Genomic DNA, 280,204 nt, shown 5'->3' with positions numbered 1-280,204 from the left:
TAACATAAGAAAAAATGGAGACATTCTGTAGGTGAAAGGGCAAGAGTCTTCTGATGCAAAATAAGAGGTCAGAATGAAAATTCCTTTTTTTTTTTTTTTTTTGTTACTGGAAATTTAACCCGGTGATGACTTGCCACTGAACCCCATCCTCAGTCCTTTTTATTTTTTTATTTTTGAGACAGGGTCTCACTAAGTTGCTTGAGGCCTTGCCAAATTGCTGAGTCTGGCCTTAAACTTAACAATCCTATCTCAGCCCCTGAGTTCAATCCCTGGGATCCCTCCACCACAAAAAAAAAAAAAAAAAAAAAAAAAAAGTCAGAATGTTAAAGACTTGTTTATTTAAGTCCCTTCCTAGAGGTATTTCTAAGTTAATTGTGTTAGGGGCAGTTGTGGCTCATCGATAGCTCTCAGAAAAACGCTCCACAGACACGAGATCTCACACAAGGGACTTTATTTTATGCAGACGATTCACGTCCTCACGGGGGTAAAAGAAGGGAAGAAAAGAAGAAAAGATGGTGTATGGCTTCTCCCAGATATTGGAATTTCGCAGACTGGGAGGAACCAATCGCAGAGGAGAATTCTTGCAGGCTGACTGATGGACCAATAACATGTTAGGACGTATCATGGGAGGCAGCAAGATGTTGGCAGCGAAAGCCAGAAATTCCTGTAATGTAAGAGGCGGGCAGAGCACAGATTGACAGGTGGTGAGGGAGACTGGAAACTCCTGTAACGGGAGAGGCAGGCAAAGCGCAGATTGACAGGTGGTGGGGAGGCCGGATTCCTTACAAATTGTGTGTATAATAATTATCATCATTATTATTATTTGCAACTGACAAAATACATTCTCATGAAAAGCAGGAAGAACATGGTTTTCCTATTTTGTGATCTGACTAAAAGAGGTTATGTCACTTGTTCAAGATTATCTACTTTTCTTTATTTTGGGGGGTACCAGGGATTGAATTCAGGGGCATTTGACCACTGAGTCACATCCCCAGCCTATTTTGTATTTTTTTTAGAGACAGGGTGTCACTGAGTTGCTTAGTGCCTTGTTTTTGCTGAGGCTGACTTTGAACACATGACCCTCCTGCTTCAGCCTTCCAAACTGTGGGATTACAGATGTGTGCCACCACACCCAGCAAGATTACCTACTTTTAGATTGCTTGCCTGGCAAGCACAACCCAGGGTTCAATCCCCAGTAATAAAAAAAAAAAAAAAAAAAAAAGATTACCTACTTTTTAAGTATTATGTTGAATCAAAGATCCTGTCTGCAATCTTGAAGTCAAAGTCCTTCAATTAAATCAAACTGTGTCTGAGGGATTGATAACTCAAGACCCCCTGGGGAATGTCTGTTGAATGAATATTGAAATAAATAGCAACAGCAATTGAGGTAATGAAAAAGGAAAAATAAAAACTGAGGTTTATTTCCTTAGGGAAACAAGAGAATTGTTCTCAGTAAACATGGAAGACTATGAGAAATTAAGAAAACACCATCCCCAACACATACCCATACTCATACCATATATGTACCCCTTCTCCGATGTACTGCCTATGGGTTAGTCCTCAGACTTAATGGATTCCCAAAGGAACCTGTTAATAGTGTGTCCATTTCTTTATTTCTTGCTGATTCTCAGGAATTAAGAATCACAAAGAGTGCCAGGCTCTCACACCTAAAATCCCAGTAACTTGGGAGGCAGGAGGATTCACAAGTTTGAAGCCAACCTCAGTCACTTAGAGAAGCCCTAAGCAACCTAGCCAGAACCTATCTCAAAATAAAATTTACACAGGCTGTAGAAATGGCTCAGTGGTTAAGTGCCCCTGGGTTCTATCCCTGACACAGAAAAAAAAATAAATAAATAAAAGAGAGAGAACCCAAGAGAGTCAGGTGAAGTGGCACACAGGAGGTGAGGCAGGATGACTGGAAATTTAAAGCCAGTTTGGGCAATTTAGCAATACTCTGTCTCAAATTCTAAGAAAGACTTAGGTATGTAGGTCAGTGGTTCAATCCCCACAAGGAAATGAAAGAAAACAGAATCACAAGAAGTAAAAAACCTGTTAGCCTAGGTAGATTTGCTAGAGATGAGCAGGAATGGGAAAAGGAAGGACAAAGTAGGTAGCAATAGTCAAAAGAGTCCCTGACTAGGAATTGATCCAGAGGTACCAGTGTTGGGGGCTGTGCCATGCGGACTTGCCAAGATGGCGCCTGGCAGTCAGCCAGAGGTTGTTTTGGTCACATGGCAGTGAGGAGGTTGATTAACGTTAGCACACCCAGGTGATTTATCATTGGCCGTATTCAATTAAGTCCACGCACACAACGTGTACACAAGTGTTCCCAAGTGCTCCTGATCATGCCTGCTCGTTTTGACTTTTGCCATGATTGGGCAGCTAGCTCCTCGCCTAATCTTCGCATAATTGGCATCAGCCCTACCCTTCACCTCCTGGAGGGGATATAAGCCGGCTCTCCTGGGCGCTAGAGTTCAGAGTTGTTCGGAGTTCGAGGTTGGAGGTCCCAAGTTCCAGGTTCGAGAGCCAGGGTTCCCGGGTTTCCTGATTCAACAATAAACCTTTCCGAATTCAAAAGCCTCGCTACTCATTTGTCCCCCGAGCTGGACGGCGTCATACCAGTCTCCTTTCGTATTATAGAAAGAGGCTATTTAGATGTGGTGTCTCCCAAAAGCTCACGTGTGACAAAATGCAAGAAGGTTCAAAGGACAAATGATTGGGTTATAAGAATCTTAACCCAAAAAGTGAATGAATCCCCTATAGGGATGAACTGAGTGGTAATGGAAGTGGTAGGGTGTGACTGGAGGAGGTGGGAATTGGGGCGTGGCTTTGGGTATACATTTGTATCTGACAAGTGGAGATGCTCTCTGCTTTCTGATCACCATTGATGTGAGCTGTTTCCCTCTGCCACACTCTTCCACCATGATATTCAACCTCACCTCCAGCCCCAAGAAATGGAGCTGGCCTTCTGTGGACCAAGACCTCTGAAATCATGAGCCCTCAAATAAACTTTTCCTCCTCTACAGTTGTGTTGGTCCGGTCTTTTAGTCACAGTGGTGAAAAAGCTGACTAAAAGAGAGGCCTAACCCTGTCACCCATATTTACTGGCACACCTTATGATCCTATTGCAGGAAACAAACTGGAGAAGCAGCAGGCAGCACTTGGAGAGGAGAACTCCAAACTTTATTTTACGTGATCCCAGAGGAAAACAAATTCTGAGCCCTGGTCCAGTTTTTCACAACACTTTTGGGTTATTTGGCGGCATCTTAGACCTATCCTATCACTGGGGCTTTTTCCTCTTTAAAAAAATTTCCTGGGCTGGGGAGATAGCTCAGTCGGTAGAGTGCTTGCCTTGCAAGCCCATGGCCCTGGGTTCGGTCCCCAGCACCGCAAAAAAAAAAAAAAAATTTCCTAATCTCTGTGGCTGAACCCCTCATGCAGGGTCTCTAGAATACTTACAGAAACAGATAGGCTCTTTTTTTTTTTGGGGGGGGGGGCTCTTTTCACAGACATCTGTTACATTTCAAGAGGGAGTAGTCAGACTCCTAGGGCAGTTATTTACAATCCAAAAGGTAGGGACCCATAGTTAATTAGACTTCCCGGAGAAAGACTGAGAAAGGGGAGGGGAATGGGGGGAACGGACCCTTTCCCCAGACATTGGTTTCTTACCATAACGTTTTTATAATTTCATTTCACAACCAGTTCTGATTTTGCCATCATAGTCCCAAGTCCACACATGCTCACACAAGCTGCTTCAAGGGTCAGTTGATCATTATGTACATGATTTTCCACAGGCAGTGCTAGACCAGAAAGGGCAAAACAACCCAAGTACACAGGTGCATGCCCTCAATTTTCACATAAAGCAGACTTAACACTTCCTCCAAAGGAACAACAACTACACAAAACAATGGGCCCCAAAGGGTGTGGTTACCTGCCACTCCAAGATTTCCTGTCTCTGCAAGCCCCATCACCTATTGGAATAAAAGGGAAAAACTTAACCATGTTGGTGCATTTTGGCCCCTAGCCAACTTGCCCATCTCTTCCTCTCTGGAGTATGTCAGCCTTTTTTTTGCTGTTCCCTCACCTTACAATAAACCTTCCTTAAACACTATCTCTGCCTCATTATATATTTTCAGTTTCTGAACTAGGGTCATTCATTGTCTAATCTTAGGCAAATTATACTCAAAGACTGTGAAACAAATCACACTGCTCCACAGTCAACAATCAACCTCTGGTAACTGGATCACCACCTGCTCCTTTGGGCATAGAAATGGCCTGGGCACAGGTTTTCAGCCAAGAAAAGAAGAGGTTGGAGCCAGGTATGGTGATGCACACCTATGATCCCAGCTACTCTAGAGGCTCAGGCAGAAGGATCGAAAGTTGGTGACTGGCCTGGGCAACTAAGTGAGACCCTGTTTCAAAAGAAAATAAAAGGACTGGGACTGTAGCTCAGTAGTAGATTGCTTGCTTAACATGGGCAAAGCTCTGGGATCGATATCCAGCACCACACAGACACAGACACACACACACACACACACACACACACACACACACACACACATTTAAAAAAAGATCAAAGCAAACTAATTTATTATCTGCTCCTCAATCTACACTAAATAGGAAAAGTTTCATACTTCATATAGAAACATCATCTCTATCCCTAAGTTGAAGTAAGAAAAGAAAATATCTCTCATATAAACATAATTACCAATTTTTTTTGAAACATTAACAAATGGTGATTTCAGAAGGAAATATAAAGTATTGCAGTTATCACTTAGCAGGATTATAGCTTGTTTTTATTATCTGTATTTTTTATTTTATTTAACTTTTTTATATTGGCGATCTAAACCAGGAGTGTTTTACCACTGAGCTACATCCCCACATCCCCAGCCCTTTTTTATTTTTATTTTTTAAATTTAATTTTGTTTGTTTGTTCATGTGTTCCAAAGAACTTCAGGGATGCTTGAGCTGAAACCACACCTAGGCCACCATGTTTTGGGGGTTTGTTGGTTGGTTGGTTTTGGTTTTGCTGTACTAGGGATTGAACCCAGAGGTATTTTACCACTGAACTAAAGCCCTAGTCCTTTTCATTTTTTACCTTAGAGACGGGGTCTCTAAGTTGCTGAGGGTGGCCTCTAGAGTAACTGTGATTACAGTTCTTTGCTACTGCACCCAGCTTTGCCTAGCATATCCTCTTTATTCCCTCAGACATTTTTTATTGGTGCATTATAGTTGTACATAACGATGGATTTGTTCTTACATATTCATACATGCACACAATATAACAATATGATATGGCCAGTGTCACTCCCCAGCACTTCCCCTGTCGCTCCCTGCCTCCCACCCTTTGGTCTCTTTCCTCTACTGATCTCCCTGTGATTTTCATCAGATCTGGCCCCACTTTTCCTTTCCTTTTTCCTCTCTAGCATCTGCATATGAGAGAAGACACAGGTCCCTTGACCTTCTGAATTTGACCTATTTCGCTTAACATAATGGTCTCTAGTTCCATCCGATTTTCTGCAAATGACATCATTTGCCTGACATATTCTCTACAGCTCTCTAACAGATGAGAATATGAGGTTCATAACCAGTCCTTGTTTGTTTGTCTTATGAACTTGTGGGTAGATTCTAATTAGAGCATTCTGTGACTAAATATTAACATAATTCATGTTAAATAAATTATCTGGTTAATTCATAACATACTTCCTATAAAAGACAAAATAAGAACTGAGAAATATTCCCAGAAAAGGGAAGGAATAAGACTCCAAGTAGGGGCTGGGGAGATAGCTCAGTGGGTAAAGTGCTTGCCTTGCAAGCCCAAGGCCATGGGTTTGATTCCCAGCACCACAAAAAAAAAAAAAAAAAAAAAAAAAAAAACCCCAAATAGTTGACAATGGTGATCTGGCGTAGATGGGCAGGGATTGCAAAAAAACTTCCACTTTTCATATGATGTATTTACAACAATGTTTGAAAATGTTTAGTGAGTTTGTATTTCTACTTTCGTAAGCAGGAAGCATCAGAAAAATTTGAAAAACAAAGAGTAACATGCCTTATGTCTTATCAATGGATCAAATATTAACATCACTAGCTAATGTCATACTTTCATTTTTTTTTCTTTTTTCTTTTCTTTTTTTTTTTTTTTTTTTTTTAGTACCCAGGGTTGATTCCAGGGGCACTTAATCACTGAGCCACATACCCAGATGTTTTTAAATATTTTTTTAGAGACAGGGTCTCACTGAATTGCTTAGGGCCTCATTAAATTGCGGAGGCTGGCTTTGAACTCATGATTCTCCTGCCTCAGCCTCCCAAGCTGCTGGGATTATAGGCATGTGCCTGGCTTATGTCATAGTTTCTTGTGGTAGTCCTGTGGTCTATGAGAATTTCTAACTCCAAATCTCCAAGCTACTGTGGCATTCCCTGAGATTTGGCAACTCTTTTCCAATCCTCTGAATGGCAAGAAGACATGCAGATATGAATCTGGGAAAAAGAAAAAGCCCCAGGGCTTCCTTTTCTTCTAATTCCTTCCCGGGGATCTGCAGGAATAGTCACCACCAGCAGAGTGAGCAGTTTCCCTGTGGGTCCTCTTCAACCCCCTCACTCCTATGAACATTTTTCTTATGGTTGATTCCCCAGGCCTCTCTAATGGCCACAGAGGTTCAACCTACTATTGACTCTTGGTGACAACAAACCTCATGTTTCGTCAAAGTAGCATCTTAGAACAGGACTTTTAGCTAGCGCCCTCAAAATGAGTGAAAGAAGGGTGGAGGTAAGTTGAGGAACTTTTGTGTTCCTGGGGATGCAAATTGTTTAGCAAAGTGTACATTGCCAAAGACCTGTTTTCCATAATGCCCCAAAGAATTATACCCTGTATTGAAGGAGGCCCTGCCAAATGTGCAGCTCTGTGCTAGCTATCACAGGGGTTGCAAGAGAGGTAAAATTCATGACCTCTGCTCCTGAAGAACTCAACATATTTTGTTAGTATCTGAGATCTCTGACTGTTAAGAAGGGGCAAGGTAATATTTTGTGTGTGGGTGTGTAAGGTCCTGATTCCTCACTAGACTAAGACCAGCTAATTACTTATTTGCTACAAACACAATTTCTTGAGGACATTCTTCATTTCTTCATTGAATCAAGTATTTCTGCTTAAGCTCTTTACTTTGGTCCTCTGCCTTTGGCACTCTCCTCTCCAGCAACTCTTCCTGACCCAGTGGGAACTTATGAGCAGAAGGTAAACTATTAAAATGCTCTGATCTAATGCCCAGGAGGGCTGCTTTCACACAACCCAGCTTGCCCCAGTTGGTTCAAAACCCTCTCCACCACTCTTGTTCTGAAGTCCTTCTTCCATGCATCGCATCAGGATCAACCAGTGTTAGAATATTGGCCCCTGAGGGGTTCTTGCTTCCTTTTCCAGCCACTAATCATTCTGACAAAAGAATCTGTTTAGTCAGTTTGAACTCCCATTCGAGGGCTGGAATTCTTGAAATAACCACAGCCAGCCAGGTCACTGCCAGCCAATTCCAGGAAGAGCCCAGAAGTAATAGACTGCGGGTTTCTCTACCTCCTCCCTACCCTTCACTTGCCATTTGCAAGGGTTATCTGCAAATGGAAGTTCCTCGGTCCTGCATAAATTCCCAGAATCCCTAGATTGACCATGTAATTACAAACCTCCATGCAAAATTAGTAAGGACAATGAAAAGTAGAGACAGAAAAAGGGAAAGGATAAATTATCAAACAAAAAACAACTAAAACCCTCAAAACTTGCATTAAAACTAAACATAAAGTCTTATGAAACTGAACTTTTAAGTTTATATAATTTAATATAAAGTAGAATTACTTTGTTTTTGTTTCTGGTTCTGGGATCAAACCCAGGGCTTCAGTACATACCAAGTAAGTATTCCACTACTGAACTGTACCACCAGCCACAGCATTACATTGTGTGTGAATGGGTACTTGGGATTGAACCAGGGGTTCTCTACCACCAAGCTACATCCCTAGTCCTTTTTTGGGGTGGGGGGCGGGGCAGAGGGTGGAGACAATTTTTAACACCTGTAGTCTCAGCTACTCAGGAAACTGAGCCCAGGAGTTTGAGGCCAGCTTAGGCAGCAAAGTGAGAGTCTTTCTCTAAAAAACAAAAAAACAAACAATACAAAACAACTTATTTCTACACTGATGTAATATACCAGCTGTAGTAATATGTATTTTATATTTTAAATAAAGTATCAAAAACAACAACAAAGCCAAGAGCAGTGGTGTACACTTGTAATCCCAGTGACTTGAGAGGCTGAGTCAGGAGGATCTCAAGTTCAAAGCCAGCTTCTGCAACTTAGTGAGGCCCTAACCAATTTAGCAAGATCCTAAGAAAAAATAAATAAATAAAATAATTAAAATGGGCTGGAATGTAGCTCAGGGGTTAAATGCCCTTAGGTTCAATCCCTGGTACCATAAACAAATAAATAAGGATATGTCCAACTAGTAACTCAAGTTGAAGTGAATTTCTGAAAAGAAAAACAATATAGTACATTGATTGAGAGGACAACATGTAATCACCAAGATCCACATTTGATGCCAAAACAGTATTAAACTTTCAGGAAATGTCTGTAAGAGAAAATGGGAGGAAGCCAGGAAAAACTAGCAGAGCCAACAGACTGTGATGCAGGTCTTTCCCTGAATGAAGAAGAGAGAAAGAGAAAGGTGGGTGGGTGAATAGAAGCCTGTTAGGTTACAGTGTGCTCTAAAGAAAGTTCAGGAAGGGGGCTGGGCATATAGCTCAGTTGGTAGAGCGCTTGCCTCAAATGCACAACACCCTGGGTTCAATCCTCAGAACTGCAAAGCCAGCATGAGCAACTTAGCAAGGCCCTAAGCAACTTAGCGGAGACCATATCTCTAAATAAAATATAAAAAGGGTTGGGGATGTGGCTCAGTGGTTGAGTGCCCCTGGGTTCCATCCCCAGTACCCCCCCCCCAAAAAAAAAAAGAAAACTTTTGGGGAATACTCAAGTCCTCAGAAGAACCCCAAAATCTTGAAAGAATTAGTCGGATTGATACCTGTGCCGCAACAGTCACTGGCTGGGAGCATTTGAGCCAAAGCTCAAATACAGCCAGGGGCTCCGAGTCATTTATTTCCTGCACCTAGAAGGACATCTCAAGGTGTGTGTCTCATGGTCACCATATGCACCTGTTTCCTCTTCAGTGAAACAGGAAAAAACCCTTTGCCTTCTTATATCCCAGGAAAGTTGTGTGATTCAGGGGAGGTAATGTTTATGCACATTTTGTGAATTGTATGGAATATATAAAATATTACTTACACAGAACTATACCCCAGTTACAAACAAGGTATAGCTCTTCTTTCCTTGTTTACCTCCTTAAATGCAAACCTGCACTCTGCCCCTGAAACCTCATTCTTCTGAGTTACACAATCAGATTACTTCCTCAGTCCTTCCCTATTGGGAAAGAAGGAATGGAAAATGCAGTCCTTTGGTTCATAGCTAAGCGCATCCTCAAATATGGCATGCCACTTGAATGCTGATAGGTCAGTCCGGCCCCGCAATGCCCCACTTCACGAAGCTGGACATTGGTTTCTTAGGTAACCAAGAGCCATGTATAGTAGCTTCATTTTTACCACATAGGTAAATATGTATGCATGATCTGATTTTAAAAGTTACAAAAGGGAACAGGTGAAAAGTCTCTCTTCCATTCTTGTCCTCTAGCACAAAATCCCCACTCCCTGGAGGCAATCAATAACATGTTTTTTTTTGTTGTTGTTGTTTTTTAGTATAGATTTAGCTCAGGGGCACTTAACCACTGAACCACATCCCCAGCCCATTTTTATGTTTTATTTAGACAGGGTCTTGCCGAGTTGCTCAGGGACTCACGAAATTGCTGAGATTGGTTTTGAACTGGCAATCTTCTTGCCTCAGCCTCCCAAGCTGCTGGGATTCAATTCCAGCATTTCAACCAAGATCCAAAGAGATGAACACTCCCTGAGAATTTAAATGTGGTTTCTTGTGTCCAACTATGGTCTGCAGATAAGCCTCAGAGAGCACTCTTGTCTTTCTCACTTATAATTTCCCTACCCATTCATCCCCCACTACTGCTCCTCTCCCTGATGTGCTTCATTCATCTTCCTTTAGCCAACCTTATTCTTCTCAGAAGCATGGTAGTTTTTAGACAAAAGAGAAGCAGGCCAGTCCGCCCAACAGACCCATCCATCTTTGTCTTAATAGCCTACCAACATGGACAACTAATGGTTTCCTTTTTCTTCTTTCTCTATTGTAAGCCTTGAGTCACTTACCACTGTTGAATACTCCAAGGGTAAATCATTAACAGCTGTTCTTCTAGATGATTTTATTATCAATGTTACCTTCATGTGCTCACAAGAATAAGTTCTTAATAGTATGTAAATTTTATTGTATGCCACTAGTGTGTACCAATGATCTTTCTAGATCAGTGTTATCCAGTAGAACTTTCAGTCAGCAGGGAGGGAAATGTTCTTTATCTGTGCTACCCATAAAGGACTTGTTAGGCAGATATGGCTGTTGAACATTGAAATGTGGTTGATGTAACTAAATAATGGAATTTTATTTATTTTCCATTAATTTAAGTTTATATAGCTACATGTGGTCATTGCTATCATATTGAACAATGCCACCCTAGAATATTTTGGCTATATCTTTCAGTATACTTGATTTTTAATTTTTTTTTTTTTTTTTTTTTTTGTGTGTGTGTGTGTGTGCTGCTGGAGATCGAACCCAGTGCCTTGTACATGCTAGGAAAGCACTCTACCAACTGAGCTATATCCCCAGCCCCATGTTTTATTAACTGAAGAGAGTACTACACCTGTTATTTTGACTTCCCTCATAAACAAATGATTTAGCAAATGTTGCCTGGCATTTCCTTGATTCACAAGAAATAGGCTCCTCAGGGCATTTCCAAGGAACATTATCTGTTAGATACCTTAGTAGAATCTCCAAAGGGATATAAAAATGAAATAGGTAGTAGTGTCAGTTCTCATTATTATAAGAGCCTACAGTCTATTGGAGGAGGAAAAATTGTAAACAACTAAATTCACACTATGAATGTTGCAACGTGATCTAAGCAGAGAATCAGATATACCACACCTTGAGGAGACAGCTAAAGAAGCAGCTTTTTCAAAGCGGGATGTAGGTTCCGAGGAATCATTACTGTAAGGAAGCTCTCACGAAGGAGGTGGCTTTGGAGTAATTGGGATTACAGGTGTGCACCATCACCACGCATGAGGTAGCCCCTACTCGTTCTCAAAGACCTGCTCCACTGCTTGGGAGGCTGAGCAGGAGTATCACAAGTTCAAGGCCAGCCTGGGCAATTTAGCAAGCGACTCTGTCTCAAAATAAAAAAATTATTTTGAGGGGCCAGGGAGCACCAGGGATTAAACCCAGGGACACTTAAGCACTGAGCCACATCCCCAGCCCTTTTTTATTTTTTATTTTGAGACAGGGTCTTGTTCGGTTGCTTAGGGCCTCACTAAGTTGCGGAGGCTAGCTTTGAACTTGTGATCCTCCTGCCTTAGTCACTCAAACTGCTGGGATTACAGGCATGGGCCACCACACCTGGCTTCAAAATAAAATTTAAAAAAATTAAAAAGGGCTGGGAGTATAGCTCAGTGGTAGAGCTCTTGCCTAGCAAGCTCAAGGCCCTGGGTTTGATCCCCAGTACCAAAAAGAGAGGGCGGGGAGAATAAGTGAGGAAAAGAGCACCATCCAATGGCACATGCCTGTAATCCCAGGAATTTAGGAGGCTGAGGCAGGAGGATTACAGGCTTGAGGCCAGCCTCAGCAATTTAGCAAGACCCTGTCTCAAAAAAAAAAAATTTAAAATGCCTGGGGATATAGTCTAGTGAGTCTGAGATGGAGGGTACACATTGGAAAGCCATAGGAGATGAAGCTAGAAGGGTAGATCTGGTAGAACCTTACAAGACATGTCATGGATGCAGGTGAGAGACTGCAGCTCTGCAAGGGAGGGAGATGAAGCAAGGGTGATAATAGGCAGGATTGGAGGATTGAAGAAGTTCTCACCAGGATTACATAGTCTCTGGCAGCCATGTGGAAGATGGATTAGAGAGGGGTTGCTGGAACATTCGAGACAGATTTAGAAAGGAGAGATATCTTAAAAAGAAGAGCTAGTTTTGTCTGGTTCTCACTCTAGGAAGCCAGAGTGGGTTCTTCCTTCTAAAGCTGGTCTCCACCTACCTCACACTGGAGGTCATGAATGATGCCCTCCCTAGAACCAAACCTACCCCAAGACATGGTTGCCTCCCCTTACCACCTATTTTGGCCTCTGTACAAGGACTGTGGCACTCAATGAAGCATTCTCAACTATGGATTGTTAATATTGTCTTTCCAGTTAGGTGATCATGACCTTCTGAAACATCACTGAATTGGGCTGCTCTGTTCTGACAGCTGGTTCTCCAACTCCTCCCTGCCAATTTTGGGCTAAGATGGTGGAGGGTAGAGGTGGCAATAGGTAAGATAAAAAGACAATAAAGGCTCTTTGGGGCAGATGGGAAGTGCCAATCGCAGTACGAGAGATGGAGGTCTTTGTTTCTCAACTAGTTGGTGGCATAATGAATGCAAGGAGTTTGAATCTCAGTTTCCCTATCTAATAGCTATGTTACCTTAGGCAAGTTACCTACCAAGTCTGTGCTTCAATTTCCTTACTTATAAAGTGATGATGATGTTGGTGATAGCAAAAGAACCCACCTCTTGAGAGCATTTAATTAATTTATTTATCTTTATTTGTTCAAGTATTTTTTTAGATGTTGATGAACCTTTTATTTTATTCATTTATTTATATGCAGTGCTGAGAATTGAACCCAGTGCTTCACACATGCTAAGCAAGTGCTCTACCACTGAGCCAAAACCCCAACTGACACTTTTTTTTTTTTTTTTTTTTTTTTTTTTTGTACCAGGGATTGAATTCAGGGACACTCAACCAACTGAGCCACATCACCAGTCCTTTTTTGTATTTTATTTAGTGACAGCGTCTCACTGAGTTGTTTAGGGCCTCACTAACTTGCTGAGGCTGGCTTTGAACTCACTATTCTCTGGCCTCAGCCTCCAGAGCTGCTGGGATTATAGGCATGCCCCACTGTACCTAGCTTCAGAGCATTTCTTAAAGGTCTTAGTAGGACAATGCCTGCCTTGAGGTAAGGGCTCCATGATAAGTATTCGTTATTATTAGGGCTCAAGGATAAGTATTCATCATTATAAGTGATACAGGATAAAAAAGAGACAAATGTTTTCTCTGGCTGAGATGGAAAACAGTGGTTTAAATGTATGTGCTAATAATGTTTATGAAATATTTAGATATATCAAATATCAGAAGAGTAAAAAGAATTATTAAGCCTACCTGCAGTACTATTAATAATTGCAGGGAATTAGATATCTAGGTGAAAGTTCACAGGGGAATGTATGCCACTGCAAACACAAACCAGAGCAAAGTTCAAAGCTAGACAGCATGGCTGTTATTCATCCATCTGATCATAAGACCAGTGAACCTTTTAGCACCATGAGGTGAATGTAGAATTTTAACAGGAAATGACTCAAATCTAGAGCAAAGTTCCCACAATGAAAAGTTACGCAAGACAAAACGATCCGTGTGGAGTATCACACATGATGAGATGATGTGTTGCACAAGATGCTAGTGTGCAGTCAAGCTTTGCAGCAGTCAGATGGTTTTCCTTCAGGAACACTTTTCCACTTGCCCCAGATGGACAATTTCAGATGGACAATTTCACCTTCTGGGCAACTTCCCAAAGTACATTTACTGTAAACCTATAAGTAAAAAAAAAAAAACTTGCTCAAGTGTTCTGAGTTCATCATTCTCCTATCTTAGACTACTGTCAGAGTCATCCAAGGGTGGATGAAGTTCCCAGAGAAGATTGCCTGAGGAGACTGAATATTTCTGAACTCCACAGGAATTCAGGAGTGGCTTCACCCATGGTTGGAAGCTAAGTTCACAGGGTTAAAGTGCAAAATATGCTAATAAAATTGAGAAGAGTTAAGAATCATCTCAAAGCAACTAATGATGTACTGAGCAGTGTGGTGTAGAGTATAAGTGGCTTAAAAGTCAGGCAGATCTGTTGTAACACCAGCTTTCACCTTTGCAAAATGGCTACGTACAGCCAGGCACAGAGGCACTTGGCTATAATCCCAGCAACTCTGGAGGCTGAGGCAGGACTGCAAGTTCAAGGCCAGTCGGTGTAACTTAGTGAGACCCTGTCTCAAAATAAGAAATAAATAAAGGGCTAGGGATATAGCTCAGTGGTAGAGAGCTCCTGGATTCAATCATCAGTATCAAAATAAATACATAATATATTTATCCTACTGTGCTATAGAACACTGGAACTAATTTCTCCTATTTAACTGTATTTGGGATGAGGTATTAGGGACAGAACCCAGGAGCATTTTACCACTGAGCCACATTCCTATCCCTTTTCATGTTTTATTTTGAGACAGGTTCTCACTAAGTTACTGAAGTTCTCTCCAAGTTGCTGAGGCTGGCCTTGAACCTGTGATCCTCCTGTCTCAGTCTCCCCAGTTGCTGGGTTTACCCATGTATGCCACTACATCTAGATCAAACTGTATTTTAGTACCTGTTATCCAGTCTCTCTCTATTCCCACTGCGTCCTACCCTTCCTAGCCTCTGGTGACCACTGTGCCTCTGGAGACTATGATTCTACTTTCTCTGTTTTTATCCTTTTTAGCTTCCACATGTGAGTGAGAATATGCAGTTTTTGTGTTTCTGAGACTGGCTTATTTTACTTGACATAATGTCCTTCGGTTCTATCTATGTCACCACAAATGACAGGACTTCATCCTTTTTTATGGTTGAATATTCTACTATGTGTATATACCATAGTTTCCTTATCCATCCATTGACCACCACCTCGTTGAACTCCATTCCTTGGCTACAATGAATACTGCTGCAATAAACACAATGAACATGTGAGTGCAGCAATCACTTCTACACACCAACTTTGTGTCCTATGGATACTTACTGTGACTTTTAGATCATGAATGTCCTGAAAAGGCCCCTATGGTTGCCAGTCTGTGGCACTACTAGGAGTTCCAGGAACCTTTAGGAGGCAGGGCCTAGAGGAAGGAAGTTTGGTCCTTGTGGGGGAGGTGCCTTTAAAGGAGATATTAGGATTCTGGCTTCTTTCTCTTTCTCTCTTTGCTTCCCAGCTACCATCAGGTGAGCATCTTTATTCCACCATGCTGTCCTGCCATGATGTACTAGGCTACCACAGGCCCAAACCAGCAGAACCAAGTGACCGTGAACTGAAATATCAGGAACCCTGAGCCAAAATAAATCTTTCCTCCTTATAAATTGATTATCTGAGATATTTTGTCACTGCAATGGAAATCTAACACATAAATTCAATAGTAGTTTTGCTGGATCATCTGGTAGTTCTCTTTTTAATGTGATAAAGAAACTCCACACTGTTGTCTATAATGGCTATGTTAATTTGCATTTCTACCAACAGTGTATACGGGTTCCCCTTTCTCTGCAACCTCTCAAACATTTCTTTTTTGCTTTTTTGTAGAACTGGGAGTTGGGGATTGATCCCAGGGCCTCGCTCATATTAAGCAAGCACTCTACCACTGAGCTTTTCTATAATTTTATTTTGAGACAGGGTCTCACTAAGTTACCCAGGCTGGCCTCAAATTTGCAGTCCTTTTGCTTTAGCCTCCCAAGTCACTGGGATCACAGGTATGCGCCCCTGTATATGGCTTGGCGTGCATTTCTTTTATTATGAAGGAGATTAGAATTTTTTTCCAGAATGGGAGAAAAGGGTTTGTAAACAAACACAGTACAAAACCACTGTGATAGTCAGGCATGGTGGTGCATGCCTATAATCCTAACAACTCAGGAGGCTGAGGCAGGAAAATCAAAAGTTCGAGGCCAGTCTCAGCAATTTAGTGAGACCTTGTCTCAAAATTTAAAAAGGAAAAAAGGACTGTGGATGGAGCTCAGTTGGTAGAGTGCCACTGGCTTCAATCTCCAACACCAAAAAAATAAGACAAAACCACTGTGACAAAACCTTCTTTTATGCCCAGTGCAGTGGTACACACCTGTAATCTCAGTGACTTGGGAGGCTGAGATAAGAGAATCACAAGTTTGAGGTCAGCCTCAACAATTTTGCGATGTCCTAAGCAACTTAGCCAGACCCTATCTCAAAATAAAAAATAAAAAGAACTGGAGCTGTGGCTCAATGGTTAAGCAACTCTGAGTTCAGTTCCTGATACCAAAAAATTTTTAAATAATAATAATTTTAAAAAGCAGTGGGGATGCAGCTCAGTGGTGAAGCACCCCTGGGTGCCTTGGGTTAGGAAGGAAGGTCAGCGAAGTCTCTGCATATGAGCCACATCCTCTGCAGATGAAGGTTGTTTGGCGACTCTGCCATGGAGTACATTGATCCTCATGTGTAATATGTCAAATGCTGGACAATTAGACATTGACTTAAATGACAAAATGAAGACATTTGGAGAACACATTTTTCTGGATGGCTGAGGAGACTTTTAGTTATATTAAGAAAGACACTGGCAAACAAATATTAGTACACGACAAAGAAAACCACAGATTCAGATGTGGAACTGGGTCAGCCCTAGAGCACCTAGCAGGAGCTTGGTAAAGTTCACCTGGTTTCTTCCATTTTCTAGATGTTGAGCGACCTCTAATGGCCAAACAGGGAAAAAAAGTCTACAACGCATTTATTTTTATTTGTTCTTTTTAGTTTTACATGACAGTAGAATTCATTTTGATATATTTGTAAAAGCATGTAATATATCTTATTCTAATTAGGATCCCAGTCTTGTGAATGTATATGATCCTGAGATTCACTGTGATGTATCCATATATGTACATAGAAACGTTAAGTCAGATTCATTCAACTCTCTTTTCCTATCCCATCCTGCCTCCCTTCTCTTCATTCCCCTTTGTCTAATCTACTGAACGTCTATTCTTTCCCCTCCCAGACTTGTTGAGGATTAGCATCCACATATCAGAAGTAGTCATGTTTAAGAAACCACATATGCAATTTTAAAAAAAAGCTTACCTTCAGATTTGTGGAAAGACTGAGTTTTATTTCTTCCCTATGAAAAAAAAAAAAAGAGGAAAACTGAATAAAATAAAGGTGATTAATTCGTGTGCTCAGATACACTGAATGAAACAGGGGAGACCCGGACGCAGTGGCGTACACTTGTAATCCCAGTGACTCTGGAGGTTGAGGGAGGAGGATTGTAAGTTCAAAGCCAGGGTCAGCAATTTAGCGAGGCTCTAAACAACTCAGTGAGACCCTGTCTCTAAATAAAATGTATAAAAGTGCTGGGAATGTGGCTCAGTGGGTAAGCACCTCTGGATTCAGTCCCCATTACCAAAAAAGAAGAAGAAAGAAAGAAAGGGGGGGTGGAATGATAGAATTAGAAGAGACCTTAAAATTCAATCTCCTCATTTTGTCGATGAGGAAATTCACTCCCAGAGAGAAATAATCATCCAAAAGCCACACAGCTAGAGAGTTAGTAATGCTCTGATATAGTTATGATTTTACTACAATAAATAGGAGAATAGTGACTATTTACCCTTACGTTTGTAAAGCACAGAGGAAAAAGATAAATACTTTCTAGAACCAGGAATGTGACTCAGTGGTAGATCTCTTGCCTAGTAGGTGCATGCTTTGGGTTTAATTTACAGTGGGAAGAGAGGAGATAAATACTTTCTTTCATTTATTTATTTACTTATTTGGTTCTTATTTTTGTGTGGGTTTTTAATTATTATTTTGTAGGATACTTTTTAATTATACTAAAACCCATGAATTTATAATTGATGGAATTCATGGTACTCAATGTCTACAATATTTAAGATATTGTAGTCAGTTACTAGCCATTAGGTTCCTGGCATAGGATATTTGATTTTTTTAGACCAGTAGAGGACTAAAACAGGAATGTTCCTGCAATGCCAAACTATATTTCAAAAATCCCACTCAAAGTTTTGACCTTTATAACCTAAGAATTGCTTTCTTGGTTTTTGTCACATCTCACAAGAGGCCGAAGTGGAGTAGGAGATGAGTATCAAATCACATCATTTTTGTAAATGGGACACAATACCTTTATTTTGTTTGTTATTTCCACAATCCCACTGTGCTGGGGACTCGAACCCAGGCCTCCAGCATGAGAGGCAGGCACTCTACCAGGTGGGCTATACGGCCTGCACTGGGACACAATACCTTTATTTTATTTATTTTTACATGGTGCTGAGATTCGAACCCAGTGCCTCACACATGCTAAGCAAGTACTCTACCACTGAGCCACAACCACAGCCCAAGCCACATAACTTAATTAGCCAACCCTTAAATGCTTACTGATCCCCTTAATATGTGCACCATCAAAGGGACTGGGCACAGTGGCACATGCCTATAAACTCAACAGCTAAGGAAGATGACTCAGGACAACCACAGGTTTGGGACCAGCCTGGGAAACTTGGTGAAACACAGTCTCAAAATTAAAAAATAAAAAGATTAGGGATGTAACTCAGTGATAGAGCACCCCTGGGTTCAATACCTTGTACCAGTGGAGGCAGGGAGGGATTGTAGGGGACACAACACTATACAAATCAGAGAACAAGTCACGGGAACTCAATTCCCTAACCCATGATCTGAGTTAAATCAAAAGCAGCTTTGAAGAGGAAAGGAAGTTACAGCAATACAACAACCACCCTGGGAGATATATTTACTCATTGACTTTTTCTTTTTTTTTTTTTTTTTCTTTGAGCATCTACTATGCAGTAGTGCTACAGACTACAGAGATCAAGACCCAACTTTCATGGAACTTATAACCTGGTAAATATACACTAACAAGTGTGAGAAGTGTGTTATGATTTGGGGGATGAAGGGTGTCCCCCAAAAGCTCACACGTGAGACAATGCAGGAAGGTTCAGAGGAGAAATGATTGGGTTATAAGAGTATTAACCCAATCAGTAAATTAATCCCTAATGGGATTAATTGAAGTAGTAGGGTGTGGCCGGAGGAGGTAGGAATTGGAGTATGGCTATGAGGTAAATATTTTATAGCTGAAGAGCGGAATCTCTCTCTCTGCTTCCTGATTATGCAAGCTGCTTCCCTCTGCCACTCTCTTCCGACATGATGTTCTGCCTCACCTCAAGCCCTGAGGAATGGAGTCAGCCTTCTATGGACTAACACCTCTGAAACCGTGAGCCCTCAAATAAACCTTTCCAACTCTATAATTGTGCTGGTCAGATCATTTAGTCACAGCAGTGAAAAAGTTGACTAAAACAAAGTGCTACAAAAAAAGGAAGTTCCTGGGGCTTTAATTATATAAAGCAGCCATTATTTGAGTACTTGCTACATACCATGCACTATTCTGAGCCCTTAGCACATATTAAATTCTTTAATCCTTGCACAAATTCTATAATAAAGATTCTTTATCCCCATTGTATAGATGAGCAGATTGAGAACTGGAGAGGTTCCTCCCGCCCTGCAGTAAGGGGTATCGAACCCAAGGCCTTGGGCTTGCTAAACTTGTCCTCTACCACTGAACTACACCCCAGTCGTAAAGAGATTTTTTACTTGCTCAAGGTTAGAGTTTCATAAGTGGCTGTGTATCCTTGAAGAAAATGAAAGTATCAAGAGGATTTAATCCAGGCTGGGGTTGTGACTCAGTGGTAAAGCACTTGCCTAGCATATGTGAGGCACTGGTTCGATCCTTAGCACATGAAAATAAATAAATAAAATAAAGGTATTGTGTCTATCTACAGCTAAAAATATTAGAAAAAAGAAAAAGGATTTAACCTGGTCAGAAGAAAGAGTGTAAGTAATGAAGAAGCATGATTACTACCCATCCAAAGGTTGACTGCATTTAGTACTGCTGAGGTCCGGATCCATGTGTGTCATTTCCATGTGGATGGCCCAGAGACATCTTAAAATCAACACATCCAAAGTCAGATTTTTCCTTTCTAACTGTTATTCCTATGCTTTTTACCTTAGTAAATATACTAATCTTCACACAGTTTAAGGTGAAAACTAGGCATTAATTTTCCTCAACATTGATTTTGAACATGGGCAAACACCAACACATGAAGAAGGCAAAACAAAAAATGAAAAAAATTAACAAAACAAAACAAAAAAATCTCTTCATATTATTATTAAAATAGTTTTGTTCTTGAAGTCTCTCCTGAAAGTTATAGAAGATCTCCTGGGTCCATAGGCCACCCTTTTAAAACAAATATTTTAGGTTGGTGAGGTGGCTCAGTGGTAGAGTGATTGCCTAGCAGGTATAAGGCCCTGGGTTTAATCCCCAGCACAGAAAAAAAAAAAAAAAAAAAAAGGTAGTGGGGGGTGGGAAAAAAACAAACTGCTGTCCTAGTATTGATTGTTTTTAAAATTTTATTTATTTGAATCATGCGCATGTGTGTGTTGGTGATGGTGGTAGGGATCAAACCCAGGGTCTGAAATATTTCCAATAGAAAGTCTTACTTTTTTCTTCTGTGGTACTGGGGATTAAACTCAGGGGTACTCAGCCCCTGAGCCATATCCCCAGCCCTTTTATTTTGAGACTAGGTCTCTGTTGCTTAGGGCCTCCCTAAGTTGCTGAGGCTGGCTTTGAATTTGGATTTTCCTGCCTCAGCCTCTGGGATTACAGGTGATACTAATAGTATTACTTTAAACCCCCACCTGCTGCTTATAGGCCACCTATTTTTAACCACTTACATCAAAAATAACTATTATCAAGTATTTTTACTTTTGTTACCTGGACATTGGAAAACAGTAAAAGACCTTTCTATCTTGAGTGATCAAGGAAGATTTCACCCAGTAACAATATTGAATTGGTCCTTAAATATAGGTAATGCGTACAAGACAATTCAAAAATGGGAAACTTTTTGGCATATCTGAGGAAAAAAGACCAGTAAGTCAAAACAGGCAGGTGAAATGGAGCTGCTTAAGTCAGCCTAGGAAAGTGAAACCTAGGAATTGAGGCCAGACGTTCCAAGGCCTGGAATACAAGGTGAAGGAATTTAATACACAAGCATTATGCTGAAGTGTTTAAACACAGGCATAACAGAGTGACATACTAAAAGCAAGTCTCTAGGAAAATCCATTAAGGACAAATTTCTGGCACTTGACAAGTCACTGTGCATTTATCCTGGCTGGTTTTCTATACTATCCTTGGAATGCAATAACTATGGTAAAATGTAGCCAATGCCTAAAGAATTATCACTTCAGACTGGCATGCTATAATCCCAGTGATTTGGGAGGCTGAGACAGAAGGATCACAAGTATGAGGCCAGCCTCAGCAACCTAATGAGATCCAGTCTCAAAATAAAAAAAAATAAAATAAAATGCACTAGGGATGAAGTTCACACCCCTAGATTCAATTCCCTGCACCACAAAAATTAATTAGTTAATTCAATGGAGGTAAGCATCCAGATCTATATCTGGTGAAGGAAAGCTCCAACAAATTGTGAAGATGTGTGATCTTTTCCAAATCTAGAGAAATGGCTACTGAATATTGATGACTTCATATTCCCAGCTAGGATAAAATTATCCCTGTTGGTAGGAATGGAGTTAGTGTGGAAAGACTGTGTTCAGTAATCTGTGAAGCATGGAAACGTTTTTTCCATTCTTGGTGTGCAACCAGATTGTTGGCCTTCTTCAGTGAGGCAGGCCCAGACAAAATCTCAGCAGGCACTTCTGGACAGCATTTCTGCACTAAAGAAATTAGGTCAAAGAGAAAATCCAGAGCAGTCTGAAGATGGGAGGGAAAAAACAAAAAAACAAAAAAAAACCCTGTAATGCAACAGAAAACCAGTGAGCAGGGAGGGGGTGCGGGGTGCAAGGAACACATCTCACCTGCTTTATTTGTTCTGGTGAAGGCTGGTGGCTTGTCACATGAACCTCAGCCCTTCCTGTTCTGGGCAGCTGCCTTCTTAGTCACTGCAAGCAGTAGGGGAGGGCCCTCTAATATCAGGGAGCAAAATCACCATGTGACTCCTAGTTGAGGCCTTCATGCCAGGCCAGTTTAAAAATTAAAGAGTTACTACATGGAAGAGCAACTGCGTCGTTGTGGATTCTCATGTACTTTAAGAAATTCTTTAATCTGGTTTGTCTATGACCGTAAATTAGGAGAACGCACACACACACACAAAATGAGCTGGTAAGTAGAATTCACATCTGCTAAGTGAGAACTGGTGCCAGTCCTATTAGTCACTAAGATCATTTAAGGGTGGAGTGTGCAACTGGGGTAAAATTTAAACCAAATGCAATACTTCCTTGTAACATTTGGAGTTTCCTAAGAAATCTTTAAAGTGAATATCTAGAAAGTCCAGTAAGCAAATACTATATTTAGAAAAGCCAGTCTTTACTTTTCTCTTTCAAATATCCTCAGCTGTTGGGGAACATTGTTGGATAGACTATGCTCTATAAATTAAGCTTTTTCTATTAATCAGGTTTAAATTGTAAAATATGCCCCCAAATTTTATGACTTTTGGTCCTTAAACTGAGACATTCAAGTACCACTCCATTATGTGCATATATGAATATGGCACAATGAATCCCACTATTTTATGTAATTATAATACACCAATAAAGGACAAATTTTTTAAAAAGTACTCCAAGTAACAGAAACAACTGTGAGATGTAATTTAGTCAAACTTGAGTCCTGACTATTTCCCTTAACCCAATGCCTGGTTGCAAGAAAGTGTTCAATAAGGAGCTGGGGAGGTAGCTCAATAGTAGAGCTCTTACTCAGACCTCAGAAGGCCCTGATTCCGTCCCTAGCAACACACACACAACACACACACACACACACACACACACACACGAGTGTAAAAGTGTTCAACAAGGATTTTAAACTGCATGATCATTTAATAATTATACAATGATTAACTTCACTGAGCCCTTGTTTTAAAAATTATAATTATTGCCGGGTGTGGTAGCACACACCTGTAATCCCATCAGCTCAGGAGGCTGAGGCGGGAGGATTGCAAGTTCAGAGCCAACCTCAGTATCTTAGTGAGAACCTGTCTTAAAATAAGCAACTTAGCGAGAACCTGTCTTAAAATATATATGTATATGTAAAAAAAACAAGCTGGGGATATGGTTCAGTGGTTAAGTCCCACTGGCACACACACAAAAAAATTAGAATTATTAATGCTATTCATTGCACAAATTTATAAGATTCACTATATTTCCATGTACGTATACATTGCATATTGATCATGTCCATCCACCTTGTTTTCTTTGATGCTGAGCATTGAACCGAGGGGTGCTTAACCACTGAGCAACATCCCCGGATCTTTAAAAAAATTTTTATTCCACTTTAATTTTGAACTTTGTTTTGTTCTTTTTAGTTATACGTGACAGGATGTATTTTGACCTATCATATATACATGGAGTATAACTTCCCATTCTTGTGGTTGTTCATGATGTGGAGTTACACTGGTCTTGTATTCATATATGAACATAGAAAAGTTATGTCTGATTCATTCTACTGTCTTTCCCATTCTCATCCCCTCTCCCTTTCCCACATACTCCCTGTCCCAATCCAGTGAACCTACACCCACCACCCACTATCACTATTGTAAGTCAGCTTCCACATATCAGAAAGAACATTAGGCCTTTGGTATTTGGGGATTGGCTTATTTCACTTAACATGATAGCCTCCAGTTCCATCCATTTACCTGCAAATGCCATAATTTCATTCTTCTTTATGGCTGAGTCATATTCCATTGTGTATATGTAACACCCCTTTAATTTTTTTTTTAGAGACAGGTTCTCACTAAGCTGCTTTGGACCTTGTTAAGTTCCTGAGACTGCCTTGAACTTTTGATCCTGTTTTTTCCCTCACAAATTGCTAGTATTACAGGGGTGTACCACCACATTCAGTTTATCCACTCTTTTTTTGAGCATTTATTTTTGTTTCTGTGATCAGAGAGGAAACATCTTCTGCCTACTTTACAGGATCAAATGAAGTAATATATATGGAAGTTTTGCTTCCTCATGTCAAAAAATTGCATGGAATATCTTTGAAAGGAAACCAAGAGACCAGGGTCATTGCTAAACAAAAGATTTTCTTTACAATGTATATACAGTACTTTTTGCCATATGGAGTAAAAAAAAAAAAAGTATGTATCAGAATGGTTACTATAAAATTTAGGCTTTTTTTTTTTTTTTTTTTTTTTGTGATGCTGGGGATCAAACCCAGGGCCTTGCTCAGGCTAGGTAAGTACTCTACCAACTGAGCTATCTCCCCAGTCCTAAAATTTAGGCTTTAATAAAATTTTCATGAAAACAGAAGCATGCTATGTATTTTATTTACATTTCTATGCTACGTCAACTGTGAACATGTTAGGAATGTATTATCTCAAAATATGCTAGATTAGTATATTGATTATTTTAAACCATGATCAGTTGAGGAACTGTAACTTCAAATTGGTGGGCTGGGGTTGTGACTCGGTGGTAGAGTGCTTGCCTAGTATGTGTGAGGCACTGGTTTAATTCTCAGTACCACATACAAATAAAATAAAATAAAGGAACATGGACAACTAAAAAACTAAAATTAAAAAAAATATTTAAAAAGGTGGCAGGGCATTGGTCCTCTCTTTCCCTACATGCAAAAAGCTATAAAGATTCTTTTGTGAGGGATGTCTTTTACATACCAAGGCCAGAAAAGAGCCTTGATCATCAGAGACTGGTAATTTGGGCTGCAGGGAACCTGAATAAACAAACTTTTTGAAGTAACCCTTATCTTCTACTAGCTTCCATGTTCCCCTGCCCTACCACCACTAGAATTTTCTTTTTTTTTTTTCCTCCTTTTTTTGGGGGGGTGTGGGGGAGTACTAGGGATTTCACCCAGGGTTTCTCTACTGAGCTATACCTCAGCCCTTGTTTATTTTTATTTTGAGATAGAATCTTTTGCTAACTTGCCCAGGCTGGCTTAGAATTTGGGTTCCTCCTGTCTCAGCCTCCTGAGTTGCTGAGGTTGCAAGAGTGCACCACTGCATCTGGTTTAGAATTTTCTACCCTTGTTCAGATGTCCATCTGAGGTTGGGGAGATAGCTTAGTCGGTAGAGTGCAAGGCAAGCACAAGGCCTTGGGTTCAATCCCCAGCACCACAAAAAACAAACAAACAAACAAAAAAAGCAGATGTCCATCTGTCCTCTAATTCCTCCACAAAGTTATCGTTCTGTCTAAAAAGTATAAAATCATCCCACGTTGGTCATTTCTTTGGACTTCATTCTTTTGTGAAGATCCCCCATATATATGTAAAATTAATAAAACATCTATGCTTTTCTCTTGTTAATAAGCTCTTGTATTGATTGGATTCCTAGATTCAGCCAGAGAGTCCACAAAAGAACTAAGGGGGCTAAAGGGCCTATCTCTCTCCCCTACAACTACAACAGCATGTAACAAAGTCTGATCCAGGTGGGTTCTAAATGAGAATTAAATAACAGATCCAGGTGCAGTGACCTATTCCTGTAGTTCCAGCACTTAGGAGGCTGAGATGGGGGATCATTTGAGACCAGGAGTTCAAGACCAGCCTGGGAAACATAGTAAGACTCTTATCTCAAAAAAATATTTATCAATTAAACAGTAGGAAAGTACAATCATATTTCTTATCTGATAAAAATCAATTCCCTTAAATTATTTTATACAGGTCCAGGGATGTGGCTTAGTGGGAGAGTATTTGCCTAACATAACTGAAGTCCTGCAATTGATACCCAGCACTGAAAAAAGAAATCCATATAATGAAAACATTCAGTTCAGAGACAGTTGAAAAGATAAGATGGAAATAATGGCATGGAATTCATATACTAGAATAGTACTTATAAACCCAACTCCAAACTTTTTAAATTTTTCTTTTGTAATATTGGGGATTGAATGTAGGGACACTCTATGGTTGAGCTATAGCCCCATCCTTTTTATTTTGAGACAGGGTCTTGCTATGTTGCTGGCTTTGAACTTGCCATCCTCCTGCCTCAGTCTCCTGAATCACTAGCAATTCAGGAGTATACTACCAATCTGGGCTTTAAATATTTTTAATTCTGGAAAAGTCTGAAATGCAGGAAAACAAGACTACTGTTAAATGCTTAACCCAATAGAAAATACATCGTAAGTTTATGTGTCAAAAAATTTCAGTCATTTAGCATTTTAATATCACACAATCTCTTTTTAAAAAATTTTCAGAAGTATTTATTTTTAAATTGACAGATAAAATTGCACTGTGTACAAAATTATATATGTATACTTATGTATACACACACGCATTGTGAAATAGTTAAGTCTAGCTAACTAACATATGCATTATCTCATATACTTATCTTTTTTTGAGGAGAACACTGATCTCCTCTCAACATTTTTCAAGAAGGTAACTATAGCTGGGTGTGGTAACACATGCTTATAATCCCAGCAACTCAATCCTGAGCCAGGAGGATGGCAAATTCAAGGCCAGATTTCAGGGAGCTCTTAATCAATTTAGCAAGATCCTGTCTCAAAATAAAAAATAGAAAGAACTGAGGATATGGTTCAGAGGTAAAAAGTCCCTGGGTTCAATCCCCAGTACCAAAAAAATAAATAAGTAAATAAAAGTAACAACATCATATCACTAATTATACTCATCATGCTATATAATAGATTTTTTAAACTTTTTCTTCCTATATAACAGTAATTTTGTATCTTTTGACTGACAACTGACATCTCTTCAACAGCCTTTCCCCATTACAACCTTTTTTTTTTTTAATTTTTTGGGGAGTAAAATCAGGGGCGCTCTACCATTGAGACACATCCCATAGCCCTTTTTTTAGCTTGAGACAGGGTCTCACTAAATTGCTTAGGACCTTGCTAAATTGCTGAGGCAGGCTTTGAACTTGTGATCTGCCTGCCTTAGCCTCCAGACTCCCTGGGATTACAGCCAGTACCACTGTGGCTGGCTACAACCTCTTTTTGATTAGAGTTTGAAATTGATTTGCCTAAAAATTAGAACTATATGAGAGAATTATATCTGAAATATACAAATCCTCATCTGGATATTTCAGTATATGTCAATAACCACCCTTTAGCCATTAAAAAACAAATCTGTGGTAAAAGTGATAATGAAATCTCTCTTAAGGTCTTCTTTCTCTGGGCATAGTGCACACCTGTAATCCCAGCCACTCAAAGGCTGAAACAGGAGGATCATGAGTTCAAAGCCAGCCTCAGCAATTCAGCCAGACACTGTCTATAAATAATAATATAAAAAAGGGGTGGGGTTGTGGCTCAGTGGCTAAGCACCCCTGGGTTCAATGTCCAGTACAAAAAAAAAAAAAAAAATGTCCTTTTTCTCAATAAAACTTCAGTTACCCAGAAAAGGATTGGGTAATAAATGTGATTATCATAGACTGGATAGTCATCAACACTGTTCAAAAGAATGCTTGCTCCTTAAATCATAATTCAGAAATAAACTAAGAAGCAAAAATACAGGATTTGTTTCCCCACAAACAGAACATGAGAATTATTGAGCACTAATCATTTGAAGATCTCCCATTGGCTCCAAGAGACAATTATATCTTTGCCAGTCAGGAGACCTAGAGGCGGGTCCTGACTCAGTGCCTACAGTCATAAGTTGATCTTATCCCAAAAAAGGTTTGTCTTTATTTTGAAACCATAACAACAGAAACAGTATGAACTTTGCAAAATCATAGAATCATGACTTGAAAGAACTTTAGAGATTGTGTTGTTAAGCAGTTTTTGTTCTTTTAAAAAAATATTTATTTATGTGGAGGTGAGTTACTGGGATGGAACCCAGGGATGCTCTACCACTGAGCCACATCCAGCACCCCCACCTTTTTTGGGGGGATTGGGGATTGAACCTGGGGTGCTTAACCGCTAAACCACATCCCCAGACCTTTTGAAATTTTTTTTTTTTTTTTTTGCTGGGGATTGAACCCAGGGCTTTGTGCTTGCAAGGCAAGTACTCTACCGACTGAGCTATCTCCCAGTCCAAAAATTTTGTTTTGAGTCAGGGTCTCACTAAGTTGCTGGAATTTGTGATCTTCCTGCCTGGGTTTACAGGCAAGTGCTTCAGCACTAGTCTCTAAAGCACAACTTTACTGATTCACAGATTAGTAAAACTGAGACCCTGAAATATTAAAAGACTTTCTCAATAAACTGAGAATTAATAGATTCAGGAACTTTTGTTCCTTGTTGTATCTATAATAATAACAATATTTATTGAATGATTTTATTTGGACTTAGCACAGTTTCATTTTTATTATCTCACCAATTCCTTGCAATAGCCCTCTGAAAATAAGAAGGTACCCAGATTGTTCAAGACACTATATTGGTTTTTTTTTTTTTTGGAACCAAGGATTGAACACAGGGGTACTTAACCACTGAACCACATCCCCAGAGCTTTTTATTTTTTATTTTGAGACAAGTTCTCACTAAATTTCTTAGTGCATCCCTAAATTGCTAAGGTTGGTTTTGTAATCCCCAGATCCAAAAAACAAAAACAAAACAGTAGCTAGGTCCGATAATCTTTTCCTTCCTTCCTTCTATTTTTAAAACAAGCTCCAACAAGTTATATTAAAGAAAAATTTTGGCCAGGTCCAGTGGTGCACACCTGTGATCCCAGTGGTTTGGGAGGCTGAGGTAGAAGGATTGCAAGTTTGAGGCCAGCCTCAGCAATTTAGCAAGATCCTAAGCAACTTAGGGAGAGCCTACCTCAAAATAAAACATGAAAAGGGCTGGGGATGTAGCACCCCTGGGTTCAATTTCCTACACCAACAAATAGACAAACAAACAAAATTTTTGCATGGTTTACTTTTCACCAGTCTGTTCTGGCATGCTTCTGATGACATCAGAATTACTTGAATCAGTGATAGCTAGTATGCACAGTCTGTAGAATTTTCTGCATGCCGTACCCAATTCAATAGCATTGCCAGTGTAGTGGTGAACATCAATTTTGGTCAACATGGCAAAATACTCTATTTCAGATTTCCTCAAAGCTGGGCAGTTGTTAACAAGGGATGATCAATTTCCCTTTGCCCTGTCTGATCATCTTCAGAGTCTACTTGTATCCAGCATGTACTTTCCACTTTTCATTACAAGCTGGATCCTAGAGTTGATGGGACTCCATAGATATTTTTCTTCAACTTTGCAGCCACCAACTTCCTGCCTTAGGTGCAGGAACCAAGAGCAGCCACCAGGATGGCCAGAGAGTAAGAAAAAGGTGTGTCAGAGAATTCCTAAAGTGCATGAGAGTGGGCATGTCTAAAATTTTATAGCCATGGGCTTGGAGATGTAGCTTGTTGGTAGAGCTTTTGCCTAGCGAGCATTACTGTAATGCCAGGGACTTCAGAACCTGAGGCAGGAGGATTGCAACCACAAGTCAGTCTCTACAATTCAGTGAGACTCAAAATAAAAAATAGAGAAGACTTAGAATGTAGTTCAGTGGTAGAACATTCCTGGGTTCAATCCCCAGTACCAAAAATATAAAAAAATAAGATAAAATTCTATAGCCATAATTCCAAGTTGTAAGACTGGTTCTTCCACCATGAATTTTTCCTTTGGAACCCATGACATTCCTCTGAGATGCTTAGTTATTTGAGGCATGTAGAGGGACATTTTAAGATGCAATTACTTCAACTCACCAATCAAGCATGCCTAATACTGTACACATGAAGAAGCACAACCATTTTTAAAGTTTTTTTTTTTTTTTGGTTGTAGGTGGACACAATACCTTTATTTTATATTTATGTGGTGCTGAGGATCAAACCCAGGGCCTCACGCATGCTAGGCAAGTGCTGTAGCACTGAGCTACAACCCCAACCCAGCACTACCATTTTTGATGCAATAAATTGTAAGGGATCAGAATGGGCCACCTTCAAGAGGCCACTTTGGCATAAGGATTATTTTGGGTTGAAGACACTTGAGAAACAGCTCTTCCCCTATTTGACTAATAGCAGGACATAAATATCTATTTGTAGATTGTCACCTTCTCCTACCCAGGAAAAGGAGAATAACTAAATCATTCTAGACTCTTATCAGCCCTGAGATCAGACATGGCACAGAGAGGCCTCTACAAAACAAACTCTAATTCTTTATTCTTTTTCATTAGTTTCACCCACGTATATAGCTTCTCAAAGTTTACTGCCCCTAAAAACCTAAACCCCTTTTCCTTCATCTAGTCACTTCACTACTAATGAATTGTTCTTTATTAAGATGCTAAATAAGCCCCTGATTTTGTTTTGTTTTTGTTTTTTTTGGTTTTGTTTTTGTGGTACCAGGGGTACTTTACCACTAAACTACATCCCTAACGCTTTTCATTTTTTATTTTGAGTCAGGGTCTCACTAAATTGCCCAGGTTGGTTTAAACTTTGCAATCTTCTTGCCTTAGCTGGCCCCGTGGCTAAGATTATAGCTGTGTACCACCACAACATGCTACAAGACCCTAGTTTTATTTTTCTTTTTATTTCTTTATTTATTCAAGGCTGACCTCAAATCCTCCTGCCTTGGCCTCTGAGTTGTTGGGATTACAGGCTTGTGCCCCTGTGCCCAGAAAAGTCCCTAGTTTTGACTAGCCCTGTGAGTTATTCATCACTGAGTTTTTCTTGCGTGTGTGTTGTATTGTTTTTCTCTTGTTTATCTGTCTTTTGCCCATTTAATATCCAGGGCCAGCTAGAAAACCTAGGAGAGTAGAAGAAAAATGTTTTTGTTTTGTTTTGAAACTTCTCTATGGCTCCTAATGGTGATAAAAAGTATGGGTTTTGGTCTTTGTGGTCAGAAAACAAAGAAATAGGTGGTGGGAAGAGGTGGGACAAAAGGTTTTCTTTGTGATTATTTAGCTGCTGGGCAAGGTGTAATCCCCAAACTCTGGAGGCTGAGACAGGAGTTTCCTAACTTGGAGGCCAGCCTCAGCAATTTAGTAAGACCCCATCCCAAAATTAAAAATAAAAAGGACTGTGGTTGGTTCCACAATCTGGATATTGTGAATCAATATCCAGATTGTGGAACCAACCTAGATGCCCTTCAATTGATGAATAGATAAAGAAACTGTGGTATATACATACAAAGGAATATTACTCAGTCATAAAGAATAATAAAGTTATGGCATTTGCAGGCAAATGGATGAAATTGGAGAATATCATGCTAAGTGAGATAAGCCAATCTCAAAAAAACCAAAGGACGAATGATCTCACTGATAAGTGGATGATGACACATAATGGGGGGTGGGAGGGGGGCAAGAATGGAGGAAGGAGGGACTTTATAGAGGGAAAAGAGGGGTGGGAGGGTGGGGGGGAAGGAAAAATAACAGAATGAATCGAACACCATTACCCTATGTAAATGTATGATTATGCAAATGGTATGCCTCTACTTCATGTAAACCAGAGAAACAAGTTGTACCCCATGTGTTTACAATTAAAAAATAAATAAAAATAAATAAAAAAGAAAAAAAGGACTGGGAATGTAACTCAGTGGTTGAGGACCCCTGAGTGCAATCCCTGGTACCTCACATACACAAAAAAATGCAATAACAATAAGCAAAGTTTTTGTTTCACAACCAATTTGTCTAGAAAGGTAACTTTTTTGATAGAAAACAAAAATTACCCCAATAATTGTGGAGCTGTGGTGATGGCTTTTCAAAGAGGAGAGTAATACTTCCATAAAGATAACCAGTTCTTGAACTTTGACTCAAGTATTTTCAGAGAGATGATTTCATCTGACATCAAAGGAGCATGACTCTTTAATCTTCCTCATTTTATTGTTTCAAATAACATTTAAACTCAAGGACAGTTCACTACCGCCCCCAGTTCGAATTTCCTACACACAGGTTTAGATTTCTTATCTCCCTATGTATACATGCCAACCTAAAGAAGGTTTTTTCACTCAATACGTAAAACTATGTGATTTTTTAAAAATTTACATTACAGGACTAGGGATGCAGTTCAGTGGAAGAACACTTGCCTGGAATGTACAAGGCCCTGCCTTTGATCCCCAGCACAGGAAGAAAAACAATTGACATTAGAATTCTGTTCTGCTTTGGACTTCATCTTACCTTCCAGTCTCATCTCCCCCCATTCAGTTTATCGTTTGATCCAGTAATACCCAATTTCTTTTATTTTTTCTTATATTATTATTATTATTTATTATTATGATTATTTTTTTTTTTTGGTACCAGAGGTTGAAATCAGGGGAGCTTAACCACTGAGCTACATCCTCAGCCCTTTTAATTTTTCTAGACAGGACTCACTAAATTGGCCTAGAACTTTCAATCCTCCTACCTCAGCTTCCTGAGTCACTGGGTTTACAGGCCTGTGCCACTGCGCCTATAACAACTGACTGCCCAATTGCTTAGCTGTTCTCCAATTCACCTGTATACTCTGCAGCTCTCTAACTTGGCACATACCGTTCCCTCAAATTGGAACACTTTCCTTTCCTGCAGTTCCCCACCCTGGAGGCCAGCCTCAAATCCTCCCTCAGCTCTTCTCAGTTCTGGTATCACTTTCTATTGGTGACCTTTATACTATTATAAAACTGCAATGAATATCTTTGTCTACATATTTGCCTTGTACATAAATTTGAATACCTTTCTGCTTATGTCTTCAGTGGAAAATTGTCAGGAGTGTAGTTACTGTGATGAAGATTATTTATAAGAATCTTAAAGCAGGTTCCAGGGCACCTGCCTGTAATCCCAACAGCTCTGAAGGTCAAGGCAGAAGGATTGCAGGTTCAAATTGCCAGCCTCAGTAACTAAGGGAGGCCCTGAGCAATTTATTTTTTTTATTTTTTATTTTTTATTAAAATATTTTTATTTTTACAGACACATTTTGATTCATTGTACACAAATGGGGTACAACTTTTCATTTCTATGGTTCTACACAATGTATATTCATACCCATTCATGTAATCATACATGTGTATAGGGTAATACTATCTGTTTCATTCTACTGTTTTTCCATCCCCACCCACTCCCACTCCTTTTTCCTCTACACCATCCAAAGTTCCTTCATTCTTCTCTTCCTCTTGCCACCCACCGTTGTTATATATTGTCATGCACTTATCAGAGAAAACATTCAGCCTTTGGTTTTTTGGGCTTGGCCTATTTCACTTAGTATGATATTTTCCAACTTCATCCATTTACCAGCAAATGTCATAATTTTACTCTTCTTTATGACTGAGTAATATTCCATTGTGTATATATAACACAGTTTCTTTATCCATTCGTCAATTGAAGGGCATCTAGGTTGATTCCACAATCTAGCTATTGTGAACTGAGCTGCTATGAACATTGATGTGGCTGCATCCCTGTAGTATGCTGATTTTAAGTCCTTTGGGTATAAACGGAGGAGTGGGATAGCTGGGTCAAATGGTGGGTCCATTCCAACTTTCTGAGGAATCGCCATACTGCTTTCCAGAGTGGCTGTACCAATTTGCAACTCCACCAACATTGTATGAGTGTGCCTTTTTCCCCACATCCACACCAACACTTATTATTGCTTGTATTCTTGATAACAGCCATTCTAATTGGAGTTAGATGAAATCTTAGGGTGGTTTTAATTTGCATTTCTCTAATTACCAGGGATGATGAGCACTTTTTCATATATTTGTTGATCACCTGTATATCTTCTTCTGTGAAGTGTCTGCCCATTTCCTTAGCCCATTTATTGATTGGGTTCTTTGCAATTTTGGGTGTAAAGTTTTTTAAGTTCTTTATAAACTTTGGAGATGAGTGCTCTGTCTGAAGTGTGGGTGGAAAAGATTTTCTCCCACTCTGTAGGCTCTCTTTTCACATTATTGATTATTTCCTGTGCTGAGAAAAAAATCTTTTAGTTTGAACCTATCCCATTTATTGATTCTCGCTTTTATTTCTTGCACTCTGGGTGTCTTGTTAACAAATCTGGTCCTAAGCCAACATGATGGAGACTCAGGCCTACTTTTTCTTTTATTTGGTGAAGGGTCTCAGGTCTAATTCCTAGATCCTTGATCCATTTTGAGTTGAGTTTTGTACAGGGTGAGAGATAGGGGTTTAGTTTCATTTTACTGCATATGGATTTCCAGTTTTGCCAGCACCATTTGTTGAAGAGGCTATCTTTTCTCCATTGTAAGTTTTTGGCACCTTGGTCTAGTATGAGGTTACTGTACTTATGTGGGTATGTCTCTGTGTCTTCTATCCTGTTCCATTGATCTACCTGTCTATTTTGATGCCTGTACCAAGCTATTTTTGTTACTATTTCTCTATAGTAGAGTTTAAGGTCTGGTATAGTGCTACCTCCATCACTCTTTCTGCCCAGGATTGCTTTGGCTATTCTGGGTGTTTTGTTCTTTCAGATGAATGTCATGATTGCCTTTTCTGTTTCTATGAGAAATGTCATAGGGATTTTAATTGGAATTGTGTTAAATCCGTATAGCGCCTTTGGAAGTATGGCCATTTTGATAATATTAATTCTGCCTATCCAAGAACATGGGAGATCTATCCATCTTCTAAGGTCTTCCTCAATTTCTTTCTTCAATGTTTTGTAGTTTTCATTGTAGAGATCTTTTACCTCTTTATTCCCAAGTATTTTATTTTTGTCAAGGCTATTGAGAATGGAGTTGTTTTCCTCATTTCCCTTTCAGAGGTTTCATCACTTATGTATAAAAACACTTTAGATTTATGTATGTTGATTTTATAAACTATTATTTTGCTGAATTCATTGATGAGGTCTAGAAGTTTTCTGGAGGAGGTTTTTGGATTCTCTAAATAGAGAATCATGTCATCAGCAAATAGTGACAGCTTAAGTTCCTCTTTTCCTATTCATATTCCTTTAATTTCTTTAGTCTGTCTAATTGCTCTGACTAATATTTCGAGTACGATGTTGAATAGAAGTGGTGAAAGAGACATCCCTGTCTTGTTCCTATTTTTAAAGGGAATGCTTTCAGTTTTTCTCCATTAAGAATGATGTTGGCCATGGGCTTAGCATAAATAGCCTTTACAATGTTCAGGTATGTTCCTACTATCCCTATTTTTTCTAGTGTTTTGAGCATGAAGAGGTGTTGTATTTTGTCAAATGCTTTTTCTGCGTCAATTGAAATAACCATATGATTCTTATCCTTAAGTCTATTGACATCATGGATTATGTTTATTGATTTACAGATGTTAAACCATCCTTGCATTCCAGGGATGAACCCCACTTGATTGTGGTGCACAATTTTCTTAATATGTTTATGGATACGGTTTGCCAGTATTTGTTAAGGATCTTTGCATCTATATTCATCAAGGATATTGGTCTAAAATTTTCTTTCCTTGAGGTGTCTTTGCCTGGTTTGGGTATAAGGGTGATATTAGCTTCATAGAATGAGTTTGGTAGGGTACCCTCCTTTTCTATTTCCTGGAATACTTTGAGAAGTATTGGAATGAGTTCTTTGAAGGTCTTGTAGAACTCGGCTGAGAATCCATCTGGTTCTGGGCTTCTCTTGGATGGTAGGTTTTTGATGGCCTCTTCTATTTCATTGCTTGATATTGATCTGTTTAAATTGTGTATGTCCTCCTGGTTCAGTTTGGGAGGAGCATATGTCTCTAGAAATTTTTCAGTGTCTTCAGTAGTTTCTATTTTGTTGGAATACAGATTTTCAAAGTAGCTTCTCATTATGTTCTATATCTCAGTGGTGTCTGTTGTGATCTTTCCTTTTTCATCACGAATTTTAGTAATTTGATTTTTCTCTCTCCTTCTCTTAGTGTAGTTAAGGGTCTGCCTATTTTGTTTACTTTTTCAAAGAACCAACTTTTTGTTTTGTCAATTTTGTGAATTGTTTCTTTTGTTTCAATTTCATTGATTTCAGCTCTGGTTTTAATTATTTCCTGTCTTCTACTACTTTTGCTGTTATTCTGTTCTTCTTTTTCTAGGGCTTTGAATTGTAATGTTAGGTCATTCTTTTCTTGAATGTGCTCCATGCAATGAATTTTCCTTTTAGTACTGCTTTCATAGTGTCCCAGAGATTTTGATATGTTGTATCATCGTTCTCATTGACCTCTAAGAATTTTTTTTATCTCCTCCCTGATGTTTTAACTTTTATCCATGCTTCATTCAATAGCATATTATTTAGTCTCCAGGTGTTGGAGTAATTTCTGTTTTTTATTTTGTCATTGATATCTATTCTCAGTCCATTATGATCTGATAGAACAGAAGGCAGTATCTCTATTTTTTTGCATTTCCTAAGGGATGCTTTGTGGCATAACATATGGTCTATTTTTGAGAAGGTTCCATGTGTTGCTGAGAAAAAAAGTGAATTCATTTGTTGATGGATGGAATATTCTATATATGTCTGTTAAGTCTAGGTTATTGATTGTGTTATTGAGTTCTATGGTTTCTTTGTTTAGTTTTTTTTTTTTTTGAAAGATGTATCCAGTGGTAACAATGGTGTGTTAAAGTCATCCAGAATTATTGTGTTGTGGTCTATTTGATTCCTGGAATTGAGAAGGATTTGTTTGATGTACAGGGATGCACTGTTGTATGGGGTATGAATATTTATGATCATTATGTTTTCCTGATTTATGGTTCCCCTAAGGAGTATGAAATGTCCTTCTTTATCCCTTCTAACTTTGGCTTGAAGTCCACTTTATCTGAAATAAGGATGGAAACCCCCCCTTTTTCACTGAGTCCATGTGCATGATAGGTTTTTTCCCATCCTTTCATATTTAGTCTGTGGATGTCTTTTTCTATGAGATGAATCTCTTGAAGGCAGCATATTGTTGGGTCTTTCTTTTTAATCCATTCTGCCAGTCTATGTCTTTTGATTGATGAGTTTAGGCCATTAACGTTCAGGGTTATTATTGAGATATGATTTGTATTCCCAGTCATTTGGGCTTATTTTTGATTTTAAACTTGACTTGGTTCCTCCTTAAAATGGACTTTTCTTTAAGGTAGTTTCTCCCTTTGTTGACCTACATTGTTGTTTTTCATTTCCTCCTCATGGAATATTTTGTTGAGAATATTCTGTAGTGCAGCCTTTCTATTTGTAAATACTTTTAACTTTTGTTTATCATGGAAGGATTTTATTTCATCTTCAAATCTGAATGTTAGTTTTGCTGGGTATAGGATTCTTGCTTGGCAACCATGTTCTTTCAGAGCTTGAAATATGTTGTTCCAGGCCCTTCTAGCTTTTAGAGTGTGGCCTGAGAAATCTGCTGATATCCGTATTGGTTTCCCCTACATGTAATCTGATTTTTTTTCTCTTGCAGCCTTCAAAATCCTATCTTTATTTTGTATGTTAGGCATTTTCATTATAATGTTCCTTGGTGTGGATCTGTTGTGATTTTGTGCATTTGGTGTTCTGTAGGCATCTTGTATTTTATTTTCCATTTCATTCTTCTGGTTTGGGAAATTTTCTGCTATTATTTCATTGAATGGATTGTTCATTCCTTTGGTTTGTATCTCTGTGCCTTCCTCAATTCTGATAATTCCCAAATTTGGTCTTTTCATGATGTCCCTTAGTTCTTGGAGCTTCTCTTCATGATTTCTTACCATCTTGTCTGTTTGGGTAACTTCATTTTCAAGATTAAATATTTTGTCTTCATTGTCTGAGGTTCTGTCTTCCAGGTGGTCTAATCTGTTATTGATATTTTCCATTGAGTTTTTTATTTGGTTTATTGTTTCCTTCATTGCAAGGATTTGTTAGTTTTTTTTTTTTGTTTTGTTTTTGTTTTTTAGACTCTCTATGTCCTTGTTGAAATGATCGTTTGCTTCCTGCAGTTGCTCTTTCAATTACTAAATGGAGTGATCATTCATTGCCTGCATTTGCTCTCTTATCTCATCCTTTGCTTCACGACTCATCTTAATCATGTATAATCTGAAGTCCTTTTCTGACATTTCTTCTACCATGCTGTCACTGGATTCTATTAATATAGAATTGAGGTTTGTTTGGATCATTTTCTTCCCTTGTTTTTTCATGTTGTTCATGTATATTCCCCTCTAGCAGTGCAGATCTGGGGTATTGCATTTCCCCCCCATAGGCTTATGGTGACTCTATAGGTTTCCAAAACCTCTTCTTTAAGGGGGAGATCAATATTAGCAGTGCCCAGTTCAGACACTATGTAATCCTAGATCAAATAGCCCCTATGAGGACAATAACAATATTGTCATAATGAACAGAATGAGTTCAATTATTATCTTCAGTATAACAAACAGATTTGCAATAAGTTCTGCAGATTCTAATGAAGAACAAAGAGGATGTGGAGGGGTGTAGGATGTAGCAGTTAATGGCATAAGAAAAGAACATAGGGAAGTTCTAGATAATAGAAAGAGTGAGAGTGTAATCAAAAGAAGTTGGCTGTTATCATGAGAAATGGGAGAAGGAGACTCTGAGGGAACAGGTAAACAAAAGGAAAATAGAGCAAGAAAAGAAAAACTTTAAAATTTTCAATAAGGAGAAAAAAGAAAATCTACACTGTAATAGTCATATAGTATTCAAACCTCTCAGTCTTCAGTAGCCTGATGTATGAGAGGTACCTGACAATGAGCTTCTAGTCTCCAGCAGGCGTCTCAGGATGGGATTTGCCCCACCTAAGGATGGGAGATATGGCTTCCAGGATAGTCCAAAATGACTGCTCTGGCTTCCAAATGTTGGCAAATGGGGAGCTGCAGCTTGGGGTGTGGGCGTGGTCAGCTGGAGGTCCTGGAGGGGTGGTGCAGTTAGTCAGGCAGGGGTCCTGGAGGTGGGGTGTGGTCGGTCTGTTTGAGGGATCCTAGAGGCGGGGCACAGTCATTCTGGTGGTTCTGGTGGCAGGGTGCCATCATTCTGTCTGGGGTCCTGGTGGCAGGGAGCAGTTAGTTGGTCTTGGGGTCCCGGAGGCAGGGAGTGGTTGGTTGGGCTGAGGGGTCCTGGAGATGTGGTTCAGTCAGTCCGACCAGGGGTCCTACAGGTCCTGGCTGTCTCAAAATGGCGGCAGCCACATGTAATCAATCCTGCAGGTACTGTGACAGTGAACTTCCAGGCAACAACAGTCAACTGGTGATCCACTGGCTGTCTGCTGTCAGTCTACTGGCTGCTGTTGGACAGGCAGGTGAACCTTGGGCGGTGGGTGGTGAGTAGGTGAAAAGCAGGAGATGGATAGGCAAGAGGCAGGCAAATGGATGATAATAGGTGCCTGACAGTGAGCAATCTGCACTCAAAAAGGCGTTGATATGCTGGCAGACTGCAGGTGATCGCAGTAGACAAATGGGGTAAACAGCAAGGGATCGATAAGCAGAAAAAATTGCCTCACCAAGAAACAGATATCCTCTGCTTGAAACCGGAGTTCCGCAGGGACAAGGAACGCAGCCTCCCTCTAGTCCGCCATCTTGAATCTCCTGGCCCTTAAGCAATTTAGAGAGAACCTGTCACAAAATAAAAAGGGCTGAGCATGTGGCTCCTTGGTAAAGTGCCCCTGGGTTCATTCTCTGATACCAAAAAAAGAATCTTTTCCTGTTTTAGAAACTGCTCCATGCCCCAACCAACCCTCACACAAACCTACACCTCCCCTTACGTGCCTCTTTGCCCCCTACTCCCCATCCACAGTTGCTCTGGAGCTGTCCATATGCCTTATCCAACTCTCACTCCTGTCAAACACAGGCACCAGACTGCAGAATGTGAGATTAGGAGGAAGCAAATGGTCAGACTTCAAGGAATTCCAGGGGCCCTGGGGCAGTGATTTACTTTATCAGTGACTTTCAAAGTGATTTTGCAGAGTTACTTTAGGGGTTTCTAAAGAAAGAGAGGGAAGGAAAGAAGTCCAAAGCCAAAGTTCAGGGTTTCCCACTCCTGTACTTCAATTAGTATCCGGTTTGTCAGTTTGGTATGTGCGATAATGTTTTGTTTAAGGAGGAAAAATATAAATAAGCAAATGAAACTTCAAGGCTTATTTATTATTAAACACTTATTTAAAAGTGTTTGGGACTTTTTGTTTCATTTTTGTTTTGTTTTGTTTTGTTTTGGTGCTGGGAATCAAATACAGAGCCTTTACCACTGAGCTATATTCTCAGCCTAATTATCATGATTTATGAGTTTGCCAAGAACTGGTATAACAGTGTTCCACTTTATGTTTTGAATATAACCGTTGCTGCTCTGCCACTGCAACTTATATTTTAAATGGACATGTTTCTTTCTCTTCCTCTCTCCCTGCTCCTCCCTATTCTCTTCTCTCCCTAATCTCAGAGGAAACCGGATTACCTTTCTTCCCCATCCTAGGCAGAGTTAGCTGTACCTGAGTACACACCCACTACAGGAACAAAGTAATCCAGACTTGGGTATGGTACCAGAAGATCTCAGAAATAACTATCTCCCAAATTAACAAGTGAACTATGACTCCAACAGAGAACAAGTGGAATGTAGCCTTTGAGTCACCTCTTTAAAAGTCCCCTGTTTCTGAAAAAGCAATCATGAAATTCATCTGGAAGAACAAAACACCCAGAATAGTCAAAGCAATCCTGGGCAGAAAGAGTGATGGAGGTAGCACTATACCAGACCTTAAACTCTACTATAGAGAAATAGTAACAAAATAGCTTGGTACTGGCATCAAAATAGACAGGTAGATCAATGGTATAGGAGAGAAGACACAGAGACATACCCACATAAGTTCAGTAACCTCATACTAGACCAAGGTGCCAAAAACTTACAATGGAGAAAAGATAGCCTCTTCAACAAATGGTGCTGGCAAAACTGGAAATCCATATGCAGTAAAATGAAACTAAACCCCTATCTCTCACCCTGTACAAAACTCAACTCAAAATGGATCAAGGATCTAGGAATTAGACCTGAGACCCTTCACCAAATAAAAGAAAAAGTAGGCCTGAGACTCCATCATGTTGGCTTAGGACCAGACTTCCTTAACAAGACGCCCAGAGTGCAAGAAATAAAAGCGAGAATCAATAAATGGGATAGGTTCAAACTAAAAGGTTTTTTCTCAGCACAGGAAATAATCAATAATGTGAAAAGAGAGCCTACAGAGTGGGAGAAAATCTTTTCCACCCACACTTCAGACAGAGCACTCATCTCCAAAGTTTATAAAGAACTTAAAAAACTTTACACCCAAAATTGCAAAGAACCCAATCAATAAATGGGCTAAGGAAATGAGCAGACACTTCACAGAAGAAGATATACAGGTGATCAACAAATATAAGAAAAAGTGCTCATCATCCCTGGTAATTAGAGAAATGCAAATTAAAACCACCCTAAGATTTCATCTAACTCCAATTAGAATGGCTGTTATCAAGAATACAAGCAATAATAAGTGTTGGTGTGGATGTGGGGAAAAAGGCACACTCACACATTGCTGGTGGAGTTGCAAATTGGTACAGCCACTCTGGAAAGCAGTATGGTGATTCCTCAGAAAGCTTGGAATGGACCCACCATTTGACCCAGCTATCCCACTCCTCCGTTTATACCCAAAGGACTTAAAATCAGCATACTACAGGGATGCAGCCACATCAATGTTCATAGCAGCTCAGTTCACAATAGCTAGATTGTGGAATCAACCTAGATGCCCTTCAATTGACGAATGGATAAAGAAACTGTGGTATATATACACAATGGAATATTACTCAGTCATAAAGAAGAGGAAAATTATGGCATTTGCTGGTAAATGGATGAAGTTAGAAAATATCATACTAAGTGAAATAGGCCAAGCCCAAAAAAACCAAAGGCCGAATGTTTTCTCTGATAAGTGCATGACAATATATAACGACGGTGGGTGACAAGGGGAAGAGAAGAATGAAGGAAATTTGGATGGTGTAGAGGAAAAAGGGGTGGGAGGGGGTGGGGATGGAAAAACAGTAGAATGAAACAGATAGTATTACCCTATACACATGTATGATTACATGAATGACATGAATATACATTGTGTAGAACCTTAGAAATGAAAAGTTGTACCCCATTTGTGTACAATGAATCAAAATGTGTCTATAAAAATAAAAAAATATTTTAATAAATGTGAATTTTATGTAAAAAAAAAAAAACAAAAAAAACAAAAAACGCCCCCTGTTTCTGTTGATGGGTAGAATCACAGCCTTTGGGCCAGGAGTCACCTGTGTTTCTCCTTTGCTAGCAAAGCAATAAACCTGTTTTTTCATTTTTTTTATTTGTTTTTTTTTTTGTTGTTGTTGTTGTTGTTTGTTTTTTCCTTTTTCTCAAAAATCATGTCCTTGTTATTGGATTGGGATTGGAGACAAGGATGGAACTTTCAACAACGCTGAACTCACCACTATCTTTTGTTTTTGGTCTCTTTGGGAAAAAGCATTCATTCATTCTTTTCTTTTTCCCTTGTTTTTTTGGTACCAGAAGATTGAACCCAGGGTTGCTCAACCACTGAGCCACATCCTCAGCTCTTCTTATGTTTTATTTTGAGACAGGCTCTCCCTAAATTGCTTAGGACCTTGCTGAGTTACTGAGTCTGGCTTTGAACTTGTGTCCTTCTGCCTCAGCTGCCAGAGCCCAGGAGCGCTCTACCATTGAACTCCACACCAACACTTTTTAAAAATTTTTTGAGATGAGGTCTGGCTAAATTGCTGAGACTGGTCTACAAACTTGCAATCCTCCTGCCTCAGGCTCAGCATAGCTAGGATTACAGGCCTGCATCACCATGCAAATTTAATTGGATCTTGAAGGATTTCAGAGATTATTATGCAAGAAAGGGAGAAGAAGGAAATAAAAGTAAAAGTGCAATAAAATTAAGACTGTGGGGCAAGGCACTGTGGCATACACCTATAATCCTAGCAACTTGGAATGCTAGGTAGGAATATCACAAATTCAAAGTCAGTCTTAGCAAATGTGAGGCTCTCAGCAACTTAGACCCTGTCTCAAAATTTAAAAAATAGAAATAGCTGGGGATATGACTCAGTGTTTAAGCCCTTCTGGGTTCAACCCCCAGTACCAAAAAATCAAATAAAATAAAAGACTGTGGAGTATAAGAAGAAAGGTGGATGGAGTTGCTATAGGGAATGTATGCTAGGGTCAATTAAGGACCTTCATACCAAAAGAAGAAGTCCATATAGTATCCTCTAATCACTAGGAGTTATTCAATGTTTTTCAACAAAGATGTGCTGTGACAGATAAAAGAGATAATTTTGGTGACAGATTGAAGATACCTGCAGAAGACAGACATCAGATAGACAAGTGCTTTTAAACCTGGTGCAAGAGGATGAACATAGCCTGGCCCAGTGGCGCACACCTGTCATCTCAGCAACTACAGAGGCAGGGACAGAAGGATAGCAAGTTTGAAGCCAGTCTTGGCAATTTAAGGAGGCCCTATTCTCAAAATAAAATAATAAAAGGGGCTAAGGATGTACTACAAAATAAATTTCCAGTACCACAAAATAAATAAATAGAAAAATAAAAGAAGGTAAATACCTAAGGAAGTAGTTTGAAAGGTATTCCTAAAGTATGATGGACATGACTGAGCCACCAAGTGGATGATAGGGATATGAGGTAGAATGTCTTCCACAACACCTCCAATACCCAGTGGAATATTCACCTGATAACTCAAACCAATGCTTTAAGAGTCAGCATCAACCAGTCATGGTGGTATAAACCTGTAATCCCACCAACTCAGGAGCCTGAGGCTGGAGGATTGCAAGTTCCAGTCCAGCCTCGGCAACATAATGAGGTCCTAAGCAACTTGGAGAGAACTTGTCTCGAAATGGAAAATAAATAAAAAGGGCTGGGGATGTATCTCAGTGTTTAAGCACTTCTGGGTTTAATCCCTGGTATGAAAAAAAAAAAAAAGTTTAAAATGATTTTTGTTTTAGATATAAAACCTGTTCAAATAAAAACTAGATAGGATTTTTCCCCGCTCCTGGTACTGGAAATAGAATCCAGGATCTTGCATATGCTGGGTAAGTACTCTCATCTGAGCTATATCCCCATCCCTAAAATCTAAGATAGAAATCTGATACTTAAAGCATTTTAAAGTCAAAAATACGTTGCTTTGGAGGAAGCATGGAGGGAAGGAAGCCTTTTTCTCCACCCTGCCAAACAAAAACAGCACAGGCAAGTTGAAAGCTTCTAAGTGTTTCATGGGACACAATTTTAAAGGTCTAGGAGCCAGGCCAGTGGCACACACACCTAAAATCCCAGCTTCTCAGGAGGTTATCAATTGAGCAAGACCCCCTCTCAAAATAAAAAATAAGGGCTAGGGATGTAGCTCAGTGGTAGAGCACTTGCCTAGTCATTCATAAGGCCCTGGGTTCAATCCGCAGCACTGCAAAAAATAACAAGGCACAGGGGACTCAGCATCCCATCCTGGTCCCAATTATGTAGGCTTTGGTAAGGTCCAGAAACTCCATGGAACTAAAACTTGTTGAAAGCCTCTTCCTACAGTCAAAGTTTACAATTCTATGGCACCGAGACAGCTAAAATAAAGACCAGTAGTTACTGGCTTCTGAGATGTTTACCCATCACCCCAGAGTTTAAGGAATTGGAACAAAGATCAAAATAAGCCCTAGGCTATAACCACCTTTCCCAAACCTACAAAATAAACAACAAACTTTGGATGCAAATGAAAGAGCAGGGTCAGGCTTATATCAAAGTGAAATAGTCTGAACAAAGGGCAGCTGGTTTCATTGACCTTTCTTATCTCTTAGATAAAGGTAGTTAATGGGCCATAAATACAAACAAAGGATCTAGTTACCAAGTATCCCAGGAAGAGGGATCCAAGGCAGCAGTATCACTGCACATGGAGTGTGTGGGGTGGGAAGCAGCACAGAAGGTCCTTTTTGAGAAGAGAAGCAGACCCTGGCCAAGCTGCTGTAGGGCAGGCGAACATTCTCAGTCCTCAGGAGAAACCTGTTGAAGAACTGGGGGTGGGGTGGAGTGGAGATTGTCCAAGGTGAGGAGAGGTTACACTGACTGAGGAACAAGAACAACCTTCACAAAAACAAAAACACCCCTGAGGGAGCTAAATGCCTTGGTACTCAAAGTGGGCCCCCTGGACCATCAGCATTGGCAGCACTGTGAGTTTACTGGAGGTGCAAAAGCACAGTCCAATCCACATGTAATGAATGACAATCTGCATTTTAACAAGATCCCTAGAGATTGTGCATTAAAGTTTGGGTGGAACTGGAACTCTCGCTTCAGAAAGATATCAACTTTGTTGGGCTGTCCTTTGTGACAGGGAAGATATTTGAACACCTAAGTCATAGCAGCTATTAGTTCTATTCATAGTTTTTTCATTTTATTTTTTAACTTGTTCTAATTAGTTACACATGATAGTTGTAAGGAATCCCACGAAAACCACGCTGGAGACGGGAAATCACATAAGGGAGTTTATTGAGCAAACAGAGTGTCTCCCTGCAGGGTAAGAGAGAAAATGAGAGGAAAAGAAAGGGAACGAGAAAGGGCGTGGGCTAGAGAGAGTGGGAAAGCCAGGAGGAGAAAGCAAGCAAGTGAGTAGGAGAGAAAAAGCAAAAGAAAAGATGGTGGGGTAGCTACCATGAAGCAGTTGAATTCTGCCGGGCTAACAGGGGACCAATAACGGAGAAGGATACTTGCAAGCTGACTGATGAACCAATAGGTAGCTTGGATGTTCACGGACTGACAGTAGTTGGGAGGCCGGGAAATGGCTGCAAGGGAAAGAGCGGGGAGAGCAGCTTTGTACATTACAACAGTAGAATGCATTCTGACACAGTTTACACAAATGAAGCACAACTTCTCATTCCTCTGGTTGTGCATAGTGCAGAGCAGAGTCATACCCGTCACATAATCATACATGTACATAGGGTAACAATGTCTGTCTCATTCCATCGTCCTTCCCATCCTCCCACCCCTTCCCTCCCCTCTGCCCGATCCAAAGTTCCTCCGTTCATCCCTACCCACCTCCCACTATGGATCAGCATCTGCTTATCAGAGAAAAATTTGACTTTGGTTTTTTGGGTTTGGCTTATTTTGCTTAACATGATTTTCTCCAGCTCCATCCATTTACCTGCAAGTACCATGATTTCTTTCTTCTCTAATGCTGAGTAATATTCCATTGTGTATATATACCACAGTTTCTTTATCCATTCGTCAATTGAAGGGCATCTAGGTTGATTCCACAATCTAGCTATTGTGAACTGAGCTGCTATGAACATTGATGTGGCTGCATCACTGTAGTATGCTGATTTTAAGTCCTTTGGGTATAAACTGAGGAGTGGGATACCAGAGTCTAGTTCTTTTCATTTTAATAAGGAAGGGAATAAAGGTTAAAAAGCACTTCATATGCCATGTGTGGTGGCACATGCCTGTAATCCCAGCTGCTCTGGAGGCTGAAGCAGGAGGATCAAGAATTCAAAGCCAGCCTCAGCAAAAGCAAGGCGCTAAGCAACTCAGTGAGACCCTGTCTCAAAATAAAATACAAAATAGGACTGGGGATGTGGCTCAGTGGTTGAGTGACCTTGAGTTCAATCCCTGGTACCCACCCCCACCCCCACACACACAAAAAAAGCACTTCATACTAAAAGTGATTAAAACAACAAAACTCAGCTGGGCTACTGGCATACATGCCTGTAATTCCAGTTACTCAGGTGGCTGAAGCAGGAGGATCAGAAATTTGAGATCAGCCTGAGCAACTTATTGAAATCCTGTTTCAAAATAAAAAAGGGCTTGGATGTAACTCAGTGAGGGGGCACTTGCCTGGCATGCACACGGTCCTGGGGTCAATAAATTTAGTCTTCAATTCTGGGAAGAGTCGATATAAGTATAGATTAATTCTGTTTAAAACTGGTATGTGATAGGTAAAAATAATGTGAGATTAGACAGTGGAAATAAAGAAGCTGAATTTCAGCATTCTTACCATCTAATAAATCTTACCTGTAAGGCACATGAGGGTTAAATCTATACTTATTTCACTTATCCAACTCAGGGCTTTACAAGTAATCAACACTCAGTAAGTAGTTGAAAGCTAGAGATGTAGCTCGGTGGTTATAGGCTTGCCTAGCTGCATTACTGTAGTGTATAAGACCCTGAGTTTATAATCCACAGCACCTCCAAAAAAAAAAATTATGATGATATAATTGGTAGTTTAAAGGAAACTTTTTTTTTCCTTCTCCTTTATTGGGACTTGATACTACTGAGCCTCCATCTTTCTTTTCCTTTTTTTTTTTTTTTTTTTTGGTGTGTGTGTGTGCCATGAATTGAACCCAGGGGAGCTTATCCCAGCCCATTTTATATTTTATTTTGAAGCAATGTCTCACTTGCTTTGGGCCTCACTAAGTTGCTGAGGCTGGTTTTGAACTTGGAATCCTCCTACCTGAAACAATGGGATTACAGGTGTGCACCGCAGCACCCAGCTTTATTTTTTATTTTGAGACAGGGTCTCATTAAATCCTTAGGGCTTCCATGAATTGTTGGGGTTGGTCTTGAACTTTCAATTCTTCTGCCTCAGCTGCCCAGTTACAGGTGTGGGATTACACTGGGATTACAGGTGCGGACCAATGTGCCCTGCTAAAGGGCAAATTTTATAGTGTGTCAATGATAGTTTTTAAAAACATATGTAATTGGTAAGGTGGTATACCATCACATAGTGCAGTGTAACTTTTTTTTTTTTTTTGGTGTTGGGGATCGAACCCAGGGCCTTGTGCTTGCAAGGCAAGCACTCTACCAACTGAGCTATCTCCCCAGTCCATAGTGTAACTTTTTTGAAGACAGAATCCCAGCAGCTTGGGAGGCTGAGGCAGGAGAATCATGAGTTCAAAGCCAGCTTCAGCAATTTAGAGAGGCCCTAAGTAATTTAGTGAGAACCTGTCTCTAAATAAAATGTTAAAAGGGATGGGGATGTGGCTCAGTGGTTAAGTGCCCCTGAATTCAATCCCTGGTACCAATAAATAAATAAATAAATAAGTGTTCCTGGGTTCAATCCCCTGTGCCTCCTCCCCCAAACACACAGAAAAGGAAGCAATCATACTGAAATTTCTAGTCACCAAGCTGAAACTAAGCTTTTTATCTGACTTTCAGAGAAATCAGGAGAGTTAACAGCCGAATTTTCCAAGCAGGCCAGTTTCACTCTGTGTGATAATGAAGTTCTCTTTGCCTTAATCTTTATACACAGAAGAGGAAACTTGAAATAAATTAATCTTAGCTAATCAGTTATTTTACTATTTTTCTGTCTCCCTGTACTGACTGTAACAGTGGTCTACTTTATGCTTTGAATAGAGCTATTGCTACTCTGTCACTGTGACTTATTTTTAAAAGGCACATGTTTCTTTCTCTTCCTCTCCTCCTCCCTTCCCTAATCTCTCCTCCACTTTAATCTCAGGGGAAACAGGATTGCCTTTCTTCCCCATCCCAGGCAGTTATCTGTGAGCACACACCCACCACATGACCAGAAATAATTCAGACTTGGGGATGGCACCAAAAGATCTCAAAAATGACTATCTCAAAAGATCTCAAAAATGACAAATTAATAAGTGAATTACAACTCTGACAGAGAACACGTGGAATGTAGCTTTTGAATCTCCTTTATAAAAGCCCCCTGTTCCTTCTGATGGGCAGGATCACAGCCTCTGGGCCAGGAGTCCCCTGTGTTTCTCCTTCGCTAGTAAAGCAGTAAAACTTCTTTTTCCTTTTTCTCAAAACTGTCCTCACTATTGGATTGGCATCAGGGACAAGGACCAAGCTTTCAGTAACACATCTGGTAAAAAGTCAGACTTGTATTGTTCATTTCTGCCTTCTTCAAGCCCTATAGAACAAACTGCTTGCAGGTGTGATGGCACAGACCTATAATCCCAACTATTTGGGAGGTTGAGGCAAGAGGATGGCAAATTCAAGACCAACCTGGAGAATGTATCAAGACCCTCTTTCAAAATTAAATAAAAAGGAGTCAGATGCAGTGGTGCATGCCTGTAATCCCAGCAGCTTGGGAGGTTGAGGCAGGAGGATTCCAAGTTCAAAGCCAGAATTGGCTAAAATAATGATATAAAAAATAATAATGAATTTTAAAAGGGCTGGGAATGTGGCTCAGAGGTTAAATGTTCCTGGGTTCAATCCCTGGTACTAAAAAAAAAAAAAAAGAAAAGAAAAGAAAAAAATGAAGCCAAAGAGCTTTAGATTTTTTTCTCTTTTACCGATTGAACTCAGTAGGGCTATCTGCTACAGGGCTACATCCCCTGCTCTTTAATTTTTTTATATTTTGATACAGGTTTCACTAGATTGCTGAAGTTGGTCTCAGATTTAAGATCCTCTTGCCTCAGCTTCTGGAGTAGCTGGGATTACAGATGCGTGCCACCATGCCCAGTTTAAATTGAATTTCAATAGTTTAAACTTTACTATAACATGGGTAGATTTTTCCATAATATTGATCTTTTTGACATTTTAGTTTCTAAAATATTTTTAGAAATTCTACTTAAATAGCAGTATTAGCTATAAAGAAGCCCCTCTAGCTGAGTGCAGTAGTGCAGGTCTGTAATCCCAGCTACTCCAGAGGCTAAAGCAAGAAAATTGCAAATTGAGGCTAGCCTAGGTCATTTAGCAAGACCTTGTCTCAAAAAAAAAAAAAAAGAGAGAGAGAGAGAGAGAGAATCCTAGTATGCTTCAGTGGTAAAACTGCCTGGGGTTCAATCCCTAGGACTGAAGAAAAAAACAAAACACCACCTCTTTTTAGGATCATATACCTATTTCTGAAGGTTCTGGCTTCTAGCTACTTGGCATTGATGTTAAAGATTTGAGAAATATGCATTCAAGGACATGCTACCTGATGAGTAGGCTTTTTTGTTTTACCCATTCTTAGTGTATAGAAAATTTAACAGCGGGGTATGGCACATGCCTATAATCCTAGAGGCACAGGAGGCTGAGGCAGGAGAATCACAAGTTCAAAGCCAGCTTCAGCAACTTAGTGAGGTCCTGAGCAATTTAGCAAGACCCTGTCTCAAGATAAAACATAAAAGGGACTGGGGATGTGGCTCAGTGGTTAAGCACCCTTGGGTTCTATTCCCAGTCCAAAAAAAAAAAAAAGAAAAGAAAAGAAAAAAAGAAAAAAAAGAAAGAAAGAAAATTTGACATTTTTTTTTTGTGATAATAAAGGTATATTTGCTCATGGCAGGAAATTTGGAAAATAGGGAAAATGTGAAGAAAGTAATATGTAATAATTCAAAAAGTTCTGATAATTACTGTAAACATCTAGAAATACATACACACATGAACACATTTTTAAAATATTTTATGATACTAGGGATTGAACCCACAGCCTCACACATGTTAGGCAAGTGCTCTACCACTAAGCTATATTTCCAGTCCTTATTTATTTATTTATTTATGGTATTGGGTATTGAACCCAGAGGCATTCTACCAATAAGTTACATACCCAGACATTGTTTTTTGATTGTTTTTGTGGTACTGGGGGTTGAACCCAGAGTTTGGCATATACTAGGCAAATACTCAGTCACTGAGCTACATCTCCAGTTCTTTAAATTTTTTTTTTTTTTCCTTGCTGGGCACAGTGGCATATGCCTGTAATCCCAGCAGGCTTCAGAGTCTGAGATAGGAGGATTTAGAGTTCAAGCTTACCCTCAGCACTTTATCAAGTCTCCAAGCAATTTAACAAGACCCTGTCTCAAAATAAAAAACAAAAAGGACATAGCTCATTGGTAAATTGAGATGATCTTGCCAAATTGCTAAGACCTACTTTGAATTTGTGATCCTCCTGCCTTAGACTTTAGAGTTGCTATGATTATAGTCATGCACACACCTGCCAGTTTATGAGTATATTTTAATAGTTATTTTGAGTTCCTTTAAGATGCAAATATATAAGCCCACTAATTTGTTTGGAATTAGGTCTTTTCAAATTGCATCAAACCAAATATTTATATTTCCCAGAAGACAGCATTATTTTGATACTCTTAGACACTCAGAAATTAAGTAATCCAACAGGGTATGGTGGTACACACCTGTACACACCTGTAATCCATTACTTGGGAGGTTAAGGCAGGAGGATTGGAAGTTGGAGGCCAACCTGGGCAATTTTGTGAGACCCTGTCTCAAAATGAAAAGACCTGGGGGTGTAGCTCAGTGGTAGAGCACTCTTAGGTTAAATCCCCAGTACCAAAAATAAATAAATAAATAAATAAATAAAATAAAATAAATAAAAATAAAAATAAAAAGGGCTGGGGATGTAGATCAGTGGCAAAGCATCCCTAGGTTCAATCCCTAGTACCAGACAAGGAAAAGAAAGAAATAAGTAGCTCCAGGCTTATGATATAAGTATTAATAATTTAACATGAGAGGGTTGGGAATATGGCTCAGTTGGTAGAGCGCTTACCTTGCATATGCAAGGTCCTGGGTTCAATCCCCAGCACCACACAAAAAAAATTAACATTATACTTCAAGCAAATTGGCATCAAACTCACATACAATAAGATTTTATGAGTGTTCAGTCAAATTCATGTCAAGTGAGTTTATGCCTGGACTGATGGGAGGTGACAGCAACAGGAAAGGTTTATGGTCAGACAAAACCAGAACAGAGCCAAGGTACAGGGAAACCTTAGTTCCTCCTCCTAACCTGTCTGTGAACCACACAAAACTGTGCAGGTAATCAAAATGCAGTCTGTAAAATTAAAAAAGATTTAAAAAAAAAAAAAAACTGCAGGTAAGCATGGCTGTATCTGGTGAGCAAATGAAGGGATGAGCTCTAAATGAAAGACAGGTCTCCAGTGTGTATCACATGAGTATCTTTTCTTCATTCAGTGAAGGCAACTAGTCTAACAGGTTCTTCTTGTCCCCCTGGGGGGAAGGCCTGTACAAACAGATAACTCTTGCACAATGTCTTTTGGATGAACAAATTCAGGATTTTATGTGCAGCCCCTTCACCTAAGAAGTGATCGCACCTAGAGACTAATAAAGATGATTTTCTAACTGAGCTGATATTACCCCCACGGTTTAAGGCTGTTTCGTTTTGCTTTTGTTTTTGGTACTGGGGATTGAACCAGGGGCTTTTTACCACAGACGTACATCCTCAGCCCCTTTTATTTTTTATTTTGAGACAGGGTCTCCCTAAATTGATTAGGGCCTCAATAAATTGTTGAGGCTGGCCTTGAACCTGTAATCCTCCTGCCTCAGTCCCCGGAGTGGCTGGGATCACAGGTGTGTGCCACTGGGCTCAGCTTCCCCTGGGGTTTTAGTCTTTAGGATTTGAGCAATAATCTCTCAGTTCAAGAGGTGTGTGGGTGGAGCTTGGTGGTGTCAAGTTCAGGAATTTGAATTAGGTACAAGCTCCGGGTGCATCAAAAGTAGAAAAACATGCCAAAGGTAGGTTCTACAATATAAGGAAGCAAATAAACTAAATTCAGACTACAAAGAAAATATAACGAGACTGATGTCACATAATAAACTTGTGTATATTTTTCTAAAGAGGACTAAAAATGTAAAGGTGCACTTACATGAGTGAATCTGGCAAGGCTGGATGGGAGATGAGGTCACTTCATCCCTCATTTGGCTGCCAGCCCTAATACCTGGCCACATGGTATGGGATGGATTAAATCAGTCAATCTAGGTATTTAGCAAACAATGTTAAGCAAATAAATTAGTATATCTTACATTTGTTTAAATTATTATTACCGAGAAATAATTTTCAGTTGTGAGGACTATGCTAGAAGATTATGTGACTCTCATTGTCTCATTGAGTTTTTTTTTTTTTTTTTTTTTTTTTACTGGGGATTAAACTCAGGGACTTGAGCATGCTAGGCAAGTGCTCTACTACCCCCACCAACCAAATTATGTGACTGACTCTCTGGGAGGAAGTCATCACTTGTATGTTTATCATAGAACTATCATTTGTATACTATAAGAAGTCATTGCCAAAAATCTAACAATAATAGTCCAACCTTGCAAAAGCCATTTGCCCATTATCATATGCTTAATGGTTTTTAAAAAAAATTTTTTAGTTGTTGACAGACCTTTATTTTATGCATTTATTTGTATGTACTGAGAATCAAACCCAGTGCTTCACATGTGCTAGGCAAGTGCTCTACCACTGAGCCACAACCCCAGCCCCCTTAAAGTTTTGATGGTTTTGTTTTGCATAGAGCTTTAGGTTTCAAGTTCAACATTCTGATGATTGGTTATTCCTTTGGATTTTATAGCTATACATTATGTTTGAGTAAGAGCTACATGGTCCCAACAGCTGGACTTTGGGAATAAAAATGGTTAGCCACACAAGGCCCTGGGTTCAATCCCCAGCACCGCAAAAAAAGAAAAAAAAAAAAAAAAAAAAAAAAAAATGGTTAGCCAAATGGTAGCTTAACATTTGTACCTTCTTCCTCTAATACAAAAATACAAATCCCAGCTACTCTGGAGGCTGAGGGAGGAGGAGCTCACATTTCAGTCCAACTTTGGCAACTTAGTGCAACCTTGTCTAAAATAAAATTTCAAAAAAGGCTGGAGGTATAGCTCAGTAGTAGAGCATTCCAGGTTCAATCTCCAGTATTACAATTTAAAAAGGGAGAGAAAGGAGAGAGAAAAGGAGAGAGAGAACTAATATGAAAATATCTATAAGGCTATTACTAAATACCATGTTTGAATCATGCTTTTATCAGGCAAGTCTTACTGAAAACACACAACAGCAAACATGATACTTTTAAATATTTCAAAATAAATCCATCTTGGATTTATGCACAGTCAGAATAGGAAAGCCTCTTTCTAATTGACCCTGGATATAAATTTTATAAGAGTTCTCCTGTCAAGAAGATAACCACACTTCAGACCAACGTAGTCTCAAAATTGCTGGTAACATGAGCTCAATGAAGTTTTTCCCCATCTTAATTAAGCCCAGAGTATTCTCTTGCTACACAAAATGACTTCAAGAATGAATTAAGGTTTCCTTTTCTTAGCCCCACCTTCACCCCCATCAGCCAAAGTCCTTATCGGTTTCTTCTGCTTGCTTTGTTCTCTTTCCACTTGGCATAAGAATAAAGAAATGATAGTTACAAAAACACAAGCTTATGTTGACAGAGTAAGTCCTGGATCTGCAGGGAGTCTTTTGCTATTCTCTTAAAAAGAGCAAACCTTTCTCACCAATAGAAATTTAGCTGTCTATGTTTGCTTTTGTTTCTTTCAATCTACTTCTCAATAGCTGTCTTTTTTTTTTAACTTATACCAAAACTTACTCTTAATTTAAGCATTTTTTCAATTTTATTCAATGAGTATAAATGTGTTCATTGGAAATACAGTTAAGGAAACTGAAGAAAATGAATTATCCATGATCTCAGCACACTTTGTAGGTTTTTTTCTGCACATATGTTTATGCATATTGAGATTCACACAAATATTAAAAGAGATCTTTTTGCTGAGGCTGGCCTGAAACTTACAAAGGACCTCTTTGCTTGTTTCTTTTTTGTTGTACTGGGAATTGAACCCAGGGCCTCATGCATGCTAGGCAAGCAAACACTCTACCACTTAGCTACATTCCAGCTGAAATTTGTAATCCTCCAGCCTCAGCAATTTAGTGAGGCCCTAAGCAGTTTAGCGAGACTCTGACTCAAAATAAATAAATTGATTAATATTATTTTTGCAGTATTGGGAATTTAACAGAGGTGCTCTACCACTGAGATACACCCCCCAGGTCTTTTAAAATTATTTTTACTTATTTTTTATTTTAATATTGAGACAGGGTCTTGCTAAATTGCTGAGGCAGACCTCAAATTTGAGATCCTCTGCTTTAGCCTCTGAGTTGCTGGGATTACTGGGGTGTACCACACTGCACCTGCTCTATCATAACCATTTTAAAATTGCCCCTGCTCCTACTCTTCCCTTTCAGGTAGTTTACTCTGCCTCCTGAGATTTCCCACAAGGGATAGATTTTCTCCTTTATGTCTTTTTTTATTTATTTATTTATTTTTGTTACCAGGGATTGAACCCGGGGGCAGGGCACTTCATCACACATCCCCAGTCCTTTTTTTTTTTTTTTGTGATGCTCAGGATTGAACCCAGGGCCTTGTGTATGCAAAGCAAGCACTCTACCAACTGAGCTATATCCCCAGCCCCCCCAGTCCATTTTTACATTTTATTTAAAGACAGGGTCTCACCAAGTTGCTTCAGGCCTTGCTAAGTTGCTGAGGCTGGCTTTGAACTCACGAGCCTCCTGCCTCAGCCTCCCTAGTGGAGCCACTGGGATTAGGCATGCGTGCCATGCACCCAGCCTCCTTTACATCTTTAATCTATTTACTGAGCACTTTCCACTTGACTCTCTCGCCTGAATTCTACCTTTTTTTTCTTTTCTTTTTCCTTTGGGCAGTCTGGGGATGAAACTCTGGACCTTATGTATGTGAAGCAAACATTCTGCCACTGAACTATACTGCTAGTCCTCCCCTTAATTCTAATTTTTTGATGAAGTCTTTGTTTACCACTGTCTTGTAAGGGAGGCTGCATCTGTAAGTTACAAAGTTCAGTCTCTATTCATTCCATTTCTACTGTTCCTCTCTTTTTCTTTCTTTCTTTCTTTTCTCTCTTTTTCTTTTCTTTTCTTTCTTTTTTTTTTTTTTTTTGTAAAAGCTTTGCTCCCCTGGGGTTCCAGTCTTTCTTTTTTTTTTTTTTTTGCAGTGCTGGGGATTGAACCCAGGGCCTTGTGCTTACGAGACAGTCACTCTACCAACTGAGCTATATCCCCAACCCTGGGTTCCAGTCTTTTATGACTCATTTTCCAACCTTGCTTGTCTGCTCTTTCTGGCTGTCTGAGTAGATGGAAAATCAAACTAACTTTGTTGGTCTCCTCCAGTACAGACATTGGCAAACATTTTCTGTAAAGGATCAGGTAATAAATATTTTTGTCTTTATGGATCACATGGTCTCTGTCACAGCTCTTCAATTTTGCCATTGTAGTGCAAAAACAGCCACAGACAATATTGAACAAATAAGCATGGATATATCCCAGTAAAACAACTTATAAAAACAGGCATCAGAGCTAGTTGTGGTGGCCCACACCTGCAGTCCCAGTGACTGGGGAGGCTGAGACAGGAGGATTGCAAGTTTGAGGGCAGCCTCAGCAACGTAGCAAGACCCTGTCTCAAAATTTAAATAAATAAATAAATAAATAAGGCCTGGGATGTAGTTCAGTGGTAAAGGGTCCCTAGGTTCAATCTCTAGTACAAAAACAAAAAACAAAAACAAAACAAAACAAACAAACAAACAAAAAGAAAACAAGCATCAGACTAGATTTGGTCCAAGGGCTGCTAAACCCCTGTCTAAATATATAACAATCACTGTCATAGAGGCTTTATATAATCTACCTTATGGGAAACTACAGTGACATATTCCCTGTAGGGTTGGAGGGGTGGACAATGAAAGCTAAGCTCCTAGTATGTTGCTGGCCTGTAATGGGTACTTGATGAATAGCTGCTGAAAATAATAAACTACTGGTGAAATGAAACCTGCCCCTCCTGACCAGTACTGGGGATTAAACCCAGGGATGCTGTGCCACTGAGCTACATCCCCAACCCTTTTTATTTGAATCAGGATCTTGCTAAATTGCCTAGGATGGTCTCAAATTTGCAATCCTCCTGCTTCAGCCTCCCAAGTCCCTGAGATTGTAGGCATACGCTACTGTGCCCAGCAGATTTTTTTTTTTTTTTTTTTTTTTTTTTTTTTGGTACTCGGGATTGAACCCAGGGGCATTTAACCACTGAGCCCCATTTTTTATATTTTATTTTGAGACAGGGTTTCACTAAATTGCTTAGGGCCTCACTAAGTTGCTGAGGTTGGCTTTGAACTCACAATCCTCCTGCCTCAACCTTCAGAGCCACTGGAATTTCGGGTGTGTGCCACTGTGCCTGACACAAGATGGGTATTTTATTCATGAGGAAACAGAGGTTCAGAACATTAAATAACTTATCCAGCTGGATGTGGTAGCACATTCCTGTAATCCCAGCAGCTCAGGAGGCTGAGGCAGGAGGATCACAAATTCAAAGCCAGCCTCAACAACTAGTGAGTTGCTAAGCAACTTAGGGAGACCCTGTCTCAAAAAAAATAAAAAGGGCTAGAGATGTGGCTTGGTGATAGAATGCCCCTGGGTTCAATCCCCAGTTCAAAAATAAAATAAAATAAAATAAAAGGAATTTATCCAGCTAATAAGTGAAAATGCAGTGATTCAAAAGCCTGCTCTATACTTTCCAGTGACTGAAGTTTTGATTGAGTTTGAAATGTACATTGGGTTCCTGTTCCTACAGTCCCCACAATGCCCCCATCAGAAGGTCAGATTACTAATTGGAGGTGCAGTACTAAGAAATAAGTACTAAGTCCTAGGATATATAAATCTAGAGCTGAGGCGATTCATAGAAATAGATTTAGAATATCTGCAGAAACCTGCCTTTTTTTGGTTTCCTAATTAGCAACCCTCATTAGGAACTATTAGCACATCAGAAGAGTATTAATAGCAATTAACTTGGTGACTAAAGTAAACACAAATACAATTTTCCTTTTGACAAGCTCAAAAAAAATACTCTAATAATTCTTAATGAATGCAGCGGGCAGCTGTAAATAAACCATTAAGTTGAGAATTAACATGTCATTCAAATTAGTTAAGACAGAATTTGTTAACTTGCTGTTCTCTTTCAGGTGTTACTCAGCTTATGCTTACTGCTATCATAAAAGTATCCACAATTATATTTAATTCTCTGGACCAATCCTGTCCCCTCTTTTTTTTTTTTTTTTTTTTTGGTTTGTTTTTGTGGTATTAGGGATTGAATCTCAGGTAAGTACTCTACCACTGTGCTACTTTTGTTTCAGCCCTTTTGTTGCACAGGTTGGCCTTGAACTTGTCCTTCTGCCTCAGCATCCTGAATAGCTGGGATTACTTGTGTGCACCACACCCACCCAGCTTCAAAGAATTTTTTACATGAAGTGCACAGGGAAGAAATATAGGTAAAGAGGTTCGTTCTCCCTGTGGAGATGGCCCTCATTCTCCCTTGAATGTGTATTTGTTTTCCTACATAAATCTGTGTCTCTAACTGGTGCATGCTGAAATTCTTTTCCATGACGAATGACGTAGACCTCAGTTGTCTTAAGTTGAGGTTCCTCTTTTTGGGAACAAGGACCTCCAGTGACATCCCTTCTTCTGGTTCCTAAATATGGGATTCATTGAGGTAGTGACTCTGGAAAAAATAGCCAGTATTTTGGCCTTTGCTCTCCAAGGTCAGTCAGGCCCCAGGGAAAGATTGGATTCCTCTAAGAGCCCTGAACCTTCAATGAGTCATTTGACTCTTCTGATGTGGGGATTGTGGGGACTGTAGGGAACAGGAACCCAATGTACATTCTGCAAAGAGGGGGGTCATTGGAGAAGGAAATGTTCCTAATGCTTCCAAGGGAAGCTACCTGTGGTTAGCCAGATTCTGACCCTTCCTGACAGATGGCACAGCTGGCAGAAGGAAAAACTGAAGGAGCCAAGAGGCTTTTCACAAGTTCCTAAAAGTAACCCCTGAAGAGTCTCAGCAGTCCTTAAGAGTAGAAAATAAAGAGTTGATTTTTGGCCAACATAGGGGTCACCTACTGTGTGTTGAATGCCCAGCAGGGAAGTATAATCAAAGACAAATGTAAGAATGTATGGGTGGAAGAAAAGTGCAGTTATGCCTGAACATTTAAAAGAGAAAGATAATAGTCTTAAATGTAACTTGAAATGTGCGTTTGTGTCAGTCCTACCAAAAAGTAAAGTTGAGTGTTTATGGAGAAAGGGGTCTCACATATGTGTCTGATAATAACTATCAAAAGAGACTATACTAAAATCATAATTTTGATCTAACAGACATTTTTTTTTTTATTTTTTTTTTTGTGGTGCTGGAGATTAAACCCAGGGCCTTGTGCATGTGAGGCAAACACTTTACCAACTGAGCTATATCCCTGACCCACAGACATGCTTCTGAAAAAAAAAAAAAAATCCAGATTATTTTTTTTTTGAACTGGGGGTTGAACCCAGGTGCACCTTACACTGAGCTACATCCTCTACCCTTTTTATTTTGAGACAGGGTCTCAATAAATTGCACAGGCTGGCCTTGAACTTACGATCCTCTTGCCTCAGCCTCTCGAGTCGCTGGGGTTACAGGTGTGTGCCACCAAACTCGGTGGTTGTAATTTTTTAAGACAAATTATATGCTTTCTGGCTAAAGAGGAGACAAAAATAAATACGTGCATCCATGGTTATAGGAAAGGAACTGGTAAGTGAGACATAGAGACTTGTCTTTTTAATTTTATTATAGACACTCTAACTCATGACCATTAACCTGACAAAAAAGTGAGTTGAAGATCTCACATGACCTTCATTCACCCCTATTTCAGGGTAGGCATAGGCATTTTTGAAAAGCTCTTTGTTCCAGCTGGTTGTAATTACCAGGAATATTGATACAGGGAATGATGAAGAACTTCACTAAAAGGAAGATAGCCTGAGTGTCACTGAAGCAAGAGCTAGAGCCCTGACAGGCCAGTGTTCTTATGTGGTTCATGTAGTTTTCTTGTAACCATGACTCGGAGAATGAGGACAGCTGGGTGAGGGTATGAAGTATTATCTGCTGGTAAATATGATGGGGAGGTTTATTCATTCACTTACAAATGTTGAGTATCTTATGTGCCAGAATGTTGTGAGTTCTGGTGAATAAAACCAGGTTCTGGCTCACAAATCTACTTTGTAAAGGGAAGTGGTGGTTTCACATCTGCCCAGTCCCTCACAAGTGTTATCGCTAAGGCTTTCCCTACTACACCATAATTGCCCTTCTGGGTATCAAAGTTGCCTGGGCCTGAAATCTGGAAACTAAAAAGGAGGACTTGTTTGTTTCCTTAAGCTTATCATGCAGGTTTCTACAACTGTGCTACATCCAAAGCCCTTTTTAAATTTTATTTTGAGACTAAATTGTCCAGGCTGGATGAAAACCTGCAATCCTGTCTCAGTCTCCTGAGTCACTGGGATTACAGATGTGCACCACTGCACCCCGCAGGACAATTGTTTATATGGACAATGTGGTTCAAGACTCAGGACACAAGCCAGGGAGCAGTGGTGCACACCTGTAATCCCAGTGGCTTGGGAGGCAGGAGGATCGTGAGTTCAAGCCAGTCTCAGTAACTTAACAAGATCCTAAGTAACTCCGCAAGATTCTGACTCTAAATAATATATTTAAAAAGGTTGGGAATGTGTCTCAGTGGTTAAGCACCCCTGGGTTCAATCCCAGCACCTAAAAAAAAAAAAAAGACTCAGTACACAGGCTTACATTCTTTTGGGGCTAACTGGTGATTGACCCAGGGGCACTCTACCAGTGAGCTAACATCCCCAACCATTTTTAAATTTTTGTTTTGAGACAGGGTCTCACTAAATTGTCCAAGCAGGCCTCAAACTCAAATTTGTGATATCCTTCTCAATCTCCTGAGTTGCTGAGATTATAGGCATGTTCTACTAGCTTTCTTTCTTTCTTTCTTTCTTTCTCTCTCTCTCTCTCTCTCTCTCTCTCTCTCTCTCTCTCTCTCTCCTTTCTTTCTTTCTTTTTCCTTCCTTTCTTTCTTTCTTTCTTTCTTTCTTTCTTTCTTTCTTTCTTTCTTTCTTTCTTTCTTTCTTTCTTTCTTTCTTTCTTTCTTTCTTTCTTTCTTTCTTTCTTTCTTTCTTTCTTTCTTTCTTTCTTTCTTTCTTTCTTTCTTTCTTTCTTTCTTTCTTTCTTTCTTTCTTTCTTTCTTTCTTTCTTTCTTTCTTGGCAATTTGGACTGAAACCAGGAACTACAGACAAGCACTATACCACTGAGCTACATCCCCAGCCTGCCCTTTACTATTTTAAAGTCTAAAATTCAAAGCTGTGTGTAGTGGCAAACATTCGTAATCATAGCCACTCAGGAAGCTGAAGGAAGGATTGCAAATTCAAGGCCAACCTGGGCAACATAACAAGACCCTGTCTCGAAAAAATAAAAATCAAACAAAGTCTATAATTCAGTAGTACTGAAAATATTCACACAGTTGTACAATCATCACCACAATCAATTTTAAACCATTTTCATCATTCCACAAAGAAATGCCATCCTGTTAGTAGTCAGACCTGAGCTCCTGGTAACCTTGAATCTATTTTCTGTTTCTATGTATTTGTCCATTCTGAATATTTCACATAGTGGATTCATACACTCTACGGACTTTTGCAACTGGCTTCTTCCACTTAACATGTTCCTATTTTTTTATTAGAACTTCATAGTTACATTTAGTACTTGGGTTCTTACCAACACAGCATGTTATTTTGATACATTGTAGAATGTATCAATGCTGTGTTCCTTTTTATTGCTAAATGCTATTACATTTGTTACATTGTATGAAGATACACATTTTGTTTATCTGTTCATGAGTTAATGAACATTTGGATTATTTCCACTTTATGGTCATTACAAATCATACTGTTATAAACATCAATGTATAAGTTTCTCTTTTTTTGTGTGATATTGTCGATTGAACCCAGGAAGGGCTTTACCACAGAACTACCTACATCCACAGTTCTTTTTATTTTTGTTTTTAGACACTAAGTTGCTGAGTCTTGCTAAATTGCTGAGATTGTCTTTGAACTTGCAATTCTGTCTCAGCCTCCTGAACGGCTGAGATAGCAGACGTGTACCACTGTGCCTAACTCCATGGGTAAATTTTTGTGTGGCCATATGTTTCCAGTTCCTTTGTTGCAGGAATCAGTGCTAGAAGACTGGGAGAAATCAAACTTTATTTTATGCCGGCAGGCCCAGAGGACATAGGCACTCCAAATTCTGAGTGCCTCTTACCAGTTTTTCACAACATTTATAGACTATCTAGTGTCATAAATTTCCTAGTCTAAAATGATACATGGTTGTGCACAGGGTTTCAAAAAATCATATATAATTGTGTGTACGAGTTTTCAAGTTAGAAGTGTGTTTACAGAGAAGAGGCCATCCATAAATCTCTAGCCCTGGGTGCAGAGCCTTCACAGGGGCCTTTACACTTCAAAGGAAAGTACTTAGATCCTAGGGAAAGTCTTTTACAATCAAAAGGTAGCATGTTACTAATTAGGTTCCCTGAACAGAGCTGGCTGGAAAGGGGAGGGAGGTGAACTCTCCCTTTCCCAGGAACTAATTTTCACAGACAGTGTTCTTAGTTTATTTTGTATCCAGGCCTGGGTTACATTTTTGCATATGTATCTAGCAGTGGGATTTCTGAGTCAACGGTCTCTCTCTCTCTCTCTCTCTCTCTCTCTCTCTCTTTTTCTCTCTCTCTCTGTCTCTCTCTGTGTCTCTCTTCTTGTTTTGTGATACTGGGGATTGAACTCAGGGGTGCTCTACCACTGAGTTACCTCCCCAGCTCTTTATTTTGAAACAGGGTCTTGGTAAATTGCTTAGGGCCTTGCTAGATTCATGAGACTGGTTTTGAACCTGCAATCCTCCTGCCTTAGCTTCCTGAGTTGCTGGGATTACAGGCATGTGCCACCATAACTGGAAGTCTTATTTTTCTTGAGATGATCACACCATATACAGTTGGGCCTTCATATCCAATGGTTGGGCATCCACAGATTCAATAAACCATAGATCAAAAATATTCAGTAAAAAATAAATTGTGTGGGCTGTTGATATAGTTCAGTGGTAGTGTGCTTGACTAGTGTGTATGAAGCTTTGGGTTCAATCCTCAACATGCTAAAAATAAAATAAATAAGCAAATGAATTGCATCTGTACTGAACACGTACAATTTTTTCTTTGTCATTATTCCCTAAACAACATGGCATGATAGATATTTACATAGCAATTTTCATTGCACTGGGTATTATAAATAACCTAGAGATGACAAAGCATATGGGAGGATGTGAGTAGGTTAAATGCAAATATTACACCATTTTATAGAAAGGACTTGAGCAACCACAGATTTTGTAGTGCAGGGGATCATGTAACTAATCTGTAGAACCTGAGGAACCACCATACTGAAATGGGATAGTTTAAAAAGGAAACATTTGGGGTGGGGGGGGGGGAGTACAATGCTGTCAAGGAAGGGAAAAAAGTATTGTGCTTTGCTATTTAGACACTAGAGAAAATGACTATAGCTTGGGGTTAGAGAAGTTAATTTGGGAGTGAATGGTATTAACACATTGAGATGAATGAGTTTCCTTAAAAGTAAAGAGGTTGAAACTAAAACAGCAAAGAAAGGTTGAAATAGTTCTGGTTTCTACTGATCCATTTTAGAGATATCTTTAAATTCATGTCTTCCTTTTAAAAAAAAATTGTTTTTAGTTGTAAATGTACACAATACCCTTATGTGGTGTTGAGTATGGAACCCAGTGACTCACACATGCAAGGCAATCACTCTAACACTAAGTTACAACCCCAGCCCAAGTCTTCCTTTTCAATGTGAAAGAGATCATAAAACTGGGCGTTTTTGGTTTTTGAGTAGATATTAGATCAATAGATCACCTTTTTTTTCCCCCTATTGCTGGGTATTGAATTCAAGGCCTCCTGCCTACTAGGTAAGTCACTCAGCTCCATCCCTAGACTTTTATTTAATTCTTTGGCAGTACTGGGGATTGAATCCAGGGGCACTTTACCACAGAGCTACTTCTCCAGTCATTTAACATATTTTACTTAGAAATAGGGTCTCACTGAGTTGCTTAGGGCCTTGCTAAGTTGCTGAAGCTGACCTCGAACTCATGCTTCTACTGCTTCAACCTCTTGAGTTACTGGGATTAGTGGCTTGTGCCACCATGCCAGTCTACTTTTGAGATTTTCAGAAAGTCTCTCATTCTTCCATCACAGAGTCTTTGATTTGAATAATGAACCAATTAGGGTGGGGAATTTTAAGGAAATGGTCCCTACCCTGCATTCTGTGAAGCATGGAGGAAGCTGGAAGAAAGGACTGGGGCAGCAACATTCCAGTTCACCAATCAGAAAGGTATATGGCAAACTCAAATCCAGCAGAAGTTGTATCCAAAGGAATAGATCCATGATTGGGAAGGGATGAAAAATGAGATAATATCAATATTTCTTGATTCTTTGTCATTAAACACTACGCTATCACTAGGGGCTGGGGTGTAGGTCAGTAATAGGGTACTTGCTTAACATGGCTTGACCCTGGGTTCAATCCCCAGGACACCAAAAAGTAAATAAATAAATTACTATTAATTGACATTTTAGTTAAGAATGAATTTATAAATGATTGTGTGGAGAATGACTTGTAGCCAGGTGTGGTAGTGCAAACCTATAATCTCAGCAATGGGGAAGGCTGAGGTAGGAGGATGGCAAGTGGGAGACCAGTCTCTGCAATTTACAGAAACCCTATCTCAAAATTTTAAAAAGCCCTAACAAGGGCTGCGATGTTGCTCAGTGTTAAGGTGCCATTGGGTTCAACCTAAGTAATGCAAAGAAAAAAAAAAAAAAAAAGAAAGAAAAGAGTGGCCTTGTGGTCATGTTTTTCAAAAGTCCTTATATTTTAGAGAAACACACTGAAGTGTTTACAGATGAAATGATATGTATTTGCTTCAAAATATTCAGAGAGCAATGAGGAATAGGTACAGGCACACAGGAAATAAGATTAACAAGAGTTAATCATTAAGCAGGCAAGTTGGGACACACCTGTAATGTCAGCTCTTCAGGAGGCCAGCCTGGACAGCTTTGGTGAGGACCTGTCTTAAAATAAAATTTAAAAAGACTGAGGATGTAGCTCAGGGGTAGAGCAATTGCCTCAAATGTGTGGGTTCTGGGTTGAATCCCCAGTGCAGAATAAAAAGTAATCATTAAAGGTGGGTGATGGATATGAATTCAGAAGAGTTTATCATACTACTACATTTGTTTGTTTGTTAGTTTGATACTGGGGATTGAACCCAGGTGTGCTCTACCACTGAGCTACATCCCCAGCCCTTTTTATTTTTTTATTTGGAGAGTCTTGCTAATTTGCTTAAGGCCTTGCTAAGTTGCTGAGGCTTGCCTTGAACTTGTGATCCTCCTCCCTCAGCCTCCTGAGTTGCTGGGATTATAGGCATGCAACACCGTGTTGGACGCCCCTACTCTTCTTTATGATTTTTTAGGATACTGTTCTCAGTCAGGATCATTTGCTTTCCTCCAACATAAGATGAGAAGCCAGTCCTTCCCACTCCTAGCCCAGTTGTGTTTTTTCTTTAGGCCTAGAAAAGAAATCTATTGAATAAAGAATGTGCTGAGTAACTCCAAGAGACTCTCAGATGTGTTCTGCCCCCGCCTCCCTCCACAGAGCAGAGGCAGAGTGCCAGCCTGATAAGGTATGGGAGGAGAACACAGAGTGCCACCACTCTCTGTGGAGACTGGGAAACACTGGGCCATTTCGATATCATAAGAACAAAGCAGAGTGACTGTTTCTTGATATTATTCTTACTTAAAACACTTTGTGTGTTTGTGTGTGTGTGTATGTGTGTGTGTGTGTATGTTACTGGGGATTGAACTCAGGGGTGCTCTACCACTGGTCTATACCCCCTACCCTATTTTTTTTTTTGGTACTGGGACTTGATCCTAGGGGCATTTAACCACTGAGCTACATCCCAGCCTGTTTTTACTTTATTTATTTACTTTATTTAGAGATAGGGTCTCAATGAGTTGCTAAGTACCTCCCTAAAATTGCTGAGTCTGGCTTTGAACTCATGATCATTCTGTCTCAGCCTCCCTAGCTGCTGGGATTATAGGCATACATCACTGAGCCAGCCCCCGGTCCCCCCACCAGCACTTGTTTAAAAAAAATTTTTTTTTTTTTGAGATAGCTAAGTTGCTGAGGCTGGCATTGAATTTGTGATCCCCCTACCTCAACCTCCCAAGGTGCTGGGATTACAGGTGTGCACCACAGCACCTAGTTTACAATACCCCCCCATTTGATTAAATGTTTATTCAATGAAAGGATGTATAAAAACTTACAAATCTGAAAATTTGACTACATATATAATAGGATGACAGGATATTTTGCTTTTAACATACACATACAGTGCTGGTTGCAGTGGCCCCCGTCTGTAATCACAGCCACTCAGGATTGCAAGTTTAAGGCCAGCCTCAGCAATTTAGCAAGGCCCTATGCAACTCAGTGAGACCCTGACTCAAAATAAAATATGAAAAAGGAGTGGGGATGTGGTTCAGTGGTTAAGTGCCCCTGGGTTTAATCCCCAGCCCCTCCCATCCCCCCCCCCCAAAAAAAAACCCAAAACATATACATACAGTAATACACTATAGGTATTAACTATTCTCCTCCTTCCCTTTCCCTTTCTATTCCTATTTCTGGTTCCTATTTTGTCCTGTGAAACTATTCTCTTATTGACTTGAGAGAAGATTAATGGACAATTTTAATTGCTTTTAGACCACTGGACAAAATCTTAGGTATTGAAAAAAACAGATTCAAATCAAAAAATTTTCCCCAAATAGCAATTAGATTTTTTGTCCTGACTTCTCTTGCCATTTTAGATATTTCAATGAATATTGCCAGTGAAATTTAAAGCTTTTAAACAAAGGCTAAGAGCCCCATTCAGTGTGAAACTGCAGTTACAGGTACTATATCTTCCAAAACTGATGAGTGGCAGGCTAGAACCAAATAACCTGCCAATCCTCAAGTGGATCATACATCAAAGTTTCAGACTAGGAAATCTAAAGCAAGTTATTCTGACTGACAAAATAAAGAGCTATGAGTTGAGCATGGTGGTACACAAGTGTAATCCCAGTGACTTAGGAGGCTGAGGCAGGAGTATCACAAGTTTGAGGCCAGCCTGGGCAAATTAAATGCTGTCTCAAACTAAAAAATAAAAAGGGTCGAAGGTGTAGCTCAGTGGCTGAGTGCCCCTGGGTTCAATCCCCAATATCCATTATAAAAATAAAAATAAAAAAATAAGTGAAGTTATACCCAAACATAAAATCAACAAAAATGAGACCAGGAAACTCTGGGTATTATGGTTTGGATTGTAAATGTCCCTCAAAGGCTCATGTATTGAATGAGCCTTGATCCCCAATGTGGCAGCATTCAGAGGTGTGGTTGTCAGGAGGTGATGGATCACTGGGCTCTGACTTGATAGCCTAATGGGTTATCAGAAGGTGGTGGAAACTTTAGGAGGCAGGGCCTATTGGAAGAAGCAGGTCAATGGGGTGTCAACATGAAGAGGCCCTTCCTATCTCTCTTTGTGTCCTGGTTGTCATGAGGTGAACAGTCACCTCTGCCACAGGCTGCCACTGCCATGATGTTCTGCCTCTTCTTAGGCCCCAAAACAATGGAGTCAAGTGACCACAGACTGAAACCTATGAAACTGTGAGCCAAAATAAATCCATTCTCCTTTAAGCTAATTTTCTCAGTTATTTTGTCACAGTGACAAAAAGATGCCTAGCACACTATGTAAGTAAAAAAGTTTTGCTGGTGTTTTAGTCAGCTTTTTGTTAATGTGACCAAAACACCTGACAAGAACAACTTAGAAGGAGGAAAAGTTTATTTTGGCTCATGCTTTCAGAGGTATAGTCCAGAGTCAGCTGACAGAACATCATGGTAGAAAGGCACAGCAGAGTAAAGTTGCTTAGTTCATGGAAGCCAGGAAACAGAGAAAGAGTGAGGTGCTAAGGACAAAATATGAACCCCAAATTAAGCCCCCATGACCTACTCCCTCCAATTACCCACCTTTCCTGCCTACAGTTACCATCAAGTTAATCCATTCAAGTGTATTAACCCACTGATTGGGATATAGTCCTCACAATCAATTAATTTTACCTCTAAACATTCTTTTTTTTTTTCTTTTCTTTTTTTTTTTTTTTTTTGGTGCTGGGGATTGAACCCAGGGCCTTGTGCTTATAAGGCAAGCACTCTACCGACTGAGCTATCTCCCCAACCCCGTAAACATTCTTACATTGTCTCACACGTGAGCTTTATTTATTTATTGTACTTGGGATTTAACCTAGAGGAGCTTTACCACTGATCTATCTACTCAGCACTTTTTATTTTTTATTTTGAGGCAAGATCTTACTAAATTGCTTGGGGCCTCGCCAAATTGCTGAGGCTGGCCTGGAACTTGCAATCCTCTTGCCTCAGCCTCCTGAGTTGGTGGGATTACAGGTGAGTACCACCATACCTGTTGCATGAATCTTTGGGGGATACCACATATCCAAACCATAATAGCTGGTCTCTAATTTCCCCATCTAGCAAATGAGTTAATTAAAATAGATGATCTCTGACAGGCATGGTGGCACCCATCTGTAATTTCAGTGACTTGGAAAGTTGGGGCAGGAGGATCACAAATTAAAGTTCAGCCTATATAAGCTTGAGGCCAACGGGCAATTTAGCAAGGCCCTGTCTCAAAAACTAAGTGAACTGGGGATTTAGCTCAGTGGTAAAGTGACCCTGGGTTCAATTCTAAGTACCAGGAAAAAAAATTAAAGACAAGCTAGGTGTGTTGGCACTTGCCTGTAATCCCAGCAGCTCAGGATGAGACAGGAGGAGTTCAAAGACAGTCTCAGCAATTTAGTGAGGCCTTAAGTAATTCAGTGAGACCCTGTCTCTAAATAAAACATAAAGAAGGATTAGGGATGTGGCTCAGTGGTTAAGGGCCCCTGGGTTCAATCCCTAGTACCAAATAAATAAATAAATAAATAAATAAATAAATAAATACAGGATCTCTTAAAATTCCCTTCAGCATCAAGCTTGTGAATTCGTGAAATAATTAAAACAATTTTTTTTTTTTTTTTTGGTATTGGGGATTGAACCTAGGGTCATTTAACCACTGAGACACATCCCCCCAGCCCTTTAGTTATTTTTTTATTTTGAGACAGGGTCTTTCTAAATTGCTCAGGGCCTCGCTAAGTTGCTGAGACTGGCTTTGAACTTGGGATTCACCTGCTTTAGCCTCCCAATCTGGTGGGATTACAGGTGTGTGCTACTGCTACTGACTTTTAACTTTTTTTAAATGATGGAAAAATTTTAGAAGATGTCAAAATAAAGAACAATATAAGAAATTCTCAAGTACCAGTAACTGCATTTCAACATATGTCCAATCTTTCTTACCTATAATTCGTACTTCCTCTTCCCAACCTCTCATCCTTACTGAATTACTTCAAAGCAAATTCTAAATATAATGTGAAACACTCTTTTTCATTTATTTAATTTATTTACTTATTTGGTAGTGGGGATTGAACTCAGGGATGTTTTACTATTGAGTTACATACCCAGTATTTTTCCTAGATCAGGGATTGAGCCCAGGGATGCTTAAGAACTGCTCCACATCCCCAGTCCTTTTTATTTATTTATTTTTTATTTTGAGACAGGGTCTCACTAAGTTGCTGAGTGCTGGCCTTGAACTTTTTCTTTTCTTTGTGGTGCTAGGGATTGAACCCAGAGCCTTCTGCATGCAAGGCAAGCACTCTACAAACTGAGCTATATCTTGAACTTTTGATCTTCCTGCTTCAACCTCCTGAGTCACTGTCACTGGGATTAGAGGCAAATGCCACCACATACAGCTATGTGAAATGCACTCTAAAAGTTCTCCTACATCAAAGATACTCTATAAATAACATCAGATAAGGTCAGTCTTTTCACTTTTTCTGGATGCTTTCTTGTATTGCAATGGAAACAAGTTCATTAAACTTGATATCAGCATTATAGGATGCTAAATCATGTGCTGAATGAACTCACTAAAAGAGCTACCAATCACAAGCATTTACTATCTTTCAGGCACTACTGTGTTGTGATAGCTATGTACTGCAGTGTAACAAATCACCCCCAAATTTTGCAGCTGGAAAGAAGAAACATTATCTCATGGTTTTGGTGAGCAAAGGGTCTGGGAGTGCATTAGTGGTGTAATTCCGACTCAGGGTCTATCAGGAAGCTGCAACCAAGGTGTTGGCTGGGGTTGCAGTCATTTCAAGATTCGTCTTTGAGAGGATGCACTTTTCAATTCATTCAAAGGAATGCCTGATGATATGAGAGCTGGCTTCTCCAAAAGTGAGTCATCAATCCCACAGGTTTAGACAATCCAAGACTGAAGTCTTTTTTGTAAGTTCATCTCGTTAGAGAGACAGCATCACTTCCAATGTTCAAAGTTAGCCAATAGCCTACCTTACACTCAATGGGAAAGAACAACACAAAAGCATAAATACCAAAAGGCAGAGATTATTGTAAACACTTCCTGTCACATATGCTGAGTATTGATTACTGAACTGTTCTATTTAACACTTACAATTTGTTGTAATTGCTGTGGCTGGCCTGGAATTTGAGATCCTCCCACTTTTGCAGGGATTTCAGGGGGGCGCAATGTGTCCACCTGTTGTGCATTTATTTGTTCTTGAATCTATTCTGACTGCTAATGTGGTTAGGAAGGTTAGTTTGTTACTGAATACAGAATTCCAAAAGTAAAATGACAGTAAGGAACTTATGATCTAGGTTTAATATCATCCATTTCAGCAAAAATATAGACGGAATGAGACAGTAATACTCAGGAAAATGATCATTATGTACGCGAATACTCACCAGACCTGCACAAATCTTAACAGGTCTAACTTTGACTTGCCATAGAATCTGTGAAGTCACTCGCCAGTTTATTGAATTATTTTGGGGGAGGGGACCAGGAGGCAAAATATTCCAATTTTTCAAACCATTTGCTTCTTCTTCAATAATTACTTTACGACGTTGTGGAAAATACTTTGCAAAATGTGCATTATGGAGAAACGACTCTGAATGAGTATGTGCAGATAAGGAAGCGACATTTAAGGAGGCAGGAGGGTACCGATTATTTAAATGAACAATTTCCGTATTTGGAGCTCCCATCCCAAAATCTCGGCAGAAGTAGCGAAGCCGTAGCGGCCAAGTACCCTCACAGTGCCGGTCCGCGCGGGTCTCTACCGGGCCTCCGGACTCCTCAGTCACGGGTGGGAACCGAGACTCCACGACCCTCGGGGCATTCTCCTCGGCGATCCTGAGCTACTCAGCATCACTTTCCCTATCTTTGAAAACCCCAAGAAGAGCAGCCGCCACCTGCCTGAGGCCAAGGCAATAAATGCACTTCGCACGACCAGTCTGAGCCCCGCAGGAAGGGTGCCAGCAGCGCTCAGAGCTCTCGCTTTCCGCGCAGCTCGGGGCCCTCCTGACCCGCAGCGTGGAGTCGGAGGGTGCCCCGGCCCTTCAGCCTCGGACCCCGCGGGTCGCGGCGAGGGTGGGGAGCTGGCGGAGGAGCGCGGGGGCCGCGCCGCGTCGGCCCACCTCGGGGGCGGGGCTCGGGCGATGCCCCGCCCCGGGCCGCCCGCCACTCCCCTCCCCTCCCCCACGCCCTTGTCCTCCGCCCCCGCAGTAGGAAAGGGAGAGGGAGGAGGGAAGAAAAGTGCTGTTCTGTGGAAAGGGGCGGAAGGAGGGGAGGAAAAAAAGGGAACAGAAACATGGCGGTCAGCTGTAGGGTCGGCCACGCCGCCGGCAGCTCCTAGGCCACCCTCCGTTCACCCAGTACTGCTGCCCCGAGAGCGGCCGTGCCGGCGCCGCGGGTGCCCCAGGCCGTTACCCCTAGCTGCGGGCGGCGCCCCCGGAGACCCGGCCGGCGGAGCGGCGCAGGCGCAGATCGGCCGAGGCGGCCGAGGCCGCTGGAACGAGTCCCCGGCCCTGCCCTTGCCTGCCGAAGGCGCCCAGGCCGCGAAGCCGGCACCTTCATGCCCTAGGACGGCGCTGACGCGGGAGCCGGCTGCAGGTGAGTCTGCGGCGCGGGGCCTTTCGCGGAGGAACTCCGCATTGCTCCTCCGCGGAGCTGCGCTGCCAGCGAGACGGCTCCGGGCAGGTAGCAACTCCGAGGTTTGAATCCCGACTGGCCCGCCCGCAAGGCGCCGCCGAGGAAGCGGTGAGTGGTCTGGGAGGGCATTCCCGGCCTAGTTTCTCCATTTTTCGGGGTTCAGGGAGTCCCCACAACCTCGCGGTGAGCTGGGGGAGAGGCTGTGACTGAAAGGGCCTTCTCGCGCCGCCGCCCGGGCTCTGGAGAATCATTTGCATGCAGGCGCGAGGGGCCTGGGCCCGAGGGACCGCCCGGACCTCTGCCGCCTCGGTGGGGAGCCAGGTAGTGGTCCGGGGCTGGGATCGGAGGTACCCGGGGGACCGAGAGCTCCAGCGGGTGACGGTGTTTGCAGCGAGGTTGGGTACGGAGTTGTTCAGGGGAAAGAGCGGAGGTGCCCGGGCAGGTGTTACAGGTGAATTAAGGGCATTTCCTCCTCTGCCGTGCGGTGGCTGATCCCTAGGGCTTCTTTGTTGGGGATGACTTATAACGAAGGCAGCATCCAACTCCGGAGTGACTAAACACAATTAAAGTCAACTAATGGGCCTTAAGTGCTGACTCCTGTAAGAGCTGTAACTTTTCTGTATTGAGGATGCTCTCATGTCCTTTTTCTGTTTCCGCGGTCTTTTCCCTCCCAAAGACCGTGCTGCATCAGAACAAATAAAGAATGACCCAGTTTTTAAATGGTCTTCCCTGCCCCCCGCCCCATGTGTGTGTTTCTTCCACACGGGACAATTTAGGGCAGTTACCATAGTTACTTGAGCAAATATGAGTAGTGAACCCTCGGCTGCTTGAGTGCTTGTGCCTCGGAGATTGTCTAGTACTGTAACCTGAGAAATTGAACTCCTGAGTCTGCTTTAATTGTGTGCAAACCCAAATTAAGGTGTTCTTCCAAGACCCCAATTTACGGTAGGAGTAGATCTTCCCTTCCGGTTTCCCATTTTAGAGGGCGAGGAGCATAGTTCTGAGGTGCTCAGTTACTAAGTTCTCAGTAAATGTTTGATTTGCGGTGATTATATGTGTTAAGCTACCTGAAATGCAGAACGTTTTGTTTTGTTTTTTGGTTTCTTGGGTTTCTTTGACTCGAGTGAAATTAATTGCAAAAGGAAAACTTCATCTCTGTCCATTAAAGGATACACATTCTCTCGATCACTATAACTTAAAAAATTTTTTTCAAAAATTAATTTTAGTTGTAAATGGACACACAGTGCCTTTATTTTGTTTATTTATTCTTATGTGGCACGAGGATACAACCCAGAACATGCTAGGCAAGTGTTGTACCACTGAGCTACAACCCTACGTTGTTCTTGTATTACTGTTAGAGAATTGTAAATTGCCTTTTCTTGGAGTGAGCCTGGGGACTCAAAAACAGATTTGTATTCATGAACATGATCTGCCTCTCATATAGGCTTACTTTTACTTGTTTTTAAAGAAGTGTCAGAGTTTTCTGCCACTCAGTCCACATTTTTACCCTCTTGGTATCCCCACTGACCATTTTGCAAAATAGTTGATTGAGATTAGGGGTCTAATCTCAGTTAACTTTGTACATTACCTAATGTACAACCATTAAGGCGTGTTAATTTGGATAATAGAAAAGCTATGATGTTAGAAATGTTGCAGTTGTGTGTTGGAGCAACTTACTCCTGTATAATTTGTAAATGAATGCATTCTGTTGTTGAGAGTAAATATAGTATTTGTAGTATAAACTTGAGCTTTTAGCTGAAGAAATTGGCAACAGAGTTGGTGTTCGGAACAGTTCTTAAAAGCAAATGTTTTAAATTACAAGGAACTGCAATGGTGTGTGGGCTGTACAATTCAGGATGCCAGACTTAGAAGGTTATTTGGGTGAGGAACTCTTTCTAAAGACACATGCAAATTCTGTAACAAAAAAGCTAATTTGTAGCTATATGCAAGGATTTTGCATGGTAAATAATAACTAGTCACCTTTGCTCTTCATATATTGGCTAGTTAAGACCAAAACATCTCATATTTTCATTGGAGTTTCCTGCCAAGACAAATTCTGGTTTTGCATTGCCTTTTCTGTTCAATTTGAAAATTAGGTTTCAGTCTTGTGCTTACATCTTAAGTACAGGTTATAAAGTGAAAAAGAAAGCTGCTGAGTCAGTGACAGGTTGACTCATTTGATTTTTTCTGATTTGGAAAACAGTTTGTTATAATTTGAATTTCAATATAGTATACTTGCTGAAACTTAGTAAGGTCAAATAAATTTTACAATATGTGAATTATGTTATCTGTAAGCTAATACCACAGATTGTACCTCCTCCTTCCAGTTGTCAGTTTGACAGACTTGTATTAATGGGGTGCTTCGTTGTAATGGGAAACTCCTTGAAGAGTTAAAACTTGGGGGAAAAAATGCAAATAGTTTGCCTGGTATAAAACTGTAGATCTTTAGCATCAGATTGTAGAAATTCCAAAATTAGTTAATTATATTATTTGAAATTTACAATTTAGTGTTTGTGGGAAGAAGGTAGCTTATAAACTTAAAATTTCTACATATATGCAGGTGTATAAATATAAAAGAACTTTCTGTAGTATTTGATGAGTTGGTCTTTCTTTTTTTTCCCTTTCTTCTTCTTTTCCTTTCTCTTTTCCTTCTTTCTACCAGGTATTGGACCCAGGGCCACTGAACCCCAGAGCCACATCCCCAGCCCTATTTTGTTTTTCATTTAGAGACCGGGTCTCAGTGACTTGCTTAGTGCCTCGCTTTGAACTCTCTGTCCTCCTGCTTCAGCCTTCTGAACTGCTGGGATTATAGGCATGCGCCACTGTGCCAGGCCCCAACATTTTTTTTTTTCCTTTAAACACTTTTAGTTGTAGATAGACACAGTACCTTTTATTGATTGATTGATTGATTGATTGAGTGCTATGTGGTGCTGAGGATGGAAACTAGAGCCTCACACAGTACCAGGCAAGCACTATACCACTGAGCCACAACCCCAGCAGCAAACTCCCCCACCTCCCACCCCTTATCTTTCTTTTTCTTTTTTCTTTTGAGACAGGGTCTTGCTGAGTTGCTTAGAGCCTCCCTAAATTGCTGAGGCTGGCTTTGAAATCACCTTCCTTCTGCCTCAGCCTCCTGAGTCTCTGGGGTTACAGGTGTGTGCCACCATGAAAACTTTTCCTTTTTTCTTTTTTCTTTTGAAGGGAAGGTACTGGGGATTGAACCCAGCCGTACTCAATTACTGAGCTTATCCTCTGCCCTTTTTATTTTTTATTTTGAGACAGTTGCCCAGACTGGTCTTGAATTTGTGATTCGTTTGCCTCATCCTTCAGAGATGCTGGAATTATAGGCATGTGCCACCATGTCTGGCTGAAAACTTTTAATTAGAAAAAAAATAGAACATCAGCAGGCACAGTGGCGCATGCCTGTAATCCCAGTGGCTAAGGAGGCTGAGGCGAGTTCAAAGCCAGACTCAGCAAAAGCAAGGCCCTGTCTCTAAATAAAATACAAAATAGGACTGGGGATGTGGCTCGTGGTTGAGTGCCTTTGAATTCTACCCTCCTACCAAAACCAAGTTGCTGAAGTCAAATTTGTGATTTTCCTGCCTCAGTGCTCCTTCCAACCCCCAATTGCAGGGCCCTGCTTCATTTATTTTTTAATTTCTTCATTATTTCTGAAAGCATTAAATGTTACATCTTTTTTAAGTATGGAAAAAGGATCTATTAAATAGTTGCTGTTCGTTTAAATTCTCAGGGAGTGTTCATCTCTTTGGACCTTGGTTGAAATGCTGGAATTGAATCCCAGCAGCTTGGGAGGCTGAGGCAAGAGGATCACCAGTTCAAAACCAGCCTCAGCAATTTTGCAAGGCCCTAAGCAACTCAGTAAGACTGTCTCAAAATAAAAAAATTAAAAAGGACTGGGGATGTGACTCAGTGGTTAAGCACCCTTGGGTTTAATCCCTGGTGCCAAAAAAAAAAAAAAAAAAAAAAGAAAGAAAGAAAGAAAGAAGAAAAAAACAAACAAACTGCATTATAGGGAACAAAGAGCCAGTTAAGGATTTGAAACCGTTATATGTTTTTTACTTCATTTTTTGTTTGCTCTCAAATTTTTTAAATTGGTATGTTATAATTATATATAATGGTGTGATTCATTGTTACATATTCATAAATGCATACAATATACCAATATAATTTGGTCAATGTCACTACCCATTATTTCTTCTTTTCTTCCCATCTCCCTGGTCCCTTCTTCATTCTCCTGGTCTCTCTTCTATTTCCTTTTCCTTTTTTGGCAGTACCCAGGGGCTCTGTACTGCTGACCTATATCCCGAACCCTTTTTTAATGTTTATTTTGAAACAGGGTCTCCCTAAGTTGCTGAGTCTGGCCTTGAATTTGTGCTCCTTCTGCCTTAGCCTCCAGAGTTGATGGGTTTGTAGATGTGCACCACCAGGTAGCCACCCTTCTATTTTCATGAGATTTCCACCCCCATTTTTTTGGGTTTTGTATTTTTATTTTTCTTCTCTAGCTTCCACATATGAGAGAAAGAATATATTCCTTGACTTTATGAGTCTGGCTTATTTTGCTTAACATGTTGCTCTAAAGTTTTATCCATTTCCTGCAAATGACAGTTTAATTCCATTTTGAAGGATGGATTGGGAGAGCAGCTTTTATGAGGTTGCAGGTTCATCTGTTAGAAGATATTGAAGGCATTTGGTGAGAATTGATAATAGTACTGATAGGGTGGGGTGTGGGGAGGATACATTTTGAGAACTTAAATTTTTTCATATGACCCATGGGCCTTATCTTTTTAGCCTTATTTTCTCCTTATCCACTGTGTACCTGTTACACCAGCTTACTTTCAAGTTCTTTCCCTCAGAGCCTTAACATATATTATTCCATTTGCATGTTACCTTTGCAGAGATCTTTCCTGATCATGAGATCTAGTTAGGGAGATCAGTTATTGCCTATCAGAACATCTTGCTATCTATAGAATTTTTTTCCTTCCTTTTTCACATTTGTTTTACTTATTAATTTGACAGCTATATGGAGTCTGTCTCCTTTTTTACAACTTTAGATGTATTTCTGCTCTTTCTGTTCGGTTGATCTTTATTTGGGTTTAATTTTCTCAGCAGTGTTTTGTAACTTTTATTTTACAGGTTTTGCACATATTTTGCTCAGTTTATCCTTAAGTATTTCATATTTTTTGATGCTGTATATTGCTAATGATACTGTATTTTAAAATTTTTTCCAGTTGTTTGTTGATGGTGTATAGAAGCACAATTGATTGTTTCATATATTGACTTTATATCATTACTTTAGCAAACATACTTTTTAGTTTTATATTTCGTTCTTTTTTGTGAGGGGTGTGGTACCAGAGCTTGAACCTGGGGTGCTTTACTCCTGATCTTCATCCCCAGCAGTTTTTCGTTTTCTATTTTGAGAGAGGGTCTTGCTACATTGCCCAGGCTGGTCTTGAACTTGAACTTGTGATGCTCCTGCCTCAGCCTCCCAAGTTGCTGGAATTAGAGTTGTGTGATACTGCTCCTGCCTGCTTTTATTTATTTATTTATTTTTTTTGCAGTATTGGGGATCAACTCAGGGCCTTGTGCTTGTGAGGCAAGCACTCTACCAGCTGAGTTATCTCCCCAGCTCCTGCTTTTATATTTATTAGTGTTTTTCTTTTTGTAGTACTGCGGTTTGAACCTAGGGGTACTTTACCACTGAATTACATCCTTGTTCCCTTTTATTTTTATTTTGAGACAGGCTGTGCCACCATACCAGTTTCTGAGTATTTTATTTCCTTCCTTCCTTCCTTCCTTCTCCCACACACCTCTCTCTCTCTCTCTCTCTCTCTCTCTCTTTCTCTCTCTCTCTCTTTCTTTCTTTTTCTGTTGGTACAGAGAATTGAAACCAAGGGGTACTTTCCCACTGTGCTACATCTCCAGCCCCCCCACCCCTTTTTTAAAATCATTTGGAGATAGGGTCTCACTAATTTGCTTGAGGCCTTACGGAGTTGCTGAGGCTATCCTTGAATTTGCAATCCTCATGCCCCAGCCTCCTGACTTGCTGGGATTACAGGTATGTACCATCTATCCTGTCTGGCTCTTAGTGTTTTCTTCATATACAATTTAAAAGAAAGCCAGTTTTAACTTCTTCATTTGAAAATTAAAAATTTTTTTTCCTGCCTTATTGCTACAGGCTAGACTACTGTTTCCACTAGAAATACAATATAAACCACATATGTAATTTCTTTTTCTTTTCTTTCTTTCTCTCTTCTTTCTCTATCCTTCCTTCCTTCCTTCTTTTCTTTTTTTCTTTTTTCTTTCTTTCTTGTACTGGGGATTGAATACAGGTCCTCATACTTGCTGAGCTTGCAGTTTGCCAGTGAGCTGTACCCCAACATACGTATGTAATTTAAATTTTTCAATAGCCCCACACACAAAGTAACAATAAGTGAAATTTTTATATATATATTATATAATATATTATTTATAATTATTATAATATATAATATATAATAATATAATATATATAATAGATAATATGTGATATATAATATATATAATATAACATATATTTTATATATATATATATATATATATATATATAATATGCTGTAATAACCACAAACAGTAATTTCAAACAACAGACATTTTTTTCTCTCACATTTCTGGAAACTGGAAATCTGAAGTCAAGGAGGTGGCTTCTTATAAAGATTCTAGGGAAGACTATTTCCTTTTCCTATATCGGGTAGTTGCTGGCTGTCTTTAGATATAGGGGTTATTTAGGTTTTTCTTTTATTAATTTTAGTAATTTGTGTGTTTTAAAGAATTTTTCATCTAAGTCAACTTGTAATATTCCCTTTTTAACAAATTTAAATATTTTGATCGTTTTCAAGAGATAGGTTTTACTAAGTTGCCCAGACTGTCCCCAAACTTCTGGACTCAAGGGATCTTCTGCCTTAGCCTCCCAGGTAGTTGGCAATTGGTGTGTGCCATCATGCTGGCTTCCTTAAGGCCCTGCCCACATTAGGACAGGACTGTAACAGTGAGCTACACATCCCCATTCCTCTTGCTGGCTTTTTGTTTGTTTTTAATTTCTTAATGATCTGTAGTACTGTACCTTCTTTTGTTCATCATATTGGTAATTTCTGCCTCTTGCTTATTTCTTGTACCAGAGGTTGAACCCATGAGTGCTTAACCATTGAGCCATTTCCCCAACCCTTTTTAATTAATTAATTAATTAATATTTTTGGTACCAGAGATTGAACCTAGGGGCGTTTATCCACTGAGCCACATCCCCAGCCTTTTTTGTTTTGTTTTGAAACAGGGTCTTGCTAAGTTTCTTAGGGCCTTTGCTAAATTGCTGAGACTGCCTTTGAACTGGCGATCTTTCTGCCTCACCTCCCAAGTCTCTGGAATTGCCCATGTGCGCCACCACACTTGGCTTTATTTTTTATTTTGAGACAGTTTCACTAAATTGCTTAGGACCTTGCTAAATTGCTGAGGCTGGCTGCAAACTTTTGATCCTCATCTTTTACTCTCCCAAGTAGCTGGTATTACAGGTGTGCACTATTATGCCTAACTTCATTGTTTTTTCTCTCTAATCCTCATGGTTTAATATGCTTTTCTTTTTCTAGCTGCACCTCCACCCAACCTCATGTACTGGGGATTAATCCCAGGGCCTCACACATGCTAGGCAAGTGCTCTACCTCAGAGCTACAACCCCTACCCTTTTTCTAGTCTAGGTAGGCATTTTTGTCTAATTTTATAACTTTCTTTTCTAATATTAATGCTTAAAACTATGAATTTTCCTCTATTGCTTTAACTGCATTTCACAGATTGCTTTTTATTATTTCATTCATTTCAAAACATTTTCTAATTTTTCTTGCAGTTATCTAATTTCTCTTGCAATTTCTTATTTTTATTTTTAATTTAATTAACATATTAATTGTACATATTTATGGGGTACAGTGTGATGCTTCAGCACATATATTCAGTGTGTACTAATCAAATAAGAGTAATTAGCATTTGCATCTCCTTATCATTTCTTTTAAAATTCTTTTATGAGACTGCTGTGCTTTAGTACCTATTATATAAGCTCTCTCCATCTCCTTCCCCTTGACTCTTCCTAGCCTCTAGTATTACTATTCTGCTTTTTTCTACACTGAGGTAACTTTTTTAGCTTTTACATACAAGAGAGAATATGCAGTATCTGCCCTTTGGGTCTGGGTTATTGCACTTAATGTGATATATTTGTAACTTCTTTTTTGATTCATGAGCTATTTAGAAGTGTACTGTTTAATTTCTGAGTGGGAATTTTATAATGTATCTTTATATTAATGATTTTAAATTTAATTCCATTATAGTCAGAGAATATATTCTGTGTAATTCCTGTTCTAAATTTATCTAGGCTTGTTTTATAAGCCACCAATTTATCTTGGTGACTATTCTGTGTGTACTTGAAAAGAAAGTGTATCTTAACTGTTGTTAGGTGGAATGTTCTATAAATATCAAATATATCAAACTGGTTGATAATGTTCTTCAAATGGTATATATCCTTACTGATTTGCTGTATTCTTGTTCTGTGAATTACTGAGCACATGAGGGTGTTGAACTCTGTAATCATGACTCTCTTTATTTTCTTTTTTCAGGTCTGTCAGTTTTGTTCCATGTACTTAGATGATTCGTATTTTCTGTTTTTTTTTTTTTTTCTTGTGGTACTGGGGATTGAAACCAGGGTCTCTCACATGCTAGGCAAGCACTTTACTATGAAGTTCCAGCCTTTCTTTAAAATTTCATTTTGAGACAGAGTCTTGCTAAGTTACCCAGTCTGGCCTCAAACTTGAGATTCTCTTGTCTTAGCCTTGTGCGTAGCTGGAACCTTCTTTCTTTTCTTTTTCTTTTTTGAATATACAACATTTCATGAATATGTGTGTTATCCTTGCACTGGGGACCATGCGAATCTTCTCCCTGTACCATTCCAGTTTTGCTGTATGTGCTGCTGAAGCAAGCATTGGAGCATCTTTTACTATGCTTGTTGGTTATCTGCATATCTTCTTTGGAGAGGTATTTGTTAAGGACTTTGGCCCATATTTTCTCATTCTTTTTTGGCAGGGGAAGTACTGGGGATTGAACCCAGAGGTACTTTACCACTGAGCTTTATCTCCAGCCCTTTTTTCATTTTTTATTTTAAGACAGCATCTCACTAAGTTGCTTAGGGCCTTGCTAAGTTGCTGAGACTGACCTGGAACTTGCAATTCTCCTGTCTCAGCCTCCAGAGTTGCTGAGATTATGGGTATGCTCTGTTGTGCCTGGCTTAATTTTTTATTTTGAGATAGGGTCTTGGTAAGTTGCTGAGGGCCTTGCTGAATTGCTGCGGCTGCCTTGACTTGAAATCTTCCTGCCTTAGCCTCCTGAATCTTTGAGATTACAGGCATATGTCGCCAAGTCAGGCAGGATCTGCTTCTTTTAAAAACTTTTTTTTTCCCCCCAGTGCTGGGTAGCAGGTACTTGTGCTGCTAGGCAGGTACTCTACCGCTAATTTACATCCCCAGTCCCATTTTATTTTATTTTGAGATAGGGCCTTGTTAAATTGCCCAGGCTGGCCTACAAATTATGATCCTCTTGCCTCAGCCTCCTGAGTGGCTGGGATTACAGGTATGTGCCACTTTGCCTTGTCTTTATTATTTTTTGGTTGAATCACTTGCGAATCAACTCAGCATATTTCCTAAGAACAAGGACATTTTCATACAAAGTAGTATAATGATTAAATGTAGGAATATAAACATTGTTGTTTCTTTTCTTCCTCCTCCTCCCTACTCCTCTTCCTCTTCTTCTGGTGCTGGGATTGAACCCAGCGGCACTCTGACACTGAGCTACATCTCTAGCCTTTTTTGTTTTTGAGAAAATGTCTCTCTAAGTTGCCTTCTGGCCTTATGATCCTTCTGCCTCATCTTTCTTGGTTCCTGGGTTTACAGGTATATATCACTGTGCCTGGCGAAAACATTATTGCATGTGTAATGCATTCAAATTTTGTCAATACAGTGCCTTACAGCAATTTTTTTTTTCTGTACTTGGATCCTTTCTAGGTTCACTTTTTGTTTTATTTAATAATCATTTATTTGATAAGCTACTTGGATTTTCTACATAGTTGTATCCATGAATAGGAATAGCTTCATTTTTTATTTTTTTGTTTTTGAAATGGGGAGTTGCTTTACCACTGATCTCTATCCCCAACTCTCTTTAGGTTTTATTTTGAGACAGGGTCTTGCTAAGTTGCTTACAGCCTTGCTGAGGCTGGTTTTGAACTTGTGATCCTCCTGCCTCAGCCTCCTGAGTTGATGGGATTACTGGAGTGTGCCATCACTCAACTAGGAATAGCTTTATTTCTTGTCTTACCTTTATGAGTTCCTTCTTTCTGTTTTTTTTGGATTTGTTTTTGTAATTCTTCCTCAAGTTTCTTTTTTTTTTTCTTTTTGTTGAAGGTGAATCTTTAAAAAAATTTTTAGATGGACACAATATCTTTTATTTATTTTTTTAATGTGATACTAAGATAGAACCCAATGCCTCACATGTGCTAGGCATGCACTCTGCCACTGAGCTACAACTCCAGCCAGCTCCTCTTCCTCAAGTTTCTTAAGGTTGAAATCTAGGTTTTCTTTTCTTTTTTTTTTTTTTTTCAGTTCTAGAGCTTGAACCCAGGCCTGTAGGAATGCTAGGTAAGTACTCTACCACTGAGTTACATCCTTAACCCTTTTTTCCTTTTTTAAAATTTATTTTGAGACAGGGTTGTGTAATTGGGTTTGGTGGTGTACTCCTGTAATCCCGGTGGCATGGGAGGCTAAGGTAGGAGCATTGCAATTTCAAATCCAGCCTGAGCAATTTAGCAAGGCTCTACACAACTTAGTGGGACCCTGTCTCTAGGTAAATAAGAAGGGCTGGGGATGCGATTTAGTGGTTAAGTGCCCTTGGGTTCAATCCTGGGTACCAACCAGATTGCCCAGGCCAGCCTTGAACTTGTGGTCCTCCTGCCTTCTGAATTGCTGGGATTACATGCATGTGTCATCACGCTAATATGAAGTTTAGACTATTGAATTGAGATCTTGCTTTATTTTAGAGTAAAGTGTTCAGTGCTATACATTTTTTTCCAAGTGCTGCTTTAACTGAATTCTACAAGTTTGGTATGTTATCTTTCCCTTTCTCTTTAGTTTAAAACATTTTGTAATTTCCTTACATTTCCTTTTGAACCCTGAATAATTTAGAACTGTGTTTAATTTCCAAGTGTTGGGGCTGGGGATGTATGTAGCTCAGTGGTAGAGTGCTTGCCTCGCATGTGTGAGGTCCTGGGTTCAATCCCCTGTACCAACATAAAACAAAACAAAAAAACAAACTAAACAACAACCACAACAACAAACAATTAGCTCAGTAACTTATAAGTAACAAAGTTATTTAAAACAGTTTCCATGTGTTTGGACATTTTCCTGTTATCTTTCTGTTGTCACTCATTTTAGTACTCAAGTTTGAATCTTTAGCTTCATATAGTACCTCAGGCCTCTCCACCTCCCCACCCCCGCACGCTTTTTTTTCTTTTCATTATATTAACATTTTCCCAGAATTCTGCCCTTTACTTTGGGGCTTGCCTGCTTAGCCCTTCATGATTAGACTAAGGCAGTGTATTTTTGTTGATATACCATATCACTACTGTGTTCTTATAGTACATCTCATTACAAGACATATCGTATAAGTCTGATCAATTATTAGTGATATGAGCTTTTTTCCTTTGAGGTTACATTTTATTCCTTTGTGATTATTGGTATCTCTAGGAATTAATTTGAAATTTTATATCTGTTCTATTTTCTAATAAACTTCTACCAAGTTTTAATAACCATTGATAATTTTTGGTTGAATCTGAATATATGATTGTAGAATGGTTATTTTCTAACATTCTGTCTACATTTATCAGTTGATATTCTATTGTAAAAAGCCTTTCTCCCCTCTCCTTCACTCGTTTGTTTTATTATATTGTATCAGCATAGGCTCAAGGGTTTAAAAACATCAGTGTTGGCTGGGGATATTGGCTTAGTGATAGAGCATTTGCCTAACATACATGCACAAGAGTCTAGGTTTCATTTCCACCACTCACACATACATGGGGGTGTATGTGTGTGGAAATAATGGCAGTAATATGTTGTCTCTTTCCCCTCATGCTGGGGATTTAACCTAGGGCCTCATACACTAAGCCTGTCCTCTACTGCTGAGTGTAGTATCCCCAGCCCCTGCCATTCATTTTCATGCATGAATTGTCCACATTTTGACCAATGGGATACTCTTGAGGCTAGTTCCATTGTCCTTTTGACCGAACCACATTAGTCTTTGAAGTTTCTGTTTTTTTTTTTTTTTTTAGGGTTAGGGATGTAGCTCATGGTAGAGTGCATGCTGCATGCACGAGGCCCTGGTTCAATCCCCCATGCTCCAAAAAAGTAAATAAATAAAGATTAAAAATGAGGCTGGGATTGTAGCTCAGTGGTAGAGCACTTGCCTAGTATGTATGAGGCCCTATTTGCCATCCCCAGCACCCCTGGGAAAAAAGCCAGAAAATAAAAATAAAAAGTGAAGAAAGATTAGTGATCCCCACCCCCTTGCATATGATGTTCTGTGTGTATCTTGAACTTTCCTTGCCCTGTCATGTCATTTTTTTAAGGACCTCTCGTATGTTTTAGTGGAGAATGATTTTAAGAAACAAAGTGTTAGGTGATAGGTATGTTTGTTGCTGGTAGGTGACACTGTTCCTAGGGTTCTTTTAGCAGACAGAGTTAAAAGAAACATACACACATAGAAGCTCGTACCCGCCACCCCCACCCTGCTACATATCCCTGACTCTTTTATTTGAGACAGGGTCTTGCTAAGTTGCCTTGACTCCAGTTTATTTTTCCCTTGCCTCAGCCTCCCAAGTGCCTGGGATTTATAGGTTGTATCACTTCACCCAGCTTTTTTCTCATGTTTTAAAAGTTAGAGATTTACACAGAAATACTGAGTTCTGACTTTTCTTTTTCTTTCTTTCTTTTTTTAAAATTAATTTTTAGTTGTAGATGGACACGATACCTTTATTTTTATTTATGTAGTGCTGAGGACCAAACCCAGTGTCTCATGCATGCCAGGCAAGTGCTCTACCACTGAGCTACAACTCTAGCCCCTGGCTTTTCTTAAAAAGGAAAAAAGGAAGTTCTGTGTTTTCCAAGTTTTTTGGTAGTTAACTACTGAATGGACCCTAGTGGCAGTGACTACCTGTGCTCATAGGGTTCTTATATACTGCCTGACCTCCTTTAAGCATTTGTGGTTGCAACCTTTTCTTTTTTGGGGGGAGGTGGGTACGGGGATTGAATTCAGGGGCACTCACCCACTGAACCACATCCCCAGCCCTATTTTGTATTTTGTTTAGAGACAGGGTCTCACTGAATTGCTTAGCACCTTGCTTTTGCTGAGGCTGGCTTTGAAATCTTGATCCTCTCTAGCCTCTGGGATTACAGGTGTGCACCACGGTGCCCTGCATAGTTACAACCTTTTCTAAAGCACTTCTTTGCGAAACTTCCAGTGGTAGACATGACAGTAGAGGAATACTTTGGTTTGTGTTCAAAAAGAGGAATTGAGGGCTGGGTTGTGGCTCAGTGGTAGAGCACTCACTGAGCGCGTGTGAGGCACGTGTGAGGTTCGATCCTCAGCACCACATAAAAATAAATAAAAGTTATTGTGTCCACCTACAACTAAAAGAAAAAAAAATAAAAAAAAAAAGAGGAATTGATTTCATCTGAAATTACTTCATTTTTCAGGTTCCCTGACCAACTAGTGTAACTGATCTTGATAATGTTCTCTAAAAGGAATCATCAAGTTTCTTTTCTAAATTGTTTAAATGTAGCAGATAAATTTGATAAAACTGTACTTTGTGGTTTAAACAAAATCCATCCTTTATTTCCCATGGTTTGATGTACCGAGGAACAGACAGGCAGTTTTGAAGTTTTAAAAAGAATATTTTTTTATTATGATGAGAAGAATTGTGTGAAGTACATTTAGTCTTATAAATTGTTTTTGATGTTAATTTATTCATTGGAATGTATGCCATTATGATTGGTAAAATGACATGAAATTGATTCTGAAAGATTATCTTCATTATAGTTGGAAAGGAAATTTAATTATTAAACTATATATCTAAGTTTATTTTTACAAATAATTTTTTCTTCAAAAGCTTTTGTCAACATACAGTATTGGCATGGGTGTAGAGAATACAGAAACTTTGTATACCTAGGTAGGAATATAGTTTGTGATGATCATGTGGAAAATAGTATGGAGAATCTCCAAAAAATTAAAAATAGAACTATCATATGACCCAGCAATTTCTCTTCTAGTCTGCATCTGAAGGAAATGACATCAGGGTCTTGAAGCTGTATTTGCACTCCCAAGATCATTATAGCATTTTTCAGGTCAAGATGTGAAAACAACTTAGTGTCCATTAGTGGATGAATGGATAAGGAAAATATGAGATATATATACACTTACATACACATACCATGGAATAATATTCAGCCATAAAAAAGGATAGGATCCTATCACTTGCATCAACATGGGTAGCCCTGCAGAAATAAGTCTCATACAGAAAGACAGTTACATCACTCTATTGTACTTTCTCATTACTTCATATAGGTGGAACCATATATTGTTTGTATTTTTGTGACTGGCTTATTTCATTTTGCATAATGCTCTCGAAGTTAATCCATGTTGTAGTATGTGTTGGAATTCTACACATATTCCACTGTATGTTTGTGCAACTTCTTGGCTATTGTGAATAATGTTCTGTGACTAGTGACTCAATCATCTTATTGTGGCTATTTGTATCTCTTCTTTGGTCAACGTTTTCCCTAAACACTGTACTGGATGTCTGATAAGACAAGAAAAAGAAAGTAAAAGGCATATACTTTGGAAAGAAAGAAGTAAAAATTATCTTTCTTCACAGACACATTGTCTATATAGAAAATATTATGGACCGTACAATAAAGTTCTAGAGTTAGACAGTTTAGCAAGATTATAAGATCAATATATAAAAATCAAATGTGTTTATATGTAATAACAATAAATGATTGGAAATTGAATTTAAAAGAAAACAATAGCAATTATAATAGCATTTAAAGTATTAAATTATTAGAGATAAATCTGACAAAGGGGTGTGTTTATGTGTATTTAGTTAGCTTTCCATTACTGTAACAAAATATCTGAGATAATCAATTTAGGGAAAAGATTTATTTTCATTTATAGTTTCAGAGGTTTTAGTCCATGGTCATTGGGTCTTATTGCATTGAGCCTGTGGTGGTACATTTCATTATGGCAGGAGATCATGACAGAAAAGACCTGTTCTCATGACAACCAGGAAACAAACAGAAGGGATCAGTTGTTAATGTCCCTTTCAAGGGAATTTCCCAATCAGCTAACTTCCTTTCACTAGGCCTTACTTTTTTGGTTTTACTAGGGATTGAACCCAGAGGTACTCTGTTACTGAGCTACATCCTCATCCCTTTTTATGTTTATTTGGATACTGGGTCTCAGTGAGACCGCCTCCCAGTAGTGCCATAGGCTGGTGACCAACTCTTTACATTATGGGTATTTTGAGAACACTTCCCAAACTATAACAGTATGAAAGACCTGCATGCTACAAACTGTAAAACATTGCTGAGAAAAATGTCAAAAGATCTAAATAAATGCAGAGATAAACTTCTTTAGAGATTAGAAGACTCAATATTCATAATGTCATTCTTCCTTAAATTGACCTGTAGATTCAAGATTCATTAATTCAAGATTAATTTAATCCTAATTAAAATCTTGGTAGACTTTTTTTTGGGGGGTGGTTACTGGGATTGAACCCAGGAGCACTTAACCCTTGAACCACATCCCCAGCCTTTGTTTTTTATTTTGAGACAGGGTCTCACTTAGTTGCCTATACCTTTGCTAAGTTGTTGAGGCTATATTTGAACTTGCCATCCTCCTGCTTCAGCCTCCTGAGTCACTGGGATTACAGGCATGTGCCATCATACCTGGCCAGGCTTTTTTTTTAAATTGTTAAATGAATTTTAAAATGCTTATTGAAAGCAAAGGACCTAATAGTCAAAACAATTTGAAAAAGAACGAACTTGAAGGCTAACTGATTTTAGGACTTTTCTTTTGATACCGGGTCTTGGTATGTTGCCCAGGTTGGCCTCAAAGTCCTAGGCTGTGATCCTTTCCCCTCAGCCTCCCTTGTAGCTGGGACTACAGGTGTGCATCACTGTACTAGGCTCCATATTTCAGACTTTTTAAATTAGAAAGTTAAAATAATCAAAACCATGAGCTGAGAGTGTGGTGGCACATGCCTATAATCTCACCTACTTGGAGGCCGAGGCAGGAGGATTGAAAGTTGAGACCAACCTGGGCAATTTAGCTAGAACCTGTCTCAAAATAAAAAATTAAAAGAGCTGAGAATGCAACTGTCATAGAGGGCTTGCGGGTTCAGTCCCTAATATCATGAAAAAGAAAAAATAAAAACCTTGCATGTACAAGGCCCTGGGTTCAATCCACAGCACCACATACACAAAAACCCCAAAACCAAAAAACAACAAAACACACACACACACACACGCACAAATCAAGACAAAACCATGCAGGAGCTGGTCTAAGGAAGTAGCTCAGTGGTAGAATACTTGCCTTGCATGAGCAAGTACCTGGGTTTGATCCCCTGGCACTGGGGAAAAAAAAAAAAAAAAAGGGCCTTTAAAAATTTTGTAATAAAAGCTGGGCAAAGTGGTGTGCAATTGCAGTATTCCCTGCTACTCAGGAGGATGAGGAGGGAGAATCACTTGAGCCCAGGAGTTCAAGACCATCTTGGCCAACATAGCAACACCCCATTCCAATGAAATAAAGTAAAACAAAATTTCTACATGTAGTACTGACATGTAGACAAAGAAATTAATGAAACAAATGGAGACTCTAGAAATAAACCCACACATATTGGCAATTGATTTATGGATAAAGGTACAAGAGCAGTATAGCGCAGAAAGGATGGTTGTTATAACAAATGGTGTTGGAAAAATGGAATATCCATATGTAAAATTTGAATCTTTTTTTGTGGGGGAGTGGGGAGTGGGCACCGGGGATTGAACTTGGGGCACTCAACCACTGAGTCACATCCCCAGCCCTATTTTGTATTTTATTTAGAGACAGGGTCACACTGAGTTGCTTAGGGCCTCACCGTTGCACCCCAGCTGTAAAATTTGAATCTTGATTTATATCTTATACTACATACAAAAGTAAACTCAAAATGGATCATAAACCTACATGTAAAACCTAAAATTATAGAACTCTTACAAGAAAACCTTTGTGATCTTGGATTATACAATGAATCATGCATAAAAGAACACATTGATAATATATACTGGGCCTGATGGCACATGCTTGTAATCCCATCTACTTGAAGATTAAGGCAGGAGAATTGCCAGTTCCTGGCCATCCTGGGTAACTTAGCAAGATCCTATATCAAAATGAAATTGAATTTTGAGATGTAGCTCAGTGGTAGAGCACTTTGTCTAGCTTGTGGAAGGCCCTGGGTTCAATTTCCTAACAACTGCCCCCCTCCCAAAAAAAAAAAAAAAAAAGTAAAGATAATTTGTTCTTCATTAAAAAAAAAAATCTGCTTTTCAGAAGACACAGTAAGAGAATAAAAAGACAAGCCACGGACTTGGACAAAATATAGGCCAGATGTATGACTTGTCTTTAGAATACATAAAGAACTTGCAAAACTCAATGAGACATTTAAAAAATGGTTATAAGATTTGAACAGAAATTTCACTGAAGAAGTATAGATCATAATAAGTATAGTCACAGGTTGCTTTTCATCAGGGATATGTTCTAAGAAAAGTGTTAAAGATTTTTGTTGTACAAACATCATTAAATATGCTTTTACAAACTAAGATGATTACAAGGTTACTGTGTGGTATAATCTTAGGGAACAGCAGCATATGGGGAATCATTCACTGTTAACCACAATGTGGTTATGTGACATATAACTGTACATTGTAAACATACTCAGCATTATTAACAGAAAAGATACAAATTGAAACTACAGCTTGATATCACTATATACCTAATATATAGGTATGTGGAATTTAAAATGTCTAAATTAAAAAGACTGAACCTCTAAAGAGTTGAAGAGGATATGGTGTAAATGAAACTCTCATGTACTGCTGGTAGGAGTTTAAGATGGCACACTCACTTAAGAAACCAGTTTGGTAGTTTTTTAGAACTATATATACCCACTACTGGAAAATCCAGCCATTCCATCCTAGAAATTTACCCAAAATAAATGAAAGCTTATGTCTTCAAGGTTTGCATAAAGGTGTTCAGGGCATCTTTATTTGCCATAATCTCAAACTAGAAATAACCCAAGTGGCTGTAATAATATGGGTAAATGGATAAACTATTATAATATATTCATACAGGTGACTACTACTCATCAATAAAGAAGAATGAAGTATTGATACAGGCCATAAAATGAATGAATCCCAAAATAATTATCACGAGTAAAAGAAACTAGCCAAAAAATAATACATATTGTATGATTTCCTTTATATAAATTCTAGACACTAATTTATAGTGAGAGCAGGTCAATTGTTGCTTGAGGAGGAAGGATAATGGAAAGATATTTTGAGTTTTGAGTATTGATGAATGTATTCACCTTCTTGATTGTGGTAATGGTTTCACAGGTGTATACATTTGTCAGTTCAAATTATACAAACATTTAAAATATGTTAATTTTATGCAAATTTACATAAGTTTGTTATGTAAATGTGAAGTTTTCGAAGTACATAAAACCTATGGAAATAGTTAAAACTTCAAAAACTTGATTTTATTTTTAGAAGTATTGAGTTTAAAGAAAACAAATAGTTTTTTTTTTTTTTTTTAATTGTACCAGGGGTTGAACCCAGGGGCACTTAACCTTTGAGCCACATCCCCAACCCCTTTTTGTATTTTATTTATAGACAGGGTCTCACTGAGTTGCTTAGGGCCTTGATAAGTTGCTGAGGCTGGCTTTGAACTTACGATCCACCTCAGTTCCCAACCTGCTGGAATTATAGGTCTTCACCACTGACCCCAGTGAAAGTAGAAAATTTAATTCAATGTTCTTATTCTGTAGGTTCCTACCATGCAGTACTTAAGTCTCTTAATGTATATTTTACATCTTATTTTTTTATTTGTAGTTTCCATTGTTCTATTGAGTATTTATAAATGAAATATGTCTCTCTCTCTCTCTCTCTCTCTCTCTCTTGTGGTGCTGGGGATTGAATCCAGGGCCTTGTGTGTGTGAGGCAAGCACTCTACCAACTGAGCTGTATCCAAGCCATGAAATATGTCTTGATTCCTAAATTTATTTATTCCATGGTGCTTATATAAAGTTTGTTGCTTATAAGTGACAAGAGTCCTAACTGGATTGCTGAGAGATTGTTTTAATTATATTTTGTTACCATATCACTTATTTTTTATTTTTATGTGTGCATGTGTTTTTTTTGTGTGTGTGCTGAGGAGTGAATCTAGGGTCTTGCACATACTAGATGGTGTTCTATGACTGTGTTACATCTCTCGCCCTTTTTATTATTATTATTTTTATTATTATTATTATTAGGTATCAGGGATTGAACCCAGGGGCCTTTAATCACTGAGCCACATCCCCAGCCCCCTTTTTTTTTTTTTAAGAGACAATCTGCTGAGTTGCTTAGGGTCTTGATAAGTTGCTGAGGCTGGCTTTAAACTCAGGTTCCTCCTGCCTCAGCCTCCTGAGCTACTGAGATTACAAGTGTGTGCCACCACACCTGACTCCTTTTAAGTTTTATTTTCATTTTGTGATGGGGTCTCACCAAGTTGCCCAGGCTGTTCTTGAACTTGTGATCCTACCTCAGCTTCCTGAGTAGCTAGGATTACAGGCATGCACCATTTCACCAGTTTCAATTTGTTGGTTTAAATGTGAAGTTTAGCTCTAGGACTTCTGTAGTGTAAAAGAGAATGATTTTTTTAGATGTTCTGAATATTTATTAAATGTATTTTGCTTAAGGGAAAAGCGTCCTTCTCCGAAAGTTTGATAGTTCTTTTTTTGGAAGGGGATATTAGGGATTGAACTCAAGGGCATTTTACCATTGAGCTATATCCTCAGCCCTTTTTATTTTTTATTTAGTGAGACAGGGTCTCACTAAATTGCTTAGGGCCTTGCTAAATTGCTGAGACTGGGCTTTGAACTTGCAGTCTTCCTTCCTCAGTCTTCTGAGTCCTTGGGATTATAGGCATGGGCCATTGTGCCCAGCTCTGACAATTGGGAAGTATGGAAGTTGATTATTGCTAACTCAAAGATATTTTAATTTTTAGTGAGTCACGATACAGTATTTTATTTAATTGATGCATACTTGCTCCCCCACTCTCTCTTTTAGGAAGTAGAATAGCAGCCATGATCGAAGACAAAGGACCAAGAGTGACAGACTACTTTGTTGTGGCAGGTCTCACTGATACATCTACTCTTTTGGATCAAGAAATAAATCGTTTAGATAGTAAGTCAACGGGACCTAAAGCTCCAATTACAGACATTGCCATTATTATCAAATCAGCTGGGGAAACAGTACCTGAAGGTTACACCTGTGTTGAAGCCACTCCATCAGCTCTCCAAGCAAATTTGAATTATGGAAGTCTAAAAAGTCCAGAACTTTTCTTGTGTTATAAGAGAGGAAGAGATAAACCACCCCTTACAGATATTGGGTATGGTAACTTTTCTTTTACTATAGTGAGTTGGAATAAGATTAATGTAAGGTACATAGTGGCAGAAATTAAAAATCCTTGATGGTTTTATTGTTATTTGTTACTTTAGTATCAAGTATGTTCATATTTTATACACACACACACACACACACATATCTGTATATATATATATCCTTACTGAATTTGTTTGCATTGCCATTGAATTGTTAGGTCATTTCCTTTCAAATATTGAACCAGGTATAGTAGTATAATCCCAGCAATTTGGTAGGCCAGGGCAAGAGGATCACTATGCCTGGTTCAGTGTACATATCTTTTATGTCTAGATTACTTTTATTACTAACTGCCTCACACATGTAATCCCAGCTGCTTGGGAGAATGACACAGGAGAAATGCAAATTTGAGGGCAGTCTGGGTAACAAAATAAAAAATAAAAAGGGTTAGGGACTATAACTCAGTGTCTTTGGGTTCCATCCCCAGGAAAAAGCAAAACAAAATAAATACAGGATCATGTCATCTGCAAACACAAATAGTCTTACTTTTTTTTTTTTTTTTTTTTTCCAGTTTGGATACTTGTCTATTATGACTAGAATTTCTAGTACAGTGTTCAACTGCAGTCGTGAAAGTAGGCATATTATCTCATTCATCTTAGGTGGAAAGATTTTAGTTGTTTACCATGATATTAGTGATATTACTTCATAAGTGCCATTTATCATGTTAAGAAAGTTTTTTAGAGATTTTTATTGTGAAGGTCTGTTGAATTTTGTCAAAACCTTTCTTTGTCAATTGAGATGATTGTGCCATTTCTCCCTTTGTTCTATTAGGGATGTTTTATTGATTTTTTTTTAAGTCTCTTTTAATAATAACCATAATACCACAACTTAAAATGATTAATTCCTTAATATCATCACATATTCAAATTTCTCTGAACCACTAATTTTCCTTTTAAAGGATTGATTGCTAGAAGTGCCCCCGACCCTGACCCTTGTACTAGGGATCAAATCCATGGGTGTTCTGCCACTGTGCTAAGTTCTCAGCCTCTTTTTCATTTTTGTTTTGGTACTGGGAATTGAACCCAACATTTGCTCTCTACCACTGAGCCACATCTCCAGGTCTTTTTATTTATTTATTTTTGAGACAAGGTCTTGATAATTTGCCCAGGCTGACCTTGAACTTGCTATCCTTCTGCCTCGGCTTCCTGAGTCCCTGGGATTATAGGTGTGTGCCAAGATGTTGGTCTAGTGCAGATACTAGTAGGTAGCAAGCCACAGTATTTGACCACCACTTGTTAGGCTTATCATCCTCTTCACTGGAGTAGAGCTCTGGTGAAATTGTTGTGAGGTCCTTATTTTGTTCATATTTCCAAATCCAAGGATGATTTTTCTTTTTATAAATTGATCTTAAGTTGATTTTTATGCAGTATCCATCTAACTATTTAATATTGCCCTCCCAGTTTACATCTGTTTCTTCTTCAGATCAATAACAGTAACACAGCAACAAAAAAAGGTGACTGGATTGGTTTTTAATGGGAGCATTTTTTCCTCAAGAAGGGGAAAGGAGTTTCGAAAAAGTATGAATACCTTATTGATTGCCTCTGCCAGGCACCATGGTGCACAGGCGTAATCCCAGTGGCTTGGGAGGCTGGGGCAGGAGGATCACAGTTCAAAGCCAGTCTTAGCAATTTAGTGAAGTCCTAAGCAACTTAGTGAGACCCTATCTCACTCAATTAAAAAAAAAAAAAAAAAAAAAAAAAAGGGCTGAGGATGTGGCTCAGTAGTTAAGCACCCTGGTTCAATTCCAGTATGAAAAAAAATATTTTTTTAACTGGTGTTTTTTTATATTGAAGAGCCTTCCTATTTTCTCTTAATTTTGTGGTTTGGAGTATAATTGAGTACTTGTGGATTTTTATTTACATGATAAAAATCAGTTACATTCTGAACTCTTTGTTCAAACTCTCCCAGATTTGGCCAGTGAAACCCTTTCAGGCTGACCACAGGGCAGAGCAAAATCTGGATTTATGTATCTTCATTGCTTTTCTGGTCCTTTTTGGTAGATAAACCTAGGAAATATTTTATAAATATGTGTATATATTTAAAACAATGAGTTTGTATTAATATTTTAAGTTTAAATTTAACATTGAAAAACTTTTCGTAACTTATTTTGAATTGCACCTTGTTTCTCTTAAACTGAACATCTTGGTTCCCAGTAACATGAATGTTACTTACTGCTTTATCTATTATACATCATGTAATTTCAAAGTTACAACAATATTACTGCCAATAGTAGGCCTGTTTACCAAGACCCCTTCCTAGACACTGTTCCCAAGTAAGCATTTACTGTGTTAAAAAATTATATGACATAGTTTTTAGGTGAGCACATTAACAATTTGGTATGTAGTTATGTTTACCTGTTTCTTTTTTTACCACTGAGGACTGAACCCAGGGTGTTTTACCCCTGAGCTACATCCCCAGCCTTTTCTATTTTTAAATTATTTTTTGATACCACGGGTTGAACCCAGAGGTACTTTATCATTGAGCCACATCTCCAGCCCTTTTTATTTTTTTAAATTGAGACAGGGTCTCACCAAGTTGCTTAGAGACTTGCTAAATTGTTGAGGCTGGCCCGGAACTTGTGATCTTCCTGCCTCAGCTTTCTGAGCTGCCAGTATTACTGTTATACACCATCATGCCTGACTGTCATTTTAATTATATCCAAACCATCTGATGTGAAGTTGTATCTCATTGTGGTTTTGATTTGTACTTTCTGGCTAACATGTTGGGTGTCTTTCAAGTGCTTTTGGCTGTTTGCACATCTTCTTTGTTTTGTTTTGTGTGGAACTGAGGATTGAACCCAAGGTGCTTTACCACTGAGCAACTTAAAATTTAAGTTGCTTAGGGCCTTGCTAAATTATTGAGGGCAACCTTGAACTTTCGATCCTCTTGCCTCAGCCTCCCAAATCACTGGGATTACAGGTATGTGCCATTATGCCTGGCTTGCATATCTTCTTCTCCTTCTTCTTTTTATTTTATTTATTTATTTATTTATTTATTTATTTATTTATTTATTTATTTTTCAGTTTGAAACCATATTTTATTTTTAACATAGCTAGAAATATCCAATAACTCTTCTTTTTATTGTAAACAAATGGGGTACAACTTGTTTGCCCACCTTTTAAAAAACATTTTATTTCAAAATAATTTTAATTTTACATAGTTGCAAGGATAATATAGTTCCCATATGTCTTCCTAAAACATGTGCCTATTTTAAAATGTGTTGTTTTTATATTGAGTTATGTAAGTTCTTTATATATTCGGAAAGAATTCCCTAATTAGATATATGATTTGCAAATATTTTCTCACCTTATTTGGATTGTCTTTTCACTTTCTTGGTGGTATCCATTTTAGAATGGACATTTTTCATTTTTGGTTTTTGTTTTTGTGAAACTGGGAATTGAACCTATGTGTCTGCTACCACTTACATACCCAGACCTTTGAAAATTTTTATTTTGAGACAGGGTCTCACTAAATTGCCAAGGCTGTCCTGGAACTTTTGATTTGCTTTCTCAGCCTCCAAAGTAACTGTAATTACAGCATTGCCACCATGTGCAGTGAACATTTTTAATTTTGATGAGGTTCAGTTTATTCCTCCTTATCGCTTGTACTTTTGATGTTATATTTAAGAAGGCTTTGTTACAAAGGTTTTACAGGGTTGACTAAACCTTAATCCTATTTATTTCCTAAGATTTTTAAAATTTTAGTTCTTGTATTTAAGTATTTGATGCTGCTGGGCATAGTGGCACATGCCTGTAATTCCATCTACTTGTGAGGTTGAAGTACAGGGATCCCAAGTTTGCAGCTAACTTGAACAATGTAGTGAGACCCCCTATAAGAAAAAAAGTAATTATTTGACCCATTTTGAGCTTTTTTTGGTGTGTAGTAGTTTAAGGAAGGGAGTGTCAACTTCATTCTGCTACATATAGATATCTTGTTGTTCCAGAACTGTTTGTTGAAAAGTCTGTTCTTTCTCCATTAAATTGTCTTGGCAATCTTTTTGAAATGAATGGACTGTAAATATAAGTTCTTAATTTTGGGCTCTTCATTGGGTTGTATTGACTTTTCTGTCTTTTTAAAAAATTTATTTTAGTTATAGATGGACACAATATCTTTATTTTTTATTTTTATATGGTGCTGAAAATGGAACCCAGTGCCTCACATTTTCTAGGCAAACCCTCTACTGAGCCCCAGCCTCAGCTCCTGTCTGTTCTTTTTTTTTTTTAGTTGTAGTTGGACACAATACCTTTATTTTTATGTGGTGCTAAGGATTGAACCCAGCACCCCACACATGCTAGGCAAGCACTCTACCACTGAGCCACAACCCCAGTCCCTGTCCTTCTATAGTTAATGCCAGTGCACCTTGTTCTGATTACTCTAAATCCATAGTGAGTTTTGAAGCAGGGAAGTATGAGTCCTCTAACTTTTTTTTTTTTTTTTCCAGATTGCTTGCGCTATACCAGGACTCCCATTTTCTATAGGAACTTTATAATCAGGCTGTCACTTTCTACAAGAAAAAACAGTAAAAAAACAGTAGCTAAAGCAGCTGGAACTTTAGATAGGAATCACATCAAATTTGTAATCTATTTGGAAAATTCATTTGTGTTACCAGTATTGTCTTTTTATCCATGAGCATGGGCTTTTTAAGTCTTCTTTAATTTCTTTAAATAATGTTTTCAGTCAGAGAATCTTTATTTTTTATTTATTTATTTTTTTTAGTCAAAGTGTTTAAAGGTAAAAATTTGACAGGAATTTAGAAGGAAATTTTTGTGAAAGCTTTTGAACATTTGATGAAATTTCTAGGAATTAATCTTGAATGTTTGTGGTATTATCCCTTTTTTTTTTCATGGATCTTGTAATAAAAGTTAAGTTGTTCAATCCTATTTATCCTATTTATACATCCTTAAATTAAATGCTAGCTTTTGAAAAATAATTCAGAGATTTATAGTTCCTAAAGCAATAATTTTAGTTTTATTTTGCAATAGGAGAGATAAAATTTTTGTTTCAAAGAAAGAAAACCAGCATTAACCTGAAATCTCTTTGTCTCCCTGCAGAGTTTTATATGAAGGGAAAGAAAGACTTATTCCAGGATGTGAAGTGATCCAAGCCACGCCCTATGGTCGCTGTGCCAATGTCAACAATAGTTCAACTACTTCACAAAGAATCTTTATCACTTATCGAAGGGCTCCTCTAATTCGACCCCAGAATTCCTTGGCAGTTACTGATATCTGTGTCATTGTAACCAGCAAAGGAGAAACCCCTCCTCATACCTTCTGCAAAGTTGACAAAAACTTAAATTGTGGAATGGTAAGAGTAGTCATTTCGTTTTCAAAGTTTCATTTGAAAACAAACCCAAAGGAATACTTTTTGAACTTCTTACTATTAGGTGTATATAGTTTATTCTCATTTTTATGATTCTTGTTTTTATTATTTTCAGCTCTAATTTTTATGATTCATAATCATAAAATTTTATTAGATAATTTAGAATAAATTCAGAATGAAAATCCAGAAAAAGCATACTTTAAGTCAGGACTTTTAACTTATGATTATTTTGGGGTAAATCCTAATATTGTCTGTTACATCAGCATGGAGATTTTATTAACTTTTGGGTTTCAGTGGTGTCTTCATGGACAAATTACAAAGAGTGGGTGAGACCTCTCTTTACATTATTTATTTAAATATTGTGGGTGGGTCTGTCTGTCTATCTACCTACCTACCTATGCTCTACCACTGAGCAATATCCCCATTTCATAAATTTGGAGACAGGGTCTCACTAGATTGCTTGCAGTCCTCCTGTCTCTGCCACCTGAGTTGCTGGAATTATAGGTGTGTGCCACACATACACCTGGTTTATTTACTTACTTACTTACTTATTTAGAACTGAGCATTTAACCCTGGGGCACTTTACCACTGAGCTACCTTCCTAGCCCTTTTTATTATTTTGAGACAGGATCTTTCTAAGTTGCTAAGGCTGACCTCAAACTTGCAATCCTCTTGCCTCAGCTTCTTGATTTACTGGGGTTACAGGCAAGTGTCACTATGCCCTGCAATATATTTGTTTTTTAAAAAGAACTTGAGTGAAGAAAAAAAATTAGATACACATTTTCTTTTCTTTCTCATTTCTTTCATTTTTTTTTTCTTTTTTGGTGGTACTGGGGATTTATCCCAGGGATGCTCTGCCACTGAGCTATACCTCCAGCCCTTTTTCTATTTTTATTTTGAGAGAGGGTCATGCGAAGTTACAAAGTCTGGTCTTGAACTTGTGATCCTCCTGCCTCAGGCTCCCAAGTTGCTGGGACTTTAGGTGTGTGCCTTTGATCCTGGCTACATATACATTTGATTTATAGTTTTATGATACTGAAATTTACTGTTACGTCAGAATTTTTTAAAAAATATTTTTTGTGTGTTTTTAATTTTTTTATTGGTGCATTATAATTATATATATTATGGGATTTATTTTTATATATTCATATGTACACACAGTATAGTTTGGTCAATTTTGTTCAGGACAGATTTATTTTGAAAAAAAACTTCAGGTCAGATCAATATTTGCTAATGTTATATGGGCAGAATTGATGTGCATCTGACTATTAGTGAAGATGGGGTGGTCTCTGAAAGTGATGTCCTTATAGCATCCAGTGACCCAGGTCTTCCCTAGCTTGGGTTTTACTGCCTAGTTCACTTCATGCTGTCTCTTTCAAGTGGAGACAGTCTCTGGATCACTGGAGAATTCTAAACTTTTTATAATTGCACTGTTTTTTTACTTCTTTTCTTTTAGTTTTCTCTGTAGTGCTTTGCTGTGTTTTACACTAATTAGTCTGTTCTGTAAACACATTTTTTAAAAACAATTGTTTATTGGCACTGAGTATTGGATCCAAGACCTCACACATGCTTAGCATGTACTCTACCACTGAACCGTATCCCCTTCCCTATAAATGTAGGTTTTAAATTGTCTCTCCTGACTAATCAAAATTTTTAGATTTTGAATCTTTAGATTCAAGAAAATCAGTTTCTGTTCACTTTTTTTGTCTTTTGTAAAACTTATTCATATTTTGCAGTGGGGTTCCAGTGTATTTCTATGTTACAAGAAGTCCGTGCCTGCTTCAAATGCAATAGCATATAAAGCCGGTAAGTGAATTAAAGATTTGTCTCTATTATTATAGTTACAGGTGCACATTAACATTTGTCTAGAAGAGACAAAGTATGTCCCCTTATGTAGTTTGTGGAATTGATCTATTCATAAAATTGAATTCCCTATAATTTTAGCATGTAAAATTTCTTAAATGCATTATGTACCACAAGATAATGCTCCCTTCCCACACAAAAATATGCTGCTAATTAAGTGTAAACTTTTTTTCCCCCAATGCAAGCATTATGTGAAATAAATATTGAAGCTTTCAGTCTATACTAATAGAGTTAACAATTTAATGGGAAACTGCTTACTCTCTGACCTTTTGTATTTTGGCAATCAGGAAGGTGTCAAACTTGCATCTTTACTTCTTATATTTCCTTCTCTTATCTTTGTGTGTCTTATTTGAAACCACATGTTACTTGCCATGAAAAGTGGACTTGCTTCCTTTCTTGTTGCAAAGAATCAGCTATATGGAGGAGAGGAGGGCCTGAGAAACTTTTCTGCCATGAAGTTTTTGAGAAATCTATCGCCACATTCTTACTGCACAGTAAAGTGTCAAGGGCTGTAAAGATTTAAGTGTGACCTCTTCATCCCACTGGTATGGTGGGATAAAAACTGAAAATACAGGTATGCTCCAGTTGTAAATAGAAGAAATACTGGAATACTTCTTTGTGAAAAGAAGCAGTGCCAATTACTTTTTGACCATGCACAGTTTTTGAAATGAAGTCTACTTCAGGGGCATCAGGCAAATCCATATTGAAAACTTGATTGTCCTCATAAACATTCATACTAATGAATCAAACAGTTTAATTGATACTATAAAAATAAAGGCAACAACTATAAAATTTACTGTGATCTTAAAATATGATACTGCTAATGATTGCTGTAACGTGTCAATTGTACATGATTCCCTAAAATGTATTCTCTTTTTTGATGGGGAGAGGGTATCACTTAAAAACAAAAACAAACAAACAAACAAACTAGTTGGGTGTGGTGGCACATGCCTGTAATCCTAGCGACTCAGGAGACTGAGGCAGGAGGATTGCAAGGTTGAGGCTAGCTTCAGCAATTTAGCAAGGCCCTAAGCAACTTAGTGAGACCCTGTTTCAAAGTAAAAAAATAAAATGAAAAGGACTGAGGGTGTAGCTCAATGATAAAGTGCCTGGGTTCAATCCCTGGTACCAAAAAACAAAACAAAACAAAACAAAACAAAACAAAACAAAACAAAACAAAACTATGAGAGTATTTAGATATTTGATATGAGACACTTATTTTAGAATAGAGAGTTTTGGGACTGAATATGAACTCAAAATTCTGCTAGTGATTTTCAAGTTTTTAACTTAGAAGTCATTAAATTAGAGGGTAATTAATGATGCCATGTAACTACTTGATTTGGTTCTCTCGGTGTTCCTGCTCCTGCTTTCTGGGTTTTACACACTCTGTACTCAGTCTCAGGGGTTTCTGTTTTGTTTACTTTTCATGTTGCATGCCTTTTGCACTGCTTCTCCCTCAACATGAGTGTAGGAGCTGTGATAATTTCTGTTGCCTTGACATTATTTCATAACACTTGTACCTTCCCTGAATTTTTTTCCTGAAGACTAACTGAAATAGTGAATTTCCCTTTATCTTTCTTACCATTCTTTACAAGGTGTTGGCATATATAGAAAAAAAATACATTTATGATTGTGATTAAGTTGATTGAATAGAGTCTTGAGTAGTATATTTAATATATTTCCATGTTATACTTTACTTCCATGGGTAAAATTTAAAGGGTAAATTTGTTAGTTTAATTTCTGTTATAGCAGGAGAAAAATTGATTTTGAGCTGGGTGTGGTGGCGTATGCCTGTAATCCCAGTGGCTTGGGAGGCTAAGTAGAAGGATTTAAGTTTAAGCCCAGCCTCAGCAAATTAGTGAGGCCAAAACAACTTAGTGATACCCTGTCTTAAAATAAAAAAGGGCTGGGGATGTGGTTTAGTGGTTCAGTGCTCCTGGTTTCAATCCCCAGTACTCAATTCCCCCCAAAAATAATTGATTTTGAAATTTCACAAATATTTTCATGAAATTTGGTATTAAAATTCCTGTTAATACATATCATGTATCATTTATGGAAAAGTAACTCTCAAAGAAAATTTATCATTATCTCCTTTCCCCAAAAGGTTTGATTTTTAGGTATCCAGAGGATGACTATGAGTCTTTTCCACTCTCAGAATCTGTACCTCTCTTCTGCCTTCCTATGGGAGCCACAATTGAATGTTGGGATCCTCAAACCAAATATCCACTTCCAGTTTTTTCAACATTTGTCCTGACAGGTTCTTCAGCAGAAAAGGTATATTTTTGTCTTGTTGATGAAATCTATTTTGTCCTTATTTCTAATTCTGTAAAGTGGTTAATATGATGTAAACTTTCTTTGGATGTTAGCATTATTGGACAAAAAAACATTTAAATTTATCTATAATGTCCAACGTGAGTACCCTTGTATAATGTCCATGGTACCCCTGGAGTTTCTGAGGCTTTTCAGAGAAACTACTCAAAATAAAAAATAAAAAGGGTTGGGGTCATAGCTCAGTGGTAAAGTGTCCCTGGGTTCAATCTGCTATACTGCAAAAAGAAAAAAATTGTCCTTAAAAGTAAAAGTTAGTGAATAGATTAAACAACAGATAAGACATAACTAAAAGAATAACTAGTGATGTGAAATATGCTATTATTAAATGTGCTACACTAAAATGGTAAAACATATAAAGGAATTTAAATATGTGGCAGAGAGAATCAGAAGGTTCAATAAGTATTTAATGAGTTCCAAAAATGAGAAACTAGAAAAACGCAACATTCTAAGTACCATTGGTTGAGTCTTCCAAAGTTGATGAAGTTGTCTTTAAAGGTGTGCTTTGAATTTTTAGCAGAAAAATTAATAAATAAGTAAACTCACCTCTTCATATAATAGTAAAATTGTATATAAAATGATATTTAAAATATATAATATATAAAAAAACCTATATATAAAACTAGTACACCAAAGACAAAGGAGATTGTTTTAAATAAAATATGTATTATATAAAACAGTAATATTGACATAAATAATAGATTAAAGTAAAGGGAGTGCTTGCCTGTGATTCCAGTGACTCAGGAGACTGAGGCAGGAGGATATTAAGTTTGAGGCCAACCTCAGCAACTCAGGAAGACCTCTGTCTCCAGGTGAAAAAAGTTGGGGGGAGGTGGCTGGGAATATTGCCCAGTGGTAGAGAACCACTGGGTTCAATCCACAGTACTGGGGAAAGAAAAACAATAGGGTCAGAGAGAAGCCAAAAATTCTTGTAAAAAGCAGGTAACAGTGGAAATTGAAAAAAAAAACTTCCTTAGAAAGTTTGATAAAGAAGCAATTTTTATTGAAAAAACATCTCACCATTAATGACTCATGTGGCTCAAACTGAATATGTATGTGGTCTCATGCTGTAAGTTTATGACCTCTGTGTTAAAGTATCTTGCATAATGTCTAGAACATAGTACTCAGTGAAGATCATTACTGTGTCAACTGCATTACCTGCAACTAAATGAACTTGTTAGCTTAATGATCATTTACAGTTTCTCACTGAAAGTTGTTAAAAAAAAAAAAACCTGAAAATTTCAAAATCTTTAAATGCTTAAGAGTTACCTGGCTGGGCAAGGTGGCACATGCCCTTAATCCCTGTAACTCAGGAGACTGGAGCAGGAGGATCAAAATTTTGACGTCAGTTTCAGCAACATAGGAAAACCCTCAGTTTTGTGTTGCTGTGACTGAAATAGCTGACAAGAATTTAGAGCAGAGAATATTTATTTGGGGCTCATGGTTTCAGAGGTTCAGCCCCTAGATGGTCAAATCCATTGCTCTGGGCCCAGGATGAGGCAATGTGTTCATGGGCCCTTTTAACCTCTGATCCACATCCCCCCCCCCCCCCTTTTTTTTCCATAAACCTTATTTAGAAAGAAAGTATAAGTTGCTCAGGTTGACTGAACTCTGTGATCCTCCTCTCTCAACCTCCTGAGTCACTGGGATTACAGGTGTGTGTCACTGTGCCTGGTGTGATTACATGTTTAATTACTAATAGTAAGATTTATGAAGTATAGAGAGAAGGACTGATTAGTTTGGAGGAGGGGATGGGTATGATGATAGAAATGCTTTACTAAATATTCACAAAATACCTTAGCAGTATTTTGAAAAATAGATTAGGAGGAAGCACCAAAGCATAACAATATGAACAAAGGCACAAAATAATGAAATGGTATATATGCCTGGTATTGTGTTTAGGTCTGTATTGCTGAGTAGGAATTGAGAACATCATGCCATTTACATGGACTGTGATATATCACCTGTAATGGGGAGCTTTTGATGGATCAACTTATTAACTCAACAGATCTATGGCCACTGTGTTATCCACAAATATTCCCTTTTCTCAATGAGACCAATTAGTGTTAACTGTAGTCGTTGCTTTGAGATGTGGTGAGTCAAAGTGGAATTGAAAGTTTCTGGCTTAGAGACTGGGTAATTTGAGACTAGGTAATATGTTGTCACTGAGTGAGATTGGGAAAAAAGTGTGTATGTAACAAATTCACTCTTTTTTATTTATTTATTTTGATTCATTGTACATAAATAGGGTACAACTGTTGTTTCTCTGATTGTACATGAAGTAGAGTCGCACCATTTGTGTAATCATACATGTAATAGGGTAATGATGTTTGTCTCGATGGTTATTTTTCCTTCTCCCTACCCCCTCCCACACCTCTTTTTCTTCTATACAATCCATCCTTCCTCCATTCTTGCTTCCCTCCCACCTTCCATTATGTATCATCATCTGCTTATCAGAGAGCTCATTTGGCTTTTGGTTTTTTGGAATTGGCTTATCTCACTTAGCATGATATTCTCCAACTTTATCCATTTACCTGCAAATGCCAAAATTTTATTCTTTTTAATGACTGATATTCCATTGTGTATATATACCACAGTTTCTTTATCCATTCATCAACTGAAGGACATCTAGGTTGGTTCCACAATCTGGCTATTGTGAATTGAGCAGCTATGAACATTGATGTGGCTGTATCTCTGTAGTATGCTGATTTTAAGTCCTTTGGGTATAGGCTGAGGAATGGGATAGCTGGGTCAAATGGTGGTTCCATTCCAAGTTTTCTGAGAAATCTCCATACTGCTTTCCAGACGGCTGCACCAATTTGCAACCCCACCAGCAATGTATGAGTATACCCTTTCCCCCACATTCTTGCCAGCAATTGTTGTAGCTTGTATTCTATAGCCATTCTAATTGGGGTGAGATGGAATCTTAGGGTTTTTGATTTGCATTTCTCTTATTACTAGAGATGTTGAGCTTTTTTTCTTATATCTGTTGATTGTAGATCTTCTGTGAAGTGTCTGTTCATTTCCTTAGCCCACTTATTGATTGGGTTATCTGTATTCTTGGCGTAGTTTTTTGAGTTCTTTATAGATTCTGGAGATTCGTGCTCTATCTGAAGTATGTGTGACAGAGATTTTCTCCCACTCTGTAGGCTCTCTCTTCATATTGCTGATAGTTTCCTTTGCTGAGAAAAAGCTTTTTAGTTTGAATCTATCCCAATTATCGATTCCTGCTTTAATTTCTTGTGCTTTGGGAGTCATGTTAAGGAAGTCTGGTCCTAAGCCGACATGATGGAGATTTGGACCTACTTTTTCTTCTGTAAGGTGCAGGGTCTCTGGTCTGATTCTGAGGTCCTTGATCCATTTTGAGTTTAGTTTTGTGCAGGGTGAGACAGGGGTTTAGTTTCATTTCGCTGCATATGGATTCCCAGTTTTGTCAGCACCATTTGTTGAAGGGGCTATCATTTTTACATTATATGTTTTTGGCACCTTTGCCTAGTATGAGAAAACTGTTTATATGTGGTTTGTCTCTGTGTCCTCTATTCTGTACCATTGATCTACCTATCTGTTTTGGTGCCAATACCATGCTGTTTTTGTTACTATTGCTCTGTATTTTGGTTGAGGGTCTAGTATTGTGATACCCCCCTGCTTCACTCTTCCTGCTAAGGATTGCTTTAGCTATTCTGGGTCTTTTATTCTTCCAAATGGATTTCACAATTGCTTGTTCTATTTCTGTGAGATATGTCTTTGGAATTTTAATGGGAATTGCATTGAATTATTACTTCCAGGCAACAACAGGCAGCTGGCGATCCACTGGCTGTCTGCGGTTGGTTTGCTGGCTACTGGTGGACTCTCAGCAGGTGGACCTTGGGTGGTGGGTGATGGGTAGGCGAAAGGCAGGCAATGGGCAGGCAAGAGGCAGGCAAATAGTGGATGATAGGCGCCAGTCAGTGAGCAATCTGCACTCAAAAAGTAGTCGGTATGCTGGCAGACTGCAGGTGATCACAGTAGACAAATTGGGTAAACAGCAGGGAATCGATAAGCAGCAAAAACTGCCTCACTGAGAAACATATCCTCTGCTTGAAACCCGAGTTATGGAGCGACAAGGAATGCAGCCTCCCTCTAGTCCACCATCTTGGATCTCCAGAATTGCATTCAATCTGTATAGCACTTTTGGAAGTGTGGCCATTTTGACAATATTAATTCTGCCTATCAAAGAACATGGGAGATCTTTCCATCTTCTAAGGTTTTCTTTAATTTCTTTCTTTAGTGTTCTGTAGTTCTCATTGTAGAGGTCTTTCACGTCTTTTGTTATATTGATTCCCAAGTATTTTAATTTTTTTGAGGCTATTGTGAATCTTTTTAGAGGATTTATCACTTATGTATAAAAGTGCATTAGATTTATGAGCACTGATTTTATATCCTGCTACTTTACTGAATTCATTTATGAGTTCTAGAAGTTTTCTGGTGGAATTTTTCGGCTCCTCTAAATATAGAATCATGTCATCAGCAAATAGGGATAGTCTGAGTTCTTCTTTTCCTACAAATTCACTCTTCACAATGTTTTATGATGCCTATGGGACTTTCAGGTAGAGATATTGCCAAGTTATTTAGAAATAGGTGTTTGGAGTTAAGGAAGATGCCAGGCAACTAGAGAGAAAGGTTTGTGTTTTGTTAGTTCAGTTGTTGAATTCCTCATGTTGGGCATGGTAGTGCATGCTTGTAATCTTAGCTACCAGGGAGGGTAAGGCATGAGGATCCCAAGTTCAAGGCTAGCCTCAACAATTTTGGGAAACACTGTCTCACAAGAAAAAATATAATGGGCCAGGGATTTAGTTTAGTGGTAAAGTGCCCCTGGGTTCAATCCCTGGTACCAAAAACAGAAAACAAAAACATCAAAACCCTGAAAGAATGAAAATTTCCAAATAAAATTAGAACCTTGGGAAATACCAGTACTTAAGTGTAATAGAATTGGTTGTAGTGTTGGATAGAAAAAAGTAGCCAGAAAGATAGCAAAAGATTGAGGAGTTTTAAGACAGAGGAATGTTAGCTCTACTTTATGTTATAGAGAGATAGGAAGAAATTTAGCACTGAAAGTCTTTGGGATCTTGATTAGAATTGTTTTAATGGAATTAGAAGGTAGACTGTAGTAGATAGAGGTGAAAAAATGGAGTACATACTGTTGAAAATCAAAGATGCCAATAGGTTCTTGACCAAATTATCTAAGAAAAGAAAGTAATTAAAGCCATCTAGTAGGGGCCCATAGATTGAAAGAAAGTGAAAAGGGATAAAGGGAATCAAAAGTATAGATGTGACTGACAAATGTGTGTGAGTGTGTGTCTGTATGTGTACATGTACATACCTGTAGGATATATAAAAATTAATTCAAGGCTAAAATGATAAAGCCCTTGCCTAGCACATGCAAGACCCTGGGTTTAATCCACAGCATCACAAAAAATCAAAGAGTGAGCAAGAGAACAAATATACACATACAGATATACAAAACTCAAAATGTGAGAGAAGAATGGAGGAACTTTAGATTATATAGAGGAAATTGGGGGTATGAAAAATGGTGGAATGAGATAGACATTATTACCCTATGTACACGTATGATTACAGGAATGTTGTGAATCTACATTGTGTACAATCATAGAAACAAAATGATGTATACATTTGTATACAATGAATCAAAATGCAGTCTATAAAAATTTTTTTTTTTTTTTTTTTTTTTTTTTTTTGGGTGCTGGGGATCGAACCCAGGGCCTTGTGCTTGCAAGGCAAGCACTCTACTGACTGAGCTATCTCCCCAGCCCCTATAAAAATTTTTTAAAAATAAATAATTAAATAAAAAAAAACTCAAAATGTATCAAAGACCTCAACTTAAGAAGTATAAAGCTCTTAGAAGTCAGCATAGAAGAAAAATCTTAATGACATTGGATGTTGGTGATATCTGTTATGACATCAAATACAAAATCAGGGCAAAAGAAAAAAATGGATAATGGGACTTCAACAAAATTATCTAGGGAATATCCATCTAGGAACACTATCAAGAGAGTGAAAAGGAAGAAAATAATTCGCAAATTATATATGTGATATTGTTGTTTGGTTTTGTTTTGTTTTATGGTACTGGGATTGAACCCAGGGCCTGGCAAATGCTAAGTAGTCGCAGGTGATAGAGTGTTTACACCCAGGATATATAAAGACCTTCTACAAACAAAACTGAATAAAGGACTTAAATTGATATTTTTCCACAGAAGTACAAATTGCAATAAAGTCACAGAAGATGTTCAACATCTCTATTTATTCGGGAAATGCAAATGAAAACGAGATAACATTTCACACTTATTAGAATGGCTGTTAAAAAACAGAAAACCAGGGCTGGGGAGATAGCTCAGTTGGTAGAGTGCTTGCCTTGTGTACACAAGGCCCTGGGTTTGATCCCTAGTACCGCAAAACAAAAACAAAAACAAAAAAAAAAAAAACATAAAATCAGCTGTGGTGGCACAAGCCTGTAATTCTAGATATTTGGCAAGTCTGAGGCAGGAAGATTCAGGTTTGAGGCTAGTCTTAGTGAGACCCTGCCTCAAAATGGCTGGGAGTGGTGGTGCACACCTATAATGCCAGCTATTCTGGAGGCTGAGGCAGGAGGATTATGGGTTTGAGGCCAGCCTTAGCAATTTAGTGAAACCCAGTCTCAAAATAAATAATAAAAATGACTTGGGATATAGCTCTGTGGTGTCAGAATGTCCCTGAGTTCAATCCCTACTACCACAAAACAAACAAAACGTCAGAAAGTAAGTATTGGTGAGAATATGGAGAAATTGGAACCCTTGAACAGTGCTAATGGGAATGTAAACTGGCTCTGCTGCTGTGGAAAACAGTTTGCCATTTCCTCTAAAGAATAAACATAGAATTATCATATAAGTGAACAGTTTCATTCCTAGGTATATACCCAAAGTAACTGAAAGTAGGGACTCAAAACTTGTACATCAGTGCTCATAGCAGCATTAATCACAATAGCCAAAATGTAGAAACAACCCTAATGTTTATAGTTGGATGGTTGGATAAACAAAATGAGGTATATATGCACAATAGAGTATTATTCAGCCTTAAAAAGGAGTAAAATTGGGATATATACTGCAACATAGAAGAACTTTGAAAACATGCTAAGTAAAATAATCCAGATACAAAAAGGACAAACACTATGTGATTCCACTTGTAGAAAATACTGTTAAAATAGGAAAATTCATAGATACAAAAACTAGAGTAGAGGTTACCAGGGAGTTGGTAAGGGAATGGCAAATTACTGTTAAGGGGTATAGAGTTTCCCTTTGGAGTGCTAAAAAAGTTCTGAAAATGGATAGTGGTAATGGTTGTATAACATTGTGAAGGTTAATTCCACTGAATTGTACACATAAAAATGATTGAAGGGTTAAATTTTGTTAGTATATTTTAGCCCAGTACAAAAAAATCACAAATGCAAGTTGAGTGAGGTCATTAGGGTACATTCTCTAGGGTAAGTGCTAAGTAAAACATTCACTGTGTGGTTAAAAATGAAAATGTAAGAATTTAACATCTACTTTTGTATATGCTTGAATGTATAATTACAGTGGAAAAAATTTAAAGGAATTTCCATCAAAATTTGGTTATCTCTGGGATAGGATTTTGAGTGAGATGTTTTTATATGCACTCCCAGCAAATATTTCTTATTTCATAAGAAAAAAAGATTAATTTTAAAAAATAAATTTGAATCTTATCACAATTCTGTTACTCTAGGTATATGGAGCTGCCATCCAGTTTTATGAACCTTATTCTCGGGAACTTCTTACAGAGAAACAGCTTATGCAGCTGGGCCTGTTGACTCCTGTGGAGAGAAAAATGATCTCTAAATCCATCAATTCAAACAAATGCATTTGTTTACTCTCACACTGGCCTTTTTTTGAAGCCTTTAGAAAGTTTCTTATGTTTATCTACAAACTTTCTGTGTCTGGACCACATCCTCTTCCTATTGAAAAGTATGTATAATGATTAGGTTGAAGTCTGATGGAAAATATGGATTTATATGAATATGTTTCATTGTTTATTTAACTTTAGCAGCAAAATTGAAAGGGGAGGAGAGTCACAGTCACCTTGCTTTTTACTTAACTCCCTTTTTTACCTGAGTCATTGACTGATTTAAAATTGAAGAGTGGCGGTAAGAATGGCCAAATATGAATCTTTCTGAGAATACATATAAGGAAGTAACTGACAAAAATTGTGTTGTGTGTGTTTTTCTACTCATTCTCTAATAACCAAGACACACACAAGGGCACCCTTTATACAAGTGGCCAATTTAAGTTCTAAGTATAAAATATTTCTAAACAGATGTAGAAATTAGTAAAGGTGAGTTAATTGATTTTTAATGTAAAATTCAGGTTTTAGCATCAGAATTCTTAATGATTTTCCTTTAATTTATGGTTCTTTTTGTCATGGAAATCTCTTGTAAGCAAGAAAAACAGATGTGGAGCTGTTCTTTTTTCACCCCCTAGTGCAGGGAATTGAATCCAGAGCTTCTTGAATGCTAGGCCAGTGTTCTACCACTGAGCTACATCCCCAGCCCTATGAAAACTATTTTTTAATTTATATTTTCCTGGTAATAATAGGAGATATTTATATGGACTTTGCATCAGAGACTATATTGTACATTTCAGAAGTTTAATGGACATTTACTTACATTAAGGAAATTCGTTTGGGTCTGGGGATGTAACTCAGGTTAGCATGCATGCCTAGCATGTGCAGAGTTCTGGGCTCAATCTCCAGTACACAGAAAAAGGAAAAAAAAATTTATTTGCATTATAAATTTTTGAATCCAGGGGTGCTCTACCACTGAATTACACCTCTACCTCTCCACTTTTTATTCTGAGATAAGGTCTTGCTAAGTTGTCCAGGCTGACCTTGAACCTCTGATCCTCCCACCTCAGTCTCTGAGTAGCTGGGATTACTTATAGGTGTGCACCACTATGCCTGGCCCCAAAATGTATTTCTTTAGCATAAATTGTAAATTAATGGCCTTGTCATATCTGGGATGGTGTATAGAGATATTTGATATTTGTTAAAATCTATGAAGAAGTAGTTATGATCTTTATTTCAAATTCTTTTCCAGGCACATTTCACATTTTATGCAAAACATCCCTTTTCCTTCACCACAAAGACCGAGAATCCTTGTACAGGTAATCTAAAGAAGTACATTTTGAGAGAGCTCTGTAAAGGCCATTCTGGTCATTGATCCCATGACCCTTTGAGTATAGAAGCAATATGTATTCTTAAAGTTCTTGAATTTTCATCATTTAATAGCTTTCCTGAACATTCTTTCTTAGGGCTTTTTTTAAGATCCTGAGTATGCAAATTGGAATAATTATAATTTTTGATTCATGACATTGTCATTATTGGTCCACACATGGCCTTTATGTAGCTAACTTTAAAATAATATAAAACCCCGAATTACAATTATGTTCCTAATTTTAGACTGATTGATAAATGTTAAAAATGAACTGACCCATGGTTGGAATGGGAACTGAAACAGGCTATAATAGTGCTTTTTTTATCTATCTATGCTCAAGACTGGTCTCTTTTTCTTTCCAATAAGTGGCTGACCTATGTAGGTATATAGCTTGTGACATATGCAACTTGTCATATGAGATCAGTATAGAAATGGACAGGTGTGTGTCCTGTCCATAGATGTTATTCCATGTATTATGTGCTCGAATGTGGAGCATGATCAGATTGCCTTACACGTTGCTAAAGATTTTGCTTCTCTATGTATATATTATCTTTATATATACATTATAATACATGTATAATTATAATATATATACATATTCATATGTACTCTATACTTATTATTTATATTGTCTTTTTCTGGCAATAGTAGTTTGCATATGGCACTTGAGTAGCAGTGGTCTGTAGAGGCAAGCTATTTAATATTTTTTCCCTACATATTTTAAACACATATATGTAGCATTAAGACAGATACTGTTGATTTTGAATGTATTTCAGTTCAACAAGTATTAATATACATGAAGCAAATACAAAGTGCTTGCCAGTTTGTTGAGTAAATAAATTTAAGTCTTTTATATGAAAGCAGTTATTCCAAATTTTTTTAACCAGTTAACTGAATTGAAACTCAAATTAACAATTTAGTTAAAAAGAGATAACATAATACCTCTGAATAAATACAGTTATCAGTTTATATTGTAGTATGTTTAAAAAAATATGTCTGTGTATTAAGCTATTTTCCATTTTACCCTTGATCTAAATATTTAGATTTCAAAATTGGTTTGGTTAATTTATTTTTCTTTTTTTCAAGCTGTCAGTCCATGATGCATTAGTATTATCACAGCCAGTTTCTACACCTTTACCACTAAGGTAATATTAATGGTATTTATTTATTTGTTTGTTTGTTTGTTTATTGAGGTGATAGGGATTGAACTGAATGCCTTGTGCACGCCAGCAGAGTGCTTTATTGCTGAGCTGCCCACCTCCAACCCAATTAATGGCATTTAAAATGATATATTTATTTACTTGAAGCAGAATACTTTAAAATATTTATGGGTTAGAATAACAAAGTTATGTGTTATCTTAAAAATAGGTAAGGATAGCTTTAATTTCTTTTAAGTATCAGCAGTTGAACTCAGAGACACTTCACCTCTAAGCTACATACCCAGCTCATTTTATTTTTTATTTTTGAGACAGGGTCTCCCTAAGTAGCTGAGAGTCTTGCTAGGGCTGTCTTTGAACTTATGATCCTCCTTCCTCAGGCTCCTGAGTCTGTGGAATTACAGGCATGTGCCCCTGCTCCTGGCTAACTTTAATATTTCTTGTCTTTGATACCTGGAAGGGTAGTGGTGATATTTTAAAATGGTAATACTTAAGAGAGTTACAAGATTAGATGTAGGAAATACTTTTTCCTTTCATCATCCATTCCCATATCCAATTCATAACTAAATGTTCAAAGTGAACAGATTTTAACATCCATTTGTTTCTCTTTGTATGCATCACTTGTCTGGGCTAGCATGATCTGAACTCCTTTATTATTAACTAATCTTTTTACTCTTGTCTTCGGTTCTTTATCTTCCCTGCAGCCAGTGTACCCTTTTGAGAATGATAATTTTGTCATTTCAGTTCAACCTAATCTCATGATATTTTTATCCCCTTGCCTTCTATTCAATACCTTGATTTTAACACTAGCTTTATTGATTTATATTTTGCTCCAGGGCCTTTGCATATGTCATCTTTCCCCATTCCCCCCATCCTGCCTCTCTCTCTCTCTGCCTCCATCCTTTTGTGTGTGTGTGTTATTGGAGACTGAACCCAGAGGTCCTTCACCACTGAGCCACCTTCCCATCCCCATCCCTTTCCATTATTTTGAGAAAAGGTCTCACTAAGTTGCTGAGACTAGCTTTGATCTTGAGATTCTCCTGCCCTAGCCTCCTGAGCTAATGGGATTACAGGCATGTGCAACTGCACCTAGCCTGGCCTATTTATTTATGTTTTTATTGGTGCATTCTAATTATATACAACAATGGGATTCATTGTGATATATTCATACTAGCATATAATTTGTTCAGTTTCAATTCCCAGTACTCCCTCCCCCGGCCTCTTAGGAAATGATTTAATAAGGAAATTTTAATATGTTTTAGCGAAGTAGTTCATAACCCTTTCTTTCTGTCTTTTTTTCCTAGTGGAGCCAACTTTAGTACCTTGCTGATGAATCTGGGTCCTGAGAATTGTGCAACACTGCTGCTCTTGGTTTTACTAGAGAGTAAGATTCTGCTGCATTCTCTTAGGCCAGCTGTGTTGACTGGGGTAGCTGAAGCTGTTGTAGCTGTAAGTAATAGCATTTTCCTTTTAGAATAAAATTGTTGGTAGAGAATTTGTACTCTATAGAGAAATTTCCTTCAAAGAAAGCAACTTTGAATATTAACCAGCCCAGTAATAGTTTAACGTAATCAGGTTGCAAAGAAAAATAGGAAGTATATAGGGGAGAATGGGGGGAAGGGAGAACGAATGGGAATGGGAAAGACAGCAGAATGAATTGGATGTAACTTTCCTATGTTCATATATGAATATGTGACCAGTGTAACTCCACATCAGGTACAACCCCAAGAAAGGGAAGTTGTACTCCACATGTGTATAATATGTCAAAATACACTCTACTACCATATATAACTAAAAAGAACAAATGTATAAAAAAATTTAAAATATAAAAAGAAAAAAAAAATAGGACGTATAGAGAAAACAAAGGTGGTTTATTTGAAGAAAAATGTCAATTTCTAACTTTTCATATTTTAAAATCTTTCAGTGAGAAACTGCTTGTTTGCATAATAATAAAACTTATAAATGATGTGAATATATTGAGAAACTGGCCAATTTCAGCTTAAATTATACAAATGAATTACATTGTTAGTATCCATTTTAATTTTTAATCCTTGTATCCAGTAATATATATAACTTGATTATGAATAGAATAATAAATAAATGCTCAGATCTTATGTAAAGCACAAATAAAAATTAAATCAAGTACACTGTTTAAATCTCTATGATGGCTTCTTATTGCATTTAGAAAGAAATCTGATCATGTAGGACTTCATAGGCCATAGTATAGAATTTTGGATATTGCATTTCTCTAACCCTGTATCCCATTTGTTATTTAATTTAAAGTAGTTGATTTTCCTCTCTTCCTTAGTCACTTAGAAGGGAAGGACTTAGTGTCTTGTTTACTCCTATATTTTTTGTACTTATTCCAGTTGCTTAGCATGGAGTAGGCACTCAGGAAATAAATACTTGTTAAAATAACTAGTGGAATATGTCTCCAAGAACTTAATTTGTTTTTTGTTTTGATTTTGCGGTTCTGGGGATTGAACCCAGGGCTTCTACTCACCCATGTTAGGCCAGGTACCTAACTAGCTACCACTGAGCTACCCTTCTGAGAACTTAATATGATCAGAGAAATGCCACTAGAACTGAAAATAATAATAACAACTGTATGATATGGCTATTCATTATTACTTTTCTAGGTTTCTACAGTTGCATGTGAAAACAATAGTTGTTGTAATGAAATGTTTGTTAATAAACTGACAGTATTAGCAAGTTCTCACTCAAATATTCTTTAAATGTTAGTGTTTATCCATACTCCTTTGTCAGACCCATTGTTGCCTAGGATGATCTCAGCAATACAGTGCATGAACAGATAAAAAAAGTGCACATTGAAAATAGTCATCTTAGGAAACTTGCAAGACTGTGTAAGGTTTATGTAGCTGATAGAGGAGACCTGTCTGAATTGTGTGCAAAACTATTGATAAATCAGAATTTGATGGTTAGGCAAGTTAACATTTAAGGAAGAAAAACTGAAAAAGGGTGAAGGTGACAATAATTGATCAAAAGGAAAATGATTTGAATATCAAAGAACATTAAAAAATTAATGGAAACACATAGCAAAGATAGATGAAACCATGAATGTTTTTTAAAAAGTCACTTTGTTTATGATGGTGTTGCAAAAGTGAAAGGTGAAGAGAAGGATGCCTTATGTTGTCATGTAGTTTTGTTCTAAGATTTCTTAGTTGCAGGTATAAATTATCTTTCGTCAAATGAAAGGTAGATTTCACTCAAGGGAATCTTAAGTTCTTGTAAGGTACTATGGGAACGACTCTTCCTCAGCAGTCTGATCTCATTTTCTGCTACTCTTCCCTTTGCTCTCTCTTGTCAACCACAAGAGCGGTTGCTACTTCTGGAGCAGTTCCCATCCTTCTGGCCTTGCCCTCGCTGTTCCTTGCTTTTAAAGAACTCTCCCTAGATATCTTGCCTTGGCTTAATAAGGGCCTTACCTGCTTTAGGTTTCAGCGTGGCTATCACTATGAGGCCTGTCCTCTTTTTCCTAATATGTCCTGCTTTCCCTCTCTCCTGCTTTGAACTCTAATCACTTTAATATGGCTATCATTTTGTTACATACTGTATATATTTTATCTTTTATGTCTTTTTCAGGGGGAGAGGTACTGGGGATTGAACCTAGGGCACGTAACCACTGTGCCAAATCCCCAGCCCTTTTTAATTTTTTTTTTTGAGACAGGGTCTCTCCAAGTTGCTTAGGGCCTCACTAAGTTGCTGAGGCTTGCCTGGAACTTGCAGTCATCCTGCCTCAACATCTAGAGTTGCTGGGATTATAGGTGTGTACCACTATACCTGACCTTTAAAATTTTTTCTTCTATTTCCTGTCACACCAGTTGTTGACAAACCATGTCCGAATACTGTTTACCAACTGTTTTTGCAAATAGTGGAGTTTTATTGGAACATAGACCATTTTTTACATTTTACCTAAGACTGTTTTCATGAACAGAAACAGTTAAGTAGTTGTGACAGAGACAATATGGCTTATAAGACCTAAAATATGTAGTACTTTTTTATATGAATAATTTTTTTTATAGAAAAAAGTAGATTAAAATCCTAGACTATGAGAATTAGACAATAGGGATCTTTGTTTTATTCACTACTATGGTCTCATCATGCAGAACAGTGTTTGCACTTATTAAGTACTCAAATATTTGTAGAGTAAATAATGATTGACGACAAAAATTCAAATCCTGAATAACCATCTATAATAACTGATAAAGATAATTAAGTGCTGTGGATATTTCTTTGGGGTATATGATGATGAGTAAGGGTGAAAATTAAACCAGGTCTTAAGAAAGCAAGGATTTTATAGAAGAGAAAAATTTTCATCATCAGTGATTAAAATTTGAATTTTAGCTGATTATTAAAATTTGTTTTAATTATCAAAAACATCTTCTTTATAGCACACATGATACAATTAAGGTTTACCTTTGAAAGTAAGATTGGAAAAGATTCTTGAGGAATGTATTTATATATATATATATATATATATATATATATATGTATGCATGTATGTATTTTTTTTTTAAGTTGGGACTTTATTTTGTTTATTATTTATATGTGGTGCTGAGTATTGAACCCAGTGCCTCACATCTGCCAGGCAAGCGCTCTACCACTGAGCTACAACTCCAGCCCAAGGAATGCATTTTTAATGACTTTTAAGATGTTACATTGCAGTGAAATTGGATCATTTTAAATGTTTATTCAGTCAGGAAATTCTTTGTTGAGATCATCAAGTGACTGTTACTATTCCCAAGAGAATCATTAATTTTTAAATATACTATTATTTTTTAATGTGGTCGAGATCAAAATCAGGGCCTCACACATGCTAAGTACATGCTCTACAATTGAGCTATACCTCCAGCCCTACGTGTGTGTGTGTGTGTATGTGTGTTTTAACTAGAGATTGAATACAGGGGTGCTTAACCACTGAGTCACATCCCCAGCCCTTTTAAGGTTTTTATTTTGAGATAGGGTTTTGCTAAATGGCTGAGAATGACCCTAAACTTGGAATCCTCCAAATAGTTGCAATTAGGGGTGCACCACCACACCCAACCCCTACATTAGTGTTTTTTAAATCCTTGGTGCTCTTCATTGGATTTTGATCAGAGATTGTTTGACATTTAATAGGTGGTTGAAAGGCATAAGCGTTAAAAACTTGTTTGTTTTTTGATTTTTTGGATAGTTTTATCTCTGCTTTGACTCCATAAAATTGGAATGTGGGTTTTATATAGGTATTAGAAGAATTAACATGCAAAGCCGTTAGCATTTTTATTGTGCTTATGATGGTTGTCATACTTAGAATTTTTAATCACATTGGCTTACAGTATTGCTTAGTGATATTTTATAGTCATTTAGTTTTGGAATGAAATTTAATGTTAAAAAAATAGACTTCACTGCTTTTCAATGGTCCCTTTTCAGTAATATTAGTTAATTATATAATTTTCATTGCAAATTTAAAATTTGATTAATTTTTTGTAACTTTTTCTCCAGATGATCTTTCCATTTCAGTGGCAATGCCCATATATTCCACTTTGTCCTCTTTCACTGGCCGGAGTGCTTAGTGCACCTTTACCATTTATAGTTGGAGTCGACTCAAGGTATTTTGATCTTCATGACCCACCACAAGATGTTGTTTGCATTGACTTGGATACGAACATGTTATATGTGTAAGTTGCTTCATTTTGTATTATCTCCCGTTTATATTTTTTACTATACATAGTTACAGCTCTTAGAAGACATATCGTAATATGCTGCTTTTGAAATCTGTTAATAAGTCTTCATGTTTAATATAGTCATTCTCAAACAGAGCAGGTAGTAGAATCTGGGAAATTTGTGTGGTTTACAAAAATGTTTAATATTAAAATACATTTGGTTATTTTAATAGTAGGCAGGAGATATTTAGGTTTATCAAAAGAATATGGATTTGAAAAAAGTTTAAACAGCATTTTCAGAGCTTAAGAGATGATATGCTTTCTAGATTTGATTAAAATGGGTTTACCTGTTTGAGGTAAAATTTAATCACAATTTAGGGTGAGAAACTATTTTCTTGGTTGTTAGGATTTGAATTTTATAAGGTTCTCTTCCTTACTGCATAGAAATTGGTATCAGAAATATCAGTAGTGGTATATAGGTTCAGAGCATAGCATACCACATTAATAAAAGATTTAGCTCTGGATAGATGCTTAAGGACTGGTCCCTAACTCCTTTCCCCCAAAGTGGGAAAGGGCAGGAAGTATTGGAAATTGTCTTTAATTTCTTCTAACTTCCTTAGGTCCTGTAGCACTTTAATTCTTTGCTCTTTGGGATTGATGATGAATAGATAAAAATCTTGGGTGAGCCCTGAGTAGTCACAACTGTGGAGTTGGTTGGGAAGATACCTGTATTTGAACCAAAAGAATATCTTCAGGAAGGAAGAAAACATTTGCTGTAACCTAAAGAAATAATTTTGAGGGCTGGAATTGTGACTCAGTAGTAGAGCACTTGCCTCACATACATGGGGCACTGGGTTTGATCCTCAGCACCACATAAATAAAATAAATAAAATAAAGGCATTTTTGTCCATGTGCAACTAAAAAAAATCATTTTGAAACAGATCTACCACTGTATTTTGAAATTATATAGCTGTAGCACCTTATTGGAGCTCCTTACTGGGTATATTTAGATTTGCTTACAATATGTTAAGTAATGACTATTTGTATGAATTAAATGTTTCTAATAGTACACATTTTGTTGTTCGTAAGCTGCTCTGAAAAACATATATTTCTGGTATGTATTATTGTGGTTCTTCTAGAAATGGCTATGAAATTGTAACTCAGATTTTTGCCTTTATTTATTATTCTGAATTAAAATATTACTGTAGAGGTTCCAAATATTGCCATTTTGAATAATTTGCGTTAATGAAAATAGTGTTTTCTAAAGTAAATTTAGACTGATGAGTTATAGAGAGCCAGGTGTGGTGGTGCACACCTACGATACCAGCAACTTGGGAGGCTGAGGCAAGAGGATCGCAAGTTCAAAGCTAGCCTCAGCAACTTAATGAGATCACATCTCAAAATAAAAAAAAGGGCTAGGGATGTGACTCATGGGTTAAGTGTCCCTGAATTCTATTCCTGGTGGGAAAAAAAAAAAATCATTGAGAATAATATAAATAATATGCATATATCTACCACCCAGACCAAGAAATAAAATATTACTAATTAATTTGAAACCCTAATTAATTTGTGATAGTCCTCCACAACCAAATCTTTCTCCCCTTTCTCAGAGGTAACCGTCATCTTGAATCTGGTGTTCATGTGATTCTCATGTGTTTCAAAAGCATTTTTTATATATGTATTAGTCTAAGTGAGATTTTGCTTGAAATGCTTTAAACCTTTTTAACATACAATAGTTTTCTATTTATCTCCTGCTTCTTGTCCTGGGGATTGAACCCAGGGGCACTTTACCACTGAACTATGTCCACAATCCTTTTTATTTTTATTTTGAGACTTGTTTAGGCTGGCTTCAAATTTGTGATTCTGCTTCCTCAGCCTCCTGAGTTCCCAATATTAATATTGATGGACATTTAGGTTTTATCTAGATCTTTGCAACTATCAATAGGGTTTGTTTGTTCATTTGTTTTTCCCTTTGTACCAGGAATTGAACTGAGAGCTTTGTGCATATTAGGCAAGCACTCTACCCTTGAGCTATATTCCAGCTCAACAATGTCATTTTGATTATTATGGTACATATCCTTAAGTACCAGTGTGAAAATTCCTCTGAAGCTTATCACGGGAAGAGCTGATTGGTTGGGTTGGTGGGGAATGAGTATCTTCAACTTAATAGTTAAAACCAAAATTTTCTCTCAAGTTTACCTTTTCTTCAGCAAATCAGATTCCTTTTTGTTATGGTCAGATTTTAATTTTTTTTTTTTTTTTTTTTTGCTAATTTGACAGTAATGATATTTTACGATGGATTTGATTCAAATTTCTTGGCTCAGTAGGAAAGTGAGCACTTAAATTTTTTTCTCCCTTTGGTATTCCTCTTATGAATTGAATATTCTCCCTTTTTGGTGCACTTTCTTATTGGGTTATATGTCTTTTTTGTGTGTGTGTGTGTGTGTGTGTGTATACTAGGCAGTTGCTTACCACTGAATTACATGCTCAGCCCCCACCCTTTTTATAAAATGAGACCGTCTTTCTGTGTTCTTCAGGCTGGCCTTGAACTCTTGGGCTCAAGTGTTGCTTCTGCTTCAGCCTCAGTTTCTCTTTGTGGATTATTGTTTTGTTTTTGGTGGTGCTAGGGATGGAACCCAGGACCCTATGAATACTAAGTACATACTGAATCATGGACTGTATCTACCCAGCCCTTATTTTTGGTTCTTGTATATAAAATGCTATGCCCTGGGGTCATGAAATATTATCCTACATATTCTTAAAGTTGTAGCATTGTTTAGGTTTTTAATTCAGCTAAACCTGATATTAGTGTATGATGTGACATAGAGATAGCATTGTTTTTTTTCTATAGATAAGCAATTGCCATACAGACTTTTATTGAATACTCAGTTCATTTGTTACCCATTGGTCTTCAGTGTCAATGATATTACCACTTTATTTCTGTGGACATGTTTCTGGATTTACTCTGTCTGTTTGATCTATTTTAGTTTCTTACCAGTATTATACTTACCTTAATGACCATAAAATTAAGTTGTCTAATCCATCATGGTGGTGCATACCTGTAACCTCAGATTAATAACAAATTGCTTAATAACAAATTTGAGGGAATTTCCTTTGACTTATAGATGATTGAGTTTTTCTTTTAATTATAAATAGGTATTTAGGTTTATAAATACTTTTTATAAAATCTTGAGATGAGTGTTAACATTTTCTCTTTTCTATTTCGTGTCATAGATTATGTCATATAGTCAGTTAGTAGTAAATAATTCTTTTGCATCCCTTTAATAAATATGATTATGATCTTATTGTTTCAAATCCAAGTAGATTAAATTTGCTAAGAATTTAAGATGATATCATTGATGTTTATAAATGATTGACCTGGTGTGTAGTCTTGGCTACAGGCCATGTTTGATACATAGCACTTTTTTCTTTTTTTTTTTCCTTCTGGAGATTAAACCCAGGGTGCTTTGCCACTGATCTATGTTCCCCTCCCTTTTTATTTTTCATTTTGAGACAGGGTCTCTCTAAATTGTCAAGGCTGTGTACTAACTGGTGATTCTTCTGCCTCAGCCTCCTGAGTACCTGGGATTACTGGTATGTGCCACTGGGACTAACCAGAGTTTACTATTTTAAAAATGCCAACTCAGTATAATTCTGGTCAGAACATGTAGTATATGTTATTGACTATTAATTTATTGAGGTTTATTTAAGAGAAAATATATGGTCAGTGTTTGTAAATATTTCAAAAGAATGAGTCCCTAGAAATAAACAAAAGACCAATAACTTAATAGAAAGTAAGCAAGGAGCTGGGTGCAGTGGCTCATACCTGTAATCCTAGCTACTGGGGAGTCTGGGCAGAATAAATGCCAAGTTTATGGTCAGTCTGGACAACTCAGCCAGAACATGTCTCAAAGTATAAGGTAAAGGGGTGGGTGCATGAAATATCTTAGTGGTAGAGTATTTGCCTAGCATGCAAAAAACTGTTGGTTCAAATCTAAAGATGACTGCTTTGGCAGTGAAGGGTACCCTGGCTCTCTGTATGAGTATTGGTTGTCTTTATTGATTTTGGTCAGAAAAATTCCTTGTATTGCAGCATCCTGTGAGCTGAGAGAATCCTTTGCTCAGTTTGGTCATATAGAAAATTGCCTGAACCTTTTGACAAAAAGACTGGATTTCACAGAGGTATGGGTTGAATTCAGTTTGTTTAAGAACTGCAGTCCAACAGGAAAATCATTTACAAAGTGAAGCTCCATGTTCAAGTTCAAAGACGAGAAATGTTGCAAGGCAATCAAACTTGTGATGAAGGCAAAGATTTCTGATTAAATAAACATAACCGAGAAAGAAAAAAAGCTATTGGTTTGACCCCTAGTGTCATTTAAAAATGGGGGAAAAAAAAGGAAAGAAAGAAGGGAAAGATTATGAGGTCTTTTTGTAGAAAAATATATAAAAAATGATTTGTGAACATCTCACCCATAATAGGAGAAATGCTATGCTACATTACCTCTGTACTTGGACACTGCTTTTATACTTTCAGATTGGAAAAAAAAAAAAATCCAAAATGAAATACTTAATAATACTTTATTAATTTAGATTATTTGGAGCATAAATATTTATGATCATTATGTCTTCCTGATTTATGGTTCCCTTAAGCAGTATGAAATGTCCTTCTTTATCCCTTCTGACTAACTTTGGCATGAAGTCCACTTTATCTGAAATAAGGATGAAAACCCCTTCTTTTTTACTGAGTCCATGAGTGTGGTAGGGTTTTTCCCTACCCTTTAGTCTGTGGATGTCCTTATCTATGAGATGAGTCTCTTGAAGGCAGCATATTGTTGGGTCTTTCTTTTTAATGCAATCTGCCAGTCTGTGTCTTTTGATTGATGAGTTTAGACCATTAATATTCTGGGTTATTATTGAGGTATGATTTGTATTCCCAGTTATTTGGGCTTATTTTTGGTTTTTAACTTGACTTCGTTTCTCCTTTGATTGGTTTTTCCTTTAGGGTAGTTCCTCCCTTTGCTGACCTACATTATTGTTTTTCATTTCTTCCTCATGGAATATTTTGTTGAGAATATTCTGTAGTACAGGCTTTCTATTTGTAAATTCTTTTAACTTTTGTTTATCATGGAAGGATTTTACTTCCATCTTCAAATCTGAATGTTAGTTTTGCTGGGTATAGGATTCTTGCTTGGCAACCATGTTCTTTCAGAGCTTGAAATATGTTGTTCCAGTCCCTTCTAGCTTTTAGAGTCTGGACTGAGAAATCTGCTGATATCTTTATTCGTTTCCCTCATATGTAATCTGATTCTTTCTTCTCACAGCCTTCAAAATCCTATCTTTATTTTGTATGTTAGGCATTTTCATTATAATGTGCCTTGGTGTGGATCTGTTGTGATTTTGTGCATTTGGTGTTCTGTAGGCCTCTTGTATTTGTTTTTCCATTTCATTCTTCAGGCTTGGGAAATTTTCTGCTATTATTTCATTGAATAGATTGTTCATTCCTTTGGTTTGTATCTCTGTGCCTTCCTCAATCCTGATAATTCTTAAATTTGGTCTTTTCATGATGTCCCATAGTTCTTGGAGATTCTGTTCATGATTTCTTACCATCTTCTGTGTTTCAGTCAGTCCAGCCAGGTCCTGGCTGTCTCAAAATGGCCGCAACCACGTGTAATCAATCCTGCAGGTACTGTGACAGTGGACTTCCAGGCAACATCAGTCAACTGGCGATCCACTGGCAGTCTGCGTCAGTCTGCTGGCTGCTGTTGGACGGGCAGATGAACCTTGGGCAATTGGGTGATGGGTAGGTGAAAAGCAGGAGATGGATAGGCAAGAGGCAGGCAAATGGATGATGATAGGCAACAATCAGTGAGCAATCTGCACTCAAAAAGTAGTCAGTATGCTGGCAGACTGCAGGTGATCACAGTAGACAAATGGGGTAAACAGCAGGGGATGGATAAGCAGAAAAAACTGCCTCACCGAGAAACAGATATCCTCTGCTTAAAACCCGAGTTATGGAGTGACAAGGAACGCAGCCTCCCTCTAGTCCACCATCTTGGATCTCCCATTTAGATTATTTGATATAGGCAGCCTTAGAGATATTGCAGGTGGGAATATATATGATCACAATGTCTGTGAAGATGTAGTTGATGATATTTGTCAAAATCACAAATGTATATATGTGTGATTTAGCACTTCTGCTTCTAGGAATGTATCAAAATGTTTTATTTCATGTGAAATGATTGTTGTATAAATTTACTTACTATAGCATTTGTTTAAACTAGAAAAAAAAAAAAAAAAGAGTTATCTTTGCTATGTTAAATGGTATGCCCGTATGATGGAACACTGCTCTGAACAGTATAAAATGAGTGAGGATGCTTTGTATGTTGGGAAAGATAACAAAAGATAAATTATTGAATAAAAAAAAATCAAGGTGTATAATTACAAATTTCAGTGTCCTGCTACTTGTGCAAAGAAACAAAGGTAGAGGATAAATATGTACTTATTTGCTAGCTTTGGAATGAAACATTTTAAATGTATACAAGAAATTGGTGATTATCTTTGGGATGGAAGGGAGCTGAGTAGATGGGGAACAAAGGTACGTTTATGTTTAAATTTTTTTTTTTCTTTACTAAGGTGGTTTACCACTGAGCTATATACTCAGCCCTTTTAAAGTTTTTTATATTGAGACAGGGTCTTTCTAAGTTGCCTAGGGTCTCACTAAATTGCTGAGGCTGGCCTCCAACTTGCAGCCCTCATGCTTCAGTCTTCTGAGTTGCTGGGTTTACAAACATGAGCCATCACTGAAGTGAGGTCATATTTTTAAAATGCCCAGTGTTATTTGGACTTTTGCATTATTTATTAAGGCTTTGTTATTAGGTGCACTTTAATTCAGAATTGCTCTATTTTTCAGTTAAATAATTTCTGTCATGTAGTTTAAAAAAAATGCCTGAAGCTCTTTGTGTTAGTCTGTAACAAATTATGTTTGTAACTTTTTCCATACTCTTAATTTCATACTTTCTCTATATATTATATAATTAATATTAAAAATCTGGTGTAACACAGGTACTATGGTGCAGACCTGTTGCATAGTTTCAGGTCTGTTTCCTAGGTCTTTGATCTATTTTGAATTACTTTTGTGCAGGGTAAGAGATAAGGATGTATGACTAATTCTTTTACATATGGATAACTAGTTTTCCTAGCACCATTTGTTAAAAGATGTCTTTTCTCCAATGTATGTTTTTGGCACCTTTGTCAAGGATCAGATGAAAAAACCAGGTTGTGGTGGCTCATACCTCTTAGCTGCTTGAGAGTCTAAGGCAGGAGAATCGCAAGTTTGAATCCAGCCTCAGCAACCTAGTGAGGCTCTGAACAACCTTGTGAGATCCTGTCTCAAAATAAAATAAAAAATAAATAAAAAAGGCTGGGGATGTTGTTTTTAGTGGTTAAGCATCCTTGGGTTCAGTCCCTAGTTACCACCCCCCTGGCTAAAATCAGATGATTGTAGCTGTATCGGTTTGTCTTTGTCTTCTGTTCTGTAATGTTGGTCTTTTGTATTTTGCAGTTTTTGTTACTATATTTCTGTAGTATAATTTGAAGTCGGGTATTGTGATGCCTCCAGCATTGCTTTTTTGGTTTAGAATTGCTTTCGCTATTCTGGGTCTTTTAGTCTACCAAATGAATTTTAGGACTGTTTTTTCTAGTCCTATGAAGAATGTCTTTGGTATTTTGGTGGGGATTGCATTGAATCTGTATATTGCTTTTGGTAGTATGGCCATTTTAACAATTTTAATTTTGCCTATCCACAAACATGGAAGGTCTTTCAGTCTTCTTATGTCTACTTCAGTTGCCTTTCCACAAACACGGGAAGTTTTCAGTAGTCTTCAATTTCTTACTTCAGTGTTCCATATTTTTCTTGTAAATGTCTTTCATCTCCTTGGCTAGATTTATTCCTAGGGATTTTATTTTCTTGTAAATAGAATGGTTTTTCTGATTTCTTTCTTAGCACATCATATTTTATATAGGAAAGCTGTTTATTTTTAAAATTTTTATTTTGGAACCTGCTGTTTGGCTAAGGTAGTTTATTAGCTGTGGAGGTCTTCTCTATCATGTCCCCTGTGGAGGAGAAAAGGGTTAACTGCCAGAGGAGGATGTTTGCAGTTTTCTATTACCCAAAAAACTTACCTAGCAGTGTGGAGATTCCTTAAAAGACTTGGAATGGAACTACCATTTGACCCAGCTGTCCCATTCCTTGGCCAAAGGACTTAAAATCAGCATACTTCAGTGATGCAGCCACATCAATGTTCATAGGTGCTCAATTCACAATAGCTAGATTGTGGAACCAACCTAGATACTCTTCAATTGATGAATGGATAAAGAAACTGTGGTATATATACACAATGGAATATTACTCAGCCATAAAGAAGAATAAAATTATGGCATTTGCAGGTAAACGGATGAAGTTGGAGAATATCATGCTAAGTGAGATAAGCCAATTCCAAAAAACCAAAGGCTGAATGATTTCTCTAAGTGGATGATGATATATAATGGGAGGTGGGAGGGAGGCGGGAGGGAGGAAAGAATGGGGGAAGGATGGATTGTATAGAGGAAAAAGAGGTGTGGGAGGGGTGGGGGGAGGAAAAATAACAAAATGAGACAGACATCATTACCCTATGTACATGTATGATTACACAAATGGTATGACTCCACTTCATGTACAACCAGAGAAACAAGTTGTACCCCATTTGTTTACAATGAATCAAAATAAATAAATTATTTTTAAAAAGACATAAAAAAAAAAAACGTATCTACTCAATAAACACACAAGAGTTAATACTTTTTGTATTAGACAGGGTGTGATGGGTCTGGCCATACCAGCTCTGGCCTCTTAAAACAACATGGAGTCGCCCAACTCTCCTTTATTTATAATATACAGGTAAATGGGGCAAGGAGCAGCTTCTGTGATGGACAGGATAGGGTGGAGTTAGGGAAGCTATCTGTTAGGGGAAAATTCCAGAAGGAGACAGGGAACCACTTCCACACCGTGCCAAATACTTCCTGGCAGTTCCTAAAAACCAGGTCTCTGCGTCCCATGGCTCAACCTAGTCTCTGATTCTGCTAATTAAGGATGGCTTCCCACAATTAGCTTTAGCAGTCTTTTGGTGAAATGTTTTTGATCAGCTAAGTATAGAACCATATCATCTGCAAATGGTGATAATTTACTTCCTTTTCTATTTTATCCCTTCTCTTGCTTAATTGCTCTAGCTAGAATTTCTAGTACTATATTAATAGTAGTGGTGAAAGTGAATATCCTTGTTCCAGATTTTAAAGGAAATGCTTTCAGTTTTTCCCTATTCATTATGTTGTTGACTTTGGGTTTGTCATCTATAGCCTTTATGATGTTGAGGTAGGTTCCATCTGTCATTAGTTTCTTATTTTTTTTAATCATGAAAGGGTTCTGAACTTTGTAAATGTAGTGCATTTGTATTATTGTATGTTCTTATGTATTTCCCTTATTTTTTATTTAATGTGTGTGGTGCTGGGGATTGAACTCAAGGTCTTGTGTATGTTAGCCTTCCATTCTCTCACTAATCTTCATCCCACTCTCCCTAAACATTTTAATATGGATATGTAATCTTAAAAGTTAATATTTGCTTTTCATTCAAGCAGTAAACTTAAGTAGGCTTTGTTTATTGCAGTGTTGAGGATTGCTTACAAGGCCTTATCCTAGGGAAACTCTAAACACTGAACTATATCCCCCCACTTCCCCACTTTTGAATAAACTTTAATTGGCAACATCCTTTCACTTTTTTTTTTTTTGGTACTGGGATTGAATCCAGGGGTGCTTAACCATTGAGCTACATCCTCAGCCCTTTTTTTGTATTTATTTAGAGACAGGGTCTCCCTGAGTTGCTTAGACCTTGGTGAGTTGCAGAGGCTGATTTTAAACCCATGGTTCTTCTGTTTCAGCCTCCTGAGCCACTGGGATTACCAGGTGTGTGTCATGTGCCCAGCCATCCTTTCACTCATATTGGTACAAAAACAACAATGAGTTTTATAATTGATGGTCCCTTAGATCAGATGAAATGCATTTTATCACTTCACAATAGCCCTTAAATGTCAGGTACATTATCGTCCTCATTTTGCAGATAAGAAAATTAATAATTGCCAGTTGTGATGGCTCACACCTGTAATCCCAGCTGTTGAGGAGGCTCTCGAATTCAAAACCAGCCCCAGCAAAAGCAAGGTGCTAAGCAATTTAGTGAGACTCTGTCCCTAAATAGGGCTGGGGATGTGACTCAGTGGTTAAGTGCCCCCAAGTTCAATCCCCAGTATACTCCCAACCCCAAAAAAAAGAAAATTAATAATTGAGTCGTACAAATCACACAGATGGTAAATGTTAGGATCAGGTTACAAATTGATGATTATATGAATAGTAACAACAGTTTGTAAGTTGGGAGGTTAAAAAGCACTAAAATATCAGAGGTTCATAAAACGAAAGAAATTGATCAGGGTTAAATTTGACATGCTGTCAATTTCAAAACATTCCTGTTTGAGAGATGTTAAAATATATATTTTGTACATAGTAGCGTTAACTGTTTTATTAGCTGGTTGTCCTTCCCCAGAAGATGTGATTACTTGTGTGCTGATGGTGTTAACAACCAGGGAGTACTTGAAGTTAATTTTTACTTTGTGTTTCTTGAAACATGCTGGTAATGTAGTCAGACCCTCAGCCTGTGCCTTAAAGTGGGCAGGCCTGTAGTAATGAGTTCTCAGGGGGAGATCCCTCTTCCCCCAGGTGAAATCTGAGGTGAGCCAACCTTAGGAGGGCCCCAGTTTTATTTGAAGATCTCAGTTCTCATAACCTACTTGATGGACCAGAACTGTTTCCTGTCCTGTGAAGACTTCTGTTTGTTTCTTTTGGTACCAGGAATTGAACTTGGGGATGCTTACTACTGAGCCATGTCCCTAGCCCTTTTTCTTTTTTATTTTCAGACAGTGTCTCACTAGGTTGCTTAGGACCTTACTAAGTTATCGCAACTGACTTTGAACTTGCAATCCTCTTGCCTCAGCCTCACAAACTGCTGGGATTACAGGTGTTTGCCACCACCCCTGGCTCTCTGAAGACTTTTAAAAAGATAGCAAATTAGAGTCCAGCATCAGCAACTTAGTGAGGCCCTGAGCAAGTTAGTGAGACTCTGTTTCAAAATAAAACATTAAAAGGGTTGGGGGTGTAGCAAAATGTTAAAGTGCCCTGGGTTCAATCTCCAGTACCAAAAAAAAAAAAAAAAAAAAAAAAAAATCCAAAATTCTCTTTTAATCCTTAAGGCAGATGTGGCCATGGTGTTGGTGTTACTCTGGGTTTCTAGTCACTGAAGACTTCCTCAATTTTCTTATCAGCTGAGCTATAAATTTAAAAGAATGAGTCTAATATTTATGCCCACTTTTTTATGAAGAGGGTTTTTCAGGCCATTTTATCTGCTGTATTCTGCTAATAAAAATTTTGGGAAAGTTAACTTTTGTTAATGCTTTTTAAAATGGTCATTTCTAGCAGGTGTGGTGGCACATGCCTGTAATCCCAGCAGCTCAGGAGTCTGAGGCAGGAGGATCTTGAGTTCAAATCCAGCCTCAGCAACTTAGCAAGGCCCTAAGCAACTCAGTGACACCCTGTCTCAAATGAAATACAGAAAGGGACTGGGGATGTGGCTCAGTGGTTAAGTGCCTGTGGGTTCAATCCCTGGTACCAAATGAATAAAAATAAATGGTCATTTTGTGAGTTTGCATATTTAGCATTTTATGATCATAGATTGTATTGAATAATGGTGTTGCGATTGATTTATCTTTTAATGACTGAGAACTGAATTAACTAAATGTACTTTTAATCCTCACTTAAATTCCTATTAAATTAAATTAATTAGGGTCTGGGGTTCTAGCTCGGTGGTAGAGCACTTGCCAAGCACGTGTGAGGCACTGGGATGGATTCTCAGCACCACATATAAACAAATAAAATAAAGGTCCATTGACAACTAGAAAAAAATTTTAAAAATTAATTTACTCATTTTAGTACTGAATCAAGCCAGGGCCCTTTACCTACTGTGCTACATCCCCAGCCCTTTTTAGTTTTTATTCAGAGACTAAGTTGCTGAGGACATTATTAAAATTGCAGAGGCTGGCCTTGAACTTGTGATCCTCCTACCTCAGCCTTCCAAGTCACTGGTATTATAGGCATACACCATTTTGTCTGGCAGGCACATAATATTTTAGAATAGGATTATGGTAACTTGAGGTCTCAAGTCAGTCAGAGCTAACACTGAATTTAGTATAATTCTAAAATGTAACTTTTGAGGGAATACTTTAATTCAGTGTTATTTTGCTAGCTACAACACTGAAAAATCTATGTTGGAGGGTTAAAGAATGAGGTATACAGATTTTACTGAAGCAAACAAATGAAAAGAGAAGTTCCTTGAAAACCTTTTATTCCAACTCTTCAATATCAATCCTAACGTCAGTAAAAAGTTCTTTCCTTTTTCTAAGTTCTTGTTTAGTAAAAGCAGATTATAAATAACAAATCTTATTAATTGTGTTCTTATTTAATAGATCAGATGAAAAGAAGAACATGAACTGGAAACAGCTGCCTAAAAAGCCATGTAAAAATCTACTTAGCACCTTAAGGAAACTGTATCCTCAGCTATCGACAGGTAAATGTACGGGTAAAAAATCTGGGGAGAGAGGTCAGTGTTGGGATTAGCCCGCAAAGTAATTTTTTTTAGTAAATGTATTTTACTCTGAGGGTCTTATTACATAATAATATTTTAGTAATAAAAATTTATATGTGATTAATGATTTTTTTTCCAGCACTTGGATTGAACCCAGCAACATTTTGCCACTGAGCTACATCCCCAGCCCTTTTTATTTTTATTTTGAGACAGGGCTTTGCTAAATTGTTGAGGCTGGCCTCCACGGGTGTTGCTCAGATTACCGGCAAGCACCTCCTCACCTGGCTCATGCATGATCTTTTCAGCACATTTTTGTGCACTGCCTGCTTGAGCCTTTCTGGTTAGCCTCTGTCATTGATTTCTTTATGTTAATGCAGACAGGAATTTCAAGAAGCCATAGGCTTTATTTTGACTATTTCCTTAATCAATCACAAGTATGTAAATAGATTCAAATATTAATGCCAGTTTTGCTTTTACTTCCTTTTGTCAGTTCACCGAAAAACTCAAGAAGGTTCAGCCATCGAAATGACTCCAATTGAAGCAGATTTCTCCTGGCAGAAAAAGATGACACAACTTGAGATGGAAATTCAAGAGGCATTTTTGCGATTCATGGCATCTGTTTTAAAAGGATATAGAACGTATCTCAGACCAATCACCGAGGCTCCTTCAAATAAAGCCACAGCTGTAGATTCATTGTTTGATCGACAGGGTGAGTAGCATGGAAATTACAGTTGCTTTATTTTAAGTGAAAGATATTTTCTACTATTTTGTATTGCTACTGAGAAATATTCACTAAAATTCTTAGGAATTCATATTAAAATATAGTGAATGTCCCTGTATTTGTACTGTGAATGGAGAAATTCTTTTAATTTTTACACCCCATTATTTTCCTGAGAAATCTGTTCCTCTTCTTTTTTTTAATTTATTTTTATTGTAAACAAATGGGATACATGTTGTTTTTGTTTGTACATGGAATAACAGCATACCATTTACATATTCATACATTTACATAGAGTAATGATGTTTGATTCATTCCGTTATTTTTTTCCTCCCCCCCCACCTTTCTTTTCCCTCTATACAGTCCCTCCTTCCTCCATTCTTGCCCCCTCCCACCCCCATTATGTGTCATCATCCGCTTATCAGTGAGAGCATTTGCCTTTTGGATTTTTGAGATTGGCTTATCTCACTTAGCATGATATTCTCCAATTTCATCCATTTGCCTGCAAATGCCATAATTTTATTATTCTTTATAGCTGAGTAATATTCCATTGTATATATATATATGTGTGTGTGTGTGTATATATATATATATCTCACAGTTTCTTTATCCATTCATCAATTGAAGGGCATCTAGGTTGGTTCCACAGTCTGGCTGTTGTGAATTGAGCAGCTATGAACATTGATGTGGCTGTATCTCTGTAGTATGCTGATTTTAAGTCCTTTGGGTATAGGTCGAGGAGTGGGATAGCTGGGTCAAATGGTAGGTCCATTCCAAGTTTTCTAAGGAATCTCCACACTGCTTTCCAGAGTGGCTGCACTAATTTGCAGTCCCACCAGCAATGTATGAGTGTACCTTTTTCCCCACATCCTCTCCAACACTTATTGTTGCTTGTATTCTTGATAATCGCCATTCTAATTGGGGTGAGATGGAATCTTAGTGTAGTTTTGATTTGCATTTCTCTTATTACTAAAGATGGTGAACATTTTTTCATATGTTTGTTGATTGCTTGTAGATCTTCTTCTGCAAAGTGTCTGTTCATGTCCTTAGCCCATTTGTTGATTGGGTTATTTGTATTCTTGGTGTAGAGTTTTTTGAGTTCTTTATATATTCTGGAGATTAGTGCTCTACCTGAAGCATGAATGGCAAAGATATTCTCCCACGCTGTAGGCTCTCTTTTTGCATTGCTGATAGTTTCCTTTGCTGAGAGAAAGCTTTTTAGTTTGAATCTATCCCAGTTATTGATTCTTGCTTTTATTTCTTGTGCTATGGGAGTCCTGTTAAGGAAGTCTGATCCTAAGCCGACATGTTGAAGATTTGGACCTACTTTTTCTTCTATAAGATGCAGGGTCTCTGGTTTGATTTCAAGGTCCTTGATCCATTTTGAGTTGAGTTTTGTGCAGGGTGAGAGATAGGGGTTTAGTTTCATTCTGTTGCATGTGGATTTCCAGTTTTCCCAGCACCATTTGTTGAAGAGGCTATCTTTTCTCCATTGCATATTTTTGGCCCCTTTGTCTAGTATGAAAAAATTATATTGATTTGGGTTTGTGTCCATGTCCTCTATTCTGTACCATTGATCTACTTGTCTATTTTGGTGCCAATACCATGCTGTTTTTGTTACTATTGTTTTGTAGTATAGTTGAAGTTCTGGTAGTGCAATACCCCCTGTTTCATTCTTCCTACTAAGGATTGCTTGAGCTATTCTGGGTTTCTTATTCTTCCAGATGAATTTCATGATTGCTTGCTCTATTTCTCTAAGGTACGTTGTTGGGATTTTAATTGGAATTGCATTGAATCTGTATAGCACTTTTGGTAGTATGGCCATTTTGACAATATTAATTCTGCCTATCCAAGAACATGGGAGATCTTTCCATCTTCTAAGTTCTTCCTTAATTTCTTTCTTCAATGTTTTGTAGTTTTCATTGTAGAGATCTTTTACCTCTTTAGTTAGATTGATTCCCAAGTATTTTATTTTTTTTGAGGCTATTGCAAATGGAATTGTTTTCCTCATTTCCCTTTCAGCTGTTTCGTCCCTTGTGTATAAAAATGCTTTAGGTTTATGCGTGTTCATTTTGTAGCCTGCTATTTTGCTAAATTCATTGATAAGGTCTAGAAGTTTTCTGGAGGAGGTTTTTGGATCCTCTAAATATAGAATCATGTCATCTGCAAATAGTGACAGCTTAAGTTCCTCTTTTCCTTTTCGTATCCCTGTAATTTCTTTAGTCTGTCTAATTGCTCTGGCTAGAGTTTCGAGGACAGTGTTGAGTAGAAGTGGTGAAAGAAGATATCCCTGTCTTGTTCCCGTTTTTAAAGGGAATGGTTTCAGTTTTTCTCCGTTAAGAATGATGTTGGCCATGGGCTTAGCATAAATAGCCTTTACAATGTTCAGGTATGTTCCTACTATCCCTATTTTTTCTAGTGTTTTGAGCATGAAGGGGCGTTGTATTTTGTCAAATGTTTATTCTGCGTCAATTGAAATAACCATATGATTCTTATCCTTAAGTCTATTGACATGATGGATTACGTTTATTGATTTACGAATGTTGAACCATACTTGCATTCCAGGGATGAACCCCAGTTGATCGTGGTGCACGATTTTCTTAATATGTTTTTGGATATGGTTTGCCAATATTTTGTTAAGGATCTTTGCATCTATATTCATCAGGATATTGGTCTAAAATTTTCTTTCCTTGATGTGTCTTTTCCTGGTTTGGGTATGAGGGTGATATTATTAGCTTCATAGAATGAGTTTGGTAGGGTACCCTCCTTTTCTATTTCCTGGAATACTTTGAGAAGTATTGGAATGAGTTCTTTGAAGGTCTTGTAGAACTCAGTTGAGAATTCGTCTGGTCCTGGGCTTTTCTTGATGGTAGATTTTTAATGGCTTCTTCTATTTCATTGCTTGATATTGATCTGTTTAAATCGTGTATGTCCTCCTGGTTCAGTTTGGGAGTAGCATATGTCTCTAGAAATTTGTCAATGTCTTTGGTATTTTCTATTTTGTTGGAATGCAGATTTTCAAAGTAGCTTCTCATTATGTTCTGTATCTCAGTGGTGTCTGTTGTGAAATTTCCTTTTGCATCTGTATTTTAGTAATTTGAGTCTTCTCTCTCCTTCTCTTTGTTAGTGTGGCTAAGGGTTTGTCTATTTTGTTTCCTTTCTCAAAGAACCAACTTTTTTTTTGTCAATTTTTTTGAATAGTTTCTTTTGTTTCAATTTTATTGATTTCAGCTCTGATTTTAATTCCTGTCTTCTACTACTTTTGCTGTTATTCTGTTCTTTTTCTAGGGCTTTGAGCTGTAATGTAAGGTCATTTAGTTGTTGACTTTTCATTCTTTTCTGGAATGCGCTCCGTGCAATGAATTTTCCTCTTAGTACGGCTTTCATAGCGTCCCAGAGATTTTGATATGTTGTATCATTATTCTCATTGAACTCTAAGAATTTTTTAATCTCCTCCCTGATGTTTTTTGTTATCCATGTTTCATTCAGTGGCATATTATTTAGTCTTCAAGGGTTGGAGTAATTTCCCTTTTTTATTTTGTCATTGATTTCTACTCTCAGTCCATTATGATCTGATAGAACAGAAGGCAGTATCTCTATTTTTTTGCATTTCCTAAGGGCTGCTTTGTGGCATAACATATGGTCTATTTTCGAGAAGGTTCCATGTGCTGCTGAGAAGAAAGTGTATCCGCTCGTTGATGGATGGAATATTCTATATATGTTTATTAAATCTAGGTTATTGATTGTGTTATTGAGTTCTATGGTTTCTTTGGTTGGATTTTGTTTGGAAGATCTATCTAGTGTTGACAGCGATGCGTTACAGTCGCCCAGAATTATTGTGTTGTGGTCTATGTGATTCTTGAAATTGAGAAGGATTTGTTTGATGTACAGGGATGCACCGTTGGTTGGGGCATAAATATTTACTATTGTTATGTCTTCCTGATTTATGGTTCCCTTAAGCAGTATGAAATGTCCTTCTTTATCCCTTCTGACTAACTTTGACTTGAAGTCCACTTTATCTGATATAAGGATGGAAACCCCTGCTTTTTTACTGAGTCCATGTGCATGGTAGGTTTTTTCCCATCTTTTCACCTTTAGTCTGTGGATGTCGTCTTCTATGAGATGGGTCTCTTGCAGGCAGCATATTGTTGGGTCTTTCTTTTTAATCCAATCTGCCAGTCTATGTCTTTTGATTGATGAGTTTAGGCCATTAACGTTCAGGGTTATTATTGAGAAATTATTTGTATTCCCAGTCATTTGGCTTATTTTTGGTTTTTAAGTTGCCTTGGTTTCTCCTTTGAGTGTTTTTTCTCTAAGGTAGTTCCTCCCTTTGCTGACCTCCATTGTTGTTTTTCATTTCCTCCTCATGGAATATTTTGTTGAGAACATTCTGTAGTGCAGGCTTTCTATTTGTAAATTCTTTTAACTTTTGTTTATCATGGAAGGATTTTATTTCATCTTCAAATCTGAAGGTTAGTTTTTTGGGTATAGGATTCTTGGTTGGCAACCATGTTCTTTCAGAGCTTGAAATATGTTGTTCCAGGCCCTTCTAGCTTTTAGAGTCTGGGTTGAGAAGTCGGCTGCTTTCTGTATTGGTCTCCCCCTATGTGTAATCTGATGCTTTTCTCTCGCAGCATTCAAAATCCTATCTTTATTTTGTATGTTAGGCATTTTCATTATAACGTGCCTTGGTGTGGATCTGTTGTGATTCTGTGCATTTGTTGTTCTGTGAGCCTCTTGTATTTGATTTTCCATTTCATTCTTCAGGTTTGGGAAATTTTCTGCTATTATTTCATTGAATAGGTTGTTCATTCCTTTGGTTTGTATCTCTGTGCCTTCCTCAATCCCAATAATTCTTAAATTTGGTCTTTTCATGATGTCCCATAGTTCTTGGAGATTCTGTTTATGATTTCTTACCATCTTCTATGTTTGGGCCACTTTATTTTCAAGATTCAATATTTTGTCTTCATTGTCTGAGGTTCTGTCTTCCAAGTGGTCTAGTCTTTTGGTGATGCTTTCTATTGAGTTTTTTATTTGTTTGATTGTTTCCTTCATTTCAAGGATTTCTGTTCGGTTGTTTTTGAGAATCTCTGTCTCTTTGTTGAAATGATCTTTTGCTTCCTGCAGGTGCTCTTTCAACTGCTTATTGGTATTTTCATTCATTGCCTGCATTTGCTCTCTTAACTCATCCTTTGCTTTGTGAATCATCTTAATCATGTATAATCTGATGTCCTTTTCTGACATTTCTTCTACCATACTGTCATTGGATTCTATTACTATAGAATCTAGATTTGTTTGGATCATTTTCTTCCCTTGTTTTTTCATGTTGTTCATGTATCTTCCCCTCTAGCAGTGCAGATCTGGGGTATTGCAGATTTCTCCCTATAGGTTTCCAAATCCCCTTCTTTAAGGGGAGATCAATATTAGCAGTGCCCAAATCAGATACTATGCAATCCTAGACCAAATAACCCCTATGGGGACAATACCAGAATTGTCATAATAAACAGAATGAGTTCAAATATTATCTTCAGTAAAACAAACAGGTTTGCAATAAGGTCTGCAGTTTCTAATGGAGGATTCAGAGGGATGTAGGATGTGACTGTTAATGGGATAAGAAAAGAATATACAGAAATTCTAGAAAATAGAAAGGGTGAGAGTGTAATCAAAAGAAATTGGATGTTAGCATGCAAAAAAGGGAGAAAGAGACTGAGGGAACAGGTAAACAAAAGGAAAAGAAAGCAAGAAAAGTAAAGAAATAAAAACATATTTTTTTAAAAAGGAAAAAAAGAAAATCTACTGTATAACAGTCATATACTAATGAAGCCTCCCAGTGTTCAGTAGCCTGATGCATGAGAAGAACCTGACAATGAGCTTCAAGCCTCCAGCAGGCGTCGCAGGATGGGATTTGCCCCACCCAAAGATCGGAGCTATGGCTTCCAGGATTATCCAAGATGGGTGCTCTGGCTTCCAAATGTGTTGGCAAATGGGGAGCTCCAGCTCAGGGGTGGACGTGGTCAGCTGGAGGTCCTGGAGACGGGATGCGGTTGGTCCGGCAGGGGTCCTGGAGGTCCGGTGTGTTAGGTGTGGTTGTGGGATCCTGGAGGCCGGGTGCAATCAGTCGGTCTGGGGTCCCGGTGATAGTGCGCAATCAGTTGGTTTGGGGGTCCTGGCAGCAGGGAGCAGTCAGTTGATGTGAGGGCCCAGAGGCAGGGAGTGATCGGTTGGGCTGAGGGATCCTGGACATGGGACTCAGTCAGTCCGGCCAGGGGTCCTATGGGGCCTGGCTATTGTCTCAAAATGGCGGCAGCCACGTGTAATCAAACCTGCAGGTACTGTAACAGTGAACTTCCAGGCAGCAGCAGGCAACTGGTGCTCCACTGGCGGTTGGCGATCAGTGTGCTGACTATTGTTGGACGATCGGGAGGTGAACCTTGAGCGTTGGGTGATGGATAGGAGTAAGGCAGGCAATGGACAGGCGAGAGGCAGGCAAATGGTGGATGATAGACCCCTCTTTTTTTTCTTCTTCCCTTCCCCGTAGGGTAACATTTCTTCCATGAACTTTTTTTTTTTTTTTTTTTTTTTTTTTAAATAGAGCATTTTTTATCCTTTTATTTTTTTATTTTGCTACTGGAAATTTAACCTGGGGCATTTTAGCACTAAACTGCATCCCCAACCCTTTTAAAATATTTTTATTTTGAGACAAAGCCTCATTAAGTTGCTTAGAATTCACTGAGTTGCCGAGGCTATCCTTAAACTTGTGATCCTCCTGCCTCGGCCTCTTAAGGTCCTGAGATTACAGGCATGCATCACTGCATGTGGCTGTAATAGAGCATTTTGTGTGACTTTAGTTTTTATCCTCTCTTAGAATCTGAGGGGGCTGTGTTTACTATTTATGTAGGTAGATGCCAGAGGTTCCAACTTTTCTAGTGCCCTTATTTTTTTCTCCCTTCTTGTGTTTGTGTCCCCAATACCAATTCAATAAAGAAGACAAAGTTTTGAGAAAGAGGAAAAAGAAGTTTTATTGCTCTGCTAGCAAAGGAGAAACCAGGGGACTCCTAATACAGAGGCTGAGATTCTGCCCATCAAGGGGAAAAGAGGGTTTTTAAAGAAGTACTTTCCAGGTGTGTCCTGATGATACCACCGTTTACTGGTGACTAGTCCTGCTTCCTGAGGTGTTGAAGTATAACGCCAGAGAAGCAAGCCGAGGCAAGTGTAGAGTAGAAAGTAAGAAGGTTTATTAAAGAAAAGTAAAAGCAGACTTCTCCCGGGTGGAAGAAGGGGACCTAAAGGCAGAATCCCTTCCATAAACTTTTGATTCTTGAATTTGCTGGGTTTTATATGGTTTTGGCTGATTGTATCCTAGTGTTATTATTTAATATTTCTGTTATTACCTGTATTTTCTGTAAACTTGGGGTAGGATCAAGAGCTTTACTGTCCAGTAGAAATATAATGTGAGCACATATATAATTTTAAATTTACTAGTAGTCACAATAAAAAGGTGGAATATTAATTTTAACAATTATTTTTTCCAATATATCCAAAATAGTGTCATTTCAACATGTAATCAAATTTAAGTGCGTGCGTGCGTGTGTGTGTGTGTGTACGTGTGTGTGCGCATGTGTGCACGCACATGTTATTGGGCATTAAACCTAGAGGCACTCTACCACTAAGCTGTATTCCCAGTTCTTTATGTTTTAATTTACTTTTTTTGGTGTTACTTCAAATTGAACTCAAGCACTCTGCTACTGAGCCACATCTCCAGCCTTTTTCATTTTTTTATTTTGAGACAGAGTCTCAAGAAGTTTTTCAGGTTAGCTTTAAACTTGAAATTCTCCTGCCCCAGCCTCCTGAGTCACTGGGATTATAGGCATGTGCTACCATGCCTGGCTAAATTTAAAAAGTTAAAGCACTCTACCAACTATATCCCCAGCCCTTAAAAAGTTTTTAATGAAGTATTTTATATTCCTTTCTTTCCCCACACTAAATCTTTAACATGCAGCATGTCTTTTACATTTAGGGCATGTCTCAGTTGGATCAGTGGCACTACATGTGGTAGTGGTCACTGAATTAAACAGTACATATCTGGAACCTTGATTAGATTCTGGTTCAGTTCTCATGACAAGTAGCATTAAAACACATGGTGCCCGCTTCTTGCCATTACATCATATTGGAACACCCATACATGTCCATTGTCCCTTTGTAGTGTTCCTGAAATATTGTTAGGCTCACACATTCATTACAGTCTCTCCATCAGCCTTTCACTCAGTTGTTTTTAGCAACTCTTGCTGGTTATTGTCTAGAATCCATTTGAAGAAAAAAAGACATCGCTTTACTACATACCTGTATACTCTTAGATATTAATTTCTTTTTCTTTTTTTTTCCCCTCTGTGGGAATTGAACCCAGGGGTGCTCTACCACAGAGCTACATCTCCAGCCCTTTTTATCTAGAGACAGAGTCTTAGAAGTTGCCCAGGCTGTCCTTGATACTTCTGCCTCAGCCTCTGAAGTAGCTGGGATTACAGACCTATACCACCATGACAGTCTATTTGTTTTAATCATTTCTTTACTAAGTAGTATTTCTAGGTGGTGGGAGTGAGGACCACACATGTGAAATTCCCTGAGGTATCACAAAAAGAAAGTGTAGAGAGAAAAGTGACTCAAAACCATGTTTTATTTTGGATTAGACAGAGGGGAGTGAAGGGAAGGGAGGGGACATGGGGATAGGGAAAGATAGTAGAATAAATCAGACATTATTACTGTATGTGCATATATGATTACATGACCTGTGTGACTCTACATCATGTTGACAAATGAGAAGTTATATTCCATATTTATGATGTGTCAAAATACATTCTACTGTCATGTATAAATTATTAGAACAAAAAAACCCTTTTAAATGGGAAAGGCTAGTCAGATTTTGGAGACTCTTTTAAGATTAGTAAAGGTTTCAGTCTTTATGCAGATTAATTGGAAGCCTTTGAAAACAGTTGACTCTTTAAAAAATCTTGTAGACTTATATGACGAGATAATATTGGAAGCATTGAAGACTAAAATATAAATGTACTAATTAGGAAGTTAATGCATTGGTCCAAGTGATCAGTGGAGATGACTTGGAATGATTGGTGGTAGTATGAACAGAATAGTGATTTTTCAGAATTAGATTGAATTGAACTTGGTGATTAGAATGTGGAAAGAAAGGTAGAAGGAGAGGTCAAGAACACCTTTGAAGTTTTTGTCTTGAACAACTAAGTGGATAGTGATGTCCTTTATTGAGAATTGAAAAAGGAGAAGGATTGGATCATTTGTTCAGGAAAAGTTTTTTCTTTTTCTTTTTTCTTTTTTTTTTTTTACGATGCTGGGGATTGAACCCAGGGCCTGGTGCGTGTGAGACAGGCACTCTACCAACTGAGCTATATCCCCAGCCCAAATTTTTTCTTTTGAAGATAAAAAAAGAGAGATTTGAGTTTGTTGATGAAATGTAGCTAACAGAAAGGGAGACTGTCCAGAGAACACTGGAGTGGTCCCAAGCTTACATAGTGGGCTTATCCTTAGGTAGAAGGAGACACATAAAAAGAAAGATGGAATGCATTATAGTTGTAGAAAGATTCAGCAGTTTTTCTAGTAAGATAATATAGATAGTTCTCATTTAATTATCTTTTTTTTCTTGCAATACAAGTTATGATCATTTGGGGATGGGATGAGGACATAGAAGGAGAACATTTAAAAATAAGAAATAATCGTGAACATGAGCAAAAGGAAAGTTGACTCCAGAATTGTAGTAGTATTGTTGCTGGTAAGGGACAAGGGCATAATGCTTCTGATCTGCCTATTTGTGGAGGTTTTTTAACTTTGTATTCAGCCATGCTGGTATAAACTTAGAGAAAGCTGGATTATGCTAAGTGGGTTTGACAAAGATCTCAAGAGTTGAGAGTATTGACAAGAAAGTAATTGAAATGATGGATATGGACATGGAATTAATATTGGATAGGCAGAAAGGTGAAGACAGGAGAGTATAGGTGGAAAGTAAAAGCTACAGTGGATTGGAGGATTCATTGACTGTACCCCACCCACATATCCTCACCAAACAACAACAAAATGTTTGGTACAGATACCTTAACTTTGTAGAACCAAAACAGATAGGCAAGATACTCTTGTAATGGACTGAGGGTGATTTGAAAATATGAGATAATTTTGGAAGGAGGGATTTTCTGAATGGTAGTTAGGAAGGAAAATCCATTGAGTATGAAGGTTGAGGTGGGATAAATGATAGGAACATTGAAAATAAAGGAATGAAGAACTCAAAGTATTGCATTGTTTGTGCTTGTGGATGTGGAATATGATGATGATAGGAAATGGAAGGGACTTAGAGTCAAGTGTCCTGTTTTTTCATTGAATGAGGGAGAATAACATCCTTCATCAACAAATGACTGATTTATAGGGGAGAGGGTGGATTAGACAGGTGCTTGAACTTTAACTGAGCAGAAGTTTTTACAAGACATGCAGGTATGATCTGGTGGCACTGCAGAGAGAGAACATTAAGCTTTTGGATATTGACCATTGGCTCAAGAGTACACAGTGTAAGAGCAGGGAGGAATTTCTACTTGAGAGCCTTGGAGCTGGAGGTGCCTCAGAGGCATTCAGATTTCACTGAAAAGGTTAGTTTTTTTTTCATGGTTGAATCTGGAAGAAAGAACTTGGTGTCGGAACTAGAGGTTCTATAAATGTGGAGTTAAAGAGAATATAATATAGATAAGTAAAAGTTTAAAGTAATGTTGAATATAACTTTTAGTTCTACTTTAAAGTTTAAATTTAATTATAATTTTGTTTTCTTTAGGATTTTTAAAAAGTCGAGATCGAGCCTATACAAAATTCTATACCCTTTTATCCAAAACACAGATTTTTATTCGTTTCATTGAAGAATGCAGTTTTGTAAGTGATAAAGATACTGGATTGGCATTTTTTGATGACTGCATAGAGAAGGTAATATATATACCAATCCTAAGAAAAAAGTTTGGTTTCACTGAATAATCATCATTATTATTAGCCCTAAGTATCTTGAGGACAATATAGAGGCTGTGTGTGTGTGTGTTTGTGTGAGAGAGAGAGATGGAGGGGGGAAAGTATTGATTAATTGATTCCAGGCTTCATATGAGTCATTTTCCTTTGTGGTATCTAGTTTCTACCATACAGTTAATTTTTCTCTTTGAATCCCACTTTGGATTTGTAACTGTTAAGTTCTAAGAACATTTCCTTGAACTTCTCAAGTCTTGTCATCATATTTTTATTTAAATAAATAGGATATGATTTAGTTTTAATTAAAATTAGTTTTATAGGTAATGGATGTTCCTATGTTCTTTGTTTTAATGTTTTTTCAAATACTTTTGCTAATTTTTCTTTTGTCTTAATGGAGGATATTTGGAAGTATGTTAAATTTTAAAACTTTGCTTATTCATCCTAAAGAAGTTTACTTTTTAACAGTGATGACTTCTTCATATATGTTTTCTAATTTTTAATACGGTTTTTGCTTTTGCTAAGTAGATTTTTGGGGCCGATTGTTTATTAACTATAGATTATATAAAAATTGAAGTTATATTCATAAAATGTAGAATACTATGACACTTTAATTTTTGGGACCTTAGTGATTTTTATGACTTATATAACACTTGAATAATTTCCTCCCATTCTGTCAATGTGTTCTGTAACTCTAAAATATTCAACATTTCTTTTTATTTATAACATTGATATTCCAACATTTTCCAGTTAGATAGGAAATTTAGATAATGTAGGACTTATTTTTTTGAGAAGCCAGATTCCCTTTATGTTTGGCCATGTTTTGTTTGTGAATAAGGGCTATGAAAGAACTAATCAAAATAAATTGTTTTTATGTTGTTAGCCACAAGACAAATGTTATGCTTTAGCCTAAGAGTTTAGGATCTAAAAAATATATTGTGAAATATTTTGTATCTGCCTGGTACTGGAAAAAAAAAAAAAAAAAGATTTTTTTTTTTTTTTTTTCCAAACCAGGATTTAAGATTAAAACTTATTAAATTCACAGTGGACATTTTTACTATAAATTTTTTTTCTCCTTTTCTAGTTGTTTCCTGATAAAGGCACAGAGAAAACAGAAAAGGTATTTTTTTCCCTTAAGTGTTGAAATTTCAGAATTAGATATTGCTTATATGCAAATTAATTGGAGAAAATAATTATTTTCAGGTTGATTTTGATTTAGCAGAAGATACCAAATTGATAGAACTAGATGATTCACAGAAAAGTGAGCATACTGTCTTTATAATGCCACCTGAACCACCTCATGATGATGGAAAGGATCTGTCACCAAAATACAGGTAGAAAAAAATTTTTTAAAGAACTCTTGGGCACAACTTTAATAGTTTATTTCAATTTCTTCTCAGTATTAGTGGATATGTATATTAGTAATTTGTAATTGTCACGTTTTATATTAATTCACTGATCTAATAGGGATGAATATCATATGAAGATACCAGCAGGTATTATAATTTAAGAATTGGATGGCCTTGTTGGAAGAGAAACCAGGTGTTGATTATTATTCTCCTAAATGTTTAACTATAATAAACCTTTAACAATTTCAGTTCTGAAGAAGAAAAAAATTAACTTTTTGTTAGGTTTCTCACTTCCTTTGGGAGTTCTCTTGCTAATGTAAATAATGTGAAAATCATATGAATTAGTAAGATAGAGAAAACTTAAAGGAATTGAAATCATTCTTTGTTAAAATAAACCCAAAAATAGGATTTGAATGTGAACCTTTAAGAAATTAGAATGGATTTTTAAAAATTATTATAATCATAATACACAGTTTAATAAACTTAGAACATCAAATGCAAAACATTTAATGCATCATTTTAGCACCCATGCTTATATGTCTTAGAAACTGTGTATGTGTGTATGCATTGTATGTTATGAGTTCACCTTGTACATAATCTTTTTAACCTGTGTTTGCCTTTAAGGGTCTGAACACTTTTCAAAGCCATAAAATTTTTTGTGCCTTATCATTTTTTAATGATCACATTGTATGCAGTTATTATGACTTATTTAACTATTTTCTTGTAGACTTGTTTGTAATTCTTTGCTGTCTGTATCTTTGTGGACATACACAGTTATTTTCTTAGGCTGCATTCCTGAAAGAATTCTTATAAAGGAAAGAATAAAATGTACCTTCCTAAAATATGAAATTAATACATAATCACATAGGACTACATGAGAATAAAGAGTGTATATCTGGAATTGAGTGACTTAATTAAACACTTTTAATTTCATGTTATAGAATTCTTTTTAACTTTTGGCTTAACTTCTGTCAGTTAGAATTCTGATTATTTATACACAAGGTGAAATCAGATAGGGAAAGCCAATATTTCCTGGAAGAAAATAAACCAAAGAAAATTAATTTCTAAGAAGAAATCCCAAATCATTAATATGAAAATATGTTCAATTTTTCTAGATAAGAAATGAAAACCAAACTGATAGGAAGAAGCATTTTTAACCTATCTGATTGAGGATACATTATGTTGTGGTTAATAGTATATGTTAAAGTTACAATCTCTGGAAATAATTTGATAATGATCATATAATCTTTCATCTTTTGATAAACATTGACTTAGAAGACTCTATTATTGGGTATTTATCCCAAGAAATTAAGCAAAATGTTCACAAAGGTGTGAATACAAAAAATTTAATGGCAGAAATTCAGAAGTAAGGTAATAATGTCCAACAGTGAGGAATTTGTTAAATTATAGGACATATCTAAAATAAAAGTATTGTGATATTTTTTTCTTTTAAATATCAATATGAAGTAATCTTATGAAGAAAAACTTAAAAATTACAAAGTATATTAAATATTACTTTTACTATAAATTATCAAACATAGATTCTGTTGAAGGAGTTATTAATTCCTCTGTTAAGTAAGGTTTCAGGAGTTTCTGTTTTCCAGGAATTGGTTGAAAATAACAAATCAGGTAGGGAGGAGCCAGAGTTTCCATGTAGGCAGTTTGTTGTATCTTATAGCTATATTTTATATTTTTGGAAAAAAACTCTTCCTATAAGGATTTGACAAAACAATACTGGGTGCTATGGGAGGTATAGAAATATTTACCTAGATACTGGAATACTATGAAGAGTTTATGTATTTTAAATTAGCAATTCTGATTTTGTTTTTTATTTTAGTTACAAATATTTTCCAAGACTGGACCTTAAACTTTTTGACAGACCACAGGAGTTGAAACTTTGTTTTAGTAGACAACCTACTGGGAATAGCATTACAAACAGTCCAGCTCTCATGGCTAAAAGAACTAAACAGGTCAGACATTCTTTATAACACATGTTAATTTAAAATGTGAAATATGTATATGTGATATGTACCTTTTAGTATACTATTAACATCCATGTCAACCATTTGAAGACCTACTTAGGTTGTTATTGAATTTAACTAGATTTCTTGCAAACCTATTTCAAGTATTGAGGCTAAAGTTTTTAAATGCACATGTTTATGCTTTAAGGGAATCCTTGGGAACTAAATATGCTTAAAAGAACTTTATTGAGATATAATTCACATACCATACAACTCGCCCGTTTAAAGTATATGATTCAGGGGGGTTCTTTGTGTGTTCACAGGGCTGTACAGCTACCACCACAGTTAATTTCAGAACATTTTCATCACCCCAGAAAGTATACTTGCATCCCCTCCCTCCCTGGACAACCACTAATCTGTTTTATTTCTCCACAGGTTTGTCATTCTAGGCATTTCATATAAATAGAATTGTACAATATGTGTTCCTCTGTGGTTGCTTGTCTCCCTCCTTCCCTCTCTTCCTCTCTGTCTTCCTTCCTTCCTTCCTTTTGGTGGGGGGTACTGGGGACTGAACACAGGGGCACTTGACCACTGAGCCACATCCCCAGTCCTCTTTTGTATTTTATTTAGAGACAGGGTTTCACTGAGTTGCTTAGCACCTCACTTTTTACTTTGTACTCTTGATCCTCCTGCCTCAGCCTCCTGCGCCACTTTCTTTTTTTTTTCTTTTCCCTTTCCTTTCCTTCACCTACCTACCTACCTACCTTCCTTCCCTCCTTCTTTCTTTTCTTCTTTTCTCCCTCCTTCCTTCCTTTCTTTTTTCCTTTTCTTTCTTTTTGGTGAGGGGTACCGTCAGTTGAGGGGTACCGTCAGTTGAACCCAGCCCTTTTTATATTTTATTTTGAGATAGGGTCTCACCAAATTACTGAGACTGGCCTTGAACTTGGGATCTTCCTGCCTCAGCCTCCTGAATCCCTGGGATTTGGTAGTCATGCTTTCTATATCTGATTTTCACTGTGACTTAGGTAGATTAGAGATCAAACATTTGGAAGACTATCTAGGAATTAGTAAAACCTGAACTAAGAATGTTATTCTTAAATTTTCCAAGTTTTGAAGAATCTCAAAATGTCAGGGTATGTAAAAAGGATGTTCAATTTTAATGCACCTAAACATAGCTTAATTCCCTTTACCAAATCAGACAGAGTAGTAAAGCAAGATACTTGAATTGTCCTAAATGTACCACCATACCTGGCTGTGATTGGCTTCTTTCAATTAGTAATGTTTTCAAGGTTCATCCACTTTGTAACATGTATCAACACTTCATTTCTTGCTGAATAATATTCCATTTATGGACATTTCACATTTATTTATCTGTTCTGGGACACATAGGTGGTTCCTACTTTTTGACTATTAGTGAATAGTGCTGCTCTGAACATTTATGTACACGTGTTTGTGTGGATGTATGTTTTTGTTTCTCTTGGGTATGTATCTGGGAGTCGAATTGCTATGTCATGTTGTAACTTCAAGTCTAACCTTTTGAGGGAATGTTAGGCTGTTTTTCTAAGTGGCAGACCATTTTATGTTCCCACCAGTAGTGTATGAGGTTTCAGTTTCACAGTGTCCTTCTTAGTTTTTATTATTATCTTTTTGATTATAGTCATCTAGTGGTATGAACTGGTTTATTACTGTGATTTTGATTTGCATTTCCCTGGTAGCTAATGAAAATGTACATTATACCAGATAGTACATTCTAAAGGCAATACATTTAGGACAATTCAAGTATCTTGCTTTACTACTCTGTCTGATTTGGTATAGGGAATTAAGCTATGTTTAGGTGCATTAAAATTGAACATCCTTTTTACATACCCTGACATTTTGAGATTCTTCAAAACTTGGAAAATTTAAGAATAACATTCTTAGTTCAGGTTTTACTAATTCCTGGATAGTCTTCCAAATGTTTGATCTCTAATCTACCTAAGTCACAGTGAAAATCAGATATAGAAAGCATGACTATCAAACTGTTAGGAAGATCTGTGATCTTTCTCTGACTATGTTAACCACAAAGGAATAACACTTTTAAAGGAATTAGGGAGAGAATTAACAGTCCAGAGAAGCAGGACTGAGGGGAGATTGTGGTAGGCAATGGTCTGTTTTAAACTTTCTTAGAGTGTTTTTTTTTTTTTTTTTTTAAAGGAATTTTTAGTCTAGTAGAAAATGTGCATGCAAGCAATACTTGCCAAATAGTATAAAATGTTACTGTAAATTAATGTTCAAGGAGCCATGTGACCCAAAATAGGAAGTCACTCATAAAAATAAAACTATGAAATATTTGATTTTGGGTTCAAATTTTACATTAAAATTATTTTCCCCTTTCCTTTTTGCTTCTCCCCCCCCCCAATAGGTTTTAGTAAATGCTGTAATATTTTATTTATCCTCTTTCTAGGAGATAAAAACAGCTCATAAATTGGCGAAGAGATGTTATACAAATCCACCACAATGGGCCAAGTGTCTGTTCAGTCATTGTTACAGTTTATGGTTCATATGTCTCCCAGCCTATGTTAGAGTTTCTCATCCTAAGGTCAGAGCACTTCAACAGGCATATGATATACTTATTAAGATGAGAAAAACAGATGTGGATCCACTGGATGAGGCAAGTATAATGTTGAATAATTATTAAAAGAAATTTTTAAATTTTTGTACTGTTAAGAAAATTTAGTTTTTAGTTGCTTTTAAGTATGCTTAAAGATTTTCATTAGGCAAGAAAGGTAAACTGTTACTCTGTTTCATAAAAGCTACTTACTTGTTTTAAAATGTATTCATTAAAAATTACTACTTTGGAATGAAAACCTCCTTACTTAGGCCAGATTGTTTGTCTTTGATGGATAGAAAATAATACTGATTTCATTTTATTTTAAATATAACTTTTTTAGGGAACACATAGGAAATAGGCTTTTTGCAAGTGGTTCTCTCCTCTTAGGACCACTGTCCTAGGATGAGTTACATAACTTGTTTGTGTTTCAGATTATTCATTTGAAAATGTAGCTTCTAGTGTTTCAACTTTGGTACTGTTAGCATTTTGGCCCACATAATTATTTATTTTTTGGGGGGGCCTGCCCTGTGTATTATATTATGTTTAGCAGCATCCCTGGCCCTTACCCACTAGATACCAGTAACACCCACCTCTCCCTTCCATAAGGTATAACAATCAAAAATGTCTCATTGCCAATTGTCCCCTGTAGAACAAAATTGCCCCTGGAAAACCACTGATGTGATATTCATAGTTGCTAGCTTCTTTATAAGGTTAATTTGAAGGCTACTTGATTGATATACATATAGAACTGGCTCAGATAACACTTTCAGTGAATGACATGCCTGACATTTTCATGCATTCTTTCTCTTTAGCCTCAAAATCATCCTAAGGGGTAGGTACTGATATCATCTAGTTAACAGTTAAGTAAACGAAGACACACTTATTTAACTTTTGTCTTTACTATTTTTTCTCTTTAAAAATTATTTTTAGTGTTGTTATAATTAACTATCAAGAACTATCTATCCAGGTATGGTGGTGTATGCATATAATTTCACCAACTTGGGAGGCTGAGGCAGGAGGATCACAAATTCAAGGCCAGCCTCAGCAATTTAGCAAGGCCCTAAGCAAAGCAAGACCCTGCCTCAGAATAAAAATAAATAACAAGGGCTGGGGATATGGCTTAGTGGTTAAGCACCCTTGGGTTCAATCCCTGGCACCAAAAAAGGAAAAAAATAAAACAAACTAGAACTAGATCAGAATTTAAAATGAAAAGTTTTTGCTGATACTTTTACAGTGTACCTAATTTTCTTCTCATTCTTTTTAAGACATGAGTTTATGAATCCTAAATGGGCATCCTGGAGCTGCATAGAATACAAAGCATAGTGATTGGGGAAGACAGCTATTTTAATCATATTTGATTTTAGAAATGAATTCTTCCTAAGTTATGGAGAATAATAGTCATTCTCTTATTTACTCAGATGAGATATATGTACGTGGGTCTTATTTGAAATAGCTAATAATGCTAATGAATAGGTTTAAAAATAAATTATCTTAGATGCTCAAATCAAGCTGGGTGCGGTGACACTCACCTGTAATCCCAGCAACTCAGGAAGCTGAGGCAGAAAGATCTCAAGTTTGAAGCAAGCCTCAGCAATTTAGTGAGGCCCTGAGCAACATAGTGAGACCTTGTCTCAAAACAAAAAGGGCTAGGAATGTATCTCAGTGGTTAAATGCTCATGGGTTCAATCCCTAATACTAAAAAGAATGAAAGAAAGAAAGAAAAAAAAGATGCTCAAATTAGAATAAAAGATAAAATAGTGCTTAATAACTTTTTGAAAAGATTTGAATAAAGTTTTTGTTTGTTTTAATCTCTACAAGTCATAGGTGGACTAACATGCTACCTTGTAATGGTTCAATGTTATTTCTTGTTAGGTGTGCTATCGAGTAGTAATGCAGCTTTGTGGACTTTGGGGTCATCCTGTTTTAGCAGTGAGAGTCTTATTTGAAATGAAAACTGCTAAGATAAAACCAAATGCTATTACTTATGGTTATTATAATAAGGTAAGTAGGATTGATATTAGGCAATATATGATACTTAAATTGTTGGGATTAATATTAGGCAATACATATACTTGTTGGGTGTGGTAGCACATGCCTCTAATCTCAATGTCTTGGAAAGCTGAGACAGGAGGATCACAAGTTCAAGGCACCCTTAGCAATTCCGTGAGGCCTTAAGCCCCTTACAGAGACCCTGTCTCAAAATATAAAAAGGGCTGGGATGTGGCTCAGTGGCAACACACCCCTGGTTTCAACCCCCAGTGCCTATATAAATAAATAAAAATTAAACTAAAAAATTTTATCTCTTATCATTCATAAAAGTTCTCCTACAGGAGGTTTTAGGAGCATAATTTTTTGTTTTCTCCTCTAATTGACTAATGAAAATTTTATATATTATGATATACAGAATGTTTTGAAATATGTATGTATATATTGTGGAGTGACTCAATCAAGCTAATAAACATGCATTTTTTCACTTAAAATTTTTTTATAGTGAGAACACTACTCTTTACCAATTTTTCAAAATATAATGTGTTGTTATTAATTGTAGTCACCATGTTGTGCAATGGATCTCTTGAATTCATTCCTCCTATCTAACTGAAATTTCATGTCCTTCGACCAGCATCTCCTCAAACTCTGTCCCTACTCTCTACCCCTGTAACTTCTATTCTGTTTTCTAGAATCCACATTTAAGTGAGATCATGCAATGTCTTGCAATACCTTTTGTCTTTTTGTGTCTGTTTCATTTCACTTAACACATTTTTAAGCTGATGGACACTGAGTTTGTTTCTATATTTTGGCTTTTGTGCACAATGCTACAGTGAACATGGGAATGCAAATTCTCTCTTTGAGATGCTGATTTCATTTTCTTGGATATATATCCAGTAGTGGGATTACTGTATCATGTGGTAGTTTTATTTTTAATTTTTTGAGGAATATGCACACTTTTCTATAATATCTGTACTATTTTACATTGATACTAAGAGTATACAGGGGTTTCCTTTCCTCCACATACTTAGCAACACTTCTTTCTTCTTTTTTCATAATACCCATTTTAACAGGTGTGATGTGATATTTCCTTCTATTTCTCTGATGATTAGTGATGTTGAGCAGTTTTCCACATGTCTGTTGATGATGTAATTCTTTGTGTTCGTATGTATGTATATAAACATAATTGGTATAATTCTTTATATGTGTATATGCACATGTACATGTGTATATTTTATACATATACGACATTCACATTTGTATGTATATATGTAGTTTTTATATCAAATATTCTTAATGAACATTATTTTTACCTTTATTTTACCTTTAGGTAGTTTTGGAGAGCCCATGGCCTAGCAGTACTCGCAGTGGTATTTTCTTATGGACAAAGGTACGGAATGTAGTACGTGGCTTGGCACAATTTAGGCAGCCGCTTAAAAAGACCATTCAAAAGTCCCTGGTCTCCTCAATATCAGGTAATATATGCGATTGGAAAGATGCTTTCATTTTGAACTATAGCTTTATAGGCATAGGGATTTTTAATTACTTGAAGTAGAAAGCTCAAATGAAATTCTAGTTAATATTTTCATATACGATGGAAAACAGATTACCTTAGTCCAAAGTTATTTTTGCCTTTTCCCCTGCAGAAATTAGGAAGTGTTCTATGATTACAAATAAACTGTGGGTCGTTCATATTTAATTTCAGAAATTATCAGTGCATGAGTTATTGAATTATATTGTCCTTATCTTTAGCTCCTCAGAATGCCACAGGTGGAAGTGATGGGGACACGGTGAGCCACGGTAGCGTGGATAGTTCTAATGATGCTAACAATGGGGAGCACACAGTCTTCGTCAGAGATTTAATCAGGCTTGATTCCATTGATAATCACTCTAGCACAGGTACTAGAATCTGGATTTTACTAACCCTTCACTTAGTATTATATATTGTCTTTTTCAAAAAGTTTTGCCCTCTTTAAGTTTGTGCAATATGAACACTTTTGAAATAGTGTATATTTATAAGAAAAGAAATTACACCTCTGCACTTCTATTTCCTATAGTATAAAATTAACTTTGGAGTGCTGCACACAGTGCTCTAGGATTGTCTGTCTTTGTATTTGTTCATTATTAAATTGTGAAAGTGCATGACGTGTTAGGCATTGTGATCTAATGAACTTGATCATTAGTGACACAACTGGCAAGTCTTTTTTTCTTTAAATAGAAAATATATCTTAGAACTTTGAGATTATGAATGTTAAAGAAGGAAAATAAATGTCACATACCATGAAAAAATGTATTTTGTTTATTTTTTAAAAACCTGAGAGGCTACTTGTATGTGCATAGTTCCAGGTATTACCTCAGACCTCTGAAGTTACAAATAAGTATGATCAAAGTAGCACCTTGGGCAGATAAGTGTGTGTTGCACATCCTTCTTTTTGTGTTGTTTTTTGTTGTTGTCGTGGTGGTGGTTATTATCTCAAGCCTTCCTTTAAAAAGAATTCTAATTCCTGTGCTTCATCTGATAAACTTGTCTTGATGACTGAAGTTTCCTTTTCTCTGCTCTTTGTTGCTCTGCTTTTTGCTCTGTGCTGTTTCTTGGTGCTGCATTTGTCCTTGGCTGTCATGGTGTGGGGTGCAGACAGACTTTTATGACGTGAAGCTATGGATACACGTGTGCGTTAATTCTACCCTTGAATGTTAACCACTTCAGGTAATTTCCCATTTATTAGGTTAAATTTTGCTGACAAACAAGGGTGGGGGAAAGGACATTTTGTTGTATTTTAAGAATTATTACAAGTGGAAAACAATTTTCAATTTCTTGGCTTTTCTCCTTCAGATAAGGGTAATCCTATTTAGACTCTCCTGAAGGTATCCAACTAACATTTTATGGTCAGCTTGCAAAAAACATGTTTATCTTATTTTAAAGTATATTGTACCTTGCGATAATTCTTACTTTGAGGTTGGTTTGTAGCATCATTGTGTTGAATACCATTATGGGTGTTAATTAATTTATTATTCTAGTCGTTGAGCTGGTTATTGCTTACCAAAACTAGATTGCTGCATTTTTGTGCTGAAAACTACTTTTCTATAATTAAAGGGACATATGTACATGCATATATACATGCCCCTGTAGTTTTTGTACACACACACACCACACATCAACATAAGGATGTAGGTGGCAATCTTGTTTGTAATTACCTTTCTTAGTTTTCAATCCTGTTTGCAAATTAATAAGTAGGAATTTTTATGAGACTTTTAAAATTTAGCCAACTTATTTTATATCCATTGTATATTTTCCTAATTCTTAGGAAGAAATGGACTTTGTGTGTTAAAACAAACAAAAAAAGCAAGCAAATAACTTTTTGGTGAATAAAATAGTTTACCAGCAATGATAATAATAATAAAAGATACTCACCCCCTCCTTAATTCTCCTTACTTTTAAGCTTGTCTCATTATAAAGGGAGTTTTGTCTTCTAACAGAAAATAGGCTCCTAGTAATTCCAGGTGATTGGTATAAAGATTCCAATATTTTGGGAAGAACCTTTGGATGAGTTTACACGTATTTCTTTTTAGCTGCCCTTTGTTTTTTTTTGTTTTTTTTTTGTTTTTTTTTTGGGTACCAGAGATTGAACCCAGGGGTTCTTAACCACTGAGCCATATCCCCAGCCCTTTTTTTATTTTTAATTTTGAGACAGGGTCTCACTAAGTTGCTTAGGGACTTGCTAAATGACTGAGCCTCGTTTTGAACTTGAGTTCTTCCTGTCTCGGCCTCCTGAGTCTCTGGGATTATAGGCATTTGCCACTGCCCTCGACTTAGCTGCATTTCTAAGACTGAATCCCAGATACTGAATTTGCAGTCATCACGGATCTCTTCTGTAAGGCTTCTGGTGATGCCATTGGATATTTTTGGTGTCTTCCAGTCCAGATGCTTAAGTTGCTCATCTCATTAAGGATTATCTTTTGGAATCTTTCTACTTGGTACATGATAGTGGATCACTAAGTGGGGCATATCTGGGTTTAATCACTTTACCCTATTCCTAGTTTTTTGTCTTTTTCCTGCAACTAGGTTGCTGTACTGGACATTCTAAAGGGGCCAATAAAAAAAACAACTGAAGTTAGCCATTCTAAATGTAGTACTTAGAGAAGGTTAATTCTTTTGTTATATAGCAAACCCAGTCTGGGTGGTTGTATAGTAATAAGTTGTAGGAAGTGGAAGTACTATGTATTTTTATGTCTCTTTCATTGATATCTTCATAACTGATTTCTTGAGTAACTGGTCTTAGTTTCAGTTTCAAATTATAGAACTTTAAAGCCAAAACAGACTTTCAGAAACTTTATTTTGAAATAATTTTAAATTTATAGAAAAATTTATATACTTTATAATCTATATTCTAATTTTGTCAATTGTCCTAATGTTCTTTGTGGTACTTTAAATCCCTCTCGTTCATTTCCTTTAACCTGGCACAGTTCCTCAAGCTTTCTTTATCTATTTGCTCTCCCCCAATCCCTGCCTCTAGTACTAGAGATTGAACCCAGGGGCACTTTACCCCTGAGCTATACTACCAGCCCCTTTTTATTTTGAGGCAGGGTCTCACTGATTTCTTGAGACTCCTCCTGCAGCCTCCCAAGTAACTGAGATTATAGGCATGCACTATGGTGCCTGGCTGACCTTCACCTTTTGAAGAATTCTTTTTGGTTATTTTGTAGAACGTTCTTTAATTTGGATTAGTCTGATATGATACTTCCTTGTTACTAGGTACTAAAAACGTGATGTACCCTTCTTGGTTTATTATATCTTACAGGCAAATATTACCTACATCAGGGGTACTTTTACCACTGAGTTACATCCCCAGTCATTGTTTATGTTGAGACAGGGTCTAACTGAGTTACCAAGTCAGGCCTCAAACTTGTGATCCTCCTACCTCAGCCTCCCTAGGTGCTAGAATTATAGTCATGTGCCACCATGTCCAGCTATGGTTAATATTTTACGTCTTGCAGGTTTTTTTTTTTGTTTGTTTGTTTTGTTTTTTGTTTTTTTTGGTGATGCTGGGGATTGAACCGAGGGTCTTTTTTAGGCTAAGCAAGCACTCTACCAACTGAGCTATAACCCCAGCCCCTCTTGCAGATAATAAGCTGTGTGTGAGGGGATACTCTTGAGACCACGTGATAATATTCTCTTTCTTAGTAAAGTCTTAAATTTAGCATCAATTGATCATGCTTGCCTAAGACAAAAATCTTTAGTACAGTGATTACAAAGTGTGATGTCACTACTTCCACATTTAGAAGATGACATATAGTATATGGAAGAACTTCCCTTCTCTGTTTTTTCTCTTTGAGTATGGACTTATGGATTCCTGTTTTACTCAGTGGATTATAGTCTCTTACAGTACTTATTTGATACTGCAGTTATCCCAGTATTGGCCAGTGGGAACCCTTAAGCTAGTTCCTATGTTCCTTAGACATGTTCCCATCATGGTTTTTTTTTAAACATATTTTTGTTTTTGATGTCAATAAACCTTTATCTATCTATCTATCTATCTATCATCTATCTATCTATATGTTGTGCTGAGAATCAAACCCAGTGCCTCACACATGCTAGGCAAGTGCTCCACCGCTGAGCTACAACCCCAACCACCCCATTATATTTTTTGAGCTCTTCCTTTCTGGTACCAAAAAATGATTCCCTGGCTCATTTTTGTACTCTCCCTGCTTTAGCTTTGGAATCAGTCATTTCTTCAAGGATCCCAGGTTTGTTTTAATGAGGAATAAGCCAGGATCTGAGCCTTGGTTATGTCCACTGTCACCAGGGTATTACTGCTTCTATGCTTTTAACAAACAGAGCTAGAAAATGTGTGTGTGTGTGTGTGTGTGTGTGTGTGTGTGTGTGTGTGTTAGAAATACCTTGAATTCCAAATCAACCTCATAAGATTCTTCTTTACCATCCCTCAGTCTATTTTTTATTTTTTAAATCTGCCTTGTTCCGCAATAAAAATCTTGTCTTCCAACAACATTATCACATTTACTCATTGATTCAGTCCTACAGTATACATAAAATAATTTCAGAATCGTCACACTCATCCCCTGTGAAAAACAAACTTAAGCTGTTCTAGATTTGACTATTACTCCAAAGCTGAAGGTGTATACTCAAAATAATGTGTTCAAAAGTTAACTTGAATTTGTCCTCTTCTGACCCTTTCCATGTGGTTATTTCATAGGCAGTATAGTTGCTTTCACTCATTTCTGTTTGCATTCAATTTTAAACCCCCTCCCCATTTTGATTAAATTATTTTGAATATATACAAATATATTACATCTTCAAAAACAGTAAAATAAATCACATGTAAAGAATTTTCTTCCTTTTTATTTTTTCCCCTCCTATTTTCCTCCACCCCTTGTAGGTAACTATTTTTATTTTTTCCTGATTTATCATTCTTATATTTCTTTCTGTAAAGGTAACAGGTATAATGTGTGTTTGATTCTTTTCTCTTTCTTACAAAAAAGGTAGCCTTCTGTGGACATTCTCCAAGAGACTTTTCAAAACATCTTGTCCAAATCTCTCTCATTTACAGATGAAGAAATTAAGGTTCAATACTTTCAAATATGGAATGATTTTTCAGATTCTGATATTCTTTTTCTGTTGTTAATTTGCTTCTTATCATTGTTTAAAAAATGTTCTGTGTGCCTTGTGAGTTTTCTTTTCTTCCTTTTCTTTAATTGTCTAGATCAGTGGAATTTTCTTTTGATATTTTATAAATGGGTTATAAGTATACCAGAACATTTATAAGCTTTGCATTCTTTGTAACAGGTGGTCAGTCTGACCAAGGCTATGGGTCTAAGGATGAACTTATAAAGGATGAAGCAGAAATTCATGTGCCTGAAGAACATATAGCACCAGAGTTGGTAACTAAAATGAAAGTGCAAGTAGAAGGTTAAGTACTGATATTTATGATCTTTATTTAGGAAAAATACCTGTATTAATTAGACATTTATTTTATTTAATAATTTTGGTAATTATTCTCAGGAATGTAAGGTCTAGCTAGCAACATACTATGTACTATTTTTGAGTACATAATACTTAATATTAAGTATGTAATACTTAACAAAAAGATACTGTATACTATTATCATAGTCTCTGGGTTTTGAAATTTAATAGGCCTTTAAAGAGTCTGTAGGTTACCATTAATGTTTCAGGAAAGTGCAACCCACTGATGTTTTCATTTGTTGAAGTTACTTGCCTACTTAGCGACAAAACCAGAACTAAATTTGACTCATCAAACTTGTATTCGACTCATCAAATTTGTATTCCAGTGTTCCATTTATTTTAAAATGCTTGTCCACTAGAAATCCTTCAAGTAGCTTCATGAATGTTTTTCATTAATATGGCAAAAACAGTCTGCATGGTTTTTCTGATTTTTACAAGGCTTATTGAGGTAGAGATGATTTGTTGTAACAATTTTATGGGACCACAGAGGAACATTTTGGTTTATGGTAACAGGATGTTCTTTCTGTTCTCTTACACAAAAGTACACCTTCTTTGATGAGATGTTATTTATTTTATTCTCCTGAGTTACTCAGAAGCAAGCCCCTCTCATTTTCCAAGTGATGAGAAGTAGAATTGAAGACCAGAGGCCAAAATTGATTCACTCAAGAGCACTCAATATAGTATTATTGCATGCTAAAATAAAACATTTATTTCAGTCAGTGCTGGTGACCTTTATAACCTAAGGTTAGCCAGAAACAATAAGTCAGCAATAAAACAGTTATGTATTCACCCCTACTTGATGAAAAAATACGTATATAAATGTAAATCTTTATAAGATTTCTGTTCAGTATGAGCAAAATTAAGAATGATAACAGCCAAATACTTATTTTCAGAGGTGTGTGATGTATCTGCTATTGTGGCAAAACATTCACAACCTAGTCCAGAACCTCAGAGTCCTACTGAACCTCCTTCATGGGGCTGCAGTATTGTGAAAGTTTCATCTGGTATATTTGATGTCAACAACAGAAAAAGTAGCACTGGTGAGTTACTTATATTATTAAATATTTAGAATATAGTCTACAGATATATATGTCTTCACTGATTTTAAATTGTCAATTTAATTATAATGATCATGCTGAAGAGCTAGAAATGAGCCCAAATCATATAAATGGCCTGAAGAAAATATTAAATTGTTGTTATTTAAAGGTACAGTTGGATCAGACATGATAATACATACTTGTAATTCCAGGTACTTGGGAGGCTGAGGCAGGACTATTTCAAGTTTTAAGCCAGCCTCAGCAACTTAGTGAAATCCTGCTACACAATAAAATAGGAAGGGAGGGGACGGGAAAGACAGAAAAGAACATGGTAGAGTGCTTGCCTAGCATGTATGAGGCCTTGAGTTTGGTCCGTAGTACCTTCCCCCACAAAAAAAGAACAGTGTGCCCTACCTGTCCATATGTTCTCCATCCAACCAATCTAGGGGTTGAAAATATCAGAAAAAAATTGCATCTATGTCGGACATGTACAGATTTTTTCTTGTCATTATTCACTAAATCATATAGTATAACTATTTACATGGTGTTAGGTTTTTAAGTAATTTCAGAGATGATTTAAAGTATACTGGGAAGATGTGTTTAAGTTATGTGCAAGTACTGTGCCATTTTATGTAAGGGACATGAACATCCAAGTATTTTAGTACATTATAAGGGGTGGTCACTCATGGAACCAATATCCCATGGATAGAAAGGGAGACTTATATTTAAATTTTTAAAAGACCTATATTTAATATATATGTTATTTGGAATGCATTTCTTATTGTGTCTGGTCTCAGGTGGTCATTATTTCTCATTGTAGACAGAGTAATGCAGGGCCTCCTATACTCACTGAGAACAATGATATGATGAAATTCTAGCAGGTTTATGTATGACTGGGATTTCCTATCACTTCTGCAATGGAAATGCAATAAAGATTCATATCACTTGAATTTTACAAAAATGTATGATTTAGGGGTAGAGGGTAATTTGGGGGATTGATCCCAGGGTCTCACTCATGCTAACTTTCCATTAAAGGCAAACACTTTACCACTAATTTACATCCCTAGCCCTGGTTTTATTTTGTTTTCTAAATTGTCCAGGCTGGCCTTGAACTTGTGATCCTCCCAACAGCCTCTGAGTAGCTGGGATTACAGGTGTGCAACACTGAGCCTGGCTTAGTATATGATTTTTTTGGGGGGATACTGGGTATTGAACTCAGGGACATTCAAACACTGAGCCACATTCCAAGCCCTTTTTTGTATTTTATTTAGACAGAAGTTCTCACTGAGTTGCTTAGCATCTCACTTTTCCTAAGGCTGGTTTTCAACTCGAGGTCCTCCTGCCTCAGCCTCTCAAACCGCTGAGTTTATAGGCATGTGCAACTGCACCTGGCTTAAGTATATGATTTTAAAGGACAATGAAATTGACTGGTGTCCTTTACCCTTCCTTAGTGGTATCTACAATTCACTTCTCTCAAGTTAATTGTAAATGTATCTATTGTGTAACTTTAGAGAAATTAATTTAGTTCGTTTCTTTAATCAATGTAGGAGTACTACTTAAAGAATTTTTACTTTGCATATACTGTGATGCCAAGTATAAATGATTATGGGCTTTTTGCGGGAGTAGTGTTCAAGAGATGGTGCTAAAAACTTTTTGAGAAGATAATTATCTGTGCGAACACGCACACACACGCACACACACACATATATATTGTGGGTCATGTTTTCCTAGCCTGTTGATAACAAGAGAATAGGAAAAAGGAGAGTAGTAGTTTCCTTCAACAAGGGTTTAGACTTCTTTTAGAATATTGAAATGAAAGTAGTCTGGCTTCTGGTGTTTTTTTCCTCCTGCTATATCCATCTTATTTTCATCATGATCTGGGAAGATTTATTTCTTTAATAAAGGAGAACCAACTGTAGTGATGCATGCCTATAAAACCAGTGATGAGGGAGTCTAGAGCAAGAGGTTCAGTTTGCAAGTTCAAGGCCAGCCTAAGCAACCTAGTAAGACCCTGTCTTAAAATAAAATTTAAAATAAAAATATTAGGGATATTGCTCAGTGATTGAGCATCCCTGGGTTCAACCTCCCACCCCACCCCACATCTTACGTAAACACAAAAGAAAGGAAGGAAGGAGGTAGGTAGGTACCTATGTGTGTGGTGGCACATACCTGTAGTTCCAGCTACTCAAGAGACTAAAGCAGGATCAATGTAAGTTCCAGGTCAACCTAGGTAGCTTAGCAAGACTGTTTCAAAATAAAATAGCTGGAGATATAGTTCAGTGGTAGAACACTTGGCCTAGTGTGCAAGAAGCCCTGGGTTCAACCCCTAATACCAGAGAGAGAGAGAGAGAGAGAGAAAAGATTGTAATGGGGCTTTTCATAGTATCAGACAATCAAATTCATTTAAAAATTAAAAATAAAATGTGCCACTAAGTTCCTAGAAATAAGATAGCCAGTAATATTTGCAAAGATTTGTTTTTTCATATATTAGAAATAGTTTTCAAATTAGATATACATTTTGGAGTTGTAAAATAGGTTGATTTAATTCCCCCCAAAACTTCAAAAATATTTCAAAATGCTTATTAACTCTAATGAACTGATATGACTATTATTATCAATTAGTACTAATCTGAAAGACTAAAAAGAACCCTGAAACCATTTTGAAAGATTAAAAAAGATTGAATCAAAGACAACTTTTGTACTCAAAGCTTCCAGATCATTATGATATTTATTTATTTATTTTGAAGTACTGGGGCACTTTACCCCTGAGCTGTATCCCCAACCCTTTGTATGTTTTCTTTTGAGACAAGGTCTCATTGAGTTATCCAAATTGACCTCAAACTTATGATTTTCCTCCTTTTGCCTCACGAGGAGCTGGGATTATAGGTGTAGACCACTATTCCTGGCTTCATTATGCTTTTTTAAAAAAAGTATTTCAGAATCCTAAATATGAATGGATGGTATTTTAGTTAGTTGGAGCTGCTGTAACAGAATACCACATGACTAGGTACACTATAAACAACAGAAATTTATTCCTTATGGTTCAAGAAGTTAGAAGGTTCAAGATAAGGGTATCAATGTAGTAGATTTTGCTGAGGGCCCTCTTCTTGTTACAGACTGTTAACTTCTTTTTTTTTTTTTGGTGCTGGGGATCGAACCCAGGGTCTTAGTGCTTACAAGGCAAGCACTCTACCAACTGAGCTATCTCCCCAGCCCCAACTGTTAACTTCTTGCATGACAAAATGATATATAGATGTGTGTGTGCGCGTGTGCGTGTATACACACACACACATACATACATACTAGATCCAGTTGAAGATGCAGTCTTTGGTGAAGTTTCTAATCCCAGGAAAAATGGTGATAGAGAAGAAAAGGACAAAAGCATTATTCAGAGAGGAGTTGTAGTTTTAGTTCTGAAAGTTGAGTGGAAATGCAACTTAAGAGCAGTTTGAATTTGAATTCAAATACAGGTTGTACGTTAAAGTGTTATTTCTGAAGACAGGGATGATGAGTAGGTTCTTTTTGGGGGGGATATTTTTTTCTGTATGTTTTCTTTATACCTTCTAAATTTTCTGAATCTTTTGTTAATCTTTTCTAACCTTTTACTGTCTTACTTTCATAATCAGAAAACAATAAACATTTTTATATAAGTGTTATTGGAAAGTAGAGATTTATTTTTAATACTTTACTCTCCCTTTTAGGTAGTACATCAAATGTTTTATTTTCTACACAAGATCCAGTTGAAGATGCAGTCTTTGGTGAAGTTTCTAATCTTAAGAAGAATGGTGATAGAGGAGAAAAAAGACAAAAGCATTTTCCAGAGAGAAGTTGTAGTTTTAGTTCTGAAAGTCGAGCAGGAATGCTACTTAAGAAAAGCAGTTTGGATTTGAATTCAAATGAAATGGCTATCATGATGGGAGCAGATGCCAAGATTCTTACAGCAGCACTGACATGTCCTAAGACTTCTCCACTTCATATGGCAAGAACTCATAGCTTTGAGAATTTTAGCTGTCATCTAGCTGATACTAGGACTTGTGTGTCTGAAAGTACTTGGGATTCTGAGCACAGATCATCTCCTGTGCTAGAGATGCTTGAGGAAAGCCAAGAGCTCCTAGAGCCTGGGGTTGATGATAATGCAGATAAAACTAGTACAACAGAGATGACATACGACGGTCAGCAACATGATAGTAATAGTGATCATTCTGGAGACTTGAAAGCAGGATCCAAAGATCTGATGAATAAGAGAAGTAGTGTATATGGTGTTGCTAAAGCTATTGAAAGGGAGGATGTTGAAACTGGACTAGATCCTTTGTCTCTTTTAGCCACTGAATGTATAGAAGAAAAGCCCCCTGATTCTGAAGATAAAATGTTCTCTCCAGTTATTGCACGTAATCTGGCTGATGAAATTGAGAGCTACATGAACTTAAAAAGTCCCCTGGGTAGTAAATCTTCTAGTATGGAATTGCACAGAGAGGAAAACAGAGAATCTGGCACTACTACTGCATTTATACACCCTTTAGAGAGGAGATCAAGCCTACCATTAGATAATAGTCCATTGGCACAGGAAAATCCAAAAAGTGAAAAGAGTTCTCCTGCAGTGTCCAGGTCTAAAACTTTTACTGGACGTTTCAAGCAGCACACTCCCTGTCGGACTTACAAAGATCGTTCAACTTTATCAACATTGGTTCGTTCTTCACCACATGGCTCATTAGGTTCTGTAGTAAATTCTTTGTCGGGGCTAAAGCTGGATAATCTACTCTCAGGGCCCAAGATAGATGTCCTAAAATCTGGTATGAAACAAGCAGCAACAGTAGCCAGTAAGATGTGGGTGGCTGTAGCATCTGCATACAACTACTCAGATGACGAGGTAAGAAAGTTTTACAGGTATACTCTATCTGATATGGGGTTTTAGGTTAGAATGACTTATGGAATTATAAGGTGATCCTGATACTCTTTTTTTACATTATGAATTTTCTTTAATCACTTATGGTAATAAGGAGCTAGATTATGGTTTTTTTCTTCTAAAATTATTGTTTGTTATTCTGAACAGATTTCTAGCTGAAATTCTCAGATCAACCTTGTTGGAAAGATCTCTTATCCATATTTTTCAGATGATATAATAATTAAGAGTTAGAAAAGTAATTTCTGTAAGATCACAGACCTAATAAGTGATAAAAGAGCCAAGAATATAAGGTAGCTGACTCTAAAGCACCTACCATAACTGTACTGGCATCTGATTCTATTGGAGACAGTGAGCTCCTAGCATTCTTTATTTTATATTGAGAGGCTCTAGACCCCAAACTGACCTGTGGCACAACACAGATTAAATATTATAGGTCACTTCTTAAATATCTGTAGAGTATGAAAGGGAAACCTCAAATAACAGTGAAAAGAGTCATGGTTTTGAAAAAAATTGGAGCCGGGCATGTTGGTGCATGCCTGTAATCCCAGCCTCTAGAGAGGCTTAGGCAGGAAGATTGCAAGTTCAAAACCAGCCTCAGCAACTTAGCAAAGCCCTAAGCAACTTCATCTCTAAATAAAATACAAAAAAGGACTGGGGATGTGGCTCAGTGGGTAAGCACCCTGGGTTCAATCCCTGTTTTTTGTTTTTTGTTTTTTAATTTGTGTGTGTGTGTGTGTTATATGAATGGTTTGTTTTAACGTGCGGAGTTTAATTCTGATAATGGTGGAGTGAGTATATTCCCACTGGAGAAGGTATTGTTTATGCATGTGGGGTTTTATTCTCTTCAATTAAAGGAGGAAACTAATAGAGATTACAGCTTCCCAGCTGGTTTGGAAGACCATATTTTGGGGGAAAATGTATTGCCTAACACAAGTGTCTCAGGGTTGGTCCCCAGTGAACTTACCCAGAGCAACACAAGCCTTGGCAGTAGCAGCAGCAGTGGAGATATTGGAAAACTGCATTATTCAACAGGTATGGGAAAGGATTTTCCTTTCTTCATTTAGTATCTATTTGTTTGTTTATTTATTCATTCATTTGTCTGTACTGGGGATTGAACTCAGGACTTCATGTGTGCTAGGCAAGTATTCTTCCAGTTTCAGTTTAAATGCTTATAACCCTCTACTTCCAAAACCCCATTTGTTGAGATTATCTGATTTTTTTTAATAATAGCCACACCTTCCTATTAGTCTAATTTTGTATTACCTACAAGTATAACAGTCACCTATTTTAGTTGTATTTGTGAATTATATCATTAGTTTTCAAATATCAGGCATCAGAATCATCTAACAAATTTGCTTAAAAATATATGCAAGTGTCTAAACCTTAACCTAAAACTTCTAAGATGGAATTGTGGGTCTGGTTCTTGGGGATGTACATTTTTATATCTTTCTCCGGGTAATGTGTGTTTGAACCACATTTTAGAGATCTTGGGTTGTATCATTGAAATTTCTTAGCTCTGTTCTATTTAAAACTTGTAACCTGTTTTTTTTTTTTTTTTCTTTTTATTATGAAAAATTGCGTATGTCCTAAGAAGTTGAAAGAATTTTGTAATTCTTGTAATTCTGTAATTCTTCTGAGGGCAGTTATGTTCTCAGATTTAATTAACTGTTATTAATTTCCTCTCCCCCCTCCCCCCGCTCTCTCTCTGTACACACACACACACACACACACACACACACACACACACACTTTTTATATTAAGCAGATGGAAAATGAATTGCAGATTTAATAATATTTCCCCCCTAAATACCTTAGCATATATTTTCAAAACATAAAGACATTCTCCTATATAATGTGTTTTGGTGCTTATTTCTCTCTAGGTGAAGTTCCATTTCCAAGAGGCATAAAGGGGCAGGACTTTGAAAAATCAGACCATGGTTCATCCCAAAATACCAGCATGTCTAGCATCTATCAGAATTGTGCAATGGAGGTACAAGTACTATATTCTGCCCATGATAAAGTACTATAAACATATTTTGATTTAACAATAGCATTTAATAGGTTTTTATGAAACCCTGTGGGCAGAATGATAAAATAAGTCATTTTATTGAATTGACTTGATTAATATCTTTTGTAAGTAAGACAAAAACTAACATAATGGAATGATTAATTCCAAATTTGCTTAGTAGAATAACTAAAATTCTGTTTATTCTAGAGAATGGTCTATTAAGGTTCATTTTCAACAGAGATTCTCAGTGTTCTTATTTTCCTATCAGGTTTTGATGTCAAGTTGTTCACAATGTAGAACTTGTGGAGCATTGGTTTATGATGAAGAAATTATGGCTGGATGGACAGCAGATGATTCAAATTTGAATACAACATGTCCATTCTGTAAAAGCAACTTCTTGCCTCTTCTCAATATAGAATTTAAAGACTTGAGAGGCTCTGCAAGGTTAGTATTGTAAAAGCTCCTTCAAGAGGTATGTACCCTGCAAAAGGTATGACTCCTGGGGCAAGAATAAATCACAGTATGCTTCAGGCTTGCCTTTCACTCCTGTCCTTCACCTTCAGTATTTGAGGAGACATTACTAATAATATAGGAGATTAAGTTTCTATTTTATTTAATGTATGGTTATCAGTAGTATTTCATTTATAGAAGTAAATTTTCTTTATAGATAATTCAAAACTCTAATGTTAGGCTTTATTTCAGACCTTCTGCCTTGGTGACATTAATTATGTTTTCAACTCTTGTCACTTTTTACTGCAATGAAAAGAGCAACAGAAAGGAGACTAGCTGGTCTACAACCAGTCATTATGTAATTGAGAGTTTGGCAACTGTATGCTGACCTAACTAGTTATAGTTAATATTTTATTTGTTTTATGGATCAAGTAAACTTTATATTATTGTCTGCCTTTAGTTAGTTTTTTGTTTTTTCTTGATCACTGGGAATTAAACCCAGGGCTTCATTTGCACATACTAAATGTGTACTCTGAGCTACACCTTCAGAATTGCCTTTTTTGTTTTTAGGTATCCTTTTTAGAAAAACAAACAAACAAAAACCAAAAAACTTCAATTCTGGTGATGTTTCTTCTTTATTTTGTTCTTATAGTTTCAGGCATGAGGACAAATCCAAACATACTCTTAAGACTTTTTTTTTTTTAGTACTGGGGATTGAACTCAGGGACTTTTAACCACTGAGCCACATCCCTAACCCTTTTAAAATTTTATTTACAGACAGGGTCTCACTGAATTGCTTAGGGCCTCACTAAGTTGCTGAGACTGGCTTTGAACTTGTGATCCTCCTGCTTCAGCCTTCTGAGCTGCAGGGATTACAGGTGTGCACCACCGGGCCCAGCTCATAATCTTAATTCTTGATGCACTATCATGATTTTTCTGAACAAGGCCCTCTTCTTTATTCTTTTTCCTCCATTTCCACCCATTCCTTTATCCATCAAAGATACCATCCCTGCTGTGTGTGATATATCCTTGAATATATATCCTTATAAAATATATAGGTTGCTTTGTATGGTTATCAATTTTTAATGTAGATAATTGGAATGCTGAAAATCTCAATTTCTTTTCAGTCTTTTGGAAGTACTATATGTACATTCAGTTTTTTCCTTTTATCTTGTAGGAAGCTAATGCCTGGTTTTAGTCTCCATTATCCTAATATTGAACATTTGAGTTACTTTTAGTTCTTTATTATGCAATTATTACTGCAGTGATGCAGTAAACTGCAAAATACATATGTTCTTTTAGACTTGTGAAGTACTTTGTCTCAGAAAACTCATCTTAGAAGTGAAGTTACTGGGTTGTTTTATGTAATTTCAGTATATGCCAAAAAAATTGCTTCCCAAATGTTACACTGTTACTAATAGTGCCCAAGAATTCCCATTTCTGTACAAACTTACCAGCAATTGGTATTGTCATTTTTCTAATTTTCACATTCTAATAAGTATAAAGTGTTATTGTCTTTGTTTCAATTTCTCTGAATACTAGTAAGTTTGAGTCTTTTCATTACTTGTTAGTTATTCCAACACTTTTATGAATTGCCTGCTTATATTTCTTGCCCTTTTTTTCATCAAGTTATTTTGTTTTTGTGGTTGTTTAATTTGGTACATTATAATTATACATAATAGCAAGATTCATTGTTACATATTCCACATGCTCACAATGTAACAATATAATTTGGTCAATATTGTTCCCCTTTTCTCCCCTCTTTCTTCCCCCTGGTCCTTTCCTCTACTCTGCTGGTCTTCCTTCTATTTTCATAAGATCCTCACCCCCATACACACATCTTTTCCCCTTACTTTCCTATCTAGATTCTACATATGAGAGAAAATACATGACCCTTGACTTTTTGAGTTTTGCTTATTTTGCTTAATGTAATGTTCTCAAGTTTCATCCATTTTCCTGCAAATGACAGTTTCATTCTTGTTTATGATTGAGACTTGATTATGTGTTTGTGTGTGTATAATATATACCCAGCTCATATTTTCTTTATCCATTCATTTGTTGATGGATACTTAGGCTGATTCCATAATTTGGCAATTGTGAGTTGTGCCGCTGTGAGTCTGGTTATGCATGTATCATTATAGAATGATGACTTAAATTCTTTAGGATATATAACAAGGAATGGTATAGCTGGGTGGTATAGTGTTCTTCTGAGTCTTTTGGGAAACCTCCATACTGTTTGTGTTAATTGACAGTCCCACCAACAGTGTAAAGGTTTCCTTTTACCTTACATGCTCTCCAGCATTTATTATTGTTGGTATTCTTTTTTTTTTTTTTTGTACCAGGGATTGAACCCAGGAGCACTTAACCACTGAACCATATCATCAGCCCTTTTTTATGTTTATTTTGAGGAAGGGTCTTGCGAAGTTGCTTAGGACCTCACTAAATTAATGTGGTTGGCTTTGAATTTGTAATCCTTCTGCCCAGGCCTCCTGAGCTCCTGGGATTATAGTTGTGTGTCACCACACCTGACTGTATTTCTTCTTTTGAGAAGTGTCTGTTTAGTTCATTTTCCTTTTTTTTTTGGTTTTGTTTTTGGGTTATTTGTGTGTGTGTGTGTGTGTGTGTGGTGGTAAGATTTTTGAGTTCTTTATTCTGAATAGTAATCCTCTGTCAGAGTAGGTAGCAAAGATTTTCTCTCACTGTGGGTTCTCTCTTCACATGTTTTAATTTTTTCCTTTGCTGTGCAGAAACTTTTAATTTGATGCCATCCCATTTATTAATTCTTGGTATTATTTCCTGAGCTTTAGGAGTGTTATTGAGGAAGTCATCGCTTATGCCTACATGTTATAGCGTTGACTCTACTTTTTTTCTAGGAGTTGTTTAGATTCTGGTCTAATTCCTCAGTCTTTGATCCATTTTGAGTTGACTTTTGTGAAAAGCGAAAGAGATAAGGATCTAGTTCTGTTCTTCTACATATAGAAAACCAGATTTTCCAGCCCCATTGGTTAAAAGGCTATCCTTTTCCCAATGAATGTTTTTGTCTTCTTTATCAAAGATAAGATGAGTGTGTCTCTGGGGTTTTTTGTTTTGTTTTGTTTTTGCTTTTGTGGTATGAGGATTGAACCCAGGGCACTATCACAAAGCTACATTCCCAGCCCTTTTATTTTGAGACAGGGTCTAGCTAAGGTGCTCAGGTTGGCTTTAACCTTGTGATCCTTCTGTTTCAATCCAGTCCCTGAAAAAATCTTTGGGTCTTCTAATCTGTTGCATTGCTCTGTGTGTTTTTATGCCAGTACCATGGAGTTTTTGTTTGTTTCAGTAGCTCTGTATTATAATTTCTTTCTTTCTTTGGAACCCCAGGGTGCCTAATCTCTGAGCTACATTCTCAGCCCTTTTTCATATTCTATTTAGAGAAAGGGTCTTGCTGAGTTGCTTAGGACCTCACTAAGTTGCTGAGACTGGCTTTGAACTCTTGATCCTCCTGCTTCAGCCTCCTGAGCTGCAGGGTTTACAGGTCTATAGTATAATTTTAGTCAAATATTGTGATGTTTCCAGAATTATTTTTTTGCTTTGAGCTGCTTTGGCTCTTCTGTGTCTTTTATTCTTCCAAATGAAAGTTAGGATTCTTTTTTTCTAGTTCTGTGAAAAATGTCATTGGTGTTGTGGTAGGTAGGGATTGCACTGAATCTCTGCATTCCTTTTGATAGCATGGCCAACCTTAATGCTGCTTATCCATGAACATGGGATGTCCTACTTGTGTTGTCTTCAGTTTCTTTCTTCAGTGTTCTGTGGTTTCCACCCACAATGTTAGATTTATGCCTAGGTTGTTTTTGTTTTGAAGCTGTTATGAATGGAATTGATTTCTTCCTCAGCAGATTCATCATTGGTGTATAGGAAAGCCATTGAGTTTTATAATTCTTTTAAATTTTATTTTTTTTAATTTTTAGATATTGATGGACCTTTATTTTATTTATTATTTATATATGGTGCTGAGGTTGAACCCCGTGCCTCATACATGCTAGGCAAGTGCTCTATCACTGAGCCACAATCCCAGCCCCTGTAATGTTTTGAATCCTGATGACTTGAGGGTTTTTTTTGTTTTGTTTTGTTTTGAGGTGGTGGTGCTGAGGATCGAACCACCTGGGGCCTTGTGCATGCTAGACTGAGTTATATCCCCAGTTCCAATGAATATTTGTGATACTCTTTCCTCATAAGTTGTGCTTTTGTAGTCTTGTTTTAAAAGGTGTTCATCATGTCTAGAACATTATGATATTTCTCCCTGAACATTTTTATTTTTCATTGCTGAGGGTTGAACCTAGAGCTTTGTGCATGCTAGGCTAAATGTTATATTTGGGTCTTCAGATGATCTAGATTCTACTTTCATGCGTCATGGTAGAAATTGAAATCTAACTTTTATTCTTTCTGCATATAACAAGCCAATTATCGCAGTATTATCTACTAAACTATCTGTTCCTTACTGATACATGGTATCACCTTTATAATATATCAAATTCCCATGTATACTTCACTCTGTTTGTACATTCTCTTCCCACCCCCAATGCTCTGTTGTTTTTATTATGCTATTTGCATTATTTCACATAGGTTTATAGACTAATTTGGTGAAAATGTGTTTTATTATTAATTATTTATGAGCATTGTATATCTCTCAATATTTTTCAGATCTTCAGGATTTTTAAGTTATTTCCCATATGTCCTGTACTTTTTTATTTAATTGTGGGTTTTTTGGGGGCTATTGTGGCAAGAACCTTTTACAAATATTTTATTATTAGATATAGTGAAACACTATTGATTTTTTTTTTTTCACCCCCAGTATGTCAATGTGGAAAATTTCAAAGTTTATGATTTTGGGGGGAATGAAGAGTGCTGGAGAGCAAATATAGGGCCTTGTGCATGTTAATAAGCGTCTTTTCTACCTCTGACCTATACTTCCAGCTAAAGGTTTTTTTCTTGATTTATGGTTCCCTTAAACAGTATGAAATGTCCTTCTTTATCCCTTCTGACTAACTTTGGCTTCAAGTCCACTTTTATGTGATATAAGGATGGAAACCCCTGCTTTTTTACTGAGTCCGTGTGTATGGTAGGTTTTTTCCCATCTTTTCACCTTTAGTCTGTCGATGTCTTTTTCTATGAGATGAGTCTCTTGCAGGCAGCATATTGTTGGGTCTTTCTTTTTAATCCATTCTGCCAGTCTATGTCTTTTGATTGATGAGTTTAGGCCATTAACGTTCAGGGTTATTATTGAGAAATGATTTGTATTCCCAGTCATTTGGCTTATTTTTGGTTTTAAACTTGGCCCAGTTTCTCCTTTATTTTGTCGTCAAATTTGAAGGTAAGTTTGGCTGGGTATAAGATTCTTGGTTGGCATCCATTTTCTTTCAGGGCTTGAAAAATGGTGTTGCAGGCCCTTCTAGATTTTAGGGTCTGAATTGAAAAATCTGCTTATATCTGTATTGGTTTCCCCCTGAATGTAATTTGGTTCTTTTCTCTCTCAGCCTTTAAAATTCTCTTTATTTTGTATGTTAGGTATTTTCATTATAATGTGCCTTGGTGTGGGTCTGTTGTAATTTTGTGTATTTGGGATCCTATAAGCCTCTTGGACTTGATTTTCCATTTCATTCTTCAGATTTGGGAAATTTTCTGATACTATTTCATTGAATAGGTTGTTCATTCCTTTGGTTTGTTTCTCTAAGCCTTCCTCAATCCCAATAATTCTTAAATTTAGCCTTTTCATGATATCCCATAGTTCTTGGAGATTCTGTTCATGATTCCTTACCATCTTCTGTGTTTGGTCAACTTTGTTTTCAAGGTTAAATATTTTTTCTTCAATATCTGAGGTTCTGTCTTCTAGGTGTTCTATCCTATTGGTTGTGCTTTCTATGGAGTTCTTAATTTGGTTTATTGTTTCCTTCATTTCAAGGATTTCTGTTTGGTTTTGTTTCAATATCTCTAACCCTTTATTGAAATGATCTTTTGCTTCCTGTATTTACTCTTTTAACTGTCGATTGGTGTGATCATTCAATGCCTGCATTTGCTCTTTCATCTCATCATTTGCTTCCCTGATCATTTTAATTATGTACTTTCTGAACTCCCTTTCTGTCATTTCTTCTGCCATGCTGTCATTGGATTTTATTGATGTAACATCTAGATTTGTTTGGGGCATTTTCTTCCCTTGTTTTCTCATATTGTTCAGGAATCAGTGGATCATTAAGATATTGCAGATTTCCTCTATTGACTTACAATGTCCCTGAAGATTTCTAGTATGTCCCCTCTTAGCCTTCAGTAGCCTGAAGTCTTGGAGGAAGTTGATAATGCGGTGCTCCCCAAGGAAGCTGCCTCTCTAGGGGTGGTGGCCTTCAGGTGGGGTATATTCCCTGCTAGTGGGCAGAGGTGCCTCCACTTGTTGACCAGTGGTCATCCAGAGGGAAACTAGGCTGCAGGCTGAGGCAAGGCCTGTTTGAGCCTGTGTCTCTGATTTTACCATCCTTGTGGGAAAACCTCACCTGGCATGGAAGACTCACCCGGTGGGGAAGTCTTGCTGGTCAGTTCCTATCCTAGAGGTTCCCCTCAATCCACAACTACCGCCTGGACTGGGCAGCCTTCCTCTGCAATGTTCCCAGGGACCTGGACCTACCTCCTGGGCCTGGGAGTCTCACCCTTTGCAGACGAGTCTCCTTAGGCTGCCTCTCCTCAGAGAATCTGCCCGCAGTCCTGGAACCTTCGCTCCACCCCTCAGCTTGTCTCTGTGCGGCTCTTCCACCAAGAAACCTCCTAGGTCCTGGGACCCTGCTATGCACCTAATTGCCTGGCTATGTAGCCCCTCCTCTGAGCAGCCACCTGGAGCCCTGTACAGTCGCTCCGAGTCCCAGCGACTCGCTGCACTCCTCTTCCTCCGGGCAGCCACCTGGTGTTCCGGTGCGGTCACTAGGAGTCCAAGCAACTCACTGCACGCCTCCTCCTCCAGGTAGCCACCCGGAGCTCTGGTGCGACCGCTCAGAGACCAAGCGACCTGCCGTGCTCCTCCTCCTCCGGGCAGCCCTCTGGTGTTCAGGAGCGGTCGCTCTGAGTCCAAACAGCTCGCCGCACAGCTCCTCCTCTGGGCAGCCGCCTGTAGCCCTGATGTGGTCACTCCAAGTCCATGTGACCCACCACGCTCCTCCTCCAGGCAGTCCCCTGGTGTTCAGAGTGGTCGCTCTGAGTCCAAACACCTCACCATGCACCTCCTCCTCTGGGCAGCGGCCTGGAGCTCTGGTGCGGCCGCTCCGAGTCCAAGCGACTTGCCGCACTCCTCCTCCTCCTCCTCCTCCTCCTCCTCCTCCTCCTCCTCCTCCAGGCAGCCCCCAAGTGTTCAGGAGCAGTTGCTCTGAGTCCAAACAACTTGCCGCGCACCTCCTCCTCTGGGCAGCTGCCCGGAGCCCCGGTGGGTTACTCCGAGTCCAAGCATTGTGCTGAACAGCCTTCTCTACAATGCTCCCAGTTGTCCGAGTTCACTGCTCCAGTGGGGGGAGGGGTGTCTCGTTGGGCAACTCTACTTCACAAAGTTCCCTGCGTTCCGGGACTACCGCTCCATCCGGGACACCTCCCCAACGGGAGAGACTCACCCGGCAGCTTTGAGGTGGTTCCAAGTCTCTCAGTATCTCCTCTTCTTGATTCCTGAGTCCTGGAGCAACATGAAATGCAGTCACCCTCTAGTCTGTCATCTTCAAAACCCCATAGAGTTGTTTTAATTTGTATTTCTCTAATTACTAGAGACGTTGAACACTTTTTCATATACTTATTTATTATTTCATTTATTTATTAATATTTATGTCTTCTTCTGTAAAGTGTCTGTCCAGTTCCTTGGCCTATTTATTGATTAGTTCTTTATATTTTTGGTGTAAAGTTTTTTAAGTTTGAGTGGTTTTTCTCTAAGGTAGTTCCTCCCTTTGCTGACCTACTTTGTTGTTTTTCATTTCCTCCTCATGGAATATTTTGTTGAGAACATTCTGTAGCGCAGGATTTCTATTTGTAAATTCTTTTAACTTTTGTTTATCATGGAAGGATTTTATTTCATCTTCAAATCTGAAGGTCAGTTTTACTGGGTACAGGATTCTTGGTTGGCAACCATGTTCTTTCAGAACTTGAAATATGTTGGTCCAGGACCTTCTAGCTTTTAGAGTCTGGGTTGAGAAGTCGGCTGCTTTCCGTATTGGTCTCCCCCTATGTGTAATCTGATGCTTTTCTCTCGCGGCCTTCAAAATCCTATCTTTATTTTGTATGTTAGGCATTTTCATTATAACGTGTCTTGGTGTGGATCTGTTGTGATTCTGTACATTTGTTGTTCTGTGAGCCTCTTGTATTTGATTTTCCATTTCATTCTTCAGGTTTGGGAAATTTTCTGCTGTTATTTCATTGAATAGGTTGTTCATTCCTTTGGTTTGTATCTCTGTGCCTTCCTCAATCCCAATAATTCTTAAATTTGGTCTTTTCATGATGTCCCATAGTTCTTGGAGATTCTGTTCATGATTTCTTACCATCTTCTATGTTTGGGCCACTTTATTTTCAAGATTCAATATTTTGTCTTCATTGTCTGAGGTTCTGTCTTCCAAGTGGTCTAGTCTTTTGGTGATGCTTTCTATTGAGTTTTTTATTTGTTTGATTGTTTCCTTCATTTCAAGGATTTCCATTTGGTTGTTTTTGAGAATCTCTATCTCTTTGTTGAAACGATCTTTTGCTTCCTGCAGGTGCTCTTTCAACTGCTTATTGGTATTTTCATTCATTGCCTGCATTTGCTCTCTTAACTCATCCTTTGCTTTGTGAATCATCTTAATCATGTATAATCTGAAGTCCTTTTCTGACATTTCTTCTACCATACTGTCATTGGATTCTATTACTATAGAATCTAGATTTGTTTGGATCATTTTCTTCCCTTGTGTTTTCCCTTATTGTTCATGTATCTTCCCCCTCTAGCAGTGCAGATCTGGGGTATTGCCGATTCCCCCCTATAGGCTGATAGTGGGCCTAAAGGTTTCCAAAACCCTTTCTTTAAGGGGAGATCAATATTAGCAGTGCCCAATTCAGACACTATGCAATCCTAGACCAAATAGCCCCTATGAGGACAATAACAAAATTGTCATAATAAAAAGAATGAGTTTAACTATTATCTTCAGTAAAACAGATTTGCAATAAGTTCTGCAGTTTCAAATGGAGGACAAAGAGGATGCAGAGGGATGTAGGATGTGGCTGTTAATGAGCTAAGAAAGGAATATGCAGAAGTTCTAGATAATAGAAAGGGTGAGAGTGTAATCAAAAGAAATTGGATGTTAGCATGCAAAATGGGAGAAAGAGACTCTGAGGGAACAGGTAAACAAAAGGAAAAGAAAGCAAGAAAAGTAAAGAAATAAAAACTTAAATTTTCAATACGGAGAAAAAAGAAAATCTATAGCATAACAGTCATATAGTAATGAAACCTCCCAGTGTTCAGTAGACTGATGCATGAGAGGTACCTGACAATGAGCTTCAAGCCTCCAGCAGGCGTCGCAGGATGGGATTTGCCCCACCCAAAGATCGGAGCTATGGCTTCCAGGATTATCCAAGATGGGTGCTCTGGCTTCCAACTGTGTTGGCAAATGGGGAGCTCCAGCTCAGGGGTGGACGTGGTCAGCTAGAGGTCCTGGAGACGCCATGCGGTTGGTCTGGCAGGGGTCCTGGAGGTCCGGTGTGTTTGGTGTGGTTGTGGGATCCTGGAGGTCGGGTGCAATCAGTCGGTCTGGGGTCCCGGTGATAGTGTGCAGTCAGTTGGTCTGGGGGTCCTGGCAGCAGGAAGCAGTTAGTCAATATGAGGGCCCCAGAGGCAGGGAGTGTTCGGTCGGGCTGAGGGATCCCAGTCAGTCCGGCCAGGGGTCCTACGGGGCCTGGCTGTTGTCTCAAAATGGCGGCAGTCACGTGTAATCAAATCTACAGGTACTGTGGCAGAGAACTTCCAGGCAACAGCAGGCCACTGGCACTCCACTGGCGGTCTGTGGTCAGTCTGCTGGCAGCTATCTGATGATCGGGAGGTGAACCTCGGGTGGTGGGTGATGAATAGTTGTAAGGCAGGCGATGGACAGGCAAGAGGCAGGCAAATGGCGGATGATAGGCGCCTGACAGTGAGCAATCTGCATTCAAAAAAGGCGTCGATATGCTGGCAGACTGCAGGTGATCACAGTAGACAAATGAGGTAAACAGCAGGGAATCGATAAGCAGCAAAAACTGCCTCACCAAGAAACATACATCCTCTGCTTGAAACCAGAGTTATGGAGCGACAAGGAATGCAGCCTCCCTGTAGTCCGCCATCTTGGATCTCAACTTTTTTCTTATTTTCAATGAATACCCAATGTCTACTCTTGAATTCTTTAATTTACATTTTACTATACTTGCTTTATCATCTATACCTCCATATCTCATTTACTCTCTTGGACTAATATACTTCCCTCTTACGTCTTCAGTATACATATCATTAATTACTGTTCAGTATTACACACAATCAATGTACAGGTCTCAAACATACCATTTTAAAAGCAAATACGTACATTTCTGTAAACAAAGCAGCCCTTTTCAAGATACAAAGTACCTCAGAATGTTCTCTAATGTCCTTTTAGAGGCTTGACAATGCCTTACCCAGTTTCTACCCAAAGGGAAAACGAAAGAGAGAAGATTGAAATAAATAAATAGAACAGAAATGACTATAGACAAAAATGGAGATTTTTAAGTGGGGAAAAAAAGGGTGTTACTATCAAGAATTACAGAGTAGCATATTAAAGTGCTTCTGTTTTTAAACTGAGGAAATTAATAAAGTATTTTGCTTTCCTTCTTCGCTTTCTTTAATAATTCTCAAAAACTGAAGCAATCTTATATTGGGCTACTCTAGAACTTTTCATTTGAAAATTTTAGGATAGGAGGGGAGAAAGAATGAGAACAGGATTATGTATATGTTTCAAACAGATTATTTCCCTTATGGATCACCTAATACATTAATGACTGCTTTACAATAAAGTAGTAATTGTAAGTATGTTGAAATTTTGGGACTCACAGATTCTTTTTAAACAGAATTTTTTTTGCCCTGTTCCATTATAGCTTTTTCTTGAAACCAAGTACCTCTGGTGACAGTTTACAAAGTGCCAGCCTTCCGCTAGCAAGTGAACCCTTGGAGCACAGACCTGTATGCAGTTCAGCAGAACCTGAGTTGATTAATTTTGTGGATTTCCCAAAACATAAATCGACCATAACTGAAGAAACAAACTATGCAGTTGAATCAAGGTATCATAGAGTGCAGAGAATTCTATAATAAATTAGTTATCTTTATAAGAATTCTATCTTTAAAGACTACCTGACTCTTGCAGGCATAAGTTTTGACATTTAAAAAATTAAATCTTCACATTTTACTACCACTTAGTATTTAAATAAGCAATGAATGAATCTGATGGTAAAACAGTTTTTGAACTAAGTTTAATGTTTTACACTGGTCTTTTACAAAATGAACTTCTCAACAGAAGAAAATATTTTTCTTGTTAGTATAGTCAGTGCTAATTTCCAGAATATTTTTTTTAATGTATAGATTTTACTCTTAAATGTTGTCTGAAGCAAACATTTCTTGAGAGACCATTGTTTCTAAGCATTTTGCTAAGAACTAAGAATAAAAAAGTAAATGAAATCTGGTCTCAATCCTTAAGTGGATCATGGCATGATAGAAATTAAATATCGCTCCATGAATCTAGTATAGCTGTTTGCATGTAGTATACTTCTAGGTGATTTTTTTTAATAAAGATCCAGTAACATTTGAATAAAGCAAGGGAATAGGTATTTAGTTTTTTAAAGTTATGCCATATATCCTCTTCCCAACCTCACCAGTCATCCACTTCCTCTGTTCTGACTAGTTTTCAAAAATGTTTGAAAAGAATATAATTCTTTTTTGGGGGTGGGAGGTGTTGTGGGTGTGCCTGTGAGGCAAGTGCTCTACGCCTGAGCTGTACTTCCAACCCAAGTTTAACTCCTAAAAGGCATTGCTGGTTTTTCTCAGATATCTAATAGATTCAAAGTTCATTGTAGAAAATATACCCTTATCTCCCCAGATTTACATTATTTTTCAGAACCAACATAGCATTTCTTCTTTATTTCTTAAAGCGATGAAATAAAGAAAATCAGTGGAGATGTTGAAACTATGAAAATTCCATCTGTACCTAATAGTTTATCAAAGCGAAATGTACCTTTGACTCGAAGTCACAGTGTTGGAGGCCCTTTGCAAAACATTGACTTTTCCCAACGACCATTTCATGGCATTTCAACAGTTAGTCTTCCAAATAGTCTGCAGGAAGTTGTGGTATGTAAATCATGTACTTCTTGTGAGTATGCATTAGAATCCTACATAATTCTTGTGTGATAGACTCTTTCTTTCTCTCTGTCCCCCTGCCTTTTTTGGGGGGGGGGGTTGGGGGAGTGGGATAACTGGATCTTGAACCCAGGGGCTAACACAAGGTAGGCAACTGCTTTGCCACGCAGCTCTGTTTCAGCACCTTTTTCGTTTTTGAGACTGAGTTTTACTTAGTTGCCCAAGCTGGCTTCAAACTTGCTATCCATCTGCTTACAGGCATGCTTCCCCCCAGGGGTAGACTCCTTTTAATAATATGAAGTGATAAATAAGAATTTTCCATAAACAAAGAACTTTAGATTTTTTAACACTGAGAATTTTAGATGTATATTAAAAATTAACTGAGGAGTGTAATGAATACCTTGATCCATCACCTAGCGTCAGTAATTTTCAGCCTATGGCCATTCTTTTATGCAAGCCCTCATTCACTTTCCCTGTCCTATATTATTTAGAAGGAAATTTCAAACAACATGTATTCTGATTGTTAATATTTAAGTATGTAACTCTAAATAATAAGGTATTTTTAAAAATATCACAATGCCATTATCATACTAAAAGACCACCTTCCAAATAAATAACACCATCAGGTTAGTCAGTCTTTGTTCAGATTCCTCAAGAGTGTTAAACATATGTGTATGGGGTTAGTTTGAATTATAAGGCTTAAACTCCATTCCTTGCAATCATTTGGTATGTGTTTTATCTTTTTAAATCTGTAGACTCTTTTTTTTCCCCTTGAAATTGGCTTTTTGATAAAACTAAGTCATTTTGTCCTTTAGACACTGCAGTTCCCACAATCCCGATTTTATTGATTGTAATCTATACATTAGTATCTAAAAACTTGTCAGATTCAAGGTTTTTATTATTTATTTGTTTAGTTTTGCAAGACAACTTCATGAGTGATGGTATATTCTCCTCCAGTAGGAGACATGAACTTATCTTTTGGATATTAGTAATTATTAATGTTTTAATGCCTATATAAATAAAGTGATTCATTGGAAACTAAAACAGTTATAGTCTAATTCCGTCATTGTTTTCTTATTATATGGAATGTATCTATAAAGAGAAGCTCCCTAATGTCTTCTATTTGGTTTTCTAAAGATGCAAAGGATATTGGGAAGACAGTTTAAAAAAAAAAAAATTGGGAACTGTAGTGTTCTCCACAAAGTATCAGTTAATTTGGGGGAATAGGGTATTATTATGAACTTTTTTATTTAAGCATTTTTGTTTGAATCTATTGCTGTTTAGCAGGGTGTGGTGGTGCATGCCTGTAATTCCAGATGCTTGGGAGGCTAAGGCAGGAGGATTGCAAGTTAGAGGCCAGCTTTAGCAAATTAGGGAGGCACTAAGCAACTTTGTAATGAGATCCTGTCTCAAAATAAAAAAATAAAAAGTCCTGGGAGTGTAACTCAGTGGTGAAGCACCCCTAGGTTCAATCCCCATTTGCCCTCTTCCCCCTGCCCCCAGCCAATCCTGTTGCTGTTTATGTCCTTCTTGATGTTTGTATTGTTCCATCTTTGGCTTGTTAATCCTTTCTAGTAACCTTTTTGTTAGATTTTAAGGCTTCCATGCTTTCTTGTATGACAAGATGTTACATGCTAATGTTATGTATTTCTTTTCTTAGACCTAGAATCAGCCATTTCTTTGTTCCCTTTTAGAGGGAAATGGTATTCAGAAAGTAGATCTGGATACTAAGGTGCTAATTTGTTAATGATTTGGTCACAAACATTTGTATAACTTGTGAAGTCTGGGTTGTACTTTTTTAAAAATTCCTTATTTCATTTGAATTATACAACAGTTCTTTAATTCTTTTTAAATTTTTGTTGGAATCAAATGTAAATGAGTTAGATATAATTTTAAAAGTAGCCAATGACAGATATTAACAAAAAATTACTGCATTTGTTGTAGTTATGAAAATTATGTCACACTTTTTTTTGTCTGTGAAATGTAAATATTTGTTACTAAAAATTAAAAAATGAGGGCTGGGGATATAGCTCAGTTGGTAGAGTGCTTGCCTTGCATGCTCAAGGCCCTGGGTTCAATCCCCAGCACCATCAAAAAAAAAAAAAAATCAAATTTGAGTCATACATATAAACTGTTGTACTTACCAACATGATTGAAAAGCTCTATTTTAAAAGATCTCTCATTATTAAAAAATAAATAAAGGGTCTGTTAAAATATGGACTATTAATTTTCTTTTGTATTGATTTAAGTGTATTTAAGTTTTCTTCTTTTTAAGTTTTTTTTTTTTTTTTTTTTTTTTTTTTTCATTCATTAGGATGTTTTCCTGCATGTAGCAGTGGTTCTGAATTAAGTGATTTCAATGGGACAGAGAAGCATAATCTCATTGAACAGTATTGGTAAACAGATAGAATTAAGTAGGTAATATTCACTTCTTTTTTTATTTTTTTTTTTTTAAAGGATCCTTTAGGAAAAAGACCCAATCCTCCCCCTGTTTCTGTACCCTATTTGAGTCCTCTAGTGCTTCGTAAAGAACTTGAATCTTTGCTAGAAAATGAAGGTGATCAGGTGATTCACACATCCTCTTTCATCAATCAACATCCAATCATTTTCTGGAACCTCGTTTGGTATTTCAGACGTTTGGACCTTCCTAGTAACTTGCCAGGACTTATCCTCACATCCGAACACTGTAATGAAGGTATACAGGTAAGGTGCTAACTTTATACTTATACTACATTGGTATGTTAGGATGAGGCGTATCTTCAAGTCTCTGAAAGTATACAGCAAGAATAGCTTAAGATAAGAGGTTTATTTCCCTCTCAATATAAAAGTTTGGATAGGTGGTCCAGGGATGGTACAGTGTTAGGGACCTGAGATCCTCTTTTTGCTTAGCTCTGCTTGACCTCCATGTCAAAGTTCAACTCCTTGTCCAGAGAGCTGATTTTCTTCAAGCTGTCACATTCACATTCCAACCAACAATAAAGAGGAAAGTGAAAGAAGAGGCTCATGGAGTTCATATTTCCACATGTATCCATGAGGTCAGAACTTCTGGTCATATCTAGCTGCAAAGGTGAACTGTCATTTTCCCACCTTAAATTTCACGACTTTATTTGAAGGGACTCATTATTTTTATTTTTTCAGATAATATAATTAAAAGTTAGATAAGTTAAATGATTTGTGTAAGGTCACAGGCCTAATAAGTAATGGAAAACTGCTACCTGACCCCTAAAGCATCTCTCCAAAATACCTGGTTTGGGATCCCTGGTTCCAGTGGAGACAGTGAGCTCCTAGCATTCTTTTATCAAATTGAATATTGAGAGACACCAGATGCTAAACACTTTTGAGGCAACACAATCTTTTTTTTTTTTTTTTTTTTTGGCAGTACTGGGGATCAAACCCAGGGCCTTATGCTTGCAAAGCAAGCACTCTACCAACTGAGCTATCTCCCCAACCCCAACACAATCTTAAATTATTATAAACTCTTTAAGTTGACTCATTATTTTGGGTATTTGTAGTTGAAACAAAATTAGCTGGTAGGACAGTAGAAACTCTTACACTTTGTCTTACCTTAAAATATGTCATAATGTTAACCTCTCTTGTGATCATGTGCCAGTTACCAAGTTGACATTCCAATACTTCACAGACAGAAACCTATATATCAGAAAATGAAAGGACATTTATCATTAGATGTTAATAAAAATTAAGGTTTTTTTTCCTCAGAATTTTAGATCTAGAGTTTTGAAAGAATTCATTGACTTTATATATAATCAAGTTATTCTGGGTCCACTGGTAATGATTATACTTAGGAGGCTAATATTTTCTATTGATCTCTTTTAGCTTCCTCTGTCATCTCTGTCCCAGGATAGTAAACTTGTCTATATTCAGCTCTTATGGGATAATATCAACCTTCATCAAGAACCAGGAGAACCTCTGTATGTCTCTTGGAGGAATTTTAGTAAGTAAAATAGAATTAAAGACATGAAAGTGTTAAAATACATACAATCCAAATATCCTTTCGTATATAAATGGATAAGCAAATTTTCATATAATTCTTTTATATGGTGGAAACAGAGAAGAATGAAGAAAAATAGAATTAAAGACATGGTGAAAGTGAACTATTGGGCTTTGTTTTTAAAAGTTTAATTGATTCAAATTGATTTGTTATTGTACTGACCTGTTTAACTATGTCAGGTGTCAGCTATATTAAGGAATAAATTTTTTTTTGGTAGCTTTTTGTTAAGTAACATTTTGGGTAGTTTGAGAGTAAATTCTAGTGGAAAAGTAATTTAGATGTGTTGGTATAGCATTATAATTTCATTTAAATGGGTAGGTATAGTCTAAAAGATTCTGGCTTCATTTTCATCTTTTATATTTAGGACATATTATTACAAAAGGTTTAAAGGATCATCATACTTGTGTTTGGAAGCCTTTTAAGTCATTAAGAACAATACAACTGAGCTGGGCATGGTAGTGTATGCGTGTAATCCCAGCATTTTGGGAGGAGGCTAAGGCAGGAATCACAAGTTCACCAGCAACTTAGCGAGGCTCTAGGTAACTTAGTGAGACACTGTCTCAAAATAAAAAAGAAGAGCTGGGGATGTGTGGCTCAATGGTTGAGCACCCCTGGGTTCAATCCACAGTACCCTCCACCCCTCCCCCCCAAAAAAAAGAACAATACAACTAAATAAAGGAGAAAATGATATTAATAGGTAGTTCATGGGGGATAAAAAGTGGCTTACAAACTGTAATAGTGTGCTTGGGTTGCCATAACAAAACAACAGTCTGGGATGGCTTAAACAATAGGAATTAAATTTCAAGAAATTTGCAAGGATCGAGTCTGGAACTGCCAGTAGGTTTGGTTTTTCCTGAGGCTTCCCTTTTTGGCTTGCAGTGGCTGCTGCCTTACTGTATTCTCATGTAGCCTTTTCTCTGTGTGAATACATGTATGAACATAGGCACATACCTAGTTTTTCTTTCTCTTATAAGGATACCACCATTCATATTGGATTAAACCTCCCACTCTTATGGCCTTATTCAGCTCTAATTATTTATTTTTTTAATTTTTTTTTATTTTTATTGTAAACAAATGGGATACATGTTGTTTCTGTTTGTACATGGAGTAACAGCATACCATTTGCGTAATCGTACATCTACATAGGGTAATGGTGTTTGATTCATTCTGTTATTTTTTCCTTCCCCCCACCCCTCCCACCCCTCTTTTCCCTCTATACAGTCCCTCCTTCCTCCATTCTTGCCCCCCTCCCACCCCCCATTATGTGTCATCATCCACTTATCAGCAAGATCATTTATCCTTTGTTTTTTTGAGATTGGCTTATCTCACTTAACATGATATTCTCCAATTTCATCCATTTGCCTGCAAAGGCCATAATTTTATTATTCTTTATAGCTGAGTAATATTCCATTGTACATATATACCACAGTTTCTTTATCCATTCATCAATTGAAGGACATCTAGGTTGGTTCCACAGTCTGGCTGTTGTGAATTGAGCAGCTATGAACATTGATGTGGCTGTATCTCTGTAGTATGCTGATTTTAAGTCCTTTGGGTATAGGCCGAGGAGTGGGATAGTTGGGTCAAATGGTGGGTCCATTCCAAGTTTTCTAAGGAATCTCCACACTGCTTTCCAGAGTGACTGCACTAATTTGCGGCCCCATCAGCAATGTATGAGTGTACCTTTTTCCCCCACATCCTGTCCAACACCTATTGTTGCTTGTATTCTTGATAATCGCCATTCTAATTGGGGTGAGATGGAATCTTAGGGTAGTTTTGATTTGCATTTCTCTTATTACTAGAGATGTTGAACATTTTTTCATATATCTGTTGATTGCTTGTAGATCTTCTTCTGTGAAGTGTCTATTCATATTCTTAGCCCACATGTTCATTGGGTTATTCGTATTCTTCATGTAGAGTTTTTTGAGTTCTTTTTATATTCTGGAAATTAGTGCTTTATCTGAAGTATGAGTGGCAAAGATATTCTCCCACTCTGTAGGTTCTCTCTTCACATTGCTGATAGTTTCCTTTGCTGAGAGAAAGCTATTTAGTTTGAATCTATCCCAGTTATTGATTCTTGCTTTTATTTCTTGTGCTATGGGAGTCCTGTTAAGGAAGTCTGATCCTAAGCCAACAAGGTGAAGATTTGGGCCTACTTTTTCTTCTGTAAGATGCAGGGTCTCTGGTTTGATTTCAAGGTTCTTGATCCATTTTGAGTTGAGTTTTGTGCAGGGTGAGAGACAGGGGTTTAGTTTCATTCTGTTGTATATGGATTTCCAGTTTTCCCAGCACCATTTGTTGAAGAGGCTATCTTTTCTCCATTGCATATTTTTGGCCCCTTTGTCTAGTATGAGAAAATTATATTGATTTGGGTTTGTGTCCATGTCCTCTATTCTGTACCATTGATCTACTTGTCTATTTTTGTGCCAATACCATGCCGTTTTGTTACTATTGCTTTGTAGTATAGTTGAGGTTCCCGTATTGCGATACCCACCCCGTTTCATTCTTTTTGGGTTTCTTATTCTTCCAGATGAATTTCATGATTGCTTGCTTTATTTCTGTAAGGTACATCATTGGGATTTTAATTGGAATTGCATTGAATCTGTTTAACACTTTTGGTAGTATGGCCATTTTGACAATATTAATTCTGCCTATCCAAGAACATGGGAGATCTTTCCATCTTGTAAGGTCTTCCTCAATTTCTTTCTTCAATGTTTTGTAGTTTTCATTGTAGAGATCTTTTACCTCTTTGGTTAGATTGATGCCCAAGTATTTTATTTTTTTTGAGGCTATTGCAAATGGAATTGTTTTCCTCATTTCCCTTTCAGCTGTTTCGTCGCTTGCGTATAAAAATGCTTTAGATTTATGTGTGTTGATTTTGTAGCCTGCTATTTTGCTGAATTCATTGATAAGGTCTAGAAGTTTTCTGGAGGAGGTTTTTGGATCCTCTAAATATAGAATCATGTCATCCGCAAATAGTGACAGCTTAAGTTCCTCTTTTCCTTTTTGTATCCCTGTAATTTCTTTAGTCTGTCTAATTGCTCTGGCTAGAGTTTCGAGGACAGTGTTGAATAGAAGTGGTGAAAGAGGACATCCCTGTCTTGTTCCCATTTTTAAAGGGAATGGTTTCAGTTTTTCTCCATTTAGAATGATGTTGGCCATGGGCTTAGCATAAATAGCCTTTACAATGTTCAGGTATGTTCCTACTATCCCTATTTTTTCTAGTGTTTTGAGCATGAAGGGGTGTTGTATTTTGTCAAATGCTTTTTCTGCGTCAATTGAAATAACCATATGATTCTTATCCTTAAGTCTATTGACATGATGGATTACGTTTATTGATTTAAGAATGTTGAACCGTCCTTGCATTCCAGGGATGAACCCCACTTGATTGTGGTGCACAATTTTCTTAATATGTTTTTGGATACGGTTTGCCAATATTTTGTTAAGGATCTTTGCATCTATATTCATTAAGGATATTGGTCTAAAATTTTCTTTCCTTGTTGTGTCTTTTCCTGGTTTGGATATGAGGGTGATATTAGCTTCATAGAATGAGTTTGGTAGGGTACCCTCCTTTTCTATTTCCTGGAATATTTTGAGAAGTATTGGAGTGAGTTCTTCTTTGAAGGTCTTGTAGAACTCGGCTGAGAATCCGTCTGGTCCTGGGCTTTTCTTGAATGGTAGGTTTTTAATGGCTTCTTCTATTTCATTGCTTGATATTGATCTGTTTAAATTGTGTATGTCCTCCTGGTTCAATTTGGGAGGAGCATATGTCTCTAGAAATTTGTCAGTGTCTTCGGTAGATTATATTTTGTTGGAATACAGATTTTTGAAGTAGCTTCTCATTATGTTCTGTATCTCAGTGGTGTCTGTCATGATCTTTTCTTTTTCATCACAAATTTTAGTAATTTGAGTTTTCTCTCTCCTCTTTGTTAGTGTGGCTAAGGTTTTGTCTATTTTGTTTTTTGTTTTGTCTTTTTGTCAATTTTGTGAATTGTTTCTTTTGTTTCAATTTCATTGATTTCAGCTCTGGTTTTAATTATTCCCTGTCTTCTACTCCTTTTGCTGTTATTCTGTTCTTCTTTTTCTAGGGCTTTGAGCTGTAATGTTAGGTCATTTAGTTGTTGACTTTTCATTCTTTTCTGGAATGCGCTCCATGCAATGAATTTTCCTCTTAGTACCGCTTTCATAGTGTCCCAGAGATTTTGATATGTTGTATCGTCATTCTCATTGACCTTTAAGAATTTTTTTATCTCCTCCCTGAAGTTTTTTGTTATCCATGTTTCATTCAATAGCATATTATTTAGTCTCCAGGTGTTGGAGTAATTTCTGTTTTTTATTTTGTCATTGATTTCTATTCTCAGTTCATTATGATCTGATAGAACAGAAGGCAGTATCTCTATTTTTTTGCATTTCCTAAGGGCTGCTTTGTGGCATAACATATGGTCTATTTTCTAGAAGGTTCCATGTGCTGCTGAGAAGAAAGTGAATCTACTCGTTGATGGATGGAATATTCTATATATGTTTATTAAGTCTAGGTTATTGATTGTGTTATTGAGTTCTATGGTTTCTTTGGTTGGTTTTTGTTTGGAAGATCTATCTAGTGGTGACAGTGGTACATTAAAGTCACCCAGAATTATTGTGATGTAGTCTATTTGATTCCTGAAATTGAGAAGGATTTGTTTGATGTACAGGGATGCACCATTGTTTGAGGCATAAATATTTACTATCATTATGTCTTTCTGATTTATGGTTCCCTTAAACAGTATGAAATGTCCTTGTTTATCCCTTCTGACTAACTTTGGCTTGAAGTCCACTTTATCTGATATAAGGATGGAAACCCCTGCTTTTTTACTGAGTCCATGTGCATGGTAGGTTTTTCCCATCCTTTCACCTTTAGTCTGTGGATGTCCTTATATATGAGATGAGTCTCTTGCAGGCAGCATATTGTTGGGTCTTTCTTTTTAATCCATTCTGCCAGTCTGTCTTTTGATTGATGAGTTTAGGCCATTAACGTTCAGGGTTATTATTGAGAAATGATTTGTATTCCAGTCATTTGGACTTATTTTTGGTTTTAAACTTGGCTTGGTTTCTCCTTTGAGTGGTTTTTCTCTGAGGTAGTTCCTCCCTTTGCTGACCTACTTTGTTGTTTTTCATTTCCTCCTCATGGAATATTTTGTTGAGAACATTCTGTAGCGCAGGATTTCTATTTGTAAATTCTTTTAACTTTTGTTTATCGTGGAAGAATTTTATTTGATATTCAAATCTGGGTCAGTTTTACTGGGTACAGGATTCTTGGTTGGCAACCATGTTCTTTCAGAGCTTGAAATATGTTGTTCCAGGCCCTTCTAGCTTTTAGAGTCTGGGTTGAGAAGTCAGCTGCTTTCCGTATTGGTCTCCCCCTATGTGTAATCTGATGCTTTTCTCTCGCGGCCTTCAAAATCCTATCTTTATTTTGTATGTTAGGCATTTTCATTATAACGTGTCTTGGTGTGGATCTGTTGTGATTCTGTACATTTGTTGTTCTGTGAGCCTCTTGTATTTGATTTTCCATTTCATTCTTCAGGTTTGGGAAATTTTCTGCTGTTATTTCATTGAATAGGTTGTTCATTCCTTTGGTTTGTATCTCTGTGCCTTCCTCAATCCCAATAATTCTTAAATTTGGTCTTTTCATGATGTCCCATAGTTCTTGGAGATTCTGTTTATGATTTCTTACCATCTTCTATGTTTGGGCCACTTTATTTTCAAGATTCAATATTTTGTCTTCATTGTCTGAGGTTCTGTCTTCCAAGTGGTCTAGTCTTTTGGTGATGCTTTCTATTGAGTTTTTTATTTGTTTGATTGTTTCCTTCATTTCAAGGATTTCCATTTGGTTGTTTTTGAGAATCTCTAACTCTTTGTTGAAACGATCTTTTGCTTCCTGCAGGTGCTCTTTCAACTGCTTATTGGTATTATCATTCATTGCCTGCATTTGCTCTCTTAACTCATCCTTTGCTTTGTGAATCATCTTAATCATGTATAATCTGAAGTCCTTTTCTGACATTTCTTCTACCATACTGTCATTGGATTCTATTACTATAGAATCTAGATTTGTTTGGATCATTTTCTTCCCTTGTTTTTTCCCTTATTGTTCATGTATCTTCCCCTCTAGCAGTGCAGATCTGGGGTATTGCCGATTCCCCCCTATAGGCTGATAGTGGGCCTAAAGGTTTTCCAAAACCCTTTCTTTAAGGGGAGATCAATATTAGCAGTGCCCAATTCAGACACTATGCAATCCTAGACCAAATAGCCCCTATGAGGACAATAACAAAATTGTCATAATAAAAAGAATGAGTTCAACTATTATCTTCAGTAAAACAAACAGATTTGCAATAAGTTCTGCAGTTTCAAATGGAGGACAAAGAGAATGCAGAGGGATGTAGGATGTGGCTGTTAATGGCCTAAGAAAAGAATATACAGAAGTTCTAGATAATAGAAAGGGTGAGAGTGTAATCAAAAGAAATTGGATGTTAGCATGCAAAAAGGGAGAAAGAGACTTTGAGGGAACAGGTAAACAAAAGGAAAAGAGCCAAAAAAAAGTAGAGCAATAAAATTTAAAATTGTTCAGTAAGGAGAAGAAAGAAAATCTACACTATAACAGTCATATAGTATTCAAACCTCCCAGTGTTCAGTAGACTGATGCATGAGAGGTACCTGACAATGAGGTTCAAGTCTCCAGTAGGTGTCTCAGGATGGGATTTGCCCCACCTAAAGATCGGAGCTATGGCTTCCAGGATTATACAAGATGGGTGCTCTGGCTTCCACATGTGTTGGCAAAGGGGGAGCTGCAGCTCGGGGTGTGGACGTGGTCGACTGGAGGTCGGGTGTGTTTGGTGGGGTTGTGGGATCCTGGAGGCCCGATGCAATCAGTCGGTCTGGGGGCCCAGTGGTAGGACACAGTCAGCTGGTCTGGGGGTCCTGGCAGCAGGGAGCTGTCAGTCAATATGAGGGCCCCAGAGGCAGGGAGTGATCGGTCGGGCTGAGGGATCCTGGAGATGAGGCTCAATCAGTCCGGCCAGGGGTCCTATGGGGCCTGGTTGTTGTCTCAAAATGGCGGCAGTCACGTGTAATCAAATCTGCAGGTACTGTGGCAGAGAACTTCCAGGCAACAGCAGGCCACTGGCACTCCACTGGCGGTCTGCGGTCAGTCTGCTGGCAGCTATCTGACGATCGGGAGGTGAACCTTGGGTGGTGGGTGATGAATAGTTGTAAGGCAGGCGATGGACAGGCAAGAGGCAGGCAAATGGCGGATGATAGGCGCCTGACAGTGAGCAATCTGCATTCAAAAAAGGCGTCGATATGCTGGCAGACTGCAGGTGATCACAGTAGACAAATGAGGTAAACAGCAGGGAATCGATAAGCAGCAAAAACTGCCTCACCAAGAAACAGATATCCTCTGCTTGAAACCGGAGTTCCGCAGGGACAAGGAATGCAGCCTCCCTCTAGTCCGCCATCTTGGATCCTAATTATTTCTTTAAAGGCCCTATTTCCAAATACAGTCACATTAGTGGTTAGGGCTTCTGTGTATGAATTTTAAGGGATGGAGCACAATTCAGTCCCTAACACAAACATGGAAAGATGCTTAATCACATTAGTTTTTAAAGTTTAGTGAAATATTACTTTATGTACAATGTAAACTTCTGCCTATCAAATTGGCAAAAATTTTGAAGATTAAAATGTCGGGGGAAGCCAGGCATGGTGTGCATACCTGTAATCCCAGTGACTTGGGAGGCCAAGGCAGGAGGATCACAGGTTCAAGCCCAACCTCACCAATATAGTGAGACCTTCAGCAACTTAACTTGACCCTATCTCAAATTAAAAAGATCTGGAGATGTAGCTCTGTTCGAAAGCACCGATTAGTTCCTGCCCTGGTACCCACTCCACCCAAATGCTGAGACAACACTGATACACTGTTAGAAGTATAAAATTATTTATTTCTGAAGAACAATATGGCAAACATTGTCCAAACTTAATATGTTAATATGCTTTAACTACTCAGGAATTTTAGTGAGACAACTGTTTATAAAAATATAATACAAAATTGGTTTGTATAAGAATGTTTACTATGATTATTTATAATAATGAAAAACTTTATTCAGCTGGAGAATTGTAGTAAATTCGCCTTATGAAACATTGGCAGTCAAAAATATGACTTTTTTTGTATATAGTCATTTGTATATAGGTGCCTGAAAGGTGGATGCCCATTTAAATTTGAGTGAAACAGTTGCAAAACAGTATATAGGCTTTTCTTTTTCTTGTAGAGAAACAAAACCAAACTGTTAATACTAGCTACTTAGTAATAAAAAGAAGAGGTCACTGTTTTTTACTATTTTGTATATTTCCAATAATGTATCACTGTTTTCCAGGTTTCTATTTTTTTCACTTAAAAGTGGAAGAAAACCATCTGAAGCTTTCCCTTGAAATATGCCTTTCACAACGTTTTGATTAAATATAAGCTATTTTTGCCTTTATTTTAAAATTCTAGTCGATGACATTTTAATGCTTTTGAAGCAGGAGAAGCAGAGCAATTTATGCTAGAAAAAGATAGAATTAGTTGCCATTTTTTTTGTTTTCCTGTATTTTTTGAAATAAGCGGATATTTTTAAATGTTATATAACTGGTGGAAGGAAAAAAATTTAGAATTCTCAAGAATAGTATTTTATCTTTTAACTTTTTAATCTTATTTGACTGCTTTAAATGATGAATTGATATATAAATAACTTTAAAAAGACATCAGAATTGAGATATGACTTCTAAAGTGGCCATAATGAACTCCTCTGTACTCCTCAGTTAAACAACCATAACTGGTAAATATTATTATTATTACTGTCATCATCATCCTAAGACTGTAGAGACAATAAAGAAATAGTTATTCATGAAAATTTGATAAATCTCATTTAAGACAGCAAGTTTCTTTGGAAGTTGAGCCACAGCTTGCTGCTCCCCTCCCAACTCCCAGGCAAGATCTATGACTATGCTCTGGGAAAGGTAGGCTGCCAGCACTTCTTATCATTAGTTGCTAAGTTCCAGATGAGTGTGACTGAGAGGTGGGGAACTCAGTTCCTCTGTCCAAATGTTATTCATATGACAGAGGCTCTTCCTCAGTTGCAGCAACTGAGAATAGAATTATTCTTATTGTAGCTCACTGATAGGGTGGAGGTGTTTGATGTCAGGAGAAGCAAGCTGAAAAGACCAGAAAGTCACATCAAGCATTTTACTCATAAAGCAGGAGTACCACTCTAATGGAAAGACCACTGTTCTCAGCCCCAGCTCCAAAGCAGTGCCTTAGAGATTCTATTTAGGGGAAGAGGTAGGCCTTAACATTTCTCCTAAAGGAAATGACTTTGTTTGGAACAGAATGTGGAGAAGGTCAAGCCTAAGAGCGTTCTCAGAAACAGTGAAAAGCTAGGCATGGTGATGCACGCCTATAGTCCCAGCAGATTGGAAGGCCAAGGCAGAAGGATTGTGAGTTCAAAGCCAGCCTCAGCAACTTGGCAAGGACCTAAGCAATTCAGTGAAGCACTGTCTCTAAATAAAATATAAAAAAGGGCTGGGAGTATGGCTCAGTGGTTAATGTCCCTGGGTTCAATCCCTCATACCAAAAAATAATAAAAATAATAAGTGAATTTCAGTGAGAAGGTCAGTGTTACCCTGATATAAAACCCAAAGACATTATCAAAAAAGAAAGTTAAAAATCAGTATACTTATAAATATAGACATAGTAGTCCTCAACAAAATATTAGTCAAATCAAGCAAGATAGAAAAAGGTTGTATACCATTTCCAAGTAGAATTTACTCAGGCATGCAGTTTTAGTTTAACATTCAAAAATCAATTGTTATAATACATTATATAAAGAATAAAATCCATATGATCATCTCCATAGGCACAGCTAAAGCATTTAATAAAATCCATTATCCCTTTTGTGAAGTACTCAAAATGTTAGGAATAGAGAGGAACTCTCAGCCTGATAATGAGGACCTATGAAACTCTGCAGTTGATATCATTCTTAATAGTGAAAAAGACTCACTTAAATTATTCTCCCTTTAGAACCATAGTGTACCCTTGTTCATGACTCTGTTTTCTGTAAGAAACAGTCTACCCTGGAGGTCTGGGCTCTGAGAGACCTGAGTCTGGGGTGGGGGGGTCTTGATGGGTGTCCCATTGAGGGAGTGCTACTCAGAGAGTTTAGGCTCTCCCAAAGGTCTTAGAAGTCTGATGAACATTTTGGGCACTACACTGCACCTGAAGAGTCCCTGAACCTGCCTGGTCTGCAGGAAGCAGACCTGTAGCCATACTGATATTCTGATTTCTTGGTGACTGCTGAGCCCATAATGCCAGAAGTTCAATAAATTTTAAACAATGTTTATAATAATATATTGCTAACATTTTATTTTATTATTTTTGTTAATCTCTTACTGAGCCTCATTTATAAATTAAAATTTTAATTTTAATTTATGTGTTTATAGGGAAGAATATTGTATATATAGGGTTCTGTACTATCAGTGGTTTCAATCATTCACAGGGGATCTTGGAACACATCTCCCTCTGATAAGTGAGAGTTGCAGCTACTGTACTTAGAAAATGGGAAAAGAATGTCCCATTTTCTAAGTGTATGCCTGAAACCATGAATAGTACTGAAACTTATATATACTGTGTTTTATTCTCACCATATATCTTAAACAACCCTAGCATACAGTGTTTTTTCATATTAACTTAAGAATTTTCAACTTTTCACTTGAAGCATTTTATGGCTTTTCTTTGCCATATCCAAATTTGCTCTTGCAAATTTGCTCTTGCATCATTGCTCTTGCACTTTGAGGCCATTATTAAGAAAAATAAAGGTTATTTGGACATAAGCACTGCAGTACTGCAATAATCAATCTGATAATCAAAACAGCTACTAAGTAATTATCAGGCAGATAGTGATACACTGTGAATATTTGGAAAAAAAGAATGATTCATGGGACAAAACAAGATGACATGAGATTTCATCATGCTACTCAAGATGGTATGTGATTTAAACCTTTGTGAAATGATTATTTCTGGAATTTTCCATTTTGTTACTTTGGACTGCATTTGACCATTGGTAACTGAAAACCTTAGAAAGTAAAACTGAATAAGGGGGGACTACTTTATATGGAAAATTTTAAGCAACACATATACTGAATATGTTGGAAGTAATACATTCAGGAAGGTTGCAGAACATAAGATCAGTACACAGAAATCAACTATTATTTCTGTATATTCAGTGAACAGTCTAAAAGTAAGACAAATTTAATTTAGAGAAATTAAAAGGAATAAAATACTTCAGAGTAAATTTAAAAAGAGAAGTGTAAAACATAACACTCTGAATACTGAAATCATTGTTGAAAGAATTTAAATGATACCTAAATAAGTGGGAAGAAATCCCATATTCATGAGTTAGAAGAGTTAACATCAAGATAGTTGTGTTGCAAATTTATCTACAGATTTGGTGCAGTCACTATCAAAATGCCAGGTTGATTCTTTACAGAAATTGGCAGGCTTATCCTAAAATTCATCTGGATATTCAAAGGACCCAAAATAGCCAAAGCAGTCTTGAAAAAGAACAGAGTTGTCAACTCAAACTTCTCAGTTTGAAAACTCACTGTAAAACTGTGATACTGGCATAAGAATAGATATATAGTTATTGATATCCATGGATATCAAAATATAAGACTGCTCAGGTTTTTTATAAAGTAGTATAGTATTTGCCTATAACCTATGCACATCCTCCTGTATACTTTAAATCATCTTCAGATTACTTAAAATACCTAATTCAATATAAATGCTACACAAATAGTTGTTAAAGTATATTCTTTAGGGAATAATGACAAGGGGGAAAAGCCTGTATATATTTAGTACAAAAGCAACTTAAAAAATATTTTCAATCTATGGTTGGTTGAATCAGTGGATATGAAACCTTTAGATATGAGAGCTGATTATATGGATCAGTGGAATAAAGTTGCAATTCCAGAAATAAATCCTCAGGTGTATATATGGTCAGTTGCTTTCAACAAGAGTGTGAAGACCATTCAATAGTAAAGAATCATCTTTTCAACAATTAGTGCTGGGACAATAGCAGCATTTAAGAAAAATGAACTGGAATTACTACCTGAAATCATACATAGAGATGAACTAAAAATGCATTATAGTCCTAAATGTAAGAGCAAAAACTATAATCTCTTAGAAGAAAATATAGGAGTAAATCTTAGTGATCTTGTGTTAAGCAAAGCTTTCTTAGCTAGAACACCAAAAGCATAAGTAACAGAAGAAATAAACAGGTAAATTTGACTTAGAATAAAACTTTTGTGCTGAAAATTACACCATCAAAACATGAAAAACATGGGAGGAAATACTTACAAATCATATCCTAAAAGGAATTTGTATCCAGAATACATAAAGAACGTTTTACAACTCAATAAGACAACCCATTTTTTTAAAATGGGCAAATGATTTGAATAGACAGTTCTTCAGAGATGCACAAATAACCAAAGGCACATGAAAACATGCTCAGTATCACATACAGAACAAAATCACAAAGAGAGGAGTTCATGATTTGTAGGATGACTGTAATAAAAATACAAATAATAAATAATGAGTTGATGAGGTGTAGAGAAATTGGAACTGGGATACACTACTGAATAGGATATAAAAATGATGCAGCTGCTTTGAACAGGTTTCATAGCTTTCAAAATGGTAAGCAGAATCACCATATGTCCACACACAAAAACTCATACACAAATGTTTGTAGTAGCATTTTTCATAACAGCTAATAAATGGAAACAACTTAAATGTTTAACATCTTATAAGTGGATAAAGTATGGTATATCCATACAATGACTTTTTTTTTCCGGTGGTGGGGAAACTGGGGATTTAACCCAGGAATGTTTTAGGGATTTTTTTTTTTTTTTTGCCCCTGAGCTACATCCCCAAGCGCTTTTTTTTTTTTTTTTTTTTTTTTTTTTTAATTTCTTTTTTATTTTGAGACAGGATCTCTCTCTCTAAGTTGCTGAGACTGGCCTTGAGACTGCCATCTTGTCTAAGCCTTCTGGGTTAGTGGGATTATAGGCAATTGCCACCACCCGCGATACCATGGAAGTTTTTGGCAACAGAAGGAGTAATGAATTACTGATACATGCTACAACATGGGTGAATCTTGAAAATATAATAGAAGAAGCAAGTCACATAAGAGCACAGACAGTATAATTTCACTAAAATTATACTGAATAAATAGATATATAGAGACTGAATATAGATTAGTGGTTATGACTGTGAATATACTAAAAATTCTTGTACATTTTAAATGAGTAGATTTTATGACTTAGAAGTTATTTCTTAATAAATCTGTTATTTAAAACATTGAGTTAAAGGGGAAATGTTGCCTTGCTTATTATATTTGAACTGGGCTTTAAAGTCACAGTAGAGCATGAAAACTAAGCAAAGGTCATCACTTAAGTGGGAAAAGAGCTAAGACAGAAAAGCATATCAGTCAGAATTTTCTTTTGTTGTCATTAGAGAAAGGTGCTAATACTTTGGTTGAACATAAATGAAGTATTACTAATTTATTTTAGGCCAGACATGGTGGTGCACAACTGTAATCCTAGTGACTGCGGAGGCTGAGGCAGGAGGATTGTGAGTTCAAAGCCAGCCTCCTCAACTTGGGAAGGCCCTAAGCAACTTAGAGAGACCTTGTCTCAAAATAAAAAATAAAAAGGGCTGGGGATGTAGCTTAGTAGTTAAGCATCCTTGGGTTCAATCCCTGGTACCAAAAACAAAAACATAAACAACAACAATGAAAAAAATCAATTGATTTTGGAGCTATATTATATGAAAAATACAACATTACTTTATGATAGCATTCACAGTGAGTTCTATATTGGATATATACATATCCCCATCTCATGCTAATAAGGGTATATAAATAAAATGGTCGGGTTCCTGGAATTGCCTGTATCATTACAGTATTCCCTTTTTCTGGGTCAAGCATACATTTTTGAATTTGTATATATTTGATATTAGAGTATGATTCAACTCCATTTCTACTACTTGAAAAACTTTTATCATTTATGAAATACGATATCTGTATTTTTTTCTTTTTCTTAAAGTACTAGTGATGGAACCCAGGGGCACTCTACTGTTGTTATATCCCCAACCATTTGTTTTTTATTTTAAGACAGTATCTCACTTAGTTGCCCAGATGGCCTTAAACTTGCTGTCCTCCTGTGTCAGCCTCCCAGGTCTCTGGATTACAGGTGTGCACCACTGCACCCAACTGTATAAATGTTTTTAATAATTCTGGACATATGCTGTATTAATTAAGATTAGATTACTATTTTTAATAGAAAATACCAGGCTTAGGTAAAGATTATTCTCTTATGTGTTATAAATTATGCCATAATATGTACAATTTTTATTAGCTAATTAAAAATAAAATTAGAAAAATGAAAAAATTTATGAATTAGCAGTCTAGGACTGGTAAGTACCTCCTCTGTCATCAGAATCTAGGTTCCTTCTGTTATATCCACTTTACTTACTATCAGTAAAGGTTGCTTTATGGTCACGTCATGGCTGCTGGGATACAAACTTTCACATCCCAGCCTCAGGCAGAAAGCCATAAGTTGGAAAGAAGAGCAGGAAGAATGTTTTAGCTGGCACATTGTCACATAATTTTATGAGCAAAAGGGAGTTCATATTGAGTAGACAAATAGTGATACAATTCTAGGAAGAAACTTCATTAATAATTGGGAAAAACTAATTCTTATTTATTGTACTCTTACTAGATTCTGAAAAGAAATTGTCCTTCCTGTCAGAGGAACAACAAGCAACAAACACTTTAGTTGAAACTATCAGGCAAAGTATTCAGCATAATGATGTTCTTAAGCCCATCAACCTGCTATCTGAGCAAGTGAAGCCAGAAATGAAAAGACAAAGGTAATATCCAATACATTTTACTTGATACCCTTGATTTCATGTTTTTAAAAAATACTTTTTTTTTTTTGTGCGGTGCTGGGGATCGAACCCAGGGCCTTGTGCTTTCGAGGCGAGCACTCTACCAACTGAGCTATCTCCCCAGCCCATATACCTGATTTTTAAAAATATTTTTAGTTGTAAAAGAAGTGCTTATTGCCAGACATCTGATTGTTTTGATAAGTGCTACCCAAATATATACATTTATAATTGAAAACAATATATAATAAAAATTTCTGTCTGGTAGAATTGATTAAATTTTAGGAAGTCATTGCCGTCTAAAATGTACTGTTGTATTTTGGAAGCATTACTGCTCATCAGTGGAGACCTGTGAATTTATCAGCGTTGATATACATAAGTACTACTTGTGTAGGTTCTATGATACACATAGTTTTTCTCATTGAACCTAAAGGAATTAGAAGTAGAAACCATTTGGAATGTGATAGAAACAGTCAACTACAAAACTACAATAAGATATGAAGCTATCTTTTTTTTTTTTTTTTGGGAGCAGGTAGGAAAAAAGTTTTGTACATCAGATCAAACAGTATAAATTCAAAACTTACAGATAAGGGTTAGCTGTATCACTCATCTCTTTAAAAAGTTTATATGAATACCCAGTCAAACCAACAGGGTCTCTCCTTTGAAATGTCATCTATATGGATTTCCAAGTATTATTGAATGATAACGTGCTTGAGTCAGTACTCATCCCCGTCTCAGCATGAGTGAATTTTGCAGAGGAAGTTTTAGAAAAGGGAACATAATTATATGGAGCATTACTAATGTTTCCAGAGTCCTCTTAAAGTCTCCTCAGTCATTGTATCTTTGAAGCTAATCTCAGAAGTTACAGGGCAAGAATTGATAATGAAAATGAAGGGATCCACTTGTAATTTTAACTGTTAGAGATGACCTCAGTCTGAGGAGGAGCTTGCTTCATATATCAGTAGTTTAGAGGAAGAAAGTTATACTAGAAATGTCACGTTATAGCTTCTAAAGCATCTAAAGAAAGCTATGTGAGGTGAACTTAGAATTAGCATTACCTCCTAATTTTTTCCCTTTGTAAATCAGTTTAGTTCTTAAGTTTTCCCCTCATCTTTGCACCATTTTTTTGGGTACTGGGCATTGAATTTAGGGGTGCTCAACCACTGAACCACATCCCCAGCCCTATTCTGTATTTTATTTAGAGATAGGATCTCACTGAGTTGCTTAACCTCTCTTGCTGAGGCTGGCTTTGAACTCATAATCCTCCTGCTTCAATCTCCTGAGCTGCTGGGATTACAGGTGTGCACCACCATACCCTCTGCTCATCTTTACTTTTAACAACTGCATCATGAAGCTTATTTTTAATGTTTCATTTTTGATATTTTTATGTTCACAAACCAAATAAAGGTGATTTATCCTTTTCTGTTGGATTAAATAGTTAGGAGACCATACCACCTTTCACATTGTGTCCAAGGATTTTAGACCCCTACCTGCCTCAGACAATTAATCTCTTACTTTATTAAGTGGCAAAATATCAGGAAAAAACTCTGCTTTTTAAAGTTTTAATTAAAAATTAGAGCTAAAATAGTTTTTTTAAATTTCTTAAAGTATTACTTAAAAAATTGAGGGCTGGGGACATAACTGTGTAAAGTGCTTGCCTAGCATGCTCAAGACGTTGGGTTCAGTCTCCAGCATGCAAAAAATAAATCAGCTGGGCATGGTGACACATGCCTGTTATCCCAGTGATTCTCAAGGCTGAGGCAGGAGGATCAAAAGTTACAGGCCAGCCTCAGCAATTTAGTAAGGCCCTAAGCAACTTAGTGAGAACTTGTCTCAAAATAAAAAAATAAGAAAAGGGCTGGGGATGTGGCTTAGTGGTTAAGCTCCTCTGGGTTCAATCCCCAGTATAAAAGATAATAATAATAATAAACAGAAAAAAAAAGTCATCTTTGTTTGTAGGTGGGTTTTGTTTGTTTTTTGCAGTACTCAGGGTGAAACCTGGGGGTTCTGTACCACTGAACTATATATATCCAGCCCATTCTATTTTTATTTTGAGACTGCTAAGTTGCCCAGGCTGGTCTTGAATTCAGATGTACCACCATGCCCAGCCAACCTTTTTTTTTTTTTTTCAACTGTTTTTCATTGTGTATTGATTGTATATTGAGTGGAGCTTTATGTCCATTTGCTTTTTGCCCCCCGCCGCAAATTTTTTTTTTTTTTATGGTGCTAGGGACTGAACCCAATACCCTTGTGAATGTTAGATAAGCACTCTACCACTGAACTGTACTCCGTCCTGTACTCCCTTTTTTTTTTTTTTTTTTTTTTTTTGCGGTGCTGGGGATGGAATTGAACCCAGGGCCTTTTGCTTGACAGGCAAGCACTTTACAAATTGAGTTATATCCCCAGCTCCTGCATTCACTTTTTAAAAAATCTACAATTTGAAATACTGGACATTTGCAAAGTTAAAGAATTCAGTGTACCTTTCACCCAGTATCCCTCAAAGATCTCATATTCCTGTAGCATATCCGAGCCAGGATATTTATACAGGTACATAACTAGATTTGTGGAATTTAATGTTTTCACCATTAAAAAATAAAACCCTATGTTTGCATTTTTATGCTATTTGCCCATCAACTTTTAAAATGTATTTGTTTTATAGGAGTTTATACAGAGAGATACTCTTCTTATCATTAGTGTCTCTTGGAAGAGAAAACATTGATATTGGTAAGTTGGTTAATGAGGGATTACTAAAAGCGAGTCTTAATTTTCTAAAATGATTTTTAAATATATAGTTGGTGGACTGGGGGGTAGCCTAGTGATAGATCATACTTGCATAGTGTGTGTAAGGCCTTGGGTCAGTAGTGCTGCAAAAAAGGGCAATACATGCCTTTAAAGTGATTTATACCGTTAAATATGCAGTTTAAACATATATAATTTGACTCAGTACCATTTTAAAATGCATAACTCTTGTTTTATTAATAAATTGACTGCATTTTTGAAAATGTTTTTCAGAGGCTTTTGACAATGAATATGGACTTGCATACAATAATCTATCTTCAGAGGTTCTTGAAAAGTTACAGAAAATTGATGCCCCACCAAGCGTCAGTGTGGAATGGTGCAGGAAATGTTTTGGAGCACCTCTCATTTAAAGAGATTCATTAGAATTTTGACATAGTGCTGGAGAATAGATTGAAAATATTCAAGATTCTTTCCATATCCTAAGGATTGGTGAAAACCGAAATAACTCTTGGGGACAGTATATGATAAATTGTAAAATATATTGAATCATATCAAAATGTAAAATCTCATTTAAATGCCCTGAAATTTGATATTGAAGATATTCAACTCCTGAACTGTTTCTCTGCCTGTGATGAAACTGTTTTGGATTTCTCTGTAGTTTGATAATGAGAAACCATATTCATCCCAGGCATTTGTTTATATTATATTTGAAGCTGAGTTTAGGGAATGGAAAATGAAACTTGCCTAACCCCTGAACAAATGAAATATCTTAATTATAAGAGCAACTATTTGTGTATGACTGTATATGTGTAGGGTTGTGTAGGTATGTGTATATTATAAGTGCGTATTTATTAAAACTTAGATTGCATGTTGCAATAGATTTCTGAAAGGGGGTTCGTTGTTAAATAAATGACGACTACTAAATTCATCTGTAGTCATTAATCTCAAAATTACCTGATCTGTCTTTAAATTTAATATATACCTTCACCTTTTATATTATGTATTATCTTGCTTAATGGATATGTTAAATATCCAGCTACTTCCTTCATCCTCTTCCCATACCACGATAATTTGCAAAGGCTTTAAAATTAGAAGTCAGATAGTCAAAATGAAATTAAATAAACTTCATAACTTATGAAGCTATTTGTTAAGTTTTGAGTTATGCCGGAATGCAAAATTGTATATTGTTTTTAGTCCTGAAGTTTTCAGGCATGTAAATTGTTGCTATTGGTCACCTTTGAAACCTGTGGGATAAACTTGCACTGCACACTGAAATTTTATTCTTGGACAATAGGTTTGTATGCCTGTTGAGTAAAAATGTGCATTTGTAAATAATTTTTTAGGTTGAATCAATTAAGTCTTATAACTTTAAAGCTTGAGGATGTTGTCAGTGGGTTTAAGTAAATCATGGCCTCACTTTCACATTTATCATGTTTTTTGTTAAAAATGTCCATTACAGTAAGTTTGCCTTAACTCTGCATTGTTTAAAAAGCCAGTGGTTTGTGTGTGTGCTTTTACAATTATGCAGACTAAATCATTTGATACACAAAAAATTACTTTCATATAGTAAACAGCACAGATTTTTCTTCTACAGTGGTGAAACCTTTAAAAAATTAGCTGTTGTATCCATCTTGCAACATTTAAGGGTTAATTTGACATGCAAATTTCTAGTCTGAATTTATTAGGAAAGGGCTAAGTGAAAAAACTTGACATTATGTAAAATCATTACTTTCAAAATGAATTTTTGCACTATCGAGTGTATATTTTTGCAACTTACAACTTAACACTTATTGATTCAATAAATTTTGGCATTACCTTGCATATAACAGGTTGAATAAAATAAAAATCTTAAATTTGCTATACTTGTCTGTTATATTTTTAAGTCTCTTGGAATGTGTTTAGTATGAATCTTTGTGATTAGAATTCTAGTATCATTTTTGCTGTTTTCTGTCTTTAAGTTTGAACTAAATTGTTACTTACCAAAGCATTTCATGTTTAAAGTATGCTGAAGACCTTACATTTACATATAACCAGATCAAATTACAAGTTTATTTTATTTTACAGTACTGGGGATTGAATTCAGTTGTGCTTTTCCACTGAGCTATATCCCTAGTGCACCCCTCCCCCTTTTCTAAATTAAAAAAATATGTATTTTCTTAGTTGTAGATGGACACAATACCTTTAATTATTTTTATGTGGTTCTGAGGATCAAACCCAATGCCCCACACAAATACTGCTCCACCACCGAGCTACAACCCCAGCCTTTTTTCTAAATTGATACAGTCTTGCTAAGTTGCCCCTATTGGCCTTGAGCTTGCAATCCTCCTGCCTTGGTCTCCTGATTATCTAGGATTACTGCATCTTGCTTTTTAGTTATTATCTTAGAACCAGTCTGCTGCTTCGATTTAAATCTATAGGAACTAATTTTTCAAGTCTAGTATTATTATTTACTAGTATTAAATGTCTTAAATTTGTTCAGTACCTACACAAAAAGGACACTTAAAAAACTTATGGGAAAAAGTAGCACCAGAAGTCTGAAGTATGGAAAACCTTAGAAATGTATGGAGTAACTTCTGGAGCACTTTAACTTAATCCTTGTGATTTCTAGAAGCAATCTTTCAAAATTACTTATTTAGCCATATCTTACATTGATATTATGACTTATCTTTAGTTGTATTTGATAAGTTGATCATAGCATGGTTGATGTAGAAGCATAAATAGGCTCCCATAATTTCTGGTACACGTATTTAACACAAGACTATTTTTGTAATTAAGTATCTGCAGCATCCTAATCAGAAAAACCCAATTAATCATCTAGAAAACTAGGGGAGCCAAATCTTTCTCATGGTTGTTCCTTGAAAAAAAGCCAGGTTATTGCCTGGCATGATAGTACATGCCTATCTCATGTGACTCAGGAAGCTGAGGCAGACTTGAAGTCTTGAGGCTGCAAACAACTTACATCTGACTGTTTCATAATAAGAAGGGCAAAGGATACAGCTCAGTAGTAAAGTGCCCTTGGGTTTAATACTGAACATACACAAAAAACAGGGTATTTATGTTGTGTGCATCACAACTAACAATTCTGGGTCACATAACCTTGTAACTGTTATCCTACTATTGTCTTTTGTTTTGGAAACTTTAAAATGCTGCTTACCTTTTCTGCTTGTGTTCTTCACCCTACGTTAATCTCCAAATAAGATTTCTTCTGTTATGGGATATCATGTATTAAAAGTAATGGGAAACCAGAAATGATTCACTGGCTTCACTAAAGGTGCTTAATGTAGAATCTGGGGCCCATCTACTGAATCATCTGCCTTTTAGAAATACTGATTTAAACTCAACCTATCAAGATACTTGGGGGGAAAAAAAAATTCTCACCTGATTCAATATACTATACTCCAGGAAAAATCATAACCCAATGTACCTTCTTAAGCTCCTGCTACCCCATGCTGGGTATAATGACACACACCTGTAATCCTAGCAACTCTGGAGGCTGAGGACAGCAGATTCCAAGTTCAAGTCTCACTAAAACAACTAAGTGAGTCCCTAACCAATTGATAAAAGTAAAAAGGACTGGCCATGAGGCTTAGTGACTAAGTATGGGTTTAAGCCCCAGTACCAAAACTAAATATTAGAACTAAAATAAGTCAGTTATTATAGAAATCAACCTGTTGTCTAACTTTTGTGTGTAGTGCAGATGATCTCAGGGCCTGGAGCATGCTAGGCAGATGCTCTAGTATGCCACCCTGCAAGTGTTCTTATATAGGGAGTTAACTCCTTTTCACAATATGAGAAAGAGTAAATCACAACTAAGAATTCACTAGCTAAAAGTTTTAATGCAGATTTGCACTGCTTTTTAAAAACTTAAAGTGTTTAAAAAATAAGCCATCCACTATGCCTGTCAAGTTTAAAAAAAGACAAGATGTCCATCTTCATTGAGCTACTTTTTATATTGTGTATAGACCTTTAAGAAAAACTCAAATTATACAAAACAACTTATAGTGGTAATTATTTACCCTAAGTTACACCTTTCTGCAAAGGTAATGTTTTTATATTATCCTTTCCTCAGTCACTCATTCTCAAAAAGAAACTTTTGCTGCCATCTAGAATCACTGCAGTGTCATGTCACTCTCCGAATTTAAAGAATTTACCTCTTGTAGGTAGACTTCCCTTTTGTATGACGTTTTTCCACCCCTTATCTAGTTACATCAATAAATAGTCAATAAAGTTTGAAGGCCAGATCTTATTTATTTGTAACTCTTAAAAATTCTTATTTTTGACTGGACTCAGACTTAGAAGTAGAAGCTCTCAGAGAGGACAGCCTGCGTCTCTTGGCAATCTGTTCCTGGCGTTTTTCTTTGGCTTCCTGAAGAAAACCAAAAAACACAATTAAAGCTTTGTCTAGGGGAAAAACGCAGATCCAAAAAGCCAATTCTGCCTCACCCTACCCCAAATCATATTAAGACTTACTTTCATTCTCTTAGCCAAAAGTTTGGCATATTCTGCAGCCTCTTCCTTATTTTTCTTAGTACGCTGTTTCTTCAGAGCAATACGCCGGCGTTTGTGTTGCAGGACACGTGGAGTAACGAGACGCTGAATCTTCGGTGCTTTGGTCCTAGGTTTTTTACCTAAAAATTTAGATAACTAAAATCATTTCTCAGGAATATCTTGTTGGATCAGAGTATAGCTTAGAAGGCAGGCAGACATGGTCAGTATACACCAGCTCTGGGTTCAACCCACCATACAGATACATACAGATACTTTCCACATGTAGTAAAATGTTAGAAACAAACTTATGTCTGATCAAGTTTGCAGTGTCTGTGAAAACATACTTTTGAGGCCTTAAAAATCCAAACTTATTCTACAACTCAACCTACTGACTGCCCCCTCAACAAAAACATTTAAATAATGCGTGGCATGTTGGAAAAGAGTATCTTCTAAATTGGCCTTTCTGCCTTGTACTACAAAATTCCCTATGGTTTATAGATATGCTTGGGAGCAGAAAGTTTCTCAAATGTAGTAGTTTTAGTTCATGGACACTTTGTGGAAGTGACAGCTCAGGTTCTAAAGAATAAATGTTCAATTGTCCAGGCTCTACTAAATAGTTAAGCCTACCCACTACAAAGGACAGGTGCCATCTTTAAAAACACCTGTCAACTACATATATTTTCTACAGAGATTAGGTTTCTAGGGGTGTGATTGTATAGAAGTACCAATTACATGTTCTGTAATATAAGCTTCCTGAAGGTTGACTGTCAATTTATACCATATCCTGAGCACTTAAGGTAGTACCTGGCACATGGTAGGCGCCTAAATAGTTGGAATTATATATATGCCAAGTACAGATATCCTGAAAACCAAAATCCAAATTATCCTTTTTCCACTCTCAAGACTCAACAGGATATTCTATTACATGAAAATATTATACCTTTGACTGAAGAAATGATAATGTTATGCATCACTGATGCTTGGACCTCAGTGGTGACCTCAGTTGCTTAACATACGATATGTATATATATTCTTGGAATTCCCAATTGCAAACACTTGCTCCTTTGTATTTCGGATTAAGTATTTTTCTAACTTCTAATTTCCACAATTTAATTTTTGTTTTTTACATCCCAAAGGGAGGAATCAGAGGGCCAGAAGTTGAAGCAATTTCAGTAAAGAAAGCATTTATTTTTTTCTGTAGGCCAAAAGAAACAATTTAGAATCTCATATCAGATTTCATACTAGTGTTAAGGTGAGAATACCATCATTCAAAGTCCCATAATTTTTCAACTTTCACATTTCCTCCCAAGCCCAAAAGCAATGAACTTAAAGCATGGTACGTTATTTAAACTCAGACTCCAATTAACATCATATTTCAAAGGAACAAATTCTACTTTCTATATGCAAGCAAAATGTTAGTGACAAATTACTAAAAATTGAGCAGGTCCAAATGCATTATCTCCTACCTTCCTTGTTTAAGGGTTTTCTGACAACATATTGGCGGACATCATCTTCCTTGGATAGATTGAAAAGTTTGCGGATTCTACTAGCTCTTTTGGGCCCCAGTCTACGAGGTACAGTAGTATCCGTAAGTCCAGGAATATCCTTCTCTCCTTCAAAAAGAAAATTGAACAAAGATATCTTAAACCAACAGCCTCCTTACACTGCAAGTGAAAACATATTAAAACAATCACCTAAGTTAATTTCAATAAAAAGCAAACACAAGTCTCACCTTTTTTTACAATAACCAAGTTAAGAACGCTCAGATTGGCATCCACAATGCAACCTCGAACAGATTTGCGCTTTCTCTCTCCAGTTCGCCTTGGTCTGTAACAGGAGTGCCCCTTACTCAGTAGCAGACGAACACGGCCATGGGTCAAGACACCCTGCTTCATGGGGAAGCCTTGTTTGTCGTTCCCGCCACTGATTCGGACCACATAACCCTGCACGAAAATACCACACACATAACACTTCTATTCCAAATTTATTAAATTCTGTATTATGGCCTTTAATGAACCACAGTTCTTTTCCAGGGAAAACTCAGTAAGACCTATCAGAACTTCTGATCAAAATTTGGTTTACATTTCCAATTTTCCAAGTTCATTAAGCAAACTCATCTACATAGTACATAACTCCATCATATGATAGATCTACTTCACTAAGTGACATTCGGAAGTAACTTACCCCAGGTCAGAAGACCTAGCCGGCAGTTCCAACCCCATTCCAAATACCAATTCCCAGAGCGTTTACTCTAAAGTATTGGGACAATTTGACAGTTTACTTTTACCTTCCATTCTTCACCCAGAGCGTCAGCAGCAACTTCTGTGGCCATACGCTTCTCATAAAAAGTACGAAGTTTGCGTTCATCGTCCACTTCAATGAGTTTCTGGCAGCCAGTGGCTGGGAAGGAGATATTCAGCTAGGATTAAAAGTAGGAGAAAAAATTAAACAGATGATTGCAGAACCACCCACAACGGCAATTCCATCACAAAAAGCCTTTCACGTCAATCGCAACCCAAAAATTTGAGATGGTGATTTTACTCATAAGCACACATTAAGATAATGCAAGACAACCAGAACGCTTAACAGGGCACGTTTTCCCTGCGGCCCTGAGGCATGACTGCGGGGCCTGAAGGATGGAGCCCGACTACGTAAATGAAGGTTAAAAGCGACATGATAGATCTGCCGCAAACTGAGCACTCCGCCAGCATCTGTTCGGGCTAGGCGCGGGGACGCCACCATGGCGCTCCCAGGACTAAGCAACTCCGGTCGTAATCGTCCGCCATCCGCTCTCCCAAAGAGCACTGGCCCAAGAAGTGCAAACGTTATCCGGCCTTACACCCTTCTCCACCCGGAGGCAGAACCTTGCGATGGGACTGACGCACTGTTCTGCAGCTCGATCCAAGTTCCTAAAGCTTACATCAACAACCACCACCACAGCCTACCTTCATTTTGGAGCAGCTGATCTCCCACAAGGCGCCACGAAAAAGAGGTCTAACTTCCGCTTAACTCAGGTCACATAGCGCTTTCAGCACTCGCGAGATTAGCAGATGCCTGGGTGAGCGGAAGTGAACATGCACTTCCAGGGGCGAGGTTAATCAGCGCCGGGAAGGGCGGCCTGCGGGTTTGTGGTGGGCGCCAGTCCGTTTGGTGAGGCGCACCCTTTCTTATTGGTGAGAGACCTTTCACTGCCTCATCTTTTCTATGCTTGCCTGGGCTTTGTAGCTGGGCCACCGCGGAGCCACCCCGGAAGGTTTCCAGTTCCGGAGCGTGTCCTACCCTGATACCTGCCGTTCACAGCAAGAAATTCTGAAAGGGTCGCTTTGTCATTCCTTTAAACACTGGGTCATCGGCTTGGTTTCTCTAACTACTCTGTATCTTCTCTTTCCTATCAGAATGACACCTCAGTCCCTCTGTCGCGTAACCAGCAGCACGATTACCCCAAATCCAGACAACATCGGATGCCTCCGATCATTTTCTTTTTTTTGGGGGGGGGGGGGCGGGGGGGATGGGAGGACGATGGGAATTGAATCCAGGGCTTCCATACTAACTAAACAATCTCTACCACTGAGCAACACAGTCTTTGCGATCTATTCCAAACGCAAAATTACCTGACTTCTCTGCTGGCAACGCCCCTTTTACTTACCCACTGTGCTTACTGTCCAAATTCCTTACCGTGGCCTCATAGACTTTACCGTCTTAAACTGACCTTTTGTCACCAGCTAATATTATGCAGGATTTTCAGATTAAAAATGGCCTTTTATGAGAATCCTAACCACACTACCCGAAATAGTACTCACCCTTATTCTCTAGTATAGAACTATTTTCCTTTATAATACTTAATCATGATTTGTAAGTGGTTTGTTTATGGTCTGTCCCCTGTACTAGGTAATAAATTTGGTCAGGGTTCATGTCTTTACTTCATTCTGGTATATTCAAGATGCAGCTAACTGCATGGCACATAATAAGAAAATACTCAATAAATATTTTATTTATTAAATGCTTATAATCCTGACTCTGGTGTGCATTAGTCTAGTGGGATGAGCCAGCAGAGGGAGAATAAATGAAGTAAATCCTGAAAGAGCAATGATGCAACTCATAGTAGTACAGAAAGATGTGGGAAAAAAAATATTGTACATTTGATTAGTCTTCCAGAACATTCCTGGGAGAATAAGGCTGGGAACCCAGGTGATCTAACTCTGAAACCCACACTTTTAATCAATACCCTGGAGGAAGTAACATTGTACTTTGTACTTTTTTCTTCAAGGAAAAAAGCTACATTCTAAGTAAACAAAAATAATTTTGCTTTCTAATATTATTACATACTGTTTTCTTCTTACATGTCACACAGTTTGGAGTTTAGGCCTGATTCAAAGTGGAAAGATTTTACAGAATCCTATTTGGTCATTGACATTGATGTAAAGAATTTTGGTAGTTAAACATTTTAAAACCCTGTGTATGTAAATTTTTTTGGTTTTGAGGTGATAAAACTGACATGACAAATTTTTATTTTTTTACTTTTTAAGTTTTTTTTTTTTTTTTTTTTTTTGCTGTACTGGCAATCAAAACCAGGGCCTCACAAATGCTAGCTTACAACCCCAGCCAGCCAGCCAAAATCATTTTAAAGTGAAAAATTCATAATGCGCATCCCCTACCTCTATGTAGTTCGAAAATATTTTCATCACCCTATAAGGAAACCCTCTTTAAGCAGTTAGTCCCCATTAACCATCTTCATCAGCCTGTGGTAACCACTAATGAATGTTCTGCCTGTGAGGATTATGGATTTACCTATTCTGTATATTCCTTATTACTAGAATCTTACAATATTTAGCCTTTTGTATCTAACTTCTAATGGTTTTGAAGTTCATCCATGTTGTAGCATGTATCAATTTCACAGTCCTTTTGGTGGCTAAATAATATTACACTATGTGTATAGACTACAGTTTATCCATTCAATCATCAATGGATGTTTGGACTGTTTCCATTTTGACTATTGTGAATAGGGTTGCTATGTTTGTGTACCACTTTTCAGTACTTTTGGGTGCATAACTTAGGAGTGAAGTTGCTGAATCATATAGTAATTCTATGTTTAACTCTCAGAGGAATTACAAAACTGTTCCACAGCACCTGAACCATTTTACATTCCCACCAGCCACATATGAGGGGCTCTGTTTTCTCTAACTCAGGGCCAGCACTTGATATTTTGTTTTTGTTTTTGTTTTAACCATATCCATCCTAATGGGTGGAATAATGATACCTCATTGTGATTTTGATTTGCATTTCTCTAATGACTAATATGTTGAGCATTTTTTCATGTTAGCCCTTTGTATATATTCTTTAAGAAATGCCTACTCAAGTTTTAACTCTCTCCCTTTTTAGCTCTAGGTTTTGTTTTTTGTTTGCTTGTTTGTTTTTGTGCTGGGGATTGAACCACTGAACTGCGTCTTAGCACATCTCTCCCTCACAAACATACCTTTAAATGTTAAGACATGGCTTCACTAAGTTGCTTGGTCTGGTCTCAAACTTGTGATCCTCCTGCCTCATTCTCCAGGGTAGCTGGGGTTATAGGTATGTACTGCTGTGCAGCCACTTGGCTCTAGTTATTTTTATTGAAGTAGTGGTAGTTAACGTAAGGCAAAGAGCAAAGTCTAAGACTTATGTCTTTATTACTTTCTCTTTTTTGTGGTACTGGAGATCAAACCTTTATTTCTTTTTTTTTCTTTTCTTCAGTACTGGTTTTGAACCCAGGATCGCTGTACCACTGAATTGCATCCCCAACCCTTTTTATTTTTTATTTTGAGACAGAGTGTCATTAAGTTGGTGGACTAGAATTCGTGATCCTCCTGCCTTAGCCTTCTCAGTCATTGGGATTACAGGCATACACACCTGGCTCTTAAAAATCTCTAATGCATTTTAAGAATTGTGACAAAAATACATAACATAAAATTTTATCATCTAAACCATTTATAAGAGTACACATCAGTAATGTTACATATATTCATGTTGTAATGAAAATGTTCTGCACCATTTCATTGCCAGAGAGAAACTCTCTATGCTTGCAACACACCTCCTTCTCTCCCAGCCTCCCTTGCAGTCCTTGGTAACCATTCTCCTTTCTTTTCTTTTCTTTTTTTTTAATATTTGTTTTTAGTTGTCAATGGATCTTTATTTTATTTATTTATTTATATGCAGTACTGAGGATCGAACCCAGGGCCTCACACGTTAGTGCTCTACCTCTGAGCCACAACCCCAGCTCCCACCATTCTCCTCTCTGTCTACAATTTTGATTACTCTGAATACATCATGTAAGTGAAATCAAACAATAGTTGTCTTTTTACAATTAGGACATTTCACTTAGCATGAAGTCTTCAAGGTTTATCCATACTATAACTTGACAGAAATTTCTTCCCTTTTAAGACTGAATAAATTCTGGGGTGTCTGTGTGTAAGGTTAAGGTGATAAATTCTGTGTTGTGTGTGTGTGTGTGTGTGTGTGTGTGTGTGATAGGTATACATGTAACATCTTGTTTATCAATTCATTTGTCAGTGAACATTTGGGTTATTACCATTTACCACCTGGCTCTTATTAATATTGTGAATAATATTGTTAGGAAAATAGATGTGAAAATATCTATTTGAGACCCTGCTTTCAATTCTTTTGGATATATATCCAGAATTGTGATTACTGGATTAAATGGTATTTACATTTTTAACCTTTTGAGGAACCTCCATATTTTTCACAATGGCTTTACCAATTTACTATCCTACCAAAAGTATGTAATTGTTTTAATCAGCTCTTTTGCTGCTGTGACCAAGAGACCTTACAAGAACAATTTTAGAGAAGGAAAAGTTTATTTGACACACGCAATTTCAGAAGTCTTAGTCCATAGATGGCCAACTCCTATTCTCTGGGCCCAAGGTGAGCCAGAATATCATGGTGAAAGGATGTGGAGGAAGAAAGCAGCTCAGAACATGGCAAACATAGCAGAAAGAGCAAGCTGTGCTCACCAGGGAGAAAATACCCCAAAAACATGCTCCTAGTGACCTACCTCTTCCAACCACACCCTACCTGCCTACAGTTACCCTACCCATTTAATACATCACTGATAAGTTTAAGGCTCACATAACTCAATCAATTCACCTCTGAAAAGTCTTACATTGTCTCACATTAGCTTCTGAGGGACACCTCATATCTAAACCATAATAGGGTTTTAAAATTGGGAGTATTTGTCTCATTGAATCATAAGAGTTCTTTATGTCTGCAGGATAGTATAAACCCTAGATATATGATATGAATATTTTTTTCCCATTCTGTAGATTGTCTTTTTACTTTCTTGGTAATGCCCTTTGATGCACAAAAGTTTTTTAATTTTGATATGGTTCTTTTTTTTCTAATTTTTATTATGGATCATGCTTTTGGTATAATTTAATAATTCATTGTCTAGTGTACTATGTATTTTAGAGAAGCTAGAAGAAAGGGTATTGAATGCTTTCACCACAAAGAAATGATATTTGAAGCCATAAAAGTGCTTACTTGAGGGCTGGGGAGATAGCTCAGTTGGTAGTGTGCTTGCCTTGTAAGCACAAGGCCCTGGGTTCGATCCCCAGCACCGCAAAAAAAAAAAAAAAAAAAAAAAAAATGCTTACCTGATTTGAACATTATAACATGTATGCATGTATTGAAGTATCACGTTACCCATAAGTGTTTACAATTTTATGTGTCAACTTATAAAGTACATTGCTAAATTTATGATCATAAAGATATATCCTTAAACTTTTTTTTTTGTACTAGATGGCTTAGGGCCTCGCTAAATTGCTGCGCCTGAGTCACTAGTGTTACAGGCATAGGCCACCATGCTCAGCTCTAATCTAATTAAAATTTATCCCTATCTTATGTTTTTTTTTTTTTTTTACTTTTACTTATTTTTTCATTATCTTTTTTTTGACAATGATAAATATTTTTAAAAAAATGGTGGAATGAGACAGACATCATTACCCTATGTACATGTATGATTACACAAATGGTATGAGTCTACATTGTGCACAACCATAGAAACGAAATGATGTACCCCATTTGTGTACAATGAATCAAAATGCAGTCTGTGAATATAAAAAAATTAAAAAAATTTTTTTCATACATGTCTGTCTCAATTTACCATCCTTCCTATCCCTACCTGCCCCACCCCTCCCCTATCTTACGGTTTTAGTTCTTACATTGGGTCTCTGAGTATTTTGAGTGTGCTTTTGATACAGTGTCTTACCATGTTGCCCAGGCTTACCTCAAACTCCTATATTCAAGCAGTCCTCCTGTCTTAGCCTTCTAAATGAACGGCAGGCATGTACCATTACACCCAGCTAATTTTTTAATATGGTGTGAGGTAGGGATGTTACTGCAAGCTCAGTCCTTGTCCCTGATGCTAATCCAATAACAAGGACACAGTTTTGAGAAAAAGGAAAAAGAAGTTTTATTGTTTTGCTGGCAAAGGAGAAACACAGGGGACTTGTTCCAAAGGTTGTGATTCTGCCCATCAACAGGAACGGGGCTTTTAAAGAGGCCACTCAAAGGCTACATTTCATGTGTTCCCTGTTGGAGATGTAATTCACCTGTTAATTTGGGAGAGAGTCATTTCTGGGCTCTTCTGGTACCATCCCCAAAATCTGGATTACTTTGTTCCTATGGTGGGTGTGTACTCAGGTACAGCTAACTCTGCCCAGGATAGGGAAGAAAGGTAATACTGTTTCCCCTGAGATTAGGGAGGGAAAGAGATTAGGGAGAAGCAGTGAGAGAGGAAGAGAAAAAAAGTCCATTTTAAAAATAAGTTTCAGTGGCAGAGCAGCAAGGATTGTATTCAAAGCATAAAGTAGACAACTGTTACATTTCCCCATTGTCAAATTTTACATTCCATTTCTATGGAAAAATGGGCAATGACATCTCCAAACTCTTTCCTGCTGAAAGGGGGTAGAATTGGGGGAAATAACCCAAAGTCTTTATTCTCTATCAGTTGGGGCATGGACAGTTAAGGGCATTCAGCATCAGAGCAGTCCAGAGGTCCACAGTGGCAGATGGCAGGTGACTGGACAAGGCATACATAGGGCAGGGATCATGCTAAGGCAATAGACAAGACAGCAAAACATTCCTTTTTTGGTAAATAATTAGTACAAAAACAATTAGTATTTCAGCCTGTCTCTGAAAACCATGAAAACAGTCACTCAAACTTATCAGTGAAAAACAGATCATGTTCATCAATTTAAGAGGTTATGCAGATTTGTAGGTCTATGAAATCAGACTCAAATTAACTCAGGACAAATTTGTGACTCATCATTATTATTAGGCACTCTTACACAATAATCCTTTTATAGCCTCCAGCTTTACTTACTTTTGGTAGAACTGACACAAGTGTACATCTTAAGTTACATTAAAAGTTTTTCCTTTTGTTTTTTTATTTTTTTAAATTTATCTTTATTGTAAACAAATGGGATACATGTTGTTTCTGTTTGTACTTGAAGTAAAGGCATACCATTTGTGTAATCATACATCTACATAGGGTAATGGTGTTTGATTCATTCTGTTATTTTTTCCTTCCCCCCCACCCCTACCACCCTTCTTTTCCCCTCTATACAGTCCCTCCTTCCTCCATTCTTGCCCCCCTCCCACCCCCCATTATGTGCCATCATCCGCTTATCAGCAAGATCATTCGTCCTTGGTTTTTTGAGATTGGTTTATCTCACTTAGCATGGTGTTTTCCAGTTTCATCCATTTGCCTGCAAATGCCATAATTTTATTATTCTTTATAGCTGAGTAATATTCCATTGTATATATATATACCACAGTTTCTTTATCCATTCATCAATTGAAGGACATCTAGGTTGGTTCCACAATCTGGCTATTGTGAATTGAGCAGCAATGAACATTGATGTGGCTGTATCTGATTTTAAGTCCTTTGGGTATAGGCCAAGGAGTGGGATGGCTGGGTCAAAGGGTGGTTCCATTCCAAGCTTTCTGAAGAATCTCCACACTGCTTTCCAGAGTGGCCGCACTAATTTGCAACCCCACCAGCAATGTATGAGCGTACCTTTTCCCCCACATCCTGTCAACACCTATTGTTGCTTGTATTCTTGATAATCGCCATTCTAATTGGGGTGAGATGGAATATTAGGGTAGTTTTGATTTGCATTTCTCTTATTACTAGAGATGTTGAACATTTTTTCATATATCTGTTGATTCCTTGTAGATCATCTTCTGTGAAGTGTCTGTTCATATCCTTAGCCCACTTGTTGATTGGATTATTTGTATTCTTGGTGTAGAGTTTTTCGAGTTCTTTATCTATTCTGGAAATTAGTGATTTATCTGAAGCATGAGTCGCAAAGATTTTCTCCCACTCTGTAGGTTCTCTCTTTGCATTGCTGATAGTTTTCTTTGCTGAGAGAAAGCTATTTAGTTTGAATCTATCCCAGTTATTGATTCTTGCTTTTATTTCTTGTGCTATGGGAGTCCTGTTAAGGAAGACTGATCCTAAGCCAACAAGTTGAAGATTTGGACCTACTTTTTCTTCTATAAGATGAAGGGTCTCTGGTCTGATTCTGAGGTCCTTGATCCATTGTGAGTTGATTTTTGTGCAGGGTGAGAGATAGGGTTTAGTTTCATTCTGGTGCTCCAGTTTTCCTAGCACCATTTGTTGAAGAGGCTATCTTTTCTCCTTTGCATATTTTTGGCACCTTTGTCTAGTATGAGAGAATTGTATTTGATTGGGTTTGTGTCCATGTCCTCTATTCTGTACCATTGATAAAAGTTTTTCCTTTTAAATGTCCGTGTAGGACTGTACTTTTAGGCTATGATTTCCTGCCAGGTATTTAAGACCAAGTTGGTCAAAACTAACCTTGTGCCTGCTTATTCTTAAGATTTAGCTGAGATTCCTCTCTCTTGGGAACATGTGCAAAGCCTCCTGTCTCCTTTAGCTTTCCTTTGCCAGTGGTGCCACTTGCCAGGATGGGTTAGGGTCTGGCTGACCATATGTGGGTTCTCTTGGAAGCATCAGGGACATTTCCATCTCCAATGACCCTCTTTGCAAAATGTACATTGGTTGTCTTCTTGTTCTCTAGGGTTCTCTCAATCTCCCTGATCAGCAGATTCGGTGACTCACCAGAGTTTTAGGGCCCAGAGAGGAGTTCCATCATTCTCTAGGTCCTGACTGACCATAGAGGGCAAGGGCCAAAATGTTGAATACTTTTTCTTGACCCTTTTACTTCCTTGACTTTGTTCTCCAAGTTTTTGGTTGTAAACACCCAGTAAGCCAGTTTCACCAGCAATAGGTTAACTTCAATATCTGTAATTCTACAGATACCCCTTTCATTTAATTGAGGTTAGTATTAGTACTGGAAATCAGCATTATATACTATCTGCCCTGTAGGTTATGGCTTCTTATCTCAGATTAACCCAGGTTGGTTTTGTTTGTTTGTTTTAGAAGCAGTACTTCTGCAAAACACTAATAGGCAACATTTATCAAGTTTATAAGGAAAATACAAAATGAAATTAACAGAGCAAAAAACATTCAGTTTGTATTATAGCTATGAACCAAGAAAAACGACTTTTACAATCTTGAAACTTTACTTAATTACATATTATATTCCCTATTTGAGATCACAGTAATCTTTGCGACAGAAATCAATCTTTTGAACACAATTTTAAATGAACTAAAGGCTAGCCTATTTTGGAGCCATTTTAACATGGAGTAAAGTAGGAGGCAGAGCCTTATCTCAGGTAAGGTAAGGCAAATAACAATAATATCACAAATAACAATACAATATTACATCTGAAATGTGAATCAAAGAAAGGCTAATAGAACTTTTGACTTTTTAGAAAAAGTGCAAAATGCTCCCATGCTTTACAGTGTCACTTTTAAACAGATCAGGATCTCCTTATTATATTCCAAAACAGCATTTAAATTCCAATTCCAGTGTGAAGAGTAACACAAAATTGTATATATATCTTATTAGCAACAGGTGACTTTATCCAGCTATAGAACATCAAATGACATGAATAAATGCCAACCAAAATTGTTATTTTTATACAAATCTAAGACTTTTGCTATAGATAATTTAGTTTAGAGAACACCAACTTGGCAGAGTGCTCTCTTAAGTTTACATTTACCTAAGTTTAATTTTTAAAATACAAATTGGAATCAAGAGTGTATGGTAACAATAATCAGAGGTCTGCATGGGTTAACAAAAATAGAAGGATAGCCTTAAGTCTCATACATTTAGTAAACTGTGCTAAATCATCAGAAATTGAGTTAGTCAAAGCAAACAGGTATAAGACAGGTCTTCAAATGCCAGTGTGTCCCTCCTATGTCAGATACAATGTATAAAAGAGCACTTATTGGTTATCTTGCCAGAAAACTTACATAAACTTTCATTTTATAAACTTTTACATAACACTTAAGCAAGGCTTAGACAAATAGTTCTCAGATGAATACATATACCTTGTCACATATATTTTGGGTGTCAACAATAGTGTTATAACCTAAATAACAGTTGTTTGTTTAACCTGTTAAAAAGATATCCTTTAGGGCAGATTCTCTGAGGAGAGGCAGCCTAAGGAGACTCGTCTGCAAAGGGTGAGGCTCCCAGGCCCAGGAGGTAGGTCCGGGCCCCTGGGAACGTTGCCTGGGAAGGCTACCCTGCCCAGGTGGCAAGATACCCTTCTCCCCGCTGGAGCAGTGAACACGGACAGTGGGGAACTTTGCAGAGGAGGCCACTCAGCACAACGCTTGGTTTCGGAGCAACCTGCCGGGGCTCTGGCAGCTGCCAGAGGAAGAGCTGGGCGGAGAGCTGTTTGGACTCAGAGCAACCTCCTGAACAATGGGGTGGGGGGCGTCCTGAGGACGTGGAGGTGCGCAGTGAGTTGCTTGGTGTCCAAGCGCCCACACAGAACACTGGGTGGCTGCCTGGAGGAAGAGGCGAGCGGCAGGTCACTGGGGCTTGGAGCATATGTACGAGGCTCCAGGTGACTGCTCAGAGGAGGGGTCGCATAGCCAGGTGATTAGGCTCAAAGGACGGTCCAGGGACCTAGGCGACTTTTGGTGAAAGAGCTACACAGAGACAAGCTGAGGGGTGGAGTGAAGTTTCCAGGACTGCGGGCAGCTTCTCTGAGGAGGGGCAACCTAAGGAGACTCATCTGCGAAGGGTGAGGCTCCCAGGCCCAGGAGGTAGGTCCGGGCCCCTGGAAACGTTGCCTGGGAAGGCTGCCCTGCCCAGGTGGTAATTGTGGACTGAGGGGAACGTCTAGGAGGGGAACTGACCAGCGAGACCTCCCCACTGGGTGAGTCTTACACACCGGGTGAGGTTTTCCCACAAGGACGGTAAAACCAGAGACACAGGCCCAAACAGGCCTTGCCTCAGCCCGCAGCCTAGTTACCCCTTGGATGACCATTAGTCAACAAGTGGAGGCACCTCTGCCCACTAGCAGGGAATATACCCCACCTGAAGACCACCACCCCGAGAGAGACAGCTTCCTTGGGGAGCACCGCATTATCAACTTCCTCCAAGACTGCAGGCTACTGAAGGATAAGAGGGGATACACTAGCAATCTTCAGGGACATAATAAGTCAATAGAGGAAATCTGCAACATCTCAGCAGTCCACTGATACCTGAACGACATGAGAAAACAAGGGAAGGAAATGCCTCAAACAAATCTGGATGTTACATCAATAAAATCCAATGACAGCATGGCAGAAGAAATGACAGAAAGGGAGTTCAGAATGTACATAATTAACATGATAAGGGAAGCAAACAATGAAATGAAAGAGCAAATGCAGGCATTGAATGAACGCACTAATCGACAGTTAAAAGAGCAAATACAGGAAGCAAAAGACCATTTCAATAAAGAGTTAGAGATATTGGAAAAAAAAACAAACAGAAATCCTTGAAATGAAGGAAACAATAAACCAAATTAAGAACTCCATAGAAAGCACAACCAATAGGATAGAACACCTGGAAGACAGAACCTCAGATATTGAAGAAAAAATATTTAACCTTGAAAACAAAGTTGAACAAACAGAGAAGATGGTAAGAAATCATGAACAGAATCTCCAGGAACTATGGGATATCATGAAAAGGCCAAATTTGAGAATTATTGGGATTGAGGAAGGCTTAGAGAAACAAACCAAAGGAATGAACAATCTATTCAATGAAATAATTTCAGAAAATTTCCCAAATCTGAAGAATGAAATGGAAAATCAACTTCAAGAGACTTATAGGACTCCAAATACACAAAATTACAACAGACTCACACCAAGGCACATTATAATGAAAATACCTAACATACAAAATAAAGACAGAATTTTAAAGGCTGTGAGAGAAAAGAACCAAATTACATTCAGGGGGAAACCAATACGGATATCAGCAGATTTTTCAATCCAGACCTTAAAAGTTAGAAGGGCCTGGAATAACATTTTTCAAGCCCTAAAAGAAAATAGATGCCAACCAAGAATCTTATACCTAGCAAAACTTACCTTCAAATTTGACAATGAAATAAAATCATTCCATGATAAACAAAAGCTAAAAGAATTTACAAAAAGAAAGCCAGCATTACAGAACATTCTCAGCAAAATATTCCATGAGGAAGAGATAAAAAACAAAGAAGCAAATCAGCAAAGGGAGGAATTATCCTAAAGGAACTGTCAAATAAAGGAGGAAACAAGATGTGTCAAAAAAAAAAAAAAAAACAAAAAATAAAATTTAAAAAATGAACCAAATGACCAGGAATACAAATCATATCTCAATAATAACCCTGAATGTTAATGGCCTGAATTCGTCAATCAAAAGACATAGACTGGCAGATTGGATTAAAAAGAAAGATCCAACAATATGTTGCCTGCAAGAGACTCATCTTATAGAAAGAGATACCCATAGACTAAAGGTGAAAGGATGGGAAAAAACATACCATGCACATGGACTCAGCAAAAAAGCTGGGGTTTCCATCCTCATTTCAGATAATGTGGAATTCAAGCCAAAGTTAGAAGGGATAAAGAAGGACTTTTCATACTGCTTAAGGAAACCATAAATCAGCAAGACTTAACAATCATAAATATCTATGCCCCAAATAGTGGCTCATCCATGTATGTCAAACAAATCCTTCTCAATCTCAGAAACCAAATAGACCATAATACAACAATACTAGGTGATTTTAACACGCCTCTCTCACCACTGGACAGATCTTCCAAACAAAAATTGAACAAAGAAACCATAGAACTCAATAACACAATCAATAATTTAGACTTAACAGACATTTATAGAATATACCATCCAACGAAGAGTGAATACACTTTCTTCTCAGCAGCACATGGATCCTTCTCTAAAATAGACCATATATTATGCCACAAAGCTAATGTTAGCAAATACAAGAAGATAGAGACACTACCTTGTATTCTATCACATCATAATGGATTGAAGTTAGAAATAAATGAAAGAGTAAAAAACAGAAACTACTCCAACACTTTGAGATTAAACAATATGCTATTATATGATGAATGGATAACAGAAGATATTAGGAAGGAAATTAAAAAATTCTTAGAGGTAAATGAGAACAAAGAAACATCATATCAAAATCTCTGGGACACTATGAAAGCAGTACTTAGAGGAAGATATATTTCATGGAGCACATTCAATAAAAGAAGTAAAACTCAACAAATAAACGACCTAACACTACAGCTCAAAGCCCTAGAAAAAGAAGAACAGACCAACACCAAAGTAGTAGAAGACAGGAAATAGTTAAACTCAGAGCTGAAATCAACGAAATTGAAACAAAAGAAACAATACAAAAAAATTGACAAAATAAATAGTTGGTTCTTTGAAAACATAAACAAAATTGATAAACCTTTAGCCACACTAACAAAGAGAAGACGAGAGAAAACCCAAATCACTAAAATTCAGAATGAACAAGGAAATATCAAAACAGACACGATTGAAATACAAAACATAATTAGAAGCTATTTTGAAAATATATACTCCAACAAAATAGAAAATTTCGAAGATATCAACAAGTTTTTAGAGACATATGAATTGCCTAAACTGAACGAGGAGGACATACACAATTTAAATAGACCAATTTCAAGTAATGAAATAGAAGAAGTCATCAAAAGCCTACCAACAAAGAAAAGTCCAGGACCAGATGGGTTTTCAGCCAAGTTCTACAAAACCTTTAAAGAAGAGCTCATTCCAATACTTTTCAAAGTATTCCATGAAATAGAAGAGGAGGGAACTCTCCCAAACTCGTTCTATGAAGCCAATATCACCCTGATACCTAAACTAGACAGATACACATCGAGGAAAGAAAATTTCAGACCAATATCCTTAATGAACATCGACGCAAAAATTCTAAATAAAATTTTAGCAAATCGCATACAAAAACATATTAAAAAGATAGTGCACCATGATCAAGTGGGTTTCATCCCAGGGATGAAAGGTTGGTTCAACATCAGGAAATCAATAAATGTAATTCACCATATCAACAGACTTAAAGTCAAGAATCACATGATTATTTCGATAGATGCAGAAAAAGCATTTGATAAAATACAGCACCCCTTCATGCTCAAAACACTAGAAAAAATAGGGATAGTGGGAACATTCCTTAACATTGTAATGGCCATCTACGCTAAGCCCATGGCTAATATCATTCTAAATGGTGAAAAACTGAAAGCATTCTCCCTAAAATCTGGAACAAGGCAGGGATGCCCTCTCTCACCACTCCTATTCAATATCATCCTTGAAACTCTAGCCAGAGCAATTAGACAGACCAAAGAAATTAAAGGGATACAAATAGGAAAAGAAGAACTCAAACTATCCCTATTTGCTGATGATATGATTATATACTTAGAGGAACCAGGAAATTCCACCAGAAAACTCTTAGAACTCATAAGTGAATTTAGTAAAGTAGCGGGATATAAGATCAATGCACATAAATATAAGGCATTTTTATACATAAGTGATGAATCTTCAGAAAGAGAAATTAGGAAAACTACCCCATTCACAATAGCATTGAAAAAAATAAAATACTTGGGAATCAATCTCACAAAAGAGGTGAAAGACCTCTACAATGAGAACTACAGAACACTAAAGAAAGAAATTGAAGAAAACCTCAGAAGATGGAAAGATCTCCCATGTTGCTGGATAGGCAGAATTAATATTGTCAAAATGGCCATACTACCAAAAGTGCTATACAGATTCAATGCAATTCCAATTAAAATCCCAACGACGTACCTTACAGAAATAGAACAAGCAATCATGAAATGCATCTGGAAGAATAAGAAACCCAGAATAGCTAAAGCTGTCCTTCGCAGGAAAAATGAAGCAGGGGTATAGCAATACCAGAACTTCAACTATACTACAAAGCAATAGTAATAAAAACGGCATGGTATTGTTACCAAACTAGACAGGTAGATCAATGGTACAGAATAGAGGACACGGACACAAACCCAAATAAATATAATTTTCTCATACTAGACAAAGGTGCCAAAAATATGCAATGGAGAAAAGATAGCCTCTTCAACAAATGGTGCTGGGAAAATTGGAAATCCATATGCAACAGAATGAAACTAAACCCATATCTCTCACCGTGCACGAAACTAAACTCAAAATGAATTAAGGACCTTGGAATCAGACCAGAGACCCTGCATCTTATAGAAGAAAAAGTAGGTCCAGATCTTCAACATGTCAGCTTAGGACCAGACTTCCTCAACAGGACTCCCATAGCACAAGAAATAAAAGCAAGAATCAACAACTGGGATAGATTCAAACTAAATAGCTTTCTCTCAGCAAAGGAAGGAAGGATAGCAAGGAAACTATCAGCAATGCGAAGAAAGAGCCTACAGAGTGGGAGAAAATCTTTGCCAATCATACTTCAGATAGAGCACTAATCTCCAGAATCTATAAAGAACTCAAAAAACTCAACACCAAGGCTACAAATAACCCAATTGACAAATGGTCTAAGGAAATGAACAGACACTTCACAGAAGAAGATCTACAAGCAATCAACAAACATATGGAAAAATGTTCAACATCTCTAGTAATAAGAGAAATGCAAATCAAAACCACCCTAAGATTCCATCTCACCCCAATTAGAATGGCGATTATCAAGAATACAAGCAACAACAGGTGTTGGCGAGGATGTGGGGAGAAAGGTACACTCATACATTGCTGGTGGGGTTGCAAATTAGTGCAGCCACTCTGGAAAGCAGTATGGAGATTCCTTAGAAAACTTGGAATGGAGCTACCATTTGACCCAGCTATCCCACTCCTTGGCCTATACCCAAAGGACTTACAATCAGCATACTACAGAGATACAGACACATCAATGTTCATTGCTGCTCAATTCACCATAGCCAGATTGTGGAACCACCTAGATGTCCTTCAATTGATGAATGGATAAAGAAACTGTGGCATATATATACAATGGAATATTAGCCATAAAGAATGATAAAATTATGGCATTTGCAGGCAAATGGATGAAATTGGAGTATATCATACTAAGTGAGATAAGCCAATCTCAAAAAACCAAAGGAAGAATGATCTCACTGATAAGTGGATGATGATACGTAATGGGGCGTGGGAGGGGTTAGTTTTAGGGTTAGAGTCAGGGTTGGGGGGGGCAAGAATGGGGGAAGGAAGGCCTGTATAGAGGGAAAAGAGGGGTGGGAGGGGTGGGGGGAAGGGCAAAAATAACAGAATGAATCAACCAACATTACCCTATGTAAATTTATGATTACACAAATGGTATGCCTTTACTCTGTGTACAAACAGAGAAACAACATGTATCCCATTTGCTTACAATAAAAAAAAAAGAAATAAAAAAAAAGATATCCTTTAAAACAGGTACAAACCCTAATTCCTTTAAGACGTAGTTACCCCAAGTAATAAAACCTAACAAATACAAGAAAATTATCTTACTGTAAGAGCAGACCAATGTTTCATTTTGCTTCATATCAGTACATTAAAAGTCAAATAACTTTGACTACTAATTTTAACCAATTTAATTAAACATAAATTTTTTGAGATTTACCTTCCACAAACCTTCTGCGACTTACTAAAACATTCACAATTTCTTTACATTCTTAATTTTGTCCTCTTTCATCTTGGCCTTTAGCCCAACAATATTACTTTACCAGACAAAATACTTAATCATCCAGAAAAAGTTCTTTAACCTTCTAATCTTTCATACTAAAATATATTTCCATATGTGTAACTTTCTTTTATCTTTCATAGTTTCACACCTTTTCTTAAATTCATATTCTGAAACAATTTTTTTTTATTATAAACAAATGGGATACATGTTGTTTCTCTGTACATGGCGTAAAGGCATACCATTTGTGTAATCATAAATTTACATAGGGTAATGCTGTTTGATTCATTGTTATTTTTTCCCTTCCCCCCACCCCTCCCACCCGTCTTTTCCCTCTATACAGTCTTTCCTTCCTCCATTCTTGCCCCTCTCCCTAACCCTAACTCTAACCCTAACTCTAACCCTAACACTAACCCTTCCCACCCCCCATTATGTGCTATCATCCACTTATTAGCGATATCATTCGTCCTTTGGTTTTTTGAGATTGACTTATCTCACTTAGCATGCTATTCTCCAATTTCATCCATTTGCCTGCAAATGCCATAATTTTATCATTCTTTATGGCTGAGTAATATTCCATTGTATATATATGCCACAGTTTCTTTATCCATTCATCAATTGAAGGACATCTAGGTTGGTTCCACAATCTGGCTATTGTGAACTGAGCAGCTATGAACATTGAGGTGGCTGTATCTCTGTAATATGCAGATTGTAAGTCCTTTGGGTATAGGCCAAGGAGTGGGATAGCTGGGTCAAATGGTAGCTCCATTCCAAGTTTTCTAAGGAGTCTCCATACTGCTTTCCAGAGTGGCTGCACTAATTTGAATCCCCGCCAGCAATATATGAGTGTACCTTTCTCCCCACATCCTCGCCAACACCTGTTGTTGCTTGTATTCTTGATAATCGCCATTCTAATTGGGGTGAGATGGAATCTTAGGGTGGTTTTGATTTGCATTTCTCTTATTACTAGAGATGTTGAACATTTTTCCATATGTTTGTTGATTGCTTGTAGATCTTCTTCTGTGAAGTGTCTGTTCATTTCCTTAGCCCATTTGTCGACTGGATTATTTGCATTCTTGGTGTAGAGTTTTTTGAGTTCTTTATAGATTCTGGAGATTAGTGCTCTATCTGAAGTATGATTGGCAAAGATTTTCTCCCACTCTGTAGGCTCTTTCTTCGCATTGCTGATCGTTTCCTTTGCTGAGAGAAAGCTATTTAGTTTGAATCTATCCCAGTTGTTGATTCTTGCTTTTATTTCTTGTGCTATGGGAGTCCTGTTGAGGAAGTCTGGTCCTAAGCCGACATGTTGACGCTCTGGACCTACTTCTTCTTCCATAAGATGCAAGATCTCTGGCCTGATTCCGAGGTCCTTAATTCATTTTGAGTTTAGTTGTGCATGGTGAGAGATATGGGTTTAGTTTCATTCTGTTGCATATGGATTTCCAATTTTCCCAGCACCATTTGTTGAAGAGGCTATCTTTTCTCCATTGCATATTTTTGGCACCTTTGTCTAGTATGAGAAAATTGTATTTATTTTGATTTGTGTCCGTGTCCTCTATTCTGTACCATTGATCTACCTGTCTAGTTTGGTACCAATACCATGCCGTTTTTGTTACTATTGCTTTGTAGTAGAGTTGAAGATCTGGTATGCGATACCCCCTGCTTCACTCTTTCTGCCAAGAATTGCTTTAGCTATTCTGGGTTTTTTATTCTTCCAGATGAATTTCATAATTGCTTGCTCTATTTCTGTAAGGTACATCATTGGGATTTTAATTGGAATTGCATTGAATCTGTATAGCACTTTTGGTAGTATGGCCATTTTGACAATATTAATTCTGCCTATCCAGCAACATGGGAGATCTTTCCATCTTCTGAGGTTTTCTTCAATTTCTTTCTTTAGTGTTCTGTAGTTCTCATTGTAGAGGTCTTTCACCTCTTTTGTGAGATTGATTCCCAAGTATTTTATTTTTTTCGAGGCTATTGTGAATGGGGTAGTTTTCCTAATTTCTCTTTCTGAAGATTCATCACTTATGTATAAAAATGCCTTATATTTATGTGCATTGATCTTATATCCCGCTACTTTACTGAATTCACTTATGAGATCTAAAAGTTTTCTGGTGGACTTTCCTGGTTCCTCTAAGTATATAATCATATCATCAGCAAATAGGGATAGTTTGAGTTCTTCTTTTCCTATTTGTATCCCTTTAATTTCTTTGGTCTGTCTAATTGCTCTGGCTAGAGTTTCAAGGATGATATTGAATAGGAGTGGTGAGAGAGGGCATCCCTGCCTTGTTCCAGATTTTAGGGAGAATGCTTTCAGTTTTTCACCATTTAGAATATTAGCCATGGGCTTAGCATAGATGGCCTTTAGAATGTTAAGGAATGTTCCCACTATCCCTATTTTTTCTAGTGTTTTGAGCATGAAGGGGTGCTGTATTTTATCAAATGGTTTTTCTGCATCTGTTGAAATAATCATGTGATTCTTGACTTTAAGTCTGTTGATATGGTGAATTACATTTATTGATTTCCTGATGCTGAACCAACCTTTCATCCCTGGGATGAAACCCACTTGATCATGGTGCACTATCTTTTTAATATGTTTTTGTATGCGATTTGCTAAAATTTTGTTGAGAATTTTTGCGTCGATGTTCATTAAGGATATTGGTCTGAAATTTTCTTTCCTTGATGTGTATCTGTCTAGTTTAGGTATCAGGGTGATCTTGGCTTCATAGAATGAGTTTGGGACGGTTCCCTCCTCTTCTATTTCATGGAATACTTTGAAAAGTATTGGAATGAGCTCTTCTTTAAAGGTTTTGTAGAACTTGGCTGAAAACCCATCTGGTCCTGGACTTTTCTTTGTTGGTAGGCTCTTGATGACTTCTTCTATTTCATTACTTGAAATTGGTCTATTTAAATTGTGTATGTCCTCCTCGTTCAGTTTAGGCAATTCATATGTCTCTAAAAACTTGTTGATATCTTCGAAATTTTCTATTTTGTTGGAGTATATATTTTCAAAATAGCTTCTAATTATGTTTTGTATTTCACTCGTGTCTGTTTTGATATTTCCTTGTTCATTCTGAATTTTAGTGATTTGGGTTTTCTCTCGTCTTCTCTTTGTTAGTGTGGCTAAAGGTTTATCAATTTTGTTTATGTTTTCAAAGAACCAACTATTTATTTTGTCAATTTTTTTGTATTGTTTCTTTTGTTTCAATTTCGTTGATTTCAGCTCTGAGTTTAACTATTTCCTGTCTTCTACTACTTTTGGTGTTGGTCTGTTCTTCTTTTTCTAGGGCTTTGAGCTGTAGTGTTAGGTCGTTTATTTGTTGAGTTTTACTTCTTTTATTGAATGTGCTCCATGAAATATATCTTCCTCTAAGTACTGCTTTCATAGTGTCCCAGAGATTTTGATATGATGTTTCTTTGTTCTCATTTACCTCTAAGAATTTTTTAATTTCCTTCCTAATATCTTCTGTTATCCATTCATCATATAATAGCATATTGTTTAATCTCCAAGTGTTGGAGTAGTTTCTGTTTTTTACTCTTTCATTTATTTCTAACTTCAATCCATTATGATGTGATAGAATACAAGGTAGTGTCTCTATCTTCTTGTATTTGCTAACATTAGCTTTGTGGCATAATATATGGTCTATTTTAGAGAAGGATCCATGTGCTGCTGAGAAGAAAGTGTATTCACTCTTCGTTGGATGGTATATTCTATAAATGTCTGTTAAGTCTAAATTATTGATTGTGCTATTGAGTTCTATGGTTTCTTTGTTCAATTTTTGTTTGGAAGATCTGTCCAGTGGTGAGAGAGGCGTGTTAAAATCACCTAGTATTATTGTGTTATGGTCTATTTGGTTTCTAAAATTGAGAGGGAGTTGTTTGACATACATGAATGTGCCAATGTTCGGGGCATAGATGTATAAGAGTGTTATATATTGCTGATTTATGGTTTCCTTAAGCTGTATGAAATGTCCTTCTTTATCCCTTCTAACTAACTTTGGCTTGAAGTCCACATTATCCGAAATGAGGATAGATACTCCAGCTTTTTGCTGAGTCCATGTGCATGGTATGTTTTTTCCCATCCTTTCACCTTTAGTCTATGGGTATCTCTTTCTATGAGGTGAGTCTCTTGCAGGCAACATATTGTTGGATCTTTCTTTTTAATCCAATCTGCCAGTCTATGTCTTTTGATTGATGAATTCAGGCCATTAACATTCAGGGTTATTATTGAGATATGATTTGTATTCCTGGTCATTTGGTTCATTTTTTAAATTTTATTTGTTTATTTATTTTTTTTGACACAACTTGGTTCCTCCTTTATTTGACAGTTCCTTTAGGATAATTCCTCCCTTTGCTGATTTGCTTCTTTGTTTTTTATCTCTTCCTCATGGAATATTTTGCTGAGAATGTTCTGTAATGCTGGCTTTCTTTTTGTAAATTCTTTTAGCTTTTGTTTATCATGGAATGATTTTATTTCATTGTCAAATTTGAAGGTAAGTTTTGCTGGGTATAAGATTCTTGGTTGGCATCTATTTTCTTTTAGGGCTTGAAAAATGTTATTCCAGGCCCTTCTAGCTTTTAAGGTCTGGATTGAAAAATCTGCTGATATCCGTATTGGTTTCCCCCTGAATGTAATTTGGTTCTTTTCTCTCACAGCCTTTAAAATTTTGTCTTTATTTTGTATGTTAGGTATTTTCATTATAATGTGCCTTGGTGTGAGTCTGTTGTAATTTTGTGTATTCTAGTCCTATAAGTCTCTTGAAGTTGATTTTCCATTTCATTCTTCAGATTTGGGAAATTTTCTGAAATTATTTCATTGAATAGATTGTTCATTCCTTTGGTTTGTTTCTCTAAGCCTTCCTCAATCCCAATAATTCTCAAATTTGGCCTTTTCATGATATCCCATAGTTCCTGGAGATTCTGTTCATGATTTCTTACCATCTTCTCTGTTTGTTCAACTTTGTTTTCAAGGTTAAATATTTTTTCTTCAATATCTGAGGTTCTGTCTTCCAGGTGTTCTATCCTATTGGTTGTGCTTTCTATGGAGTTCTTAATTTGGTTTATTGTTTCCTTCATTTCAAGGATTTCTGTTTGGTTTTTTTTCAATATCTCTAACTCTTTATTGAAATGATCTTTTGCTTCCTTTATTTGCTCTTTTAACTGTCGATTGGTGCTATCATTCAATGCCTGCATTTGCTCTTTCATCTGCTCCTTCAATGCCTGCATTTGCTCTTTCATCTCATCATTTGCTTCCCTGATCATTTTAATTATGTACATTCTGAACTCCCTTTCTGTCATTTCTTCTGCCATGCTATCGTTGGATTTTATTGATGTAACATCTAGATTTGTTTGGGGCATTTTCTTCCCTTGTTTTCTCATATTGTTCAGGAATCAGTGGATCATTAAGATATTGCAGATTTCCTCTATTGACTTATAATGTCCCTGAAGATTTCTAGTATATCCCCTCTTATCCTTCAGTAGCCTGAAGTCTTGGAGGAAATTGATAATGCAGTGCTCCACAAGGAAGCTGCCTCTCTAGGGGTGGTGACCCTCAGGTGGCGTATATTCCCTGCTAGTGGGCAGAGGTGCCTCCACTTGTTGACCAATGGTCATCCAAAGGGGAACTAGGCTGCGGGCTGAGGCAAGGCCTCTTTGAGCCTGTGTCTCTGGTTTTACCGTCCTTGTGGTAAAACCTCACCCGGCAGGGACGACTCACCCGGTGGGGAGGTCTCGCTGGTCAGTTCCCCTCCTAGAGGTTCCCCTCAATCTACAATTACCTCCTGGGCTGGGCTGTCTTCCTCTGCAACGTTCCCAGGGACCCGGACCTACCTCCTGGGCCTGGGAGCCTCACCCTTTGCAGATGAGTCTCCTTAGGCTGCCTCTCCTCAGAGAATCTGCCCGCAGTCCTGGAAACTTTGCTCTGCCCCTAGGCGTGTCTCTGTGCGGCTTTTCCAGCAAGAAACCGCCTAGATCCTGGGACCCTGCTCTGCACCTAATCGCCTGGCTATGCGGCCCCTCCTCTGAGCCGCCACCTGGAGCGGCTCCAAGACCCAATACAATAGCTCCAAGACCCAGAGACCCACCACACACCTCCTCCTCCGAACAGCCGCCTGGTGTTCTGACGCAGTCACCAGGAGTTCAAGCAACTCACTTCGCATCTCCTCCTCCCGCCAACTGCCCGTAGCCCTAGGCAGTCACTCGGAGTCCAAGTGACCCGCCCTGTTCCTCCTCCTCCTCGGGGTAGCCCCCCGGGTGTTCAGGAGTGGTCGCTTGGAGACCAAGGGACCCACCGCACTCCTCCTCCAGGCAGGCCACAGGTGTTCAGGAGTGGTCACTTGGAGTCCAAACAACTCACCACTCGCCGCCTCCTCCTCTGAGCAGCCACCCGGAGCTCTGATGCAGTCAGTCCTAGACCAAGTGACCCGCTGTGCTTCTCCTCTTCCTCCGGGCAACCCCCCAGTGTTCAGAAGTGGTCGCTCTGAGTCCAAACAGCTCGCCACGCAGCTCCTCCTCAGGCAGCCGCCTGGAGCCCCAGTGGTTGCTGCAAGTCCAAGTGCTGTGCTGAGCCACCTCCTCTACGATGATCCCAGTTGTCCGTGTTTACCGCTCCAGTGGGGGGAGGAGCGTCTCACCAGGCAACTCTACTTCACAAAGTTCCCTGCATTCCGGGGCTGCTGGCCCATCCGGGACGTCTCCTCAACGGGAGAGACTCACCCGGCGGCTTTGAGTTGGTCCCAAGTCTCTCACTATCTGAGAGACTCACTGAATCCTGCGTCCTGGAGCAACATGAAATGCAGCCGCCCTCTAGTCCGCCATCTTGAAAACCTCCTTGAACAATTCTTATGAATATTATTTGTACATTTAATTTTCACAAAAAATTTCATCCTAGGAGGGGGTTGGACAATCCAGCATATGCAAAAGTGTGCCTTAATCTTTTTTCTCCCAGGTTGCATTTAAGGGATTGGAACACAGGATGTTTTTGTGCCTGATCTGTCTCTGTTATCATTATCACAATGCCATCAACTTTAAGTGAGTTCTCCACTGTCAATTATACCCAGAGGCTTCTTTTGGACCTTTTTCTTACACAAGGTATATTGATAGGCAATGGAAGAGGCCCTTTCCATCCTTTTCTTTAGGTATCCTTGAGATCCCTTTGCAGAGGCTGCCTACAAAACACAGGTTGATATTAGTTTCTGTCTTTCTTTCTGGGTGCAGTTATTTATTCTTTCAGTATCCCCAGGCATTTAGTTTGATGGGATACTATTCTGGCAAGAATTACTTTGCCCCAGTGATGAATATCCCCTGGCCAAATGATGTCTCCTGTCAGATCTTAAAAAGGGAGACAATTCCTGTTCCCAGACCGTAAACTGACAATGCTGGAAACTACTGCCACATCCTTTGTGGCCAGCAGCCTCTACCTTCCATGAGCAAAAGGGATTAGAAGGCAGGGCAGAGGCCAGGTTCTCTTTGGCCATTTTTCTACAGTCCAGGTAGATTTTCTGGGATTTTTTTCCCCCAGTTTAAGGCTTAACCCACAGTGAGATGATCTGCAGCTGCCTGGAGCCAGGCTGAGTGCCAGGGTTGGGTTTAAAAGATTTAAATCTTTTTAACACTTTCTTCTGGTGCCCTGCTGTCCTTGCACACCAGAGGCAGTGACTTTTTTTTTTTTTTTTTTTTTTTTGCCAAACTTGGTCATTTTAATGTTTTTCTTTTTTCTTTTTTCAAACAGTTTAATAAATAGTTCTCTTAATGACTACAGATATTTAAGGCTGTTTGGTAGTACTCAGAAATATCACAGTAATGGTGGTTTTCCTGATTGATTTGTAGTTTTTAATTATAACAAATGTAAAACAGATGTCAAACCAGTAAGACTGCATTTATGCATCCATCATTTTCAGGGTTGTTGGTAACCTGCACATATTTCCCCCAAATAACTTTGCCTCCTTGTGTTACAAGGCCCAATTCACTCACATTCACCTCAATGACTGTACCTTTGGCAATAACACCCAAAGTTGTATATAGTGGAGATGAGGGATTCTTTTTCACACCAAGTATTGGTAGGCAAAAGGTGGCTTTAAGTTCAGGATGTGTTACATGGACCTTCTTGAAACGTAAGCCCATTGGCCTAATGAATCTTTCATATTTAGGTGGTTTTCTTGTAAAGCCATCTCCAACAAAGCAGACTTTAGTAACCATCCTTTTCCAGGCCTTCTTTTTTCTCTTCCCTGTTAGAATCACTTTTAATACTTCTGTTTCTCCCTGGGCACAAACCTTGGGAAACGGGACTTCCCATTTTCCCGCCTTCTCTTTTCGTTTTTGTTTAATCATGTTGGAAAGTACTTTTGCCCGAGTCTGTCCTTCTCTGTCTAGAAGATAGGCAGGAACTGCTCCCTGTGGAGTCTTTTCATCGTTCTTTTGTTTGGTGTTTCTCTTTTCATGCATCTTGATAGTCTTTTTCATTTGAATTTTCTCGGCATGGCGCTGTTTATGGTAGAGCTTAGCTTTCAGGCCAATCAGTTTTTTTGCCTTCTTTGAACGTTCATGAGCCTCTCGACTCTCCTTTTTTCTCTTTTTCTCATGGTAATCCAAACGATATCCATAGCGTTTATGGTGTAATTCAATATATTCATTTTGTGGCATGGTGACAGCCGCAGATCTGCGGGGTGCAGTCTCCGGGGTGAGTAGAAGCTCTTAATTTTCGGGTACCAAAGACCCACCAGAGGCAGTGACTTTTGGCACCTTTAACTTAATTCCTGATGGTTTAGACTCCTTTTCTGCATAAATGCCCGTACATACAGAATCTCTTTCATGTATTTTACCCCTGACAAACCAATTTCAATGTCAAGAGTGACTAGTAATCCAGAAAAAGCATTTAAAGTCCAGATTGTGTTACAGTAAAACCTGTTTTGCTTAGATAGGCTTATACCTATAGATGGCCCATGCAGCCAAAATCTCTCTGCTCAAGAGACTACCAGTAAAATCAAAGCAGCATGACCCATGTCTTAAAGGGTCAGTGACAGACAAAAAAAAAAAACCAAACAACAACAACAACAACAAAAAAAAAACAAGAACAACAACAACAACAACAACAAAAAAACAAAACAAAAAAAAACAGGCAAGAGAGGATCACCAAAACCATGGGTGACAGATGGGAATCTTTAAAACAGACCTGCACATATAAATTTCTTCCACTTACTTTATCTTTGATAGACCAAATCCAACTGCAAGATTGTATAATAATCTAGAAAGCTATTTAAAAGCCAGATCATTACAGTAAAACATTATCTGAAACACACTTATAGGTGTCCCTTTCTTAAACTCACTTTACCTCTGAAAGACCACTCCAATTACTAGATTGTACAAAAAAGAAACAGAGAAGGGACTGGGGATATAGTTCAGTTGGTAGAGTGCTTGCCTCACAAGCACACGGCCCTGGATTCAATCCCCAGCACTGTCCAAAAAAAAAAAAAAAAAAAAGAGAGAGAGAGAGAGAGAGAGACACACACACACACACACACACACAAAACCAAAGATGAGCCCCCCATGACTAACACCCAGCCAAGATCTTTCTTAAAAGACTACCTATAGAGTCAATGTTGTACTGGCCATATCTTAAAAGAGGCAGTAACAGAAACAAACAAAACAGACAACCAGAGGGAATTCCCAAACCTAAGGCCAACAAACAGATGAGAACCTACAACAGATCAGAAGGGAGTACATATCCCTAGATTCTCAAGTCCCACTTAACTGTGACTCTTACACCAGTGGCACCACTGAAGTCCCCAGAAAGAGTGACCAGATTTTCCCACAAAGAAGAACCAGGTGTATGGAATCAAGGGTCTCACCATGCACACAGGGGACTTACCAAATGGTCAAAGTTGTTGCGACTTTCCTGAGTTCATTTTCCTTTTTCTCAAAGTGAACCACAATGGAGCAACCTGTACCATTCAAGGACAGAACTTGGGAGTTCCCAGAAGCAAAAGGAGTTTTGGCAGCTGCTGGGATGGTCCCCCAGTCCCTCCCTTTACTCACAGAAACAGCTCCTCTGGTTCGACCCAAGGCAAACAAGTTACCCTAATATGGTTATGAAATGTTCCCCTTTATCTCTGAAAATACTTTATATTTTATATTTATGTATATAATATATTTTATATTAAAAAATCTACTTCAGATTTCTCATGCTTATTTTCCCCTTCTTTTGCTTTTAACCTTTTGGTGTCTTGATATTTAAAGTGTGATATAAGTATAGAGCATATAGTTATTATTTGCTTTTCACACATGTTGAACATTTATACCTTTTAATTACAATATCTACATCATTTATATTTAAATTAATTATATAACGTTGAAAAAAAACAAACACCTGACATGAAGGTCAGTGGAATATTGAATAAATCATAGTTTTGATGATGTAATAGTTTGGAAAACAGGTTGAATAATCCTGCTGTCAGACTTAGAGAGAAGATGTTGGAATGATTTTGTTGCAATTATTCTTTCTCATTTATCATATGGTACACAGCAACAGATTTATTTTTGTTAACACTTTATTTTGCAAATAAAAATATTATATTTATATATATGCATATGTGTGTGTGTGTGTGTTTGTGTGTGTGTGTGTGTGTGTGTGTGTGTGTCTGTGTGGTAATATATATATTACCATAGGTCATCTCTTAGGTATCCCTTTATGGTTTTAATGTGAAATTCTCTAACAACAAATAATGCTGAGTATTTTTTTCATATGCTTATTTGCCCTTTGGTTATCCTCTTCAATGAAATTTCTGTTTAGGGTTTTGTTTTTTAATTGCATTATTTGCTGATTGATGAGTTTTCCACTCTTTGTATATTTTGTAAACAAGTACATATATTGCAAAATATAAAAGGAAGAAAGAATGAATTCTGGTTATTAGGGTCAACAGTTTCCTTGGGAATGACTGGCAGGCTATGAGAACAGATTGATAAGAGGCATTAGCAGGAGCAAGTTTTAAATTGCTTAAATGGATCCAAGAGAGTTGGTCCTCCAGCTTGGCTGCAGTGGGGGTGGCCAGGATAACCCTGAATGGACCTGTCCATTTTTCTTGTAAGGGTGCTATAGGTTGGGGAGGGGAGAGATAACCAAGTCCCCTATGGAAATAGGAGGGGGAGTTTCTGAAGATTGGGGCTAGGGAAGATGGGTTTGGGCATATTTCCAGAGGGCAGCCCTAGGTGAACCAGCAGGGGTTTTGGGATATCAAGGGAAATACTTGATGGTTAAAGTTGAATTGTGGGGGAAAAAAGGGGTACCCATAAAGAAATTCAAAAGGGCTGATCATGAGCGATTTCTTGCGCAGTGCATAGATTGGGAAAAGGGCCAAAGGCAGGAGCTTAACCCAATCTAAATGAGTGCCTATGGATATTTTGGTCAAGGTTGCTTTTAAAGTCCTATTTGTCCTTTTACCCTTTTCCTGAGGAATGTGGATGATAGGGAATGAGGAAGTTCCATTTTATATTTAAGATTTTAGTTAATTCTTGGTAATAGAGGAAGTAAATTCAGGGCCATTATCTGACTGGAGAGAGGCAGGTAAACCAAAGTGTGGAATTATTTCTCAGGAAAGCAGGGTAGCAACAATGAAGACCCTTTTGTCAGAGATTGGAAAGGCCTCGACTCATCCAGTAAAGGTGTCTACCAATACTCAGAAATATTTGGTTTTTCTTACAGAGGGCATGTGGGTGAAGTCAACTTGCCAATCCATGGCAGGAAGGACTCCTCTAGCCTGATGAGTGGGAAATGGGGGTGGTCTCACATTGGAGTTGGGGTTAGCCTTGAGACAGGGTAGTGTAGGTAATGAGAAACTTGTTGAAAATACTGTAAATCTGAAGGGGACAGTGTAAGAACCCAGAAACCACTCCGGACACAGGAACTCACATAGGAGAGTTTATTAAGCAAACAAAGTGTCTCCCTGCAGGGTGAGAGAGAAAATGAGGGGAAAAGAGAGAGAGAGAGTGTGTTTGCAAGAGAGAGAGTGAAAAGGCAGAAGGAGAGAGCATGAAAAAATGGCGGAGAAGCTATCCTTAAGCAGTCGAATTCCGCGGGTTAACAGGGGACCAATAACAGAGAAGGGTACTTGCAAGCTGACTGATGAACCAATAGCTAGCTAGGATGTTCACAGACTGACAAGAAGTTGGGAGGCGGGGAAATGACTGCAGCGTAAAGGGCGGGGGAGCAGCTTTATATGATAGACAGGTTTAGTGAATTCTTTAGGAACAGCTGGAGGGCACAAATCTTGGGGTGGAATGAACAGGGTAGGTAAGATAATAGGGCTTTAGTTTCACCAGGAGGAAGCTGGAGTTTTGTGGGCACATAATATAAAACTGAAGTAGGTGCTTGTGAAGGCTGGGAAAGAGCAACCTTCCTAGCTATCTGATAGGCTACCTTATTCCTACAGGAGATGAACTGCTGTTTACTTCGATGCCCTTTACAGTGCAGGACTGCTGCCTTGTGGGATAAGAGAGCAGATTCAAGCAAAATTGTATGTACCTAGCTTTAAGAATGAATGTTCCTACTGTGTAAGGAAGCTTCTTTCTTGCCGTATCAGGCTATTAGGATGGAGTACATTATAAGCATATTTAGAGTCCATAAAAACATTGCTTGATTTGTCCCTGGCTAATAATAAAGCTCAGTGAGGGTAATTAATTCAGCTTGTTGAGAAGATGTACCTGGGGGTAAAGAGGACAGACACCTCCATTATCTAGGTGAGGATGAAAGGAGAGTCTGCGCTAGTTTTTCCTTGGATTACATCACAGCCTGCAAGGTAAGGGGGCTCTTTTCAAGAGCTCCCATCTATGAACCAATCTGGGGAGTCAGAGAATGGCTGATTGTTATGTGTGAGAAGGAATTCATTAAGAAATCAAGAGTGTCAGGGCAGGAGTGGGAAATTATAGGGGCAGATGGGTTGTCTGTTGGGAGAAGTGTGACAGGATTTAGTGAGGAGACCTGCTAGAAAGTAGTCAGGGGGTCCAGGAGCTGAGCATGCAGTAATTGGACTCTGGTTAGGGGAAGGGAGAAGAATGAATGATGACTGATAAGATCTGAGAGGGAGTGTGTGGTAAGAACAGTAATGGGATGGTATAATGAAAAATTTCTGGCATCATGGATAAGGAATATTGCTGCTGCTAAAATCTTGACATTGGGGCCAACCTTGATAAACTAAGTCTAGTTGTGTGAATAGGAACACAATGGGGTGGGGAATATCCTCTGCCTTTTGTTAGAGAACTCCCAGGGTTTCTTCATGTTCTGAGTGAATCGACAGGAAGAAAAGCTTGTTAGGGTTTGATAAATAAAGGGTTGAGGAGAGAATTCTGAGGAGTAGAAATGGTAGAGGAAAAGAAACTGGGAGATGAAAGGGAATCTGAAAGATTCCCCTTTGAGGCCTCATAGAGGGTTTTGGTTATAGTGGAAAATTTTGGTATTTGTATATGAAAATAATTGAAAAGGTCTAAGAGGGAAAGCATGTACCTTTTAGTGAAGGGTAGGGGAATGGCCTTTAAAGCCTGGAGTCTTTCTGGAGGTGGGGGTCAATAGAATGCCTAAATATTATACCTGAGGGGAGCAGAGCTGGGCCTTAGACTGAGAAACAGTACCCCCAGGAAGCGAGGGAGTTAAGGAGGATGCTAGTGTGATATTTGGAATGTTCTAGGAAAGGGCTACAGAGCAGAAGATTGTTCACATACTGTATAAGGTGGCTGGGGGATAAATTTAGGGTGGCCAAGTCGTGTTGGAGGGCCTGGCTGAAATAGTGGGGGCTATCTTGGAAGCCTTTTGGGAGTACAGTTCAGATAAGCTGCTGCGAGTGATTAGTGTCTGGGTCAGTCCAGGTGAAGGCAAAAAGTTGGCATGAGGCAGGATGAAGGGGAATAGCAAAAAAGGCATCTTTCAGGTCTAACACTGAAAAATGTGTGGTGGAGGCTGGGATATAAAAGGTACTACAGGTATGTGGGGACAACTGCCTCATGGATTTTCCTGAGGTCCTGTACTAGCCAGAATTAGCCATTGAATTTCTTTACTCCAAGAATGGGAGAGTTATGAGAGGAGTGGGTTGGTATAAGGAGTTTGACCTGTAATAAACGGAAGATGATGGGCTTCAAACCTCTGAGATTTAAGGGGGTTAAGGGATATTGGGGAAGAGTAACATAGTGAGTGGGGTTTTTTAGTTGAATAAGAACCAGGGAATGATGTTCAGCAATGTCAGGTTGAGAGGTATCCCAGCCTGTGGGGTTAATCCCAGTCAGCAAAGAACATTCAGGAGTTTTAGGGAGTGGGAAGACCAGGTCCAGGCCAGAATGTATTAAAAAGATGGTAGTGAACCTTAAAGGGGGAATCATGATGGAAGCTTTTAATTTGTGGAGAAGATCCTGACCCAGTAAGGGAACAGGGCAACTTGGCACAACTATAAAAAAATGGGATAATGAGAGGAATCCAAATGTGCCAAAAAGGGGGAGTGCCTTTAGTGGATATGTAAAGGTCCCTGAGACTCCCATAATAGGGATATCTGCCTTAAAAGTAAATCGATGCCACTGAGTCAGTAATGACCAACTCACCCCAGAGTCGATCATGAATGATACCGCGTGACCATCCACCATCCCTGTGTCCCAGGGATGTACCGTCTGAGGTGATGGGGCAGTGGAGCTGGGGCCCCCTCATTCCAGCAACTCAGTGAATGGGGACTTGGGAAGTGCGCAACTGTACCAAGGGAAGGGGTGTCCTTCCCTGGGGATAGTCCATCCTCCAGTGTCCCCATTGTCCACAGTTGGGACAGGGCTTGGAGGGGGACCTCAGGTTGGGGCAGGCTCTTGCCCAATGTCCAGTCTGCCCACATCCTTGTTGAATTTTTTTTAATTAGTTCTAATAGCTTTATTAGGGTTTCTTTGAGTTTCTACATATAAAATCATGTCATCTGCAAATAGAGATTGGTTTTGCCTTTTTTCTTTCCAATTTGTATGCCTTTTATTTATTTTTCTTTCCTAGTTATGGCTAGAACTTCTAGTACAGGTGGAATAACAGTGGTGAAAGTGAGAATCCTGTATATGCAGACTTGATTATACATTTTAGAATTATCTGAAAAATTTTAAGGAATATAAACAATAGCTGGCATTTCAATTCCATTTTCTATATGGTCTTTTCATTAATGTAGCTGGAATTTTTAAAATAAAGGCTGCATTTGCAAATCAACTGAAAGCTTTTAACTGATGAATATTTTGTATTTTCTGATACATATGTGGCTTACGCCAAACTTTGTCTTGAAAATTGCCATTGCTCCCAAGAGACTTGGCCATCTGTACCATATTTAATTGTATTTTAGTGTGTGACAGGCAATCTTGTGCAAAAATGGCAACTTTTTATTTAACAATGCATAACAATGTAATAATTTTGAACATATGTTCATCAATGAATAGCAGTCTAGATTATATGAAATTTACTTCATGTCATACTGCTTTTTCAAATAACAACTGCATTAACAGAAAACTATGTCACAACTTACCTCTCTGCCTTGTGGTTGATAAATTCATTTGGCACTGCTTTAAGATTGGTTTTGATTTTTTAAATGCTAAAACTAAAGGAATTTGAGGTTAGAATTAAGAAAACATGGTATGTTGCAGTAAAAAGAAAGGAGAACAGCCTGGGTGCAGTGATATGTACCTATAGTCCTAGCTACTCTGGAGGCTGGCTCAGGAGGATCACCTGAGCCCAGGAGTTCAAAGCCAGCCTGGGCAACACAGTGAACCCTATCTCAAAAAATTAAACAACATAACAAAAAAGAATAATGACAGTTTCTATGAATAAACATGTGGGGGTCTCTCAGCCATGCCCCTCAAGGATGAGGAAAGGGTTAACTGCTAGAGGATGATGTTGGCTATAAATCAATGATTTACCCATAAACTTATCTACTCAATAAACACACAAGAGCCAATACTGCTTTTAAATGAGAGGGGGCATGATGGGTCTGGCCATACCAGCTCTGGCCTGTAACAACATGGAGTAGCCCAACTCTCCTTTATTTTAGAATCACACAGGTAAAGGGACCTGGAACGGGAGGGGCTTCTTCTGTGATGAACAGGATGAGGTGGATTTAGGGGATCCATTTTCTTAGGGGGACTATCATAGAAGCAGACAGGGAACCACACCCACAGTGCCACATACCTCCCCGGCAATCTGGGACAGACTTCCCTATCTGCCAGATCCTCTGTGTCGTGAGGCTTGACCTAGTCAGATCTGCTAGGTAAGGATGGCTTCCCACATAAACATGTAGTCATTTCCCAGATATATTGTCAAGTGAAAAAAGCCAAGGTACCTTTTTGTAAGAAAGAAAGTGGTTAATAAATCAGGGATGTATTTATTTCAAAAGATACCTAAGAAGGATAAAACAAACTAAGTTGTTTGCCTTTAGTGAGTATCAATAGGATTCAATAGATAAGGAGAGAAACAAGACTTCCCTGAGTATTCCTTTTTTAAAGTTTGACTTCTATATAAATGGTTGTAAACCTTTTTTTTTTCCAAATAAAAAGGATAAAATATAAAAGCATAAAATTGAATATAAAAAGAAACAAGTTATTCTAACAATGTATATCAAATTTCAACATAATCAGAAGAAAATAAATTTTAAGAAACTTAAAAAAATTTTTTTGAGTTGTAGATGGACACTATACCTTTATTTTATTTATTTTTATGTGGTGCTGAGGATCGAACCCAGTGCTTCACACATGCTAGGCAAGCACTCTACCACTGATCTCCAACCCAAGTCCAAGAAACGTTTGAATATAGTATTTTGACTTCCCTAGTGGGGGATATATTCTAAGAACCAAAAGAGCTGCAAGGGTATCATAAACATTACTCAGTAAATTTGTTAATTTTAGCTGGGTTAGTCTTACAATTCTGAAATTTTTTTGTATATTATAAGATAGAGCAAATAATTGATATCTTTGGAACCAGAATTTCCACTGTGGTACATAAATATATAGACAATACTGTAGAAGTCACGTGGTGTTGGATTTGAATCAACATTGTCAGTCCATACTCATATTAAAAAAAATAAAATTATATTGTTCTTAGCTTGTTGTTTAATAGGACTTAGCAGCAATTATACCCTAACAGTAAGCACATCTAGCACCCAAATCTTGTTCTTTAAGTACCATGCCTCAAAGAATAAGAGTTCTTTAGAGAATTTGGTTGACTGGGGCAAATAAAGAACAAAGTGAATCTAGAATACATGTGTGGGAAAGAAAGAAATATCTCAAAGACTAATAATTGATATCAAAAGAACGAATAGGTAAAGGTACTCTGACTCTAAATACAAGGAAAATTATCAGACAAATAGAGAATATGGGTTCTTTTACAAGACAACTGACATATTATTATTTATTTATTTATTTATTTATTTGTGGTGCAGGTGATTGAACCCAGGCCTCACACATACTAGGCAAGCTCTGTACCACTGAGCTACATCCCCAACCCAAGACACTGACTGAGTCTTAAAAATCAGTATCACAAAAGGTAAAGGAGAGGACGGGATTGTCTTAAATTAAAAATATCTAAAGGGACGTAATCAGTGAAACACATTTTCATTAGGTTGTGGATAGTGTAGGGATGGGAAGGAAAGCTTAAAAAGACATTTTAGGAACAATTGGTAAACATTAAAATAGGGCTGTATATTAGATTGTATTACCAAAATAAATTTAAATTTTAGGTGCAATTATGATTTTGAGGTTATGCTCAGAATCTCTCTATTTTTAGGGGATACATACTTAAGTATTTAGAAATGAAATATCATGGTATTTGCAATTTGCTTTCAAATGGTTCAGGAAAAATTAAAGATAAACAGTTGTCCCTCAGTATGTGTGGGGAACTGGTTCCAGGAGCCCCTGTGGATAACGAAATCCATGGATGCTCAAGTTTCTTACATCAAATGGGATAGTGTTTGCATGTAACCTGTGTATTTTAAATCATCTCTAGTTTACTCTTAATAATCTAATACAATGTAAATACCATGTAAACAGTTGTTCTACTATATGTTCAGTACAGATGCACTGTTTTCCACATATTCAAGGTAGTTGGATCCAGACGTGCAGATTCCAGTGACAGGGAGAGCTGACCATAAATAGAAAGAAAATCATTAACATATTGCAGATTTTGCAAAGCGTTCAGTATGTTCTTTCCACTTTTCTTTGGTTCTGAAATTTTCAGTCAAAAAAAATTAAGAAATAAAGATTTAATGGATAACACTTTGTGATAGGAAAGGGAATGGAGAGAGGATAACGTCCAGAATGACAACTAGATTCTGGCTTGTCACAGAGGTGCCATCACTGAGATGGGTGGGGAACCCTGAAAGAAGAGCAGGTGTACAGAGAGCAGTGAGAGATTCTGTTTTAGACACACTGATTGTGAAGGATCAGGAGATAAAGTAGAGACATCCGTAGGCTGTTGTTTTACTGGTTTAGAGGTTGGGTGTTTGACACAATGAGTGAGGTGGAATAAGCAAAGGCCTGTGTAAGTTTGCTAGGGCTACCATAAGACTGTATCACAGGCTGGGTGGGTTAAACAACAGAAATTTTATTTTCTGACAGTTTGGAACCTAGAGTTCCAAGATTAAGATGTCAGCATGGTTGGTTTCTTCTGAGGCTTCTCTTAGCTTGCAGATAGTTATCTTCTCTCTGTGTCTTTTTGTTTATGGTTCTTACTCCGTGTGTCTGCATTCTAAGTGCCTTCCTTTCTTTCTTCCCTCCCTCCCTCCCTCCCTCCCTCCCTCCTTCCTTCCTTCCTTCCTTCCTTCCTTCCTTCCTTCCTTCCTTCCTTCCTTCCTTCCTTCCTTCCTTCCTTCCTTCCTTCCTTCCAATAAGGATTTTAAATAGTGGATTAAGCCCGCACACCGCATGGCCTCATTTTAACTTTTGTTTGTGTGAACATGGTGTTGGGGATTGAACTCAGAGCCTCATGCCGTGCACTCTATCACTGAGCTATACCCTGCTCCCTCATTTTAACTTCATTACCTCTCTAAAGACCTTAGCTCCAAATAGAGTGGCCTTCTGAGGTACTGAGGGTTACAGCTTCCTCCTGTAAATTCTCGGGGGCAGGGCGGACATAATTCAACCTATAAGAGGGCCTGAGGGCAGAGTTTCTCAGTCACAGGATGTTGACTAAACTAAACACTTTTCTGTATTAAATAGTGCTGTTAGAATAGTCTTAAAAGCAATCAGCAAAGGTCAATTTATCCCTTTAATTACATGAGTTTTCCAAGTGTTTTGTAAAACAGTGAAATCCTTCAAAGAGAGGTAGAAATACAGAAAGGAAGACAAGTAGTAAGGGAGGAAATGAATTTGTGAGTTTTCAGTAAACTGTCTCCTTTCTGGCCCAAGTCAAAGAAACAGGAAGAAAAAAAATCATTTTACACAGACAAAAAAACTAAATTTCAAGGACAATTTCTACTTGTAAGGAAGAAACATGCCACACTGTGTTTGGAAACGGAAGTTAAGTCAAAGAAATGAAGCTAGGAAAACTCTTGGCTTATTTCTGCAGCTATATCCAGGAGCAAAAATTACAATGGGTTTTTTTACCCTTGGATGGGGAACTAAGGGATGCAGAGTTGTGGAAAACAAGATCTGGCATATATTTATTGAAGACTTGGTAGTGGGCAGGAAGAAGGGATGACAGTGAAGTGGAAGAATGAATTTTTAAATCATATCAAGTCACTATATCTTGGCAATCTTCTGTGTTTTTATTTCTTAACTGTTTTGTGACCTTGGGCAACTTATTTTTTTTCTGTGCCTTATCATTTTCCAGATGGAGACGATACCTTCTTAGTAAAACTCTTGTCAGGGATGAATGAACCAATACCTGAAAAAAGTGAAACAGTTCTTGGTACATACTAGACTCTCAATTATCAATTAGTGAATATCAATTATCTTCATTATCACCACCACCACCGCCATCGTCATTGCCTCAGTGCCATGACTTTGCTCAGGCTGTCTGTGTGTTGGCAGTGCCTTCCTTCCTTTCTCTTCTGCATTTTCCTGGTTTAAGTTGTGCAGCTTCTGAGGATTCCAACCCAAGTTGACCTTGCAGCAGGGAGGGGATGGAAGCCTGAACTTGGTGCTGAGGTATTCTGGATTCATTAGGATGGTGGACAGCCATGAGGAGAGTCCTCAACAATGCTAATCCAGAGACATGTGCTCAGCACCTCGTTTATGTCAATACCAGGCTAGGAGCAGGAAAAGGAGATAAAAAGTTATGGTCTTTGCTTTCAAGGAATGTTTTAGCTAATGGAAAAGGAAACATATAAGCAGATCGATACAACAGAGGAATTTAGGTGTGTTTCTCAGTGGTTAGAGCTTCTGCATAGTACGTGTGAGACCCCAGGTTGGATCCCCAGCAGTGGGGTTGTGGGAAACATACAATAATATAGCAAAAGTCAGCAATAGCCTAAATATCTGGATCACTCCCCATCAGCCTAAAAATATACTGGAATATCTCCTATCTTCAAAAATTCCAGGGCTGGGGAGATAACTCAGTTGGTAGAGTGCTCGCTCTCCCTACAAAATGTTCTACAATTAAATTACAGTGACAGTTGCAGAACCCTGAAATGGTGAATTTTTACTCTACAAGAGTCAATTGTATTGTATGTCAATCATATTTTAATAAAACTATTAAAGACACACTAGGCCCTGGGTTCGATCCCCAGCACTGCAAAAAAAAAAAAAAAAAAAAAAAAAAAAAATTCCATTGTGATCCCACAGCCTCCTCTGGTTACTATTTCTTGGATAGTGGTCCTCACTCTCATTTTTAGTAAACTCATAAAATAATTGCTGAACTTATTATTTTCACCTCTCATTCTCTCCTTCTTGTAAATAATTACACTTCAAACTTTAAATATTATGAAAGGATATGTGGCTTTCTTACCCCACTTTCCAGTTTCCACCTCTTATGCCACATAGTCTTCCAGTATTATCAGCTTCTTGTTTGTAGATTCAGTCATTTTTGTTGGTACAAATGTATTATTTCTACCCTCCTTTGACATAAAATCTCCCCCCTCTCTATATACATACATACATATACATGCACATACATATATATACATATATATATATATATATATGTTAAGCTGCTCCTTGTTAATGTTCCATTAGCAATGTATCAAGGAGAACTTTGTCTTTTAACATATGAAAAACTTCCTTGTTGCCTTTTCTTTTTAATTTGTTTTAATCAGTTATACATGACAGCCCTATTGCCTTTTATTGGTCTTTTTCTAATAGATATACAGGTTGTCTCCAGTTATTTTCACTTGCAAATAAAGCTATGATTATGTGAATGGCCCTGCCTGTAAGTCTTTTCCCATGTCTGGGAGTATAAATGTAACAGAGTTACTATAAGTAGAATAACCTGGTCAAAGTGTATGTGCAGTTGTGATTTTAATAGTATGCAAAATTGTTCTCCATAGAATCGTTCCCATTTACATCCCCACTAGCAATGAGTGAGAGTGCCTGTTTCCCTGAGTCTTGCCAAATATTACCAAACTTTGGGATTTTATCATTTATTTATTTGTTAGAGAAAATAAAAATGATTTCAATGTGGTTTGTAATTAAATATCTGTGAGTAAAGGATCTTTACATGTATTTTTTTTCCTATATTTTACCCATTTTTTTGTTTTGGATTGTTAACACTTATTATCTAAGGAAAATTAGCCCTGCATAAAAATTCCACATTTTTCCTAGTGTGTCTTTAATAGTTTTATTAAAATATGATTGACATACAATACAATTGACTCTTGTAGAGTAAAAATTCACCATTTCAGAGTTCTGCAGCTGTCACTGTAATTTAATTGTAGAACATTTTCATAACCCCTAAAACGGATCTTATACATATTAGCACTCACTCCTATTGCCATTCCAACCCTAATTCCCAACTCCAAGCAACCACCAATCTATTTATATCTCTATAGATTCACCTGTTTTGGACATTATACATAAAGGGAATCAAACAACATGTGGTCTTAGGTAACTAACTCACTTTGTTCTCATTCTTTATTAAATCTGTTCTAGTAAGGATTTTGTCCCCACTTAAAATATCCTTCCAAAGGTCGTTAAGCTATAGCTTTCTTGCTTTCTTCTGTTTTTCTGCTATCTCACCTAGCTGGACCTTCTCAATCTTCCTTGCTAGTTCCTCTTTCTCTTTCCTCTAGAAGGGAGCCCTCTTTTCTATCTGCACCTCTCATCCACTCAGCAGGTCCCTTGGTGTTAGAAAGACTACTAGCTTGCTATAAAAACTGTGCCCCTATAAAATTTATGCTTCCAGGGATACGAAGTAGATATATTTTTCCTATTCTTTCAGCTAAGTATAACTAAAACCCTGGCCATTATATATAGATCAAACATTTGAAAGATGGAGAGGAGACTTAGAACTGAATAGTTCAGCAACCTGAAATGGCAGCAGGAATAGACTAAACACATGGCCAACCGGAAGACCCTGCTTTTTTTGTAGTCTCAGAACCAGAAATTGGGCAGCCTAAAAGGACAGAAAACTTTTAGATAGTAACCATCTACTTCAGTCAAACACCACAGGAAAAAAAATATTATGGCACCAACCCCAACCATATAAGCAAAGACTGAGAGGATACCTACTTCCATCCTTATGAGGCTATTAAAATGTGTCTCAACAATCTTGCCAGGGGTGTATTAAAAGGAAGCCAAGCAGAGGACTGAAGTTTCTGGTTTGCCAATACTGAGCTTCCATTTATTCCCTATGATGTCACTGGAGATTGCAGGGAAGGATGGACTTTCTTCCCTACCCATTAGTAGAAAGGATTCTCTCCTTGGGTATCAGGGGGCAACTTGGATGTCAATCTAGATTGGGCAGTTATGAGTTGGTGTCCTCCTCCACTTTCCTTACTAGAGCAGTGTCAGGGGAAGTCAGCTAAAACAGAAGGTTTAAATGAGATTCAACTTTGCATAACAAATGAAAATTCCAAGTTGCAATAGAAAATCACTTGTCATTCCAAGATCCAGGAAGATCTTTTAAGTGAAAAAATGAAATCAATAGATGCCAAAAAGCTGGGTGTGTTGCACATGTTTGTAATCCCAGTGACTCTGGAGGCCGAGGCAGGAGTATCAAAAGTTTGAGGCCAACCTTAACAACTCAGTGAAACCCTTTCTCAAAAAAGAAAAAAGGGCTGGGGAGGTTACTCAGTCTTAGAAGATCCCTAGGTTCAATCCCCACTTGTGGAAGAAAAAGAAAGGAAGGAAAGAAGGCTGACCAACTTGGAGATGACAGATGTTAGCACTACTTGGTAATTATTTCTAAAGCAGCTATGATAAAAAATGCTTTAATGAACATCTAAGAATTTGCTTGAAATAAACGAGAAAAATGGACTTAGCAAAGAAATAGAAAGTCTTTGTAAGTAATACAAACTGTAAAGGAGAACTGAATGAAAACTTTAGACTTGAAAATTATAATAACCAAAATAAAAAGCACAGTGGATAGGTTCAATAGCAGAATGGAGGGGTTAGATGAGAGAGTCAATGCTCTAGAAGATAGAATAATAGACATAGCCTAATCTGAACAACAGAGAAAAGAGACCTTGGAAAAATGAAGAGAGAGGCTGGGACTGTAACTCTGTGGCAGAGCGCTTGCCTAGCACGTGTGAGGCAGTGGGTTTGATCCCTAGCACCACATAAAAATAAACAAATAAAATAAAGGCATGCTGTCTATCTACAACTACAATTTTTTAATGAAGAGAGCATAAGGGAATAGGACTATAAAAGAATATCTAATGTTTATGTCATTAGGGTTCTAGAAAGAGAAGAAATCAAATATGATAATCAGAGAAGTAATAGCTGAAAACTTCTCAAATTTGGCAAGGGAAATAAACCTGCAAATCTTAGAAGCTGAGCAATCCCAAGCAGAATAAACTCAAAAAACTTCACATTAAGGCATAATTAACCTTTTTTAAATTTTAGTGTGGATTGAACCCAGCGTGTCACAACATGCTCAGTACTTGCTCTGCCACTGATTTACACTCCCATATATAAATCTCTGAAAACCAAAGATAAAAAATTTTGAAAGCAGCCAGAGTAAATTGACATCTTAGATACACAGGGAAAGCAATTTCAATGACAATATATTTTTAATTTTTGGTACTGAGGATTGAACCCAGGAGTACTTAACCACTGAACCATATCCCTAGCCCTATTTATTTTGAGATGTGGTCTTGCTAAGTTGCTTAGGGTCTCACTAAGTTGCTAAGGCTAGCTTTGAACTTGGTGATCCTCTTGCCTTAGTCTCCCCTGTAGTCTGGGATTACAGGTGTGTGCCACCATGCCCAATGACTGTAGATTTTTTGTCAGTGAACGTGGAGGCTACAAGAAAGTAGCGTGGTAATTTTTTTCAAGTGCTGAAAGAAAAAAACAAACCAAAAAACTCCAGAATCACCAAAACTCAACGAAAACATCCCTTGTGCTTAAGGGGAAACTAATACATTATCAGATGAAGAAAAATTAAAATAATTCATTGCTAACAGATTTACTCTAAAAAAAAAATGACTAATGAAGTTTTTCCCTAAACAGAAAGTAAGTAAATGATAAAAAGAATGAATCTTAGAACATCAGGAAGACACAGAAACGTTAAAAAAATTAACATATAAAATTCAGAAATGTATGTAAATAATTATATATCATGACTGGTAGGTTTTATTTCAGGGATGCAAAACTGAATACTTTTTTTTTTTTTTAATAAAGCAAAGCTCGTCTTATAGCATTTTTATTGACTATTTCCCAGTTTTATAAGGGAATGTGAAAATGTAGCAATTGTGAATGGTGGATTTTACCAAAAATGTACATAAGATAGACACTAAGAGCTTTATCTCTTAGCCCCCTAGCAGTTGAGAGCACTCTAGGCAAGTTCCCTATTTGAATTTCAGTTTCCCAATCTAAAGAATGGGGAAACCTATTTATTCCAAAATCATCTACTAAGCCCTTACTATGCGGGCAGTGTTGTTGGTCCTGGGAATATAGAAGTGAAACAAAACAAAACAACACAACAAAGCCCAAACTACGAAAATTCCTGTTATCATGGAACTCACATTTTAAAGGATATTAGCAAGGAGACAAACTGCATGGATGGAGTGAAAAAGAGAAGTAAAATTAGGAACTAATTATCAGAAGGAAGTAGGGAAGAGAGCTGGGGAGGGCAGGAGTTTGGAGGTAAGTGTGATTTTTTTTTTAACAAAGTCATGGGGCAAGGGATGGTAGCATTTCTTACCTCAAGGAAGATAAAGACCAATTTCATAATGAACATTAAACACTTTGAGAAGTGTGACACATATAAACACTTTATAAATGTTAGCTATCATTTCTAACAATGCCATTAGTAGAACTACTATGCACAACTATTCATAAAGTATGTTGTATTTCCCTTTTTAAGAAAAAAGACAGCTGTCAGGAAAAAAAAAAAAAAAAAAAGGACTGAAAGGTTAGGTAACCTGCCCCAGGGCACACAGACCATAAGTGGTAGGCCCAAGATTCCAACCCAGTTTTGTAAATCTGTCTTCCTCTAATGCTCAAACCTTTTCCATAATGTAAAATCACAAATAAGAAAGGCACTTCACAAGAGTCTTAAGTGTAAAAAATATAAATTTGGCATGTCAAGAAGGAACTGTTGTCTAATTCAAAGCAGACTTAGGGGATAAATGTATTTGTGTTTATAGAACACTTTTCTTCATCTTTATTGTATTTATCATACATTTTTAGACAATCCATGCACTTTTTAATTAATTTGTTTTTGTTAGTATTTCTTGGCTGCATGGCTTTCTTAATATTATTTTATTTTGTTTTGTTGTGTTTTTTTTTATTGTAAACAAATGGGATACATGTTGTTTCTGTTTGTACATAGCGTAAAGGCATACCATTTGTGTAATCATAAATTTACATAGGGTAATGTTGTTTGATTCATTCTGTTATTTTTTCCCTTCCCCCCCACCCCTCCCACCCCTCTTTTCCCTCTATACAGTCCTTCCTTCCTCCATTCTTGCCCCCCTCCCTAAACCTAACTCTAACCCTAACACTAACCCCTCCCACCCCCATTATGTGTCATCATCTACTTATTAGCGATATCATTTGTCCTTTGGTTTTTTGAGATTGGCTTATCTCACTTAGCATGATACTCTCCAATTTCATCCATTTGCCTGCAAATGCCATAATTTTATCATTCTTTATGGCTGAGTAATATTCCATTGTATATATATACCACAGTTTCTTTATCCATTCATCAATTGAGGGACATCTAGGTTGGTTCCACAATCTGGCTATTGTGAACTGAGCAGCTATGAACATTGATGTGGCTGTATCTCTGTAATATGCTGATTTTAAGTCCTTTGGGTATAGGCCAAGGAGTGGGATAGCTGGGTCAAATGGTGGTTCCATTCCAAGTTTTCTAAGGAGTCTCCACACTGCTTTCCAGAGTGGCTGCACTAATTTGCATCTCCACCAGCAATGTATGAGTGTACCTTTCTCCCCACATCCTCGCCAACACCTGTTGTTGCTTGTATTCTTGATAATCGCCATTCTAATTGGGGTGAGATGGAATCTTAGGGTGGTTTTGATTTGCATTTCTCTTATTACTAGAGATGTTGAACATTTTTCCATATGTTTGTTGATTGCTTGTAGATCTTCTGTGAAGTGTCTATTCATTTCCTTAGCCCATTTGTCGATTGGATTACTTGCATTCTTGGTGTAGAGTTTTTTGAGTTCTTTATAGATTCTGGAGATTAGTGCTCTATCTGAAGTATGATTGGCAAAGATTTTCTCCCACTCTGTAGGCTCTTTCTTCGCATTGCTGATAGTTTCCTTTGCTGAGAGAAAGCTATTTAGTTTGAATCTATCCCAGTTGTTGATTCTTGCTTTTATTTCTTGTGCTATTGGAGTCCTGTTGAGGAAGTCTGGTCCTAAGCCGACATGTTGAAGCTCTGGACCTACTTTTTCTTCTATAAGATGCAAGGTCTCTGGTCTGATTCCGAGATCCTTAATCCATTTTGAGTTTAGTTTCGTGCATGGTGAGAGATATGGGTTTAATTTCATTCTGTTGCATATGGATTTCCAATTCTCCCAGCACCATTTGTTGAAGAGGCTATCTTTTCTCCATTGCATATTTTTGGCCCCTTTGTCTAGTATGAGAAAATTGTATTTATTTGGGTTTGTGTCCGTGTCCTCTATTCTGTACCATTGATCCACCTTTCTATTTTGGTACCAATACCATGCCGTTTTTGTTACTATTGCTTTGTAGTAGAGTTGAAGATCTGGTATTGCGATACCCCCTGCTTCACTCTTTCTGCCAAGGATTGCTTTAGCTATTCTGGGTTTTTTATTCTTCCAGATGAATTTCATAATTGCTTGCTCTATTTCTGCAGGGTACATCATTGGGATTTTAATTGGAATTGCATTCAATCTGTATAGCACTTTTGGTAGTATGGCCATTTTGACAATATTAATTCTTCCTATCCAAGAACATGGGAGATCTTTCCATCTTCTAAGGTTTTCTTGAATTTCTTTCTTTAGTGTTCTGTAGTTCTCATTGTAGAGGTCTTCCACCTCTTTTGTGAGATTGATTCCCAAGTATTTTATTTTTTTCAATGCTATTGTGAATGGGGTAGTTTTCCTAATTTCTCTTTCTGAAGATTCATCACTTATGTATAAAAATGCCTTATATTTATGCACATTGATCTTATATCCCGCTACTTTACTGAATTCACTTATGAGATCTAAAAGTTTTCTGGTGGAATTTCCTGGTTCCTCTAAGTATATAATCATATCATCAGCAAATAGGGATAGTTTGAGTTCTTCTTTTCCTATTCGTATCCCTTTAATTTCTTTGGCCTGTCTAATTGCTCTGGCTAGAGTTTCAAGGACGATATTGAAAAGAAGTGGTGAAAGAGGGCATCCCTGCCTTGTTCCGGTTTTTAGGGAGAATGCTTTCAGTTTTTCACCATTTAGAATGATATTAGCCATGGGCTTAGCATAGATGGCCTTTCCAATGTTAAGGAATGTTCCCACTACCTCAATTTTTTCTAGTGTTTTGAGCATGAAGGGGTGCTGTATTTTATCGAATGCTTTTTCTGCATCTATTGAAATAATCATGTGATTCTTGACTTTAAATCTATTGATATGGTGAATTACATTTATTGATTTCCTGATGTTGAACCAACCTTGCATCCCTGGGATGAAACCCACTTGATCATGGTGCACTATCTTTTTAATATGTTTTTGTATGCGATTTGCTAAAATTTTGTTTAGAATTTTTGCGTCGATGTTCATTAAGGATATTGGTCTGAAATTTTCTTTCCTCGATGTGTCTCTGTCTGGTTTAGGTATCAGGGTAATATTGGCTTCATAGAATGAGTTTAGGTGGGTTCCCTCCTCTTCTATTTTCTGGAATACTTTGAGAAGTATTGGAATGAGCTCTTCTTTAAAGGTTTTGTAGAACTCGGCCGAGAACCCATCTGGTCCTGGACTTTTCTTTCTTGGTAGGCTTTTGATGACTTCTTCTATTTCATTACTTGAAATTGGTTTATTTAAATTGTGTATGTCCTCCTCGTTCAGTTTAGGCAATTCATATGTCTCTAGAAACCTGTTGATGTCTTCGAAATTTTCTATTTTGTTGGAGTATATATTTTCAAAATAGCTTCTAATTATGTTTTGTATTTCAATCGTGTCTGTTGTGATATTTCCTTGTTCATTCCGAATTTTAGTGATTTAGGTTTTCTCTTGTCTTCTCTTTGTTAGTGTGGCTAAAGGTTTATCAATTTTGTTTATTTTTTTGAAGAACCAACTATTTATTTTGTCAATTTTTTGTATTGTTTCTTTTGTTTCAGTTTCATTGATTTCAGCTCTGAGTTTAACTATTTCCTGTCTTCTACTACTTTTGGTGTTGGTCTGTTCTTCTTTTTCTAGGGCTTTGAGCTGTAGTGTTAGGTCGTTTATTTGTTGAGTTTTACTTCTTTTATTAAATGCGCTCCATGAAATAAATCTTCCTCTAAGTACTGCTTTCATAGTGTCCCAGAGATTTTGATATGATGTTTCTTTGTTCTCATTTACCTCTAAGAATTTTTTAATTTCCTTCCTAATATCTTCTGTTATCCATTCATCATATAATAGCATATTGTTTAATCTCCAGGTGTTGGAGTAGTTTCTGTTTTACTCTTTCATTTATTTCTAACTTCAATCCATTATGATCTGATAGAATACAAGGTAGTGTCTCTATCTTCTTGTATTTGTTAACATTAGCTTTGTGGCATAATATATGGTCTATTTTAGAGAAGGATCCATGTGCTGCTGAGAAGAAAGTGTATTCGCTCTTGGTTGGATGGTATATTGTATAAATGTCAGTTAAGTCTGAATTATTGATTGTGTTATTGAGTTCTATGGTTTCTTTGTTCAATTTTTGTTTGGAAGATCTGTCCAGTGGTGAGAGAGGTGTGTTAAAATCACCTAGTATTATTGTGTTATGGTCTATTTGGTTTCTAAATTTGAGAAGGAGTTGTTTGACATACATGGATGGGCCAATGTTAGGGGCATAGATGTTTATGAGTGTTATATCTTGCTGATTTATGCTTCCCTTAAGCAGTATGAAATATCCTTCTTTATCCCTTCTGACTAACTTTGACTTGAAGTCCACATTATCTGAAATGAGGATGGATACTCAGTTTTTTTGCTGAGTCCATGTGCATGGTATGTTTTTCCCCATCCTTTCACCTTTAGTCTATGGATATCTCTTTCTATGAGGTGAGTCTCTTTCAGGCAACATATTGTTGGATCTTTCTTTTTAATCCAATCCGCCAGTCTATGTCTTTTGATTGATGAATTCAGGCCATTAACATTCAGGGTTATTATTGAGATATGATTTGTATTCCTGGTCATTTGGTTCATTTTTAAAATTTTATTTATTTATTTATTTATTTTTGACACAACTTGGTTCCTCCTTTATTTGACAGTTCCTTTAGGATAATTCCTCCCTTTGCTGATTTGCTTCTTTGTTTTTTATCTCTTCCTCATGGAATATTTTTCTGAGAATGTTCTGTAATGCTGGCTTTCTTTTTGTAAATTGTTTTAGCTTTTGTTTATCATGGAATGATTTTATTTCATCATCAAATTTGAAGGTAAGTTTTGCTGGGTATAAGATTCTTGGTTGGCATCCATTTTCTTTCAGAGCTTGAAAAATGTTGTTCCAGGCCCTTCTAGCTTTTAGGGTCTGGATTGAAAAATCTGCTGATATCCGTATTGGTTTCCCCCTGAATGTAATTTGGTTCTTTTCTCTCACAGCCTTTAAAATTCTGTCTTTATTTTGTATGTTCGGTATTTTCATTATAATGTGCCTTGGTGTGGGTCTGTTGTAATTTTGTGTATTTGGAGTCCTATAAGCCTCTTGTACTTGATTTTCCATTTCATTCTTCAGATTTGGAAATTTTCTGATATTATTTCATTGAATAGATTGTTCATTCCTTTGGTTTGTTTCTCTAAGCCTTCCTCAATCCCAATAATTCTCACATTTGGCCTTTTCATGCTATCCCATAGTTCTTGGAGATTCTGTTCATGATTTCTTACCATCTTCTCTGTTTGTTCAACTTTGTTTTCAAGGTTAAATATTTTTTCTTCAATATCTGAGGTTCTGTCTTCCAGGTGTTCTATCCTATTGGTTATGCTTTCTATGGTGTTCTTAATTTGGTTTATTGTTTCCTTCATTTCAAGGATTTCTGTTTGTTTTTTTTTCAATATCTCTAACTCTTTATTGAAATGATCTTTTGCTTCCTTTTTTTGCTCTTTTAACAGTCGATTGGTGCTATCATTCAATGCCTGCATTTGCTCTTTCATCTCCTCCTTCAATGCCTGCATTTGCTCTTTCATCTCATCGTTTGCTTCCCTGATCATTTTAATTATGTACATTCTGAACTCCCTTTCTGTCATTTCTTCTGCCATGCTATCGTTGGATTTTATTGATGTAACATCTAGATTTGTTTGGGGCATTTTCTTCCCTTGTTTTCTCATATTGTTCAGGAATCAGTGGGTCATTAAGACATTGCAGATTTCCTCTATTGACTTATAATGTCCCTGAAGATTTCTAGTATATTCCCCTCTTATCCTTCAGTAGCCTGCAGTCTTGGAGGAAGTTGATAATGCGGAGCTCCACAAGGAAGCTGCCTCTCTAGGGTTGGTGACCCTCAGGTGGGTATATTCCCTGCTAGTGGGCAGAGGTGCCTCCACTTGTTGACCAATGGTCATCCAAAGGGGAACTAGGCTGCGGGCTGAGGCAAGGCCTGTTTGTGCCTGTTTCTCTGGTTTTACCGTCCTTGTGGTAAAACCTCACCCGGTAGGGACGACTCACCTGGTGGGGAGTTCTCGCTGGTCAGTTCCCCTCCTAGAGGTTCCCCTCAATATACAATTACCTCCTGGGCTGGGCAGCCTTCCTCTGCAATATTCCCAGGGGCCCGGACCTTCCTCCTGGTCCTGGGAGCCTCACCCTTCGCAGACGAGTCTCCTTAGGCTGCATCTCCTCAGAGAATCTGCCCGCAGTCCTGGAATCTTTGCTCCGCCCCTAGGCATGTCTCTTTGCGGCTCTTCCACCAATAAGCCACCTAGGTCCTGGGACCCTGCTCTGCACCTAATCGCCTGGCTATGCGGCCCCTCCTCTGAGCCGCCACCTGGAGCCCCATACAATAGCTCGGAGACCCAGAGACCTGCCACACACCTCTTCCTCCGGACAGCCGCCCGGTGTTCCGACGCAGTCACTAGGAGTTCAAGCAACTCACTTCGCATCTCCTCCTCCCGCCAACCGCCCGTAGCCCTAGGCAGTCACTCGGAGTCCAAGTGACCCATCCTGTTCCTCCTCGTCCTCGGGGTAGCCCCCCGGGTGTTCAGGAGCAGTTGCTCGGAGACCAAGTGTCCCACCGCGCTCCTCCTCCAGGCAGGCCACTGGTGTTCAGGAGCGGTCACTTTGAGTCCAAACAACTCACCACTCACCTCCTCCTCTGGCAACCGCCTGTAGCTCTGATGCAGTCACTCCTAGACCAAGTGACCCGACGTGCTCTTCCTCCTCTTCCTCCGGGCAGCCCCCCGGTGTTCAGAAGCGGTCGCTCTGAGTCCAAACAGCTTGCCATGGAACTCCTCCTCAGACTGCCACCCGGAGCCCCAGTGGTTGCTCCAAGTCCAATCGCTGTGCTGAGCCGCCTCCTCTACGATGATCCCAGTGGTCCGTGTTTACCACTCCAACGGGGGGGGGGGGGGGCGTCTCACCGAGCAACTCTACTTCACAAAGTTCCCTGCGTTCCAGGGCTACCGCCCCATCTGGGATGCCTCCCCAATGGGAGAGACTCACCCGGCGGCTTTGAGTTGGTCCCAAGTCTCTCACTATCTCCTCTTTTGAATCCTGCGTCCTGGAGCAACATGAAATGCAGCTGCCCTTTAGTCTGCCATCTTGAAACTTGAATACTTTTTTTAAAACCAGTGAATGTAATCCATCATTTTAACAAGTAAAGCGGAAAAATTATATCATTCAATGCAGATAAAACATTTCACAGTTAAACTATTTATGATAAAAATTTTCAGGAAAATAGAAATGGTAGGGGAAACTTCTTAATTTGTTAATGAGTATCTACAAAACACAAAACAAAACAAAAAACCCTACAGTTAATATTATGCTTAACTATAAGACTGAATACTTTCCATCTAAGATCAGGAATATGGCCACAGTGTCTTCTGTCACCACTCATGATAATGTACTAAGAAAATTCAAAGACATTTACAAACTCCTATAAATAAAAGTGAATTAATTTAGGAAGATCACAAAATACAAGATAAAATATAAAATTCAATTGTATTTCTAGGTACTAGTAATAAATGTGAACACTGAAATTAAAAATGCAATATCATAATCACTCAAGGAAATTAAAATTAAATCTAATAAAATATGTACAATACTTAAATGCTGAGAAGCATTCAATGTTAAAGAAAGAAATCAAAGATTCTAAATTCATAGATTGAGTCTTAATATAGAGTAAAGATGTCAATTTTCAGGCTGGAGCTACAACTCAGTGGTGGAGCTAGCATGCATGGGGCCCTGGATTCCTGGATTCAGCCCTAGCACCACACACACAAAAATCTTGTAGATGTCAGTTTTCTCTAATTTGTGTAAGGTTTAATTGAATTCCCGGTAAAATCCCAGGAAGTTTGTTTATAGATGTAGAAAAGATTATTCTAAAATTTATATGGAAAGGCAAAGAAGCTAAAATAACTTATAATTTAAAAAAAAGAATAAAGTAGGAAGAATCAATTAACCTAATTTTAAGACTTTTGCTGGGTGGGCACTATGGTGCATGCCTGTAATCCTAGGGGCTCCCAAGGCTGAGGTGGGAGGATCACAAAGTGGAAGCCATTTTCAGCAATTTAGCAAGGCTATAAGCAACTTAGTGAGAACCTGTCTCATTGGGGATGTGGTCAGTGGTTAAATTCTTCTGGGTTCAATCCCTGGTACAAAAAGAAAAAAAAAAAAAAAAAGAGAAAGGCTTAAGCTAGGTGTGGTGATGCATGCCTGTAATCCCAGCTATCCACAAAGTTGAGGCATGAGGATTGCAAGTTCAAGGCCAGCCTCTGCAATTTAGCGAGATCCTATCTCAAAAAGTAAAAAGGACTGGAGATGTAGATCATTGGTAGAGTATCAGTGGTTCAATTCCCAGTACCAAAAAACAAAGCAAAGCAAAACCTTATTATAACTTCAGTAATCAAGACTCTTACTGGAAGAGAGATAAATACTTAAGTCAATGGAAAAAATAATCCAGAAATAGACCCAGATAATTATGTCCCCCTCAAGCTTTATAAGTTGCAAAGCAATTCGATGGAGAAAAGATAATCTTTCAATAAATGATGCTAGCTAGAGTAATCGGGCATCCATAGGGCAACAAAGAGACAGAGAGAGAGGGAGAGAGAGAGAGAGAGAGAGAGAGAGAGAACCGAACTTCAACCTAAACCTCACACATCTCACAATCTCACACATACAAAATTAAATCGAAATGGATCACAAACTTAAATGTAAATATAAAACTTAGAAAAAGCATGGGAGAAAACTCTAGATATAGGGGTAAGAAAAGAGTTTTTGTTTTGATAAAAAAAGCACAAATCTGTGGCGGGCGAGACCCGAGGCCCAGGGTTACGCCACATGCATCCAAGATGGCGATCAGCAGAGAGTCAAAGGGCGTGCTGAATGCGCCTTGAGAAAAACAGGAAGCGTTTACCATTGGCTGTATGATAATTAGTTCAGCCGCCTAGCGCGTGGACAGATATATCTTACAGGTATGCTTGAGCTCGTGATCGCTTGACCTTTAACACCATTGGATGGACATATCTGGTTACAATTGCTTATGCATGAGACTGCTGATATATTGAGGGTGTTATCCGAATAAAGCGGAAGCTGCTTCATGAACTTCTGAAGAGTACATGTCATTTGTCCCACTGGTCGGTGGCAAGGGGCACAAATCATAAAAGGAAATACTGTTACATTGAATCTCATAAAAATTAACAATTTTTACTCACAAAAGACCTGTTAAGAGAATGCACAGACAAGCTATAAAGTGGGGGAAAATATTTGCAAAGCATATATCCAAAAAAGGACTAGTATCTAGACTATACAAGCAACAAAAAAGTTAACAGTAATCTTACCTATAAAGGAATTAAGAATCATATCAGAATGATTGTCTTCAGGAATCATGTAAGCAAGAAGAGAATTACTCTAACATTTAAATTGTTCAAAGTAAAACCTACCAACTTAGAGTTCTGTATTTAGCAAAGTTATCCTTCAAAAAGTGAAGAGATACAGATTTTCTCATCTCAAACGGAGGGAATTTGTCAACAATATACATGTCTTAAAAGAAATGTTAAATTCTTCAGAAAGAAAATTATATAGATCAGAAACTCATTTTCACATAAAAAAGAATTACATAAAGAATAAATGAAAGCAAAATAATTTTTTCTTATGTTTAAAAAAATTAGAACATGAACAAAAGTTATGAAGAGACATTTTCACTGGAGGAAATATCCGGAAGGTAGATAAGCACATGAAAACATATTCAATAACATTAGTGATTAGAAAACATGTATTGGCCATTTGCCTGCCTCTCGCCTGTCCATCACCTGCCTTACTCCTATCCATCACCCAACGCTCAAGGTTCACCTCCCGATCATCCAACAACAGTCAGCACACTGATCGCCAACCGCCAGTGGAGCACCAGTTGCCTGCTGCTGCCTGGAAGTTCACTGTTACAGTACCTGCAGGTTTGATTACACGTGGCTGCCGCCATTTTGAGACAACAGCCAGGCCCCGTAGGACCCCTGGCCGGACTGACTGAGCCCCGTCTCCAGGATCCCTCAGCCCGACCGATCACTCCCTGCCTCTGGGGCCCTCACATCGACTGACTGCTCCCTGCTGCCAGGACCCCCAGACCAACTGACTGCGCCCTATCACTGGGACCCCAGACCCACTGATTGCACCCGGCCTCCAGGATCCCACAACCACACCAAACACACCAGACCTCCAGGACCACTGCCTGACCAACCGCACCCTACCTCCAGGACCTCCAGCTGACCACGTCCACACCCTGAGCTGCAGCTCCCCATTTGCCAACACATTTGGAAGCCAGAGCACCCATCTTGGATAATCCTGGAAGCTGTAGCTCCAATCTTTAGGTGGGGCAAATCCCATCCTGAGCCGCCTGCTGGAGACTTGAAGCTCATTGTCAGGTACCTCTCATGCATCAGGCTACTGAAGACTGGGAGGTTTCATTACTATATGACTGTTATGCTGTAGATTTTCTTTTTTCTCCTTATAGAAAACATGTATTAAAAATACAATGAGATATTACTATACAACTATCAGGATGTTAAAACAAAAAAAATTTTTTTTCAACACTCCAAACTGGTGAGAATATGAAGAAACTGGTTCACTCATTCACTTCTGGTAGAAATGTAAAATGTAAAATGGGATAGCCACCCTGGAAACTTTGTACCTTAAAAAAATAAACATGGAATTACCATATGAACCAACAGTCGCACACCTGGGCATTTATCTTAGAGAAATGATGACGTATATTTACACAAAACCCTGTACATAAACATTGATATCAGCTTTATTTGTAATAGTCAAACTCTGTTCTTCAGTGGATGAATGGTTAAACAAACTGTGGTGCTTTCATACCATAGAATACTAATTCAACAACAAAAAGGAAGAATAGTGATAGATATAATGACTGGAATGTCCAGAGAATATGCTTAGTGACAAAAGCTAACTCCCAAAGTTTGTAGTCTATGATTCTGTTAATATAACACTTAAGAAATGACAAAATTATAAACATCTTAATCATGCAAATGGTCCCATCCTCTTGGGAGAACTAAGTCTACCTTGGGAGACCCTTTGGGACCTGACAAGCAGATTGTAATTCTAGCAGTAATTGTTCCCAGGGTTCCAGCAGATTCTTACACAAGCGAAGCTGTGAGTGGGATTTAATCTGATCAAGCTCATCTTCAGGCAAGAACCCACACAGAAGCCAGGTGCAAGGAGGGCAGGGAGAGTTGACGCTCAGAGACAACAGGGCCTCATCCACTTCTTGTTCCTGATTGGTCAGAAAAGTGGGCATTTTGAAAATCCATGACTCTTTTTAATTAGTTTGCATTTGTGAGAAGATGTACAAATTATTTCCTAGAAATATTATAATAATCCTGACAAAGGATTATTCTAATTGTTCTAATACATTAGTAACTTTTTCATGTGGAGGGAAATCTAAGTCCCTGTGATGTGTCCATTTTGAAAACTATCAAATATTTCTAGGATGAGATTTCTTCAAATTTTTACAGTTCAGAAGAGAGTAAACTCTATATAATATACAGTTTGTTCCCCAGGACTGTATTGCTGATGAGAAAGAGTAAAGTTCTGTTTGAGATTTTTTTGGGGGTGTGTGGTAAGGAGTACTGGGGATTGAACCCAGGTATGCTTTACTACTGAGCTATATCCACTTTTCCTTTCCTTTTTTTTTTTTTTTTTTTACAGTCCTTTTTATGTTTTATTTTGAGGTAGGGCTTTGCTAAGTTACTTAGGATCTTTACTAAATTGCTGAGGCTGTCTTGATCCTCCTGCCTCAGTCTCCCAAGTTGCTGGGATTACAGGTGTGTGCCACCATGCCCAGTGTGACTAAAGAAATTAGTACAAAAGGATGACCTTTGTACTGGTCACAGTCTTTTCCATTGTTTTCAAGGCCCCAATCTCATGCTTATGACTCACATTTTCAGTAGAAAAATATTTTCTCCAACTTCTTTTGGAAGTGTGAACTGCTTCATCTTATTCTCAAATTATGACCAAGGTTCATAGGTATGTTCTATATCCCCCTCTTTCTTAGCATAGAATTCTGTTAAGAGATTTGATTTTAAGTCACAGAAACTGAAACTCGCTTAAGGGAAAATGTGACTTCACTAAAACGGAACATTTGTGTGAGGCTGAATCCCTGGGCACAGCTGGAACCAGGGACTTCTTTCCTACCTGAAATGTCCCTTGCTTATATGGCTTTCTTTTGACACTGCTTCATTATTCTCCCTTCTTCACCAATTCTGACTACTCCATTCCATCTGGTACAACCAGTAGCACCCAGTAGCACCCAGGTTCACATCTCCATTTCATGAGACAGCTGGTTGTAACTAAAAGAGCTCGATTGTTTCCAAATTCCCACCAAATTCCCACCAGTATATTGTGATTAGCCAACTTGAGTCAGGACCCACTTCTGAACCAATGACTCTAGCTAGCGTTGGGTCACAGTGTATTACATGGCTGTTTCTATGGTAGCTATCTGGATGTGGTCAGGGGTTCCGGGAAGGTGGGAGGTGGGCAGTCCCCACTGAAGAAGGAGCAGGTCTCAGAAAAGAACCTGGGAGAGGGGACAGTGCCAGGATAGACAGAACATTACATGTCATCCCTTCTCTCCAGGTAAATTGAAAGAGTTTTAACCCATCTCTTCCCATCTTCTTTAGGACCTAGTTTCATTAACTATCCCCCTTTTCTTCTTACACATTTTGAATCTGTTTCTACTCCAGTTATTTTTCTCTGGGCTCACATTTGCTCAGAACTCTCCTATACCTAAGGGATGACCCATAGCCCTTCTTTAAGTTCCCACCCACCCAATCTATGGACCTTTTTTTTTTTTTTCTGCCACATAAATGTCACTGGCCCCTTAGTCAAGCTTTACCCTGATCTGGTCTCCTTCCTCTTCATGTCCTTTGATGCCACCTCCATTTCCCTGAGGTATTTCTTGGTCTCTGAAAAGGCTGAGGAAAAGGCAGGGTGAAGGAAGCAAGAGATTTGTCGGCCACTGTGACGCAGCCCTCCTGGAACCAGGAGGTATAACGATCTGAAGCGGCCCAAACCCAGGAGACCCCCTGGATTGTGAATGGTGGCACTGACCTATCCCTGACCTTTCTAGTGTCCTGGTTCCAGAGAGTCTGTGGCCACTGAGCCACCTGGACCTCACCCAGGCTGCTGATAGCCAGCTTGTTTACCAAAGCTTCCCAAGTTCCAGGCCCTTTTCCTGTAGAGCGGGTGGTGCATTCTCAGAGGTATTTGCCCTTTGCTTCCTCACATAGGGCTCACCTCTGGTTTCAGTACTGCTCTCTGGAATGAAGCAGAAAGGTAACAAGTACAAGTTAGACCAGAACTGGTTTTTTTTTTTTTTTTTTTTTTTTTTTTTTTTTTTTTTTTTTGAGTGTACTGCTGCTAAAAGCTAAGTATTTAGCACTCACTACCTTAAATTTCTTTATCTTGGCTATATGTGATTTTTGGTTCAACCTACTTCATTAAGCCCCTTGCTGCATCTTTTTTTTTTTTTTAAACATTTATTATGGAAGTTTAAAAAGATGTATGAAGTAGACTGGTTCAATGTATCTATCACCCAGTTTCAACAATTATCATCTCTCTCCCTCTCATTAGTCAGAACCTGGGCCTGCTTGTAGCACAGGCCTCTGCAGATGTCAACATACCAAAGAGAAGTCTGACGTTCCCAACTCCCTTTTCCTTTCCTAGTACTGTTTTCAGGTATCTCATTGGTCCTCAGGATTCACAAATATCTCTGATTCTGACCTGTCTTTATTCTCCTAACTTATCTTTTCAGTTGTCAAGAGAATTTCTCTTCTCAGATATTTATTCTGCACTTGGAAGTCAACAAATCATACTTAAACCACTATTTTCCCTGTCTTCCCTTTGAGTTGGTAACCAATTTTCTGACCACTCAGGCTAGACTATTTGAAGTTGTTTTCTATTTTTTCCCACTCTTTCATGTTCTACCTTCTAATTAGTAGTTTAGCTTTATTAATTCTCCTGTATTTGTCAGCCGTTGTTGAGTCATGCTGGGGTAAGAAATAAGACCCCCTGATCTCAGTGTTTTAAAACATAAATTGTTATTTTTTGTTCATGTTGTGTATCAGCTGTGGGTTGACCAGACCACTGAACTGTTTCATGAGTTTTCTTCATTCTAGGACCCAGGCCACTGAACCACCCCAATCTGAGATACCTCAGGGGAAAAACAAATGATAAAGCTGGAGATGGTTTTTAAAGCTTGCTCAGTCATGGTGCAAATCAATTCCATGCACATTCCAGTGGCCATAGCAAATGACAAGGCCAAGTTCTATGCCAATAGGTAGGGAAAGTGGGTTCAAATATGTGGAATCAATATACAATGTGGAGGAACTTTAGATTACGTAGAGGAAAATGAAAGGCGGGAGGGAGTGGGGTTATGAAAGATGGTGGAATGAGACAGACATCATTACCCTATGTACAGTGTGATCACACAAATGGTAATCTACATCATGCACAACCATAGAACAAAAAGATGTACCCCATTTGTGTACAATTAATCAAAACTCAGTCTGTAAAAATAAAAAAAAATTAAAAAATAGTACAATGTGTCACAACTCCCACTTTGTGGCTCTGTTGCATCTCTTATTTGAAGTCCCTTAACTTCTGCCTTAAATTACACTTTTTGGGCTTAGAATCCCCTTCCTCAGAAAGTTTCCCTGATACCCTCAGATGAGAGTCACACCAACAGCTATCTGCTATCATGGTACTTGTACTTTTCCTTCAGGACATGTGGCACAATTGTACTTACTTGCAATCATATTTAATTTCTGAATTTCCCCTTAGACTGCAAGTTTTTTGAGGGCAAAGACAGTATCTGTTTTGTTCAACATTTTATCCTTAACATCTAGAAAAGTATTTGGCATGCAGCAAGTATTCAATAACTATAAGTAAATGAATGAATGAGTGCTTTAGTTATGCCCATATCATCCTTCACCTGGGGTTACTGAAAGACCATACCAGTAGGGTTTGTTGTTGTTTTGGTATTGAATCCAGAAGTACTTTACTACTGAGTCACATCCGGAGTCCATATTATCTTTTATTTTAAGACAGGGTTTCACTAAGTTGTTTAGGGCCTCACTAAATTGCTGAGGCTGGTTTCAAACTTGTGATCCTCCTGCTTCAATCTCCCAAGTCTCTGAGATTACAGGTGTGTGCCCCTGTGCCTGGCTCTTACCGGTAGTTTTGGATATGTAATTTATCCTCCCATCATCAGGGGTTCCTTCTTATTGACTAACTTTTGTGTGTGTGTGTGTGTGTGTGTGTGTGTGTGTGTGAGAGAGAGAGAGAGAGAGAGAGAGAGAGAGAGAGAGAGAGAGAGAGAGAGAGAAAGAGAGAGAGAGAGAGAGAGAGAGAGAGAGAGTGCGCATGCACTGGGGTTTGAACCCAGAGGTGATTTACCACTGAACTACACTCCTAGTTCCTTTTTATTTTAAGACAGGATCTCTCAAAGTTGCTGAGGCTGGCCTCAAACTTGTGATCCTCCTGCCTCAGTGTTCTGAGTCACTGGGATTACAGGCATGTGCCCAGCTCCTAGCTTAATGACTTATTCTTTTTTTTTTTTAATTTAAAAATTTTTGCAGACTGCATTTTGATTCATTGTACACAAATGGGGTATAAATTTTCATTTCTATGGTTGTACACGATGTAGATTCACACCATTAGTGTAATCATATGTGTACATAGGGTAATGATTTCTGTCTCATTCCACTATTTCTCATACCCCCTCCCTCTCATTTCCTTCTACATAATCTAAAGTTCCTCCATTCTTCACTCACTCCATACCCCCCACCCCCATTATATATCATTCTCCACTTATCAGGGAAAACATTCGACCTTTGGTTTTTTGGAATTGGCTTATTTCACTTAGCATGATATTCTCCAATTCCATCCATTTATCTGCAAATGCCATAATATTCTTCTTCTTCTTTATTGCTGAATAATATTCCACAGTTTCTCTATCCATTCATCTGTTGAAGGGCATCTAGGTTGGTTCCACAATCTAGCTATTGTGAACTGAACTGCTATAAACATTGATGTGGCTATGTTACTGTAGTATGCTGATTTTAAGTCCTTTGGGTATAAATCGAGAAGTGGGATAACTGGGTCAAAAGGTGGGTCTATTCCAAGTTTTCTGAGGATTCTCCACACTGCTTTCCACAGTGGCTATACAATTTACAACTCCACCAGCAATGTAAAAGTGTGCCTTTTCCCCTACATCCACGCCAACATCTATTATTGTTTGTGTTCTTGATAATAGCCATTCTAATTGGAGTAAGATGAAATCTTAGAGTTGTTTTAATTTGCATTTCTCTAATTACTAGGGATATTGAACACTTTTTCATATCATTATTAATTGCCTGCATGTCTTCTTCTGTAAACTGTCTGTCCAGTTTCTTGGCCCATTTATTGATTGGGTTCTTTGTATTTTTGGTTCAAAGTTTTGAAAGTTCTTTATAAATTTTGGAGATTAGTGCTCTATCTGAAGTCCATGTGGAAAAGATTTTCTCCCACTCTGTAGGCTCTCTCTTCACGTTCTCAATTGTATCCTTTGCTGAGAAAAAGCTTTTTAGTTTGAGTCCATCCCATTTATTGATTCTTGCTTTGATTTCTTGTGCTTTGGGAGTCTTGTTGAGGAAGTCTGATCCTAAAACAACATGATGAAGATTTGGACCTACTTTGTCTTCTATTAGGTGCAGGGTCTCTGGTCTAATTCCTATGTCCTTGATCCATTTTGAGTTGAGTTTTGTGCAGTGTGAGAGATACAGGTTTAATTTCATTTTACTGCATATGAATTTCCAGTTTTCCCAGCACCATTTGTTGAACAGGCTATCTTCACTCCATTGTATGTTTTTGGCTCCTTTGTCTAGTAGGAGATGACTGTATTTATGTGGTTTTGTCTCTGTGTCTTCTATTCTGTACCATTGGTCTACCTGTTTATTTTGATGCCAATACCATGCTGTTTTTGTTATTATTGTTCTGTAGTATAGTTTAAGGTCTGGTATTGTGATACCCCCTGCTTCACTCTTCCTGCTCAGGATTGCTTTGGCTATACGAGGTCTCTTATTCTTCCAGATAAATTTCATGATTGCTTTCTCTATTTCTATGAGGAATGTCATTGGAATTTTAATTGGAATTGCACTGAATCTGTTTAGTGCCTTTGGTAATATGTCCATTTTGACAATATTAATTTTACCTGTCCAAGAACATGGTAGATCTTTCCATGTTCTAAGGTTTTCTTTAATTTCTTTCTTTAGTCTTCTGTAGTTCTCATTGTAGAGGTCTTTCACCTCTTTTGTTAGATTAATCCCCAATTATTTTTTTCCTAATTTCTTTTTCAGAGGATTCATCACTTGTGAATAGAAATGCATTATACTTATGCATATTGATTTTATATCCTGCTACTTTGTCAGCATTTATTTGTTCTAGAAGTTTTCTGGTAGAGTTTTTTGGATTCTCTAAATATAGAATCATGTCTTCTCTGGAAGACATGATAGCTTGCTTTCTTCTTTTCCTGTTCTTATCCCTTTAATTTCTTTGGTTTGTCTGATTGTTCTGGCTAGTGTTTCAAGGATGATGTTGAATAGAAGTGGTGAAGGAGATCATCCTTGTCTTGTTCCAGTTTTTAGAGGGAATGCTTTCAGTTTTTCTCCATTTAGAATGATGTTGGCCATAGGCTTAGCAGAGATAGCCTTTACAATGTTGAGGTATGTTCCTACTATCCGTATTTTTTCTAGTGTTTTGAGCATGAAGGGGTGCTGTATTTTATCAAATGCTTTCTCAGCATCTCTTGAAATAATCATATGATTCTTAACTTTAAGTCCATCGATGTGATGAAATACGTTTATTGAATTCCAAATGTTGAACCAACCTTGCATCCCTGGGATAAACCCCACTTGATCGTGGTGCTCTATCTTTTTAATATGTTTTTATATGTGATTTGCCAGAATTTTGTTAAGGATTTTTTTCATCTATGTTCATCAGGGGTATTGGCTTAAAGTTTTCTTTTCTTGATGCATCTTTGTCTGGTTTTTGGTATCAGAGTGATACTAGCTTCACAGAATGAGTTTGAAAGGGTTCCCTCCTTTTCTATTTCCTGGAATACTTGGAGGAGTATTGGAATGAGTTCTTCTTTAAAGGCCTTTTAAGTTCTCAGGTGGCTGAGAATCCACCTGGTCCCAGGCTTTTCTAGGTTGGGAGGTTTTGATGACTTTTTCTATTTCAGTGCTTGAAATTGATCTGTTTAAATTGTATATATTTCTCTGATTCAGTTTGGGAGGATCATATGTCTCTAGAAATTTGTCAATGTCTTCGATATTTTCTAGTTTGATAGCGTATAGATTTTCAAAGTACCTTCTAATTATGTTATGTATTTCAGTGGTGTCTGTCATGATCTGTCCTTTTTAGTCATGAATTTAGTAATTTGAGTTTTCTCTCTTCTCTTTGTCAGTGTGGCTAAGGTTTTATCAATTTTGTTTACTTTTTCAAAGAACCAACTTTTTGTTTTGTCAATTTTTTGAATTATTTCTTTTGTTTTGATTTCATTGATTTCAGTTCTTTTTTTTTTTTTTTTTTTTTGGAGGGTACTGGACCAGTTTATTAGTTTTTCAAAATGCTGTCGTAGACCTGATAGATGTATTGAGAGACTTCAGGAACTCTACACTTCAGTGACAGCGTATAATTGGGGTTTCCTGGCTGGATGCATAGCTCAGCCAAAATCCAAATGCCATTAGTGAGTTTCAGGGATTGGTATAGCATGTCCTGCCCTTCCACATTCCTCTTGGCAATAGTATAAACATTGTTGTTTTGCAACTTGCTGGAAACAGTGTCAGCATTTAAATGGCATTCCTTTATCTGAAACTGGAGTTCATTTTCATTGGGAATATCCTTCCACATAGCAAGGAAGACCTGGCGTTCCATTTTGCCATCTTCTACAAAAAGCACATTGAGTGGGATGAGGCAGCTGAAGTAGAAGACATCAATATTGTTTTTAACAGCCACCTGCAGGTTATTCAGAGGTTCCATCTTCGTGACTAGGCCCAAGGTGTTGAGAGGCAAGGAGACATCAATGCTCTGGTTTGGCATCAGTGGTGTATGGATGGCCAGAGGAGTGCTTGGGATGACACCAAAGCTATTCTTGTTAAACTGGATTGCAAAGTCTGTCATGTGTTGCAGAGCTTTGTTGGTAAAGTTCATTTCCATATAGATGTGCCCTTGGCGGTGAGTAAATGTTCCCGAAATCTCCAAACCTTTAGCCTTTACCGCAGGTAGCCAGACAGCCTTAGGAGCCACATATCCACCAGGTGCCATGCCTATTCCTGTGGAGAGTTCAAACAGGTCATTTAGTCCACTGCTGACCACTGCAGGAGTAGGTGAAGGAGCAAAGGTGGCAGGCACTGATGATGGGATGAAGGACTGTCCTACCAGACTATCAAGTCCTCCTCCCAGGAGATCCACTGCTCCCATCTGCATGGAGGACACCTGTGGCACATTGACTGGGGGACCAAGGTCAATATTTAAAAGATCCCCTAGAAGGTCTCCTTGAGAAGGGATAACCTGAGGCTGTTCCAGGTTGGGTGCAGTGGTGGTGCCAACAGGGCTGTCACCTGCATCAGTGCTGCCATGATGAATTGGCAAATGCTTGCGATGGATCCCATGACTCCCCTCCACAAAAGCATTGGGAGGTTTATGGTACACAGAGGCCAAAGAACCAATGTGGCAGATTAGTTCATCCAGCAGAGTTGGCTCAATAAGGTCTGTTTCCTCAGAGATTAGTGGCTTCTCAGATAAGACTACTTCTTTGGCTGTCACAGGATCAGTTGAGAGAAGGCACCAATAAATATAGCCCCGATCTCGAAGGTCAGGATTATCAGAATCCTGTGTTGCCAAACTCAAGACCTGTTGGACTAACTCCTGTGTTTCTGATGGCTTCTTGAGAAACAGCTTCACTATGGCAGTAAGCAGAGTGAGTTGCACTTGGGTACTTTCATCATGAAAACCCTCCAGAAAGCTCTCTAGTAACTCATCTGCATTGTCAATTCTTTCAGCATATTCTCCCACAATCCATATCATAGCTGCTCGAGCATCTGGCTCATCCAGTGAGTCTAAGTTTTCACAGAGAGTGGCAATGATACTTTCATACTTGTTGGGGTATTTGCGGAAGATGTCCCTTATGACAACAATCGCCTCTTGGACCATAATTTACTTTGGTCTGGATTAGATCAAGCAATGTGCTTACGCAGCGCTCGGCAGATTGCTCTACCTTGATGGCACATTGTCCAATGGCCCGGACAGCTTTGCGAACAAAGTCCACATCCACCTCAGTGGCATATTCTTTCAGTTCTGCCAGAACCTGAGTAATGTTGGCTTGGGATGCCAGACGAATCATGATGTCCAATTTCTCTAGTTTAACATAGATGGGATCATTATACTTCACAAAGAAGACTTTTATTTCCTGCTTCAAGATTTCAGGCCTTTTCTGGACAATTAGGTTGATGTTCCTCAGGGCGACATACTGCACTTCTGGCTCCCCAGACAGCAAAGTGACAAGTGGAGGAGCTAACTTCTTCAGTAGCATATTATAGTAGTCAGAGTCCTTGGGTAACAACTCTAGAAACTTCATTAGGACTTTCACCGCTGAAAGCACCACTGCTGAGTTGGCATGGGACAGCCGGGGGGTTACCCGGTCACAGATGCTCTGAGCTTCCCGGTCATCTTTGGGGTTGTAATTAGACAGGCAGTCCAGGATGAAAATCTGGCCCCATTCTGTGCACTCATTCAGAGCTGTCAGCAGCTTATTAATGTTCTGTGGGTTCAGATCAAGTAAGTTGCTGTTTGGGTGAGACTCACTGATTTCAGATAATGCTGCCACAGCATTAGCCACCACCATAGGATTTGAATCTGCTATGAGATCCCGTAGAGAATCCAGAAATCTCTGATCTTCCACCATTTGGGCATTGATATCATGGAGTTTTGCCACACAGACTGCTGCTGTTTTCCGAACATAGGGGTCTTCGTCCTTCAAGCACTTGCGCAGGGGCTCACAGAGATATTCTGTAATTTTGTCCACCCGGATGCACCCCATGGTCCTAACTGCCAAGGCCCGAATCAAAGGATTGGGATCTTCACAGTCCTTCACAAAGCTGTTGACAGCCATGATGGCCATATCTGGCTGACTCTTGGCATAGTTCATCAAGTAGAGATATACGAGTTTCTTCAGTTCCAGGTTGTCGGTCTGCATACAGTTCACTACATCTGGAAAGAGAGAGCTAACATCCTTCCCCACAGTCAAAGCAGCAATCACTTTCTTCACAGCCTCCTTCCTCTTTTCTTTCTTTTCATTGTTGAGTTCAGCTTTTAATTCAAAGTTTTCTCCCTTTTTATTAGTTGTAAAGTACTTGGAGTCAGTCATGATTTTGGATCTTTAATGTGCACCGGAGGTAAGGGCGGGGGTGGCGGCGGCAGCCGGCGAGCACAGCCCGGGTGGTGTTGTAATGGTTTCCTGCCCGTCACGATTCTTTCTCTGATTTCAGTTCTGATTTTAATTATTTACTGTCTTCTATTACTTTTGGTGTTGATTTGTTCTTCTTTTTCTAGGACTTCAAGCTATAATGTTAGGTCATTTAGTTGTTGACTTTTTATTGTTTTAATGTATGAGCTTAATGCAATTAACTTTCCTCTTAGTACTGCTTTCAGAGTGTCCCAGAGATTTTGATATGTTGTCATTTACCTCTAAGAATTTTTTTATTTCCTCCCTGATGTCTTCTGTTATCATTGCATCATTCAATAGCATATTATTTAGTCTCCAGGTGTTGGAGTAGTTTCTGTTTTTCATTTTATCATTGATTTCTAACTGCATTCCATTATCATCTGACAGAATACAAGGTAGTATCTCTATTTTCTTGTATTTGCTAATGGTTACTTTGTGGCATAGCATATGGTCTATTTTAGAGAAGGATCCATGAGCTGCCTAGAAGAAAGTGTATTCGATTGATGATGGATGAAATACTCTCTATATAATAGTCTGTTAAGTCTAAATAATTGATTGTATTATTTAATTCTATAGTTTCTTTGTTCAGTTTTTGTTTGGAGGATCTATCCAGTGGTGAGAGTGGTGTGTTAAAGTCACCCAGTATTATTGTGCTATGGTCTGTTTTTTCCCTGGAATTGAGAAGGATTTGTTTGATGTACATGGATGTGCCATTTTTGGGGGCATAAATATTTACAATGATTTATTCTTTTTATATCATCCATTACTCTTTCAGGTCAGCCTCATGCATGAAGTTTCCTGAATGTATGTGCTTTCTCACACCTCTTTTCTTTTGCATATGATATTCCTTCTGTAGAATTCCCTCCCCCTCAGAGCTCTGCCTGTTAGAATCCATTCATTTTGTAAATCTCAGCTCCCAGACTCAGTCCTCTGTTTAGCCTCCCATGACTCTTGGTGCAGACTTGACCCCCAGCCCTCTGTCTCCACATTGTATGTATTTATACACCTCCATTGTAGTAATCATGTTATAGTCTAATGGTTTATCTGTGTGCCTCTACTAGACTAAGTCCCTCAAGGACAAGAACACTATTTGGTTGGTTTTTATGTCATCTAGCTTTTATGATGGAGACTCGCACAAAGCAGATTCTCAGAAATTGCTTGTTACATATTTGCAAGCTATGTTAGTTAACAAAGCAACACCTTCTCTATCTAGAAACAGCAGAAAAACACACAGAAGCAAATCCTATGCTCTTCAGGCACAGGCAAAGTTTCAGGAATCCTATCAGAATCCACTTACATTTATTATACCCCCAATCCTGACATTGTTCGTAGTTTTCCTGTGCAGATTAGAGAAAGGAGAGAGGCACTTCTGAATAGAGGCCTATGGACAACAGCTGAAAAATGGTGCCTGAGGGCCTGTCAGTGAACAAGTATGCGGCACCTGACCCAGCAAACATGGGCACCTTCTTCCATGAATGCAGTGTGTTTCCCTGGAAAGGTCCTGCTTCCCAGAGCTCTCTCCTTGAATTCTTTTATTTTGGGGGCTGGGATTGAACCTAGGGCCTCCTGTATGCTTAGCACACACTACCACTGAGCTACAACTCCAACCTCTCCTTCAATTCTGAGGAGACTCAGATTAAAAAATGAACAAACACACATTCAATGGTTTCTCATTTCCCTCCTAGCTAAAAGGGTGGGGGCAGACTCTGAGCCCCTAGTGATGAGCTTGAGAAAAGGATGACTTTCTCTCTGGGTTCCTTCCTCCTCCTTTCCTTGGTGGCAGCAACAGTCTTTTTTTTTTTTTTTTTTTTTAAGTTGTCAATGAACCTTTATTTAATTAATTCATTTATTTATATGCAGTGCTGAAGAGTGAACCCAGGGCCTCACACATGCCAGGCAAGTGCTCTACCACTGACCCACAACCCCAGCCCCAACAATAGCCTTGACTTGGATTTGAAGTTCTGAGGAAGCAAAGTGTACAGTCTATCATGAAATTGTGCCTCTTCACAGAATGGTTCTCAAACTTAAGCAAGAGTCAGAATCACCTGAGGACTTATTAAATTATAAACCAGTTTATGCTTTAGTAGGTCTGAGGTAAGTACTGGACAATTGAGATTTTTTTTAAAAGTTCCTAAGTGATGCTGATCTTATAGTCTGGCCTTAGAAATCATTAGTTTAAACAATGGGCCTGGAGCAAGACCACAGTGTAAAACTCCAAACCCGAAAATACATAAAATTTTGCTTTTAATCAGGCATGTCTCGCTTCATTTACTCAGGTGCCTGCATTTTTTTCCCCAATGATTTTGTGACTTGATAATTTCCATTTGTGGAACCAGTTGAACTAGATATTTACCATCAGATATTTACTTAGACCAAATAAACATTGTTACACACTATGTCCAGGAAGTAGAAGATATAGGCATTCTGACTTCCTTGCAAGGGTCATTCTCCAAACCAGCTGTCCCATGGATCTGGATCAGTATATGATTATACATATATGGTTATTTCAGATTGAAATCACTTGAAGGAACAGTAACTTCAGAATTCTCTTAAAAAGAACCATTTGGCCTGTCTTTCCCTACATGCAGCAAACATAAAGATTGTTTTGGGGATGAGCTCAGTGATCAAGTGCTTGCCTAGCATGCTTGAGGTGAGTTTGATCCCCTGCACCATAAAAGAAAAGAAAAGATAATTTTGGGAGGACTGTCCTTCACACACCAAGGCTGAAAAGTAATCTTGATCAACAAAGACTGGTGTTTGGGTTGCAGTGAACTTGAATTAACAATCTCTTTGAGTAGCCCTTCTTCCATTAGCTTCTACATCCTTCCACCCCCATAACAACTCCAGAATTTACTACTCTCATCCAGAGATACATCTCTCCTGTCATTCCTTTACAAAGTTATTGTTCTTTATTTAAAAAGTATAGAAGCATCATGCTTTGGTCATTTCTTTAAACATCACTCTCTTGTGAAGATCCCCATGTACATGGAAAATCAATACTTTTAAAATACTTTTTCTTATTCATCATGTCTTGTATTAACTAGACCTGACCAAAGAGCCCATATAACTAAGGGTGGGGAGTAAAGAGGATGTCTCTCTCTCCCCCACAGTGGAGGACTTTGATTTTGAACCAGAATTGTTACTGACAATAAGAGTTCCTGTGGCAGGTAAAAAAAAAACCCAATAGCCCAAAATTTCCTTAGCAAGAGTTGGAGAAGATGAATTACTTTCAGTGAATCTCATATTCCACTGGTACTAAAACTCACATTTGTTTTGTGTTGTAACATCTCTGAAATCCCAATGCATTTTACAATGTGTTTATGGTCATAGTTGACCAGGTGGTGGGTTGTGGTCCATGTCACTGCCTGGCATGTACAAACCCAGTGGTGCTTCTTGATGGGATGACTTGGGAACTGTACTCTCCACATTTCTTTCAAAAAGTCATATAAGGATTATTTTGAAAAAGAGTATGCTGCCTGTTGTTCCAAAACTTCCATTGATACTTCCAGGTAAGATCAAGAAAGTTCCAGCATCAAAACTTGTAGAATAGTCATCAGCACCTTGCAAGAGAATAGTAGTGGAATATTCCTAAGAAATATTGCATTTTCAGCTCATGGTAATTAAAGTATAGAGGACACTTCTGTGTGCTACAACACAGACATCAGAGACTGTGAGTTAAAAATGATTCATGGGGCTGGGGAGATAGCTCAGTCGGTAGAGTGCTTGCCTTGTAAGCACAAGGCCCTGGGTTCGATCCCCAGCACCCAAAAAAAAAAAAAAAAAAAAAAAAATTCAGAAAAATGAAGATTAACAATGAAGACTTATAGGAATTCCTTAATAAATTTATTTTTTATTTTATTTTTCTTTCTGTGTATGCACAAGAGTATTGTATAACAAATGAATAAGTCTAATAATACTCATTCCATAAATATTTAAAATTCTAAATAATGGAAAAGTATTACAAATAACTCAGTTGGGACTCTCTTTTTGATAGCAGCTCTCAATCTTTTTGGTTGGAGTTTCTCTTTTATACTCTTAAAAACTATTGAGGACCCTAATTAACTTTTGTTTATATGATCATAAATATAAATTTATTAGAAATTTAAACTGAGATTTTTAACAGTGAAGAATACATGAACACACTCTTCATTAGGTGTCATATCACATATCACATCAGAGCCTCTGGAAAACTAAAATGTACACTGGTAAGAGAAGGAGAATAAAAAAGGCAGATGATGTTACAGTGTTAAGACCAGAGTTTCGACTTTGTGGATGTCCTAGAAAAGGGACCACATTTCAAATAACACTGGCATAAGAAATAATGCTGTTTATATTATTAGAGTTGATGAATATAGATACATTTATATCTAAACTATCAGGAGGAATAAAATCTTGACTAATCATGGGAGATTCTATTGTTGAACAGTTAGGGGAGCACTGTGAGACACTGAGAAATTAGCAGATATATTTTTCTTTTGTGGTTATGGGGAAAAGCCCTTGTCCCAAGTGTCCATTTACACTGGGTATCCTGCATTTTGAGGTATTGGTGACCCTGGAAGAAGCACTAAGTTCCAGGAGGTAGTGGAACTTGCTGTCTAGGAGAAAGAAGAGATAGAAATCAGGACGAGATGAAAGGAGGAGTGGTTTGGTCCTGGGGAACGAAGCTGAATTTTCTGGAGACTGGGAAAGGAGATGGGACTTACAGTTCTACCAGTGATGGAGTCCTGAAGAGACTTGTCAATGGCAGTGCACGTACTTATGGAAGACAGACACTTTGTGCACAGGGCATCTAAGCTCCAGCCAGAGTTCCATAGGGTATTCAGGGTCAAGGGAAGGCAACCCCTGGGAACTGTTGGCCTTCAGGATAACAAGAATACCTGAGCAGGGAAATTCTAATGATATTCTCCATGGATTTCTGACCAAGGCCTCTTCTGCCATTGTCCTTACCTGGAACTTCCCAAGGAAGGAGGCCAGGAGTCAACACCAAGAAAAAAAAGAGGTTGGCTTTTTCCAGGAATCTCAGGAACCAGTTAGATTTCATTAAAAAAAAAAAAAAAAAAAAACAAACTGCAGAATTTATTGTTATATCGTGTGTATCTATAATATGTAATAATGAATCCCATCATTATGAACAATTATAATACACCAGTAAAAATATGAAAAATCAAAAAATAATAAATTGTATGGAATAATCATAGAAACAAAGCAGTTTTGTCCGGATCTAAGGTCATTCTGCCTGAATTTGATTTCTAGCTTTGCCACTTACTGGCTGGAATGGGGTTGCTAATAGAAACCACCTCATGGGATCCCTGCCGGGAACACTGAGTGAATGATATGTAGAAGTTCTTCAAACAGTGCCTGGCACATATAAAGTGCTATGTATATATGTCATTTTCCCTTGTATCTTTATGCTACAGGCCTTATGGCTGCCCCACACTGTATCTTCTGTGCGTTAGGTTGACTGAAGTTTGACTGTGCCTAAGCACCCATATCAAAGACCCATTAAGTTCCAAGTTTTCAATTTTTCAAATATTTCAATGACATGATGCATTAAAATAGTTTGGAAATCATAGTATGCAACTTATATATCCTTTATTATCAGAAAAAACCCAAGTAGTCCTATAAATAAGACACTGGGGCAATATATTTTCTTTTATATACACACAAACTGTCCTATTAACAGGACATTGGGCACACATTACATAATATACAAAAAGTGACTTCCTTGATCTATTCAGCAATTATTTTTGATGAGAAGGAGCAAAACATTTCAAATGAGAGGTTACATTAGATTTTAGACAGTATGTTGTCATGTCTGTGTGTTTCCTATGACATGGCTTGTTTTTACATCATTATTGTTTAAGAATTTGGCCTCTTATGACAAATTGGATATTATCTGAGGCAGGATCACAGATATTAGCTTAGGCAACTTAGTGAGACCCTATCTCAAAATTTAAAAAAGATCTAGGGGATACAGTTTGGTGGTAGAGCAACCCTGGGTTTAATCCCCATACTGAAAACAAAATTGTATAGTGTCTCGGACAGCAGAAGGTCTGGGAGTACTAAGTGTTCTTCCTCCTGATGGGTTCTTACTGCATTGTTTCAGGGATGCTAAGCAGATGTCTCTTTTGAAATCCAACAAATTTATGAGCTCTTTCTTGTGTTTGTTCACAAGTTGGTGAATAATCCATGCATTTAAGATACACATAATGATTATGAGAGTGATCAAAGGCCAATACCAAATTTTACTTCTGATAGAAATAGAATATTTGAAAATCAAACTATTTTGTTTCTCCATCCCACCAAGTTGTTATGAGTACCTATTAATTTTGGTTGAGACTCATTGATTTTACTCTCTCTTTTTTCCATTGTTGAATTTACCAAGCGATTCCACTGTCTCATAGTTCATTCCAATGGTGACACATTTACTATCTAACCATTTTACAATGAGAATTTCATTATTTGTATTGAATCTTCAAGTATAAAAATCTTGTTTGCTTTTACATCAATGTTATCAGTTTCAGAGGACAATTTTTTAGTTCATTTCTCCTTATTATGCCTATTGCTTGGAATCCAATATTTCAAAGGTTTACCAACAAGTATGTCATAACCAGTGAATAAATCGCTGAAAAAAGGAGTGTCTGATTGTGGATTCTCTACCACTTCAAGCATTGCTCCCCTAAAGATCATTGTTGGATCCTTCTTGAGTACTTTTCCCACAGTGCAAGTCAGAGTCAGAGCAATATCCCAATACTCTGCACAGTGCCCAGAATTTATAACTAAATCTTATGTGTTTTCCTTTTTTTTTCCTTTGAGGGTACCAGGGATTGAACCCAGGCACTCAACCACTGAGCTACATCCACAGCCCTATTTTGTATTTTACAGGGTCTCACTGAGTTCTTAGCACCTCGCTTTTTGCTGAGACTGCTTTGAACTTGCGATCCTCCTGCTTCAGTCTTCAAATCGCTGGGATTATAGGTGTGTTTGGTTGGGTTTCCCTCTTATAAATTGTTTCAGTGGATTGTGACTGTAATATCTGACAATCACCTTCATCTATTGTCACATATTCCTCAAATATATCAAATTTCATGCATGACTTTTGAGTGATATTTACTAGAGGATGAATTTTAAGTTTTATCTTCAATAGTCTCTCTCTCTTTCTCTCTCTCTACTGGGGATTGAATCCAGGGGTACTTTACCACTGAGCTAAGTCCCTCATCCTTTTTATTTTTTATTTTGAGATAGGGTCTCACTAACTTGCTTAGGGCCTTGCTAAATTGTTGAGACTGACCTCGAGTTGCCAGGATTATAGGCATGTACCATCATGCCAGCCTTCAATGGCCTCTTGCTATTCATTATTGTTGTAAAAATGTATGATGCTTTTTAGGTCCTGAAAATTATTTCTGGACATTGCATTTTTAATGACATATTCAAATCTTCATCCTTTGACCAGTAGTTTTTTATGGAAGGTAGTTTATGATAACCTGAAAAGGCAAGAATTCAAAAACTGTTTTAAACTTATCTACACTAAGTACTCAGATGTATTCTCACTTTCTTCAGAAAAGCACACAGATTCTTTTGCAATATGATCATATATTTCAGGTGTCAATATTTCTTTTAAAATCTCCACTGAATTTCAATATGCCAGGGAATTCCTTATTTTTCTCAAGTTCTCGAATAAATGTTTTCTCTAATATCTCTGGAGTATTGGGGAACTGTTGATCTTCAAGCAGTTATGGAATCACATACTTCTTGCTTCTTACCTAGTGATGTCTGCCTAGTTTTCTTTTTTTCTGAGAACAGACCGGAATATTGGTAGTGATAAATAATATCAACATCTTCTGTCTCATTCATACTTTCTATTTCTGCAACTTGGTCAAATGTTTCAGTATGTAATTCCAGAGGACCTGGAACATCTTTCACTATTGATTCAGTGGTTTTGTCATCAATTTTACCATTATCAGTTATATTATTTATGTCCAGTGGAATAATTATGCCAGCTGCTTCAATATTCTTATCTTCAGAACATTCATTCAATAAGCCCTCAATTTCTTTTGGTATTAGTGCTTGAACGTGTTTTCTTGACATCTGCAGCAAGATAAAGTAAAAAATGATCCACAAAATATTCATTCAAATCACATCACATTTTCTATGTATTTCTAGAAAAAAAATAAAAACTATATATTATGATCATAACTACTTATATGACACTTTATTACAATCATCAATGAATCTGCTCCACAGGTTCATCGGCTCTTGATGAGTGCACAATAATGGTACAAGAACGGTTTAGGAAAAACATGAAAACACAGGTTACAACTTGTCAACAAATAACCACAAGTAGCAAACACATTGGAGTCTATCAGGCAGCAGTGCAGTACACTCCACATAAGAAAAAGAAAATGTATTGTGAGTAGACAACTGGAAATATCCTCCTATGCATCCATTGTACTTTTGGTTTATCTTTGTTATAGCATTGGGCATAAAATATTGTTTATTTATACCTTTGACTTAAGACTATTTCTCAAATTCGGTACACTAGCCAGGGCTTCAACAGAAAAAGAATGGCATACAAAAGGAGTGTTTGAAGGGAGTGTAAGAAGGAACTATTTACAAAGGTACAGACAGGATTATGGCAATTATCCAGATATGGTCAAACACCCAGGAGTTACCAAAATGTGGTGGCAATTATTACCCACATTATTATTACTATCAACTGCTAGCAGAACCAGTGAGTGCCAAGCAGCAGAAGCTGTGTCTCTGAGTAGGGATTCCACCTCAGCCAATTTGCAGCTTGCTACATAGGGTCATGGAGAATAAATACTCTGACGTCTTGTCTCATTTCTGGCTGTGCCTTTCCTTGGGCAAGTCCAACATGTAACTAGAGGGAAAACAAAGCCCTGTTGACATGGCCCTCAGAGATCAATCTCTTAAATCTCAAGGCAGGGTAGAGAGGGACAAAGATTAATTTTGATGTACAGAGAATAATGAGGTCAGGTGTCATTTCTGCTACCCATAATATTCAGGCAGTACACTGCACATTACTGTGCAGTATACGTTGTCCCATTTATAGGATAACTATTTTCCACCATTGATAATTTGATATACTGTGGATTCCTCAAAATAAAATGACAACCTAATCCTAGATAATACTTTCATAGATGCACTTAAATACCACACATACATTATGTAATATTTTATTCAGTTGAACATTTAGTAGAACTTCTGCAGCCAAGTTTATGTCATTTTCCCAATGAATTTAAAAATACTTTCAATCGCTCTAATCATTCACCTATTACTTTTCTCAAAAGAATAGGCCTCCAAAAACATAATTGTCATTTTAACGTTACCATTAAGTGGTATATTTGTTGCTCAATTTAATTTTTTATAGGTGTCACACATCTGTGACAATGGGACAAAATGGATCCAAGTCTAACGCTGGCGCCTCAGAGATCAAGAGCAGAAACATGCTGAAGTTCTCCACTGGGAAGTGGGCGGCCGAGTCTGCGTGGGACTGTCGTTGAGCTTTTCCTGAAGACAGGAAGGTTTTCCTGCCCCAGCGACTACAGCAAGTCGTGTTAAGCAAATCCCTCCCGGCTTCAGCGAGACCGAGGGCACTTCTTAGGCGTTAGCACGCAGTCCCACGCAGGACCAAGCCAAATCGGTGCAAACTCCCTTGGAGTTCAAAGGGGTCTGGGTTCTCCTGCATTTCTCATTTTAATTTTTGCCAGCGAGGGCTTTGGCTTTCTTTGCAAAACGCAGGGGCGTCTGTG

At 37.8% G+C, this 280,204-nt stretch overlaps 4 protein-coding genes, 1 long non-coding RNA gene and 1 other non-coding gene across 9 annotated transcripts; 1 reads left to right on the top strand and 5 right to left on the bottom strand.

The window, feature by feature from the left end:
• Positions 1 to 13,030: 13,030 nt before the first annotated feature.
• LOC124965032 (uncharacterized) lies at positions 13,031 to 21,986 on the bottom strand. Its single transcript, XR_007105057.1, has 3 exons — positions 21,902 to 21,986; positions 17,096 to 17,132; positions 13,031 to 13,808 (listed from the first exon to the last, which is right to left on the bottom strand). It is a non-coding gene; the product is annotated as an uncharacterized LOC124965032 (long non-coding RNA).
• A 49,209-nt stretch (positions 21,987 to 71,195) lies between these two features.
• Positions 71,196 to 201,781, top strand: Dennd4c (DENN domain containing 4C). Of its 4 annotated transcripts, none has more exons than XM_047524120.1 (33): positions 71,196 to 71,593; positions 92,122 to 92,443; positions 97,545 to 97,797; positions 99,549 to 99,618; positions 101,780 to 101,949; positions 109,777 to 110,015; positions 111,143 to 111,209; positions 112,346 to 112,404; positions 113,721 to 113,865; positions 117,919 to 118,094; positions 130,674 to 130,774; positions 131,283 to 131,501; positions 142,345 to 142,490; positions 143,605 to 143,640; positions 143,724 to 143,854; positions 145,707 to 145,839; positions 148,274 to 148,480; positions 150,293 to 150,421; positions 151,737 to 151,881; positions 152,159 to 152,305; positions 157,209 to 157,331; positions 158,279 to 158,425; positions 162,124 to 163,289; positions 164,180 to 164,357; positions 165,206 to 165,315; positions 165,602 to 165,777; positions 176,896 to 177,078; positions 177,943 to 178,138; positions 180,605 to 180,850; positions 181,982 to 182,099; positions 196,995 to 197,145; positions 199,820 to 199,884; positions 200,173 to 201,781. In XM_047524120.1, exons 2-33 carry the CDS (start codon positions 92,139 to 92,141, stop codon positions 200,307 to 200,309), a joined length of 5,874 nt encoding a protein of 1,957 aa, XP_047380076.1. In that variant the 5' UTR covers positions 71,196 to 71,593; positions 92,122 to 92,138; the 3' UTR covers positions 200,310 to 201,781. The 4 variants fall into 4 exon arrangements, with proteins under 4 accessions (XP_047380076.1, XP_047380079.1, XP_047380077.1 ...); XM_047524123.1 differs by lacking the exon at positions 71,196 to 71,593 and adding an exon at positions 71,638 to 71,740; XM_047524121.1 differs by lacking the exons at positions 71,196 to 71,593; positions 152,159 to 152,305.
• Positions 80,537 to 80,642, bottom strand: LOC124965104 (U6 spliceosomal RNA). The gene has a single exon (XR_007105108.1). It is a non-coding gene; the product is annotated as a U6 spliceosomal RNA (small nuclear RNA).
• Positions 201,782 to 204,127: 2,346 nt separating the features above from the next.
• Rps6 (ribosomal protein S6) lies at positions 204,128 to 207,472 on the bottom strand. Its single transcript, XM_047524723.1, has 6 exons — positions 207,333 to 207,472; positions 206,675 to 206,806; positions 206,120 to 206,330; positions 205,854 to 206,000; positions 204,370 to 204,527; positions 204,128 to 204,265 (listed from the first exon to the last, which is right to left on the bottom strand). The coding sequence occupies exons 1-6, from the start codon at positions 207,336 to 207,338 to the stop codon at positions 204,170 to 204,172; spliced, it is 750 nt and encodes a 249-aa protein (XP_047380679.1). The 5' UTR covers positions 207,339 to 207,472; the 3' UTR covers positions 204,128 to 204,169.
• A 23,888-nt stretch (positions 207,473 to 231,360) lies between these two features.
• Positions 231,361 to 232,181, bottom strand: LOC124964809 (ribosome biogenesis protein NSA2 homolog). The gene has a single exon (XM_047525479.1). The coding sequence runs from the start codon at positions 232,141 to 232,143 to the stop codon at positions 231,361 to 231,363; it is 783 nt and encodes a 260-aa protein (XP_047381435.1). The 5' UTR covers positions 232,144 to 232,181.
• Positions 232,182 to 267,541: 35,360 nt separating this feature from the next.
• LOC124964474 (AP-2 complex subunit beta-like) lies at positions 267,542 to 270,457 on the bottom strand. Its single transcript, XM_047524836.1, is given in 2 exon segments — positions 267,542 to 269,138; positions 269,140 to 270,457. Coding segments are annotated over 2 exon segments (2,811 nt in total). The 5' UTR covers positions 270,354 to 270,457.
• Between the last annotated feature and the right edge of the window lie 9,747 nt (positions 270,458 to 280,204).

Source organism: Sciurus carolinensis, chromosome 14 (genome assembly GCF_902686445.1).
Source record: "Sciurus carolinensis chromosome 14, mSciCar1.2, whole genome shotgun sequence".
In the NCBI taxonomy this organism is placed as follows: domain Eukaryota; kingdom Metazoa; phylum Chordata; class Mammalia; order Rodentia; family Sciuridae; genus Sciurus; species Sciurus carolinensis.
The sequence above is the reverse complement of the archived record's forward strand: the minus strand, read 5'-3'. Positions and strand labels throughout refer to the sequence as shown.

What these genes read in the sequence shown, in the direction of transcription:
- Dennd4c (XM_047524120.1), top strand. Translation starts at nt 92,139, where the DNA reads ATGATCGAAGACAAAGGACCAAGAGTGACAGACTACTTTGTTGTGGCA. An exon ending in GACCGAGAATCCTTGTACAG is followed by an intron (nt 111,210 to 112,345) that starts GTAATCTAAAGA and finishes CTTTTTTTCAAG; the next exon opens with CTGTCAGTCCATGATGCATT. An exon ending in CTTATGGTTATTATAATAAG is followed by an intron (nt 150,422 to 151,736) that starts GTAAGTAGGATT and finishes TTTTACCTTTAG; the next exon opens with GTAGTTTTGGAGAGCCCATG.
- Rps6 (XM_047524723.1), bottom strand. An exon ending in CTCTGGGTGAAGAATGGAAG is followed by an intron (nt 206,331 to 206,674) that starts GTAAAAGTAAAC and finishes ATTTTCGTGCAG; the next exon opens with GGTTATGTGGTCCGAATCAG. An exon ending in AAAACCCTTAAACAAGGAAG is followed by an intron (nt 204,528 to 205,853) that starts GTAGGAGATAAT and finishes CTAAATTTTTAG; the next exon opens with GTAAAAAACCTAGGACCAAA.
- LOC124964809 (XM_047525479.1), bottom strand. Translation starts at nt 232,143, where the DNA reads ATGCCACAAAATGAATATATTGAATTACACCATAAACGCTATGGATAT.